The sequence below is a fragment of the Pongo pygmaeus genome, chromosome 14 (assembly GCF_028885625.2).
Source record: "Pongo pygmaeus isolate AG05252 chromosome 14, NHGRI_mPonPyg2-v2.0_pri, whole genome shotgun sequence".
Taxonomy (NCBI): Eukaryota; Metazoa; Chordata; class Mammalia; order Primates; family Hominidae; genus Pongo; species Pongo pygmaeus.
The window spans coordinates 35,488,356-35,733,168 of record NC_072387.2 but is presented as its reverse complement, the minus strand read 5'-3'; the positions used below and the strand labels follow the sequence as shown (position 1 = coordinate 35,733,168).

Sequence of the window (244,813 nt, the reverse complement as noted above, 5' to 3'; positions counted from 1 at the left end):
TGAGCCACCGTGCCAGGCCTGAGCCACCGTGCCAGGCCTAAGTTTTTTTTTCCAAATATTTTCCGTAAGAGGTTGTTTGAATCCACAGATGTGGAACCCATGGGTATGGAAGGCCGACTGTGTTTGAAAGCTGACTTATGTGCATGAATTTGGCAAGGTTCAATGTAAATTGTTTGCTAGAGTTCTATTTAATTTCGGTCTATCTGGGAGAAGATTATTGAAACTGGAAAATAAACCCATAAGGAACGTCTAGGGGCAGTGGTCTGATTAACTTTGGCATGGTGAATTTCAGATAATTATACTGCAGAGTTCATAAGGGCATGGGCTTTGTCACTACAGGTTTACCACTTTGTATCCAGTGCTTGGCATATAGCAAATGCTCAATAAATATTTGGGAAAAGATGAAAATGGAAGGGAGCAGCAATGAGCTGGCTCAACCAAATCAGCATTACTACAGGTAATTTTAATATCAATGACAGAATTTTAAGAAAATTATTGTTCACAGTTGCAGAATCTTACAGAAGGAATTAGTGTTTAGGGTTCATTTGAGATTAACCAACGAATCTGACTTAGTCTACTTCCCAGCTGACTGGTTTCCTCAAGCAGTGCTCAGGGCATTCATTTGTTCATGAAGCATACATTTATTGGTCACTTCTGTGACAGGCACTGTGCTGAAGATACATGAGAATAAAACAGGCATCCCTATGCACTTGTCATTCTAGTGAAAAAAGACAGTTAATAAAAAATTATTTACATGATAACGATATATACATTATGACAGATGGAGAAAAGTGTTATGGAGAAAAAAATGAAGAAAGGGGAAATGAGCAGACATTATAATTTAACATAGAGTGAGCAGAGAAGACCTCACTGAGAAGGACATTTGAACAAAGATCTGAAGAAAGTAAGGAAGGGAGCCATGCAGGTATCCGAGAGAAGAGCATTACAAACAGAACAAACACAAAGATCCTGTGGACAAAGTGTTCGATACATTTAAGCAAGGGGGCTGGGGGTTAATGGCTGGGTAACAGGAGAGGGAGGGTAGTGCGGAATGCAGGGAGAGGTAAGCACATTTTGTGAGACGTTTAGGTATTGCAGGTACTTTGTTTTTTATCCTGAGTGAGATATGAAGGCAGTAGAGGGTTTTGAAGAGGAGTGATGCAATCCTTATTTTTGTAAAAGATCACTCTGGAGTAGCTGTTAAGAATGAAGAGAAGGTAGTTGAAGGGAGAAACAGAAAATTCAACAATAACAAATGAAGACTTCAATACTCTCTCTTTTTTTTGTTTTTTTGTTTTTTTTTTTTGAGTCAGAGTCTCACTGTGTCACCCAGGCTGGAGTTCAGTGGCATGATCTCGGCTCGCTGCAACTTCTGCCTCCCAGATTCAAGAGAGTCTACTGTCTCAGCCTCCAGAGTAGCTGGGATTACAGGTGGGCACCACCATCCTCGGATAATTTTTGTATTTTGAATAGAGATGGTGCTTCACCATGTTGGCTAGGCTGATCTTGAATTCCTGAACTCAGGTGAGCCACTTGCCTCAGCCTCCCAAAGTGCTAGGATTATAGGCGTGAGCCACCGTGCGGGCCACTCCACTCTCTATAATAGATAAAACCCAGACAAAAAATTAACAAGAATGTAGAACACTTGAACGGTTTTATCAAATAACTGGCCCAACTAACGCCTATAGAACATTTTAACAATAGCAGACTAGACATCTTCTTAAGTGCATATGGTACGTTCTCCAGGATAGACCATATACTTGGCCATAAAAGAAGTCTCAAAAAATTTAAAAGAATTAAAACCATACAAAGTTATCAGGCCACAAACAAACATAAGAAATATTTTGGAAAATACAAATATATGAGAATTAAATGATGCACTGTTACCAATGGATTAAAAAAGAAGAAATAATAGAAATTAGAAAATTATTTGAGATGAATGAAAATTAAATACAAGAACTTGGTGTGGTGGCTCATGCGTGTAATCCCAGCACTTTGGGAAGCTGAGACAGTAGGACCATTTGAGCCCAAGAGTTCAAGGCCAACCTAGAAACATAGTGAGACCCCATCTAAAAAAAAAAAAAAAATTAGCATGGTAGCACATGCCCATTGTCCTAGCTACTTGGGAGGCTGAGGTGGGCAGTTCACTTGAGCCTGAACGGGCAAGATTGCAGTGAGCCATGGTCATGCCTCTGTACTCCAGCCTGGGCAACAGAGTGAGACTGTCTCAAAAAAGAAAAAAAGTATCGAATTTCTGGGATACAGTGGAAGCAATGTACAGGGAATAGCTGTAAGCTCCTATATTAGAAAAGAAGGTCTCAAAATCAATAACTTGACTTTGTACATTTGGAAAGTAGAAAACGAAGAACAAACCCAAAGCAATCATAAAGAAGGAAATAATGAATAGAAAGGAAATAAATGAAATAGAAGAAATCAATAAAACCAAAAGTTAGTTTTTTGAAAAGATCAAGAAATTGACAGACCTTAATGACACTGACCAAGGAAAAACAGTGAAGACTCAAATTATTAAAATCGGGAATGAAAGCATGAACATCACTACAAATCTTAACAGAAGTTACAAATATTATAAAAGAATATTATGAATAACTGCATGCCAACAAATTAGTCATGTGAAATGAGCAAATTCCAAGAAAGACAAAATGAAACTGACACAAGAAGAAATAGAGGGTGGACACAGTGGCTTACATCTGTTATCTCAGCATTTTGGGAGGCTGAGGCAAGCAGATCACTTGAGCTCAGGAGTTCGAGACCAGCCTGGACAACATGATGAAAACCTATCTCTACAGAAAAAAGTACAAAAATTAGCCATGTGTGGTGGCTAGCTAGTTGTCCCAGCTACTTGGAAAGCTGAGGTGGGAGGACTGCTTGAGCCCAGGAGGTCAAGGCTGCAGTGATCACACAACTGCACTCCAGTCTGAGCAATAGAGTGAGACCCTGTCTCAAAAAGAAGAGATAGAAATCTAAGTAAATCTAAAACAAGAGATTGAATCAATAATTTAAAATCTTCCCCAAAAGCAAAACCTAGGCCCAGAAAATTTCACTGGAGGATTCTACCCAACATTTAACAAAAATTGCTTACAAGTCTTTCACAAACTCTTCCAGAATATAGAGGAAAGAAAGCTTCCCACTTGATTCTATGAGGCAGTATTACCTGATGCCAAAACTAGACAAAGACATTACAAAAAAACTACAGACCAATATTCCCCGTACATTAAGATGCCAAGAAATCCTTAAGAAAATACTAGCAAACCAAATCCAGCAACGTATAAATACGATTATACAGTTTGACTAAATAAGACTTATCCTGAGAATGCAAGGCTGGTTTAATGCTGAAAATCAGTTACTGTAATACATTTTATTAATGAAAGACAAAAAGCACATGCTCATTAGAATAGATGCAAAAAAGCATTTGAAAAAATTCAATACCTATTGATTTTTTAAAAACCGCAACAAACTAGGAATAGAAAAGAATTTCTTCAACATGATAAAGAGCATCTACAAAAATTTTATAGCTAACATCATACTTAACAGTGAAAGACTAAATGATTGTCTCTTAAAATCAGAAATAAGATGCTTACTCTTACCACATCTATTCGACATTATCCTGGAGGTTCTATCCAGGTTGTTGAGGCAAGAAAACATAAAGGCATCTAGAAAAGTAGGAAGTAAAACCGAAATCCACCTTTGCAAAAATTGTAACTGAGAAAATTATTACAGTGAAAGAGATCTGGCCTAACCGACTCCATCTTGCTTCTAACCTGCAAGAGCTGTCCTTGTTCATTCCTGGATGTAGGCTGAACTAACTTTAGGAGGAACTTAGTTTATAGTTTAACTTTGAAACAGACAATAACAGCCCTTTCCCAAAACAAACCCCCTTCTTGCCTGGAGAGTAGACTGCCTTTGCAGGACTAACAAATTAGCCACAAGATTAGAAATTATGATTTAGGAGTCACTGTTGTAAAACCTGAGATCAGTGCTTGAGGTATTTTGCAGACCCTGCATTCCAGTGCATCACCCAGATCAGTAAATTAGTTTGCCTGGTCTTGTGGTCCCCACCCAGGAACTGATTCAGCACAAGAAGAAAGCTTTGACTCCCTGTGATTTCATCTTCGCCCAATCAGCAGTTCCTACTTTCTGACCCCCTACCCACCAAATTATCCTTAAAAACCCCAATCTCCAAATTTTGGGGGAGATTGATTTGAGTAATAACTTTCTCCCACAAGGTATGGCTGGCCTTGTGTCAGTTAAACTCTTTCTTTGCTGCACTGCTGTGGTCCTTATTGTGCAGCAGGCAGGAATAACCCATTGGGTGGAAGCAGTTACAGAACTCTTCATTTCCGGATGACATGACTTTGTGTGTAGAAAATTATGCACAGTTTGGCTGGGCGCAGTGGCTCATGGCTGTAATCCCAGCACTTTGAGAGGCCGAGGCGGGTGGATCACGAGGTCAGGAGATCAAGACAATCCTGGGTAACACGGTGAAACCCTGTCTCTACTAAAAATACAAAAAAAAAAAAAAAAATTAGCCGGGCGTGGTGACAGGTGCCTGTAGTCCCAGCTACTCAGGAGGCTGAGGCAGGATAATGGCGTGAATCCAGGAGGCAGAGCTTGCAGTGAGTGGAGATTGCGCCACTGCACTCCAGCCTGGGCGACAGAGTGACTCCATCTCAGCAAAAAAAAAGAAAATTATGCACAGTTCACTATAAAACTACAAGAACTAATAAGTTCATCCAAGTCACAGGATACAAAATCAATATACTGAAGTCAAATGTATTTCTGTATACCAGCATTTAATACTTTGAAATTTGGTCGGGCACAATTGCTCATGCCTGTAATCTCAGCACTTTGGGAGGCCAAAGCAGGCAGATCATGAGGTCAGGAATTCAGGTCCAGCCTGGCCAACTTGGTGAAACCCAATCTCTACTAAAAATACAAAAAAAAGTTAGCCGGGCGTGGTGGCTTGCGCCTGTAATCCCAGCCGCTCGGAAGGCTGAGGCAGGAGAATTGCTTGAACCCAGGAGGTGGAGGTTGCAGTGAACTGAGATCACACTACTGCACTCCAGCCTGGGCGGCAGAGCAAGTTTCCATCTAAAAAAAAAAAAAAAAAAACCTTAACAATAAGAAAAACATTCCATTCACAGTAGCATCAAAAAAGTATGCAATACTTAGGAACAAATTTAGCAAAAGCACAATGCTTCTACTCTTAAAATTAAGAAACATTGCTGAAAGAAATTAAAGAAGACCTACATAAATGAAAGAACATCATATATTTGTAGAGTGAAAGACTTAATATTGGTAAGATGGCAAAAATCGCCCAAATTGGTTTGCATATTTAATGCAAATCCTATCAAAATCTCTGCTGACTTTTTTGGGGGACATATTTTTTTTTGAGACAGCACCTTGCTTTGTTACCAAGGCTGGAGTGCAGTGCCCCAGTCTTGGCTCACTGCAGTCTCTGCTTCCAGGGCTTAAGTGATCCTCCTGCCTCAGTCCCTACAAGTAGCTGGGGCTATAAGCATGCTCCACCACACCTGGCTCATTTTTGTATTTTTTGTAGAGATGGGGTTTTGCCATGTTGGACAGGGTGGTGTCAAACTCCCAAGCTCAAGCAATCCACCTGCCTCAGCCTCCCAAAGTGCTGGGAGCCACCACACCTGGCCGGGCATAAATTGATAAACTAAAATTCTTTGGAAATGAAAAGATCCCAGAATAGCCAAAAATAGTCTTGAAAAATTGAATATCATTTGAGAACTTAGACACACCCTCACTTCAAAACGTAATGCAAACCTATAGTAATCAATACAGTGTAGTATTGGCGTAAGGATAAACTATAGACCAGTGAAATAAAATTGAGAACCCAGAAATAAACCCTTTCATTACAGTCGATTGATTTTTGACAAAGATGTCAAAATTCAATGGGAGAGAGTCTTCAAAAATGGTGCTGGGACAGTTAGATATCCATATGCAAAAAAAAAAAAAAACGTGAAATTGGCCTTCAGCTTCATACCATACACAAAAATCAACTCAAAATGCATTACACACCTAAATTTAAGAGATACAACTGTAAACATTAGAATAAGACATGGTGTATAAATCTGTGATCTTAAGTTAGGCAATGATTTCTTATAAATGATACCAAAAGCACATTGGTAAAAAAAATAATAAATTGGACTTTTGAATTTCAAAAACCACAAGAAAGTGAAAGACAACCCACAGAATGAGAGAAATATTTATAAATCATATATCCACTAAGAGACTTATATCCAGAATATGTAAAGAACTCTTAACAACTTAATTGTTTTAATGGGCAGAGGACATGAATAGATATTTCTAAAAAGAAGATATGTAAATGGACAATAAGCACATGAAAAGATGCCTAATGTTCTTAGTTGCCAAGGATATACAAATCAAAACCACAGTGAGATACCACTTTACACTCATTGTAGTGGCTGTAATAAAAAAGACATAATAACAAGTGTCAGCAAGGATGTGGAGAAACTAGAACCCTCATGTTGCTGGTAAGAATGTAAAATGGTGCAGCCAGTTTGGAAAATAGTTTGGGAGTTTCTCAGAAGGTTAAACATAAGAGTTACCATGTGACCCAGCTGTTCTACTCATAGGTATCCATCAAATATAAATGAAAACATGTTCACACAGAGATTTTTATGTGAATGTGCAGAGCAGCAATATTCACAAAAGTAAAAAAGTGGAAGCAACTCACATGTCCATCAGTTGGTGAATGGATAAACAAAATGTGATATATCTATACAGTAGAATACTATTTGACAGTAAAAAGAAATGAAATACTGAGATGTACTACAACATGAATGAACCTCAAAAACATTATGCTCAGTGAAAGAAGCCAGACACAAAACAAAATGTACTACTGTATAATTCTATTTATGTGAAATATCTAGAATAGGTAACCATATAAGGACAGGAAGTAGATTATGGTTGCCTAAATGTGAGGTGAGGGGGGAGTAAGGACTGACAGCTACTGGGCACAAAGTTTATTGTGGGGATGATAGAAATGGTCTAAACTTAGATTGTCGTGATGGATACACAACTTTGTGAACATAGCAAAAACCATTGAAATGGGTTAATTTTATGGCATGTAAATTATGTCTCAATAAATCTATTTAAAACAGATAAACACTGGCTCTTGTTCTGGGAGGGCTGTGCACTAAATGACAGCAGGACATAACAGTGAGGTAACAATATGCCCACTGGGACCTTGGAAGCAGAGTGTTATGATAGTAGGGTAGTGGATTTCAGCATTGCTCTTTTTTATTTTCCCTCGAATGTTTTAATTCATTTTTGTGAAAAGCATGGAAGAGGTATTACAAATTTTTTAGCAGTACCTCTCATTCACATTTCAAAAAAAAAGTCCTATTCTAGAATTTTGAGTGGGTGGCATTTTATGTTAATTACCAAAATTTGTCTTTAACCTCTGTTGGCAGAATTTCAGGATTTTGTTACAAGAGGTCACAAGGTGTGGGGGAAAGGACTTTGGCTTATAGGTCTGGAGACTGTCATCAGCCAAGTGGCTGGCTGTGGGCAAATCGGCATTTCTCCACTATGCTCCAGCCTTTTTAGGGGAACTTTGTGGATTTGGCTCACCAAGGTTCCTTTATCATCTACAATTACATGCAATAGGTAGCATTGTTTCTGTTCTCAACAGCTGAAGTAGCTATTAATTCTAGAAGGAAGTTAGAGCCAGTGTAAATTTCTGGTGAGAGCTGAGTCCTGCATGCAACCTTCCTCCAGGTGCTCTTCATGGGTGCATCCACCCTCCTAGGGTGCATCTGGAAAAATGCTCCAACCTTTCAAGGTTTGGGGCTTTCCTCTGTGAAACTTGGCAATCTTCCTTTAAAAATTTTTAAAAATTTCTGTTGACTTTGTATTTTGAGATAATTATAGATTCACAGGAAGCTGCAAAAATAGAACAAAGAGGTCTTGTGTGCCCTTCAACCAGTTTCCCCCCTGTGGTTACTTTTTACCTACCTATAGCACAATATCAAAATCAGAAAACTGACTTTGGTACAACATATGTGGATAGTTCTACGCCATTGTGTCACATGCGGAGGTTCCTGCACGAGTGCACACCACTACTTCCTGACACAGAACTATTCCATCACCCAACAGCTCCCTTGTGTTACCCTTTTCAGTTACACCACCCCTTTCTTTCACCGTACCTGGCAACTACTAATCTTTCATCTCTGTAATGTGTGATAGTGAGAATGTTAAATAAGTGGAACCGTAGAGTAGATCAGCTTTTTTTTTTCTTTTTTTACTCATTTGATGCCCTTGAGATCCACCTAAGTTGTGTTTATCAACAGTTTGGTTTCCTTTCATGGCTTGGTAGTATTCCATGGTTTGGATGTGCCAGTTTAACCATTTACACATTGAAAGGCATTTTGATTGTTTCCACTTTGGGGCTATTTTATCAGCATTACCCTTATGAAAGTAGGAAAGCTTTAACTAATGCTCTTGAAACCCAGGACACAAAAATGAGAAACTACTATGACTACAAAAGGAGAGGTAAACCCTGTTCTAATTGAATGAGAAAGGAGCTATTCGGGTTGACAAGTTTCTGGGAGAAAATTAAGCTCTCAAGTTCAAGAACCTCAGGTTCCTTCATGCCTTCCTCAGTAGTATGCACCCTCTTCTCCATCATCATTCACCATTGAAACAAGAAATAAGACAGTTTTTAAAAAAATTGTAAGGTCCTGGCGAAGTGTGGTGGCTCATGCCTGTAATCCCAGCACTTTCAGGCGGGCTGATCACCTAAGGTCAGGAGTTCGAGACCAGCCTGACCAACATGGTGAAACCACGTCTCTACTAAAAATACAAAAAGTAGCCACACATGGTGGCAGGCACCTGTAATTCCAACTACTTGGGAAGCTGAGGCAGGAGAATTGCTTGAACCTGGGAGGCGGATGTTGCAGTGAGCTGAGATCACATCACTGCACTCCAGCTTGGGCAAAAGAGCGAGTCTCCATCTCAAAAAAAATAAAAAAGGGCCGAGCGCATTGGCTCATGCCTATGATCCCAGCAGTTTGGGAGGCCAAGGGGGGTGGATTGCCTGAGGTCAGGAGTTTGAGACCAGCCTGGCCAACATGGTGAAACCTTGTCTCTACTAAAAATACAAAAATTAGCTGGGCGTGGTGGCGCATGCCTGTAATCCCAGCTACTCAGGAGGCTGAGGCAGGAGAATCGCTTGAACCTGGGAGGCAGAGGTTGCAGTGAGCTGAGATCGTGCCACTGCACTCCAGCCTGGGCTACAACAGCGAAACTCCGTCTCAAAAAAAAAAAAAAAAAATTGTAAGATCCTTTTCTCATAAAAAAAAGTTCTGTGTGTAACATACTCATTCATCCATTTCTTATTAAGTGATTGATTGTGTGCCTCTATGATACTGGGACCTGTTCTTGAGATGGGAACCAGTCCATGCCTTTGGGGAAATTATATAATCTCTAGGGAGACAGACGCTAAACTAATAATTATAAGATTATTTTAAAAGAATTTCATATGTGGTATGAAGGACCAGCTGAGGCTACCAGAACATCAACAACATGATCTTTAATCTGAAAGATCAGGACAAATTATCCAGGGTAGGAGGCACAAAACCAAAGGAGTGAGTGAGAGAACAGCACAGGGGCATAAGATTCAACACATTTTGAATCATTACCTGAATTATGACTACATACCCTTGGAAAGTACTCGTTTTATCAGAAGATACAAAACTGTGAACAAGTTATTTATACAGACCAATGATATATGGTGTAGGAAAAAGATGTACAAATTTCTATAATGCACTGGCAGATTTTTAAAAAGAATTTCTTTTTCTGGAGAGGGAGCCTCGCTCTGTCACCCAGGCTGAAGGGCAGTGGTGCAATCTTGGCTCACTGCAACCTCCACCTCCCGGGATCAAGCGATTCTCCTGCCTCAGCCTCCTGAGTAGGTGGCATTACAGGCGACCGCCACCATGCCTGGCTAATTTTTGTATTTTTAGTAGAGATGGGGTTTCACCGTGTTGCCCAGGCTGGTCAGAATTTTCTGTATGAACAATAAGAGTTGACTTTTTCAGTTTTAGTAATAAAAATATTTTCTAATTTATTAATCATTTTTTATCCTTATTTTTGGTATATTTAAGAAAATTTTAAGTGTAGGCTTATTCTTATTTTGTGTGTGTATGTTTATGTTTAGAATGAAATACAGGACTGCAAATTAAAGGAAATGTATTTTCCTGTTCAACATAAAGCACACTACACTTCCTTAGGCACTTTCTACACGAAGTAGGTACCAACTAGAATTTTGTGTGATGGTTGAATAAATGTATATCTTAGAAAAGTACTAATCTTGGAGTCATACATAAGTTGATGAATTCCCTGCCTTGTTTTTTCGTTTTTAATTGAGGTAAAATTAACATAACATAAAATTTAGTATCGAAATCTAGCCAGGTATGGCGGCCCTTGCTGTAGTCTCAGCTACTTCAGAGCCCAGAGTTAAAAGTTATGGTGCACTGTGGGAGATTCGTCAGGGTGGTGGGAGAAATTATAGGAAAAGATGCAAACCTTCTTGGAAGGCCAGGAGGTTTTGCAAAAGCTTCGAAAGAGGGTTTGGCTGAAGGCAGGCAAATTATCTTATCCAGAGCCTGGGAGCAAAGGTTAGATAACAAGGGGATGTAAAGAAATTAATCTAGGTAAGTTACTTTGCTTCAGGACCTGGCCTTTAATCCGCAGGATTGCTCTCTGGGGCGGGGCGGGGGTGGGATGGGGTGGTGACCATGTTAATTACCCACAAAGTGTGTTGACTCAGGGCCTTTGTTATTAAATCTGTACTGAATAAATGCCTGCAGCGCAGGCTTGTCAGGGCTGCCGCTGCTACAACTCTTTACGACACCCTCCTCGGGGTCTGTGAGCGGCCTGGTCCCCTAGCCCGCTCTTTCACTGGATACCTACGCCTGAGTACTCCTTTCATCCATTGCTGGGCCAGACCCAGCAGTGCACTCCAGTCTGGGCAACAGAGCAAGACCCTGTCTCTAAAACAACAACAACAAAACCCGTTTTAAGTGTACAATTCAGTGGGTTTTAGTCCATTTGCAATGTTGTGCAACCATCACTATCTAGTTCCAGAACATTTGCATCACCACAAAGGAAATCTTTTACCCAATAAGCAGTCATTCTGTATTGTTGCCATACCCCAGACCCTGGAAACCACTAATAGGGGATTTGCTTACTCTGGATGTTTCATATAAATGAAATTTATATAGCCTGTTATGTCTGTTTTTCATGCAGCATAAATTTTAAAACTTCATCCATGTTATAGCATGTATCAGTACTTCAGGGTTTTGGGGTTGTTTTTAGCTAAAGAGCATATTTACCTTTGTAAATTTACCTTATTTCCAGACACATTCATTTTTAATAAGCTTACAAAAAGTCAAATATCTAAATAAGCATTTTATTCTTACAAGTTGTTGTTTTCTAAAGTTATATACTTATTCTAATAACATTGCCATTTCTTGAAATGTTTTTGAGGTTTTTTCTGAAAGAATTCTCCTAATTTTTTTGGAAAAAATTTAAAAGATTTTTTAAAATTATGGCAAAATTTATATAACATAAAACTTACCATATTAACCATTTTTAAGTGTACAGCTCAATGGCATTAAATACATTCATATTGTTATGCAACCATCACCACCATGCATCTCCAGAACTTTTTCATTTTCCCAAACTGAAATTATAACTTTTAAGCAATTAACTTCCCCATTGCTCCCCTCCTGCCAGCCCCTGGCAACCACCATTCTATTTCTCGTCTCTATGCATTTAACTACTCTAGGTACTTTATGTAAGTGGAACAATACAATTTTTGTCCTTTTGTTTCTGGCTTATTTGACTTAGCATAATGTTTTCAGGGTTACATGTGTCTCTCAGAATTTCAGTTCTTTGTTTTAACTTTAGGTTCAGGGGTATATGTGCAGGTTTGCTGTATAGGTACACTGTGTTTCACAGGGGCTTGGTGTACAGATAATTTAATCACCCAAGTAATAAACATAGTTACCCGATAGGTGTATCTTCTGATCCTTTCCCTCCTTTTATCCTCCACCCTCAAAAAGGCCCCAATGTCTGTTGTTCCCCTTCTAGTATCTGTGCGCTCATTGTTTAGCTCCCACTTAGAAATGAGAACTTGCAGTATTTGGTTTTCTGTTCATGTGTTACTTAGCTTAGGATAATGACCTCCGGCTCTATCCATGTTGCTGCAAAGGACATGATTTCATTCTTTTTTATTGCTCTATAGTATTCTATGGTGTACATGTACTACATTTTAAAAATCCAGTCTATCATTGATGGGCATGTAGGTTGATTCCATGTCTTTGCTATTGTGAATAGTGCTGCAGTGAAATGCACGTGTATGTATCTTTATGGGAGAACAATGCATATTCCTTTGGGTATATACCCAATAATGGGATTGCTGCATCAAATGGTAATTCTGTTTTATATTTTTCAAACAATCTACACTGCTTTCCACAATGGCTGAACTAATTTACACTCCCACCAGCAGTTTATAAGTGTTCACTTTTCTCTGCAACCTTGCCAGCATCTGTTATTTTTAGACTTTCTTTTTCTTTTTTTTTTTTTTTTTGAGACAGAGTCTGCCTCTGTTGCCCAGGCTGGAGTGCAATAGTGTGATCGCAGCTCACTGCAACCTCTGCCTTCTGGGTTCAAGCGATTCTCATGCCTCAGCCTCCTGAGTAGCTGATATTACAGGCATGTGTCACTTCGCCTGGCTAATTTTTGTGTTTTTAGCAGAGACAGGGTTTCACCATGTTGGTCAGGCTGTTCTCGAACTCCTGACTTCAAGCAATCCACCCACCTTGACCTCCCACAGTGCTGGGATTACAGGCATGAGCACCGCGTCTGGCTTTTTTTGCTTCTTAATAATAGCCATTCTGACTGGTGTGAGATGGTCTCTCTTTGTGGTTTTGATTTGCATTTCTCTAATGATTAGTGACATGGAACATTTCTTTATATACTTGTTGGCCACATGTATGTCTTCCTTTAAAAAGTGTCTGTTCATGTCCTTTGCTGACTTTTTAGTGGGGTTGGTTTTGTTTTTTGCTTGTACATTTGTTTAAGTCCCTTATAGATTCTGTGTATTAGACCTTTGTTGGATACATAGTTTGCAAATTTTTTTTTCCATTCTGTATGTTGTCTGTCTACTCTGTTGATAGTTTCTTTTGTTGTACAGAAGCTCTTTAGTTAGTTAGTTAGTTAGTTAGTTAGTTTATTTTTGAGACAGAGTTTCGCTCTTGTTGCCCAGGCTGGAGTGCAATGGCATGATCTCGGCTCATCAAAACCTCCACCTCCCAAGTTCAAGCGATACTCCTGCCTCGGCCTCCCAAGTAGCTGGGATTACAAGCGCCCACCATGCCCAGCTAATTTTTTTTTTTTTTTTTAATTTTTAGTAGAGACGGGGTTTCACCATGTTGGCCAGGCTGGTCTAGAATTCCTGACGTCAGGTGATCTACCCGCCTCGGCCTCCCAAAGTGCTGGGATTACAGGCATGAGCCACCGCACCTGGCCTAGTTTAATTATTTGTCAATTTTTGTTTTTGTTGCAATTGCTTTTGGCATTTTTGTTGTGAAATCTTTGCCAAGTCTTATGTCCAGAATGGTACTTCCTAAATTATCTTCCAGGGTTTTTATAGTTTTAGGTTCTACATTTAAGACTTTAATTCCTCTTGAGTTGATTTTTTTTATGTGGTGTAAGGTAGGGGTCCAGTTTCAATCCTCTGTGTATGACTAGGCAGTTATCTCAACACCATTTATTGAATGAAAGTCTATTCACTATTGCTTGTTTTGTCAGCTTTGTCAAAGGTCAATTGTTGTAGGTGTATGGCATTGTTTCTGGGCTCTCTTCTGTTCCATTGGTTTATGTGTCTGTTTTTGTACTAGTACCGTGCTGTTTTGGTTACTGTAGCCTTGTAGTATAGTCTGAAGTTGGGTAGTGTGATGCCTCTGGCTTTGTTCTTTTTGCTTAAGATTGTCTTGGCTACTTGGGCTCTTTTTTGGTTCCATATGAATTTTAAAATAGTTTTTTTTTTCTAATTCTGTGAAGAATGTCATTAGTAGTTTGACAGGAATAGCATTGAATCTGTAAGTTGCTTTGGATAGTATAGCCATTTTCATGCTATCCTATCCATGAGCATGGAATATTTTTCCATTTGTTCATGTCATCTCTGATTTTGTTGAGCAGTGTTTTGTAATTCTTATTGTAGAGATCTTTCACCTCCCTGTTTAGCTGTATTCCTAGGTATCTAGGTATTTTTGAATTTTAATTCTTTTCTTTTTTTTTTTTTTTTGAGACAGGATCTCGCTCTGTCACCCAGGCTGGAGTGCAGTGGTGCTGTGTCCAGAATTGGTGGGTTCTTGGTCTCGCTGACTTCAAGAATGAAGCCGTGGACCCTTGCAGTGAGTGTTACAGTTCTTAAAGATGGTGTGTCTGGAGTTTGTTCCTTCAGATGTTCAGATGTGTCCAGAGTTTCTTCCTTCTGGTGGGTTCATGGTCTTGCTGACTTCAGGAGTGAAGCTGCAGACCTTTGCGGTGAGTGTTACAGTTCATAAAGGTGGCGGTCCAGAGTTCTTCGTTCCTCCCGTCCAGAGTTGTTTGTCCCTCCTGGTGGGTTTGTGGTCTTGCTGGCTTGAGGAGTGAAGCTGCAGACCTTTACAGTGAGTGTTACAGCTCATAAAGGCAGCACGGACCCAAAGAGTGAGCAGCAGCAAGATTTATTGCGAAGAGCAAAAGAACAAAGCTTCCATGGCATGGAAGGGGACCCAAGCGGGTTGCCACTGCTGGCTCGGGTGGCCTGCTTTTATTCCCTTATCTGGTCCCACCCACATCCTACTGATTGGTCCATTTTACAGAGAGCTGATTGGCCCATTTTACAGATAGCTGATTGGTCCGTTTTGACAGAGGGTTGATTGGTGCATTTACAAACCTTTAGCTAGACACAGAGCACTGATTGGTGCATTTACAATCCTTTAGCTAGACACAAAAGTTCTCCATGTCCCCTACCCGATTAGCTAGACACAGTGCACTGAGTGGTGCATTTACAAACCTTTAGCTAGACACAGAATGCTGATTGCTGCATTTACAAACCTTTAGCTAGACAAAGAGTGCTGATTGGTGTGTTTACAAACCTTTAGCTTGACAGAAAAGTTCTCCAGGTCCCCACCCGACCCAGAAGCCCGGCCGGCTTCACCTCTCAATGGCACTTGCCGTGGGACTTTGCAGCACCTAGCCCAGGCACTCCGGCAGCCCAGAGGGAGCTCGTCCCCCAATCAAGCCCAGCAAGTGCCGGCCGGCCATGCACAGCGCGGGGCCCTCCGAGCCTGTGCCCACCTGGAACACATGTCACCCACGAGTGCTGCGCGCAGCCCTGGCTCTTGGCTGCACCTCTCCCTCCACGCCTCCCTGCGAGCAGAGGGAGCCGGCTCCGGCCTCAGCCAGCCCCAGAGTGGGACCCTCACAGTGCAGCGGCAGGCTGAAGGGCTCCTCAAGCATGGCCAGAGTGGATGCTGAGGCCGAGGAGGCGCTGAGAGCAAGCGAGGGCTGCTAGCACGTTGTCACCTCTCAATCCCCCCTCTAAACAGGACACCCCAACTGCTGTTGGGAATTTGGCTGATGACCACTGTAGCTACTTCCTGCTGGATAGGGGCGAAGAAGGGGCCCTGCAGTTGTAGTGTCCTCCAGAAGGGAACTCTTTAGGCTAGTGGAAGGGCCCAGTAGGTCAGTCCAGGTGTCCTTGGTAGAAGTTGTTAATTGAGCTCATTTGGGGTTCCATTTGTAAGACCATCTGTAGCTTGATGGCCTCGATTCTAGAGGAAGCAAATTTGACAAGCAGGTTAAAAATACAGGGTCCAAAGGTGAGTAACAGCAAGATGGCTACCACGGGACCTAGAAAGGGGAGAAGCCATGTTGCTCAACTCCAGAGGTTGGTATAAGAGTTTGAAAGGCATTGTCTGATTTCAGAAGCCTTTTCCTGTAAACGCCGGATGGCATCTCATACTATCCCTGACTGGCTAGTGTAAAAACAACACTCTTCCTCTAAGAAGCTGCAGAGTTCTCCTTTCTCAGCAGTGAGGAGGTCTAGGCCTCGGCAGTTTTGGAGAGTCACTGCTGCTAAAGAGTCTATTTGGGATTGTAGAGTAAGGATAGATTTTGTCACTTCCTGCAAATTGTCTGAGAAATCCTTTGATAGTGTGTGGCAGTAAAATAATGCATGTTACACTGTTAACTTTTAGCAAACTTTACTTTAGTTGAAAACCTTGTAAGTTTGGGATTTTAATTTTTCTTTGCTATTAATAAAACCTCCTTCAGTCCATATTAACTTAGAATTGGTATAGATGTCTCCCTTCTGATTCTGTAAGTACTTTAAGATTTGGGTGAGTGCAAACAACTCGCACATTTGAGCAGACCAATTATTAGGCAATTTTCCTAACTCTGCTTCTATAAGAATTTCCTTATCACTTACTGAATACCCATTGTGTCTTTTTCCTTAATCGCTCAGGAGGAACCATCTATCATCCTGTCCTGAAGGGAGTTCCTACTATGTCTGGTCAGACCTTCAAATTTAGATCCCCTGTTAGGAAAGCTGCTGGGTTAAGGATGTTTGATAGGAAGTCTACGGGTTGTCAGTGGCCTCAGTGCTTTTTGGCTATGCCCTTGTTTGTGCTGACAACAAGGTGGTATTGGAGTGTTATAGGGTCATGGAGAAGACCTTCAATTATCAATTACAGGTTTTTAATTTATCCTGGCTTTTAAAGGAATAGGGCACACTGTTTTTTCTTTACTACTTCCATCTCTCTTTCTCTTTGACTCCTTTGTCTCTCTCTTTCTGACTCCCTCTTTGTCTGTATCTTCCTCTCTTTCTCTTTCTTTCTTTGACTTTTGTCTCTCTGTTTCTGTCTCTCTGTCTCTTCCTCTATGTCTCCTTCTTTTTGTCTGTTTCTTCCTCTCTTTCTTTTTCTCTGACTTCCTATCTCTTTCTCTCTCTCCTTTCTGCTGGTCTTTCCCTGCCTCTGCTAGCTGCTTATGCTACTGTTCTCCCCTCTTTTTCCCCTTTTTGATGGCTTCAGCAATGTAAGGCTGCTACCTCCTTGGGTTTTGCACTGTGTGCAATAACTCCATAATTTCCTTGTGGTATTTAACGGGGGTTCCCCCAGAGGTTAGGAACTCCCTTTCTTTCCATGTTGCAGCATGGGCATGTAGGATTAGATAAGCATACTTGCTATCTGTATACACATTTTTTCTTTTTCGCTTTCCCAGTTCTAAGGCTCGGGTAAGTGCCACTAGTTCTGCTAACTCGGTGCTGGTCCCTGGGGGAAGAGGCTTACTTTCAAGTACAGTTACATCACTAACTATGGCATAACCTTCCCTTCATATCCCATTCTCCACAAATGAACTTCCATCGGTATATAGGTTAAGGTCAGGATTAGCTAAGGGGATGTCTAAGAGATCATCTCAGGTGGCATAAGTCTGGACTATAATTTGTTGGTAGTCATGCTCGATTAGTTCCCCATTCTCTGGGAGAAAAGTGGCAGGGTTGAGGGCCATGCATGTACATATTTGAAGCACCAGTCCCTCAAGGAGTAGTGCCTGGTATCTAAGTAAGTGGTTGTCTGATAGCCATAAACTTCCTTTGACACCTAGTATGCCATTTACATCATGAGTAGTCCAGACAGTGAGATCCTTTCCTTGTATTATTTTGATAGCCTCAACACTAAGACAGCCACTGCCGCAACTACCTGTAAACAGTGAGGCCAGCCTTTTGCTACTACATCAGTTTCCTTACTTAGGTATGCCACTGGTTGTGGGGTTGTCCCACGAGTCTGAGTAAGGACTCCAAGAGCTATCCCTGCTCTCTCTGTGATGTATAAAGAGAAGTTTTGTTCTGTGGGAAAGCTTAAACCTGGAGCTTGTACTAGGGCCTGCTTTAAGGTTTTGAAGGCTGTTTCTGCCTCTGGTTCCCATTCTGCTAGATGAGTATTTGCTCTCTGGGTCTCCTTGATTAGAGTATAGAGGGGCCTGGCTATCTTGCTGTATCTGGGGATCCATAGTCGGCAAAAGCCGGTGATTCCAAGGAACCCCCGCAACTGTTTTAATGTCTTAGGGTGAGGATAAGTCAGTGTAGGCTGTATTCGTTCCTTGCTGAGGGCCCTGGTCCCTTTGGCAAAGATTAGGCCTAGATATTTGACCTGATGTAGGCAAAGCTTGGCCTTTGACCTAGACACCTTGTACTCTTGATCAGCTAAAAAGTTCAAGAGATCTAGAGTAGCCTGCTGGCACGAGGCTTCCGAACTGGTAGCCAAAAGTAAGTCATCCACATACTGAAGGACCAGAGTGCCTGGACTTGAGAAGTGGCCTAGATCTTGGGCCAGGGCCTGACCAAACAGGTGAGGGCTATCCCTAAACCCTTGGGGCAAGACCATCCACATAAGTTGGGATGTGTGGTCTGTGGGATCCTCAAAGGCAAAGAGAAACTGGGAGTCAGAGTGCAGGGGAATACAGAAGAAGGCATCCTTGAGGTCCAAAACAGTGAACCATTCTGCTTCCTCTGGTATTTGAGAGAGCAATGTATAGGGGTTGGGTACAACTGGATATAGAGGAATTACTGCCTCATTGATGAGTCTAAGATCTTGCACTAGTCTCCACTGACCATTCAGTTTTTATACTCCTAGAATTGGGGTGTTGCAGGGACTGCTGCATTTCCTTACTAAGCCTTGAGCTTTTAAATGTTTAACAATATCCTTAATCCTTTATGAACTTCAGGCCTTAAGGGATATTGCCTTTGATAAGGAAAAGTGGTGGGGTCTTTTAGCCTGATTTGGACTGGGCAGGCATTTTTTGCCTTTCCAAATTGTCCTTCCAATGCCCAGACTTCAGGGTTGATTCCTTCCTCAAGTAGGGGACAACAAATGGGTAACTTCTTCCCCATATTCATGTAGATAATAGCTCCACCCTTGGCTAATATATCCCTCCCTAATAAGGGTGTGGGACTTTCAGGCATAACAAGAAAAGCATGTGAAAAGAGCAAAGTCTCCCAATTACAACTGAGGAGGTGGGAGAAATACCTGGTTACAGGCTGTCCCAGGATTCCTTGGATGGTAACAGACCTTGAGGACAGTCGTCCAGGACAGGAGATTAACACTGAGAAGGCCACACCACTGTCCAGGAGGAAGTCAATTTCCTGACCCTCAATGGTTAAACATACCCAGGGCTCAATGAGGGTGATGACATGAGCTGGCGCTTGCCCCGGGCACCCTCAGTCCTGTTGTTGGATCATTTGGTTGGGGGCTTCTGACCCAGAGAACCTTTGTCCTCTGGGGCAGTGCACCTTCCAGTGATTGCCTCGGCATAGTGGACATGGACAAGGGGGCAGCTTGTTTCTCATTGGACAATCTTTTTTAAAGTGTCCTTGCAAACCACACTGGTAACAGGCCCTACAGGGTGATTGGCCTGCTCCATTTTCTGTCCTCTCTGAACTACCAAGGTTTGTCTGTCTGAGGGCCATGACTAAGGCTGTGGCCTTTCCCTGATCTTGCTTTTCCTTTTGGGCCTGTTCCTCTTGCTCCCTATTATAGAACACTGAGGTTTCCAGGTTTAATAATGCCTCCAAATTTTGTTCAGGGCCCAGGGCTTGCTTTTGGAGCTTTCTCCTCATATCTGCAGCTGATTGGGTAACAAACTTATCTTTTAGAATCAATTGACCCTCGAGTGATTTGGGTGACAGGGGAGTATATTTCCTTAAGGCCTCCCGTAGCTGCTCAAGGAAGGCAGAAGGATTTTCTTCCTTTCCCTGAGTTATGGTGGACATCATTGAATAATTCATGGGCTTTTTTCCTAATTCTCCTTAGTCCTTCTAGAACACAGATCAACAGATGTTTATGACTCCAGTCCCCATGATCTGAGTCAAGGCCTCAGTGGGAATCCATACGAGGGATGGCTTGCTGACCGGTAGGGAATTTATCCCTTTCTTCGGCTGTCATTCTATCATTAACTTGACTAAGATACCAGGTATCTCCGAACTCTCAGGCTGCAGCTAAAGCCACATTCTTTTCATTAAAGGCCAGGGTTTGATCTAATAGTAGCATGACATCTCTCCAAGCAAGGTTGAAGGTTTGCCCTAGACCCTGTAGGACATCTGTGTACCTATCAGGATCATCTGAAAACTTCCCAAGGTCTGCCTTGATCTGCTTTAAATCAGAGAGGGAGAGGGGGACATGTACCTAGGTTGGGCCAAATTCCCCTCCCCCTACAGCTTGAAGGGGACATAACCGATAGCCTAGGGTTTTTTGTGGTCCTTTGGAGATTTCTTTGCTTATTTCCTCCTTGGTAAGGGAGATTAGAGGAGGATTATCATTAATAGGAAGGGGAGCTAAAGGGAGGCTAGGATATGGGGGTAAGCTGAGAGGTCCTCCTGTGGGATGTAAATTGCAGGCTTTGCATAGTTGTGTATTCTCCTTCAATGAAAAGAAAGCTTGGACATAGGCATTTCACTCCATTTGCCTTCCCTCTTACAGAAAAGGTCAAGCTGCAGGATAGTATTGTAATTTGTACTTCCCTCAGGTGGCCATTTTTCCCCATCAGAGAGAGAATATTGGGGCCAGGCTGTAGTGCAGAAAAAAATTAGCCGCCTCTTTTTCAGGGTTTGTGGGTCAAATTGGTCCCAATGGTTTAGGATGCATTTCAAGGGTGAGCGTGTTGATACCTGAGTGTTTCCCATCTGAAAAACAAAAGTGTCCATGGTTTTGTTTTGTTTTGTTTCTCCCCCTGCCCAAGAACCTGCAACAGTCCTTGGACCCTGCTGACTGGAATAGTTGCACTCACTGACACAGCAGCAAAAACAACCCCTGCCCAAGAACCCACATTGGTCCCTGGACCCTGCTGATCAGAATAGTTGCTCTCACCAATGCAGCAGCAGAAACACTAGTTTTCCTCCCAGACCACAAGGAGGACTGAGAAAGGTCAGATTTAGTGGCCCTTACCGATGCATTCTCAAAAACCTGCACCCTTGCCTGTTCTCCTAGACCACAAGGAGGACCAAGAAAAATCAGATTTAATGGCCCTTACCGATGCATTCTCGAAAACCTGTTAGAGTCCTAAGCATTCTCATGTTAGTATTGGGATCTTACCCATGTCCTATAAAGATGTTATACCCCGAAAATGAAGTGGAGGCCCATACCCTGAGGGAGGGAAGGGATCTCCAGAGTTGGAAGAGTGACACCTTTTGTCCTCATTTATATGAATAGGAAGGATACAATTTCTGAGGCTCCCCATATCCTAGCTTCAGGAATAGCTTTTGTTAGGCCTGCTAGTCTGAGGAGGGATCCTAAAGTTCCAGGTAGTCCCCGCTATGATGGGGTTTTGGGCAAAAATTATGTCTTTCTGATTGGTGACCCCAGGTGCCGAAAGAAGGTAACAGAGTCCTGGAGTTTATACTAGAAATCATTCTTATAAGAGAAACTAGAAAAGTACCAGAGACAGGGAGTGATTTTTAGAAGCGGGACTAGCCTCGGAAAAGAGAGGCGAGAGGAAGTTTGTCTGGCAGGCATTAGGACCCAGGAGGCAAGGGTCAGGGTAGATACAATAGATGGGCGAGTCTTGCTTGGGCGACATGACTTTGAGAGTTCCGCTCATGGCTGCACGGTCAACCAGTTTGCTGTTGGAACCCCGGAGCTGAATGGCTTTCCTCTCTGTCGACCCTCAGCTCAGCCCAGAAGTACAGGAAAAGTGGAAGCTGGTTCCAGGCAAACCAACGCTCCCAACTCTGAAGAGTCAGGGGTTGTTAGAGAGCCCTTTCCCAGAAAGCCTGACACCCGTGTCTTTAGTCCGGCGGCTGCGCTAGTCGCTATTAACTGGCCAACAGGTGCCCATTATTTAGCCCCCGAATTCTAAGGAATAATAGGACAGAATAGCAAGCGAAAGGGGTTCAATAGTACTCACTGCTTGGCAATAGGCAATGGTCTCACTGCTTGGCGATAGTCTTACTGCTTGGTGATAGGCAATAGTCCCTTCATGGTCACCAAAATGTGTCCGGAATTACTGGGTTCTTGGTCTTGCTGACTTCAAGAATGAAGCTGTGGACCCTAGTGGTGAGTGTTACAGTTCTTTAAGATGGTGTGTCCAGAGTTTGTTCCTTCAGATGTTCAGATGTGTCCAGTTTCTTTCTTCTTGTGGGTTCGTGGTCTCGCTGACTTCAGGAATTAAGCTGCAGACCTTTGCAGTGTGTTACAGCTCTTAAAGGCGGTGTGTCTGGAGTTGTTTGTTCCTTCCAGTGAGTTCATGGTCTCGCTGGCCTCAGGAGTGAAGCTGCAGACCTTCGTGATGAATGTTACAGCTCATAAAGGCAGTGCAGACCCAAAGAGTGAGCAGCAGCCAGATTTATTGTGAAGAGTGAAAGAACAAAGCTTCCACAACATGGAAGGGGACCCGAGCGGGTTGCCGCTGCTGGCTCGGGTACCCTGCTTTTTATTCCGTTATCTGGTCCCACCCACATCCTACTGATTGGTCCATTTTACAGAGAGCTGATTGGTCTGTTTTACAGAGAGCTGATTGGTCCATTTTGACAGAAGACTGATTGGTGCATTTACAGACCTTTAGCTAGACACAGAGCACTAATTGGTGCATTTACAATCCTTTAGCTAGACACAAAAGTTCTCCAAGTCCCCTACCCAATTAGCTAGACACAGAGTGCTGAGTGGTGCATTTACAAACCTTTAGCTAGACACAGAGTGCCGATTGGTGTGTTTACAAACCTTTAGCTAGACAGAAAAGTTCTCCAGGTCCCCACCCCACCCAGAAGCCCAGCTGGGTTCACCTCTCAGTGGCACTCCCCATGGGACTTCGCGGCACCTAGCCCGGGCATTCCGGCAGCCCAGAGGGAGCTCGTCCCAGATCAAGCCCAGCAGGTGCCAGCCACTAGGAGTGCAGGGCCCGCTGAGCCCGTGCCCACCCAGAACCGTGCTGCCTGCAGCCCCGGCTCCCGCCCATGCCTCTCCCTGCAACCTCCCCGGGAGCAGAGGGAGCCAGCTCTGGCTTCGGCCAGACCCAGAGAGGGGCCCCCACGGTGCAGCGGCGGGCTGAAGGGCTCCTCGAGCATGGCCAGAGAGGACGCCGAGGCCGAGGAGGCGCCAAGAGTGAGCAAGGGCTGCTAGCACGTTGTCACCTCTCAGTGCAATCTCAGCTCACTGCAGCTTCTGACTCACTGCAGCTTCTGACTCACTGCAGCCTCTGCCTCCCAGGTTCAAGCAATCCTTCCACATCAGCTTCCCGCGTAGCTGGGACTACAGACATGCACCACGAGGCCTGGCTAATTTTCGTATATTTTTGTAGAGACAGGGTTTTGCCATGTTGCCCAGGCTGGTCTCGAACTCCTGGGCTCAAGTGATCTACCTGCTTCAGCCTCCCAGGATTACAGGCATGAGACACTGCACCCAGCTGAATTTTACCTCTTGTTATGGCTGAATAATATTCCATTATATGGACATACTACTTTTGTTTCTCCACTTATCAGTTAATGGGCATTTGGGTTATTTCTACATTTTGGCTATTGTGAAGAATACTGCTAAGAATATGACCATATTCTTAGTATTATGACAGAATATGACAATATTCTTAGCAGTACTTTTGAGTTTGAGTTCCTATTTTCAATTCTTTTGGGTAAACACCTAGGAGCGGAATTGCTAACTCTTGTGTGTAATTCTTTGTTTAACTTTTTGAGGAACCACCAAACTGTTTTCCACAGCAGCTGCACCATTTTACATTCTTATCAGCAATGTACAAGAGTTGCAGTTTTCTACATCCTTGCCAACACTTATTTGCTGGTTTAAAAAATGTTTTAGGCTGGGCACAATGGCTCATGGCTCATGCCTGTAATCCCAGAGCTTTGGGAGGCTGAGGCAGGTGGATCACTTGAACCTAGGAGTTCAAGACCAGCCTGGGCAACATGGAGAAACCCCATCTGTACCAAAAATCCAAAATATCCAGGCATTGTAGTGCATACCTGTAGTTCCAGATACCTGGGTGTCTGAGGTGGCAGGATCACCCTCCTGAGCCCAGGAGGTCAAGGCTGCAGTGAGCTGTGATCATGGCACTGCACTCCAGCCTGGGCAACAGAGCAAGACCCTGTCTCAAAAAAAAAAATGTTTTTGACTGGGCACGGTAGTTCATGCCTGTAATCCCAGCACTTTGGGATGCAGAGGCAGGTGGATCATGAGGTCAGGAGACTGAAACCACCTTGGCTAACACACTGTCTCTACTAAAAATTCAAAAAATTAGCTGGGCGTGGTGGCACACGCCTGTAGTCCCAACTACTCGGGAGGCTGAGGCAGGAGAATCTCTAGAACCCAGGAGGAAGAGGTTGCAGTGAACTGAGATCACGCCACTGCACTCCAGCCTGGGCAATAGAGCAAGACTCTGTCTCAAAAAAAAAAAAAAAAAAAAAAATTAAAACCATCATCAAAAACAAAAACACAAAAAACAACAGCAGAAAATTATAACCATCCTAATAGGTATAAAGGTATCTTGTGATTTTGATTTGCATCTCCCTTGTGATGAATGATGAACATATTTTTATGTGTTTATTGGCCATTAGAATATCTTATTTGAAGAAGTATCTATTCATATCCCTTGCCCATTTTTTATTTGGCTTGCTTGTCTTTTTTCTTGTAGAATTGTAAGGGTTCTTCATGTATTATAGATACTAGACTTATCAGATAACATGATTTGCCAATAATTTCTCCTATTCCATAGGTTGTCTTTTCACTTTCTTCATAGGGTCTTTAGATGCACAAAAGTTTTTATTTTGATAAAGCTCAATTTATCTACTTTTTCTTCCTTCCTTTCTTTTTTTTTTTTTTTTTTGAGATGAAGTTTTGCTCTATCACCCAGGCTAGAGTGCAGTGGCGCAAGCTTGGCTCACTGCAACCTCCGCCTCCCGAGTTCAAGCAATTCTCCTGCCTCAGCCTCCTGAGTAGCTGGGATTACAAGCGTGGACCACCACACCTGGCTAATTTTTGTATTTTTAGTGGAGACAGGGTTTCACCATGTTGGCCAGGCTGGTCTAGAAACACCTGATCTCAAGTGATCGCCCTAAATTGGCCTCCTAAATTGCTGGGATTACAATTTAGGAGATTACAAATTAGCCAGGTGGACCACCACACCTGGCTAATTTTTGTATTTTTAGTGGAGACGGGGTTTCACCATGTTGGCCAGGCTGGTCTAGAAACACCTGATCTCAAGTGATCGCCCTAAGTTGGCCTCCTAAATTGCTGGGATTACAGGCATGAGCCACCATTCCCAGACAATTTTATCTATTTTTTTCTTTTGTTGCTTGTGGTTTTTATGTCAAACTAAGAAACTGTTGCCAGATCCAAGGTCATGTAGCTTTATCTCTATGTTTTAGAGGTGGGGGTTCACTTTCTTGCCCAGCCCAGAGTGAAGTGGCTATTCACAGGTGTGATCAAAGCTAACTGCTCAAATCCTGGCCTCAAGTGATCCTCCCGCCTCAGCCTCCCAAGTAACTGGGACTACAGGCACTGCCACCTGGCTCTACTTTATATTTTTTAGTTATTTTCTTAGTGATTACCCTGAGGTAACATTATAATTTATAACAATCAAGTTTGAATTTATACCAGGTTAGTTTAAGTAGCATACAGAACTTTGCTCTTAGATAACTCCATCCCTCCTTTATGATGCTATTGCTGCAAACTACATCTTCATGCATCGTGTGCTGATTAACATATATTTATAACTATTGTTTATGCACTTGTCTTTTAAATCATATAAAAAACAAGGAGTTATAAAGCAAAAATATAGTAATACTGTTTTTTGTAGTTATAATGCCTTTACCTATGTAGTTATAATACCTTTACTGATGTTCTTTCTTCACATGGCCACAAGTTACTGTATATTGTCCTTTCATGTCAGCCTGAAGGACTCCTTTTAGCATTTCCTGTAGGGCTGGTCTACTAGTGACAAATTTCTGCAGTTTTTGTTAATCTGGGAGTGTCTTAATTTCTACTTCATTACTGAATATAGTTTTGCCAGATAAAATTTTTTGGACAGGCTTGCTGGCTCATGCTTGTAATCCCAGCACTTTGGGAGGCTGAGGGGGGAGGATTGTTTTGAGCTCAGGAGTTCGAGACCAACCTGGGCAACATGACAAAACCCCAACTCTACAAAAAATACAAAAATTAGCCCAGCATTAGTGGCTTGTGCCTGTAGTCCCTGCTACTCAGGAGGCTGAGACTGGAGAGTGACTTGAGCCTTGGAAGCGGAGGTTGCAGAGAGTTGAAATCATGCCACTGCACTCCAGTCTATACTCCCTTGTCTCAAAAGAAAGAATTTTTTTTTTTGGTTGACATTTTTTCTCTTTCAGTACTTTAAATGTGTCATCCAGTACCTGTGGCTTTCATAGTTTCTAATGAGGAATTGATTGTTAATTTTATTTAGAATTTCTTGTAAATAATGAGTTGCCTCTCTCTTGCTGCTTTCAAGATTCCCTCTTTGGCTTTTGACAGCTTGGTTATAATGTGTCTCTGTCTGGTTCTCTATACTTGAAATTTGTTGAGTTTCTTGGGTGTGAAGAGTCATGTCTTTCATTACATTTGAGAAGTTTTGGCCATTAATTCTTCAAATATTGTCTCTGCCCCTTTCTCTTTCTCCTCCTGTTTTAAAACTCTCTTTTTTTTTTTTTTTTGAGACAGAGTGTCACTCTATCACCCAGGCTGGAGTGCAGTGGTGTGATCTCACCTCACTGCAACCTCTGCCTCCCAGGTTCAAGTGATTCTCATGCCTCAGCCTTCTGAGTAGCTGGGATTACAGGCGTGTGCCACCATACCCACCTAATTTTTGTATTTTGTATTTTTTAAAATTGTATTTATATATTTATTTATTTATTTTGAGATGAAGTCTCATTCTGTTGCCCAGGCTGGAGTACAGTGGCACAATCTTGGCTCACTGCAACCTCCGCCTCCCAGGTTCAAGCAATTCTCTCAGCCTCCCAAGTAGCTGGGATTACAGGCATATGCCACCATGCCAGGCTAAGTTTTGTATTTTTTATAGACACAGGGTTTTGCCATGTTGGCCAGGCTGGTCTCAAACTCCTCACCAGCCCTCCTTGACCTTCCAAAGTGTTGGGATTATAGGCGTGAGCCACTGCACCCGGCCCAGTTCCCTGGGATACATGTGTTTTAATTCATTTTCTGTTGCTAGTAACAGAATACCTGAAACTGGGTGATTTATAAGGAAAAGAAATTTATTTCTTACAGTGATGGAGGTTGAGAAGTCCAACTTCAAGGCACCACATCTGGTGAGAACCTTCATTCCGATGAAAGCCTTCATGCTGGTGAGATTTTCTTCAGAGTTCCAAGGTGGTGCACGGCATCACATGGTGAAGGAGCTGAGCGTGCTAGCTCAGGTGTCTCTTCCTCTTCTTATGAAGCTACCAGTCCCACTCCTGTGCTAGTAACTCTTTAATCCATCAACCCATTAATCCATGAATAGATTAACCCATGAGGCCTCTGCCCTCAGGACCCAATCACCTCTTAAAGGCCTGACCTGTCAATATTGCCATACTGGGGACTCAGTTTCAACATGAGTTTTGAAAGGGACAAACATTCAATCCATAGTAACATGAGAGTTTTTCAAAGCCGTTCTTTGTTGAAGTATGTCCTTCTCCAGCCTCTTTTTTCCCAGGCTTTTTGTTTTTTCTATTGCTTGTGCAACTGTTATCCTTTGCTACAGGTGGCAATAGCTAATACATTTGCCTTTAAATTTGTTTGACAAACACCACCCTGGAAGTAGCCTCAACTCTGGGGAAGCTCCAAAACAGGTAAAATACAGGTAAGCCCTTGAGCAGATCCTTCAGGAAGCTACCATATGGGTCAAAACACAGAACCACAATTCTTTAATTCTTTGAGAATAAGGTCTGTATTGTTCCCTCTGTTACCAGCAACCTGCAGCAGGAAGATGGGCTTCAGTTTTCAAGTCTGCAGCTGAGCTGGGGAGTTGGGGACAGTAACCAGCTAAGTTAAAATTCACAAAGCTCTGTTACTGAAACTCAGCTTTTTTTTTTTTTTTTTTTTTTTTTTTTTATCATTAAGCTTTCCCCTGGTTGTTGTAACTTTTTTATTAGATTCTAATGTTCTGAAAAAGTTCATTGTGATAATTTTTGCAAGCTTTTCATCGCTTTTGTGGAGACATAATGTTTTGGAGTTCTCTACTCTGCGATTTTCACTGATATCTGTCCAAAGGAGAGAGTGGGAGAGGTGGATCTTATATCACTCAATAAAAGTGCAGCCTCTAGTCCAGATCCCATTAGATTTGGCTGGGAGTCTAGGATAGTTAAACATTCACATACTCTGTAACCCAGAAATTTCACTAATATATATCCTACAACAACTTTTGCACATGTGCATAAAAGAAATTCATAAAGGCGTTCATAGCAAGATTGAAACTTTGTATTCTACCTTCTTTTCTGAAAGCATTGGATACAAAGGTCTACATCTCTGGCCCACTGCTGAAGTCACCTAGAATTTTAATTATATGGATAATTATTTGGCAGAGTGCTTAAGGAGAAATAAAAAAAGGTTTCAAAAAACTACTGATTTTTTTTTTTTTTAGAGAAATCTTGCTCTGTCACCCAGGCTAGAGTGCAGTGGCACGATCTTGGCTTACTGCAACCTCCACCTCCTGGGTTCAAGTGATTCTCCTGCCTCAGCCTCCTGAGTAGCTGGGATTACAGGTGTCTACCACCACGCCTGGCTAATTTTTGTATCTTTAGTAGAGACGGGGTTTCACCATGTTGGCCAGGCTGGTCTTGAACTCCTGACCTCAAGTGATCCTCCCACCTTGGCCTCCCAAAGGCGAGAGCCACCGCACCTGGCCTCATTCCTTTTTTATTCTGGATAATTTTGACATATCATCTGACTGACAAGCTACTGCTAATAAAATATAAACTGAAAATAGATTTTTTTCTTCCTTGTCTAGACTATTTAATTTTGTTCTTCTTTGCTATTGTCTAGTTCCAGAAAAAGCAGCTTAGTGTGAAATTTGTGGGAAAGATGCTGTTCAGAGTTTAATTTCATTATGTAGTTAACCAATGAAAATCCAGCAGAAAAAAAAAAAGGTAAATATTTTTAGGAGATAGTCAAAATTATTTAAAAAATGGGAAGTTCATAGACATAATTTTTCTGAAATAGAACATTCAGTCAATAGAGTTGAAAACTGAATAAATGAATACATGATTGAATGGTTGATTCAAATTCATCATTAATTAATTGGAAATAATTGACTGTGTCACTTGGTCCTAAAAATATTCCTCTAAGAAATCATTAGCATTATCTGGAAAACTTTAAAAAGTGATACCCAAAGCCCGGTTAAATTGAATCAGAATCTCTGGAGGAAGGGCTTAGCCATTAGTATTATTTTTTTTTTCTGAGATGGAGTTTCACTCTTGTTGCCCAGGCTTGAGTGCAATGGTGCAATCTCAGTTCACTGCAACTTCCACCTCCCGGGTTTAAGCAATTCTTCTGCCTCAGCCTCCCAAGTAGCTGGGGTTACAGGCGCATGCCACCGTACCTGGCTAATTTTTGTATTTGTTGTAGAGATGAGGTTTCACCATATTGTTGCACAGGCTGGTCTCGAACTCCTGAGCTCAAGTGATCAGCCTGCCTCTGCCTCCAAAAGGGCAGAGATTACAGGCATGAGCCACTGCACGTGGCCCTTTTAGACCTCTTTTAATCTTTGGGTTTCTTCAAAACCATTTTCTTGCCTTGCAATTTATTTTTGGGATAAAGCAGTTGATACTGAAAGGCTTCCCACAGTTTAGATTTTGCTGATTATAACTTTATGGTGTTATTTAACATGTTCCTTTGTCCCCTCTATTTCCCATAGATTGTTCGTCTGGTAAGGATATAATAAACTTATTAAATGTTAGCCCATTGTGTCATTCCTCCTTAGTAGGGGTTAAGAATTATGCTACCTTCAGGAAGGGGTCTGCATGTTGAGGTTGCCCAGGTCTGAGTGCAACTAGGGTACACAATGGGAGTTGAGATCATCATTGTGGGGCAGGATAGTGTAGAAAATGGCACAGGAGCTGCTTTTTGCCTCACCTCCTCACAGCCTCTGTTCTTGACATCTGCCTCTCTCTTAGAGTGGTGTGGAACATGTCTCTTCTCTGAACTCCCTCTCCTTTAGTCTTGTCACACTGAAAACATTGCTGGAGGCATTTCTGCCACCTGGGTGAATCAAAGAACCAACTAATTTGTGAGGATGTGAAGAGGAGGCATTCCTAACTTTCCACTTATCCATTAAGACCCAATTGAAATCTTTCATCTTGGAGCGGGGGACAGTGGTCCTGTTCCCCTGTGCCCACCCCCATCTGGAAGCACAGCTGATCACTCTCTCCTTGGTAGAACAGCATGCCTCACATATACCCCTGTTATGCATTTTGTTACATGTCATTTGAATTATGTATCTCTCTATATAATTGTTTCAACTATAAGATGCACAAATTCCTTGAGGTTGAGAACCAGGTCTTCTTTATTTTTTTAACCCCAGGGCCATGCACAGGCCCTGGTTGTATCTTGCAAGTTCCTGGAAGGAAGCAGATGATGACTTCAAACTGGTAATCAAGGGCAGTTTAACGATATTATAGGCCGTGTGCAGTGGCTTATGCCTGTAATCCCGGCACTTTGGGAGGCTGAGGCAGGAGGATCACTTGAGCCCAGGAGTTCCAGGCTGCAGTGAGCTGTGATCATGCCACTGCACTCCAGCCTGGGTGACAGAGTGAGACCCTGTCTCAAAAAAAGAAAAACAGAAAACCCCAAAGGAACCATTACAAAGGTGTAGGCAGGGTTCTGTGAAAGTAACAAGGAATGGTGTGGTATACCCAAGTTAATAACGGAATGGTGGAAGGGTAAATGGAGAGAATGGTCACCAAAACCCAGGGAAAAGCTTTTAGTAGAGGGCACAGTCAATCCGTAGTGACCCAGCAAGGGAGGAATTGGAAATAGTGACCTCAACTTCATGTTTCTCCACCCTTTGATCTCCTGCCCATGTTTTCTATTGGCTGAATCTAACCAGAACGCAGAGGGCGAGAGCCCATTGCTGCGGTCCATACAGGTCTGCCTCCCTGGTCTGAAGACAGCTAGATGGGGCAAATGGAAGTTATCCAGTAGGGGATCCCCTCAAGCATCCACCCTTATCCTTTTGCCAGGTGAAATACTTATGTTCCCAGCAGAGGGCACCCACAAAATTCCTATTAACTGCTGTACCATTGCATGGTGACTTCAATTCAGTCATAGTCTAACCTTGAGTCTAAAATGGTAGCCATTGCCAGTGCCCATAATTGAAGGTATGAAGGAGGGGGAGATTCAAGGAGACTGGAGTGAGGGGGCAGTTAAAATAATTACAATGAAGTGTAACTCTGACTGAGCACATTTCTGGAACAAGTCATGAAGGCCACGCTGATAATCATAGCTTCCTTCTTCCACCACCCATTACCTCCTTTGGGCTGAGTGGGGTTTGTTACTTGGCAGGGTGATCCATACCTTCATCTGTGATCTGAGTCCTCGGTGAAACTGCCTCTCTGTGTTGCACCACTTTCCACCGACTGCTAGAATAAGAGATGCCTCAGTGAATCTCTTGGATGAGTCTCTCCTGTCGGGTAGCTGCAAAGGAATTTCATTCTAGTCAATGGAGCCAGCCAATACAGCGACTGCTTTCTCTGCCTTTTGGTTTAGCAGCATGAGGAGGCCCAGATGGCTGAGGGTCACACTCAGTTTCAACTTCCAATGGGATGGAACTTTGTGTTCCTTGATGGAGGTATTTCTTCTAGGTCAGCCACTGAGCCCAAGGTCAAACAAAAAGCAAGAATTCTTTCCATGTTGAATTAGTGTAATAGTGCAAAGGGCCGCTCCTGCCTCCACCCCTCGGTTCCCAGGCTGATGCAATCTGATTATTGGGGAGGTGGCACCCTGGGCTGCTGCTGGTTTGAGGCAGTTACTGCATCTTATAGGAAAGCACCCCACCCTGCCAGGCATTGCTCCTCAGCTGTCACTGTGTCTGTGTCTTCAGCAGGCCATTCCTCCATCCAATTAATCCATTTATTTATTTATTTATTTATTTATTTATTTATTTATTTAGATGGAGTCTCACTCTGTCGCCCAGGCTGGAGTGCAGTGGCTCAATCTTGGCTCACTGTAACCTCTGTCTCCCGGGTTCAAGCGATTCTTCTGCCTCAGCCTCTCAGGTAGCTGGGACTACAGGTGCACACCACCATGCCTGGCTAATTTTTGTATTTCTAGTAGAATGGGGTTTCACCATATTGGCCAGGCTGGTCTCAAACTCCTGACCTTGTAATCTGCCCGCCTTGGCCTCCCAAAGTGCTGGGATTACAGGCGTGAGCCACCGTGCCTGGCCCAATTAATCCATATTTTTCTAGGGAATGAATCGTGATAAAACCAGTGAATTCCGTGGTTATGAGCCAGCTGTCACATTGCCACCTCTGAAAAGTGTATCCCTGCAGGGAGATGTTTTGAGTTTTGACACCATTTGGGATAGACAAGACATTCTTTAAGTCCATGAACTTTGGTGCTGGCAGACATACTGGGGACAGGAAAGGCAAATCCATACTTGGAGCAAATATTTGTCTCTGTGAGGCTAATTCTGCCTCCTACCTGATGAAAGGGATCCAAAGTTAACTACCTGCAATCAGATGTCTTTGCTGGGTCTCTTTAAGGAACGGTGCCATTTTAGAGTCTTAGTATTGACTTCTGTGGCCGATTGGACATTGAGTTCTGGCAGAGGCCAGATCAGTCTTGGTGAGAGTGTGCTACTGAGCCCATGCGTAGTGTCCATCCCTGCCATATGTGTGCTTTGTTCATAGGCCAATTAAGCAAGTACATGGGAAGTGAGGGAAAGAGACCGATAGATATCCACAGATTGGATCATCTTGACCACATGATTATTGTTAGAAATAGAATTGTGGCCCCCAAATTCATATAGTGAAGCCCTAATTCCCCCATGCGACTGTATTTGGAGACATGAGATAATTGAGATCATAAGGGTTGAGGCCTAATCTGATAGGATCGCTGTCCTTATAAGAAGTGGAAGAAACATCAGAGAGCTCTCCCTCTCCACACACACAGAGGAAAGGCCACATGGGGACAAGAGAGGGCAACTGTCTATAAATCTGGAAGAGAGGCATCAGAAGAAACCAACACTGATGGCACTTGATCTTGGACTTCCAGCCTCTGGATCTGTAAGAAAATACATGTCTATTGTTTATGCCATCCAGGCTGTGGCACTTTGTTAGGGCAGCCCAATGACCAAAAGGATTAATGAGAGGCTCCTTCACAGTGGATGCTGTGGGGGGCATTTACATGGTATAAAAACATCCTCACATTCTGTGCATAGTCCACACACCTCTCCCCCAGCCCTCCATGTCACCAAATATGCAATTTACTCTTTCCCAAGTTGCTGACTAACCTGATGAACCTGTCATGGATTAGAGGGTTATTGCTCAGACTATCTTCCCTTCTAATCCATGGAACCTCTAATCCTTCTAATCCATGACCCTCTAATCCATGGAACCTGCCCATGGATTAGAGGGTCATTGCTCAGACTATCTTCCCTTCCATGCAAATAAACCAGACCTAACGCCCGAAGCCCACTGGAAAGATTGTCTTTCACCCTTCTCTTTCAGGCCATTCCTGGGTGGGGTATAGTTCAACACCTCATAATTTCTGGCTTGTTCCATCTTACCATGAAGATCCATTAATAAAGCTGACCCACACCTTTCCCTCCTCTATTTAGTGGGGGCAGGGAACTCCCCATAAGGCCATGGGTATGTGTTGAGAGAGAAACAATAAGACAGTGGGAAAGGTACCACGGGAGCCTGCACCACCATGTGTTCCTGAAGTTTCTGTGTCATTTCCAAATCTGCTGGAGCCTGATCTCATACACACTGATGTGGTACAGGAAATGCCACCTGAAAATACGGTGCCTTGGCATTTGAGGAAACAGTAGAAGGAGGTCATAGAAACTAGAAAGAATTCCTCCTTGCTCTTTGTCCCCCAAAGGAGCCATAAAACCTGGGCCGAGTTTGTTCTGAAAATAAGTTATAAGATCCTTATTCCGGAGGGGTCCTGCCCTGTGCCTGGAGGAAAAGAATGAAGACATAGAGATGCCTTGAAGAATCTGAACAAACAGGCCTTGCTAAGTTCCCCCCAGTTTATTGACATTAGATTAGACCTTTTGTCCTCCAACTATACTTCTGTGTTCCTGAAAATACACATTTTCCCGTTTTTTCTTTTGTTTGTTTTTTTGATCTTCATTTCTGAAGATTCCCATGTCGTGTAAAATTTATGTTAAACAAATGTGTATGCTTTTCTCTTGTTAATCTGTCTTCTGTTATAGGGATCTCAGTCATAAGCTTTGTCCTGTGTGAGGAAAAGATACTAGAGTACATTTACATTTTACAATGAACACTGCTGAGCAGTCCCAGGTCATCAGGTGCAGTTCACATCACACAGTCATTTGTGACCCAGAGTCAGATGTCCAGTCTGTATCTGGGCCATGTAAGTCCAGGAACTGCTTTTCAGGTGAAAAACAGTTGTCAGTAGAAGAGGTCACAGCTTTACTCAGGTTGCATTGGGTCTTGCCAGGGTCCCCATATAGCATCTCTGTCTACCACAGATTCATCCACTCCATTGGGTCTGCTGTCAGACTGCTTGTGATGTAGCCTGGACTTGTCAGAACCTCTTTCTACTCTGTGCCCACTCAAAACCGTCAGCCTTATCAGGTGAATAATCCAGTAATGAGATTAGAGGAACACAACAAAGTATAATTCATGCTGTCTTTAAAATCCAAAGAAACCCACTAAGCATTGTTCCTCCTACATGACAGGTGGGGCAAGGGGTAAGCATGATCTCTCCCTTTTCCTTTTAATGTTTGTTTGTTTTTTTCTTTTTGAGTCAAGGATCTCTCTCTGTCACCCAGGCTGGAGTGCAGTGGCACAATCACAGCTCACTGCAGCCTTGACCCCCAGGCTCAAGCAATCATCTCACCTCAGACTCCTGAGGAGTAGCTGGGACTATAGGTGCATGCCACTATGCCTGGATTTTTTTTTTTTTTCATAGAGATGGGGTCTCACTATGTTGCCTAGGCTGGTCTCAAACTCCTGGGCTCAAGCGATCCTCCTGCCTCAGCCTCCCAAAGTGCTGGGATTACAGGCATGAGCCACTGTGCCTGGTCGATCTTCCCCTTTAGAAGGAAATATTCCAAGAAACCACTGGACCCTCAGAACTTCATCAGTATATCAGGACCCTGGACTTCCGAGGGAATTATTTCTCAGCTTGTTGGCAACATGTGTTTTACCAGTGGGTCTAAGCTCCTTTCTGCTCACTAGATCCAATTAGCATAATATCATCCATGTAATGAACCCATGTGACTTTCTGTAGAACAGCAAGACAAACAAGGTTCCTCTATACTATATTATGACAGCAGGGGTTGACTTAGCCCTGAGGCAGGACAGTTAAGATATATTGCTGTCCTTGACACACGAAGGCAAACTGCTTTTAGTTATTTTTGCTGATATAGAAGGGGGGTAGTGAAAGAATTTTCTAGGTCATTAGCTGTAAATGGGGTGCTGGAAAGTGTTGCCTTTGGAGCAGCCAACCCACAGCAATGCTGCTGAGAGAAGGCAGGGTGGTAAATATGTCAGCCTCACTTGGCTCCTGTATTAGGGTTCTCCAGAGAGACAGAACCAATATATATATATATATCTAATATATCTATATGTACATATAATATATATGTATTAAATAGATACATGAGAGGAGATTTACTAGAGAAATTGGCCCACTTGATTTATGGAGGCTGAGAGGTCCCACAACAGGCCATGTGCAAGCTGGACACCCTGGGATTCCAGTAGCATGGCTCAGTCCAAGTCCAAAAGCCTCAGAATCAGGGAAGCAGATAGTGTAACTCCCAGTCTGAGGCTGTAAACCCGAGAACCTGGATGGCCATCGGTGTACATCCTGGAGTCCAAAGGCCAGAGGGCCTGGGGTTCTGATGCCCAAGGCAGGAAAAGAAGAGTATATCCCAGCTCCCAAAGAAAGAGACCGATACAGCTTTTCTGTTTGTGTTCTATCTGGGACCTCAGCTGATTGGATGGTGCCCACCCGCATTATTGAGGCTGGTCTTGCCCACTGAGTCCACTCAGACTCACATGCTAATCTCTTCTGGAAACACCCTCACAATTCCTTTATTATTACTTTTTTCTTTTTGAGGCTGAGTCTCCCTCTGTCACCCAGGCTGGGGTACAGTGGCGCGATCTTGGCTCACTACAACCTCTGTCTCCTGTGTTCAAGTGATTCTCCTGCCTCAGCCTCCCAAGTAGGTAGGATTGCAGGTGTGCACCACCACGCCAGCTAATTTTTTTGTATTTTTAGTAGAGATGGTGTTTTGCCATGTTGGCCAGGCTGGTCTCAAACTCTCGACCTCAGTGATCCGCCCACCTCAGCCTCCCAAAGTGCTGGGATTACAGGTGTGAGCCACCGCACCTGTCCTCTAGATATTCTTTAATCCAGTCAAGTTGATACCTTTAAAAAGATTCTTTTTTTTTTTTTTTTTTTTTGAGACAGGGTCTCTCTCTGTCACCCAGGCTGGAATGCAGCAGGCCCGAGAGATTCTCCTACCCCAGCCTCCCAAGTTGCTGGGACTACAGGCACGTAACACCACACCCAGCTAATTCTTTTGTATTTTTTATAGAGACGAGATTTTACCATGTTGCCCAGTCTAGTCTTGAACTCCTGGGCTCAAGCAATCTACCCGTCCTGGCCTTCCATAGTGCTGGGATTACCAGGTGTGAGCCATCATGCCCAGACTTTAAGACATTTTTTAAAAACCTGATGTTGTGAAAGACCAATTTGAGCCAATAGAACACATTACTTCAGAGAATGGGAGACATATAATGCAAGAAATAGAACTAAAAAAAAAAAACCTTCCTAAGCTAAGCCCCAGAAGACATGTGATTTATCTACTGAAAAAAAGAACAGAAACAGATGGCCACGAAAAAAGAACACTCAAAAAATATGAAAAAATTCTCAAAAATTAGAATCATGATTGCCAAAATGAAAACTTAAAATAGAAGGACTGAATGAAGTAGAAGATTGTATAGTGATCTAAAAGATATGGACAAAGAGATATCCCAAAATATGGAGCCATAATGAGGGAAAGTGAAAAAACAGAGAGAACTCACTATCAATCTAATAGAAGTTCCAGGAGGAGAGAATGGTGAATGAAGAGAAAGCATTTAGAGAAATGAAAGATAATTTCCCTGAACCAAAGAAAAATTCAAGTGTTCATATTGAAAAAGACAATAGTACCAAAGACAATGAATGAAAAAAAGAGGATCACAGTTAGACATATTATGGTGAGATTTCAGAATGTCAAGTTTAAAAAATAAAACCCTAAAGTTTTGCAGAGAAGAAATAAAAGTTTCTTAGGTTGAAATGAAGAACACATTGGCATCAGATATATGTAAAGCAACATGGCTAACAGACAACGAAACAGTGACCCCAAATTCATAAGGAGAACTGATTTCAACCTAGAAGCTGACATCCAGTCAAACAGGCAGCTGTGAGAATAAAATAAAAAGCACTCACAAAGTTTATCTCTACATATACCTTTTCTGAAAAAATTAACTGAGGATGTGCTCCTTCCAATCGGAACAGGAATCCAAGAGGGAGACATGAAGCCGAAGAACAAGGGCAGTCACCTAGGAAATCATTGAGAAGGAAGCTCAGGTGTCATTTGTGTAACAGGCTTAGAAAGTCATCAGTTCAAGGCCAAATGCAGTGGCTCATACCTGTCATCCCAGCACTTTAGGAGGCTGAGGTGGGTGGATCACCTGAGGTCAGGGGTTCGAGACCAGCCTGGCCAACATGGCAAAACCGTGTCTCTACTAAAAGTACAAAAAAATTAGCTGCATGTGGTGGTGGCAGGTATCTGTATTCCTAGCTACTCGCAAGGCTGATGCAGGAGGATCACTTGAACCCAGGAGGCGGAGGTTGAGATCGCACCACTGCACTCTAGCCTGGGCAACAGCACAAGACTCCATCTCACAAAAAGAAAAAAAGAAAGAAGGAAAGAAAGTCATCAGTTCATATTATAACAGGAAGTCAAGGGGCTGCAATAATAATATCTTTTTTTTTTTTTTTTTTGAGACAGGGTCTCGCTCTGTCACCCAGGCTGGAGTGCTCTGGTGTCATCATAGCTCAAGGTAGCCTTGATGTCCTGGGCTTAAGTGATCCTCTTACCTCACCCTCCTGAGTAGCTAGGACTACAGGCATGTGCCGCCATGCTCAGTTAATTTTTTAATTTTAATTTTTGTAGAGATAGGGTCTCACTATGTTGCCCAGGCTGGTCTCGAACTCCTGGTCTCAAGGCATCTGCTCACCTCGGCCTCCAAAAGTTCTAGGATTACAGAGGTGGGCAGATAGCTTGAGCTCAGGAATTTGACACCAGCCTGAGCAACATGGCGAAACCCCATCTCTACTAAAAATACAAAAACTAGCTGGGCATGGTGGTGCATGCCTGTAGTCCCAGCTACTCGGGAGGCTGAAGTGAGAGGATCACCTGAGCACGGGAGGATGAGGCTGCAGTAAGCCATGATCACACCAGTGTACTCCAGCTTGGGTGATAGAGTGAAACTCTGTCTTTTAAAAAAAAACCCAAAAACAAAAAACAAACGAAAAAACCGAAGCTAACTAAAATATGACATGATTTTGAGCTATGTATTGAATTTGGAAAAATATTCCATTAAATCATGGCAGATTTAATAACATAGAATATGTTCCCTTTTCTATGGGTTTAGTCATATTACTCGTTTCTGCAGTGTACCTATATACAAAACACAAAAGAATCATAGTTAACAGAATGAAGAGGTAAGGACAGTGGCAGAATTGAATAGAAATCAGGGAAGGGGAAGCGAGGTGAGAAGCCCTGTAGATGCCACATGTCCTCATCTTACAGAGTGGCTCTCAGGAGGGCTGAAAAGGGAGAGTGGTTACCCCTGGGGAGTGGGAGAGGAGCAGGAGCTGGGGGAGAGGAGGAAGGAGAGCTCCACTGCAGCCCCTGGCTTCTACAGGCTCCTGGCTTTGGTCTCTAGAGAAGCCAGATTCTCAACTACCACTGCCTGTTTGAGACCCACAGCCCCTGGTCCTAGTTTCTGCCTCATTCAGCTCTCTCTTGTTTCTGGTCTATGTAAGTAATTGTCTTGTTTCTGAGTCATGCTATATCTTTTTTGGTTTTCTCTTTGTGTATTAGTTTGACATTGTTGAATGTGTGCAGCAGATGGCATGCATCTTACGGGGCCATCTTGACTGGAAAGCCATTATATTGCTTTTATAATTTAAAAAATGAGATCCTAAAATACAGAAAGGGCATTCCTTTCTACTGGTAGGATCTCTTCTGCCACGTACTGATATTGTTTAGTTATTATTTTCTGTACATCTGCAAAACCAGAGTGTATCTTTCAAATCAATATAGGATCTCTTTTCTGAACTCCAACACATGGTTATTCCATGAGGGAAACTGAGGCACAGAGAAGGAAATCATAGGAGTTCTGGTCGTTCACCCTCCCTCCACCTGTGAATGTCCCCCTGCAAACTCTCAAGCTTTGCTTCAGGGAAGAGCACATTCAAATACCACAGTGGTCAGAGATGCCAATGTATAATCCCCACGTGCTATATGTTTATACCATCTCCTGTATTTTGACAAGCATCCCCTTCAGCACATTTGTCCTTTCAGGTCTCTTTAAGTCACTCCTGCTCCTGTTTCCTTCTGTTCAACCCCTAGTGGAGATGACCATACTCCTGGTCATCTTCCTCCTTCTTCTCCTGCTCCCACTCCCTCCTCCTCTGTGCAGAGACCTTTGTATACCAAGTGATCATTATTTAGTCACCCTCTAGCCATCTCTTTCCCTGGCTGACTCATTCCTTAACAGTGCGTCCTAGGTCTTATTGTTTTGAGCTATTAGTCATCCTGGTGGCTTTTCTTTGAAATCTCCCCAAGTGCCTTCCCTTTCCTTTATGCTGTGGAGGTTGAATGGGACGCACACTCTGCCAAGCATTTCCAGGAGAGCTGAGGACATAATCTAGCTTATGATTCTATAAGACACAATAAGTAAACCATTGACAATTATGCCCTAACAAATAAAGAAACAAGTAAGTCAATCTTGGGGCAGCCTTCCTGTGTTTGAATATTTTCATTATGTTTCTTGCTCAGAGCCAGTTTGTTATCCACCCGGCTGGGGAATGGAATGCTCCTTTCCTCTCTAATATCCATTCTCTCCTTTGTTTGTGCTAGAACCCCCAGTTATTAGCTAGGCACATGCCCACCCAGAATAAAGACTATTTCCTAGCCTCCTGATTGCTAGACAAGACTATGAGACCAAATTTTGGCCAATGGGATGTTAATGGAAATGTTGGATGTAATAGCTGATAAATATTCTTATTTATTTCTTTATTTTGGAGACAGAATCTTGCTTTTACTGCTCAAGCTGGAGTGCAGTGGTGCCATCAAAGCTCACTGCAGCCTCAACCTCCCGGGATCAAGTGATCCTCCCGCCTCAGCCTCCTGAGTAGCTGGGACCACAGGTGTCAGCCACCATGGCCAACTAATTTTTAAAATTTTTGTAGACACAGAGTCTCCCTACGTTGCCCATCCTGGTCTCACTAACTCCCGGGCTCAAGCAATTCTCCTGCCTCAGCCTCCCAAAGTGCTGGAATTATAGGGGTGAGCCACAAAGGCCAGTCTGTGAAATGTTTTTAAATGGTAAGATGTAGGTTGATTTTTGCACCTTCCTCCTCCTCACTGCTTGGAAAAGGAGACGAGATGGTAGGAGCCAAGCAGCCTTCCAGGACCAGGAAGCCGACAGAGCAGGAGGGAGGAGCCATGCAATGAAAGGAGCCTGAATCCAGGTAATTGTGCAATCCTGGGCTGCCTACTTTCCGGCTTATTTTATGTGTGAGAGAAACAAATTTCTGTATTTCTAAACTGCTGGGGTTTTTGTGTGTGTGTGTGTCTGAGTGTGTGGGCATGGGGTGGGATGGTTATTTGTTTATTTCATATAGCTAAACCTAATCCTAACTGATTCAATGGCGCTTAGCGAGTGTTTCTATTTTTTGTTTTGTTTTACTTGCATAGGCTATTATAGATTGAAAATGTCTAGCTGATGGTACCTTACTTTCCTCTGTGTGTGACTAGCTCAGGTATACCAGATGCTTATTCCATACCAGGTACTTTTTATGTCTTGTCTCATTCAATCTTGACATAAACCTATGATACTACTATTATTTCCATTTTAAATGAGCGTATACCAACACTCAGAGGTTAAGTAACATGTTTGAGGTCACAGAGATGGTAAATAGCAGACCCAGGATTTGCATCTGGGTGGCCTGGCTCCAGATCCCCCCGTCTTGAGTGCCACACCGTGGAACTCTTTGAAAACTGACTCTATTCCCCAAGAACCTACCGAAAAGGTGTTAATAATAGAACCTCTCTTGAGTCCCTGCTATGTGCAGGTACTGCATTGTACAGAAAGCAGATTCTAGAAAGGCTGCCCAGTCCTGAGGGTAGGGAGAGTGACTTTGGTGAAGTGGCGAAGGGCTTGAATCATGTTGCAGCCTTGCCTTTTCCCGGGCACCTTTCAGTGCTGCTGGCTTCTGCAGTTCCCTTTTCTCTTCATTGATTTTGAAATGGTGATTGATAGGGGACTTCTTTTTTTTTTTTTTTTGGCAGTCTCACTCTTTTGCCCAGGCTGGAGTGCAGTGGTGTGATCTTGGCTCACCGCCTCCTGGGTTCCCTCCTGCCTCCAGCTCCCGGGCTCAACCTCCGCCTCCCAGGTTCAAACAACTCTCCTGCCTCAGCCTCCCAAGTACATGGGATTACAGGCACGTGCCACCATGCCTGGCTAATTTTTGTATTTTTAGTAGAGATGGGGTTTCATCCCGTTGGTCAGGCTGGGCTTGAACTCCTGACCTCAAGTGATCCACCCACCTTGGCCTCCCAAAGTGCTGGTATTACAGGCATGAGCCACCATGCCAGGCCAGATGACTTCCTTTTGAAATTCAGTAATCCAGGACTCTTTTTTGTACTTTTGTCTAAATATTTTTCCTAAATTGTTTCATATGGACTTTCCTGTTGTTTTATGTTGAGAATTTTTTGGTATCATAAAAATCTTACTCATTATATATAAATGATACTATTTCTGGAAAGTGGTGACACTGAGGTACATCTTGTCTTGTTGACTCATATTCAAACTCATTATGAGACAAAAGAATATGAGGTATAAAAATAAGGTCATCTATCAGCTCCAGGCTAGTACCTGGAAATAATTAGAGATGAGCTAAGCTACAAGTAAAGTCAAATAATTAAAAGATTTTTTTTAACTGTTACTTTTATGAACTAACAGACTAAAATTTTTTAAAAAAGTATCACAGGCCAGGTGAAGTGGCTCACACCTATAATCCCAGCACTTTGGGAGGCCGAGGCAGGTACATCTTTTGAGCCCAGGAGTTTGAGACCAGCTTGGGCAGCATAGTGAGACCCTGTATTAGTCTGTTTTCATGCTGCTGATAAAGACATACTGGAAACTGGAAATTTACCAAGGAAAGTGGTTTAATGAGGAACTCACAGTTCCACGTGGCTGGGGAAGCTTCACAATCATGGCTGAAGGCAAGGAGGAGGAAGTCACATCTTATGTGGCAGGCAAAGAGATGGCTTGTGCAGGAAAACTCCCCTTTATAAAACCATCAGATCTCATGGGACTTATTCACTGTCACAAGAACAGCATGGGAAAGACCTGCTCCCATGATTCAATTACCTCCCACAGGGTCCCTCCCACAACATGAGGGAATTCAAGATGAGAGTTGGGTAGGGACACAGCCAAACCATATCAGACTCCCTCTCTACAAAAATAAACAAAAATTAGCTGAGCATGATGGCACATACTAGTGGTCCCAGCTACTTGGGAGGCTGAGATAGGAGGACCGTTCAAGCCCCAGAGGTTGAAGCTGCGGTGAGCCAAGGCTGTGCCACTGCATTCTAGCGTGGGTGACAGAAAGAGACCCTATCTCAAAAAAAAAATTATATATATATATTCCTTTCTAGATTAAAGCCTTTAGAAAATTCAGTACTCAATATAATTAATAAACAGGGCTGGGCACAGTGGCTCATGACTGTAATCCTAGCACTTTGGGAGGCCAAGGCAGGCAGATTGCCTGAGCTCAGGAGTTGGAGACCAGCCTGGCTAACATGGAAAAACCCCGTCTCTACTAAAAATACAAAAAAAACATATATTTAATAAACAGTTGATTAATGACACATGAAAACAGCAGTTCTTATTTGTCCTCCCTACTCTTTAGCTATTCTTGAACGGGAGAAGACAAGTTTCCATTTCCATATCAAACAATTATGAGAGCATGGTGAACATCTGATGCAAATTAGGCTACCCTTTCCTGTAAAATTCTGTCATAAATCGGACAAAGGCCATTCTGTAGGTTGCCTCTGTATAATTCTTGAATATCAACCTCACCTTTCTTCTGAGTCTTGCAGATGAAAACATGACTCAGAACCTAGAATGAATCCTACATGTTACGATTTTGAACCAGTATTCCAAATTAGATTCTCTGACACTTTTTTTTCTTGTTGATGCATTATAATAATACAAATGACACCAGTTGCAGGATATAAGAACTGCTTTTCCTAGGAAAATTGGTTATCCAAATAATAGGCTATGAACTACTCAACTAGTTCTTGAATATGGAAGCAGTATAGTTTCTGCAGTACTGTGAAGTACTATAAGATGTGGTTAAGCATAAAAGCAACTTAAAAAGAAACAAACTGATTTTGATCACATACACACAAAAAACTCTATGACAAAAATATGGCATTCAAAAAAGAAAAAACATACTACAAATTCATGGAAATATTTAAGATGAAAATATAGAGAACTCAACAGAAATAACTTAAAAAGCCCTAGGACAAAAACAGAAGCCTGAGCCAGGTGCAGTGGCTCACGCCTGCAATCCCAGCACTTTGGGAGGCCGAGGCAGGTGGATCATGAGGTCAAGAGATCAAGACCATCCTGGCCAACATGGTGAAACCCCGTCTCTATGAAAAATACAAAAATTAGCTGGGTGTGGTGGCAGGTGCCTGTAGTCCCAGCTACTTGGGAGGCTGAGGCAGGAGAATCGCTTGAACCCAGGAGGCGGAGTTTGCAGTGAGACGAGATAGCACCACTGCACTCCAGCCTCGTGACAGAGCAAGACTCCATTTCGGAAAAAAAAAAACAAAAACAAAACACAAGCCTGGGCAAAGATGACAGATACATAATTCACAAAAAAGGAAAGGCAATTGCTAATAAACATGAGAAAGGTTCCTGTTGCAACCAAGCAAAGAAATACAATTTGAAATGCAGAGTGGTTTTAAATAGCTCATATGAGCAAATATTTAAAAATAATACACCGTCTGATAGAAGTGATATTAGTGGACATCCTTCTTTGTTCTTGATCTTGGGGAAGAGCATTGGTTTGTCACCATGAAGTAGGTTGCTAGTTGTACATTTTTCATAGATACTGTTGATCACATTGAGAAAGCTCCTTTATATTCCTAAATTCCCTTTTGTTCCCTATTTCTACAGTAATACACAATATTGGCAACAATGCAACAAAATGGACACACTCTACTCTCTAGCGGAGTGTAAGTTTGTATGCTCTCTCTAGAAGTCAATTTAACAAAATGTATTAAATATTTTAATGCCATATTTTATGTCAATGTTTTATTTGTAGTTATCTGACTTAAAATAATCTGATATACAGTTAAAGATTTAATTGCAAAGATATTCATCACAATGCTATTTATAATAATGACAAATTAAAAGTAACATAAGGTCAATATTAGAATGGCTAAGATAATTATGGTCAAACATAAAAGAATAATATGCAGCCATTCAATTTCTATTTACAGGCTGGGTGCGGTGGCTCACACCTGTCATCCCAGCACTTTGGGAGGCTGAGGTGGGTAGATCACCTGAGGTCAGGAGTTTGAGACCAGCCTGGCCAACATGGTGAAACTCCGTCTCTACTAAAAATACAAAAATTATCTGGGCTTGGTGGCGCATGCCTTTAATCCCAACTACTTGAGAAGCTCAGGTAGGAGAATCGCTTGAACCTGGGACGCCGAGGTTGCAGTGAACCAAGATCATACCACTGCACTCCAGCCTTGGCGACAGAGGGAGACTCCGTTTAAAAAAAAAAAAAAAGGCCGGTGCGGTGGCTCATGCCTGTAATCCCAGCACTTTGGGAGGCCGAGGCGGGTGGATCATGAGGTCAGGAGATCGAGACCATCCTGGCTAACACGGTGAAACCCCGTCTCTACTAAAAATACAAAAAAATTAGCCGGGCGTGGTGGTGGGCACCTGTAGTCCCAGCTACTCCGCAGGCTGAGGCAGGAGAATGGCGTCAACCCAGGAGATGAAGCTTGCAGTGAGCTGAGATCACGCCACTGCACTCCAGCCTGGGCGACCGAGCAAGGTTCCGTCTCAAAATAATAATAATAATAATAATAATAATAATTCTATTTACAAAGGCTTTTTAATGCTATGGGGAACAAAAGAAAAAATATAATAAAGATTAAAGATCAGGTCTGGTCTGGTCTATGAACTTGGTTTCAGAGCCAAGTAGGTGAGGTGAAGGGATTTAAGGTGACAGGGTCAGTATCCCAGTCAGGGACATGACATTGGAACCAGAGATCTGAGTGAAGACTCACATTATGGTAACAAGACCAGAACTCTGGGTTTAGTGAGGGAAGGGCTAGAACAAAATAGGAAAAAAAGAAAAGAGAGAGGTCATTAGTGGGGAAAGGTAGGCCAGAGAGCAGGCACAGACCACATGACCTTAATATGGAAAACAAAACGTTCTTGTGTAGGTCCACCCATGCTCAGCGCCACTGAGAAATCCAGCTCTCCAGTTTTCTATATGCAGAGAAAAAAGACAGGAAGGAAATATGCCAAAATAGTCACAGTGATTTTGTCTGAGTGGTGAATTATGGCTGATTCTTTGTTCTTTTTATATTTTCAAATTTTTACAATAGCACAGAAATACTTTTAAGAATTTCTGACTAAAAAAAATTGGTTTTTTAATTCCCTGTGCCAAGTTCAGAAATATGCCATAATGGAACAAGATAACTAAAAGAAGGAAACTACTTCAAGGTATGTCCTTTTAATCTACAGCCCAATTCCCAATTGCTTTATAAATGGGCTTTTCTCCCCAGATCTCCTCAGGGCATTGCAATCACCTATACCAACTTGAGAATTTTCAAATACATGTTTTTTCAAACTGTTGTGTCAAGTTTGGCAGCTGATGGGTAATTTTTTTCTTTAATAACTGCTCTTATATATTCATTCATTCATTCACTGTTTCCATTAGCTGTTGAGGGTACTACAAAGTTGAAGTAAGTCTCTTTACAGATCTTATGTTCAAATTCCTTCTGTGGTATGTTTTCTTTTTTTTTTATTTTTTTTATTTTTTTTATTTTTTTTATTTTTATTTTTATTTTTTTTTTTATTTTTTTTTTTGGAAGAAACTATTTTTTTTTTTTAACAATTTTATTTATTTATTTATTTATTTTATTTTATTTTATTTTTTTAATTTCTGAAGTATTTATTGATCATTCTTGGGTGTTTCTCGGAGAGGGGGATATGGCAGGGTCATAGGATAATAGTGGAGAGAAGGTCAGGAGATAAACACATGAACAAAGGTCTCTGGTTTTCCTAGGCAGAGGACCCTGCGGCCTTCTGCAGTGTTTGTGCCCCTGAGTACTTGAGATTAGGGAGTGGTGATGACTCTTAAAGAGCATGCTGCCTTCAAGCATCTGTTTAACAAAGCACATCTTGCACCACCCTTAATCCATTTAACCCTGAGTTGACACAGCACATGTTTCAGAGAGCAGGGGGCTGGGGGAAAGGCCATACATAGATCAACTGCATCCCAAGGCAGAAGAATTTCTCCTAGTCAGAACAAAATGGAGTCTCCTATGCCCACCCCTTTCTACACAGACACAGCAACAATCTGATCTCTCCTTCCTTTCCCCACACTTCCTCCCCTTCTCTTCAACAAAACCGCCATCGTCCTCATGGCCGGCTCCCGATGGTCGCTGTCTCTTCGGAGCTGTTGGGTACACCTCCCAGACAGGGCAGCCGGGCAGAGGCGCTCCTCACCTCCCAGACAGGGCGGCTGGGCAGAGGCGCCCCTCGCTTCCCAGACGGGGCCGCCCGGGCAGAGGCGCTCCTCTCCTCCCAGACGGGGCGGCCGGGCAGAGGCGCTCCTCACTTCCCCGACGGGGCCGCCCGGGCAGAGGCGCTCCTCGCTTCCCAGACGGGGCCGCCCGGGCAGAGGCGCTCCTCAGTTCCTCCCAGACTGGGTGGCAGCCGGGCAGAGGCGCTCCTCACCTCCCAGACGGGGCGGCCGGGCAGAGGCGCTCCTCCCTTCCCCGACGGGGCGGCCAAGCAGAGGCGCTCCTCACTTCCCAGAGGGGGCGGCCGAGCAGAGGCGCTCCTCACTTCCCAGAGGGGGCGGCCGGGCAGAGGCGCTCCTCACTTCCCAGACGGGGCGGCCGGGCAGAGACGCTCCTCACTTCCTCCCAGATGGGGTGGCGGCCAGGCAGAGGCGCTCCTCACCTCCCAGACAGGGCGGCCGGGCAGAGGCGCTCCTCACCTCCTAGACGGGGCGACCAGGCAGAGGCGCTCCTCACTTCCCAGACGGTGTGGCGGCCGGGCAGAGGTGCTCCTCCCTTCCCAGATGGGGCAGCCAGGCAGAGGCGCTCCTCACTTCCCAGACGGTGTGGCGGCCGGGCAGAGGTGCTCCTCCCTTCCCAGATGGGGCAGCCAGGCAGAGGCGCTCCTCACTTCCCAGACGGTGTGGCGGCCGGGCAGAGGTGCTCCTCCCTTCCCAGATGGGGCAGCCAGGCAGAGGCGCTCCTCACTTCCTCCCAGACGGGGTGGCGGCCAGGCAGAGGCGCTCCTCACTTCCCAGAGGGGGCGGCCGGGCAGAGGTGCTCCTCACTTCCTCCCAGACGGGGTGGCAGCCAGGCAGAGGCACTCCTCACCTCCCAGACGGGGCGGCCGGGCAGAGGTGCTCCTCATCTCCCAGACGGGGCGGCCGGGCAGAGGTGCTCCTCATCTCCCAGACGGGGCAGCCGGGCAGAGGTGCTCCTCACTTCCTCCCAGACGGGGTGACGGCCGGGCAGAGGCACTCCTCACCTCCCAGACGGGGCGGCCGGGCAGAGGCGCTCCTCACCTCCCAGACGGAGTGGTCAGGCAGAGGCGCTCCTCACTTCCCATATGGGGTGGCGGCCGGGCAGAGGCGCTCCTCACTTCCCAGATGGGGCAGCCGGGCAGAGGTGCTCCTCACTTCCTCCCAGACGGGGTGGCAGCCGGGCAGAGGCGCTCCTCACCTCCCAGACGGGGTGGCCGGGCAGAGGCGCTCCTCCCTTCCCAGACGGAGTGGCCAGGCAGAGGCGCTCCTCACCTCCCAGACGGGGCGGCCGGGCAGAGGCACTCCTCACCTCCCAGAGTGGGCGGCCGGGCAGAGGCGCTCCTCACTTCCCAGAGTGGGCGGCCGGGCAGAGGCGCTCCTCACTTCCCAGAGTGGGCGGCCGGGCAGAGGCGCTCCTCACTTCCCATAGGGGGTGGCAGCCGGGCAGAGGCGCTCCTCACTTCCCAGATGGGGCAGCTGGGCAGAGGTGCTCCTCACTTCCTCCCAGACGGGGTGGCGGCCAGGCAGAGGCGCTCCTCACTTCCTCCCAGACGGGGTGGCGGCCAGGCAGAGGCGCTCCTCACCTCCCAGACGGGGCGGCCGGGCAGAGGCACTCCTCACCTCCCAGAGTGGGCGGCCGGGCAGAGGCGCTCCTCACTTCCCAGAGTGGGCGGCCGGGCAGAGGCGCTCCTCACTTCCCAGAGTGGGCGGCCGGGCAGAGGCGCTCCTCACTTCCCATAGGGGGTGGCAGCCGGGCAGAGGCGCTCCTCACTTCCCAGATGGGGCAGCTGGGCAGAGGTGCTCCTCACTTCCTCCCAGACGGGGTGGCGGCCAGGCAGAGGCGCTCCTCACTTCCTCCCAGAGGGGGTGGCGGCCAGGCAGAGGCGCTCCTCACCTCCCAGACGGGGCGGCCGGGCAGAGGCACTCCTCACCTCCCAGAGTGGGCGGCCGGGCAGAGGCGCTCCTCACTTCCCAGAGTGGGCGGCTGGGCAGAGGCGCTCCTCACTTCCCAGAGTGGGCGGCCGGGCAGAGGCGCTCCTCACTTCCCATAGGGGGTGGCAGCCGGGCAGAGGCGCTCCTCACTTCCCAGATGGGGCAGCTGGGCAGAGGTGCTCCTCACTTCCTCCCAGACGGGGTGGCGGCCAGGCAGAGGCGCTCCTCACCTCCCAGACGGGGCGGCCGGGCAGAGGCACTCCTCACCTCCCAGACGGGGCGGCTGGGCAGAGGCGCTCCTCACCTCCCAGAAGGGGCGGCTGGGCAGAGGCGCTCCTCACTTCCCATATGGGGTGGCAGCCGGGCAGAGGCGCTCCTCACTTCCCAGACGGGGTGGCGGCCAGGCAGAGGCGCTCCTCACTTCCCAGATAGGGCAACAGGGCAGAGGCGCTCCTCACTTCCTCCCAGACGGGGCGGCCGGGCAGAGGTGCTCCTCATCTCCCAGACGGGGCAGCCGGGCAGAGGCGCTCCTCACTTCCTCCCAGACGGGGTGGCAGCCGGGCAGAGGCGCTCCTCACCTCCCAGATAGGGCGGCCGGGCAGAGGGGCTCCTCACATCCCAGACGATGGGCGGCCAGGCAGAGACGCTCCTCACTTCCTAGACGGGGTGGCGGTGGGGCAGAGGCTGTAATCTTAGCACTTTAAGAGGCCAAGGCAGGAGGCTGGTAGGTGGAGGTTGCAGAGAGCCGAGATCACACCACTGCACTCCAGCCTGAGCACCATTGAGCATTGAGTTAGCGAGACTCCGTCTGCAATCCCAGCACCTCGGGAGGCCGAGGCAGGCAGATCACTCGAGGCCAGGAGCTGGAGACCAGCCCGGTCAACACGGCGAAACCCCGTCTCCACCAAAAATACAAAAACCATTCAGGCGTGGCGGCGCGCGCCTGCAATCCCAGGCACTCGGCAGGCCAAGGCAGGAGAGTCACAGGAGCCCGAGGCAGGGAGGTTGCAGCAAGCCGAGATCCCGGCAGTACAGTCCAGCTTCAGCAACAGAGGGAGACCGAAAAAAGAAGGAGAGGGAGACCGAAAAAAGAGGGGAGAGGGAGAGGGAGAGGGAGAGGGAGAGGGAGAGGGAGAGGGAGAGGGAGAGGGAGAGGGAGAGGGAGAGGGAGAGGGAGAGGGAGAGGGAGAGGGAGAGGGAGAGGGAGAGGGAGAGGGAGAGGGAGAGGGAGAGGGAGAGGGAGAGGGAGAGGCTGTGGTATGTTTTCTTTCTTTTTTTTTTTTTTTCTGTTTGTTTGTAGAGAGGGGTCTCACTACGCTGCCAGGGCTGGTTTTGAGCTCCTGGGCTCAAGCAATCCACACGCCTTGGCCTCCAAAAGTGCTGGGATTACAGGTATGAGCCACCATGCCTGGCCATGTGGTATGTTTTCTAGGAGTAGTGCAAATAAAGTGAAGCAGGAATCTTAAAAGAATGAGAGAATACTATAGAAGCCTGATTTCTGCCTGAAGAGATCAGGCTGACTTGGCAGAGGAGGTGACATTTGAACTTTACCTTAAAGTAAATGGCTGCCACCAGGTAGAGAGGGGAGGGTGTCATAACCTTCCCGGGGCAAGAACTATGTGTATCTTGTTCACTACTGATTGCCCAGAAACTAGCATTGGCCCTGACACCTAGTAGGTGTTGCACAAATATTTATTTAATGAACGTTTGAGGGCAGGATAGAGATAAGAGACAGCATAATCAAATTCTCAGGGGCGGAGAAACAAGGTTTAGTCATACAAAAGCTAGTTAACTCTTGTAGAAGGATAAGCCATATGAATAGCAATATTGGAAATTTAAACTGGACAGCTATATTGAGTTATAGTTGTGCTAGACTAAAAAGTACTCAGTTAATAGATAATCATGATGGTAGTGGCCAGGCACGGTGGCTCACGCCTGTAATCCTAGCACTTTGGGAGTCTGAGGCGGGTGGATCACCTGAGCTCAGGAGTTTGAGACCATCCTGGCCAATGTGGTGAAACCCCATCTCTACTAAAAACAAAAAAAATTAGCTAGGCAAGGTGGCATACACCTATAATCCCACCTACTGAGGAGGCTGAGGCATGAGAATTGCTTGAACCCGGGAGGCAGCGATTGTAGTGAGCTGAAATCACACCACTGCACTCCAGCCTGGGTGATAGAGTGAGACTCCATCTCAAAAAAAAAAAGACACCATCTCTCAAGGTAAAAACGGTGAGAAGAAGAGATTTTCTTTGATGTGCTTTTGGTTATAGGATTGAGACTTTCTCAGATGACCTAATAATACACCCAGGAGGAAGGTATTTAGGGCTTTCCAGGGCAGGGTTTAATCCTAAAGCAATCTAGCAATGAGATTAGTGTTCCTGGATGTCTTGTTTCTGTCAAAACTATCTCCAAAGAACAGACCCTACTGCCATTCTCCTTTCTCTAGATTTCTGTTTTTATTTTTTATTTTTTTTATTCTTTTGAGGCATAGTCTCGTTCTGTTGCCCAGGCTGGAGTGCAGTGGCGCAATCTTGGCTCACTGCAACCTCTGCCTCCCAGGTTCAAGCGATTCTCTGCCTCAGCCCCCTGAGTAGCAGGGATTACAGGCATGTGCCACCACGCCCAGCTAATTTTTTTTTTTTTTTGAGATGGAGTCTCGCTCTGTTGCCCAGGCTGGAGTCCAGTGACGTGATCTCAGCTCACTGCAACCTCTCCCTCCCAGGTTCAAGCGATTCTCTGCCTCAGCCTCCCAAGGAGCTGGGATTACAGGCATGCAGCACCACACCCAGCTAATTTTTGTATTTTTAGTAGAGATGGGGTTTCACTATATCCATTCACCTTGACCTCCCAAAGTGCTGGGATTACAGGCCAGGCGTGAACCGCCGCGCCCAGCCCCAGCTAATTTTTTTTTTTTTTTTTGTATTTTTAGTAGAGATGGGGTTTTACCATGTTGGCCAGTCTAGTCTCAAACTCCTGACCTCAGGTGATCTGCCCGCCTTGGCCTCCCAAACTGCTGGGATTACAGGCGTGAGTCGCAATGCCTGGCCTGATTTTTGTTTTAATTTTTAATATTTAAAGGATAGCAATCTCTCTGGGTATACTTTTCTACTGATTTGATATCATGATAGCTAAAAACCTGTGTTGCTTAAAGCAAAAGTTAGGTAGCAGCAATGGTGGAGGGGTTTTCATGACAAGGTTCACTGGTGTTGAGCATATACAACTGTAAATAAGTGATCCTATTGCTTCAGCCTCTGGAGTAGCTAGGACTCCAGGCACGCCACCACACCTGGCTAATTTTTAAAATTCCTTCTAGCGATGGGGTCTTGCTACATTGCCCAGGCCAGTCTCGAACTCCTGGACTCCAGGGATCCTCCAGCTTTGCCTCCCAAAGCTGTGGGATTATAGGCACGAGCCACCTTGCCTGGCCCCATGCTTCTTCCCTACTCTCAGAATGCTTGTTTGGCCACGATGGGGCCCTCTTCCCTCACATAGCCTTGTGGCTTATGGGGAGTTGAGTCCTAGCCCCAGCTCCAGGAGCAAGACTGCTTAATCAAAGGAAATCCTCGACCTGTACCCTCAACAGTGAATGATTCAGAAATTAACTTCTGTCTCTTTCCCCTACTTAAATGGAAACTCCAAGAGGGAGTGGATGTTTATCTGTTTTGCCAAGAACCTAAAACAGTGCCTGGCACATAGTCCTTTTTTTTTTTTTTTTTTTTTTTTAGATGGAATCTCGTTCTGTTGCTCAGGCTGGAGCGTAGTGGCACAATCTCGGCTCACTGCAACCTCCATCTCCCGGGTTCAAGTGATTCTCTTGTCTCAGCCTCCCAAGTAACTGGGACTACAGGCACAAGCCATCACACCTGGCTAATTTTTGTATTTTTAGTAGAGGTAGGGTTTCACCATACTGGTCAGGCCGGTCTTGAATTCCTGATCTCAGGCGATCCGCCCACCTTGGCCTCCCAAAGTGCTGGGATTGCAGGTGTGAGCTGCCATGCCCAGCCATAGTTTTTACTTAGTAATTTTTTTTTTGGAGACAGTTTTGCTCTGTCACCCAGGCTGGAGTGCAGTGGCACGAGCTTGGCTCACTGCAACCTCTGCTTCCTGGGCTCAAGTGATTCTCCTGACTCAGCCTCCCTAGTAGTTGGGACTACAGGCACAAGCCACCACACCTGGCTAATGTTTGTATTTTCAGTAGAGGTGAAGTTTTGCCATGTTGGCCAGGCTGGTCTCGAACTCCTGAGCTCAAGTGACCTGCCTGCCTCGGCCTCCCAAAATTCTGGGATTATAGGCATGAGCCACTGCACCTGGCCCTTACTTAGTAACTATTTAACTGATTCATTTTTCATTCCTCCTCAGCAAACATTAATTGAGCATATGTAAGACTCCAAAAGTCTAGTAGGGATGACTAGACATGTAAACAATTGCATAACAATGCATGCTGGTAAACACCATCATGAAGTCATATATAACAGGCTGAGGGAGTCCTGAAGGAGAGGTCAGCACTTGGGCCAAGCTTCCCAGAGCTTCTGACATTGAAGCGGATCTTGGAGGATGAGCAGAGATTTGCCAGGTGAAGAATTAAGGCAAATGTAATCTGACCATGTAACTTGTTCAAACCAGGACACTTGGGCGGGTGGAGGGAGAGGGTGGTTAATTAATAATTACACCAGAAAATAGGTGTAAATAGAGATTGTTCTGGGCAAACCAGACCACATGGTCACTCTTGGCAGAAGGAGCAATGTGGGCAGATTTGGAGGATGGTGGAAGCCCTTGGGAAAGGCAAAGATTCAGCGTGTTGAGTGAGTGTGGCCTGTGGGAGGAGGGCTGAGCTGGAGTGGTGGGCTGGCCAGAGCGAGAGGGCGCAGTTCTCGCAAAGAGCTTCAACTTGGTCCCCTGGCAGTGGGAACCTGTGGAGGTTTCTCCGCAGGGCAGCACTGGGACCAGACTTGCAGTCACTGTGGCAGAGCATAAAGAACTGGAGGCACAGACTAGAGGCTAGAGTGAGGCAGGAGGCTAGACAGTGGTTAATTGGGGGAATTATGAGCCCCAATCTCAAGCAGTATGGGGATGGGACTTCACAAGGAAATATATACACTGGGGTGGAACATTCCTGGGGTGGAACTCACTGGCCTGCAAGCGGCGATGGGAGGGCTGGGAAGGAAAAGAAGAAATGATGATGCTTAAATTTCCATCTTGGGTGACTGACTAGTGGTGTTGGCTCTCCGTCCCCATCAGTGGTGACAAGTAGAGAATGACCTCAGCTGTTTGGCTGACTCAGAGTTGACAAGAGCACAGATACAGGAAACTCAGTTTTGCAGGGACCAAGGGCCCAGCCAAGTGGCCAATCCAAAAGCTGAGTCACTAAGCCAAAGGGTCAGCACAGATGGAAAAGGAGACAAGGTGCCCAGGGGAGCAGGAAAGTCCATGAGTGAAAAGTGTGGAAGCCAGGTTTTATGTTGATTCGCGAGAAGGCTTCGTGTATTTGCACCCTTTATTCAGAAAGCAGCAGGGGATTCCTGGGCTGATACATGGAAGAATCAATAAGCCATGGCCCCCAGGGTGGACAAGTGGACTGTGGGGGCAGAAAAGTGGATCTGTAAGCAGGTCACAGTCTTGGAAGTGATGATGCTCTGGGGATCTGGAGGAGGAAGGAAATCGGTGTAAATTAACAAATTGGCATTCTGTTTTGTCCTCAAGTCCCTTGTGAGGGTTTTTGTTTTTTTTGTTTTTTTTTTAGATTCTTAGTTTTTGATTGTGATAAAATTACATATTTATCATTTTAGCCATCTGTCAACATACAATTCAGCAGCTTTAAATACATCCACAAGGCTGTGCATCTATCACCATTATTTATACCCCAACTTCTTCATCATCCCCAACAGAAACGCTGTAGCCATTAAACAGTAACTTCCCCTTATCCCCCCCATTCTCTCTCTGATAATCTCTATATTAGTTTCTATTTTTATGAATTTGACTATTCCAGCTATCTCATATTAATATAAGTGAAATCATACATTAGTCCTTTTGTGTCTGGTTTATTTCACTTAACAAAATGTTCTCCATGTTCATCCATGTCATAGCATGTATCACAATTTTACTTCTTTTTTTTCTTCTTTTTTTTTCAAAGATAGGTCTTGTTATGTTGCCCAGGCTGGCCTCAACTTCCTGACCTCAAGCAGCCTCCTGAGTAGCTAGGACTACAGGCATATGCCACTGCACCCAGCCTTCATTCCTTTTTATGGCTAATATTCCATATATATGTGTGTACCACATTTTAGGTTTATTCATTCATGCATCATTGGACACTTGGGTGCTTCCACCTTTTGACTATTGTGAATAATGCCACTATGAACATGAGTGTGCAAATATCTGTTGGATTGCCTGCATTCACTGCTTTTGGATATATACCCAGATGTGGAATTGCAGAATCATATGGCAATTTTATGCTTACTTTTCTTAAGAACTGCCATACTGTTTTTTTTTACCATTGGCTGCACCACTGTATATTCCTACCAGCAATTTCCCCACATTGTAGAGAAAATGGTTGCAATTTCTCTACATTTATCTACATCTTTGCTAATGCTTGTTAGTTTAATATATATATATTTAATATATATATGTATATACTATAATATATACATATATATATATACATATATATATATACATATATAGCCATCCTAATAGGGCCTTATGAGGTTTTTTGTTGTTGTTTTGTTTGTTTGTTTTTGTTTGAGTAAGTCTGTCTCCCTTGCACCAAATGTGTTCCTTGACAGAAAAATTGAGCTTCAGGTCTGATGACTGAGGACTTGTCTCTGGACCCACTCTGTGCTGTCCTATCTCAGCTGTCCTTTCTTTAAGGCTTTGGGTACATACACCAGCAAAGAAATTTATGTGGGAGTTTTCACTAATTTATGTAACAGTCTTACAGCACTCTTTACACACTATATCTTGGAAAATATTTAAGTAGGGCACTAGTGATGGTAAGTGGGAGAACCAAGACTAGATTCCTCCAAAGAGACACTTCATTTAGACCATATTTCATCATTTTGTGAGGGGGCTCGTGGCAATGTTATGAATGGACCTCAGGGAGGTGCCAACATGATTTCCAAAGGCCTGGTTATGCCTGTAACACAGTGGATGGCTTAAAGAGCAAAGACAGAACCTCACAATGCTTCCATGTCATCCAGTTCCCATCAGATCGATGGCAACTCTATCAATATGAAAAGAGAGCAAGAAGCTACCGGGCTTATAACCTAGAAACACTCTTTTTATTTTATTTTTATTATAAAAGTAATACATTTTCAATATGAAATGTTAAACAAAAATGAAGTACACAAAGAAGAAAGGGAAAGCCTCTATAACTCTACTTCCCAGAATTAATCACAAGTTAAATTTATAATCTTCTAAATATTAGGTATAAAATTATACCTGTTCTTACATCTTATCTTGGAATTTGCTCTTTCTTTTTAACTTAATAATAGATTGTGGATATGTTTTTGGGCAAGGACACATACACCCTTGTCTTAATTTTTTTTTTTTTTTTTTCGAGATAGAGACTTGCCAGTCACCCCACCTAGAGTGCAGTGGTGTGATCACTGTTCACTGCAGCCTTGACCTTCTGGGCTCAAGTGAACCTCCTTCCTCAGCTTCCCAAGTAGCTGGGACTACAGGCGTGTGCCACCACGACTGGGTAATTTTTATTTTTCTTAGAGATGGGTTTCTCACTATGTTACCCAGCTGGTCTGGAACTCCTGGGCTCAAGTGATCCTCCTGCCTAGGCCTCCCAAAGTGTTAGGATTACAGGTGTGAGCCGCCGAGCCTGGCCCTGTCTTAATCTTTTGAAAGCTTGAATAATATTCAGTTGTGTGGATGCATCGACAATTATTTAACCATTCACTATGACAATCAGTGCTTCCAGGGAGCATGCTTGGACATATTATCTTCATGCTCTTGTGTGATGGGCTTAGATTTTAAAAGAATAACAAGACTTAGCAATGTGATTTAGGAAACACTCTGCAAAAAATCCATTAAAGATGCCTACTGCAGGTTGAGTGTCCCTAATCAGAAAATCTGAAAATTAAAATGCTCCAAAATCCAAAACTTTTTGAGTGCTGACATGACATTGAAAGGAAATGATCACAGAGCATGTCAGGTTTGGGATTTTCAGGTTTAGGATGCTCAACCAGTGAGTATAATGCAAATATTCCCAAATCTGAAAAAAATCATAAACCTAGGACACTCCTGGTCCCAAGCATTTCAGATAAGGGATAGTCAGCCTGAATTTTGACTGTGCTTTGGTGTTTATGCAACACTGTTACAAGACACTGACCTCTGATTTAAGAAGTAACTGACAAACTGAAAGGGTCAGGGTCTTTCCCAAGTTTAACTTTCTAACCCCTGTACCAAACTGCCTCTTATCTTCCTCTGAAGACTCATATAATAGGCTTTATTATTATGTAACCATTTTAAGTGCACAGTTAAGTGGCATTAAGGAATTTTTTTTTTTTTTTTGAGACGGAATTTCGTTCTTGTTGCCCAGGCTGGAGTGCAGTGGCGTGATCTCGGATCACTGCAACCTCCACCTCTTGGGTTCAAGTGAGTCTCCTGCCTCAGCCTCCCGAGTAGCTGGGATTACAGGCATGTGCCACCACACCCAGCTAATTTTGTGTTTTTAGTAGAGATGGGGTTTCTTCATGTTGGTCAGGCTGGTCTTGAACTCCCGACCTCAGGTGATCCGCCTGCCTTGTCCTCCCAAAGTGCTGGGATTACGGGCGTGAGCCACCATGCCCGGCCACATTAAGGACAGTTACACTGTTGTGCAACCATCCATCCATCTCCAGAATTCTTTTCATCTTGGAAAACTGAAACTGTGCCCATTAAACCATAACTCTCCCTGCCCTTCTCCCCAAGTCCCTGGCAACTGCCATTGTTCTTTCTGGCTCTATGAATTTGACTACTCTAGGTACCTCATACACATGGAATACTGTATGGAATCATATAGTTATTTGTCATTTTGTGACTGGTTTATTTCACTTAGCATAACATCCTCAAGGCTTATTCGTGTTGTAGCATGTGTCGAAATACCATTTATTGTTAAGGCTGAATAATAATCCATTGTACGTTCATATTACATTTTCTTTATCTATTCTTCTGTCAGTGGACATGCGGGTTGTTTCCACCTTTTGGCTGTTGGAAATTCATTATCTCTTGAGTCAAGGAATCACAAGCTATTTTGACTGAAGTGTCCTGTTAAGAACAGGTGAAGAAAGATTCCAGGCGAACAACCATGCATTCCTTTTATCTCCTTGTGGGCTTGGTCTGGTGCTGAGAACTTATGTACAATATCATATTTAATCCTTTCAACAACATGATGAGGTAGGGGTCTTCACCATTGTATAATGAGGAAACTGGAGTTGAGAAAGTTAAGAGCTCGTTCAGAATCACAAACTGGCTGGGCATGGTGGCTCACGCCTGTAATCTCAGCACTTTGGGAGGCCGAGGCGGGCAGATCCCCTGAGGTCTGGAGTTCGAGACCAGTCTGGCCAACATGTTGAAACCCCATTTCTACTAAAAACACAAAAATTAGCTGGCTGCGGTGGTGCACGCCTGTAATCCCAACTACTTGGGAGGCTAAGGCAGGAGAATTGCTTGAACCCGGGAGGTGAAGGTTGCAGTGAGCCAAGATCGCACCAGTGCACTCCAGCCTGGGTGACAGAGTGAGACTAAGTCTCAAAAAAGAAAGAAAGAAAGAAAAAAGAATCACAAACTGAACATCTTGCATGTGTGTTTGTGTGTGTGTACGGGGGGAGTCAATCAAGCCTTCGGACACCCTAAGTCTTAACTTGAAACCCTGTAGTATTTCAGGGTCAACTATTCCTACTATAGAGCTTTATAAACTTTGACTTTCCCATATTCATTATTTTATTATCTATTTCCTGTTTCCCAGGAACAATTAACAATAGAATCCTTAAGATGCAAAACTCCTTGCTGTTTACCAGCAACAGAAGAGAGGAAGAAGTGGCTCTGGGGACATTGCGTGCCAGTCTGTGGCAGGTTGGCTGGAGAAGCAGCCCTGGTTGGAGCTTTGGAGAGACACATGTGCATTTACTTGTTACCTGGAAGACCTATTTAAAAAAATTCTCGTAAATCTGTCATTTGTGTATCCTCAAGGTTTGTGCCAGAAAGCAGATATATCTGCTCCTGTGTGTAATTGTTGTTAAAAAACACAAAAAGGAAATAAAAGTGCACAACATACCTAGCAGAATTGACCAGAGGGAATTGGGAAAGGCCAAAGTAAATTCTTCTAAAAAATAAGCAAGCAAACCAGAAAAGGTTAGGATGGAGAGGAGCTTAGAGGAGCAAGTGCTCTTCCCATGCTGGGGAAAAGGCAGCAACAGGACCGCTTGCTGGGCAGGTGAGGGCACGGATCACGTGAGGTACTGGGGCCCACTGCATCTCTTTTCTCTTTGGGTCTTGAGGATGGAGTGGCAGGAACATGAGAACAGTGAGAAATTTTGAGGTTCACTTCCCTTCTTCCTCCTCTCACTTCCCCCATAACCTCTTCCTTTTGATATTGCTGGAAAAACAACCCAAGGCCAGCCCTCTTGAAGCAGGCAAATAGATGCTTGTCCTTTACTTCATGTATAAAGAGATTGTTTTCTTTCTTCACCAAGAGAGTCAGAGCCAATGAAAGTGGAAGATAAGTACCCTGAGAAAGCCCTAAGGAGGGAGTGTGGGGGTTCAAGTGTACGGTCTACTTAGGCAGAGAGGAATCAGAGTTAAACTAGGCTCAAAATACATTTTTATTTTGAGACAGAGTCTTGCTCTGTTGCCCAGGCTGGAGTGCAATGGTGTGATCTTGGCTCACTGCAACCTCCGCCTTCCGGGTTCAAGTGATTTTCCTGCCTCAGCCTTCTGAGTAGCTGGGATTACAGGCGCGTGCCACCACGCCCGGCTAATTTTTGTATTTTTTAGTAGAGCTGGGGTTTCACCATATTGGTCATGCTGGTCTCGAACTCCTGACCTTGTGATCTGCCAGTCTTGGCCTCCCAAAGTGCTGGGATTACACGTGTGAACCACGGGGCCTGGCCAATACATTACTTTTAAAAATAAAAAAAAAAAAGTTAACTGTGCCCTAGTAATTTAAAAATGTCACATAAATATGTCTTTTAAGTCTTAAAAATACTCCATTTACTGAAATTTTGAAATAGTTGTACATTCGCATGTGTAACTAAAAAAGTATACAGTAAAAATTCCCTCCTCCACCTTCTCCCCTAGTTCCTACTTCCTCATTCCAGGAAATCACCGTTAACAGTTTCTTGTGTATATGACAGGAGTTTCTTCATGCTAAATATATTTTGGAATTTTTTATTTGGTTTAACATGGCTGTGCTTAGCTATTTTAATAGTGTTTTTTTTTTTTTAAAAGAAGAAGTAGAAACTGTGTGTATTTCATCAGCTGAGGATTCAGCTTGAACATTTCAGGAAACCCCAACGTGGCACATTACCTCTCCCTAGGTACCCTAGGTAGGCTGATGAAGGTCAAGTGGCAAGGAGGCCCCGTGGGTGCTAAAATGCAAATCTGAATGTGAAAGTGACAGCAAAATGACAAGGTAAAGCCAAAGGTTTCCCATACAAACTCCAACAAATGGTTAAACCCTGGTAAAACATATAGAAAACTACTCTGAAAAATTTGAGAAGTAGGTAGTAGAGAGAAGGCAAGACGAAGGAAGATGTATCCATAGGAAAAACTCTAAGGGCACAAATCAAGAAAATCAGAGCTGGGAATAGGGAAGTTAGACCTAGATGCCGGAGGCTTCTCGGAGTCCAGAGGATGTTTCATTTTCTTGTGCTATTTTTTTTTTCCCCTGATAAACTTTCTCATTAGAGCTGAGCAAATGCTGAAAAGAAAATGGGAAACTCCAACCCAAAGAAGAGATTCAGAGAAGCAGGCAGAATATCTGTTAGTGCTTGAGGAGCCTTGAAATGTATCATGTTGCTTGGAGGTCGGCAGTTCGAGACCAGCCTGGCCAACATGGTGAAACCCTGTCTCTACTAAAAACACAAAATTAGTTGGGTGTGGTGGCTCATGCCTGTAATCCCAAAATTAATCCGTCTCAAACAAAAAAAGAAAAGAAAAAAAGAAAAAGAAAAGAAAAGAAAGGCCTGAAAAGTCACTGATTTGTTGATTCAAGCCAATAAAAAATTTACTGTTTTGATTGACATCTACTGCTTGATGACTGGGTGATATTAATGAATGCCACCAAGACGATTGATTCCTTCAACTATTAAGAGGTTGGGTAAAGAAGCAGAGAGACCACAGGTTTTAGAGTCAGAGCCTTTGTGGGGATCCTGGCCCTGTATGTGCTGGTTAGTGCAATGATGAATGTCATATTCCCTTGTGTGTAAAATAAGTATGAAATGATGGATCTGTAAGATCATCGTAAGCGTTACATTGGAATATGTATCTGAAGTACTAAGCAGGTGGCTGGCACATAGCAGAGGCTCATTAAATCTGGAGGAGCAAGCTGGCAGCCTGAGGGCTGTATTTGCCCACCCCAACTTTTTTTTTATTTTTTATTTTTTTTTGAGACAGAGTCTTGCTCTGTCGCCCAGGCTGGAGTGCAGTGGCGCGATCTTGGCTCACTGCAAGCTCCGCCTCCTTGGTTCACACCATTCTCCTGCCTCAGCCTCCCGAGTAGCTGGGACTACAGGCGCCCGCCACCATGCCCGGCCAATTTTTTGTATTTTTTAGTAGAGAAGGGGTTTCACCGGGTTAGCCAGGATGGTCTTGATCTCCTGACCTCGTGATTTGCCTGCCTCGGCCTCCCAAAGTGCTGGGATTACAGGCGTGAGCCACTGCGCGTGGTCCCCCAACTTTTAAAATGTTGACTTTGAATATCCATTCTAAGCTCTCCATTTTGTGTTGAGCGCCAGGCACTATTTGAAACATGTTTTATCGTTGTAACATAATTATTACCCTTATTTTCCAGATGAGGAAAATGAAACAAAGAAGTATCTATTTGAGTATTTTTTTTTTTTTTTGTAGCTTAAACCTTCATGCAAGTCCAAAAGGAGTCGTGCCTCTCAACCTCATCCTGTCAGAATCAAAATAAAATACTTTTATAAAGCTAGTGTAGTAGAGTGGACACAGGTGTGGCTCCTGGAGCTAGGTTCAAACCTTGGTTCCATTGCTTACTAGTTAGTTGTGCAACCCTGGAAAAGTTATCTCTGTGCCTTGGTTTCCTCATCTAAATGTGGGGATAATCGTCACACCTGCTTCATTAGGTTGTCGTGAGGATTAGATAAAATGTTTACACCCCTTCTTGGACCACTCCCCACCACTTTCTTTCCCAACCCATCACAAGCAAAGCTTCACTCATTTATGTGAGCTGGTATAAACCCACATGCCTTCAGGGAGAAAAGAGGTAGCAGAACTATATAATCAAGTGACTTATGTTAAACTGTTGAACAGAATGAGGAAAGGAAAATTTGAGGCAGACTGTAAGGAACTGGAGAGTGTAGGATTGTGTAACAGTATGCAAATGAAAAAATTATAAAATGCTGTGCTGACTAAATGGATTAAGGTTGGACATAGTTCATTTACTTGCCTGGTCCCTGAGGCATCTGGGCATATTTTGTAGTTTGCATATTCAAGAAGGCCGAAAAGGAGTCAGTTGTACACAAACTCATCTTTTGCTAGGCACAGGGAAGCTCTTTGTAAAGCTGATTACACAGCTGTGTAAAGCTGTGTTCTAAAGCCAGATTACCCTTTCCAAGCTCAGGGTGCAAAAGTGTGGAGTTTCAGCCAAACTTATTCTCCAACTGCATTACATATGGTAAAGAACACTCAGTACAACACCTAGCACATAGATTCAAGAATGTCTCTTATGTTTGTGCCTCTCCAATCGACCATAGGCTGTGGAGACAAGGCATTGTGAGGCTCTGTGATTAGGTTTCATGACTTTACCTGTGAATTTAGATGGCTCCAACATCAACTAGACATGACTCCAGATAATTCTATCAGAAATCCATTTTACTTTTTAAAATTAAATTAAATTAAATTTAATTTTTGAGACGGAATCTTGCTCTGTCGCCCAAGCTGGAATGCAGCAGCACGATCTCGGCTCACTGGTTTTTCCCAGGTTCATGCGATTCTCCTGCCTCAGCCTCCCTAGTAGCTTGGATTACAGGTACTCGCCACCATGCCCAAATAATTTTTGTAGTTTTAGTAGAGATAGGCTTTCTCCACGTTGGCCAGGCTGGTCTCAAACTCCTGACCTCAAGTGATCCACCTGCCTTGGCCTCCCAAAGTGCTGGGATTACAACAGGCGAGAGCCACTGTGCTGTATTTGTTTCGGTCTGTCGCTCAGGCTACAGTGCAGTGGTTCAATCATGGCTCACTGCAACCTGGATATCTCGAGCAACCTGGATATCTCACTGCAACCTGGATATCTCGAGCCTCCTACTTCGCCTGCCAAGTAGCTGGGACTATAGGTATGCGCCACCATGCACGACTTATTTATTTTTATTTTTAGTAGAGACAAGGTCTCACTATGTTGCCCAGGCTGGTCTTGAACTCCCTGGTTTCAAGGAAGTTGGAAGCCATCCTCCTGCCTCAGCCTCCCAAAGTGCTGGAATTACAGGCCTGAGCCACTGTGCCCAGCCTAGAAATTAATTAATTAATTTATTTTTGAGAGAGTCTCACTGTGTCATCCAGGCTGGGGTGCAGTGGCACAATCCCAGTTCACTGCAATCTCCACCTCCAGGATCCAATCTATTCTCATGCCTCAGTCTCCTGAGTAGCTGGGATTACAGGTGTGCACTGCTATGCCCGGCTAATTTTTGTATTTTAGTAGAGACGAGATTTCACCATGTTGGCCAGGCTGGTCTCCAACTCCTGACCTCAAGTGATCCACCTGCCTTGGCCTCCCAAAGTGCTGGAATTACAGGTGTGAGCCACCATACCCAGACTAGAAATTCATTTTAGAAAGGCCTTGTTCTTATATAAACTTACATGTAAAGCCAGTGGCTTTTGTTCCTGTGACATGTTCGGATTAATGGACAAGGAGGCATATGGGTGGTTAGCGGGATGGAGGCAGGTCTAAAATTCTGGCACGTCAGACCTGTTTGCTGGAATAGAACAGCAAGTGGGAAGGACAGGATGACCACAGCTATTTATCAGGACGGGCACACAGACGGGCATGGTGACACTCCGACAAGGCCCAGGTAGGCCCTAGAGGTCTAAGATGTAGAAACCCTTGTCCAAACAGGGGGTAGAAAAGAGCAAGAAAGAATTCAGGTGGGTGATGCTTGCAAGTCTAGAGAGGAAAGCCCCTGGCTGGGGTATCAGGGCTTTTGGCTTCCATGGAGGCAGGCGCTTGGAGATCCAGGCTGGCTACCATGGGGCTTGGCTATATTCAATCTGTATTCCCCCCCAAGCAAGCTTATAATGGAATCACTATGGAAACAGTATTCATGTAACAGAAGTCTATTTTTCGCTTAAATTTTGTTTGAATGCTTTTTGTTTTTGAGTGCTTTGAACCCTTGAGGTGAGGCATTTCTGATTTTACAGCTCTGCCTGAATTCAGATCCTCAACCCCACTGAATTAGGGTTACCCAGAAAAGTACCCCATCACGAGTTCACCAATCAGAAAATATCACAAGCTTTCTAACATAATAATTTATGAAGTTATTCTACTCACTTGAACTACTTTCTCAGATAGGAAAAAATAAAGCTGAGCTGCCAGGCATGAAGAACAGGGTGCAAATATGAATTTTATAAAAGAAGAAAAGAGGAACTACCCATGCCAGTAGCCAGCACTGGCTAAGGATTTCTCACAGGGCATTTTTCTTGCTGGCGGGCTTCCTGTCTCTGGCAATATCATCATCACTGCTGGCTTGAGATCCTCCCTATTTTGCAGCTCAATGTGCAGATATTTAGAAGCTTATTATAAATTTATCGCCAACAGGCCAACAGGATTCGCTCCTCTCCTTCCCCCATTACTTATCTTTCTTCTTAATTCAAAGAGTTAAACATGTGTAATTTGTTTTTTGCCTCTTCATTTTTGTTTAATTATTTTGTCTTTTTCTAAGTTGTGTTTGACTCCGGTGATTCATCCAATATACGTAAAAAGAAACAAACCAAGTGCTTGGGACGCATACCTGGGTTATCTTAACTGTACAGAGCAGGTTTCCTCCCACTCCGCCCGTAGTTACCCAGATCATGGCCTCCGTTTTCTGTTTAGGCAGCGGGGACTCGCCGTCCCCTCGCCCGCGGTGGGTGTCGCAGCTAGTCCCCTCCAGGGTTCTCCCAGATCGCCGCCGCCACCCCCGCGCCTCCCAGCCGCGCCCCTTCCTACGCGGGGCCTCTGGGCGCTCGGCTCTAGGACCCCAGGGACGCGGGCAGGAGGCGGTGACCGCCTTCGGTCCTGCCCTCTGCCGCGCGCGGGGTGGGGCCGGACCGGAGTTCCCCGGCTCGCGCTCGCGGGCCGCGGAGGGGGCGCCGAGGGGTGGGCGGGGCTGCGCCGCCGGGCCGCGCCGCTGCCTGGCAGGCCGGGCATTAGGGCCTCGGCGGAGCCCGCTCCCCTGTGTGCTGGGAGGGGTGGGCGGTGGGCGGCTTCGCGTGCAGGCGCGGGCCCGGAGGCAGCGGCTGCGCCCTGCGCTGGGGCGGAGCCGGGGGCGGGCCGGCGGCCGGCAGGCGGGGGCTGGGGCCCGAGGCCGGGAGTGCCTGAGCGCCGGCGGCGACGACGGCAGCGGCGGCCCAGCGGGCTCGGTGCGTGGGTCCGCGGCGGCTAGGGGTCCGCCCGCGGGCTGCGGTGCGAGCGGGCGGCCCGGCTCCCCTCCTCCCCCGCCCGCCGCCGCCGCTGTGATTGGGTGGAAGATGGCGCTGGCCGGATGGAAATCCTAATGACAGTCTCCAAATTCGCCTCCATCTGTACCATGGTAGGTGGCGGCGCGCGGGCGGAGGGGGCAGCCGGGACCTCTCGGGCTGGCGGGCGGCGCTGGACCCGCCTCTCCCAGTGGCCGCCCGCGGGGCCTAGCGCCGGGGCGGGCTGGGCGGGCTGGGCGGCCCGGGCGGGGGCGGTTGGACGGCGCGCAGGCGGGGAGCGCGGGGGTGAGCGGCCCAGGCGGCTGGGGAGGGGGCGCCGCCTGGTGGGCCAGGGCGGCGTGAGGGTAGCGGTGAGGGGGCGACCGTGCCAGACGCGGCGTGGGGCGGGCACCAGCCTCTGGGAGCCCCCGGCTGAACTGCTGGGTTCCGCTCGGGACGCGAGGACGAGGGCCGAGGCGCGCCCGGCCTGTGCCCGGGTGAGGGGTGGGCGCGCGCGAGCCGGAGCGCGGCCCCGGGCCGGGGTCGCCGGGGAGGGGGCGCGGAGCCGGGCGGGCTCCATTTCCTTCTGGTCGCGCGCCGAGCGGGAGGGGTCCCCGGGAGGGGTGGGGGTCGGCGGGCAGGAAGGAAGGGTCTCGGCCGGGGCGGGCAGCGCTCATTCCCGCCTGGGAGAGGACGGAAGTCAAGTGCAGATTTCCTCGCGCCGCTGGCAGGGCCGAGTCCTCGACCCCGCGCTGGGGGAAAGGGGCGTGTGTGAAGGTGGAAACTTTAAATAAGTACTGTTGAAATTCTCTCCATTTTCTCCTCTGAGAGGCACGAGCTCTCCCGTTTCCAGCCGTGTGTCCAGGTGGCAGTCTTGTGTCTGGGAATGCACGTTAATCTTGAAAAGCAGCATTAGCTTTCCTGTCATTTGTTTACTTCAGCCCACCAGACACATCTGTATGTGGCTGGAGCTAGGTCTGTCTGTGCGGGGACCGCCTGCCAAGGCGATGGTATTTGTTTTCCTAGGGCGTTTAAATAGACTGTAAGGGAAAAGTGCTAATGCCCGCTGGAAGTCCCGAATTAAGCAAAACGTGGGCGCGTTTAAAACTTGGTGTTTTGTGCTTGGCCAGAAGGACCACAGTTTTCCACATGATGAGACAAATTCGTTTCATTAGCTCCTCATGAGCTTATATGTAGGGATCATAATTTATGAGTCATCACCGAAAAAAGTTGTTCTTTGCAACGTGGGCCTAGTGGTTGTTATTAGAGACTTCTGAAATCTTGTGTTTCATGTCTCACTGGCCCTATTTCTGCAACTGATTTCATATAGGAGATCCCCAAGAAATTTTCCATCTAAGGGTGGTACATTGTATATATTTTTCTTTAAGGAGTGGTGAATCAGATCTGAAAGATGCCTTAAAAAGCAGATTCTCTACTGCACGCGGAGGAACAGTACAAAAAATGACTGAAATCAGGTGGACATAAAATCGACAGTATTAAAGAAATCATATTGAAGGATGAATCATTGAAGACTCCATTTCCCAACTGGATAATTGTTCTTTCTCACAGATTACATTTTAGGAAAGCATTGGTATTAAATGGACTATATTAAAATGATTTTGAAGAATTGTTTGGGCTAATTATTTTTAGATACGCCAATTATTATCTTAGTCAATTTCAAAAGGAATGCGATAATTAGGTCTTTTACAGTGACAATTTTGCCACATGGCTGAGCTACACACATTGTATGGATCATAGTTCATTGTCAAAGACTAGCATTTCAGGAGTGGTGTGATACTCTTTACCGACTATTCATTCACTCAAGTACTGTATATCAAGTATACATTTAGCAGCCACTAAGTGCTAGAGGCGACGCTGAGTGCTGGGGATGCAGTATTGGTCAGGGCAGCCCCTGTTTTCTTGGTGTTTACATTCTTGCTCATGGACACAAACAGTATTAAGGTAAACAATAAATGTATGCTGTAATCAGATTAGGACAGTGAGACACAGGGATTTACCAGGGTCACACACTTAGTAAGGGGGATTCTGATCTCAAGGATGTCAAATCAGAAGCTCTTTCTAGGGCTTCCACCCAGATACATTAATTACATGTGGGGCGTGTGTATTGTTGGCAAATACAGAAAATGCCTGGCCAAATGAGATTGTTCCAAAGGTACTATTAAAATTGGGTGTGTCTGTATTCATATATTAATACATTCCAATGTACCCCCAAATAGTGCTAAATATCTCAAAGTAATTTGCAGTCTTATTCTTTAAAGAAAATTGCCATCTGTCCTCTGAGAATCACAAAATTGAAAAGCAAAGATACCTCTTTGGCTTTGTAGGTGCTGTTTTGCTAGGCTTGGAACGCTCCTTCCCGCCACACCCCTTATCCTCCTTGTCTGGCGAGTGTGTGTACCTGTCTCTTAAGCAGGGAGCCCTACTTGAATAATCCTACCCCTGTCCAACCCGACGCTCCATCCCCTTCATACAGTTTCATGGCATTTTTGTAATCTCAGTAGCACTTATCATACTTACTGTGTGGTACATTTTTCTTTGAACTCTTACTCAATTGTGAGGGCCTCGAAGGGGAAGGATTATCATTTACTTCTGCAGTTTGATCTGGAGTACCAAGTTCTGCATTCAGTATAAAAGTTTTCCAAAGTCCTTCCTGTCTCCTCCTGGTATGCCGGGTGAATCAGGGGTGATGTGGCTGTGTGTGTGTGGAATGGTGGAGAGAAGATGGGCTGGACTTAAACAGAACACTTCTCAGAATCAGCAGCTGTGAAAACATTTAGGATGAGTTTGAAATTTTGTTCTATAAGTACTGAAGTGTACATAATTTTTTCATTTGTCAAAATAAGGTACCTGGGCAAATCTGCAATACCTTAATTGGGTTAAGTAACTGTTAAAAACAATTCTCTTCAGCTGTGTCTTATTTTAGATCACTAGTGTTCTGCTTACATGTGAAAATTAGTAAAACTTGTTTTTCATAAATTAGTATTATAGCCTGAACCAAATGAGTGATTATGTTTAGATTGCAGCGAGTACATTTTCAAGGGTACCTCTTGAAATACGTGTTTTTAATTTGTCTATGAAATAATACATTTTCAGTATCACATAGTGTTTATTTTGCCTTTGAAGTAGTTTCAGACTTCAGGGCCTGGCACAGAGTACCTGCCTACCTGATATTTATTATTATACTTAATAAGTGTGAAATAACGGGAAAAGTGACAGAATACATGTAGATGGGCTCTGTTTTGCAGTTGAGGTGGCTAATCCGGGTGGTGCGTCATGGGGATGCAGTAGTGGTCAGGACAGCCCCTGCTTTGGGGCTGGCACTACTTACTGTTAGCTCCATAAATGTTAGCTCTGCCTCTGATCATTATTGTCTCTTCCTATTTGGGTTGTAGGAGTCATGGTTAGGAAGGCGTTGTTGGGAGGGGGACCAGACAACGGAGAAGTTGTTGGTGCAGGAGGTGGGTAGAGTTAGATCGTGGGGTGGCACTGGCCTGGCTGCTTGCCCACCCTCGGTTACAAGGGCATGAGATTAGATCCATTAGAACATGGTGGTAATAAGGCCAAAGCTGGTAAAGGTAGGTGCCAGGAGAGTCTGACGGGCTTTACTTCTGAGAAAGCCTGTGCCTAGCACAGCACCCTGAGCATGGTAAACTTTACTTGCTGAAGAAAGGCACAGGTGAAGCTGGCTGTCTTTTCTTTTTTGTTTGCTCTGTTTTAATAACACGATTTTTAAAAACATAAATTAGAAAGGACATACATGGAAAATGTTTGCCTTTTCTTACTGCTCGAGTCTCACTGGGATCCAGGTAAGGGTATGTGTGGTCAGTGCAATTTATCCTTACTACTGAAAAAAAGGAAAGCTGGGGCAAGCCTCAAAGCCCATGCGTTGTTGGGAATGTGTGTGTGTGTGAAAGTCTCCTCTTCATATAACAAGAATATTATATTAAATAATGAAATTTCTGTTTCCTTCTCAAGAAATAGGGTGGATGTAGTTCTTTTATTAATAAAATATTTCTTATTTGTAAATTAATATTTTATTAGTAAAATAGTGCTTCTATGATAGGAACATTCAAATGTGAGTTGCCATTGTTTTACTTATCTAATTTTGCTGTGTTAATTTAAGAAGGGAACAAAACTTAAGCTTCTTAAGCCTTTAAAAAAAAAAGAAAACCTCAAAAATAAGGAATCTTCTATTACATAAATGTTTGGTCAAAGGAATGTTTGAGCTTGGTGGAAAGAGAACATTTAGAAGAAGTATTAATAGAAGTTTTATTTAAGCCCACTCATCTTTTGAATTTGTCTAAAATACATTTTGGACATTAAAAATGATACATTCTCATAGAAAATCTGGAAAATATAAAAACTCCAAGAAAGCAAAAGGAAGGTCAATTTTTACCTTCCAGAGAATATTTTATTTATTTATTTATTTATTTATTTTTTTTTGAGACAGTTTCACTCTTGTTGCCCAGGCTGGAGTGCAATGGTGCAATCCCGGCTCACCGCAACCTCCGCCTCCCAGGTTCAAGCGATTCTCCTGCCTCAGCCTCCCGAGTAGCTGGCATTACAGGCATGTGCCACCACTCCCAGCTAATTTTTGTATTTTTAGTAGGGATGGGGTTTCTCCACGTTGGTCAGGCTGGCCAGAGCATATTTTCTTTAACTTTTTAAAAAACGTGAGTTGTATTCCCTGGATGTAATTTTACACCGTTTTCCCATGAATGATTATCATGTTATCATTATCATCATTCATGCTCATCCTAAAATTTGCCCAATTTTAGGATAAACATGAGTTTAATGTTGTAAAATGATGAGGTGGTGAGATTAGCCCAATCAAGCACAGTGGTAGAGTACTAGGGCGTTGACAGGTTATATGTTTAATGATTATTAGAGGGTAAAGTGATGTAGTTAGCAGAAATGGAATTTTATAAGATGTGGTTTATTCTAATCTTAGGCACTTAGTTATCACAAAGATAAGATTTGTTATGATCTGAAATTTTTAATATGCTTGAAAACTCTAGTTTTAAATACCATATTCAATTATGTGGCATGTGTATAAATATTATGGTCTTATTTTATATCATATGGCTTTGCTTACCTTCTGGTGACTTTCTCCTTCCACCTTTTGCTAATAAGTGGCTAATAGGTCTCCAAGTAGGTTAATTATCTGCCCTACCACAATCCACATTGGCCAGTTGCAGCGAGATGATGTCACATTTCTGGTTGCCTTATTTGATTCTAGACTTTTGACCAAGTCCCCCCAAATTGAGTCCACCTCCTTTTTGTCATTTACCAAATTCCTTTCTTCCTGCCTTTAAACTCATATTTATTCTAGCTCTTCTGAAACTTTTATTGTCTCAGGAAGTATCTTTTAAGCATTTGTATACTTTGTATAATTCCTTTCCAGAAACCTTTTTAGATTTAAATAATCTAATTTTGTTTTGGTTTCTCTTTTAGCAGCCCTATTCCAGAAACTTAATATGGTTATTTTATTATGTATTTGACAGCATGGTATAATGAAAAGAGCAGTTGGACCAGAAGGTAAATTCTAGTCCAGATTTTGACATTTAGATGTGTATATATGGGAAAGTTTCTTAAAACTTCAAGTTAATTTTTCTCATCTGTGACATAAAGGGATTGGACTAGACACTCTTTAATAGAAATTCCTTATATGCTTGTCTCCTTCTAGATCTAAAATTCTGAGCCTTTAATAGTTTATAAATGATTATTGGTATCATTTTCATCATTTTAGGAGCTCTTTTTTAAAAAAAATTACTATTTTTTTTTTGCTCTGTAGCCCATTTCTAGAACATCTTGGGAGTTCTAATTATGTTTTAGATAATATAAAAAGCATAGAATCAGATATAGTTAAGCATGAATTTCACTTAGTTTCCTAGTTTTTACAGTCTAAATATATTTTTCTTTCTTTAAAACTGGAGGTTACTGATACCACCATTTTAGTCACCAACAGGCTAATAATTCACAAAGCTATTTGCTAATTTTTGACACTTTTTTCTTTGCCAGTACCATTAAGGGATTTGAATTTTTTTGAGGTTCCATGTTTATTTCTTTAGTTATTAGTATGACCTTGGACAAGTTACTTCTCTGTACCTGTAAAGTGAGAGTAAAATAACATCTAGTTCATAGGGTTGTTGACTAGTACCTGGCCCATGGTAATCACTGTGTCATGTTGGCTGTTACTACCCTTTAACATGATTTGCTCCCCTCCCTGTGGTAAAAAGTATTCATTGGCACTACTAATTAATCTGTTAGCTCAACATGTACTAACCAAAATGGAAATTTGTTTTGTGAAATACAATTGTCAGTTCCTTTTCATTATAAGAAACGTTAGTTTATTAGTAGTATGTACCCCTGAGAAAGCACTAATTTAGTTTGAAATTAAGTGGATTAATTCATAATATGAAAGCTGAGAGTGTAGATTGTCTTCTTTCTCTATTTTGAATAGTTTATAGAATAATTTATTTCTTTGGGAACAAAAATAACTGATCTAATTTGTGACATTGTCAAACATATTTTACAAGTTTGGATAAGTTGAGAATGGCAAAAACCACAATTACTTTTGCACCAATCTAATACGTTTAGAAGAAAAATCTATCTTACCTTATTTTATACTAAAAACAAAAAAAAGTACACCAGCTTTTTGTCATTACTAGAACAAGGTGTGTGCATTCAAATTAGCTTCAGGACTTATTTCCTTTCAGATTTTTCTGTTTACTGAGGCCATATTATTATATTTAATTTCCCTATGCTCTATCCTTTAGGAAGCATAACAAGGGAATAACATCTCTTGTTGGCTTACGTTGAACTTACCCCACCTTGCTCTTAGGTATCTTGTCTAAAACCTACAGTCCCAATCTCCTAGTCTAGAAGAGGGTATTTACATGTCTACACCATACTTTAAAGGTGTTGGGAGAAAGTAGTAAGTGAAGAGTTGTATTATGAAGAGTTATGCTTGCTGAACTGAAAACTCTCAATTGGAGTCCCAGTATTGTTGAAAATACTTACGTATAACATTCGACCATTTGCTATCTTATGTGCAGAATTTGCTTTAGGAGGTTAGAGTGGCAGTTTATATACATTTATTTAGGAAGAAAAACCAATAAGTCTTTGCTTTCTCACAGCAAAACTCAAGAAGACTTTTGTGATAGTGTAAAGTATAAGAAATTTAATGTAGAGCGCCACTGTGTGAGGTGCTGTAGCCCTCTCTGTTCCTTGGCTTATGCTTTGCTGCTGCTTCTCTTTCAGAAGGACCATTAGCTTCTTCTAAACAGTGTTATGTCTAAAGAAGAGATGTGTAAGCTTGCTTTATTTATCTGTAGTGAGCCACATGTCCAAAGCTACGTACCAATAAAAATTTATTTCCAACTGAAAACAAGAAGTAGATGTTTATTTCAGTGATAATGGACAGATGTTCTTAACTGAAATGCTTCATGGGTAGAGGAACCATGCACACATTCTCTACTTGTAAAGGGTGGTTTAAATCATAATATCTTTCAGTGGAGTTAGAGTACTGTTGCCTTTGATTTTATTTTAGTGCTTTTTATTTTAGTGACCTACTAAGCCTCTATCTGATGCTAGTGATTTTTTTTTTCCTTTTTGTGGGGGTAAAGAGTGCTTTTTCTTAAGTACTTTGAGGAAGGATTCATGGAGACCTACATTATATCATGCTGCATGTGGGTTCTGAGAACATGAAGATGACTGTGATAAACTCTGGTCTTAATGGAACTTCCCATTCATTGTGTCTTGAGTGGGTTATAGTTGTGCTGAGGAAGTAATCCTCTTGACCCCTGGGAAGCCTGGAGGTATCTGGGTTGATAGGAGACCCTTAGCCAGTCCCTTACTGGTGAGAGCAGACATACCTGTCTTACCTGTAGCTTCTTTTTTTTCTTTCTTTCTTTCTTTTTTTTTTTTTAAGACAGGTCTTGCTCTATTGCTCAGGCTGTCTCCTACATTTAAACCATCCTCCTGCCTTGGCCTCCCAAGGTGCTGGGATTGCAGGTGTGAGCCACTGCACCTGGCTATGTCTGTATTCTTGTGGGCTCTACATATACTATTTTCTCTGTGTGTCCTGATGAGAACAAGATTGAAAACCAGCTCTACTTACAGTATTGTAGAAGAGGATGGACGTATAAAACAAATGCATGCAGAGATGTTTTTCTTATTGGTATAAGTAATGGTAATTATATGTGAAAGAGAAGGTGGTTTTGGGAGAGAGAAGAGGGCTTCAGGAAAAAGCTTCTTAGAGTTGAACTTTGCAAATGAATGGCCTTTATTATGTGGACATGGAGGGATGGGATACCAGATGTAAATAGATAATGTGTTACTCTTAGGCTCTGTAGGTGGTTTGGCGTGAAAGTGGGTCTTGTGAACAATAAGGCTGGAGAGTAGGAAGGGGGCATATTTAAAGAAGTACCAAGAGTTTACCAAGTATTGATTCACATTAAAATGATTATTAAAGTGTGTGTTTAGCCTGAGGAAATGTAAGTCCAGAGGACAGTCATGAGGATATAAGAAACAATGGAGTTGGTAAAAATATGCTGGTAAATTGAATTACATGGATTTTTCAAAATTTGCTTGTATTTTTTTAAAGAAGATAAAATGACAATAACACAAGATGGGTGGGGTACAAGGACAATTCAGCGGGTTGTTAAAACTTGTTAAGGGCCTCCTTGTTTAAGAGCCAACTAAACAACCACTATTGGAAAATTTTGGATTGTGTATACATGTTAAAAAATTAAGGATAAATACACACCCACACAGGGAGTGAATTTTCTTGCTTCCATAGCAGCAGACATTTAAACGTTACCATTCAAACTCTGAGGGAAGGAAAATAGGAAAAACAAAATGAAAAAGAATGATAGAAAACACAGGTGGAAGAAATAAGCTCCTCTAGTTCATTAATCATAATAATCCAAATGGATCAAACTTACCTTCATTGTATTAAAGGAACTATCAGAATAGATAAAAAACAAAATATTGCTCAATAAGAAACCTACCCAAAATGAAAGGGCAATCTCTTTAACACTATAGTATTGTCACACCTAAGAAAATTAACAATAGATTTTTTTTGAGATATTTCAAAAGCTTTAATTTTATTTTGTTGTTGTTGTTAGTCTTTCTGTATCTGTCATCTTGAAGATCCATTCAGAATTAGGAAAGGTTAGGTAGTATTAGCCCCATTTTCACAAAATGGAAGAGGAAGCTTAAAGTCAACCCTGCAGCAGCTAGGGATGGGGTCCAGATTTCTAGACATGCAAACTCGTTATGACATCTACAGGGCAATGTGTTGCAGGTTTGATCGTTGAGACAAAATTACTCCTTTTCAAACAAGAAATTGGGTAATTTTTATTCCTGACTTTTCAGCTGCGTGTCTCTGTGTGTGTGACTTTGAGTCCTCACTAATTATTTTCACTTGGGTAGGCCGTTTAACTGGTTTCAGTTATGAAATGGAATAATAATTTCCCCATTAGAGCAGATGAGATGACACATGTGAACGTTCTTTGTACTATAAATACATATTAACATCACCCTTACATGGTCATTGTTGGTAAGACTCCATGCCCTCTTAAGGAAAGGATGGAAAGCACATTAAGATACTGTGGACTGTAGGAGTTGTAACGGAGCTCACAAGTTACCTTTGACAAAGTGTAGTCATTTCAAAGTTTGAAAATGAGTATTTTAATGATACATGAAGCAAAGTTTTAGATTACCCTTAAAGTCTTTACTATGTTAAGAATGTACAGTTCATGAGTGGCTGTCTTTTTTTTTTTTTTTGAGACAGAGCCTTGCTCTGTTGCCCAGGCTGGAGTGCAGTGGTGCAGTCTCGCCTCATTGAAACCTCTGCCCCCTGGGCTCAAGCTATCCTGCCTGAGCCTCCCAAGTATCTGGGACTACAGGCACACAGTACCATGCCCAGCTATTTTTTCTTTTTAATTAATTTTTTTGTAGAGACAGGGTTTCACCATGTTGCCCAGGCTGGTCTCAAACTCAAGTGATGTAGCTGGCCTCCCAAAATGCTGCAATTACAGGCGTGAACCACTGCACCTGGCCTGTAGTTAACTTCTGATGTCAGTAAACACTCTAATTCCCTACTAGTAACATTTTTTTTAAAGGTATAAAATTATAGTGAGTGAATTGCCTTTATTTCTACAGTATTGGTCTACCTGGGTTTTTCAGGGATCCCTGAAAAGAGACTTTCAAAATTACAAAGAGCCCATCTGGGCACAAGTAAAATAAGCCATAAAGTACTTAAGTTGTAGGGGTAAGGAGACAATAAAATACAAGGCTCTTGTTCTTTGGAATGGAAAATACATTTATAATTTGAGATTCTGTAGATGAACATTTATTCTGCTTTGTATGTGATTATCTTAGTCCAAAAATCTAGCCATTATATCTTTGAAGAAATTATTTCTGCTGTTTCTCTGGCATATTGTTTCACAGTTTTTCTTTGCTGATGTTGCAAAGTTTCCCTGTTTGTTTAATTTGCTTAATGAAGAGACTCATATGCAGGATGATTAAGGTGGTACCTTGGGGGTAGTAGCTGAGACTTTGAAGTTTACGTTATGAGGTATATCTTAATAGAGCAGGGGGATTCTCTTTTCCACAAAATGGGATATAATGTTTAGAAGGTTTCAGACTTAATGGCCTTGCTTTGTGGAGGGGAACACCACACACTGGGGCCTGTGGGGAGGATGGCGGGAGGGAGAGCATCAGGAAGAAGAGCTGACGGATGCTGGGCTTAAACTGGGGAGATGGGTTGAGCTGTGCAGCAAACCACCATGACACACGTTTACCTGTGTCACAAACCTGCACATCCTGCACATGTACCCTGTAACTTAAGGTTGAAGGGGGAAAAAAAAAAAAAAAGCAGAAACATGATGCTTTGGTTCTTTTAAGAACAGGTGAGGAATAGGAATCAAGTGGTTTCACTGTTATTTGATGGACCTAGAGGTTTAAAGCTGATAATTTCTTCAGACTGATGTGCTCAGGGTTTTTATGTAAAGGTGGACAAAATTTGGAACAAATTTGAAACATCAGAGGCTCAAAAACTAGATATAATGGACCAAAAACAAAACCAAAAATATTGTGCTTTTGGTTCTGCTAGGCAAATTAGAATCTTTTCGTTGTCTGTTGCATATTTTTTTTAAAAGACAGTTCACTTTTTTTAAGTTTACTGGTTAGTTTCATTTGTTTTTAGTGCATTTTTTTTTTTTCAATTTGAGGAGGCTTATATCTCCTCCACAGGAGACCCTGCTGAACAAGGACCTGCCATTGTCATGTGACTGGTTAAAGCAGAGGACTTCACTTAACTTGGCAAATGAAAAACTTGAAGCAACTTTTACTTCTGGTTGTTTTCTCACTATACACATCAAGCCTTAGCCAGATAAAAATGCTTGGATATTTGTATCATTGTCTTAGTTGGAGACATTATGTTGCCCTTTTTAACTAAAAAGATACAAGTGAAATCTGTCACCTTTTTTTATTCTCTGTTTAGTTTCTTTCTTTATTTTTTCCAGCTTTATTGAGGTATAATTGACACATGGTATGTATTTAAGATGGTATTTTCGTTCCTTAAAGACTGCACAGTTGCCTTTGCTCAGGTTACTGCTCCTGCCAAGTGTTCCGCAATTCCGCTCTTTCAGGTTTTTACTTCCTTGTGTCCTTAAAGCTTCTCTTCTGTTACACATTTTCATCCCAGATGTTAGTTGCTTTAATAGTCTACTATCTTTCCTTTTCATCTCTGAAACTGGGTTGTAGTTATTATACCATTTCAGTGCTAATAGCCTACTGTGATGTTCTTGCCATTTTATGTTAATGATGACTTAGGTCATTCATCTTCCCCGACTTGTAAAGTTGAATGTGACTTCTGTAATTTTAGCTTTCCCAAGGAACTTATATAGGAGTCTGACATTTATTGAGTGGCTACTTGGTGATGCTATTGCTAGGCATTTCACGGATTCAGATCTCACAATGATAAAAAACAAAGGTGTAGGAAAGTTTGAGTTTAGGTAAATGTATAGATGATAAGTCTAGAACAGATTGTTAAAGAGAGTTAGGATATTTGGGTACATTTTTGGTTGACATCCAAGTTAACAAGGCCCTCTGCAAATGTTACTGGATATTGATAGAGAAGGCTGGATTGAATAGGTGTGGCCTAGTTGAGAAATGAAATTTAATGATAGAACACTTGTAAAACACCAGAATTATATGCCTGATGCAAATGGAATGGTGTTTGAAAAATCTTATTTTCTTCCTGACATTTTTGGGAACAGCCTGTGTTTAATCTGGACTTTGAAATATAATGTCATGGTAACTTTTAGAAACGGGGTGGTAGATAATGCCCTAGTAATTTAGTAATTGATACATTGTTTTTTGAACTACCAGAGTGAGGATTTTAAAAGAATTAAATTATTCAGGTTTAACTGTAGGTACGCTTAAAGAAAAATGTGGTATCTGATTACCTTAGAAATGGTAGTTTCTTTTAATTTTGCAATTTTAGAAGTTTAAGAAAAACCAAACCACTTACTATTTTTAAAAGTGCAAAATTGTGTGAGTTTAAAAAATTCATTTCTTACAAGGAGGAGGGGCCACCCTTTCCCAAGAACTAATTGCTAGAAAGAGTTGGGATATATGTGTGTGTGTTTATTGCCAGACATTACCTGTGCATATATAAACATGAGGTATTGTGTGCGTGTCACCCCCACTCCCCCCCAAAATTTCAAACTGCAGGTTTATTTTGCTTTTTCACTTAACAGTGTATATTTTTGGTTGTCATCATGTTTCATTCCATGTCAAAACTCTTGTGTGCATTTTAATTTTCCATGATCTTCAATGTCTATCACATTGAAAGGTTTGGTTATGTAATACTGTTTGCACATTTTCATTTTATTAAACAATAATTTTATTAGTTTCCTAGGGCTGCCATAACAAAGTACCAGAAACTGTGTGTGTGGATTATAATACTGTATTGTTACTGTACGTTTTCTATGTTTAGATGTGTTTAGAGACACGAATACTTACCATTGTGTTACAGTTACCTACAGGATCCAGTACAGTCATATGCTGTACAGGTTTGTGGCCTAGGAGCAAGAGGCTAGACCACATAGCCTAAGTGTGTAGTGGGCTGTACCATCTAGGTTTGTGTGAGTACACTCTATGACGTACGCACCATGATGAAATTGCCTAACAGTCAATTTCTCAGAATGTATCCCTGTCATTAAGTGATGCACGCCTGTAACAGAAATGTATCGTCTTACAATTCTGTAGGCTAGAAGTCCACAATCAGGATGTCGACAGGGTTGGTTCCTTCTGAGGGCTGCGAGGAGACTCTCTTCCATTTTCTATCCTAGCTACTGGTGGTTTACTGGCAGTGGATGCATCATTCCAATCTTTTCACATGGCATTCATTCTCCCTGTGTCTCTGTCTCCACCTTGTCTTCCTTCTATGCCTGTGTCCGAATTTTCCCTTTCTACACAGACATCAGTCACACCGGATTAGGGTCCACCCTAATGACTTCATTGTAACTTGATTACTTCTGTAAAGACCCTATTTCAAAATAAGGTCATATTCTGAGATATTGGGGCTTAAGACTTAAACGTACCTTTATTAGGGAACACAGTTCACCCAGTAAAACTAATGGCGCAATCAGGTCCATTGCAATCAATGTCAAGGAATATTCATTAAGTTGGGCTATGTGCTAGACACTAGAGATGCAAAGCTGTTTAAGTTCCAAAGGGCTTGCAGTCTAGTTGGGGAGACCAGCTTTATGTATAATAATGTAAACTGATACAAACTTGATAAGCTGTATTTTGATGTGTACAGGGAAGACAGACTGGTATTTGGAGTAAGGCCTGCATCAGATGGAGAAGGAAGGCTTTTGGGAGTGGTGGGGAGGGAAGCTTGGTGGAATTTGAAAGGTAACTTGGAGAAAAATGAGAACAAAGGGCCTGGCGAAGAAGTGAGAAGTGAATTAAAATAACAAGAAAGAGAAATAAGGTTAAGTGATTAAAATTACTTACATGATTTAATGTTTCAGTAATTTTGTCCTCAAACTTGTTAAATTGATTGGGTTTATATTGGTTTAGGGAAAAATCTTCTATAAACTTTTGGTAGTTTTTTTTTAAAAAAGGCAGGTATATGTTGTTAAAAATCACATTTGTAGCTTACAGAACTCATTTTTGCTAAAAATGAGCTAATGAAAAATACTTCTGATACAGCGGGTAAAGGAAAGTGGGAGAGATCATACCTAGAACATCCACTTCTCTTTTTCCCAAAGTAATGACGGGGAATTATGTACACCTATATAATGACGGGATTATATACACCTCTGTGTGATCTTAGGTCCATTTCAACTACAGCATTCTGTTTTTTAGCTTAATGTATATAAAACTTATCAAGCAAAAAGGGATCAGAAGTGGTTTTCTAGAAAATTTATTGAAAATAAAAAACCAACAAAACATGATTACCACATTAGTGAAAATAACTATTACGCAGAATATATTTTTGTAACATACCTGCTGTGAAGAAACCTCACCAATGTCAGTATTTACATTTCAGATTACTTTGTTATTATTAGTTCATTTTTTCCAAACAAAAACTGTGAAATCTATGAGATGGACCCATAGGGAGGAGTAGTCTGTTTTACAGGTAAGGAAATTAACAAATAGATTATTTCAGACTCCAGTGATTTGATTTTAGGATTCTGCCTGAGACCTCTCCATATTTAGTCTAGTGCTTTTGCCGCCGGATCATGCTGTTACTAATGTAGGTGTAGATGCTTCTTCCCCCTAAAGACAACCACAAAATCATTTTTTCTCTCACTCTTTTGTTTTCTGAGACGGAATCTTGCTCTGTCACCCAGGCTGGAGTGCAGTGGTGTGATCTCCACCTCCCAGGTTCAAGCAATTCTTCCTGCCTTAGCCTCCTGAGTAGCTGGGATTACAGGTGCCTGCCACCATGCCCGGCTAATTTTTGTGGTTTTTTTTTTTTAGTAGAGATGGGATTTCACCATGTTGGCCAGGCTGGTCTCAAACTTCTGACTTCAGGTGATCCGCCTGTCTTGGCTTCCCAAAGTGCTGGGATTATAGGCGTGAGCCACTGCCCCCCAGCCTCTTTCTTAATACTCATAAATATCCAATCATTGTTGAAATTACCTGATTGTCTCAAATGGTTATAGTTGGATCCATAATGTTCGTTGCGTTTCGTCACTGTATCTCTTAAATGTGGATCCCTGTTTCTTTTTTATTACAGTTTATCTTTTGAGGAAATCAGATTGTCCCATAGCTTTTTTCATTTTCTGCACTTTGCCGATTGCATCCCCTTTGTGATGTTTAACATGTTTTTCCATCCTTTGTGTTTTCTGTAATCTGGTAGATTAAGAGGCCTGAACCGGATTCCTTGATTTTTTTTTTTTTTCCTTGCAGGAGTTGAGGTACAAGTGGTGGTGGAAAAACTTAGGTGATGTGTACTTCCGGTTTGCAGTGGACTGTCGTGTCTCTTTATAATGATGAGGCTGGCATTGTCAGAATGACTCTTCTGTTACGGAGCTGCTGGCAGCTTTTTACCTCATGGATTTTAGCAACTGTTGATAATCATTGCCTAGATCCAGTGTTTCATTAGGGCTTCAGAATACAGTTTTAACTGCTTCTATAGGTTTTTTTAAGAAATATTTTTAAAAACATTGAAAGAGAATGTACATCTGTTCTATGTTATATTTGAAGCTACATAGAAATAAACTTTTTACATTTTCAGAATATTTTCATAGTTGTATTCCCAAAGTCATGCATTTAGGCAGGCTAAAGTTTACAAATTAAGGTGAACCTTTTCCACACCTAGACTTAATTTTGTGATATTACAAGCAAATGAGCACATGAAGTTCTAACAGATTTTTGCATCTGAACTATAATTAATAAGATTTAACTGATTATACACTAAAACTTGACAAAGTAGTTTTTCTTTTATTTTCCATTTTTTAATATGTTCCACCTCAGGGTTATATATTTACTACTCCTGTGCTTTAAAAAAAAGCAACTTCAAATTCTTAAGCACAGGATTCTGCAAATTAGATGAACTAACCAGATACAGTTACTTTAATTTTCAGATTTTAGGGATATTAGAGTGCATTTATTTCTATTTGTATTTCTATTTGTAATGTTTAAAATGGACCAATTTGTGGTGCATTAGTTTCCAATGGGGCTGTAACATATTACCACAAGTTTAGCAGCTTAAAATCACACAAATTTATGATTCTAAAGTTGTGGAGGTCGCTGGGTGCAGTGGCTCACGCCTGTAATCCCAGCACCTTGGGAGGCCAAGGTGGGCGGATCATGAGGTCAGGAGATCGAGACCATCTTGGCCAACATGGTGAAACCCTGTCTCTACTAAAAATACAAAAAATTAGCCGGGCATGGTGGCATGCGCCTGTAGTCCCAGCTACTCGGGAGGCTGAGGCAGGAGAATTGCTTGAACCTGGGAGGCGGAGGTTGCAATGAGCCGAGATCGCGCCACTGCACTCCAGTCTGGGCGACAGAGCGAGACTCCATCTCAGAAAAAAAAAAAAAAAATAGTTGTGGAGGTCAGAGGTTTATGTCGGTCTGGCTGGGCTGTGTTCTTTCCTGGAGCTGCAGGGAGGGACTGTTTCTTTGCCTTTGCCACCTGGAGGCTGCCCTTGCCTTTTGGCTCCTGGCGCCTGCAGCATCTTCAGAGCCAGCCATGACTGGCCAGTCTTTCTTTCATTACCTCCCTCAGACAGGGAGTGTCCAGTGTCCTGCTTCCCTCTTTCACTTACCAGACCCTTGTGATTACATAGGGCTCACCTGGGTAATCTGGGATAATCTCTCAAGGTCGTTTGATTTTAGCAACCTTAATTCCTTCTGCAACTTGAATTCACAGGTTCTGGGAATTAGGATGTGGACATTTTGAGGGAGGCAGTTATTTTTCTACTACCACAATGCGTGCACATTTTTTTTAACTTTAAAAAATGTATTAGAGGTGAAAATCAATTCCTGATATGCCTTTAATGAATTTTGGGTTGTGGTGAAATATTGGAAAGAAGTTGAGTGGATTTGTAAACATACACCTTTTGTACTAAGTGAACATTAAGACGTGGTTATCTGTTCTAGTTTTCGAAGTAACAGAAGGAGAATTTTTACTTCAGGTACTGTTAGCACACTACCAGTCTCAGCAGGAGAAAAGTAAAGATGCAGTGGAAAATTCGGGAAAATTAGCTACCAATACTTTTACAACTTTTGATAAGTAAGTAAATATAGGCTTGGTAGCATGAGAGGTTACAAAAATGGAAGAAATGAATAAAACCTATGCTATATGCCCTTGCTCAACAGAGCATATGTAAAATATATTTTAGGATGTGAAGATTACATCAGAACCTTTTATATTTACAGCATAGTAATTTAAATAATGGTTTAGCTTCATTAAAAGATAATCTTGGAGGTTTAGAGAGAAGGCCTCTCAGGCTGTGTGCTTCCTAAGGAAGAAAGGGCAGAAAAGGGCAACTCTCACATTTTCTTAGGCAAAGTGAAAAGATGCGGATATTACTGTGGGATGTGAAATAGATTTTTAATGGTTAAAGATAGTATCAGAAGAAGCTCTAATTTGAGGATTGCCAGATCTCAAAATATTTTTGTTTTGCAGTTATTAAACGACTGCCATAATTAGATTTGATACCTCAGTAAACTTACGAGAAATAGGATGAAACATAGAACCTGGACTTCTAGAGACTTCATTTTTCTCATTTTGCTTGTAAATCTGAAGAAAACCAACAGAGCAAGAGAGGCTAAGAAAAGAGACATGATTAGGAAGATAGGAAAGAATACCCAGTAAATATTGGTGTATGGGCTATGCTAGGTGAACTGTTAGGTATGAGTGGTTCTTACTTTTAAGGAAGATACGTCTTTTTGGGGAAATGAGACTTAAATTCACATCCAACAGAACAGTATCAGAAAAGTGGGTGTGTGAGCTCCATGAGGGTGACTTGTGGAAGGGGAAAGGTTGAACATTTCATTCTCAAGTACTAACAGGATCTGTAACTCTAATGTATCGATTAATGGATGATAGCACAGCTTTTTATTGTTATGGAAGTGACATATCCACTCGTCATTCCCATTTTTGGAGTTTATTGTTACTAGATTTTATAGAACCTATTTGAAACTAGAAAATATTTCTATTTCATTACTTTATATGTTTTTGTATGCATATGTATGTATGTTTTATCTAAAAAACAAAATTTATATTGAAGACTTTAAAAGTGAATTTGAGTTTTGGACACTAAGCTTTATTTATTTACTTATTTTTTTCTGAGATGGAGTCTCACTCTGTTGCCCAGGCTGGAGTGCAGTGGCACAATCTTGGCTCACTGCATCCTCTGCCTCCTGGGTTCAAGTGACTCTCCTGCCTCAGCCTCCCAAGTAGCTGGGATTACAGGCGCCTGACACCACGCCTGGCTAATTTTTGTATTTTTTAGTAGAGACAGGGTTTTGCCATGTTGGCCAGGCTAGTCTCGAACTCCTGACCTCAGGTGATCAGCCTGCCTTAGCCTCTCAGAGTACTGGGATTACAGGTGTGAGCCACCATGCCCAGCCAGGACACTAAGCTTTAAATGTTGAATATAAACAATTAATCAAAAAAGACTCCAAGTTGACATACATATTCTATTTTCTTTTATTTTTTATTTTATTTTATTTTTTTTTAGACGGAGTCTTGCTCTGTCACCCAGGCTGGAGTGCAGTGGTGTGATATCCACTCACTGCAAGCTCCACCTCCCGGGTTCACACCATTGTCCTGCCTCAGCCCTGCCTCAGCCTCCCGAGTAGCTGGGACTACGGGCGCCCGCCACCACGCCTGGCTAATTTTTTGTATTTTTAGTAGAGACGGGATTTCACCATGTTAACCAGGATGGTCTCTATCTCCTGACCTCGTGATCTGCCCGCCTCTGCCTCCCAAAGTGCTGGGATTACAAGCGTGAGCCACCACGTCCGGCACATATTCTTTTTTCTTAAAACAGCTTTATTGAGATATAATTCACATACCATACAATTCACTCATTTAAAGTGTACAATTTAGTGGCTTTTAGTATATTGATAGAGTTTTGCATTTATCACCACAGTGAGTTTTAATCACCTTGAAAGATACTTTATACCCTTTAGCTATTATTTTTCTCCTCCTTCTTTCCTTTCCCTCCCGCTTCCAGCCCTAGGCAACCACTGATTTACTTTATGTGTTTATATAATTATCTGCTTTGGACTTTGGTATGTGGAATCTTAGAGTATATGGTCTTTGGGACTGGCTGCTTTTACTTTGCATGTTTTCAAGGTTCATTTATGTTGTAACATGTATCAGTACTGCATTGCTTTTAATGGACAAATACTGTTCCATTGTGTGGATATACTACATTTTGTTTATTTGTTCGTTGATGGACATTTGGGCCATTTCCACCTTATGGCTATTATGAATAATACTATTGTAAACATTGGGGGTGCAAGCTTTTTATGGACATTTGTTTTCTCATGTGTCTGTACTTTGGAGTGGAATTGTGGTTTAATCTTTTGAGGATCTACCAGACTGTTTTCCAGAGATGGACCATTTTATGTTCCTGCCAACAGTGTATGGCTGTTCCCATTTCTCTGCATCCCCATTGGTACTTGTTATCTGACTTTCTGATTGTAGCCATTCCATTTTGGGTGTGAGGTGGTATCTCATTTCATTGTGGTTTTGATTTGCATTTCTCTGATGAGTAATGATGTTAAGCACCTCTTTATATACTTACTGGCCATTTGTGTATCTTCTATGGAAAAATATCTATTCGCATTCTTTGGCTGTTCTTTGAGTTGTCTTTTAATTGTTGTGAGTTTTTTGTTGTTGTTTTGTTTTTGTTTTTTCAAGACAGGACCTTGCTGTGTTACTCAGGCTGGAGTGTAGTGACATGATCATCCCTTGCAACTCCTGGTCTCAAGTCATCCTCCCACCTCTGCCTCTGGAGTAGCTAGGAGTACAGGTGCATGCCTCTATGCCTGGCTAATTTTTTACTTTTTGTAGAGATGGATTCTTGCTGTGTTTTGCTCAGGCTGGTCTTGAACTTCTGGCCCTCGGGATCCTCTTGCCTAGTCGTCCGCAAGCACTGGGATTACAGGCATTAGCCACCCTGCCTGGCCCTGTTGTAAGAGTTCTTTGTGTATTCTGGATACAAGTTTCTTGTTAGTTACGTTATTCGCTAATATTTCCTCCCATTCTATGGGTTGTCTATTCATTTTCTTGATGGTGCCATTTGAAGCACAAAATTTAATTTTGATTTTGATGAAGTCTAATTTATCTAATTTTTTTTCTCTTTTCCTTTTTTTTTTGGAGACAGAGTCTTGCTTTGTTGCTGGATCTTGGCTCACGGCAACCTCTACCTCCTGTGTTCAAATGATTCTTGTGCCTCAGACTCCCGAGTAGCTGGGATTACAGTTGCGCGCTACCATGCCCAGCTAAATTTTTTGTATTTTTAGGAGAGGTGGGGTTTTGCCTAGTTGTCCAGGCTGGTCTTGAACTCTTGGCCTCAAGTGATCTGCCCACCTCGGCCTCCCAAAGTGCTGGGATTACAGGTGTGAGCCGCACCGTCTGGCCTGATTTTTTTTCTTTTGTTGTTCATGCTTTTGGTGTCATATTTTATAATCCTTTGCCAAATCCCATGTCAGTCCTTTGCCAAATCCAGTGTTTAAGAGTTTTCTGGGTGTTGCTCTTTTATATACTTCTTTGATCTGTTTGGAGTTAGTTTTTTGTACATGGTTTGAGGTAAAGATAACTTCATTCTTTTGCACGTGACTATCCATTTGTCCCAGCGCCAGTTGTTAAAAAGACTATTCTTTCTCTGTCGTTTGGAGTTGGCACCCTTGTTGAAAATCAGTTGATCAGAGATGTATGAGTTTCTGGATCCTCAATTTTAATTCATTGATTTGTATGTTTGCCTGTCTGCCAGTACCACTGTCATGATTGCAGTTATAGCTCATTGCAGTCTCGTTCTCCTGGACTCAAGTGATCATTACACAGGTGAGCCACTGGGTCTGACCTCCATATGAATTTAGAATCAGCTTGTCAGTTTCCATAAAATTAGCTGGGATTCTGATGGAGATCTCATTGAGCCTGTAGATCAGTTTGTGGAGTATTGCCATTTTAAATGTTAAAGTCTTCCAGTCTGTGAACATGGTATGTTTTTCTCTGTGTTTAGATTTCCTTTAATTTCTTTTAGTAATATTTTGTAGTTTTCAGAGTTTTGAAACTCTGAAATGTTTTTCTCTTTTATATGTCATTCTCTTTTTTTGTTAAATTGATTCCTACTTATTTAAATCATTTTGAATGCTACTGTGAATGGAGTTGTCTTATTTTCATTTTCAGATTGTTCAGGACAAGCATATATAAATACAATTAATTTTTTGCTTTATTACTTTTAATTGACATAATTGTACATATTTGTGGGGTACAGTGTGATATTTTGATACAGGTATATAACATGTAATGATCAAATTGGGGAATTAGCATATCCATCACTTCAAACATTTATCATTTCTTTGTGTTGGGAATATTCAAAATCTGCTCCTCTATCTATTTGAAAATATACAATAAATTGTTGTTAATTATAGTCACCCTGCAGTGCTGTAGAACAGGGATCTCCAACCCCTGATCTGTGGCCTGTTAGGAACCGGGCTGTACAGCAGAAGGTGAGTGTCCAGCGAGCAGCATTACTGCCTGAGCTTCGCCTCCTGTCAATTCAGTAGGCGGCATTAGATTCTCAGGAGTGTGAACCCTGTTATGAACCATGCATGTGAGGGATCTAGGTTGCACATTCCTTATGAGAATCTAATGCCTGGTGATCTGAGAACAGTTTCATCCTGAAACCATCCCCCACTAGCCCATGGAAAAATTGTCTTCCACAAAACTGGTTCCTGATGCCAAAAAGGTTGGGGACTGTTGCTGTAGAACACTAGAACTTATTCCTCCTATCGAGCTGTAATTTTGTATTCATTAACCACCCCTTGGCTACTCCTCCCACCCCCCACATCTGCAGCCTCTACTCTAGTAACCACTATTCTACTCCATAGTTTTATGAGATCAATACAATTGATTGCTATGTATTAATTTTAGAACCTGCAACCTTGCTGAACTCATTTATTCTAGTAGTAATTTTTTAGTGGATTCTTTAGGGTTTTCTATATATAAAATCATGTTACATACAAATAAAGATAGGTTTACTTCTTCCTTTCAAATTTGGATGCCTGTTTTTCTAACTGCTGGCTAGAACCTATGGTACAGTATTGAGTAGAAGTTAACAAGAGGGAATTTTCTTGTCTTTTTCCTAATCTTAGAGGAAAAGCATCCAGTGTTTTCTCTGTTAAGTAAGATATTAGCTGTGAGTTTTTTATAGATGCGTTTTGTCAGATTGAGGAGCTCTTTTCCTCTTTTATTTTATTAATTCCGTAAATCAACCTTTTCTTTTGTTAAGACAGGGTATTGCTCTGTTGCCCAGGCTGAAGTGCAGTGCTGTGATCTTGTCTTACCACACCCCTGCCTTCTGGGTGAAAGCGATTCTTCCATTTCAGTCCCCTGAGTAGGTGGGACTACAGGCGTGTGCCACCACGCCCGGCTAATGTTTTGTATTTTTGGTGGAGATGGGTTCTCGCCATGTTGCCCAGGCTGGTCTTGAACTCCTGAGCTCAAATAATCCGCCCCTCAGTGTCCCAAAGCATTGGGATTACAGACATGAGCCATTGTATCTGGCCCGTAAATACAATTTTTATAGTATTCAGAGAGGAATTCTTTTCTATTTCTGTCCTGTTGAGTGTTTTTATCATGACAAGGTGTTGGATTTTTGTCACCTGATTTTTGTGTATGTGTGTGTGTGTATATTAAGATGATTCTGTGATTCTGGTTTTTTAATTCAGTTGACATGCTATTTTATGTTAGCCCATTTCAACCTACCTCTTTTGTGCTGTGATTAATTATTATTTGTGAGATATATATATATATATATATTTTTTTTTTTTTTTTTTTTTTGAGTCTCTGTCACCCTGGCTGGAGTGCAGTGATGTGATCTGGGCTCACTGCAACCTCTGCCTCCCAGATTCAAGCAATTCTCCTGCCTCAGCCTCCTGAGTAGCTGGGATTACAGGCACCTGCCACCACCCCTGGCTAGTTTTTGTACTTTTAGTAGAGACGGGGTTTCACTATGTTGGTCAGGCTGGTCTGGAACTCCTGACCTCGTGATCTGCCCGCCTCGGCCTCCCAAAGTGCTGGCATTATAGGCGTGAGTCACCATGCCTGGCCTATAATATATATATAGTTTTATACAGTTGCTTTTTAAATCAGTTAAGAGAAGAAAGAAAAAATATACATTTATAGTGTCCTTTATAATTAACAGTTGCTGTTACAGGTACTCTTGTATGTTTTTTCATGTGGACTTTACTTGGCTGTTTGAGAACACTTGCTTCTAGCCTGAACAACTTTCTTTAGTATTTCTTGTAAGGTATGTCTGTTAGCATAGGAACAACTTCTGTTAGGTTTTTGTTTTAGAAAAGTCTTTTTTTTTTTTTTTTTTTTTTTTTGAGATAGGTCTCGCTCTGTTGCCCAGTCTGGAGTGCAGTAGTGCGATCACAGCTCACTGCAGCCTCAACCTCTTGGGCCCAAGTGGATCTCCCACCTCAGTCTCTTGAGCAGCTTGGGACTACAGGTGCACACCACCACATCTGGCTAATTTTTAAATTTTTTGTAGAGATGGTGTCCCCCTGTGTTGCCTAAGTTGGTCTTGAACTACTGGGCTCCAGTGACCCTCCGTCCTCAGCCTCCCAAAGCGCTGGGATTACAGTTGTGAACCACCATGCCCTTATGGGAAAGTCTTTATTTCACATTTAGATGGAAGCATTGGCAGATTTAGCATTCTTGGTTGACGGTTTTTAAAAATTTTTTTTTCCTTTCTTTGAGCGCTTTGAATGTATTACCCCACTGACTCATAGCTACCAGGGTTTCTGCTTAGAAGTCAGCCTTTCGTCTCAACTGGAGTTTCCTTTATAAGTGATGCATCCTCTTTTCTTGCTGTGTCTTTTTGTCTTTGACTTTCAGCATTTTTATTATCAAGTGTCTTATTTGTTGATGTTTTTGTGTTTATGACATACACTTTGTTTTTCTTTTTTACATGACATATATTCTTAAATTCTAGTTTATGCTAAATGCCTATGTTTTTCAGTTAAGTATTTTTTTAAAAATTGGACACCTCAGTTATAATGTATCAACTTTGTTAGCTAGAATTTTTAGATTAATCCAGAATTGTTTTGTCTCAGCTGATAATATATTACTATAGTTAAATATTACAAGCATTCTCATAGAAGACATTTGTAACTAAATTGGGAACAAACTAAAATAAAATGGCGATATGCATTCCTTTCCTGAGTTGTGTTTTGCTTAGATTAGGTATTATTCTACATGTAAAATTGTGCAGTGCTAGCTCTTTAAAAAGGCAGTGGCTCTGAGGGTGTAGGCTGCGTGGAGTTTATACCATGGTGTATTCGTTTCCTAGGGTCTTTCCTAACAGATACCATAAATTGAATGGCTTAAACAGCAGAAATTGGTCATCTTACAATTCTGGATCCCAGAAGTCCAAAATCAGCGTCTCGCCAGGACCATGCTCTCTCTGAAGGTGCTGGAGAAGGATCTGCCCCAGGCTTCTCTCCTTGCTTCCGGCAGCCTCAGGCATTCCTTGGCTCGTAGATGGCCCTCTTTTCCCTGTGTCTCTTCACGTCTTCCCTGTGTCCGTGTCCAAATCTCCCCTTTTTATAATAGCAGGATGCCAGTCATACTGGATTAGGACTCACCTTCATGACCTCATTTTAACTTGATTAGCTTTGTAAAGACTATCTCTAAATAAGGTTACATTATGAAGTACTGAAGATTAGGAGTTCAATTTATCTTTGTTTAGAGGAGGGGGTGCATAGTTCAGTGCATAACGGATGAATTAAAGGAATATTGCCATCTTAAGTGCCTTCTGAAACAAGGTGGGAAATTAGGGAATCATACTTTTTCAAGGGGAGTAGCAATTGGTTCATTTTACGTATCTTTTTAACTGACTCTAAACCTACTTATAAGCCAACATTGGAGCTCTGCAGTGGTGGAACTTACAAGTTAATTTTGCATTAATCTTATAATGGCTGACATTTCCTAGAAGTGGGTGTAGTTAACTAATTGCTTGATTCTATCCTCTCCATAACTGCTCACTCCCTTCCCTACCTTACACCCCTAGCCTTTAACCCTGTGCATTATTACATAGGTGCTTTTTTTGAGACAGAGTCTGGCTTTATTGCCCAGACCGTAGTGCAGTGGCGTGATCTTGGCTCACTGCAACCTGTGCCTCACGGGTTCAAGTAATTCTCCTGTCTCAGCCTCCCGAGTAGCTGGGACTATAGGTACCCACCACCACACCTGGCTAATTTTTGTATTTTTAGTAGAGACAGGGTTTCACCATGTTGGCTGGGCTGGTCTCGAACTCCTGACCTTAAGTGATCCACCCACCTTATCCTCCCAAAGTGCTGGGATTACAGGGGTGAGCCATTGTGCCTGGCCTAGTTACATAGGTACTTTTAAAGAAATTTTACTGTTTTATTGATTATAAAAGAAGTATAGTCAGTGTGTAATGTGATGTGTAAAAAGGTGTAAAGAAAAAACTGAAAGTCACCTATAACCCATTAATAATTACTTGTAACTGGTATTGTTGTGAGTGTGCCCTCAGTTTGTTTATGGCAAACATGATTTTTAAAACAAAATCTGGATCATTAAATATTTTCTTAACATTATTCTGTAGACAATATCATTAATTATAAGGGCTAGTACTCTCAAGATTTTTTTGCTTTTCTTCCATTTTGTAACCTCTTGGGGACCAAGACACATTTCTTTTCATTGTTTCTCATTTTCTCTATTGATAACAAAATTTTGTGGTATAGAATTGCAGACTTTTGTTGATAAAGAGGGGACTTTAGGACAACTAGATAAACAACTTTATAAAACAACTAGATAAACAACTTTATAAAAGTGACAAATGAATATTGCAGGGGAACTAAGTCTGAGATCATGATATTTCACAGTGATGAGCAGATTCTAAATGAACTCCTTCAGCATAGTAATTTAGATTGAAGTTAATGTGGGAGCTAGTTTGAATTTAGGTTATTATTAAATGTCTTTCTAACTGAAAAGCTACTAACCTGGAATAACAGGCATTGGAAGAAAATGGTTATGCAGGAAGCCTAACTGATTGATTTCTAAAAATGATTTTTTAAAGTCAGTTGTTGGGAGCTTGTTATTCATGTTCCATGGAAACAATGTTTAATTTCTTGGCCAAATGGGTAAGTTGTGTTTTAGCACTATTGTTACTATAGTTCAACATTATGGAGAAAAGTTGATTCTTAGGAGCTACCATTGCCATATGGAGAAAAACATGGTCCAGAATTTCATGTTTTTTGCCACCTGTCATTCTTCAAGAAGGAAACTCACTGGGAAATACCTTACACTTCTATAGTTGAGGAGACCTGCAATTTGGAAGGAAAGGAGGAGGTTCAGTGAAGAGTGGGATGGCTACATTTGATACAGAGCTCAAGACTTGTGTTCAAGTCCCCTCTGCTGCAGGGTCTCTCTCTGTCGCCCAGGCTGGAATGCAGTGGTGCGATCCTGGCTCACTGCAGCCTCGACATCCTGTGCTTAGGTGATTCTCCCACCTCCGCCTCCTGAGTAGCTGGGATTACAGGCATATGCCACCATGCCTGGCTGATTTTTTTTTTTTTTTTTTGTAGAGACAGGATTTGGCCCTATTACCCGGGCTGGTCTCGAACTCCTGGGCTTAAGGGATCTGCCTGCTTCGACCTCCCAAAGTGCTGGGATTACAGGCAGGAACCACTGTGCCCAGCTCCTCCCGATTTCTGGAAAAAAAAAAAAACAAAAAAACAAACAAACAAACAAAAAAACTTCCAAAAAAAGTTTTCTGTGGTCTTTGTTTTGTTTTTTCGAACCACAGTCATTCTATCTAGGTTCATGCTTTTGATTGTTATGTCTCTTTAGTCTCTTTTATTACTTTTTAAATTTTAATTTATCTACTTTGCTAAATGTATTTACATTTCTCATACTTAGTCTTTGGTCTGTTTTAATATATAGCAGTCTCAAGTTGATCCACCACCTCTTTTTTTTTTTTTTTTTTGAAGAGAGTCTTGCCCTGTTGCCTAGGTTGGAGTGCAGTGGTGTGATAATATTAATAGCTCACTGCAGTCTTGACCTCCTGGGCTCAAGCAATCATCCTGCCTCAGCCTCTTGAGTAGCTAATATTACAGGTATGCACCACCATGCCTGGCTAATACTTTATTTTTTTGTAGAGGTAGGGGTCTCACTGTGTTGCCCAGGTGGTCTCAAACTGGGCTGAAGTGACGCTTCCACCTTGGTCTCCCAAAGCACTGGGGTTACAGGTGTGAGCCACACACTTGGCTGACACTTTTTTTTTTTTTGGGAGACAGTCTTACTCTGTCACCCAGGCTGGAGTGCAGTGGTGCAATCTCGGCTCCAACTTCAGCCTCCCGGGCTCAAGTGATCTTCCCACCTCAGCCTCCTGAGTAGCTGGGACTGTAGGCATGTGCCACCACATCTGGCTGATTTTCGTAGTCTTAGTAGAGACAGGGTTTCACCATGTTGCCCAGGCTGATCTCGAACTCCTGACCAGGCTGATCTCGAACTCCTGACCTCAGGTGATCCGCCCAACTTGGCCTCCCAAAGTGCTGGGATTATAGGCATGAAGCCACCGCACCCGGACTGCCTCTGACTTTTTGAACAGATAAGACTGATTGTCTCACGGAATGACACTATCTGGATTTGTCTGAACATTTCCTTATAGTGTCTTTTAATTTGCTCTTCTATCCGTTATATTTTCTATAAAGTGGGAATTAGGTCTAAAGGCTTGATTAGACTGAGAGTAAACATCTTTGGGGAAGAATAATTTGTAAGTGATACTGTGTTCTTCATATTGCAGATTATCATGTGGAACATGATGGTAGTTGTATCACTCTGTGATGCTGAATTTGATAATTTGATTCAAGTGGAGACCACCAATGTCTTCATCATAAGGGAAATATTTCACTTTGCAATTACCATGTAATCTGAGGGATTTGGCAGTTGACCAATAGCTTTTTCTCCAGCACACCCATTGATGATTAGGGCACTTAGGGTTATTTTATTGGGCCTTGCAAAATGGTATTTTTCTAATTCTGTTGTTTTTTTCATGTTTATTAGTAGACATTCTTCTGTAAAGAAGAACTTTTTCTCATTAACTGGTGTTGAACTGTTGTTTCTTCAGAAAAGACAAAGTAGATAATGAAGTCTTTAGTTGCCAGTTTTCAGAATAAGGAATCAATGTGATACTCCCTACACATGCTGTGAATGAGTTTTTCCCCTTTATTGTTCTCCTACTTTTTTGTGTCATGATAGATTTTTATTTATTCAGTGTTATAGTTGTTTGATAATCAATTACAATCATTCTTTTTGATGATGTTCAAATTATTCTCGATTTTGTCAGTGGAAACCCTCCAAGCTGACTACTACTTTATTGTTCTTCCACTTTTTTTTTTTTTGAGACAGAGTCTCACTCTGTTGCCAGGCTAGAGTGCAGTGGCGTGATCTTGGCTCACTGCAACCTCCACCTCCCCAGTTCAAGCGATTCTCCTGCCTCAGCCTCCCAAGTAGCTGGGACTACAGGCGTGCGGCACCACGCCCAGTTAATTTTTGTATTTTTAGTAGAGATGGGGTTTCACCATGTCGGCCAGGATGGTCTCGATCTCCTGACCTCGTGATCAGCCTGCCTCGGCCTCCCAAAGTGCTTGGATTACAGGCAAGAGCCACCGCACCCGGCCTTTTCCACTTCTTTTTTGTGTCACGATAGATTTTTATTTATTCAGTGTTACAGTTTTTTGATAATAAATTACAATCATTCTTTTTGGTGATGTTCAAATTAGTCTCGATTTTGCCAGTGGAAGCCCCTCCAAACTGACTACTGTAATTTTTTTGATATATCTTGAATTTACAGAAAAATCGCAAGAATAATGCAAGAAGTTCCCAAATACCTTTTACCCAAATCCAGTGATTGTTTATATTTTGCTAAATTTGCTTGACAAATGTATATTTGTGTGTATATTTGTAAAAACTTAAGTGCACATTTCCCAATAACAGGGACATTCTCTTTCATAAACATGGTATAATTTTAAAAATCAATACTGTCATTTAATGCACGGTGTATTTTTAAAATTTAATCAGTTATCTCAGTAATGCCCAGTATCAAAGATTATCATGCATTATATTTGTCATACATTTTTAGTGTCTTTTCATCATTATTCTTCTGCCTTTTTTCGTCTTTATCGACTTGGACATTTTTGAGAAGTACAAGTCAATTGTTTGGTATACCGTTCCTCAGTTTGGGTTTGGCTGCTGTTTCTTCATAATTAGATTCAGGTTATACATTTTTTAGCAGACCATTTTTACTGGCCTGCCAGGCTTTTCACTGTCTTCACTGTCTTCACTGTCATTGTGTGTGTGTGTGTCTGTGTGTGTGTTTTTGAGACAGTCTCGCTCTGTCACCTAGGCTGGAGTGTAGTGGTACGATCTCAGCTCAGTGCACCCTCTGCCTCCTGGGTTCAGGCAATTCTCCTGCTTCAGCCTTGCAAGTGGCTGGGACTACAGGCACACGCCATCATGTACCACGCCCAGCTAATTTTTGTATTTTTTTTTGGCCTCCCAAAGTGCATGATTACAGGCGTGAGCTACCACGCCCAGCCTCTTTCATTGTGTTTTGACTTCAACTCATCAGTTGAGATCGGGTGTGGAATTTTCCAGTTGTGGTGTTATGTTAGCACTCAAAAACTCAGATTCTGGAACATTTTGGAGTTCAGATTTTCTTTTTTTTTTCTTTTTTTAAAAATTATTATTATACTTTAAGTTCTAGGGTACATGTGCACAATGTGCAGTTTAGTTACATATGTATACATGTGCCATGCTGGTGTGCTGCACCCATTAACTCGTCATTTAGCATTAGGTGTATCTCCTAATGCTATCCCTCCCCCCTCCCCCCACCCCACAACAGGCCCCAGAGTGTGATGTTCCCCTTCCTGTGTCCATGTGTTCTCATTGTTCAATTCCCATCTATGAGTGAGAACATGCGGTGTTTGGTTTTTTGTCCTTGCGACAGTTTACTGAGAATGATGATTTCTAATTTCATCCATGTCCCTACAAAGGACATGAACTCATCATTTTTTATGGCTGCACAGTATTCCATGGTGTATATGTGCCACATTTTCTTAATCCAGTCTATTGTTGGACATTTGGGTTGGTTCCAAGTCTTTGCTATTGTGAATAGTGCCGCAATAAACATACGTGTGCATGTGTCTTTATAGCAGCATGATTTATAGTCCTTTGGGTATATACCCAGTAATGGGATGGCTGGGTCAAATGGTATTTCTAGTTCTAGATCCCTGAGGAATCGCCACACTGACTTCCACAATGGTTGAACTAGTTTACAGTCCCACCAACAGTGTAAAAGTGTTCCTGTTTCTCCACATCCTCTCCAGCACCTGTTGTTTCCTGACTTTTTAATGATTGCCGTTCTAACTGGTGTGAGATGGTATCTCATTGTGGTTTTGATTTGCATTTCTCTGATGGCCAGTGATGATGAGCATTTTTTCATGTGTCTTTTGGCTGCATAAATGTCTTCTTTTGAGAAGTGTCTGTTCATATCCTTTGCCCACTTTTTGATGGGGTTGTTTGTTTTTTTCTTGTAAATTTGTTTGAGTTCATTGTAGATTCTGGATATTAGCCCTTTGTCAGATGAGTAGGTTGCGAAAATTTTCTCCCATTTTGTAGGTTGCCTGTTCACTCTGATGGTAGTTTCTTTTGCTGTGCAGAAGCTCTTTAGTTTAATTAGATCCCATCTGTCAATTTTGGCTTTTGTTGCCATTGCTTTTAGTGTTTTAGACATGAAGTCCTTGCCCATGAGTATGTCCTGAATGGTAATGTCTAGGTTTTCTTCTAGGGTTTTTATGGTTTTAGGTCTAACGTTTAAGTCTTTAATCCATCTTGAATTAATTTTTGTATAAGGTGTAAGGAAGGGATCCAGTTTCAGCTTTCTACATATGGCTAGCCAGTTTTCCCAGCACCATTTATTAAATAGGGAATCCTTTCCCCATTGCTTGTTTTTCTCAGGTTTGTCAAAGATCAGATAGTTGTAGATATGTGGCGTTATTTCTGAGGGCTCTGTTCTGTTCCATTGATCTATATCTCTGTTTTGGTACCAGTACCATGCTGTTTTGGTTACTGTAGCCTTGTAGTATAGTTTGAAGTTAGGTAGCGTGATGCCTCCAGCTTTGTTCTTTTGGCTTAGGATTGACTTGGCGATGTGGGCTCTTTTTTGGTTCCATATGAACTTTAAAGTAGCTTTTTCCAATTCTGTGAAGAAAGTCATTGGTAGCTTGCTGGGGATGGCATTGGATCTATAAATTACCTTGGGCAGTATGGCCATTTTCATGATATTGAGTCTTCCTACCCATGAGCATGGAATGTTCTTCCATTTGTTTGTATCTTCTTTTATTTCATTGAGCAGTGGTTTGTAGTTCTCCTTGAAGAGGTCCTTCACGTCCCTTGTAAGCTGGATTCCTAAGTATTTTATTCGCTTTGAAGCAATTGTGAATGGGAGTTCACTCATGATTTGGCTCTCTGTTTGTCTGTTATTGGTGTATAAGAATGCTTGTGATTTTTGTACATTGATTTTGTATCCTGAGACTTTGCTGAAGTTGCTTATCAGCTTAAGGAGATTTTGGGCTGAGCCAGTGGGGTTTCTAGATATACAATCATGTCATCTGCAAACAGGAACAATTTGACTTCCTCTTTTCCTAATTGAATACCCTTTATTTCCTTCTCCTGCCTAATTGCCCTGGCCAGAACTTCCAACACTATGTTGAATAGGAGTGGTGAGAGAGGGCATCCCTGTCTTGTGCCAGTTTTCAAAGGGAATGCTTCCAGTTTTTGCCCATTCATTATGATATTGGCTGTGGGTTTGTCATAGATAGCTGTTATTATTTTGAGATACATCCCATCAATACCTAATTTATTGAGAGTTTTTAGCATGAAGGTTGTTGAATTTTGTCAAAGGCCTTTTCTGCATCTATTGAGATAATCATGTGGTTTTTGTCTTTGGTTCTGTTTATATGCTGGATTACATTTATTGATTTGTGTATATTGAACCAGCCTTGCATCCCAGGGATGAAGCCCACTTGATCATGGTGGATAAGCTTTTTGATGTGCTGCTGGATTCAGTTTGCCAGTATTTTATTGAGGATTTTTGCATCAATGTTCATCAAGGATATTGGTCTAAAATTCTCTTTTTTGGTTGTGTCTCTGCCTGGCTTTGGTATCAGGATGATGCTGGCCTCATAAGATGAGTTAGGGAGGATTCTCTCTTTTTCTATTGATTGGAATAGTTTCAGAAGGAATGGTACCAGTTCCTCCTTGTACCTCTGGTAGAATTTGGCTGTGAATCCATCTGGTCCATGGACTCTTTTTGGTTGGTAAGCTATTGATTATTGCCACAATAATCAGAGCCTGTTATTGGTCTATTCAGAGATTCAACTTCTTCCTGGTTTAGTCTTGGGAGAGTGTATGTGTCGAGGAATTTATCCATTTCTTCTAGATTTTCTAGTTTATTTTCGTAGAGGTGTTTGTAGTATTCTCTGATGGTAGTTTGTATTTCTGTGGGATCGGTGGTGATATCCCCTTTATCATTTTTTATTGCATCTGTTTGATTCTTCTCTCTTTTTTCTTTATTAGTCTTGCTAGCAGTCTGTCAATTTTGTTGATCCTTTCAAAAAACCAGCTCCTGGATTGATTAATTTTTTGAAGGGTTTTTTTTGTCTCTATTTCCTTCAGTTCTCCTCTGATTTTAGTTATTTCTTGCCTTCTGCTAGCTTTTGAATATGTTTGCTCTTGCTTTTCTAGTTCTTTTAATTGTGATTTTAGGGTGTCAATTTTGGATCTTTCCTGCTTTCTCTTGTGGGCATTTAGTGCTATAAATTTCCCTCTACACACTGCTTTGAATGTGTCCCAGAGATTCTGGTACATTGTGTCTTTGTTCTCGTTGGTTTCAAAGAACATCTTTATTTCTGCCTTCATTTCGTTATGTACCCAGTAGTCATTCAGGAGCAGGTTGTTCAGTTTCCATGTAGTTGAGCGGTTTTGTGTGAGTTTCTTAATCCTGAGTTCTAGTTTGATTGCAGTGTGGTCTGAGAGACAGTTTGTTATAATTTCTGTTCTTTTACATTTGCTGAGGAGAGCTTTACTTCCAACTGTGTGGTCAGTTTTGGAAGAGGTGTGGTGTGGTGCTGAAAAAAATGTATATTCTGTTGATTTGGGGTGGAGAGTTCTGTAGATGTCTTTTAGGTCTGCTTGGTGCAGAGCTGAATGCAGTTCCTGGGTATCCTTGTTAACTTTCTGTCTCGTTGATCTGTCTAATGTTGACAGTGGGGTGTTAAAGTCTCCCATTATTATTGTGTGGGAGTCTAAGTCTCTTTGTAGGTCACTCAGGACTTGCTTTATGAATCTGGGTGCTCCTGTATTGGGTGCATATATATTTAAGATAGTTAGCTCTTCTTGTTGAATTGATCCCTTTACCATTATGTAATGGCCTTCTTTGTCTCTTTTGATCTTTGTTGGTTTAAAGTCTGTTTTATCAGAGACTAGGATTGCAACCCCTGCCTTTTTTTGTTTTCCATTTGCTTAGTACATCATCTTCCTCCATCCTTTTATTTTGAGCCTATGTGTGTCTCTGCACGTGAGATGGGTTTCCTGAATACAGCACACTGATGGGTCTTGACTCTTTATCCAGTTTGCTAGTCTGTGTCTTTTAATTGGAGGATTTAGTCCATTTACATTTAAAGTTAATATTGTTATGTGTGAATTTGATCCTGTCATTATGATGTTAGCTGGTTATTTTGCTCGTTAGTTGATGCAGTTTCTTCCTAGGCTCGATGGTCTTTACATTTTGGCATGATTTTGTGGCGGCTGGTACCGGTTGTGCCTTTCCATGTTTAGTGCTTCCTTCAGGAGCTCTTTTAGGGCAGGCCTGGTGGTGACAAAATCTCTCAGCATTTGCTTGTCTGTAAAGTATTTTATTTCTCCTTCACTTATGAAGCTTAGTTTGGCTGGATATGAAATTCTGGGTTGAAAATTCTTTTCTTTAAGAATGTTGAATATTGGCCCCTACTCTCTTCTGGCTTGTAGAGTTTCTGCTGAGAGATCCAGTGTTAGTCTGATAGGCTTCCCTTTGTGGGTAACCTGACCTTTCTCTCTGGCTGCCCTTAACATTTTTTCCTTCATTTCAACTTTGGTGAATCTGACAATTATGTGTCTTGGAGTTGCTCTTCTCGAGGAGTACCTTTGTGGTGTTCTCTGTATTTCCTGAATCTGAATGTTGGCCTGCCTTGCTAGATTGGGGAAGTTCTCCTGGATAATATCCTGCAGAGTGTTTTCCAACTTGGTTCCATTCTCCCCATCACTTTCAGGTATACCAATCAGACGCAGATTTGGTCTTTTCATATAGTTCCATATTTCTTGGAGGCTTTGTTCGTTTCTTTTTATTCTTTTTTCTCTAAACTTCCCTTCTTGCTTCATTTCATTCATTTCATCTTCCATTACTGATACCCTTTCTTCCAGTTGATCGCATGGGCTCCTGAGGCTTGTGCATTCTTCACGTAGTTCTCAAGCCCTGGCTTTCAGCTCCATCAGCTCCTCTAAGCTCTTCTCTGTATTGGTTATTCTAGTTATACATTCGTCTAAATTTTTTTCAAAGTTTTCAACTTCTTTGCCTTTGGTTTGAATTTCTTCCTGTAGCTCGGAGTAGTTTGATCATCTGAAGCCTTCTTCTCTCAACTCGTCAAAGTCATTCTCTGTCCAGCTTTGTTCCATTGCTGGTGAGGAACTGCATTCCTTTGGAAGAGGAGAGGCACTCTGCCTTTTAGAGTTTCCAGTTTTTCTGCTCTGTTTTTTCCCCATCTTTGAGGTTTTATCTACTTTTGGTCTTTGATGATGGTGATATACAGATGGGTTTTTGGTGTGGATGTCCTTTCTGTTTGTTAGTTTTCCTTCTAACAGACATGACCGTCAGCTGCAGGTCTGTTGGAGTTTGCTAGAGGTCCACTCCAGACCCTGTTTGCCTGGGTATCAGCAGCGGTGTCTGCAGAACCGTGGATTTTCGTGAACTGCGAATGCTGCTGTCTGATCGTTCCTCTGGAAGTTTTGTCTCAGAGGAGTACCCGGCTGTGTGAGGTGTCAGTCTGCCCCTACTAGGGGGTGCCTCCCAGTTAGGCTGCTCGGGGGTCAGGGGTCAGGGACCCACTTGAGGAGGCAGTCTGCCCGTTCTCAGATCTCCAGCTGCGTGCTGGGAGAACCACTGCTCTCTTCAAAGCTGTCAGACAGGGACATTTAAGTCTGCAGAGGTTACTGCTGTCTTTTTGTTTGTCTGTGCCCTGCCCCCAGAGGTGAAGCCCACAGAGGCAGGCAGGCCTCCTTGAGCTGTGGTGGGCTCCACCCAGTTCGAGCTTCCCGGCTGCTTTGTTTACCTAAGCAAGCCTGGGCAATGGTGGGTGCCCCTCCCCCAGCCTTGCTGCCGCCTTGCAGTTTGATCTCAGACTGCTGTGCTAGCAATCAGCGAGACTCCGTGGGCGTAGGACCCTCTGAGCCAGGTGCGGGCTATAATCTCCTGGTGCGCCATTTCCTAAGCCCATCGGAAAAGCGCAGTATTTGGGTGGGAGTGACCCGATTTTCCAGGTGCCGTCTGTCACCCCTTTCCTTGACCAGGAAAGGGAACTCCCTGACCCCTTGTGCTTCCTGAGTGAGGCAATGCCTCGCCCTGCTTTGGCTTGCGCACGGCACGCTGCACCCACTGTCCTGCGCCCACTGTCTGGCACTCCCTAGTGAGATGAACCCAGTACCTCAGATGGAAATGCAGGAATCACCCGTCTTCTGCCTGGCTTTCGCTGGGAGCTGTAGACCGGAGCTGTTCCTATTCGGCCATCTTGGCTCCTCCCCCAAGATTTTCAAATTAGGGATGCTCAACCTCTACTAGAAGTATGACTGTCATTCCTTCTCTGTGTTTTAGTTGGCATTCTACTGCAAGAAAAATATTTCCTGTCTATTCGTGTGTTTTTTAGAGTAGCATGGACTTTTGTTTTGTTCATGTGACTTATTATTATTATTGATTTGATACCCAAATTGTTCCTGATGGGACCAATAGCTTCAAGCTAGCTCCTGTGTTTGTTTGTCATGTTTTTATCATTCTTTGAGCACTTTCTAACTTCTTGGTATAAGATAGAATCATCTTGTATCTTCCTTTCTCCAGCCTTACATTCTAAAGTGTCTTGATTTCTTTTAGTGGAGAATGGTATTTAGAAACCAAGATGCCGACTCTATGTGTGCTCATTACTACAGAGGTGTCATGGTTTTTAATCATACGTTCCTCTTAGTGAACATAGCAAGGAAATGTTTTAAAAAGTGACTTCACGGCCAGGTGTGATGGCTCATGCCTGTAATCCCAACACTTTGGGAGGCTGAGGTGAGTGGATCACCTGAGGTCAGGAGTTTGAGACCAGCCTGGCCAATATGGTGAAACCTGTCTCCACTAAAAATACAAAAATTAGCCAGGCATGATGGTGCGCACCTGTAGTCCCAGCTGCTTGGGAGGCTGGGGCAGAAGAATTGCTTGAACCCGGGAGGTGGTGGTTGCAGTGAGCTGAGATTGTGCCACTGCACTCCAACCTGGTGACAAAGCAAGACTCCATCTCAAAAAAAAAAAAAAAAAAAAAGTGACTTCACACTGAAAATTTCAAATCACATTAACCTCAGTGTTTTTTTTTTCTTTGAATCTTCTATCTTTTTAATTGGAATAGCTACAAAAGGTTTTAGAGAGATTCTTGTGTGATGTTTCTGAAGTTCAGTAATACTCTAGTTTTAGTGTGTCATTTTGGCTGGAGAATCATTGTCAGCTGACTTGGACATAATTGTCAACTCTAATCTCTTGTTAGAGCAAATGAATATTTTGCAATTTGAAAAATTGGAATTCTAAGTTAAAATCTTTGAATGTATTATATCTAAAGTTGCTTTATATATGAAGAAAGAATAGCATTAATCAAATTTCTGCTCTGTTTAGGATTCGAAGTGCTGACTTACAGAGAAGGCTTCAGTTTTGTTACTTATAAAATTAGGATAGTGTCTTATAAGATTATTTTGAGGGTACATGATGTATATAAATTTCCTAGTAGAGTCCTTGGCCTAACCTGGGCACTTAATAAATGGTACCTAGACTATTACACTATTGTTATTGTGCCCTATAGTGTCTGTAGGCATAGAAGCATGAAAAAATACTTCTTTGCTTAATATTCCTTATTGATGTAGATTTAAGATTTCATATTCTAAAAGTTTTGACTGTGTATTTTCATAACTGTGCTGAATTGAAAATGAAAATTTCACATAAATGTAAACTTCAATGAGTTTTCAGACAAACTACACCTATGCAACTAGCTCCAATATTAAGAAATAAGAACGTCATCAGTACTTCTGAAACCACTGTTCCGCTCCCTCCAGTCACTACACAACATCTTTGCTTTCGGGGGACATTGCATGAGTTTTATGTCTTTTTGTTTATTATGCCCTAATCAAAACATGTAGGAAAAAAAACTATTTTGGGGATTAGAATTGCATTAGATGAGAAACTTGAAATGAGCTTTGTCAATAGCTTTTTATATTGCATAGTGTAATTTTTAATGTAAGTACAATAGTAATATATTTTGCAGGCGGGGAGTACAGTTTTAATTTTTATTTTACTCTGTTAGAGGGTAATTAGTAGAACCTTTTTGAGAAACAAGTATATTAGAACATCTTTTTTACTATCACTTGTTTATTGTCTGTGAACAACAAAGGCATAATCTCTGTTTCCTTTTCTGTAAGGATACGTCATAACTTTGTGTCACCTGTCCTTAGCATAGTTCCTGGCACACATAAGCCATATAAGAAAATGTTTTTAAAATAAATATGTGAATCAGTCTAGGCAAGTACATGTTAGCACTTGTATGTGACTTCACCTGCATTTATTTGTACATGAAAGAATTTAGGGTGGGACTTGCATGTATGAAATTGCTGTAGGAGAGCTCTATTTTCATTATCAGTTTATACAATAGTGACTATATTTTTATTTTTGGGGGATGGAGTCTTGCTCTTTCTCCCAGGCTGGAGTGCAGTGGCGCAATCTCAGCTCACTGCAGCCTCTGCCTCCCAGGTTCAAGCGATTCTCCTGCCTTAGCCTCCTGAGTAGCTGGGACCACAGGCGCACAGCCCCATGCCCAGCCAATTTTTGTATTTTTAGTAGAGATGGGGTTTCACCATGTTGCCCAGGCTGGTCTCAAACTCCTGACCTCAGGTGATCCTCCCGCCTCCGCCTTCCAAAGTGCTGGGATTACAGGCGTAAGCCACCACACCCAGCCAAGAGTGACTATTTTAAAAAACAATTTGATGCTAGTATGTAGCATAAGCTGTAGGAAAATTACAGTTGTAGGAATATAGGGTATATCAGCATTATAGAAATTAATTACTCAGATGAAGGGTAAGGTGTGATTCGATACATAGAAAGCTCTGTTAAGTGTGTCTGCATGTTAGGTATTGTATCTTGATCTGTATGTTGAACTGGTCTCCCAAAGAAATCATAAATCTGGGAAAAGTCCAGCAAAATGTTACTGATATTAGAAATGGATGCAATAGTAACAAACTAAAAAGAATAAGAATCTTCCTTGGAAAGATACTGGTTAATATATAGGATGCGATTGTAAGGCTGAATGATCATACACCTTACCGTTGAAACTGGGACACGTTGGGAATGGAAAGGCGTGCTATTAATTATGCCATGACAACTGGTGCAAACTGTTTCTGGCAAAGTGGGACATATGGTCACTCTGTTATAGGGTGAATATGGGTTTCTCTGTTGTATCCTGGAGTTCTAGAATTAATATTTCTTTAAACTCAAAGGGAGTAATGGTAGAATAACTAAAAAGGCAAACACTACCTGAAACATAGCAAATGTGGCGCTTTCAAACTGAAAATATGAAAAAAATTGTAGGAAAACAGCCTGTCACATGGCAAGAGTGACACCATCTTGAAGTGAAACCAGTCATAATGACCAGTGTTTGACTCCTGCACACCAAGGCTTTCCCGCAGCAAGGTCAAAAACAATGCCTGTAGCATTGATAATGCCTCTCCAGTGGTCACAGGTTTCCTAAGAAAGTCTGAGGCATGTCAAGCTGCACATGTGTTTGCCCTAAAAGCTTGCTCTATAAAGGGTGTTTTCTGGAGGGTGATACAGGGGATACACCATCTCTTAGCTGCCCAAGACATTGCTTCTGTTCATAAATTTACCATCTGAGCCTTTCCTGTAATTTTCAGGCCTTTAATAGACTTGTTCATAAATCCCTGTTAAATTTTTCTTTCTGAGAAACTGGATTTATTAGCCTCTTTCTTCGGCCTCTCGGCTCCCTGAGCCTTTCGGAGTATGTTTGCCATATAGGAGCAAAAGTTTATAGTTAAATGGATGGTAGTAGTATTCTTCTGTGCTGTGTAACAAATTATCACAAATTTAGCAGCTTAAGTGAACTCACGTTATATAACAGTTTCTGTTGTAGGTAAGCCGTGCCCTCTGCAAGGCTGTACTCAGTGTGTTGGCCAGGGCTCAGGTCACATCTGCAGTTGCAATTGGTAATGGATCTGCTTTCAAGCTCACTTAGGGTGCTGGCTGAATGTTTTCTTGCAGCTGTTAAGACTAAGTGAAGGCTCTACGCTTTTTCCGGTTGCTAGTTGGCAGCTGCCCTCAGTGCTGAGAGGCCACCTACGGTTCCTTGCCATGTGGCCCTTTCCATAAGCCCTCTCGGCACGGCAGCTTGCTCCTTCCAAACCAATGAGGGAGTCAGGGAGCAAGTCTGCTAGCAGTATGGAGTCTTACATAATGTCACATACTCACAGAAGTGACATCCCATCTCCTCCGTCATTTTCTACTGGTTAGAAGCAATTCACAGGTCCTGCCCACATTCCAGGGGAGGCAATTATACAAAGGCATGGATACTAGCAGGCTGAGATCAGGGGAACACTTTAATTTCTGCCCACCACAGCACTGCATTCACAATAGCTTATCAGTGAGAAGTCTCTGACTGAGGTTTAATCAGTGTGGTATCTTACTTATGATTATTTTTGTCAAATCTAGTATAGTTAGAACATGTCTACTTTCATTTAAGTATGCATCGATCTATTTACAGCACTTTAAAATTCATTTTTGATGGTGAGCACAGTGAGTACTGTGGCTTGGGATAACATATCCATTTCTATAATATTGACAATTGATTTTTTTTGTTTGCTAATATCCCCACTTAATAGATCATTGATAACTGAGTCTTTTTATAAAGCGGATTGAAGATGGCTGATTTATTATGACATCTATCATGTATAATCATGACATATCTCTAAACATAATTAAAGTGTTCAGGTTCTTCTTTAATGACACCTAGAATTATTGTTTACTTGAGGTTGTTTTAGGCTCATGAGGCTTCCTTGGACAACCCTTTGTTCAAAATGAAGGAATTGAGGGAATATATTTTGTAATATGGAAGACTATTGGCACACATCACCTAATGTGAAGGGGTGTCTCTTTCTGAACAAATGCAGTAGTTATCTTTGTCACTTATTTGGCAGTTAATCATGTATTTTGCTTTAACCATATCTAGTGTTTTTTTATTATGGGAAAACTTAAATGTATATTGAAGTAGACAAAATAGTATTATGTACCCCCAGGTACCTATCATGCTTTAGTTAATGCAAAAAACATCTCTTGACCAATGTTGTATCTTTTTTACTGCCTCTAACTTAAACCTTCCCAGATTCTTTTAGGGGCAAATCCCAAATATCATTTTATTACTTAAATATTGTATTTTTACCTTTTTAATATGTTTGATCTAGGTTCTCCTTTTTTTATACTGAATGCTCCCTGAGCATATGGACCACATAATGCATATTTCAAGTTTTAGCCTAGTGGTGCCTTGTGGGTAGTCAATACATATTTGGAAAGCTATACATAGGTATACACTTAGAAGTCAGAAAAGTCTGTCTTCTCTAATTTAATGTGAGTTGACTCTACAAACTAACCTAGGATAAGTTACCTATCTATTCTCTCCATTGAAGAAGAATTTCACTTTTTTGAATTACCTAAAGGGTATGAATGTATGTATGTATTTATTTATTTATTTATTTGAGGCGGAGTTTCATTCTTGTTGCCCAGACTGGAGTGCAGTGGCGTGATCTTGGTTCACTGCAATCTCTGCCTCCCCGGTTCAAGTGATTCTCCTGCTTCAGCCTCCCGAGTAGCTGGGATTACAGGCATGCGCCACTATGCCCGGCTGATTTTTGTATTTTTAGTAGAGATGGGGTTTCGCCATGTTGGCCAGGCTGGTCTCGAATTCCTGACCTCAGGTGATCCACCTGCCTCCCAAAGTGCTGGGTAATTACAGGTGTGAGCACTGCGCCCGGCCAAGGGTCTTTATTAAGGTCTGTTTTCTTCTTCTTGTAGACTTGGACTTAGGAGCCTTGAAGTTTTGGTGCTTCTCTAACAGTCACAGTTTGTTTTGAAAGGAAGGCAGTGGGTTAAACAGAACATGGAAAGCAGTTTACTTTATTGTAATCACCTAACTCTCCCACTCTCAGCAGTGTGACAGAAAATTGGGGTCTGTTTAAAATAATATTTTGATCTCAGGGCAGGAATCATTTGAGAATCCTACAGCAGAACCCATGGTGTTGCCTGAATTCTATGTAAAATGAGCCCTGTTAAAACAAAGTTCATATGTTTTGGGATGGGATATTTTAAAATTCAACTTGGGAAGTAAAGAAAAGCATGTTTTCCTTCTTTGCTGCCTTCTCCCCTCCCTAGCTAGCTTCTGGCAGTAAGTGTTTATATGTAGTTATATACCCATATGTATAATAGCAGCAGATTTGTAATTTATATATTCTTTAGACTAATATTTATTTAATTTATTTTTTTGAGACAGAGTCTCACTCTGTCACCCAGGCTGGAGTGCAGTGGTGCAATCTCGGCATACTGCAACCTCCGCCACCCTGGTTCAAATAATTCTCATGCCTCAGCCTCCCTAGTAGCTGGGATTCCAGGTGTGTGCTGCCATGCCTGGCTAAGTTTTTTGGATTTTTAGCAGAGATGGAGTTTCACCATGTTGGCCAGGCTGGTCTCGAACTCCTGGCCACAAGTAATCCATCTGCCTCGGCTTCCGAAAGTGCTGGGATTATAGGCGTGAGCCAGCGTGCCCGGCCTCCATAGACCCAATATTTAAACGTTTGAGTATATAAATGTTTAGGGATTTAGATATAATTAAAAGTTTACTTAAAAAAATTTATAAATGTTGTTACGATAGAGATTTGAGATCAAACAAAATAAATTCTTTTTTTTTTTTTTTAATTTATGAAGTATTTATTGATGATTCTTGGGTGTTTCTCGGAGAGGGGGATATGGGAGGGTCATAGGATGATAGTGGAGAGAAGGTCAGGAGATAAACACATGAACAAAGGTCTCTGGTTTTCCTAGGCAGAGGACCCTGCGGCCTTCTGCAGTGTTTGTGCCCCTGGGTACTTGAGATTAGGGAGTGGTGATGACTCTTAAAGAGCATGCTGCCTTCAAGCACCTGTTTAACAAAGCACATCTTGCACTGCCCTTAATCCATTTAACCCTGAGTTGACACAGCACATGTTTCAGAGAGCACGGGGCTGGGGGAAAGGCCGGAGATCAACAGCATCCCAAGGCAGAAGAACTTCCCCTAGTCAGAACAAAATGGAGTCTCCTATGCCCACCCCTTTCTACACAGACACAGCAACAATCTGATCTCTCCTTCCTTTCCCCACACTTCCTCCCCTTCTCTTCAACAAAACCGCCATCATCCTCATGGCCCGCTCCCGATGGTCGCTGTCTCTTCGGAGCTGTTGGGTACACCTCCCAGACAGGGCAGCCGGGCAGAGGCGCTCCTCTCCTCCCAGACGGGGCGGCCAGGCAGAGGCGCTCCTCACTTCCCCGACGGAGCCGCCCGGGCAGAGGCGCTCCTCGCTTCCCAGACGGGGCCGCCCGGGCAGAGGCGCTCCTCGCTTCCCAGACGGGGCCGCCCGGGCAGAGGCGCTCCTCACTTCCCAGACGGGGCGGCCGGGCAGAGACGCTCCTCACTTCCTCCCAGACGGGGTGGCGGCCAGGCAGAGGCGCTCCTCACCTCCCAGACAGGGCGGCCGGGCAGAGGCGCTCCTCACTTCCCAGACAGGGCGGCTGGGCAGAGGCGCTCCTCACTTCCCAGACTGGGCGGCCGGGCAGAGGCGCTCCTCACGTCCTAGACGGGGTGGCCAGGCAGAGGCGCTCCTCACTTCCCAGACGGTGTGGCGGCTGGGCAGAGGCGCTCCTCACTTCCCAGATGGGGCAGCCAGGCAGAGGCGCTCCTCACTTCCTCCCAGACGGGGTGGCGGCCAGGCAGAGGCGCTCCTCACTTCCCAGACGGGGCGGCCGGGCAGAGGTGCTCCTCACTTCCACCCAGACGGGGTGGCGGCCGGGCAGAGGCGCTCCTCACCTCCCAGACGGGGCGGCCGGGCAGAGGCGCTCCTCACTTCCCAGACGGAGTGGCCAGGCAGAGGCGCTCCTCACCTCCCAGAGTGGGCGGCCGGGCAGAGGCGCTCCTCACTTCCCAGATGGGGCAGCCAGGCAGAGGCGCTCCTCACTTCCTCCCAGACGGGGTGACGGCCAGGCAGAGGTGCTCCTCACCTCCCAGACGGGGCGGCCGGGCAGAGGTGCTCCTCACTTCCTCCCAGATGGGGTGGCGGCCGGGCAGAGGCGCTCCTCACCTCCCAGACGGGGCGGCCGGGCAGAGGCGCTCCTCCCTTCCCAGACGGAGTGGCCAGGCAGAGGCCCTCCTCACCTCCCAGAGTGGGCGGCCGGGCAGAGGCGCTCCTCACTTCCCAGAGTGGGCGGCCGGGCAGAGGCGCCCCTCACTTCCCAGAGTGGGCGGCTGGGCAGAGGCGCTCCTCACTTCCCATAGTGGGTGGCAGCCGGGCAGTGGCGCTCCTCACTTCCCAGATGGGGCAGCTGGGCAGAGGTGCTCCTCACTTCCTCCCAGACGGGGCGGCCAGGCAGAGGCGCTCCTCACTTCCCAGATGGGGCAGCCGGGCAGAGGCGCTCCTCACTTCCTCCCAGACGGGGTGGCGGCCAGGCAGAGGCGCTCCTCACTTCCCAGACAGGGCGGCCGGGCAGAGGCGCTCCTCACTTCCTCCCAGATGGGGTGGCGGCCGGGCAGAGGCGCTCCTCACCTCCCAGACGGGGCGGCCGGGCAGAGGCGCTCCTCCCTTCCCAGATGGGGGGGCCGGGCAGAGGCACTCCTCACCTCCCAGAGTGGGCGGCCGGGCAGAGGCGCTCCTCACTTCCCAGAGTGGGCGGCTGGGCAGAGGCGCTCCTCACTTCCCATAGTGGGTGGCAGCCGGGCAGAGGCGCTCCTCACTTCCCAGATGGGGCAGCTGGGCAGAGGTGCTCCTCACTTCCTCCCAGACGGGGTGGCGGCCAGGCAGAGGCGCTCCTCACCTCCCAGACGGGGCGGCCGGGCAGAGGCACTCCTCACCTCCCAGACGGGACAGCTGGGCAGAGGCGCTCCTCACCTCCCAGAAGGGGCGGCTGGGCAGAGGCGCTCCTCACTTCCCATATGGGGTGGCAGCCGGGCAGAGGCGCTCCTCACTTCTCAGACGGGGTGGCGGCCAGGCAGAGGCGCTCCTCACTTCCCAGATGGGGCAACTGGGCAGAGACACTCCTCACTTCCTCCCAGACGGGGTGGCGGCCAGGCAGAGGCGCTCCTCACCTCCCAGACGGGGCGGCCGGGCAGAGGTGCTCCTCATCTCCCAGACGGGGCAGCCGGGCAGAGGCGCTCCTCACTTCCTCCCAGACGGGGTGGCAGCCGGGCAGAGGCGCTCCTCACATCCCAGATGATGGGCGGCCGGGCAGAGGCGCTCCTCACTTCCCAGATAGGGCGGCCGGGCAGAGGGGCTCCTCACATCCCAGACGATGGGCGGCCAGGCAGAGATGCTCCTCACTTCCTAGATGGGGTGGTGGCGGGGCAGAGGCTGTAATCTTAGCACTTTAAGAGGCCAAGGCAGGAGGCTGGTAGGTGGAGGTTGCAGCGAGCCGAGATCACACCACTGCACTCCAGCCTGAGCACCATTGAGCATTGAGTTAGCGAGACTCCGTCTGCAATCCCAGCACCTCGGGAGGCCGAGGCAGGCAGATCACTCGAGGCCAGGAGCTGGAGACCAGCCCGGTCAACACGGCGAAACCCCGTCTCCACCAAAAATACAAAAACCATTCAGGCGTGGCGGCGCGCGCCTGCAATCCCAGGCACTCGGCAGGCCGAGGCAGGAGAGTCACAGGAGCCCGAGGCAGGGAGGTTGCAGCAAGCCGAGATCATGGCAGCACAGTCCAGCTTCGATAATAGTGGGAGACCGAAGAAAGGGGAGACGGGAGACGGGAGACGGGAGACGGGAGACGGGAGAGGGAGAGGGAGAGGGAGAGCTCAAACAAAATAAATTCTAAATGTTTTCATTTTATGATTATTTATTTATCTGAGACAGGGTCTTGCTTTATTGCCCAGGTTTTGTGGTCTCGGCTCACTGCAACCTCTGCCTTCAGGTATTGATTTTTCCACCTCAGCTTCCTGAGTAGCTGGGACTACAGATGCACTCCACCATGCCAGCTAATTTTTGTATTTTTCTTAGTAGAAATGGGGTTTCACCATGTTGCCCAGGCTGGTCTCAAACTTCTGGGCTCAAGGGATTTGCCCATCTCGTCCTTCCAAAGTGCTGGGATTACAGTCATGAGTCACAGCACCTGGCCTCGTTTTAGGATATATTTTTATTTGAACTGCTCATAGATATCTTCAGCATCTGTGAAACATTTAGTTAGAACATGTCTACTTTCATTTAAGTGTACATCTGTTTATGGCACTTTAAAATTCATTTTTGATGGTGTCAGTGAGTATGGCTTGGGATAGCATTTCCATTTCTATAATATTGACAATTTTTTTGTGTTTGCTAATATCTCCACTTAATAGATCATTAACTACTGACCTAGTCTTTTTACAAAACTGATTAAAGATGGCTTATTTATTATGACATCTATGTTGTAGAATCATGACATCAAATCCCTAGGCATAATTAATAAAGTGTTCAAGTTCTTCTTTAATGGCACTCATAATTGTTTATTTGAGGTTTTTTTAGGCTCATGAGGCTTCCTTGGACAACCCTTTGTTGTTCAAAATGAAGTAATTGGGAGAGTATATTTTGTAATATGGAAGACTTTAGGGGACCTGATTAGAAAGTAACTCTTCTCTTTTCTGACAGATTTGGGAGAAAGCTTACCTTTTATGTGGGCATGGCAAAGTATGTTTTCTCACCTTGAAACTCATTGAAATTTTATTTTTCCACCCTCTCAGTTGCTCACTTATTCTCCCCTTTTTTTCTGTGTCTCTTTTCAGAATATAATAAGAGAATGAGCTTATATAGCAAACCAAATGTGATAGAGAAATTTTAGAAATTGAACTGCTTTTGATCAAAACGCTTTCTTTTATGCTACCTTTCTCCAAATTCTGTCCTATAAGTTGTTAGTAACCCTACAGAGAGAGCTTCTTTAGTCTTTTTCATTTATAGGGCAGTCACACATTTCAGTCATAATGTGTGACTAATTAAACATTTATTTTTCACAGGGTCTGGCTCTGTGACCCAGGCTGGAGTGCAGTGGCATGATCATAGCTCACTGCAGCCTTGAACTCCTGGGCTCAAGCCATCCTCCTGCCTCAGGCTCTCAAGTAGCTAGGACTACAGGCATGTACCACCTAATGGGCACGCCCAGCTGATGTTTTTATTTTATTTATTTAGAGATGGGATTTCACTATGTCGCCCAGGCTGGTCTCAAGTTCCTGGGCTCACGTGATCCTATTGCCTTGACTTCCCAAAGCGTTGGGATTACAGGCGTGAGCCACCATTCCCAGCCCCAAATATTGCTTTATAAATTAGAATAAAATTAGGACATTTTTCTGAATATAATTTTTTTTTTACATTTCTATATGTAGTATTTAAGAAAACATTGTTGGTGATTATTATTGAAATAGTGGTCTGAATGAAACCTGCTTGGTATGGGCTGAGAGTTTCCGATCAGATTGATTTAGCTCCAGGTATTTCTCCCATTATTGTAGATTTTTTTTTTTTTTTTTTTTTTTGAGGTAGAGTCTTGCTCTGTCACCCAGACTGGAGTGCAGTGGCACGGTATTGGCTCACTGCAAGCTCCGACTCCCGGGTTCATGCCATTCTCCTACCTCAGCCCCCCTAGTAGCTGGGACTATAGGTGCCCGCCACCACGCCCAGCTAATTTTTTGTATTTTTTAGTAGAGACAGGGTTTCACCGTGTTAGCCAGGATGGTATTGTAGATGTTTATTAGCAAAGCTTTTTACGTAATTTAGATGATAATTTATATTCTGGGAAGAGTAGGCTACTTTGAAGTAATATTATTCTTGTTAAACTATGTTATAAAGGATCCTGAGATCAGTCTAAGCATGTGCACACCCATTTCTTCTAAAATTTTTATAGAAATAACAGAAAGCTGTCATGTGAGTGTGGTGAGTGTGGTGTTTGCGTTAAGTTTATTGAACTGTAATAGAGCTAGAGGATAGACTGTGTTATTAATGGATCAGATATTTTTGAGGATTCCTAGAGGATTGCAAGATAGTAAATAGGATTAGAGAGACAACAGCTAGTAGAAAAAGTTACAGCAGGAGAGAGAATAATTAATAAGTGTTAGTTAATAGCTGACCCTGGGCTTCTTGAGAGAGCCCTGATTCCAAGCTTGAGTTTGGAATCAACGGTTCATAGTAGGAGCATGGCTGTGTTGCCATCGCCATGGTAATTAAAGAAGTTCATTCAGAATAGCTGGCTCAATGGAGCCTCCTTTCTGTCCCCTTCAGAGTAGCTGGTATGCCAGGCTTTCACCTTTAGGATAAGGCTAGAGTCATGGTCTTGCTAGAAAGTGGGTGATCTTTTGTCTGAGGAGAGCATGAGAGTGGAGAGAGCAGAGAAGAGCTCATAGCACTTTGGTTTTTACAGCAGACACAGGACAAGGACATTCCTATTCTCAGAGTACTGCTCTTCTTGTTAATGTGCCCACCTGCTCCTCACACACATAGAACTTGAAACCAACGATCTTTTAGGACAGCCAGACCTACGCAAATGCAGAGGAAACCCTCATGAGATACTTACACTAACCATCTTTCATTCACAAAGCCGAACAGCCAACCAGGGATTTCCAGACACTTGAGGACAACCAAGAGATTGAAACATGAAAGAGTCTCCTTCGAGGGGCAGTAATTTAATGAGTGAGGGCTATATTTCTGTTCCTTTGCTTTTTCTTTTTTTTTTTTTTTGCCTTCCTGTACTGCTTTTTATTGGAATGATATTTTGTTTATGTTTTGCTAGTAACCTATACATTTTTTAACATGTGTAACTAAAATTTTCTTGTTTGAAGTTACTAACATTTCTACTGGCCCCTCTCTACTTCACAAGCCAATCTCCTTTGCACACATTAGCTACCCTTCAAGTATCTACTCTTTCTAGTTAATTGCTTTTTGAATATACCAAAGATAAAGCATGGAAGATATCATTATAGAAGCAAATGTAAATGTTATAATCCCTGAATATATGAGTAAGTGGCTGGGAGGTGGAGGAAATGAGGGATAGCAGGAAAGGTGAATGTGCTTATTTCCTTTTGTTTCATAGCCCAGATTTCTTACATGCTATATGAAAATTGGTAAATCTAGCTAAAGATTTAGATGTAGAACCAGTAGAAGCACTAGAACAATACTCTACCCAATGACAATGTAATAAAAATTAGGAGGTAGCCTGTGGAAGGAGAGTTGGGAGGTAGTGTGTGTGTCAGTTTCTCTTCTTGCAAAAGCACAGAATTAAGAGCCGTTGACTGAGGCATGCAATATATTATTTAAAGTTATGATAATCATCATTAAGAACTAAAACTGTTAATGGGGATTGTCTCCAGGGGAATGAACCTTAAGAGAGGGAGTGGTGAATAATACTTTGAGTTTTACACCCCCTTTACAGTTTGAATTATTTTTAGATTGTGAACTTAGAATACTTATAAAATAAAAGGTTTTATACAAAGCATATGAAAGGGATTTGGTGCTTGTTCTGATATTTTAACTGTCCATAGGAAGCTAACCTCAGACTTTTACATAGGTTAAAGAGTGGTTTCTTTTCCGTTTACATAGTAGCTTTCAAAACCAAGTGTACTTGAACAAGGTACTTCACTCTACTGGGGCAAGTTTCCATCACGTTGCTCACTTTGGTAAAATGATTACTTAGAAAAATCTAAATGACTCATGTTTCTAGTCATACCTTTACATAATGCTTTACGTTTTACAGCACTTTCACATTCACTGTTTGATTTCCATAACCCCGAGGTAGGCAGAGTAGGTATTTTCCTGTATGATATGGTGAGGAAACTAAGACTGAGAAAGTGACTCACCCAGAGTCACCTGGTTTGAGAAGTGGTGGTGGAGCTCACTGCTCACCCTCTCACCAGGAGGGTTTCACACCTGTGCAGGCTTCTGGCCTGCTATGGCTAAAGTGACTCTTACCAGTTCTTACCTTTCTTCTTTGTAATGTACCCACACTCAAGTTCCCATATTGATTGCTTCCTGCCTTCTGAATTTGTATTCAAATTGTGTTTAACATATGTAAATCTGTGTTTATTTTAAAAAATGAATTTTACTGCAGTTTGAAAATGCCACACATAAACTTTGAGTGTCATTAAGCTCTTGTTATTTCTGTAGCTGCACAACACTATTCCTTCCTTACTTTCATGAACTGATCTTTTTATCCAGAATTTTTCTGACACCCTTGTTTTTAAGCATCATGGCTTGCTGAAGCAAAGTGGTGGAATTTAAATGTTGTTGCCTTCAAGAATTAGCTAATCCTTTGGACTTGTGATACTTGTGTAATCTTTTTGGACTTGTGATTTGGCCTCATTTGATCCCTGCAGAAATGGTTCTCATCCAGGAAATCTGGAATTTCAACAAGTGACTCACTGAAAAAACCACGTTAGTCGTGGGGAAGTAAGCGTGCTCAGCTCTTTTGTTGGGACCCCAGTGTGATACCGTTGATATGATTGATTTAATAATACCTTTGACTAGTTATTCCAGTGTCTGGAATTCCTCAGGGATGGTTTCTGTCAAATTCTTTTTTCCTGCAAATACACCATATTTTCCTTTTTTGGCATGTTTTGTGATTTTTTTTTTTTTTTTTTTTTTTTTGATGAGAACTGAACAGTTTGAATGTTGCAATGTGGTGACTCTGAAAATCAGATTCTCCACCTCCTCAGTGATTGCTTTTTTGAGGCTTGCAGTCATCCATTTGTATAATGACTTTTCTAAACCAGTTTTGCAAAGTCTGTATTCCTTGTTGTGTGTGGTCACTGAAGTTTCTGTCTTACTATCTCTGGACAACTATGACTTGATAGAGATTTAGTATAATGTCTGGATCTCCATCCCCCTCAATAAGGGGAAAAAAACAAGAAAGATTGCAGCCTAAGGGGACAGAAACAAAAGCAAGCATCTGTGCTGTTTCCCTAGGCTACTGCCAGACTGAGCAAAATGCACAATCCTGAATTGTTGAGGGCAAGGTTCCCTAGGAGGTGGTCCTGTGCCCGCCTCTGGGGATGCTGAGGAGTAGGGAATAGTAGCTGGTTTGCATGCTATGCTCTCTTCTCCCTTCATCAACTACTGCCCTGGGTGTTTAATGTCTGATTAGGTTCTAAGGTTCAGAATAGTTGATTCTGATGTATTTTTCAGCTTAATGGTTTTGGTGGAAGGACTAACCCTGGGAGCTTTCTACTCTGCCATTTTTCATGTTGGTCACTCCACTCGTATGTTTTGGATGTGACCGTACTTCATGCCAGTTGCAGCCAGTTCTTTTCTACGTCCCCACCATTTATCAAACAGTGGTGCTTTCTTGTTGTTGAAGAGACCGAAACTACATTAATGGAATAAAGTTCTTTGCAGCATTTCTCTAACATCCTTCACAAATATTATGCATACATTTATTTTTATTTTCTATTATTATTATTAAGAGATAGGGTCTCACTCTGTTGCCCAGGTCATAGTTCACTGCAGCCTCGAACTCCTGGGCTTAATGATCCTCCTGCCTAAGCCTCCCGAGCAGCTCCACAACATCCTCTGTAGAGACCAGAGTCTTGCTATGTTGCCCAGCCTTCTCTAGAACTCCTGGCCTTAAGCAGTCCTCCTGCTCTGACTTCTCAAAGTGCTGGTATTATGGGCGTGAACCACTGCACCTGGCCTACGCATATCTTTAGAGTGACACTGTCATTTTATGAGCTGTTGATGGTGTGGTTACTAAGAATGGTTTTTATTTTTGCAGAACTTAAAAGTTGTTTTCAGTTCTTCCACAGTTTTATAGCTGGAAAATGGTAAGAGAGAACCGCATTTTATAGGTCAGGGGAATCGAGGTCTAGAAAACAGGACTGGCAGAGATGCTGCTTTGTTCTTTCCCCTAACTGTGGTTTAATATAATATTCCTGTTGTCTCAGTGACACAGAAAGAGCTACAGGTCACTTTCTTATTGTGGTGAGAATGAAGACCTCTTTCTGAGACAGTTCACAATATGAGTACCTTTTTTTATTTGAAGTGTATGGAATATTCCGAGTATTTGATAAAACTATGTAAGTTTGATGATAATTTGCTTTTTATTAGGGTGAGTCAGAGTCCGCATATGGAATCTGGAGTATGAACTCCGTTACTGTAAACTAAGTCAGTCCATAATGTAATTTGTTGATTTTGGTTTCACTTGAACTTAATAATACCTTGTATTTATATAGTGATTTTCTTCTCAGGAGTGGTAGGTACTTTACAGATACTTTATTATACTATAACATAGGTGTTGGGAAAAATAGAAGCGTTCATGTTTTTATAAGTGGAAAAGCATCAACACAGGTTTTCTCATTGAGCATAATCACAGAAATCTGTTATCCAAGTCAGGTGTCTGAAGGGTACGCAGGGTGGCAATCCAGGGATCCTTGCTTTTTATACAGCTGAAACATTATTTGGTGGAATAGATGTAGAAATTATCAAGAATATGGTAGAAAGAGCTTGATGAAACATTCTTGTAATTTGTTCACCAAAGTGGGTGAATCCCTGCATTGAAGACAATGTGAAGATGCTGAAAAAACACATCTTGCCCACCCTTTTTGCCTTAGGTAAGGTGCCAGTTACGGAGTTCAGATATAGTTATGTTTTAAATGTTAGCTATCCATGAGAGTATTTTATTAATTTTTTGAAAGTTTTTTGTATTGTTAGGAAAGTAGGATCTGTAAAGTTTCATCGTGTGCTCAAGTATGTTGTTATGCTGAGTTTGGTCATATTTGAGAATTTTCCTTTTGATGTTATTGTTAAGCCAAATGTGAAGGCTTGACAGAGTCACTCTTGGAAAAGCCAGTATTATTACTACTGTTACTTCTAACAGATGAAGTAATGAGATTTCTTTCAGTAGCTCATTGTTTCATTGTGAACATTTACAGATCAAAAGCTTGTTTTTTGTTTGTTTGTTTTTTTGGCATCCAATGATCTTATATTTCCATATCTTGACTCAGTCCCCTGCCCAGCCTGCAGTTGGAACGTTTAAATGCCTACTCTTTGTAGTTGAGGGCTTTCATTGTACCAGCATGAAAAGTTATAATGAAAATACCCCTGAAGAAAGAGTCAAAGCCTGGCTTGTTTAGTTCCATCTGTTTGTGCTATTCCTTTCTGTTTGTTAGTTTTCCTTCTCACAGGCCCCTCAGCTGCAGGTCTGTTGGAGTTTGCTGGAGGTCCACTCCAGACCCTGTTTGCCTGGGTATCACCAGCAGAGGCTGCAGAACAGCAAATATTGCTGCCTGATCCTTCCTCTGGAAGCTTTGTCCCAGAGGGGCACCCACCTGTATGAGGTGTCTGTCGGCCCCTACTGGGAGGTGTCTCCCAGTCAGGCTGCACTTCCAGCCAGGGACCCACTTGAAGAGGCAGTCTGTCTGTTATTGGAGCTGGAAACGCCATGCTGGGAGAACCACTGCTCTCTTAGAGCTGTCAGGCAGGGACGTTTAAGTCTGCAGAAGCTGTCTGCTGCCTTTTGTTCAGATATGCCCTGCCCGCAGAGGTGGAATCTAGAGAGGCAGTAGGCCTTGCTGAGCTGCGGTGGGCTCCGCCCAGTTCAAGCTCCCCTGCCGCTTTATGCTATAAGCATAGAACCACCTACTCAAGCCTCAGCAATGGCGGATGCCCCTCCCCCTGCCAAGCTCCAGCGTCCCAGGTCAATCTCAGACTGCTGTGCTAGCAGCGAGCAAGGTTCCCTGGGCGTGGGACCCGCCAAGCCAGGCATGGGAGGGAGTCTCCTGGTCTGCCGGTTGCAAAGACCGTCGTAAAAGCACAGTATTTGGGCAGGAGTGTACCCTTCCTCCAGGTACAGTCACTCACAGCTTCACTTGGCTAGGAAAGGAAAATCCCCTGACCCCTTGCGCTTCCCGGGTGGGTCGACGCCCCGCCCTGCTTCCGCTCGCTTCCACTCACCCTCCATGGACTGTACCCGCTGTCCAGCCAGTCCCAATGAGATGAACCAGGTACCTCAGTTGGAAATGCAGAAATCACCTGCCTTCTGCATCGATCTCGCAGGGAGCTGTAGACCGGAGCTGTTCCTGTTCGGCCATCTTGGAAGTGACTCTCAGTTCCATCTGTTTGTGAAGCTTTTCCAAGTTCTCCAGCACTCAGTGTTGTTCCTGTCCAGACTTGCTATAGTACATCCTGTGTTGCGACATAGTTTTGACACTTATTCTTATCTCTACATCTTTAAATTTATTTTTAAATGGATTTTTATTTATATGTGATCATGAAAAGCTAATTTTTATTCACTCTCTACTCCCCAGTTGAATTATGATTTTGAAATTTTTCTTACGCTTTTGTATATAAAATTTAAAAAATTTCAACTTAGAGTGAGAAATAATATGAGACCCAATACATACATACATACATACATACTTACATATTGAAACAAAAGTTTCAGAAGTCTTTGTTTACTCCTAATAAAGATGTGTATCTGATCTGTTTTACTGAAAAAGAAGTTGGTAGTGGTCCACTGCAAAGACCTCACCACTCACTAATGGGTGCCACACTTTAAAAGTCATGTTCTCCAGTTACTAGCACAGGGCTAGAGAGAACACAGCTAGTCAGATACTGAATTTCACATATCCCGAGGCCTACTGCTTTGATACTCTTTTTATGATTCCTCAAACTCATTGTATAATGTGTTTTGTTATAAATATTTTCATTGCCTTTGATTCGGTTTCAGGGCACGTGGTGTTTTCTAGAACAGGTATGAGGGTTAAGCCTTCTGTTTGACTCTTCACCCTTTCTCATTTATGAGATAAACTTGTTTCACCTTTATACTTTGGATTCATCTTTTTACAGCTCACATTCACTTCTTTGTTGTGTTTATACCCTCACACCCTCACATGGGCTGCTTCCTGTGCCTCCGGAACTTTTCTTATTTTACCAGGTCATGTGCTTTTCCCACCTCCAGGAAGCTTTTCCTGCCTGATTTGGCAGTTCTCCTTTGTGTACTGACCTGATCTAACTTAAAATGATACACAGTGCATTCTAAAATATGACTTGAAACATGAAATTGGAACAGTGTATTGAATTTTCTCTTTATTTATATTAAAGTTGTGTGGAAACTAATAGTTTGGCTATTTAAATACATTTTCCAAATGATAGATGCACATTCTTTTATGTTTTCATCATTTTTAATTTCTTGGAAGGTGTATTGTTCTCTACTTTATAAAACAGTATATACTGAATATAACTTTTCAAAATGACATATCCTCATAGACACCATTTTTTAGCCATAATCTAGTTTTAGATGTAGATGTTGTGGGCCAGGAGATTTTTAAGTTAAGGAATTACATTAATTCCAGATTGAATTGTTTTCTTGAAAACATTCCTGGTTATCAGTTTACTTTTGTGTAATTTTTATCTTTTTCATAATGGCAGAGTGAAAGGAGTGAAAGGTAGTTAGTTGTATGTTTTCCATGATTGACTATGTAAAAATTATTTAATTGCAGGATAGCCATCTCCCAGATTATTTTTTTCCTATTTGCAGATATTTTTGGCTTGCTCACAACATTTAATATATAATTACTTTTATATTATCAAAATAATAGGTCAAAGGTATCTTTGTAATTTCAACCTATTATTATTTCACTTGGATGGTGATTTCTGGGTGTGAAAAGGACAAGCTCTCATCTTTTCAAGAATTCATATTAGGTAAGTTAAGGAGATACTTGCCCCATTGCCTATGTATTAGTCCATTTTCGTACTGTTGTGAAGAAATACCTGAGACTGGGTAATTTATAAAGAAAAACAGGTTTAACGGACTCTCAGTTCCACATGGCTGGGAAGGCCTCAAAATCATAGAGGAATGCAGAAGATGAGCAAAGGCATGTCTTACATGGCGGCAGGCAAGAGAGCGTGTGCAGGGTAACTGCCCTTTGTAAAACCATCAGATCTCAAGAGACTTATTCACTATCACAAGAACAGCATGGGAAAACCCATGCCTATGATTCAGTTACCTCCTACTGGGTCTCTGCCATGACACGTGGGAATTATGAGCACTACAATTCAAGATGAGATTTGGGTGGGGCACAGCCAAACTATATCAGCCTAGAAATTCTTAGTATTGGATGGCTATTGTTGAGGATATGATGCTATTTCCTAACTCATTCAGGACTTTGTTAATGTTTGACTTTTAATAGACTATCCAACATTGTATATTTAATGTTTTAATGAAATTGGAAGAGCTGATAAATTCATATCTTGCTAAAAGTGTGGGGATGGAAGGTACTATAGACAGAAGTTTTACATCTGAGGAAACTGAGATCTGGAGAGAATGATTTGTCACAGGTCATTTATAATTTAATGTCGTGGCCAAGACCAGACTCAAGTCTGTAGCTTTGCTAGTTCAATGATACTTGTAGTATACCGTGGTCTCTCTACAGCAGTTCTGTAATGGATCCATTCTCCCATGAAATCTTCTCTGTAAAATATTTCTTTTTTTCTTTTTTTTTTTTTGAGATGGACTCTCGCTGTGTCATCCAGGCTGGAGTGCAATGGCGCGATCTCGGCTCACTGAAAGCTCCGCCTCCCAGGTTCACACCATTCTCCTGTCTCAGCCTCCCAAGTAGCTGGGACTACAGGCGCCCGCCACTAGGCTTGGCTAATTTTTTTGTATTTTTAGTAGAGACAGGGTTTCACCGTGTTAGCCAGGATGGTCTCAATCTCCTGACCTCTTGATCTGCCCGCCTCGGCCTCCCAAAGTGCTGGGATTACAGACATGAGCCACCGCGTCTGGCCACATGTTTCCTGTTTTTAACGAAACTTGAGTTTTCATTAATAACCTTACATTGACAGGAATATTGGCTAAAAAATACTATCTGATATGAACCTTTTTCAATTCTTAAGCAGACCCATTAAAAAATTTTTTTATTTAAATATTTATTTATTTATTTATTTTGAGATGGGGTCTCACTCTGTCATCTAAGCTGGGGTGTAGTGGCGCACTTCTGGCTCACTGCAGCTTCCACTTCCCAGGCTCATGTGATCCTTGCATCTTAGTCTCCCAAGTAGTTGGGACTACAGGTGCGTGCCACCATGCCTGGCTAATTTTTTGTATTTTTGGTAAAGATGGGGTGTATTAGTCCATTTCCACACTGCCGATAAAGACGTACCCAAGACTGTGAAGAAAAAGAGTTTTAGTTGGACTTACAGTTCCACATGGCTGGGGAGGGCTCAGAATCATGGGAGGAGGTGAAAGGCACTTCTTACAGGGCGGTGGCAAGAGAAAGATGCAAAAACAGAAACCCCTGATAAAACCAGATCTCATGAAACGTATTCACTACCACGAGAACAGTATGGGGGAACCACCCCGATGATTCAAATTATTTCTTTCCAGGTTCCTATGGAAGTACAATTCAAGATGAGATTTGGGTGGGGACACAGAGCCAAACCATATCACGGGGTTTCACCATGTTGCCCAGGTTGGTCTTGAACTCCTGAGTCCACCTGCCTTAGCCTCCCCAAAGTGCTGGGATTACAGGCACGAGCCACCATGCCTGGCCACACCATTGAGTTTTTACATCAGCTTTTGCAACTTATATATTTTGAAGTTGTATTTAGTTCTTTTTAAAAGTCTGCTTAGAGTCTCATCTTTGTTCTTATAATCAGTTCATTGTCATTTCTTGATACATATGAGACATTTGTTTTATATCCTGTGTCTGTTAATTCTGGTGTTTTTTTTTTTTTGAGACGGAGTCTTGCTCTGTTGCCCAGGCTGGAGTGCAGTGGCATGATCTCGGCTCACTGCAAGCTCCGCCTCCCTGATTCACGCCATTCTCCTGCTTCAGCCTCCCGAGTAGCTGGGACTACAGGTGCCCGCCACCACGCTTACCTAATTTTTTGTATTTTTAGTAGAGACGGGGTTTCACCGTGTTAGCCAGGATGGTCTCGATCTCCTGACCTCGTGATCCGCCTGCCTCGGCCTCCCAAAGTGCTGGGATTACAGGCATGAGCCACCACGCCTGGCTTAGTATCTTCTTGAGTTTCATTCTGCTGTCTGCATTTCTTCATGGGGCTCTTATTCATGGGGCTTTCTTTTCCTGTGTGTTTTTGTAATTTTTGACTTATGAACTCAAATCTCTTGGCATTGTATTTGTAGGAATTCTTTGTGGGTGGATTGAATTTATCTCATTCCAGAGCGAATTTGTAATTCTGCCTTTTGTGGAGTGGAAGAGGTGGAAGGAGGAAGGAGGGCACTCTCAATTTAGGATTTCTTTGAATTCTCTACTGAGGGTTGTTTTTTTGTTTTGTTTTGTTTTTTTAAGATCACATAGTTTGTGGAAATTTGGGTCACAGACTTTTACGAGGGCCTAGTTATGGTTTTGAATTTTGGAAGATGTTTCTTCTTTCTTCCTGTCTCTACTTCTAAGTGCAAAGGACAAGTCAAGCAAGTTATCTTGCTGTTTCTTGTGGTATGGGATTATTACTGGTTCCCTTATACATTGAAGAGAAACCCTTTAGAGATCTCGGCTTCATGCTCATATCTCCTGTTGTCCTCCCTGTCTTGAGTGGACCCTAAGTTTTAGCATCTGTTTCCTGCATACCATTCCATCAGCTGTTAGAAGAGAATTTGAAGGTCACTAGGGTCAGGAAGTACCAGCAGTGGGAAGTCTTTGGTGTTTGCTTATCTCTCGTAGTTCCCCCATCACTTTGTTTTTTGATTTCTGCAGATTATTTTATCACTAGCTCAGTTAATTATTATTTTTTAAATTTCACCCATCTTTTGGTTGTTTTCATCAGAAGGGCCTGAGTATCTCATTACTTCTTCATGATGAATTCTATAGTAAGGGTACTAAGTCTAATCTTTTGCCTAAGTTACAAAAATGGGGACAGAAATCAGAAAAAAATGTCTTCTTCCATTTGTGTATGTCGTGTGTATGTCGTGTGTATGTCATGTGTGTATGTCGTGTGTATGTCATGTGTGTATGTCAGACAAAAATAAATTAGTTCTGATACCTATGAAGCCTCCAGAGCAGAACTTCCTTTTTTTTTTTTTTCAGTTGGAGTTTTGTTCTTGTTGCCTAGGCTGGAGTGCAGTGGCGCGATCTTGACTCACTGCAGCCTCAGCCTCCCGAATAGCTGGAATTACAGGCGCCCACCACCACACCTGACTAATTTTTTGTATTTTTAATAGAGATGGGGTTTCACCATGTTGGCCAGGCTGGTCTCGAACTCCTGATCTCAGGAGATCCACCCGCCTCATCGTCTCAAAGTGTTGGGATTACAGGCGTGAGCCACCGTGCCTGGCCTGGAGCAGAACTTAACTCACCATCACGCCTTCTCTTTATCCCAGTAAAGAATCACTGATTTCATAAAAGCTATTGTTAGTTTTGATAGGGTCGTACTTCTCAAATGTGGGAATGGAGCTATTATTATTGAATGTTTACTTTTTCTAGGCTCACTTTAAATTTTTGGGTGATTGTGTGACCATTATGTGATGTAATAGAATTTGTCAGCCTTCAACAAAATCCTTCAGGAATGTCTTAAAGATGGTAACAATCGTACAGCAAAATTTTGACTTTCCAGTTGGTTTTCACCAGTTATATCTAACTTTGGTGTTGAAAACACTGTTAAATTTTAAAACAACTTAGCAGAAACCAATTGCTTAGTATAATCTTTTGCCTTTTTAGTTAGCATTAGGCTAGAGAGAGGAGTGTACCCTGATCATTTCTGTGGAGGAAAACCTTGAATGCATGCAATAAGCATGCTTCTCCTGCATCTGCAGAATCTGCTGCACAGTGTCATTACCACAAGAAGGCATAGTTTATGGTGCTATGCCTTACTTTAGAACTGTAATAAGGTGAGTGCTCTTCTTTCTTTGTACTTTTCATTTCGATCTGCTACCGTCAGTCTGTCCTAACCATCATTCTTCAAGCTGTTGAATTGTGGGCTTGGCATATATTGGTTGTCTTAGACTTCCCTGGAGTTTTGTGTTAAAACAGTAATGTCTTCAGAAGCATTGATGAAAGTGATCGGAAATGATAGAATGTTGAGTGAGAAGGGATTTTAGAAATCACATAATCTTTTAATTTTCTGAATAGTTTAGCCCCAAAAATCTTAGTTCATGTAAAGGCTTACTTGAAAACCCAACAGATAAATTTGGAACTGGGAGTTTTGAAAATCACTGAGGATTCTGACCCTTTTATTTTGTAAATGAAGATTCTTAAATCCAGAAAGGTTAAACGATGATGATCTACAGCTCTTTCCACCTTACCCCTCTTGGCCTGCTGTCCTCAGACTTCTGAATTGGATTATGGTTCTGCTTTGTTGTTAGGCTGTGTGAGGAAGTACAGTGGTGATACCTCTGGGGGCCACTTCATGGAATTGGCTCTTGTCTGCCAAACTAAGGAGAGTATCTATTTTTTTGTATTATAGCTGTCTTGTTTTGTCTTCTGATTTTTCTCTTGTCATTTCTTAGCTTTTGCATGGAGCAGAAAAGATATATTACTGTGACTAGTTTATTTTCTTTTTGTTTGAAGGGAAGGGTAAGAAGAGGACCAACATTTATTGGTCATCTGCTTGAGTGCCAGGCGCCACCAGCTGCCTTAGGAAAGTTAAAATTTTGTTATAGTCACCCTATAAAGTAGTTGCTAACATTTTTCTTTAACAGTTGGGAAACTGAGGCACAGAGAGACAATACCTGACCCATAGTTGAGACTACTGTGAGGACAAGGGAGTGGGAGAAGAGCTTACTAAGCAGGCATGAAAGTACATGGTACATATGGTGACAGGTGGACATGTGGGGTGGTTAGAATACAAGACGAGTGGCATGGGATTCAGCTAACAGTAGAGAGATAACCTTCACCTGTTACCTTGTTCCTAGTGCGTCTTAAAGGCCAGAAATGCCTTCCTAAGGTGTATGCACTGGTATTTTATTGTTCTAGATAGGTAAGTATTTGAGGTTGTATTTTGGTTGATGGCACCTTTTCTTCTGTTTTGGTGGGGGGAAAGGATTATACTCATTTGAATAAGCCAGTATCAGTTTGAATTTTTACAACAGGTGGTAAAAACCTGGGTTTGTTGGTTATTTTCAATATATGTCAGGGACTTTTGTGACAAAGTACTTGAGCTGGCAGGGTGAGGGGTAGTAGGGCTTGCAATATTCCCATCAATTTTTAGTGGATTGTGAAGTTGCTGTAATAATTGAATTTGGTATTATTATGACATATTGCTATCCAAATTTAGAAATAAATGATATCTATTAACTAGTGATGGTGTCAAGATTTTTATATAAAACTTAAAATTGATTCCCAAGTCAAAAAAATAAAGATGGTATCAAGGTTTTATATAAAACTTAAAATTGATTCCCAAGTCAAAAAAATAAAGACAATATCATGTATATAGAAGTGCTGGTTGGCTGGATGATAATAGAAGAAACGTTTTGTTTTGGTGGAACTTGACTGCCAACTCACCATGTGCCTTTATCAGTCCTCCTTTTCAGCCTAGAGCTGTCAGGAAATTGAAGACGCATGTCTAACAAAGGTTCTGGGCTTCCCAGGTTTAGGAGTCTCGTGTGGAAAGGAAGCAGCAGGTGTGGGATTCTGAGTACTGGTGCGTTGTTGACCATATATGCCCAGTGTAGCTGAAGAGGCATGTGGTCTCTGCAGCTCTTCACTGTGACATTTTGGTATTTTTTGAGCAATGTCCTGTCAGTTATATTTATCTAGTATGTTTTCCTGGGAATTTTCAAGGTAAACATATTCAGAGTTATATTAACAGAATTTCTTTTATTTCCCTTTCAAACTACATTTTAGAATCTATTTAGTTGTATCTGCTTGTGTGTCATCACCCACCATGGTGCTCAGGGCCACATTTCTCCCCCTCCCTTTCACATGGTCTTCGGGGACCACAGGTGCACAGAATTGAGTTGATCACACTCTTGAAACCGTGACACACTATGATTGTCTGTGCGAGGTCGTTGTTTCTTGAATTTTGTTTTTTCTCCTTTGCCCCATTCCCAATTCCATGGCCCATCCCTCTTCCAGCACTCACTCAGGTATCTAGTATATTTAATATACATTCTTCAGTCTGCTTTCCATGTGCTATTAAATACACACACACATGTTGGTGTTTTATGTTAATATTAATTTTTCTTTTTTTCATTTAACGTTGTGTTTTTGAGATACTCATGTTTCTGTGTGTAAACCTAGTTTATTTATTCTGGCTCTACTATGTAGTATGCTGTCATATTTTACGTATCTATTTCCCCAACGATGGACCATCTAGACTGCTGTCAGCTGCAGCTAGACTGCTGTCAGCTGCAATCGTAAATGGTACTGCAGTAAACATTCTTGTCAACTTCAGTTCTGTGTAAGAATTTCAGGTTTATACTTCAGAATTCCTAGGCCACTGAGCATGTGCATATTTATATTTAGTTTCACAGAAGTTCAGCTCTCAGAGATGTGTGCTATCAGATTACACTCCTGTTAGAGTACATGATACAGCAGGAAATTTCATTCATTACTTAGAAAAAAAGAACGTGTTATGAATGTAATTCCTTGATCCAGGCTTTGGTTCTGTGAGAAGAAAGTTCCTATAAACCAATTTTTAGTCATTATCAAAAGGCTTTACTCTTCAATATCATTCTTTCTTTTCTCCTTTTTCTTTTCTTTGTGTTAGGTAGCAGTAGGGATCACAGATAGTTTTTTTTACAGGTTGTCTCTGTAACACCTGTGTAATTGTGACAATATTATGAAAATACGATCATGTGTAACGATGGGGATACGGTGTGAGAAATGTATCGTTAGGCCATTTCGTCATTGTGCATGTGGACATCAGAGCGTTCTTACATAAACCTAGGTGGTAGAGCCTATTGCACACCTAGGCTAGATGGTACAGCCTATTGCTCAAAGGCCACAAACCTATACAGCATGTTCCTGTATTTTCTAGGCAATTGTAACACAGGAGTAAGTGTGCATCTGAACATATCTAAGCATAAGAAAGGTACAGCTAAAAACACAGTGTAAAGGATAAAGGTGCACCTGTGTAGGGCAGCTCCATCGTAATCTGACAGGACCATAATGTTGCGACCTGTCATTGACTGAAGTGTCATTATGTGGTGCATGACTACTACAAAAACTAAGATTTTTGTTTTTCATTTTATAGGGCGCCAATGCTTCGGCATTAGAGAAAGAGATTGGTCCAGAACAGTTTCCGGTCAATGAGCACTATTTTGGATTAGTCAATGTAAGTATCCATTAGAATCATGTTCGGAAGCAGTTTTAAAAACGATGAATGCATTCCATAAGTTATTAAAGAAAAATTGTTCTTTTGTATTAATAGAATTAAATGCCAAGAGACTTGATTGGGAATTTTGAAATGATCTTTAAGGGAAGGGAAACAAAGTTGCCTGACATCTTTTTTTTTTTTTTTTTTTTTGAGAAAGAGTCTTGCTCTGTCGCCCAGGCTGGAGTGCAGTGGCGCAATCTCGGCTCACTGCAACATCCTCCCGGGTTCATGACCATTCTCCTGCCTCAGCCTCCCGAGTAGCTGGGACTACAGGTGCCTGCCACCATGCCCGACTAATTTTTTGTATTTTTAGTAGAGACGGGGTTTCACCGTGTTAGCCAGAATGGTCTCGATCTCTTGACCTCATGATCCACCTGCCTCGGCCTCCCAAAGTGCTGGGATTAGAGGCGTGAGCCACCACACCCAGCCAGTTGCCTGACATCTTAAAATCTTAGAGATAGATAGTTTCTAACTTGTCAATCTGATTGTCCCTATTTTGTCAGAAATTTCTCATAGCCAAAATTTAGTATTAATATATAGCCTAGTCTAAGTGATCTCTTGATTCTTTGAGAATGATTTACTTGACTAAGTGGTACAAATGTACAAGTATACATTTAGCTGTGCAAATGCCTCCATGTATCTGTGGGGTATTTGACAATTTACTTCTGTCATTATACCAGTGCTAGAGATATAAAAGTGTGAAATGTGGGGAAAAAGCACATCCCAGTTCTTATGGAGGTAATTCTAGTAATTACATATTTTTAAAACTTTGGGAAAATTTGAGAAGTTTTACCTGAATGTTATCTGTTCTGAGTCACTGGGGAGTATCACAAACTTGTGCTATATAATTGTTGTAGTTTATTTTATACTGTTGTACTGTACTATTAGGTGAATCCATGGCAGGTGTTTTAAAATGCATATATTGATAAAATAGGTAACACAGTAAGTTATATTGAACAGATTGGTGGACTCTAAATATTAGTCCATACATAGGACATATGAGATGGGTTTCTCATGGATTTGAGGAAAGCAGTTGAAGTGATGTGTGTGATTCCCTGTGCTTTGGGAATTGTCTCTGTGCACTATGCTTAAAACCTATAACAAAGAATCAGCACTCCCCTACCTTTCTCTCTCTCCAGAACAGGCTACTCATTACTCCTCTCACTTATTTTTTTCTGGAATTTAGCCTTATATTCTAATTAGAAAAACAGCATTTCAATCAGAATTCTCAACAATAAAATTAAGCAGGAGAGAATAAACTTACTAAGAGACCATCAGAGGACACTTTGTCTTTATCCCCTGGAGAGATTCATTTGATGAGTAGAAATATAGGCTTCTGGTCTCTGTGTTTCGTTATTATATATAAAATTAACATATCTACAGGGGCCACAGCTCCAACTATTAAAGGTTGGTGAACATTGTGAATTATACTCAGAAATAAAACTGTCGTCAGAGTAGATACAGCAGAGCTAGTAGAGTGGTTAATTCCATACAGCAGGCTGGAGTGTGGTGGTGCGATCACAGCTCACTGCAGCCTTCACCTCCTGGGCTCAGGCAATCCTGCCTTAGTCTCCCGAGTAGCTGGGACCACAGGCACACACCACCATGCCTGTCTAATTTTTAAAATATTTATTTGTAGAGATGGGATCTTGCTATATTGCTCAAGTTTTTTTTTGGAGAGGAGAAAAATACCCACAGATTAACCTAGCAGAAAATTAAACAGAGTGGTTGCTCTTAGTGCTTTAATGACAACCTGTTTTCTGTTACTTTCAGTTGCAGATATTCTCAGAAGAATATTGTCATAGATAATGGCTCTTATGGCAGCTTACTCTTAATTACCTGTCAATATAATTTGTATAATACATAGAATGAGGATTTCCTCTCATCTTATCTCCTGTAGATACAATGCTATTCCTGATATTATTGGAAGTAGAGAGGAGAAATACTAGTGTGGCTTGAGGACCTTTGGATGGGGAAAGGAGCCTTTGGAAGCTTTCTTTTGCTGTAAAGTATCCCACTTACAGGCCAGCTGTTCACATAGTCAGCTAAATTCTTAGAAAACAAATTGTTTTAACCTGATAAATTGCCTTTTTCCCTTTTATATTGTAGCTGGTTAGTACTTACTTTAGTAGAGCTGATAGTGATTTAAACCACAATTTAGTGTATCTTTCCTACTTGTAATATAGTCTGTGCATTTTTTTGAATCGCTTTTTTTTCATTGTTTTATTTTATGGTTCTTTATTAATTTTCTAATACAGGTAGGCCTCAACACACAAGTAGGCTGGACTCAGTAAGTCCATTTGTGAGGGTACTGTGAAATGTGCTTTTCCTGTCTTCTAACGTTTTAGATTGTTTGTTTTAAAAATAATAAAAAAAGAAATGTGCTTTCCCTTCAGAATCTTTATTATAAAATTATGATTGCATTTCTAGTCTGTCATATAAAAGGCTATTTAACCTGAATTGCTACTAGTCATTAGTTGGAGCAGGGTCCATTATAGAAATAAATAAAAATGAAACTTTCCATTTTGGGGTTATAAAGTTCATTAGGCAGATGTCTCTTTGTTCTCTTTTCTTTTGCATTGATTTCATTCTCATTCAGTTTCTCCTCATCTGAGGGCCATAGGTTACTTGAGGTTTACGTTGTTGGAGAGTCCAGAAAATATCCATATCAAACCTGGGAAAAGAGCTCTGGCCCTGGTCCTCTGGCTAGACTGTACCAAGTGTCCAACCCTGTTTTAGGGGCTGTAAAAGGGCTTTGATTGATAACACGACAGTAATTTGCATAGAGAAGAGAAAGCAGTTCCTACAAGGAAGCATGGGGCTGTGGAGTAAGAACGTAGGGTGAGGAACTGACGTCCATTGGAGTATGAAAAGATGACTTCTGGGTTAGGTACTCAACGTCTGGTCTACTCTGCTGGAGTAAGAAGAGTGGTGGGTAGGGGTATGTGGAAATACAGTGTTCTAAAATATGGTCACCTGAACAAGAACTGGTTGGTGGAAGAGGGCATTCCCTTAGAACATCTTAGCATGTTCACAGAACAGGCACCATCACCCAGGCCCAGCATGGGGGACAGGGAAGAAGTTGTGCTTCTTCAAAAACGGTTCCTTTTCAACATTTTTATTTTTTATTTGTCTGGGTTTTTTGTTTGTTTGTTTGTTTGTTTTTGTTTTTGTTTTGAGAAGGGGTCTTGCTCTGTCACCCAGGCTGGAGTGCAGTGAGTGATCATGGCTGACTGCAGCTTCACCTCCCTGTCTCAAGCCATCCTCGTGCCTTTACCTCCTGAGTAGCTGGGACTACAGGTGCACACCACCATGCTCAGCTAATTTTTTAAGGTTTTTGTAGAGATGGGGTCTCACTATATCGCCCATGCTGGTGTTGAATCCCTGGTTTCAAGCGATCCTCCTGCCTCAGCCTCCCAAAGTGCTGGGATTACAGGCATGAGCCATTGTGCCCAGCCTCAGTATTTAAACAAAGTAATGCTATTGACATTATGGTGGTTAAAACTAGTAGTCTCCAAATGAAGTGTGTAAGATGATCCATTGGGAATAGGAAGAAAATATTAGCATTTCTGATGTTTATTTTTATCTAAAAATGGTAGACTAAGCATTATTCTTAACATATGGATGAGACTGGTGCCTATACTCTATCTGTATATGATATGGTTGTATGTTATTTCAGGTTCCATGATGTCAAAGGGTTGATGGCATCATCTCTCTCATTTGTTTCTGCTGTGGCAGATCTATTATAATTTAAATATAGTTTTAGAGAATTATATGATTGAATTTTAGTTAACTTAAAAGTTGTTTTAAAAGTTATTATTGGCTGGCCACAGTGGCTCATGCTTTTAATCCCAGCACTTTGGGAGGCCAAGACGAGAGGATTACTTTGAGCCCAGAAATCTGAGACCAGCCTGAGCAACAGAGTGAGACCCTGTCTCTTAAAAAAAAAAAATGCTGGGGGCATTTTGCATGCCTGAGTGCCTGAGGTCCCAGTTACTCCACAGACTGAGGTGGGAGGATCTTGAGCCCAGGAGGTTGAGGCTGCAGTGAGCCATGATCATACCACTGCACCCCAGCCTGGGTGACAGTAAGACCCTGTCTCAGGGGAAAAAAAAAAAAAAAAAAAGTAGATATGAAATGATGAAGGGCCAGGAACTGTTCTGAGTGTTTTATGTGATGATTCATTTAATTATTTAAGAAATTCTAAGAGGTAGGTGCTGTATTACCCCCTTTTTGCAGATGAAGAAACTGGTAAACAACAGTTTAGTAATTTCCCAAGGTCAGATAGTGGAACCAGACTTGAACCTAGACAGTTTGGTTTCAGATCCTATGTGCTTCATTACTGTGCTGTGGGGCTCTCAAGGCAGGCATTTCCTAAATGTATTCAAACTAATTTGGTAGATAAGACTGCAAATTGGATACCATGATTTAAAAAGTAAAGGTGTAGGTAGTGAGACTCTCATTCCCTTGCACCTACGTATCTTTACAAAGGTATCTTTTTCAGTTTTGATAGCCATTAAAACCACATATCCAAATAACTGAACATCACAGACTATCAAATTGCTGTTTTAAAATCTAAAACCTTTACAAAAATATATACTCAATCTCATTGCTCTCACTTAAGACTAATAATTTTTCATGAAAATAATAGTGTGTAATAAATAAGACAAAAATCTAAAATGTGCATTTTCTTAATTGCATTCCTTTACATTTTTAATATGCATAATATAGTACATATAATTTATAAATATGTGTAAGGGATGTGCCCTCAAAATGGTCTTAGTAGTAGGTATATAAAAAATATTTGCGGTGGGATGTTTGTTAAGGTTTGGAGAAAAAGGCATTAGAGAAAGCACTTCGAAAGCAAGAATGAGATTGTATTCACTAAGCAATCAAAAAATCAATGATCAGACCTCGAGTAGGGTGGCAACTTTTAAAATTTCTTCTCCCTGATTTAAACCTACCTTTGATCTTCAAAACCGGCTGAGATAACACAGCATAGATTTCAGCACTAAAGCAATGTTTTTTTGTTTTTTAAGAAATTGAGCGATCACAAACAAGAGTATAGAGAAAATCATCCCAGAAAACCTTTTGCATGAAGGCTCTACTCTTGAAAGATAATTTTTAGGTCTTAGGACCTTGAATGAAAGTTAATATTAAAAATCAAGAAAATTGAAGGAAAAGTTTCAAAATTAAAAAGATTGAAAGTCAGCTTATTCTGGAGAAAGAGTAGTATTTTCAACCTTTTAATTTTTCTTTAATGGGATTGATGAAAATAAATAAAAGAAGACTAATAGCAGGCCTCAGATAATTGATTATAATGTTACTGTTGCTTTATATTCAGAAGATGAGCAAGTCATGTTGGACAAAAGTGTGAGCCTGACTTCCAGTAGTCTACAAAATAGAGACTCCCTCTAGTTTTTTAGCCTATCCTATTTGCTTCTTGTATTTTTTATAGGTAGGTCAATCTTCATTATCGTAATATTTCTGGTATACTCAGAGATGATCTCTTTTGCTTTCATCTCCCTACTCGGTGGAAGTTGTTCAATTCCCCTGTTGCCTATTCCAAAATATGGAGGTTGTATCTTCTCTTCAATTGATATAACCAGATTTGTTGGTCGTTAGCTTGATTAGATTGTAGTACAAATACAGGTATTTTAAATACAGATTTATACTGGATACTGGGTAAATTAATCTTGTAACATTCAAGTGTACTTAACCCCTGGGTAGGGTTCATTGAAATGTATCCGTAGTTACATTTATGATCATTGATATCAGTACGCTTTAATCACATACCTCTTAAGCTTAAGCACCTCTTTTTCTGAAACCAATGCTTGTCTCCTACTAGCAGTGTAGACGTGAGAAGTCATTGTCCTCACTAGGTCTCAGGTCCTCAGCTGGAGAGGGCTTGGATCTCCCAAGCCTCTTCAAAAAGTTGGTAACTCCTGTTTCAGTGGGGCAGAGGGATCTTATTTGTTTAATCTCTGTGGAAAAAAAGAAACATATTCAGACAATTAGGAGATTGAACATAGCAGAGCTTTTAAGTTTTTTCCCCTCAAATTATTGGCTCTGCCAAGTGTCTGTCTTCCCTGTGAATTTATCTGGTTAGGTCCTTTATTTGCAATGATTTTGACACATAATGACATGATTATACAATTTACCTCAAAGATTAAATGCCTCCTTTGAAAAGCTAGAGTAGGAGAGGTAAATATAATGAATCACTATGAACCCATCAACCTAGCTTGAACAATTACCAATATTTTCCTTTTCTTCCACTTACCCTTTTTTTTTTTTCCTGGAAAAGGAAATCCTAGTCATCATGGCATTTTGGCCATAAATGGGACACGTTTAATTATATGTCTCAAAGTGGCAGGAACGTTTTTAAAAATATGATCATCTAATGATCACACCTAACAAAGTCAACAATTTCTTAATATCATCCAATGCTGTGGTATATATTCAAGTGTCTTCTTTTGTCTCAAAGATGACTTTTTTTTTTTTTTTTGGAGACAGAGTCTCACTCTGTCACCCAGGCTGGAGTGCAGTGGCGGCACCATCTCGGCTCACTGCAACCTCAGCCTCTCATGTTCCAGCGATTCTCCTGTCTCAGCCTCCCGAGTAGCTGAGATTACAGGAGTAAAATGCCCGGCTAGTTTTTGTATTTTTAGTAGAGATGGGGTTTCACCATGTTGGCCAGGCTAGTCTCAAACTCCTGACCTCAACTGGTCCACCTGCCTTGGCCTCCCAAAGTGCTGGGATTACAGGCATGAGCCATTGTGCCCAGCCTAAAATGTCATTTTAAATTTATGAATTTTTATATAGTTGGTCTGTTTTGATTCATTGCAGTAATCGTTTTGTATTAAAGTTGACACTTATATTTAAAATATCCCAGGCTAGTCTTGCACATTGTACATTTCTTATCACAGATCTTGTATCAGCCATATCTTCAAGGTGTCTGAGTTCCTTTGGATGGGAAAAGGGTGTTTACAGAACACAATCTGGGTATAGGAGAAACTTGTTGCTGCCACACCTTTTCAGTGGACAGAGTTTGAAAACATGTACACACAAACATGCATGCATGCACACAGACATACACTTTCAGAGTTATAAAAAGACGTAAATTTATATTGATATTTCCAACTGAAGTTCACAAGGCTCTTATTTTTCTGATTTTTATTATAGCATCTTTTTTTCCTTTACATTAAAAATTTTGGTTCCTAAGGGTATTAACATAATTCCTTGTTTGCTTTGTCCTATGATTAGCTACAATAGTTTCAAAATAACAATATCAATAAATTTGATTTTTTGTTTGTTTGTTTTTGAGACAGAGTCTCACTTTGTCATCCAAGCTGGAGTGCAGTGGTGCGATCTTGGCTCACTGCAACCTCCGCCTCCCGGGTTCAAGCGATTCTCATACCTCAGCCTCCTGAGTAGTTGGAATCACAGGCATGTGTCATCACGCCTGGCTAATTTTTGTATTTTTAGTAGAGATGGGGTTTCACCGTGTTGACCAAGTTGGTCTCGAACTTCTAACCTCAAGTGATCCGCCCGCCTCGGCCTCCCAAAGTGCTGGGATTACAGGTGTGAGCCACTGCATCTGGCCAGTAGATTTTTGTTGTTGTTGTTGTTGTTTTTTATTAAAATGATTAGACTGTGTCTCATTAGGCATGTATGGTAAACATTCTTTAAGTCACCTGAAGTAATTCATTTCTCTGTATTTCTACCATTGAATCCATATACATTTAGGTTTTGTTTATTTTTGTTTTTAATTTTAGAAATTTCTTTTTTTTATTTTAGAAAAGATGGGTACAAAGTAAATGTTTTATAACAACATTCTTTCAGAGAAGTTTCATTTTCATCCGTCTCTCCATTATTTTTCCTCTTCTCCTATAACCATTTTTGTTAGCTTTTTGTTTATCCTTCCTCATTTTAAAAAAAAAAAACAGATGGTCTATGGAGATACATTTGATATCACCCAATCTTAAACATTTTTCTTTGCCTAGCCTTTTTAACCTAATACTGTATATACTTGATCTCACCCCATAGTAGAAATATGAGAATTATCCTCATTCCTTTTTATAGTTTTATAGTGTTCCCCAAATCTTCATGACTGACTTTTAGGTGTTTTATAGCTTTTAGAGCCAGTGTTTATTAATGGAAGGGAAAAGGAAGGCAATACATATTTATCAAACTGTGTGTCATTTACTTTATAAAGTAGGGTTATTTCCCCGCCCGTCCCCTACCCCCGCTCGCCCCAATTACTAGAGTGGAGAGAAGTAGAGTTCAGTAAGATGTAGTGACATACTCCCAGTGACATGGCTGGTAAGAGAGAAATTCATAGTTAAGGATTTGATGTCTTTCCAATACATCATGAATACTGTGACTTGGCATTTCAGTGGTTGTTAGACTGTCATACTGGTGACTTTTTGATGTAACATTTCAGGGGATCTTGTTTTTTTATTTTTGTTTTTGTGTGTTTTAATTTGGATGTACCTAAGAACCTGATAGAAAACTTTACTTTTGTGATTTCTGAAGAATTTTTGAGAGTTGTATTTTAAAATGTATAATATAATGCAGTCAGTGTTAATATAGTAACAGTAGTAACCGATTGTCATCTCTTTCTGTTCTCTCAACCATACACCGGGAATTTCTCTCTTGAAAATGTGTTGCCCTAAATTTAACAAAACTTTTTTTTTTTCTGTTGCAGTTTGGGAATACCTGCTACTGCAATTCAGTTCTTCAAGCACTTTATTTTTGTCGTCCATTTCGGGAAAAAGTTCTTGCGTATAAGAGTCAACCTAGGAAAAAGGAGAGCCTTCTTACATGCTTAGCAGATCTCTTCCATAGCATAGCCACTCAGAAGAAAAAGGTTGGAGTAATACCCCCTAAGAAGTTCATCACAAGATTACGGAAAGAAAATGGTAATTCTGCTTCCCACTGTATTAATGACATACTAGGAAGGTTAAATATAGCGTGCCATAATTCCAGCACTTACTGAGCATCATCTGTATGCCTGATAACATGTTAGCTGTTGAAGAAACAAGGATGACACTCCTTTCTTCAAGGAGGCACTCGTTTAGTGAAGGAGATAGTCTCACAGTAATTAATACAAGATACGATTAATGTTTGCATTGCGTTATACAGTGATAAAATTCTGTGTGGCAGCAAATGAGAAATCACAGTTTCTCTTTTTGCTTGCTTGGCTTTTCTGTCAAGAATGAAGGGTTTTTGTTTTTTTTGTTTTTTTGCATGCTTATGCATTTGTTTTCATAATGCTTTCGTGTGTGTTAACTCATTGGATCCTTGCAGTAGCCTTAGATAGAGAGCATGTCATTTCCCCCATTTTAGCCGTGAAGAATCAAAACCTAAAAAAGGCTTGCCAGGAGCCACACTCCGGGGAAAGAGCTAGAAAAGACCTTTTGGCTTAGGGTAGATAAGTTTTAATCCCCCATCCCCTTTTTAAAATAGCTACTGAGTAAGCCCCACCTCCCTTTTCTCTTTTGAAATATTGTTCATTTAATTTTCACATGCCAATAAATTAGACATTATCACCCTATGAAATAACTGAGGCTCGGAGAGGTTAATTCGTCCAAGGTCCCACAGAGTTGGTAAGTGGTGGAGCTGGTATACAAGCTTACTTCTCCCTAATACGTAAGCCCAGTGTTCTATCTAATGTGGGACACTGCCTCAAAAATTCAAATGGAATTTAGATAACATGTAGAATTCTGGCTTTTGTTTAATGTAGGCATTTTAATCATTGTAGAAACAAAATTGAATGCATTTTTATTTGATTTGTTACCTATTAAATAGATGCTCACAAGCAGGATTTGAGAAGTCTTTAAGATTGATATTAAATACCCTAATGCTTAATCCTGCCCTTAGTCAGTTGACACTGTACACAGTGAATTGAGGTAAGCCTGGATCATATCTAGTTCCCTGAAATATAAGATGACCCAGAAATAGGCTATAGGCTATTATTCTTGAATTTGATACATTTGTTGAAGGTTTGTTCGTTTTCCCCACATACACATGTAGAATAATTGATTAATTGCTCACAAAAATACATCTTGTTTCCCCTAATGAAAGCTAAATGTATGTACTTTATTAGATTATAGATCTGTTTATCTTGTTTTTTTAGAAAATCAAATATAACCTTAATGCTCAAATGTGGATTGAGCAATTAAGTCTTCTCAGTCTTTTTGTGTGTGTCTGTACAAAACTTTAAAAGTTTTGTCCTTGTGGAAAATTTATGTATTTGGTAATTGAACATGGCACCCTTTCTCAGTGAGTTTATTAGTATTTTTAAAATGTTCAGTGACTGGACATGGTGGCTCACACCTGTAATCCCAGCACTTTAGGAGGCCAAGGTAGGAGGACTGCTTGAGCCCAAGAGTTTGAGACTAGCCTCAGCAGCAAAGCAAGACCTTGTCTCACAAAAAATTTTAAAAATTAATCGGATGTGGTGGTGCACATCTGTAGTCCCAGCTACTTGGAAGGCTGAGGTGGGAGGATCGCTTGAGCCCAGGAGGTTGAAGCTGCAGTGAGCCCTGATTGCGCCACTCTCCAGCTTGGGTAACAGAGCAAGACCCTGTCTCTAAAAAAAAAAGTTCAGAAGTATGCAGCACATACAGAGCATACATTATTTCCCTTTTCATTTAATAGTACATTTCTCTTGGCCTTATTAACCTATCACATGGGCTCTTTATACAATGCTTTTATTTTAGTTAGGTTGACCCTCATGCCGAACAGAGGTAAAATACAGTTACATACTTATGGCTTTATATGTTTGTTTGTCAAACCTGGGGTATTTGTACAGTGTTCGTTATTTTTTCCAAATGGGCTTTTTTTCTTTTTTCGTCTCTTTCTCTCTCTGTCTCTTTTTTTTTTTTTTGGTAGAGATGGGGTCTCATTATGTTGCCCAGACTGGTCTTGAACTCCTGGCCTCAAATGACCCACCTCAGTCTCCCAAAGTGTTGGATTACAGGCATGAGCCACTGTGTCTGGCCTTATTATTATTATTTATTTATTTTTTGATAGTTCAATAGTTACTAATTTTTTTTGTATTTAGGCAGATTGAATTGGTAACACAATAGAGTTCTTAAATACTTCTTTGAAAGAGACTGATTCTAGAATAAATATTCTAAGCCCATCTTCTCATAAGTTTTGCTTCATTTTTCTAAACTTCAGAAATAATGCTTAATAGAAAAGCCATTTTTTTAATAGAAAAGCATTTTTATTATTTGATGTTGCTGACATTTGCAAATATGTTTTGAAATATATTTTTGGCTTTTGAATTTTCCCTTGAGAATTGTGTAGAGAAGAATATACAAATCAGAGAGGATTTAATATATTATTCATTGCATATCTTTCTTTCTGAGATTTTGTTTGTTTTAAATCTTTGGAAAGTATGTTACTCATTTCAGTATTTCCACTGACTTTCACTGGTAGATGGTTCTTACTAAATTAGTTTCCTGCCATACTATGTTAAAAATTTTATTCTCAATAGATATTAGCCCCATATTGTTTTAACCACCATTGCTTTATGTTACTAATCTTTTTGATGTCCCTGGAAAGAACTGATTTTAATTTCTATTTATTAATGAATTTTTGTTTTTACAGTTTTGACTCATGTTACCTAATCATAGCATAAGAGGACTGTTGCACAGTGCTCCTGCATAGAGTACAGCAACACTGGCTCCATGCATGTTACCTGCTGATGGGATGGATGCTAGCTGAGTGTTTGAGTAGACTAATTATGATAGATATATTTCCTGTTGTGTGCCAGACACTGTCTAGAAACTGATGATACAGAAATACGCCTTCAGGTACCTGACACCCTCGTGGGGAAGCAGACAGCCATCAATTGTGTGATGTAATGTGTCACTGTCACGAAAAAAAGAAGACTGGGAAAGGGGACAGAGGATGAGGGAGTTGCTAGTTCATATGTCAGTCATTGGGAAATGTCCCTGATTAGGTAATGTTAGATCAGAAATTTGAAGACATCATTTGAAGATCTGAGGCAAAAATGTTACCATCAGTAGGAAGAAAGTGCAGGTTGCCTGAGTGCTTGAAGGATGGCAAGAAAATTAGCATGGCAAGAGTGGAATAAGATGAAGATAAAGTCAGAAGAACAGGGGCCTAAAGCTTGGGTTTTATTTGGAAAGCCATGGGAAACCACGAGAGGGTTCTGAGCAGGTGGGTGGTATGTTCTGATTTGTTTGAGAAGACCCTTTGGCTGCTGGGTGGGCCTGGGCAGCGTGAGCTTAGAGGCGGGAGACCAGCCTGGAGGCTATTGCAGTACCCAGGTAGGAAATGGAGTCATCTCTTTACAGGTACTGCCTGTGGGTGATCTACTATTATTTTCGAAGAAATACAACATAGGTTGGTGATCTGATTGTGTTAGCTAGAGTTGACCCTCAACTGGACTGTTTGGGATCATTTTAGGTGGGCCTGAGGGCCACATCAGCTGGCATCTGTAGCTGTGTGCTCTGACTCACTGAACCTTAGCAGTGTCAGTCATTTAAGTTATTGTTTGGAGGCATATCTACTTTTCTGTCATCATCTTAGTTGTTTCAATCCCTATTGTCCATCCATCCATTCATTCATTCATTCATTAAAAAATGGGAAACACATCTCATTATGTGGCAGGCACTGTTGTCAGTCCTAGGGATGAGATAGAAAGGGTCCTTGTTCTTAAGGAACCTGCATGGACATAGCAGCGTTTCATGTGCCATGGAGAGATACAAAAACAGATAAATTTAAGTCTTGGTCTCCCTCAAGTGAGGAAATTTTAGTTGTTCACAAATAATACCTGTTAAATATATTTGAGTAAATAATTTCTTATGTTTATTTCAAACAATTCTTTTTCTCCAAAAGAGCATAAATGGTATTTTGTGTAATGAGAGCTTATAGCTATTTCTGAATTATGAGGAGAACGTAACCTATTTTTAAGCAGTGTTTTTCATTTTTTTTTTTTTTTTTTGCATTATTGTTGCAGCTATATCAGGACTATAGTAGTTTATAATCATACATTTATTTAATAATGAAATTGTCTGTCTCTCCCACTAGACTGTCAGTTCCATGACGGAGGGAACCCATTTGTTTTTGCTCACCATTGTATTCCCAGCACATAATCCAGTTCCTGGCACATAGTAGGTGCTTACTAAATATTTATTGAATGAGTGAATGAATGAATGAAATTGTTTAACTTCCAAAGCAAGTTTGAAGTCCACCTTTCCCATTATGCTACTTAGCAAAGAAGAAAGCAAATCATAAGAAAACCAGGGTTTTAAAAATTAAATATGATACAGTTCACAGGGATTGTCCTGAGGTCATTCATCAGTGTTATTTTGATGTTTATACAGTCCTGGTTGATGCTTTTAAAACTATAGTGGCTGCTTTCACGTACAGCAAAATTCTGGCATATTCAGTATACTCTAAGGAAAATGGACTATAAATAATCTTAGGAATATTTCAGCAAAAGTTTAAAGATTATTTTTTGGTTTACTTTGCATCTCATTTCCAGAGCATTCAAGTCATTGGAGGTATTTTTGTGAATATGAAATCATTGCTCTGTGTTAAAAGAGCATCCAAAAAAAGATGTACATTTTTAAAAAGCAAAAACATTTGCACATTTTTGCTTAAAAAGTAATTATTTTGAAAAACATGTATATGCTAAAATTCTTTTCAACAGGGAGAAATTAGGCTACTTCAGATTGTGGCATCAAGCCAATATGTAGTTAGCCATTGTAGGGAATTAATCGTCTCTAACCTTAACTAGGTCCTCAAAAGTGTTTATAAAATCTTTTTACTAGTTCTCCCTGATTATTCTTCTTTTTAGATTCCTCTAGGACTTTTCCAGGTGGTTTCCAACTTTTCTTAAGCCCCTCAACTCAACTTTAGCATAATTATCTTCCACTGCTTGTCTTAGTGGACCTGTTTGAGGTGGGTGGTTCCAGATTTGTGACCCGGAAATGGGTGGGTGAGTGAGAGACAAACGTTCTTGAATTGTAAGGGATTGAGGTGCATGCACATCAGGAAGCTGCCTAGACACTGACATGTCAAGGTTGGTGCAGGAGGCAAAGTGGAGAGAGAAACCGTGAATCAGGTCATCAGTGGATGAGGAGGAGGTTGGGAGATAACCTCAGAGAGAGGAGGGTTGAGGGTCATAGTATGTCTGTATCTTGGGCACTTTTGTGATTGAGAGCAAGTAGCAGTAGGAAACTAGAAAATGCCAAAGGTTGATAAGGCGAGGGAGTTTGTTTAGAACAGAATGCGGGACCTAGAAGTAGCAACTTAGAAAGGGTTGGGAACAAAGAAAATCCCAAGGATGAGAAAGGAACTAAGGTACAATAAGCAAATGAGAGTAGTAGAGGATAGGAGATTGAGGTTGAGAAGGGAAATGGTTATTATTTTCAGGGACGGAGGATTATTGCATTGAAGGGCAAGGTTAGATAATTTGCTTCAGTTAGCTCAGCTGTGGTCTAGACTTTTCCAACTGGTGGAACCATGCAAGGTTCTATGCATGACTTGGCCCAGCCTCGGAGGGATGGAGTGGACTGCTGAGAAGATTTTTGAGTTGCAGGCTGTCTCAGTGTTGAGAGAGGTTGCATAGACTTCTGCTCTGAGCAGGGAGAGGGGAATGGTGTTCCAGTGCTTTAGATCTACTATCTCTTGTGGACAAAAACCCACACACAGTGTACCAAATTCAAGATTAGTTGTTAAATCCATGTAGACTAGTACGGAGCTCTTAGAACTCATGACTTTTATTGTTTTTAAACATAACATGGGGATTTTGCTAAAGGCTAATGGGTCCCTCAGGCTAAACTTACAGCAGAGAAGTGAACTGTGGCTTCAGTTGTATTCTTAATATTATTGTATTTGATTTGAGACCCAAATTTGTGGAATGGATTTGGATATATGAAAATAACTAAATAATGAACATGAAAAAAATTATTGTGAATTTTACCATGTAATGCAAGAAATGTCAGGGAAAATTCCTGGGGAGAAAGATTCAGGGTCTATAAATTAAACTTGTCTATTTGCAGTGTGAAACTGAAGGAAAGGAGACTTAGTGGGTTAAGTGAAGGGAGCTGACTTGAACTAGGTAGATTTAAATGGAAATGGAACAGACTAGACATGCAGGAAATGAACTTTAAAAATTGAAAGGGTTTGGCAAGTAATTGTATATGAAGAATATGCAACAGACAGGCAGATTGCTTGAGCCTAGGAGTTCAAGATCAGCCTGGACAACATAGCGAGACCCCCATCTCTTAAAAAAAAAAAGGAATGTGTAACAGGCAGTGACAGGGAGCGAGGAAGTGGACTTTTTGTATGGAAAGCTCTATTGTATTTTTAAGCATACAAATAATACATGCATACATTCTTACAATAACATTTCAGTACCAAACAAACCTAGAAGTTTCCCTGAGTGCTTTGCTTCCTCCCCAGCTCCTCAATCTCGTCTTCCTTTGAAATACCTTGATCCTACCAAACCCTTTTCTATGCATTTAAATATATATGTCCAAATAGGAAGCCACAGTTACATTTTATGGGAACTTACAGTGGTGGTTTCTTTTTCTTTCTTTCTTTTTTGTGAGACAGAGTCTCTCTTTGTCGCCCAGGCTATAGTGCAGTGGTGCGATCTTGGTTCACTGCAACCTCCGCCTCCCGGGCTCAAGTGATTTTTGTGCCTCAGCTTCCCGAGTAGCTGGGATTATGGGCGCCCACCACCATGCCTGGCTAATTTTTGTATTTTTAGTAGAGATGGGGGTTTCACCATGTTGGTCAGGCTGGTCTCGAAACTCCTGACCTCAGGTGATCTGCCCGCCTCAGACTCACAAAGTGCTGGGATTACAGACATGAGCCACTGCTCCCAGCCGATTGTTTGTTTTTCATGAGTGGGATCCACATGTGTTCAGCATCCTTGTTTCACTTTCTGTCTTGGAAGTTTTGCCATGTTAATTCAATGGAACTGTTTCCTTTTTAACCGTTGCCCAGCATTCCCTAACAAAATTATAGCATAATTTAAATAAATCATTCTCCTGTTGATAAACATTTAGGATATTTTCAGACTTCTGCTGTTATAAATAAGCAGCTGTATTTATGCTTGTTTCAGTACATGCATGGATACTTACCCCTGGCATCGATACCTGGGAGAACTAGGTTGCATTTTTTTAAATCTGTTACCAAAATTGCCTTTACAATGTGCCATGCCAGTTTATACTCCCAGCAGCAACAGTTGAGAATGTCCACTTCTCCGTACTCAAGCTAACACTGGATGGACACTAAGTCAATTTTTATTTTGCCAAAGTGATGGGCAAAATGATATTTTGTCATTGTTTTAATTGTTATTTCCCAGTCCCTTGTCATGTATTATTTAGACATTTGTATTTCTACTCTGAATTGGCTATTATTTTCCTTTGCCAGTTTTTAAATTTTTTTTTCTTGTTTTGTAAAGTTTTTTTTTTTTTAATATTCTGTATATTAAATCTTTACATAGTCTGGATATTAATATGCAAATAATTATCCTTGTTTGTCACTTCATTTATGTTGACTTTGCCATACAGAAGTTCATAATTTTTACATAGTCAGTCTTTGATGTGTTTTGTATCCTGTTCAGTAGCAACAACAATTATATAGGTTGAGCATCCGTAATCCAGAAATCTGAAACTTTTTGAGCTGCATGATGCCACATGGGTGGCTGAGGTAGTAACAACTTTACTTTCTGATGGTTCAGTGTACACAAATTTAGTTCCCTGCACAAAGTTTTTAAAAATACTATATGAAGTTGCACTCCATCCTGGGCAACAAGAGCAAAACTCCCATCTCAAAAAAAAAAAAAAAAGTACTATATAAAGTTACCTCCAGGCTATAAGGTGTATATGAAACAAATGAATTTCATGTTTAGATTTGAGTCCCATCCCCAAAATATCTCATTATGTATATGAAAATATTCTCAAATCTGAAGCAGTCTGAAGTCCCAACCACTGCTGATACCAAGCATTTTGGATAAAGGATATTCAACATGTAGTGATATTGCCAATATTGTTACTGTGGTTGTTGTTGAACAGAATACAAAACCTATTGTTGTATTCTAAGCACTTTTAATCTTCCTACCAGCCTTGTGAGGTATAGGTACTGCTGTGAGCCCCGTTTTTCAGATGAGGAATTATGGAACAGGGAGGTTGAATAAGTTGCCTATGCCACGCATGCAGTTAGAGGTAGAACCATAGCACCAACCCAGATAGCCTTGCTCTAGCAGCTGTGCCCCCCCCACCCCCATAAATAGCTTCACTCACTCCCTTTCTGTTTTTACAATAACTTTGCAAAGAAAGATGGTATTCTGTTTTGTTATTGTTGTTTTTGAGATGGAGTTTTGCTCTTGTTGCCCAGGCTGGAGTGCAATGGCGCAATCTCGGCTCACTGCAAACTCCACCTCCCGGGTTCAAGCGATTCTTCTGCCTCAGCTTCCCAAGTAGCTGGGATTACAGGCGTGTGCCACCATGCCCGATGAATTTTTTGTATTTAGTAGAGATGGACTTTCACCATGTTGGCCAGGCTGGTCTCAAACTCTTTACCTCAGGTGATCCACCTGCCTTGGCCTCCCAGAGTGCTGGATTATAGGCATGAGCCACTGCACTCGGTCTGCTTTTTTTTTTTTAAACTTACCATGGGATTGAACATTTTCTCATGTTTCTTAGCCTTTTGATTTTTTTTTCTTATAAATTGATTGCCATTTATAAGATTGCCCACTTTGGTTTTCTTTTATATGAGATTTGCTTTTATATGTTGAAAATGTTAATAATTTTCAGGTTTCACTTTTTTAAAAACTTTTTTAAAGATTTCTAATACATAGAACTTAATTTTATGTAGTCATATCTGTATCTCTTCTAAAATGTAATTGTTAATTCCTTTTATCTTAGACTTTCCCTAAATTGTTTTCTAAATTTGTATGCATTCATTTTTAAAATGTAAAATCTTTCTGGAACTTATTAAATGTACATTGAGGATCTAAAATAAAATGTCCTAAATAGGTAATTTTTCTCAATGCATTTTATTGACCAATTCACGTATGTTCTTGTGTGTGGGCTCACACTGGGCATTACTTTGTGTGTGGCATGGTGGAGTCAGGCTGCCCAGTTTGAATCCTGGCTCTGCCATTTCTTGGCAGTGTGACTATACTCTCTCTCGTCCCATTTTCATGTTTACAAATAAAGTTAATAACAATATTACATGGTTGTTGGGGATCAAATGAAATACTGCCTCTAAAGTCCTTACTGTTCTGTGGTGGAGTTGTATATTGCCAAGCACAGGGCAAAGCACGCTTGATGTTAGCACCACCAGTATTTCAGTTATATTTACTCATTTGTGTAACTGCAGGGAACGTTTTGTGGAATTATAAAGTCTCACATTTGGAAGGGACTTGAGATTATCTGGATTATATAGATAATTCTTGATAACATGATTCTTAAACCTGACTCTACATCAGAGTTAGTTGGAGGAGCTTTGAAAAGCCCCACATTCTGGCCTTACCCCTTATCAACTAAATCAGAATCCCTGGGATGTATGGTTCAGTAATTTATTTTTGATAAACTTTGTGGGTCTAAAGCAGTTGGCTTGGCATTGGCAAATGGTTGTCCAACTTCTGCTTTAAAGCTTGCCAAGTTGAAATATTTGTGGAATAATAAGTTAGGTAAGCTAATAAGCAATTTCTTCTTAAATTCTGAGTATCTGTTATGCTAATATATAAGGATAGGTTTTGCCCTTTTCTCAGGATCAATTAGTGGTATTTTTAAACAAGATTTTAATTAATTTTACATTTTCCCCAAATACAGATAAAAGTTTTAGATGTGAAAGTTATTTGTTATACATTACAAAAACATTGTGCATTTATATTTTAGTTCTGATCCAATACTAGATATTATTTTATAAATTGGTTTTTTATGAAGTTATGAATTCTGAAATAATTCTCTAATATTATGTTTTTATTTTTAGAGCTTTTTGACAACTACATGCAACAAGATGCCCATGAATTCTTAAATTACCTACTAAATACAATTGCTGATATTTTACAAGAAGAGAGAAAGCAGGAAAAACAAAATGGTCGCTTACCTAATGGTAATATTGATAATGAAAATAATAACAGCACACCAGACCCAACGTGGGTTCATGAGATTTTTCAGGGAACATTAACTAATGAAACCAGATGTCTTACTTGTGAAACTGTAAGTATATCATACAATTTTTTATAGAGAAAAATTGAATTACTACGTTAAAGGTTGTTCTTTGGGAAAGACAGAATGGAAGATGAACTTGAAAGTTGTAATTTCTTAGGTATAGGAGTTAAAGATGTATTTTTCAGTTAAAAGGAATCTGTCTGTATTCTTATATAATGTTGCTTATTGACAATGAATACCTGAGGTGATAGATACTTACTGTAGCTTGAACTGTTTGATTTTCTTTCAGTTTAGGAGGCCATAGAACCATGTTGTGGAAATTATGTCTTAGGACATAATCTCATAGGATCATACAGATCAGGGAGGCATATTAATTTGTTTTTCCTTTTTCTGTGATTACCTTTAGTATCCATTGTTGGGATAAAAACTAAAGCATACAGTGTACCCTCAAGGAGGGGAAAATATCCCACTTGCTGGACACTTTGTAAAGATGAAGCTTGAAAATTGTTACACCCAGGCTGGAGCGCAGTGGCCCAATCTCAGCTCACTGTAGCCTCGACTTCCTGGGCTCAAGCAGTCCTTCCATCTAAGCCTCATAAGTAGCAAGGACCACCAGCACGTGCCACCATGCCCAGCTAATTTTTAAATTTTTATTTTTTGTAGAGACAGGGGTCTTACTGTGTTGCTCAGGCTGGTCTTGAACTCCTGGGCTCAAGCAGTCTTTCCACCTTGGCCTCTCAAAGTTCTGGGATTACAGGTGTGAGCCATTATGCCCGGCCAGTCATGTTCTTTATAGCATTTTACCTATTCAGTACAGAATCCAATTTAGAGGGGGACATTGCATTTAGTTGTTTCTTTAGCCTTCTTTAACCTCAAACATTTACATGGTCTTTTTTTTTTAGAATATGCCTCCCTCACCTTTTTAAAATCAGATGTTCTCATATTTAGTTTCTCTGATGTTTCTTCCTAATTAGATGCAGGTTATGCATTCATGGTTAATAATAATACATCATTCATGTTGTGTTTTTCTCGGGGCATAACATCTGTAGGCACACAATATCCATCTGCCTCTTGTTGGTGAAATTAATTTTTGATCACCCAGTCAAGGTGGTGGTGTTTCTCCATTTGATTTATTTATTTGGACATAGGTTCTTGCTCTGTCGCCCAGGCTTTAGTGCAGTGACACTGTTATAGATCATTATAGCCTCAAGACTCCTGGGCTCAAGTGATCCTTCTGCCTCAGCCTTCTGAGTAACTAGGACTACAGTGCATGCCATCATCCAGCTAGTTTTTAAACTTTTTTGAGACAGAGTCTTGCTGTGTTACCCAGGCTGGTCTTGAACTCCTGCCCTCAAGTAACTCACCTGCCTCAGCCTCCCAGAGTGTTGGGATTACAGACATGATCCACCGTGCTGGGCCAGTTTCTCCACTTTATGATGACTTTTTTTTTTTTTTTTTTTAAAATCCCCTTGCAATTAGTAGGCAGTCTGTGGGGAGACACAAATACCTCCCTCCTCATCAAAATCTCGCCCAAGATTTAGCATGCATTTATGATTTTGCCTGATCTGATCTTTACTGTGACAGTTACGCTGCTAGTTTTTAATAACATTGGAAAAGAGGGTCCACAAGCAAGAAAGCTAAGAGTACTGTAAAGTCTCCATAGTTTTGCCTTTTCCAGAATATTGTGTAGTTGAAATCATATAGTATGCAGCCTGTTTGGATTAGCTTCTTCCACTTAGCAATATGCATTTAAGGTTCTTCCATGTCTTTTTAAGGTTTGATAACTTATTTCCTTTATTTTTGGCTGAGCAGCATTTCCACTGTATGGATGTGCTGCAGTTTTTAAAAGTTCATTTACTTACTGAAGGACGTCTTGGTTGCTTCCAAGTTTTGCCAATTATGAATAAAGCTGCTATAAACATTTGTGTGCAGGTTTTTGTGTGGATGTGAGTTTTTACTTCCTTTGTGTAAATATCAAGGAGCATGATCACTGGATTGTATGGTAAGAGTATATTTAGTTTGATAAGAAACCAACATTCTGTCTTCCACAGTGGCTGTATGTACCATTTTTCCTTCTTACCAGCAGTGAATGAGAGTTCTTGTTTCTCCACATCCTTGCTGACATTTGGTGTTGTCAGTTGGATTTTGGCCATTCTAATAAGTGTGTAGTGTTATCTCATGTTAATTTGCAAGGCCCTAATGACATATGATGTTGATCATGTTTTTGTCTGCTTATTTATCATCTATATCTCTTTAGTGATGTGTCCAGATCTTTTGTCCATTTTTTAATCAGGCTGTTTTTCTTTGAGTATTGTCGAATTTTAAGTGGGTTTGTTTTTCGGGTATAATTTTGGATACTGGTTCATAATCAGGTGGGTCTTTGGCAAATATTTTCTCCCAGTCCGTGACTTGTTTTTCATTCTTTTAACACTGTTTTTGGCAGAGCGGAAGTTTTTTTTTTTTGAGATGGAGTTTCACTCTTGTTGCCCAGACTGGAGTGCAGTGGCTCACCGCAACCTCTGCCTCCCGGGTTCAAGTGATTCTCTTGCGTCAGCCTCCCTAGTAGCTGGAATTACAGGCATGTGCCACCACGCCCGGCTAATGTTGTAATTTTAGTAGAGACGGGGTTTCTCCGTGTTGGTCAGACTGGTCTTGAACTCCCGACCTCAAGTGATCCGCCCACCTTGGCCTCCCAAAGTGCTGGAATTACAGGCGTGAGCCACCGGGCCTGGCTGGCAGAGCAGAAGTTTTTAATGTTTTAATTATCAGTTTTTAATTTTAATGAAGTCCAACTTTTTCTTTCATGCATTATACTTTTGGTGTTGTATCTAAAAAGTCATCAATAAACTAAAGGTCCCTTAGAATTTCTCCTATATTATCTAGGAATTACATAGTTTTTCATTTTATATTTAAGTCTATGATCCTTTTTGAGTTAATTTCTGTATAAGGTATTATAAGGTTTATTCTGGGTTAATTTTTTTGCATGTGGGTGTCCATCTGCTTCAGCATCATTTGTTGAAAAGACAATTCTTTCTCTATTGAATTGCCTTTGCTCCTTTGTCAAAGATGAGTTGACTCTTATTTGTGTGAGTGTGTTTCTGGTCACTCTCCTCGGTCCTGTTTGTCCGTATATCTGTTCTTTCCCCACTACCACGCTGTCTTGATTACCATAGCTTTAGAGTAAGTCTTAAAGTCAGGTAGTCTCAGTCCTCTGACTGTTCTTCTTCAATATTTTGTTGGCTATTCTGAGTCTTTTGCCTCTCCATGTAAACTTTAGAATCAAGTTTGTCGATATCCACAAAATAACTTGCTGGGATTTTGATAAGGATTTTGCTGAACCTATAGATCAAGTTGGGAAAAAATGATATCTTGACAAAGTTGAGTCTTCTTATCCAAGTACCTGCACTGTCTCCCCTTATTTACCACTTTTTTTGCTGTCTTTCATTGGAGTTTGGTAGTTCTTCCTCATATCAATGCCATGCATGTTTTGTTAGATTTATATTTAAGTATTCATTTTGGGGGGTGCTAAGCACCAACTGTGCCAGGTAGAAGATGGTAGAAGATGAGTAAGACATAAGCCTCTGATCACAAGATACTCCTATGGTAATGAAGACTGGCAAACCAGTGTTCAGGCAATTCCAGTACAGTGTGTTATCGTATGTGTATGCACAGGATGCCGTGCCAGCCAGAGAATAGTAGACCTAATCCAGGTGGGAGTGGGAAGGATTTGGACAGGTGAGGGACGGGCTTCCTGGAGGAGCTCATGCTTGTATTTTAGAAATGCAATTGGTAATGTCTCAGGTGGTAGGAAGCTGGTATCTATAACACCCTTTTCTTGTGTTCTCTATGAGGGTTCCTTTTCAGTCTCATTCCTTGGCTTCTCTTTTTCCATTCTTTAAATGTGGGTGTTCCCCAGGGTTTCATTGTCGGTTGCTTCTCACTCTGAATTGGGAGGATCATGATCATGTTCCATTTTATTATCACATGTGCTGATGAGTCTCAACTCCAGATCTCCACCCTAGACTTCTTCCCTGAGTTTTAGACTGGGATCTCCCCATATTGTGCATGACATGACATTAGGACATATTAGTCCAATAGCAGCCAGATGTCTTTACAACCACTTTGAAAAGTGAAATACTGCCCTACTTGGTGACCACTTGGCACCAACTCTATCGCAAATATAAACGTAGTAACTCATGCACCCAGGTGATCTAGACCATCCTTGTGTCTAGATTTTTACATGATCATAAAAGGAACATTTCAAATGAAGACCCCTGAGGCAGTGTCTGAGGACTTCATTTTGAGGAATACAAAATTGATTTTGAGAAACACCAGACTGTGTAACTTTTACTTCTCTATAGCTTACATGTAAATTCCGGCCTGATCTGGCTTTAGCCTACCTCTGCCATACTATCTCTTGTCACCCTACCCACTTTTCTACAAAATTGATGTGTTTTCCTTAAACATATCATGTCCTCTTTTTTTCTCTCTGAGTTGTCTGTGTTCCCCCTTCTTTTTCACCAGACTTTTTGAGACACACGTCAGTTATCTTGTAGTGTTGCTGTATCTTCCATCGTACAGTCAGTGGAATGGCATCTTAGAGAAGGGGTTTCGGTCCTACGGTTAGCTTAATGTTGAAGTCAAGGAAAGTCAAAATCACCATTGGAACTCCCTTCAACTGTCTAAAATACGCTATGCACAGTACCCTGGTTTACTTATATTTGCATAAATACATACTTTGTACAGTCACATGTTCTGTGACAACTTACTGAGTTCTATGAACAACTCTACGTACTAATAATAATCTTGATTTAGTATTAAAATGGGAAAGCATTTGCTTAGCTGAGTGGAGAGGCACAGGTTGCTGAGTCAGATGTATCTCCTGTTGCACATGTACCTTCAGGATGGACTTGCTGAAAGAAATAGCTGGGAAGATTTATGTCTAAAGTTCTGTCCTATTCCAGTTCACATGAGCAAGTGATAACTTTATAAGATTATTTACCCGTAAATCAAACAAAACTTTATATTAAATTTTTAGGAGAAATAAAGTCAGTCACAAATGAAGAATGTAATGTAACATTTTGGGCTAAATTTTTTTTTTTAATGACGAAACAATACAGATATCCTGTCCTGTGTGAAGCATTTTTATTCAGTCTTGGCCTATGTTTTTTTAAGAATCAGGGTATATGGTACAGTTTATTTCATGCTTTAAAATAACACAAAGACTTTGGAAAGTCATGAACTCTCACATCATACTAGCCTTTGCCAGTGAGAGTCAGTCAAAAGTGTACTTTGGTGTTTTATTTATACATCTGGTAGGGGTTATTTATTCAGTGTCCTTTTGGATAATCCAAATTAAGTAGTTTTCTTTTGAACTTGAGGGACAAGAATTGTTTACTTACTAATAATAATAGAATGCATTTAATTCTGTTAATTGGGAACTGTGGTTTACTAGTATTTGAAAAAATCAAAGACAATTCACTATTTTTACAGATAAGCAGCAAAGATGAAGATTTTTTAGACCTTTCTGTTGACGTGGAACAAAATACATCAATTACTCACTGCTTAAGGTATATGTAGAATTATTTAGTTTGAAATTTAATAATTATTTTTAGTCTGGAATATTTTTTAATAGATACATGATTTCCTGGTATCTACAAAATAAATTTGTTTTGGATTTCACACAGGGGTTTCAGCAACACAGAAACTCTGTGCAGTGAATACAAGTATTACTGTGAAGAGTGTCGCAGCAAACAGGAAGCACACAAACGGTAATTTAGTGTTTTATGGATTTTTAAGTGATTTTTTTTTTTTTTTTTTTTTGTAATTGACGTTGAAGATGGGCTTAGAAAAACAATCTAGGAAAATTTACATTGAGTAAAAATTCTTAATTCTATCACTAACAGTTAATGTTCATTAAGTATTACTAGGTAAATGATATTCTACTCAGTGTTTCATTTACAAAAACTGTGTACCCTGAAGTGATTTCCTATGTCTGGCGATTATTTAATCATCATAAACCAGTACAGTAAAAATATTTGGCTTTGAAGCTTTCCTGATGATGTAAACTTTTTTCTTGGTGAAGAGGGTTGAGGGAGATAGCACTCCCCATTGCCCATCCCCCACACCCCCAGTTTCTGCTTTTCCTACATAGGATGTTGTACATTCTGTTAGCATGTTATTGTAAGACTGGTTTGGTATCAATAAACGGAATAATAAACATCATCATCATCGTTACTTCTTATTTTGAAACAGTCTCAAACTCAGAGAAAAGTTGCATGAATAGACCAGGAAAGCTTTTTTACCCTAAACCATTTGAAAATAAGTTACTGATATGTACCTCATGGCCCCTGGCACTTTAATAGCTATTTCCCAGCAACAGGGACATTTTCCTATGTGTGCACATCCATCCAAATCCAGAAAGTAACATTGACATGCTACTGTTACTGCAAACCTTATTTTGGTATCACAGGATGTACCAGTAATGTCCTTTATAGGAGAAGGATTCTGTCCAGAATCCCACATTACATTTAGCATTCAGTCTCTTTAGTCTTTTTCAATTTGGGACAGTTTCTCAGTCCTTTCTTGACATTAATGATACTTGACTTTTGATAATCATAAGTTAGTTATTTTGTAGAATGTCCCTCATTGGAGTTTGCCTTGTTTTCCTGTGATTAGATTCAGGTTATGTATCTTGGACAGGAATCTTACAGTGTTTTTCTCATCATGTCCTGTTAAGTAGCATATGTGACTTGATTTGTGCCATGTGTTGGAGTATCCCCAAGATCACTCCTAGGACAGGTGATTTCCTAGAAGGACTCACAGTGCTCAACATCCAAGCGTGCTCACAGCTAAGATTTATTACAGGGATGGGATACAAAACACAGTCAGCAAAGAGAAAGCCAGGCAAGCACCCAGAAGTCAGTGCCCCAGTGGAGTCACAAAAGGCTATTAATTCTTCCCACACTGAATTGTGACAGCACAGGAAGCTCATTACAGACTGAGTGCCCTGAGTTTTTATTTGGGGCTAGTCATGTAGGTACCCTCTGCCTACCATGCCCCCAAATTCCAGACTCCCAGAAAGAAAGCAAGAGTTCAGCATAAACTGTCTTGTTTGTTCAAACAATTTAGGCACAGCCAGACACTCTTATTATTTGGCGAATGGTGGGAACATGTCCAAAATCCAAGTTTCCAGATGCTAAAAAGGACCATCCATGCAAGCAGCCCTTTTTTTTATTTTTTGGAGGTGGAGTCTTGCTCTGTCACCCAGGCTGGAGTGCAGTGGTGCAATCTTGGCTCACTGCAAGCTCCGCCCCCCGGGTTCACGCCCTTCTCCTGCCTCAGCCTCCCGAGTAGCTGGGACTACAGGCCCCCGCCACCGCGCCCGGCTAATTTTTTGTATTTTTAGTAGAGACGGGGTTTCACTGTGTTAGGATGGTCTTGACCTCCTGACCTCGTGATCCGCCCGCCTCGGCCTCCCAAAGTGCTGGGATTACAGGCGTGAGCCACTGCGCCCGGCCGCAAGCAGGCCTTTCTAAGGATAGTTTGAGGCCATGTGAATCCTTTTCTGAACCTCCCATTACTGTTCTTGGCTGTTACTGGACATTTGAGTGAATGTTCCCCAGATGTTTTACAGAGTTCTTCACTGTTAATCTTTACTTTTGCTCATTGTAATTTAGAAGTATTTTATGTAGAAGTATTCTGAGATTGCAAATATTTCGTTCTTCATTGAACTTTCATTTTATTCACTTTTAAAATCTTACAGTGGACCCAAAGGTTCCTGTTTTATTCAGTGGATTGTTATCCATTAGCATGCTTACTTCCATGCTCACATTATCTCCAGTCTGGCCAGGGGGAGCTCCTCCAAGCTGGCTCCTCTCTTCTTGATGTGCCCAATCATTCTCCAGTATTTCTTTCCTTTCTTACTCAAGCTGTTCAGGCTCATTTTGCTCTTTCTTTGTCTCTACTCTGGAACAAGCCATTTCTCCAAGGAGCCCTGGTTTCTCTTAGGGGAAAACAATAAACTAGGACCTTGTACAGTTGTGCTCGTTGCTATTGGGATGTCATTGTTCCTGACCGCTTAGTGAGCAGAGCTAGAGGATAGATGAGTATTTATAAATACGCACACACTTTTCACATCTGCATTTATTTCTCTTCTACATCTGTTGATCTTTTTATCTGTATTGAAAACCATGAATACACAGTGATAATCTTGTAGCCACCACCATAGTATTTGTAATTCCTTTCTCCGACAGTACAGTTGGCTGCTATTATCCTTACTAGATTTACTTATTTGGTCATTGCACCTTTAGGTAACCCAGCTTATTCTCTCTGCCTTCCTGCCCCCACTCCCTGCATGCAGACGCGCATGCACACGCACACACACATAAACACAAACACACACACACATCCTTCCCCACTATATTTACTTATTTGGTCGGTGCACCTTTTGGTAACCCAGCTTATTCTCTCTGCCTTCCTGCCCCCACTCCTTGTACGTACACACACGCAGACACACACACACACACACACACACACACCTTTCACACACACACACACACACACACACACACACACACAACCTTTCCCCTCTGCTTTGGCTTCCCCCTCTCCTGCCTGTACAGATGTCTGTGTTATTTGGCCCCATCAAATAGTTGAACTGAGTTGTTCATTAAGGGAGGGGAAGAGCTCAGATTTTTCAGTGATTATATTTTTGTTTTGGACACAGACATTTCCTAGGAAGGAAAGTGTTTTTGGTAATGGACCACAGAATCAAAACAGATTACTCACTGTTTCTGTCCATTAGTGCATATGATGGGGAGCACCTCAAAGAAGTTTAATCAGAGAGATAGGGGCTGAAGCATTGCATTCATCCTGAAAATGCCTTAGAAAGTACCTAAGACCGTTGGATAAGTAAGAGTCAGGGACTAAATGTAGCTAAGAGAAATACAACTTTCAGACTTTACTGACTATAGGGAGGAAGGCCCATCTGTGAGTAAAAGCCACCCTTTCCCTAGAATGATAGTTATACAAGTAATCACATGTGAGTAATTGAGAATTGTCTGTAAAATCGAGCTCTTTGTTTTAAAGACATGAAATTTTAATGTATTAGAAAATACATGAAGAATGTATATTCTTTGTAATTAAATTAGAAAATACAGATAAATGTAAATCGAGAATCACTATAAAAGCTATAAAATGTTAACATTTTTGTGTATATCTTAGATTTTTAAAGTGTGTATGTATATATACATAGTCCCTAAAATGCTATCAAACTTTATGTACAAGTTTGAAACTTTCACTTAAAAAATTGCAACCATGTTAATGAAAAAATGTTTTTATATCCTTCTTAGGAGGTGCTGCATTGTGTGTGTGTGTGTGTGTGTGTGTAATTATATATATATGTGTATGTGTATGTATATGTATATGTGCATATATATGAAATATATGTATATGTGCGCATATATATATATATATATATATATGTATTTTTTTTTTTAAAGAGACAAAAGATCTCTCTCTGTCACCCAGGCTGGAGTCCAGTGGTGCGATCTTAGCTCACTGTAGCTTCAGACTCCTGGGCTTAAATGATCCTCCTACCTCAGCCTTCTGTGTAGCTGGGACTACAGATGTGTGCCACCGTGCCTGAGTAATTTATTGAATTTTATTTTTTATAGACGGGCTCTTGCTTTGTTGCCTAGGCTCATCTTGATCTCCTGGCCTCAAGCAGTCCTCCTGCCTCAGCCTCTGGTGTAGCTGGAATTACAGGAGTTAGATATCACGCCTGCTGCATAGTATCTTTTTTTTGTATGAACATACCATAGTACCATGTATCTACCAGTTGTCTAAATCTAACAATTTAGATTTTTTACACTGTTATAAACAGTGCTTTGATGAACAGTTTTGTGTGTATATACACATATTCCCCACATATTTTTGGACACTTTGTAGGATAAATTTTGCATAAGTTTCTGGAAAGACAACTTTACAGAAGTTACATATTTCTCGTTAGGATCTAGTGTCAACCTTTCTGTTAATTTATGGTGTGATATTGAGCAATTCATTTAATATTTTTGACCTTTACTTGGATGAATTCACTTCTGAAAGTTTATAGTTCTAGTCTTGGAATAATAGGATAAGCTTGTGTTGAGTATACAGACCATAGTTCTTAGTAAAAAACCAAAAATCAATTTGACGGCCAGACGCGGTGGCTCACGCCTGTAATCCCAGCACTTTGGGAGGCCAAGGTGGGCGGATCACCTGAGGTCAGGAGTTCAAGACCAGCCTGGCCAATATGCTAAAACCCCATCTCTACTGAAAATACAAAAATTAGCCAGGCATGGTGGCACACATCTGTAATCCCAGCTACTCTGGAGGCTAAGGCAAGAGAATTACTTGGAGGCAGGGAGGCAGAGGTTGCAGTGAGCCGAGATGGCGCCACTGCACTCCACCCTGGGCAACAGAGCGAGACTCCATCTCAAAAAAAAAAAAAAAAAAAAAGAAAGAAAGAAAAAAGAAAACATTCCATTTATAATAGTATTAGAAACAATAAAATACTTACGAATAAATTTACATGGCAGAAGACTTATATATTGAAAATTATAAGATGTTACTGAAAGAAATTAAGATACAAATAAATAGAAACACATCCTGTATTCATGGATGGAAGACTTAATATTGTTAAAATGTCCATACTACCCAAAGCAACCTACAGATTCAGTGCAGTCCCTATGAAAATTCCTATGGCATTTTCTGCAGAAAATAGAAAAAAACATCCAAAAATCCACATGGAATCACAGAAGACCCTAAATAGTTGAATAATCTTGAGAGAAAAGAACAAAGCTGGAGGCATTAAACTTCTGATTTCAAAGTATATTACAAAGCTAAAGTAATTAAAACAGTATGGTACTGGCCTAAAGATATATAGACCAGTGGAACAAAATGACCCAGAAATAAAACCATACATATACAGGCAACTGATCTTCGTCAAGGGTGCTAAGAATACATAGTGGGAAAAGGATAATGTCTTTAGCAAATGGTGTTGGGAAAACCGAATATCCACACGAAAAAGAATAAAGTTGAACCCTTACCTTATATCATCTACAAAAAATTAGCTCAAAATGGATTTAAGACCTAAAACTATAGAACTCTTTTTTTTTTTTTTTCCATCTCACTGTGTCTCCAGGCTGGAGTGCAGTGGCATGATCTTGGCTCACTGCAACCTCCAGCTCCTGGGTTTAAGCAATTCTCCTGCCTCAGCCTCCTGAGTAGCTGGGACTACAGGTGTGCACCACCACGCCCAGCTAATTTTTGTATTTTTAGTAGAGACGGGGTTACACCATGTTGGCCAGGATGGTCTCAATCTTTTGACCCCGTGATCTGCCTGCCTTGGCCTCCCAAAGTGCTGGGATTACAGGCATGAGCCACCACACCCAGACAAGAATTTGTGTGTGTGTGTGTGTGTGTGTGTGTGTGTATGCGAACATGGATTTATGAGTGACAGACTTCAAGTGCATATTTTTTTTGTAGTTAAAAAGATAACAAAATGTATAACCTAGTTTGAGACCAGCCTGGCCAACTGTGAAACCCCGTCTCTACTAAAAATACAAAATTTAGCTAGGCATGGTGGCAGGCACCTGTAATCCCAGCTACTTGGGAGGCTGAGGCAGGAGAATCACTTGAACCTGGGAGGCAGAGGTTGCAGTGAGCCGAGATTGCGCCATTGCACTCCAGCCTGGGTGACAAGAGTGAGACTTCGTCTCAAAAAAAAAAAAAATTTCTCCCAAAAAGGTTCATCCCAAGAACACTGAAGAATGATTTTTGGGAATGTTAATGATGTGCCACAAAATTAGTATTTTATGATCAAATGAATTTGATGTATAATATTTTGTCTAAATATTCACGCACCCGAAGACTCACAAAATAAAAGAAACTTTATCCAGCTTTTTCCAGAATTTACTTGCACATAGACTCCGTTTATATAGCATGCCTATTGAACTCTGTAAATAACGCAGTTCAGGAAAGATAGCAGTTTGGGAAATGTCACTCTAGTGGTCATATACGTTTATCCCATGGGAGGTTAAAGCATATAGGTGAGAGGAGAGTGATCGCCCTGGGGAACTGTAATGAGAAAGGATTGATGGCTGTTTCAGGTGTTGTTTTCCTGTCCCTGGCTGCTGGCATGGGGGCGAGGGGGAGGCTGAGGCTGAGGTCTTAGAGAACAGCACATTGCATTTCACTTTACAGCACCTTGCAGATCCTGCAGTTTTTACAGATTGAAGGTTTGTGGCAACCCTGTGTTGAGCAAGTCTATCAGTGCCATTTTTCCAACAGCATGTGCGCACATTTCCTGTCTCTGTCACATTTTTGGTAATTCTTGCACTATTTCAAACTTTTTCATTATTATATTGTTATGGTAATACATGATCAGTTATCGTTGATGTTGCTATGGTAATTGTCTTGGGAGCACCATGAACTGCACCCATTTAAGATGATGAACTTAGCCAGGTGCGGTGGCTCACACCTGTAATCCCAGCACTTTGGGAGGCCAAGGTGGGCAGATCACCTGAGGTCGGGAGTTTGAGACCAGCCTGACCAACATGGTGAAACCCCATCTCTACTAAAAATACAAAATTAGCTGGGCGTGCTGGCGCATGCCTATAATCCCAGCAACTCGGGAGGCTGAGGCAGGAGGATCACTTGAACCTGGGAGGCGGAGGTTACGGTGAGCCGAGATCATGCCATTGCACTCCAGCCTGGGCAACAAGAGTGAAACTCTGTCTCAAAAAGAAAAAGATGATGAACTTAAATGTTGTGCGTTCTGACTGCTCCACCAACCTGACGTTTCCCCCCTCCTACCTCTGTCTTGGCTTCTTTATTCCCTGAGACACAACAATATTGAAATTTGGCCAATTAATAACCTTGCAATGGCTTCTAAGGGTTCAAGTGAGAATTTGCATGTCTCTCACTTTAAGTGAAAAGCTAGAAATGATTAAGCTTAATGAATAGGGCATGTTGAAAGCCAAGATAGGCTGAAAGCTAGGCCTCTTGCACCAAACAGCCAAGATATGAGTGCAAAGAAAAAGTTTTTGAAGAGAATTAAAAGAGCTACTCTAGTGAACCCACAAATGATAAGAAAGCAAAACAGCCTTATTGCCAGTATGGAGAAGTTTGAGTGACCTGGTTAGAAGATCAAACTAGCTACAACATTCCCTTAAGCCAAAGCCTAATCCAAAACAAGGGCCTGTCTTCAATTCTATGAAGGCTGAGAGAGGTAAGGAAGCTGCAGAAGAAAATTTTGAAGCTAGCAGGGGTGGGTTCATGAGGTTTTAAGGAAAGAAGCCGTCTCCATGAGATAAAAGTACAAGGTAAAGCAGCAAATGCTAATCTAGAAGCTGTAGTAAGTTATCTAGATTGTCTAGCTAAAATAGTTGCTGATGGTGGCTACACTAAACAACAGATTTTCAATATAGAGGAAACAGTCTTCTATTGGAAAAAGAGGGTGATTAGGACTGTCATAGCTAGAGAGAAGTCAGTGCCCAGCTTCAAAGGACAGGCTGATTCTCTGGTTAGCGGTTAATGCAGCTGGTGACTTTTAAGTTGAAGCCAGTATTCATTTACCGTCCCTAAAATCCTTGAGTTCTTAAGAATTATGCTGAATCTACCCTGCCTGTGCTGTAGAAAAGAAACAAAGCCTGGATGACAGCACATATGTTTATAGCATAATTTACTGAATATTTTAAGCTCACTGTTGAGACCTATCACTCAGAAACAAAGATTTCTTTCAAAATATTACTGCTTATTGACAATACATGTGATCACCCAAGAGCGCTGATGGAGACGCACAAAGAGATTAATGTTGTTTTCATGTCTGCTAACATAAGATCCATTCTGCAGCCCATGAATCAATGAGTTATTTTGACTTTCAATTCTTATTATTTATATTTTTTAAGTCTATAACTGCCATAGATTGAGATTCCTCTGATGGATCTGAGCAAAGTAAATTGAAACCCTTCTGGAAAGGATTCACCATTCTGGGTGCCATTAGAATATTTGTGATTCATGGGAGGAGGTCAAAATATTAACATTAACAGGAGTTTGGAAGAAGTTCATTCCAACCCTCATTGATGACTTTGAGGGGTTCAAACTTCCGTGGAGGAAGTCACTGTAGATGTGGTGAAAACAGCAAGAGAACAAGAATTAGAAGAGGATCCTGAAGATGTGACTGAATTGCTGCAATCTCATGATCAAACTTGAATGAATGAGAAGTTGCTTCTTATGGATGATCAAAGAATGTGGTTTGTTGAGATGGAATCTACTCGTGGTTAACATGCTGTGAACATTGTTGAAATGGCAACAAAGGATTTAGAATATTACATAACCTTAGTTGATAGCAGCATCAGGGTTTGAGAGGATTGACTCAATTTTGAAAGAAGTTCTGTGGATAAAATGCTATCAAACAGCATCACATGCTACAGAGAAATCTGTGAAAGGAAAAGCCAGTTGATGTGGCAGACATTCTTGTCTTATTTTGAGAGATTGCCTCAGCCTGGAGCTTGCAGTGAGCCAAGATCTCGCCACTGCACTCCAGCCTGGGCGACAGAGCAAGACTCCGTCTCAAAAAAAAAAAAAAAAAAAAAGAAATTGCCTCAGCCACCCTGACCTTCAGCAGCCACCATCCTGATCAGTCAGCAGTCATCTTCCTTGAGGCAAGACCCTCCACCAGCAGAAAGATTATGATTCACTGAAGGCTCAGATGATCATTTTTTAAGCAATAAACTATTTTTAAATTAAGATATGGACTTTTTTCAGACATAATGCTATTACATAATACACTACAGTATAGTATAAGCATAACCTTTATATGGACTGGGAAACCAAAAATGTGTATGACTTGCTTTATTGCGGTCTTCACTTTATTGCGGTAGCCTGGGACTGAACTTGCTGTGTCTCCAAGGTATGCCTGTATTTCTGTCACTACTCTGTGGGATCCAATGATTAGTGACAGTGCGCTGGGAGCTAAGCTCCTTGCCTTCTCATCTTTCCTCTCTCAAGTCTCTTTACTGTCCCTTTATTCCATATGTGCCTGACCCCACTTCTGGGACCAGTCCTGTTCTTATCAGGTATTGAAGAAGATCCATTCATGGCCAGGTGACTCAGCATCACATTGTCATGGCCACAGTCCATCTCTGAGTATCTGCCCTAGATTTAATGATTGAATTGCTTCCTGTTTGTGAGATGAAGGCCCTACCTTTTGCTTCATTTTCCTAACTAGATCCATATCTTATTCCCCTGTAGCCAGTCCCAGTAATGGTAACTTGTGTAGTATCATGTCAAAATCATATCGGCAGTAGGGATTTGCTTTGCTGTAGTCAACATCTGCAACCACCTTTTGGCACACACACCCCCATGCAAGTCTTCTAGAATCTGAGTTGGGTGGGTCCTTCCATCTGTTGAGAAGTTGGTGCCTCCTGGCTCCCTGCCTGCATGCCTACCTGGATCTCCAGATGTCCGTCACTCAATACTATGTTTTATATACATGTTGGGGTATGTCATGAGCCTCATTTGTGCCTGTGACCCATCCCCCATTTTAACACATGCTGGAGTTCAGGTTCTGCTGCCTAAATGTCCTCTCATTGCTTATATCTCACTGAGTCACCTTAGAGTCTTTCTCACATAAAGCATTCTATTTGCCCTGACCCCCTCATTGTAATGTGTCACAATTAATCCTTGTTGATGGTACATTTTAAAAGGGCATGGAATTCAGTCCTTGGAACTGAATGTCTGTACAATTAAGCTTTTCTGTGTGGTCAGGACTTCTCTGCTGACAGGATGTTGGTAAGTTCTTAAGTGCCTGTGGCTGGGGTATTGCATTCATCTGTGGCAGAGCTTGCAAATAGTGTCCTCTGGATCAGATTCCATCTATAGAACTCTGTTTGGTTCACACAGTTTATAGAAGTAGGAAATTTACTTTAAAAAGGGTTTCTGACTGTTGAGAAAAACAGCTCAGATTCCACTGGATTCCAGGGTCTGCATTCCATCCCGTAGTGGTGTTGCTTGCCTGCGGCAGGGTAGTTGGTATTCCGGTTGAGGGTGGTTGCAGGCAATGTCAGTCCTTCCTCCAGCTCCTCCCCTAGTCCTTTGGAATACTTAGCACCTGATGGCTCTGGGAAGGACTCCCCCTTGGGCTACTAGAGAAGGGAGTTTCTGGAGTTTGGTTCAAATTCCGAGTCTTTGACCAGTCACTGACAGGTGCTCTTTACCATATGAAACCCCAGCTACCTTGTGGTCAAGAGAAATCTGAGGTGAAATTTAGACTCCAGGGTTTCTCTGACACTGAGCTGAAGCCACTCTTTCTGGGATTTTGCTTGAGATTGAATCCTTACCTGGTTTCCTTCCCTCTCCCCCCACCTCCCCGCCCCACACACAGGGAGCACGACATTAAATCACAGGCCTGGGACTTTCTGTCTCAGGGTCTGCTCTAGGGAACAGGACCTAAAATGAGAGGATGTTGTAGTCTCATAATAATCATCCATTTAAAAATATATTCTAATTTCCCTTGTGATGTTCTGTTTGTCCTATGGCTTATTTAGAAATGTGTTGCTTAGTTTCCATATCTGGGGGGATTTTCTAGATTTTTTTTTTTATCAGAGGACATACTCTGATTTCATCTTTGAAATTTATTGAGACTTCTTTATTGTCCAGTACATTAGTGAATGTTTCGGTTGAACTTGAGAAGAATGTGTATAGTGCAGTTTGAGGTTGAGTATTCCATAAATGTCAATTAAGTCCGTAGTTAGGGTGTTCATATTTTCCTATCCTTACTGATTTTTTTTGTTAGTGAGAGAAGTCTGTTAAAGATTCCAATTCTGGGTATACACTTGTCTATTTCTATAATTCTTTCAAATTTTGGAGCACATGCTTTTAAGATTGTTATGTTCTCCTAGTTAATTGACCTTCATTATTATGCAGTATTCTTTATTTCTGGTAAGATTCCTTATCTTGTATGCTTTGTCTGACATTAGTACAGCCAGCTTACTTAGGTTTAGTGTTTACATGATATGTCTTTTCCCATCCTTCTGCTTTCTTTTTTGAATAGTTTTAAATTATAACTAGACATTATCAAGAAAGGCAACCCCCTGTTATGTTAGAATACAACATGGATGCAATTTGTCATTTTAAAGATGTAAAAGCAAGAAAATGCATAGAGTTGTGCCTCAGTATCAGTTGGTTCCAGGGCCCTCACATATAGCAAAATGCATGGTTGCTCAAGTCCCTGATATAAAATGACATAGCATTTGCATATAACCTATGCACATCCTCCTATGTACTTTGATACCTAATACAATGTAAATGGTATATAAAAATTGTTGTTACACTGTATTTTTTAAAATGGTATTATTTTTGTCTTTTTTTTTTTTTACTTATTTATTTTTTGAATATTTTCATTTCATGGCTGGTTGAATCTGTGGATGTGGAACTCCCAATATGGAGGGCCAACTGAATAATAGAAATTCATCCAAATTTTAAGTAGTTGGTTATGTGGTCAGTAAATGTCATTTAAAAAATAAATTTAAATAGAAAATTAATTTGTATCTGTTTACAGAAGATTTTTAAAAATCAGTGTTTATTCAAACTTAAAAGGAAAAAAAAGTTCTCTGTCCTGTTTTTACTTCAAAATGTTTGTCTTTTGTAGAAAACATTATGTTCTAAGACCACTTTTTTTTAAAACAATAACAGTGATCAAGACCTCCCTAATGTAACCTCCCTCCGCACAAGTTTGAATGGAAGGAAAGCCAGAATCCTATCAATTCTTTGGTGTTTTGGTGATCTTAGTGTTTTGAGCAGGAAATCAACTTCTTTTTTCTTCCTTCTGCTGCAAAATCTACATAATGAGTTTCACACTCCTTACACGTATGTTCAAGCAGTTTTCTGCTTTTTTTCTGGAGCCATTTCAATATGAGGGAAATTTTGTAAGCTAGTCTCTCATCATCTTGAAAATATGGCTCCACACATATTTTTGCTTGACAATTCCTTGAGTAGTTGGTTTCTTTGTGGTAGCCAGCACTTCTCCTCTGGGAGGATCTTTGGCAAATAGGATTCATATTCTTCATGTGTTATCTTATTAAACATATTGTATCTGCTATTATTGAGATATTTTCTCTTTTCTGCATTTGGACTCCTCCCGTTGTGTAATTTCTAAAAGCACATTTTCCCTACCCATCGGGCCATGTTTATTCTCTTTCCTCTTCCTAATCTTACCTGACTGCCATTTATTAATAGTGCACTGATACTCATTTTATGCTGAGAAAATTCTTCTTTTGCATCTACCATCCATTGGAAATTCTCAAAGGATACCTTGTTTTGTAAAGATTTCGTTTCAGTAACTCTACATGGGTTTAATCAAAGGTCTGATGTTTCATAGTTGAATTATATTTTATATCCTGACTTCTTAAGTATTTTCTCATGTCACCTAGAAACTTTCATCAGCATTGTTTTATTTAAGTTGTACAACACTCTGTTATGTTTGAATTCTAATTTATTTCCACATTTCCTGTTGCTGAATAGTTGGGATTTTTTACAATGTAAAAGAACTCTAATAGGAGATTATTCTCATAAGGGATGTTTTTGATTATATATTTAATTTGTATTTCCAGAAATAGGATTACTGAGACAAAGGCCATAAAGGCTCCTAATTCATATTGCTGGATTGCTTTCTAGGAGTGACTAGGTGTTTACCTTTACTTTGGCTAATGTTTCCAAAAGGCCAAGTTCGTTAAATAGTAAGTAATTTAGGAATAATAAGCTATCCACCATATTTAAGATGTGTAGAATGCAGATTTAGTATAATGTTATAAAATGATTTTTTTTTCACTTATTAGAGGCAGTGGCTTACCATATATCACTTCTTTAAATTGTGAGGAGTATTTTGCTTCACCAGACCCATTTAAAATTCAGTTCTGCAACATTTGGCATCTATCATATGTCAGGCATGTTGCTAGATAGTGGGGAAATAAAAATGAAGGGAATGCTTTCTAGCTGCCAAGAGTTCAGGGCCTAGAAGAAAAGAACCATAATCACCTAAAATTGTTACCATGTAATAAGCTTGACATATATAAAGTGAACCTGTAAGGTGCTGATGGAGGATTGAAGAGAGCAGGTGTATTTGTGCCAGAGGGTGTGACATTTGAGCTGAGCCATTAAAAGAAGAATAGATTTTTAGGTGAAGTAGGAGTACAAAGGCACTCTCAGGGAGAAATGGCATTTAAAGGCATAATAAAGATTATTTAGAACATGAAGAACAGCCTGTGTTTCACAATTAAAAACTTAACTCCTAAGTTTCCAGGTTATTTTACTCCCTTTCTAGGATATACATTGTCATTTTTCTTAATATGGAGTTATTTCTTGTCTCTGACAAGCACCTTGAATGGTCTTTAGTGCTTTTATTGTTTTAGTCTCCTATTGTCAGTCTGTACCTGCATCATATAGATTGATAGAAAAAATAGATTTCAGTCTACCCAAGTCCAAAGGAACTGTCAGTTTCAAGAAACTTGTTTTCCCTCTACCACTCTTTTTTTTTTGTTTTGTTTCGTTTGTTTTTGAGACAGAGCCTCACTCTTTCACCCAGGCTGAAGTGCAGTGGCGTGATCTCAGCTCACTGCAACCTCCGCCTCCTGGGTTCAAGCGATTCTCCTGCCCCAGCCTCCCAAGTAGCTGGGACTATGGGCACCTGACACCACACCCGGCTATTTTTTGTATTTTTAGTAGAGACAGGGTTTCACCATGTTAGCCAGGCTGGTCTCGAACTCATGACCTCAGGTGATCCACCCGCCTCGGCCTCCCAAAGTTCTGGGATTACAGACGTGAGCCACCGCGCCCGGCCTTGCCTCTACCACTCTTGAGCACCCTGTGCATTTAGCCTTATTATAAGAGATGTGTGTTTGAAAAATACAGATTCCTTAACCAAGGACTAATGCCATTCCATCTGTTTTGGAGCCATATTGAGTGCTGTGTCAAATTATGTGGTGTGACAATGGGTGGGGTGGGGTCATATTAAGATGTTCAGAATATTGTTTTGTCAGTATAAAAATAATTGTTAGAAATGTGCAAAACTGGGCGTTGCTGGGCTATTAAAACTGACCATTGACTGTCTGTTCATTGGATATCGTAAAGTTTGATAATTCAAGGACATGGTGGATATCTTTTATGAAATTTTGTTTCATTTTTATTTTTAATAGGATGAAAGTTAAAAAACTGCCCATGATTCTAGCTCTACACCTGAAGAGATTTAAATATATGGATCAACTTCATCGATATACAAAACTCTCTTACCGGGTAGTTTTTCCTTTAGAACTTCGTCTATTTAACACTTCAGGTGATGCCACCAATCCAGACAGAATGTACGACCTTGTTGCTGTTGTGGTTCACTGTGGAAGGTAATTGCAACTCCGGGGGCATAGTAATGGAATTTCTAGGTTAGAAGAGCAGTGTACATTCGGGATGTTCATGAATTATTCAAATATAGAACTTTTAGAAATTCTGTATTCTCTCAAGATGATTTTATTTCAAAACGGAGTTTTAGCTTTATGTTTTATCATTTCTTAAAAATTTTATATGTTAAAATAGATTGTTTTTATTTTTATTATTTATTACTCTACAAGTACTATATCTGATTTCCTAGAACTTTGAGATCTGTTAGTTTTTCTTTTCCTTTTTTGGGGTGTGTGTATAGAGGGTTATTGGTTAAAATAAATCACTTCTGAGTTTAATTGCATATGTTCAGCATATCAATGGTTGTAAAAAGCATTTTTAAATGGCATTGGAAATAATCTTCCAGATTCATTTTTTGATTTTACCTGTGTGTGTATTTATCATTTCCTATTAGCCAATTTTGCTTTCTGTCTTCTTCTCATCTTCTTTTCCAACATGGTATACACATCTTCTCTGTATGAACATACATACCTATAATTGACCTTATTAAATACCTCAGAAAATTCTCAAACTGCAAGAGCATCACATAATCAAAACTTGTATTTGGAACACAACTGTCTTCATTGACTGCTTAGAATTTCCTTTAATAATTTTAAAGCAGGCACTCATCATTTTTCCCTTGGTTTTGGGAAACTTGTACTAACAGCATGTTTTATCCAAATAAAAAAACTTCCAGTTTTCTCATCTTCAGCCCTCCTCCCAGCTCTCTGATTAGAATTTCTTTTTTTTTTTCTTTCTGAGATGGAGTCTTGCTCTGTCGCCCAGGCTGGAGTGCAGTGGCGCCATCTCGGCTCACTGCAAGCTCCGCCTCCCAGGTTCAAGCCATTCTTCTGCCTCTGCCTCCCGAGTAGCTGGGACTACAGGCGCCCGCCACCATGCCCGGCTAATTTTTTGTATTTTTAGTAGAGATGGGGTTTCACCGTGTTAGCCAGGATGGTCTCAATCTCCTGACCTCGTGATCTGCCCGCCTCGGCCTCCCAAAGTGCTGGGATTACAGGCGTGAGCCACTGCCCCCGGCCTCTGATGAGAATTTTTAAGGACAATCCGGAGGGAGCAAATGCTCTTTGATAATCATCTTCTACCTCCATTGCCTGGGTCAGCCTTGGGTCCCGTCTTTTATCCTCAGCAAGAATCTTTCTTCTACTTCTAAATTAAGAGTGATCACATCTTAAAGGAGTGAAGCAATGTCAAGATTACTTAAAGAACCTTGGTGTAGTGACTCAGACCAGGTTTTCAGAGTGAAAGAAACTTGGATCTCAGTACCATTTCTGCCAGTTGTGGGCAGTGTAACGTTATGCATAGCTTCCTGAAAAGGCTTCAGTTTTCTCTTCTAGAAAATGTAAATAATACTAATTACCACATTGCTTTGTTAGGATTCAAAGGGAGATGTAAATCCCTTAGCTACTGCTACTGTTTTATTAACAAAAATATAATATTACCTTCTCACATCTTAGCTTTATAATGTTTACTTTCTCACACCCATTAGCTTCTTCAAATTTAATGACAGTCCTACTCTACTTAAATCATGCTAGATTTTTAGAATTGCTCTACTCACAATATACTGAGCTGAGATGCCTGACTCATTGGGGAGGGGTCCCCTCCTCACTCTCCCCTTTTAAAATTAACCCAACCCTTTCCCCACCCTTAAATCCTTGAGTCTCTTGACCCTTTCCCTTTTTAACCTTTTCTTTGGCCTCACTTGCTTCTCCCATCTTGAACACCACAGTCAGTTATTTAAAGCATGTTCTCACAAGCACTGTAAAATCCTCTTGCCAGCTGTCTGAATCCCTACTGTCAGAATTGTTGCAGAAAATTGCAGAGAGATGTTTATTGACTTTCCTCACAGCCCTGGTGGTCTGCCTTCACTGGGAACTCACTCCTGGTGGAGTTCTGCACAGCAGGTCTTTGGGATCCCGCCCCCACCCCAGGGTCTTACTCTTTCTCCTGTCTCACTCTCATTGCCTCATGCCTTCCTGCCTGTCCTCTCTGGAAGTCTTCCTTGATGTTCTTCTGCCCAGCCTCAGTCTCCACGTGGTGCTGCTCCATTGTCTTCACATAAATACTAGACGTGCATTGCTAGCCCTGTCTTAGTGCTTTATGTACTCTCTTAGGATGTATGTCTACTTCCCTTAGGAGAACAGGTGCTTTTTAAAACAGGAAATAATTTGCTCACTAATAAAAGACTAATCATATTTTAGAATCTTTTTCCATTGTGTATTTTATTTATCAGACTTATTTGTAGATTTGCTTCATATGAAAGTGTGGAGGGTGTGCACAGCCTCATTTATCAGCATGTCAGTTCCAGTTCAGCTTGCTCCTTCTCTATCCCCAGTGCCTAGCCTAGAAGAAACTTCTAGCAAATGTTTGTTGACTAAGTATTACCCTTCAAGCCCATGTCAAAACTGGGCTCCATTTCTTGATTTCCCATCCCTCTCTCCCCTCTACCTCCTGTCTTGCTGGATGAGGCCTCTCCTGTGGCTCTACTTTTATATCATATTCTGCCTTGGATTATGTTTTTGGAGTAGTTATCTGTTGTACTGAAGGGGTATTTGGGCAAGCAGTTGTTGATATCTCTTTAATCTCAACAGCAATCAATAGTTATTTGCCTACCTTACGCATTTGTATCTACTCAACTGAGTGTGTTTAATGTCCAGAAATCAGATGCCTAAGAAACAACTTCCTTAGGTGGAAGTTCAGCCCTTCATCTCTCATTTCATTTTTAGTTTATGAAATTAACTTTTGTCTACTGTTCTTCAAACTAGTTATTTGCCAAAGGAAAAAGCCGCCTAACTTTTCTCAATTTACTAGTCCTCACCCCACCCACCTCCTTTCCTTCCACCCTGTGTTCTGCAACCTTTCTTTGATTTTTCTTTATTTCACCTTTTATAATTTTGTTTTCATTTCTGACCCTCTCCCCATAACACACAAGACCCTTTAGATGAGTCCTAAATAAATACAGAAATAGACTTAAAGCATTATAAATGCTTTTTTAAGAAAAAGTTTTGATGTGTCATCCTCCATAGTTTAAAAAAAAAAAATATTTTTGTTGGTATCATTCTGTCACCTAAGATATTTATCTCACCTACAGGATCAAATGATCTGAGAAACATAAGATATTATAGTAGGTGGCTTATTCTAATATCTGGTACTACTTTTAAAATAGTGTTCACCATAAAGAATAATTTGTGTTGAAAAGGATTTTAACTTCTGTATTAATTATAGAATTACAATTTAATAAATATAATTATATAAGCCTTTATAATGAACCATACTTAAAACTGGAAGAGGTTAAGACCTTTGTCATATCCTTTTATAAAGCAAAGAATTGCTTTTAAAAGGAATTATGCCTCCTTTATTTTTATGTGTATCTACATTTATATATTCCGGATTTGTTTGAAATGACAAATCTGGGGCAATCATAGTCATAGTTATAATGGTATTAAGAATTAGGTACTTAATAATTACTTACCATTGAGCAAAGGTCATTTGCTTTTAAAAAGACATTTTATGAAGTTCAGGCTTGATTTTGGAACCAAGGATTTGATATCCTCACCTGTTTCAAGCATCATGTTGGATCTTTCCTCAAGAAAGAAACCGTTACCAAGGGAATGAGACTTAGAAATAATTCTGTATGCATTGTTTTATAGTCCAACTCAGCATGTTCTGCTGTGATCCCCTCCCTTATAAAATGATAGAAAAATTTGTCTTTTATTATAGAAGCAAAATTGAAAATTATTACAAAGCCAGTAAAGAATTTCAATAATATAGCTTTATGTGAAAAGAATACTGATATATCTCTTAGAGTACTAATTATTTGATTTTAAAATTGATTACCAGTTCAACTCAGTGTAGCTTTATCTTTTTTGGCAAGAATAGGTAAGAGGTATAAAAAAGAAGCAGTTCTGTTTTACTGCTATTTATCTGTTTCCGTTTCTTTATAAAACATAAAATTTAGAGCACGAATGAGTAATATTAATAAATATATTGAATTAACTTCTTCTTTGTTTGTTTTAGTGGTCCCAATCGAGGCCATTATATTGCAATAGTTAAGAGTCATGATTTTTGGTTGTTGTTTGATGACGACATTGTAGAAGTAAGTAGTTTCTTAATTTCTTATTTTTGAAAGTTGTATGCATATGTTGCTTTTCACTTTTTCTCATAGTTTCTCATTTATATATGATTGGTGATGAATATGAGACAAATGTCTGGGTCTGTAGATTGTAGTCTAATTCCTACTTCTTACTCTGCAACGTCCAAGCCCAGCAGTTGAGTGGTCACCTAACCTTTACACACCTAGAATAAAACAAGGGAGGCCGGGCGCGGTGGCTCACGCCTGTAATCCCAGCACTTTGGGAGGCCGAGGCGGGCGGATCACCTGAGGTTGGGAGTTTGAGACCAGCCTGACCAATATGGAGAAACCCTGTCTCTACTAAAAATACAAAATTAGCCGGGCATGGTGGCGCATGCCTGTAATCCCAGCTACTCGGGAGGCTGAGGCAGGAGAAGCGCTTGAACCCGGGAGGCGGAGGTTGCAGTGAGCCAAGATGGTGCCATTGCACTCCAGCCTGGGCAATAAGAGTGAACTCCGTCTCAAAAAAAAAAAAAAAAGAATAAAACAAGGGAAAGCTTTCAACAACAGATTTGGCTTAAAAAAAAAAAAAAAAAAAATTAAGCCATATAACATACATACAGTAAAGTATACAAATCTGAATTTGATGAATTTTTATACATGTGCCCCCCCCATGTCACACACACACAGCCATACTCACACACTCACATTTGTAACTACCATCCAGGTCAAGATACAATTCATTTTCAACACTGCAGCAGGCCCCCTTGTTCCTCCTTCTGGTCAGAACTTACAGCTTTCCTCACCTCTACCCTCCTGGAGCCTGCTATTTGGACTTCTATCATTATGATTAATTTTGCCTAGGCTTGAATATAAATGGACTCACATAGCATGATTTCTTTTATGTCAGACTTTATTCACTCATTAATATATTTGTGAGATGCATTCTTGTTGCCTGCGGTAATAGCAGTTCTTTTTCACTGCTTTGTCCTTTTCTACTGTATGAATATACCAAGTTAGAAATTTGACTTTTTGTCAGTTAATGACTATTGTGAATTAAAATGCATTGGTCATCTTTTACAAGCCTTTTGCTGGACGTATACACTCATTTTTCTTGGATATATGTTAGGTTGGACCACTAGAAGTTGCCTTTTTGTTGTTTTGGGAGACAGAGTCTTGTTACCTAGGCTGGAGTGCAAGGGTGCGATCTCGGCTCACCGCCATCTCCACCTCCTGGGTTCAAGCGATTCTCCTGCCTCAGCTTCCTGAGTAGCTGGGATTACAGGCATGCGCCACCACGCCTAGCTAATTTTGTATTTTTAATAGAGATGGGATTTCTCCACGTTGGTCAGGCTGGTCTCGAACTTCTGACCCCAGGTGATCTGCCCGCCTTGGCCTCCCACAGTACTGGGATTACAGGCGTGAGTCACTGTGCCCAGCCTAGAAGTTACCATTTTGTAGGTCCAAAATAGTTATTAGTGGTTTCATATAATTCATCCTGTACCTAGAAGTAGAATTGCTGGATCAAAGGATAGTTGTATGTTCAGCTTTAGAAGATAGGTATTTATAAACATTTTTTCGGTGTGCCCTGCCAGCTATGTATGAGAGTTCCATTTTCACCAAATACTTGGTATTGTCAATCTTTTCAATTTAAGCCATTCTGGCTGTACAGAGCTCATTTATGTACTAATGTTTACATTTTACCTCACAGAAAATAGATGCACAAGCTATTGAAGAATTCTACGGGTTGACATCAGATATCTCAAAGAACTCTGAGTCTGGTTACATCCTTTTCTATCAGTCTCGGGACTGAGGGGGAACCGTGATGAAGAGATACTTTCTGCCTCATTTCTTCTCTGGTTATTTTGGAAAGGATCAAGCACTGATTTTTCAAGAAAAGAGAAATGCAGGAAGCTCAGGGGGCAGTAGCACACTTTGCACACGATAAAGCAAAGTCGAGGATTGACAGGCCCTTCCGATCATGGTAGTTGATTTATTTGCTCAGGTATCATGCTGTCTGTACAGTTCCATACAACAAGGAGGTGAGATCAGAGATACCAGCTCCTCTTGTAAAACAGCCTTCCAGTCATTGGCACGCATTTTCTCTTTATTAATTGCACCAATAATGCTTTGAATTCCTTGGGGGTGCAGTAGAAAGAATCGGAATCTGTGCTGTATTGATAAGGAGATGATGTTGAACACACTGCATAAATTTGCCTGGTTCAGTATGTATAGAAGCATATTCAGTGGTCTTTTCAAGAGTAAACCAGAAATACTTTTGGGCCCAACACTTGCAGTTGCCTTCCTGATGTAAAAACTAACATGCTAGATAATCCAGTGTCGGGAAGACAAAGATGTTTTGCTTCTCTGAAGAAGCTTATAATAATATACAGTATATGTATATGTAGGGAGCAATTGGTCAAAAGTGGCTTTTTGTTTCCCCAAGGGGAAAGACTGGCTTTGTAATTATAATTTTTTCCTTATTTATTTTACTTAAAACTGGTAGAGTCTAAGTATTATATGAAGTGCCCATGATTCTATCAGTAAATTTGAACATATTTTTATTAGTTAATGTCAGTTTAAGTAGTCCTTTTGTTTGTTTCTATTTTTAAGGTGAATTTTAAATTCTATCTGAAATCAGTAAGATACCTTGAGAAAAACTGCAGTGAGAGGAGGTAAATATCCTTTTTCAGGAGGAACTGATATCTCTGGCTAAATATTTGTCCTTTTATTATGGTTTCTAAATCAGTTATTTTCTTCAGCTTTAATTTCATAAAATTAAAAAACTATTAAAAAAAATTCCTGTAGTTGTTGGAATAATTAAAAATTCTGGTGCAGTGGTGGTATACCAATCTTTAGAATTCTTAAGTATTCTAATGTTTCAAGTTGAGATCATGCTTGGGAAAATCATGTCATAGCATTTATGTTCTTTTCAGATGTCATTTTTTACCCTGGAAAGAAGTAATAATGTTCATCATAACCCTAGCAGCCTGGATAGCGAGCTAAACAAACCCTTTGAAGATTAAATTTTAATCAAGTAGACCGGGAATACAAAAAACAAGTCCTTCCTTCCCTTCCCCCCACCTTTACAAATCTTACTGGAAGGGTGTTCAGAAATTAAAATTTGTGTTTGCTAAGAATTCATTCTGTTGGGGGTTTTAAGAAGTAATATATGTAACATAAAATGTATGTAAACCATTGCAGTTTTTTTGGACGTTTTTCCATGCATCAGTAGGTTGTCTGACAGTAGCCAAATGTAACTTGCAGAAAATTATTGAAAATTATATTCAGAATAATAGCAATCAGGCCTTGGATGTTCTTTATTAAACTCTTTTCAGGCAGTAAATTTTTAAAAAATTGTCATTTTCTAAAGTTCTTTTGCTAAAACTGTTGACTATGGAAAACAACAAAAAGGAATTTTTTAGTCTGCTGCTATTATTAACATTTATTATCTGTATCTTTTGGCTCAGGAAATGACTTCACCTATTTTTTCCATAAGCAGACCTTTAACAGAGTCACTTAATTGGGCTGCTTAAACAGATGTTCTGGGAGAAAATTATAATATTTAGTATTTGTACAAAATATCAAAAATATTTTGACAAGTTTCTTTTTAAGATAGTTCCTAAAGCCTTACCCTGGCTAGAGATGTTTTGTACAAATTATATATAGCCAGCCTGATCTACCAACATGCCACAGAGAATCACAATCAACAGTGTGGGGAAAGTCAGGGCAGTGGAAGTGGATGCACTCTTTTTATTTTGAAGGCTTAAACCAAATTGTCTTGGAATTAAAGCTGTATTTCTGCAGCTTTCGGTACAGAGAAAAAGAGGAAAGTGAAGCTGTGTCAGTTTTAACATTAGCTATATCACAACATGTTTAAGAAAGATAGATGAAGTCGTTTGCATAAAGGTACAGCATTGAAATACTATGTTGTGTTTGGTTTTACATTTTTGCATTAAAAAAAACATTGCAGTAAAAGCCAAGTTAAATTTCATATTAAAGCAAGTTCTAGCATATGTGTTGAGTTCCTGGTAATCACATACTTGTTCACATCTACACCATACTTCATAATATGATTTGTCAGGGGAGGGACTGTGGGGTGACAGTTTTACATTTACTTTTTCTTCTTAATGCAGCTGGATCTAAGTAAAATGTTTTGAAGTTTATCAGAAACTAAATATACTTTTAAAACATATAGGGTCAGGGTTGGGGGAAAAATACAGGTATAGTAAGTAAGAAAAGTGACCCATGAAGAAAGCATTGTGAGGTTGTATGTTGGTTGACTGTGATTAAAATGCGGGGCTGGTGTAAGTTGTAAGTGGTGGCTGATTGCCGTGTAACTATGTACATGATTGTTGGGATGGCTGTCCCATATTTTGTATATTGGAATAAAAATTTCTATAAATTATTGTAACTAAAAGTAAATATTCTAAATTAAGTCCCACTTCTTAAGTCACATGGCTTCTGTCTTGGAAATTTTACCTTTAAAAGATTATTTAAGACAGGAACCAGGAGGCTTGGGAACAGGGAAAGAAGGAAATGTTGTATTATGTGGGTCTTGGGGCCTCTAACCATCAGTATAGGGTTTTTTCTTTCCTTGATGGCAGTAGAAAGACCTCATTTTCATAACATAACTACTCTTGATACTTTCTTTAAAAACACTTTTTATTAAAGATTTATCATGAGGTATTTGGCTGGGAGCTGGGAGGCTAAAGCGCTCATGTCCTGGCTCTTCAGTGAATTTAACTGTGTGACCTTGGGCAAGTCACTTAACCTCTCTGTGCTTCAGTCTCCCTGTCTTGTAAAATGGGAGTAATACCTACCTCACAGGGTTGTTGTGGGGATTAATTAGAGATAATGTCTGTAAAGCATTTAAGGTTCTTGAAGAAGGCACTATATAAATACAAAATAATATCTATTAAAGTTGGTTTATTTGTGCCTGTGGGTTTTAAGTGTGTTTTTTCCTTTTTGCCTAAAATGTATTTACAGATTAGAAGTAGACACTTTGGAAATTGTGTTACTGCTTTTGCCCAAGCTCCTACTTCTGTATCCAAAGAGATTTTCCCTAGAACAGAATTGCATGTGTGTAAAACAACATTCTACATGTGCCTGCATTTATTTAGCACATAGTAGCTTGTGTCAGCTTTCTGTGATAGCATGTCTGTGAAAAGTTCAAAGTTTAAATTTGAAAATTGAGAGTCATAGAATCTTAGAGGGTAAAATAGGGAAAATACCTTAAAGGTCACTGTTTCTCCTACTCCTCCTCCTTTCCTGTGTAGTAATTGCTCCTGTAAAATCTGTTTCACAAGTGGTCAGTCAACCTGCACTTGAGTGCTGGAAGCCTGTTCCATTATTGAGTAACTTGAATTGTTTTTTATGTTGCCATTATTTTCAGTCCATCCTTCATTCTCCCAGTGTGCTTCTGATCTCAAGGCTGATCTTTGTATTAGATGGCTTTCAGAGACTTCATCCTTCCTGGGAGCCCTATTCTGGAAGCACTCTTTTTCATTCATGTCTCTGAAAGAGTGTTCCTAGAACAAGCGCAGTAACAGGTGAACTATACTGTCAGTTGGGACCTACGATCACATTCTCTTTTCTAAGCATCTTTATCACACACTTCATATTGAACTTGTAGTAAATGAAATCCTCTATACCTAAAAGTTTTTCGTGAACTATTGAAAAGCTGAGAGTCCCTTGCCACACACCTTTTTTCATGATTCCCTGTTAGCAGTACCTGTGCCTGTTAACATGTCAAGGCTTTTCCCATCTCTCTTCATTCATGTGTTTTCTATAATAACTGCGTCTGTTTTCTGTCTGCAGAGCTGCTGAAGTAACAACCCATCGCTTTTGGGTGATAGCCTGCTATGTGATGGCCCCTGTACTCGATATTTTACTTCTTTTAATGTTAATCTTAACCACATCTGTGAGACATTGACATCCTCATTTTACAAAAGAAGAATCTAAGGTTCTTTAGAGGTTAAGTAACTTTCTTAGAGCCAGTCAGCTGGAAGGTAGCAGGTCCAGGTTTCAAGTAGGCATAACTCCAGTGTCCAAGCTCTTAACCATGGCTATCCTTACTAAAAGATTTTTGTTGTTGTTGTGGTTAAAAAAAAAAAACAAAAAACTAAACTAAAAATTACTATTTTAGCCATTTTTAAGTGTCCAATTAAGTGACACTGAGTACATTCGCAATGTGCAAATACCACTGCCGTCCATTTCCAGAATTCTTTTCATTGTCCCAAACAAGAACTCTGTACCCATTAAATAGTCACTCCCCATACTTCCCTTCCCCCTGGCCTCTGTGAACCTGCATTCCGCTTTTTATCTTGAACTTGCTCTACGTGCCTCATAGAGGTGGAATAATCACTATTTGTCTTCTTGTGTCATTTCACTTATTTTCAAGGTGCATCCATGTTGTGGCATGTGCCATAATTTTGTTTATACATTCATCCATTAACGGACATTTGGGTTTTTTCCACCTTTTGGCAGTTGTGACTAACACTGCTGTGAACGTTGGTGTGCAAGTATCTGTTTGAGCCCCAGATTTTGGGTTTTCTGGGTATAGATCTAGGAATTGCTGAATCGTGGAATTCTATGTTGAACTTTTTGAGGAACAGCCATATTGTTTTCCACAGCGGCTGTACCGTTATGCATTCCCACTAGCAATGTACCAGTGTTCCAGTTTTTTTACATTCTTGCCAATGCTTATTATTTTCTGAGTTTTTTTTATAATAGCTATGCTAATAAGTATGTAAGTGGTATCTCTTTGTGATTTGATTTGCATTTCCCTAATGCCTTGTCATGTTAAGTATATTTTCATGTGCTTATTGGCCATTTGTGTATCTTTGAGGAAATGGCTGTTCAAGTTCTTTGTCCAGTTGTTTGGTTTTTTTCTGTTGAGTAGTAGGAGTTCTTTATAAATTCTGGATATCCCCTTATATGTACAGTTTGCAAATATTTTTTCCCTTTCTGTGGGCTGTTTGTTCACTCTTATAGGTAGTATCCCTTGATACACAGTTTTAAATTTTAAATTTTGGTGCAGTCCAGTCTCTCTTTTTTCTTTCTCCTTCCCTTCCTTCCCCTTCTTCCCTTTCTCCCATTCCTTCCCTTCCTCCTCTCCCTCCCTTCCTCCCTCCCTTCCCTCCCCTCCCCTCCCTCCTTCCTTCCTCCCTCCATGTCTTTCTCCCTCCCTCTCCTCCCTCCTTCCTCCCTCCATGTCTTTCTCCCTCCCTCTCCTCCCTCCTTCCTCCCTCCCTCTCTCTTTCACCCTCCCTTCCTTTCTCCTTTACTCCCTCCATCCCATCCCCTCCTCTCCCTCCTTTCCTCCCTCCCTCCTTTCCTCCCTTTCTCCCTCCCCTTCCTTCCTTCCTCCTTCCCTCCTTCCCTTCTCCCTTCCTCCCTTTCTCCCTCCCCTTCCTTCCTTCCTCCTTCCCTCCTTCCCTTCTCCCTTCCTCCCTTCCTCCCTCCCTTCCTCCCAGGGTCCCACTCCCACCCAGGCTGCAGTAGCACAATCACAGTGGCTCACTACAATCTCAAATTTCTGGACTCAGGTGCTCCTCCTGCCTCAGCCTCTCAAGTACCTGGGATTATAGGCCACCACACCTAGCTAATTTTAAAATATTTTGTAGAGGTGGGGGTCTCACTGTATTACCCAGGCTGCTCTCACCTCCTGTGCTCAAGCAATCCTCCCACTTCAGCCTCCCAAAGTGCTGGGATTACAGGTGTGAGCCTCCTCACCTGGCCTAATTTTTCTTTTGTTGTCTTTGCTTTTGGTATATCTAAGAAAGCATCACCAAATCCAATGTCACAAAACTTTTACCCTGTGTTTTCTTCCAAGAGTATTATTTTAGCTCTTACATTTAGTTCTTTGATCCATTTTGAGTTAATTTTAGTATGTGATGTAAGGGTCAACTTCATTCTTTTGCATGTAGATACCCAGTGTTCCCAGCACCACTTACTGAAAAGACTGTCCTTTTCCCACTGAATGAGGTGCCAAAATCAGTTGGCCATATATGCTAGGGTTTATTTTAGGACTCTCTTTTGTCCCATTTGTCTGTATATCTGAACTTAGTACCACACTGTTTTGATTAATGTAGCTTTGTAGTAAGTTTTGAGGTAAGGAAGTATGAGTCTTCCAACTTTGTTCTTTTTCAAGATTGTTTTGGCTACTTAAGGCCCCTCAAAGTTTCATGTGAATCTTAGGTTTTTCTGTTTATGCAAAAATTGTCAATGGGATTTTCAAAGATTTAAACTGACTTAACAATTTTAAGTCTAATCTGTGAACACTGATGTCTTTCCATTTATTTAGGTCTTTAAGTTCTTTGAACAACATTTTGTTGTTTTTATCGTACAGGTCTTTTTAAGTATTTTATTATTGATCTATTATAAATGGGATTATTTTCTTAATTTCCTCTTAGGATTGTTCATTGTATATAGAAATGCAACTGATGCTTGTTGGTTTTGTGTCCTGCAACTTTGCTGAATTATTAGCTTTATTAGTTTTTTTTTGGTGTGGAATCTTTAAGGTTTTCTACATATAAGATCATACCATTTGCTAACAGATAATTCTTTGTTTTCAAAAATTTTTTTTTAATTTTTTTTTTTTTTTTTTTTTTTGAGACGGCATCTCACTCTGTCACCCAGACTGGAGTGCAGTGGCATGATCTCAGCTCACTGCAACCTCCACCTCCCAGGTTCAAGTGATTCTCCTGCCTCAGCCTCCCTTGTAACCGAGACTACAGACGCCCGTCCCCACGCCCGTCTGATTTTTGTATTTTTAGTAGAGACGGGGTTTGACCATGTTGCCCAGGCTGATCTCGAACTCCTGACCTCAGGTGATCCACCCGCCTCAGCCTCCCAAAGTGCTGGGATAACAGACGTGAGCCATGGCGCCCGGCCTGTTTTCAAATTTGGATGACTTTTGTTTACTTGTTTTGCCTAATTGCTCTAGCTAGAACTTTTAGTACTACATTGAATAGAAGTGGTGGAAGTAGGCATTCTTGTCTTGTTCTTGTTTTAGAGGAGAAGCTTTTAGTCTTTTATCATAGTACGATACTATCTGGGTATTTAATATATGGCCTTTATCATGTTTCTATTTCAATTTGGGTGTGGCTTTTTTTTAAATCAAGGGTATTGAATTTTGTCAAATTTTCTGTTATCAATTGAGATGATCACGTTTTTTTGTTTTTGTTTTTGTTTTTTTTTTGAGACGGAGTCTCGCTCTGTCGCCCAGGCTGGAGTGCAGTGGCGCAATCTCGGCTCACTGCAAGCTCTACCTCCCGGGTTCACGCCATTCTCCTGCTTCAGCCTCCCGAGTAGCTGGGACTACAGGCGCCTGCCACCATGCCCGGCTAATTTTTTGTATTTTTAGTAGAGACGGGGTTTCACCATGTTAGCCAGGATGGTCTCCATATCCTGACCTCGTGATCCACCCGCCTCGGCCTCCCAAAGTGCTGGGATTACAGGCATGAGCCACTGTGCCAGGCAGATCACATGTTTTTTTATTGTATCAATGTGATATATTATAGTGTTTTTCATATGTGAAACTATCCTTGTATTCCACTCAGCTGGATAAATCCACTCGGTTATTGTGCATAATACTTTTAGTATGCTGCTGAATTCAGCTTGCTAGTATTTTGTTGACAATTTTTCCATCAATATTGATCAGAGACTTTGGTCTGTAATTTTTATTTCTTGTAGTGTCTTTGTCCAGCTTTAGTGTTGGTAATGCTGCTGTCATAGAATGAGTTAGGAAATGTTCCACCCTCTTCAACTTTTTGAAAGAGTTTGAGACTATCAAAAGATTTTTTTAGCAATAACCAGTACGTCCATCCTTACTGTAAGTCATAATTAAGAAAGTTGAAGGCCTAGTTTTTGCTCTTGAGGAATTTGTCATATGAGAATGAATCAAAGGAAACCTAGAAAAATCAGCTGTATAAATGGACATTTATACAACTCTACTGGGTAGGTGGAGGAATGCAGAGTAGGAAAGTATTGGTGAAATCGCAGGGATGCAGTCAGATTGTCCAGCCCAAAATGGGAATCTGGAAATCAACAGCAGTCAAAGGGACTGGAAATACTAAGTATAATAGGAATTTAAGAATATTAACTTATGATACTGTTGGGTAATAGAATTTCTAAGACTGCATCAAACTAATTTTTCCCCTTTCTTTTCCCTAAGGAAAGGCCCTAAATTACTCTTGAGGAATTCTCACTCAGGCAGCCACTGTAGAACCCTGACTCCTGAGAAAAAGATTTTATTCTATTTTGTATCATATACATCTGTTATAATGCATCTAAATAACTGGATCCTTTAAAAATCATCTGTTCTGGCCAGGTGTGGTGGCCCATGCCTGTATTCCCAGCACTTTGGGAGGCCAAGGCAAGAGGATTGCTTAAGCCCAGGAGTTCGAGACCAGCCTGGGCAACATAGGGAGACCTTGTCTCTACAAAAATACAAAAAATTAGCCAGGTGTGGTGGTGTGCGCCCATGGTCTCAGCTACTTGGAGGCTTGAGCCCAGGAGGTTGAGACTGTAGTGAGCTATTATCACACCACTGCATCCCAGCTTGGGTGACAGAGTGAGACCCTATTTCCAAAAAGAAAAATAAAAACCTGTTCTCAACAATTTGCCATATAATTAAACTGTGATATAAAACATAACTGAGGAAAGCTCATACCTCCTGCTTGTTTTCCATTAGCCAAACTGTCTTAAGTAGTCCCGCTATATTGATTTGATCAAATGTGGATGATTAATAGAACATTTTGATTCCTGAGATCGATCCCTGAAGATTTTGATCCACTGCAGATGAGAAAATTCGTTTTCAGAAGTTCCCCGGTGATTCCGATCAGCTGGGTTTGGGTGATTAGAATTCCCTGCGATGCAATTCGTCTGGAGTTCTCTAGCGTGTTTCTGTAAGGTCTCTGCCAAGCCAGAGTTGATCTGACATGGGGAGAGTTGTCAGAAAACCAAATCATTTCAGGATTGCTCAGGGAAAACTTACACAGGGCGTAGCACTTGTCTTCTCATACAGCATTTGAAGGGCTGCTGTCTAGGGGATGTTTTGCTTCTAGGGTTGAATTGGGACTGCATTGAAAAGGACAGAGAGCCACATACTGAGTACAAGGAAGAGCTTTCTGGTTGTTCAGCAGGGAGAGGAGCTGACATACTAAGAAATAAAGTGTCAAATGTACATCATTAGGCTATTTGTAGGTGGGGTTCTTAACACTGACTGGAACAAGCTTGTGCAACCCGCGGCCCATGGACTGCCTGTAGGCCGCATGTGGCCCAACACAAATTCATCAACTTTCTGAAAACATTATGAGATTTATACATGAACCTTTTTAAAAAAATTTTAGCTCATCAGCTATTGTTAGTGTATTTTATGTGTGGCCCAAGACAGTCCTTCCAGTGTGGCCCAGGGACGCCGAAATATTGGACACCCCTGGGCTAGAAGGTTGTGCAGGATAACCTTAAGCTTCTTCCCAGGTGAGGCAGCTAAGACTGGGGAACTTACCCAGGGTCACTGGTAAATGGCTAAGCTAGTGCCTGAGCCCGTATATATATATTTTTTTTTCCAAGATGGAGTCTTGCTCTGTGTCACCCAGATTGGACTACAGTGGCATGATCTTGGCTCACTGCAACCTCTGCTTCCCGGGTTCAAGCAATTCTGTCTCAGCCTCCCGAGTAGCTGGGATTACAGGCGCCTGGCTCATTTTTGTATTTTTAGTAGAGACAGGGTTTCACCATGTTGGCCAGGCTGGTCTCGAACTCCTGACCACGCGATCCACCTGCCTGGTCCTCCCAAAATGCTGGCGTGAGCCACCGTGCCTGGCCTGGGCCCATATTTTCTATTCCAGGGCTCATATTTAGTTCTGCATCATGCTGTCCTTTGTCCTTTAAAATAGCTGGACCTAGAGTGCTGTAACACACCATAGGGAGAATTTACATTGCCGCTGGTCATTAGGATGGGAACTATCCCATCACCAGTTCCCGACTAGAACAGAGGTGGGTTGAACAAAACACCAGTCTGAAGATTTTAGAGTGGCAGTCAAGTTTATATCACCTTCAGTTTGAGTAGGCGGGATGATATCAAAGTGACATTACTGGTGTTGGGTAAGTCTATGCTGCATTAATAAAACACTTCCCACCATCTCTCAAAACACCTTCCTTTGAAGATTCAGGTTCTTCAGATTGAGGAACCTCTGAATCGTGACTAGCTTGATAGAAGACTTACATTAAAAAGTAACTGAGAGATGGTCTATTCACCTTGCATGACTGTGCTATCTTTAATCATCAACCCTTGAAGTGCACACTGGGTCATTCACAAGCAGGATTACAGAGAATAAAATAGAATTTTGATACCACTGTATTCACCATGTCATTACAAAGTCTTTATCCACTGTCAGGCCCAGAAACAAGACAGTAATATACTGTCTGCACATTTTGAGATGACAAATGGAATGATTGTGTTGTTTTTAAACTAGTTGCTGGAACTTTTTTTTTTTTTTTTTTCTGGTAGCTTTTTCCTTCAGTTAGAAACCATTTTCCAAACAATATTCTTAGGCTACAAAAATGTTTTTGTGGGTGGACTTTTACTGGATGCTAGTTATTTATAACCTATTGAAGTTTTACATTAAAGAAGGAAAAATGATAGAATGATGAGGAAAGTAGACGTAAAATTTCATGTCAATGGAATAGATTATTTTTCCATTAGATATAATAGATTATTATTCCATTAAATGTAATGGAAACCTCAGAAAACAGCTGCAGGTAAGCATCTGACTTATTTTCCCAATATTACATATGTTTATCATTCCCTAAATCATCAGTTGTTGCATTTTGATTAAATTGGTTTGTTGAACTCATGTATTTTTAAATGTTCTGCAAAAGACAAATTCCTATCATGAACACAAAGTAGGGGCATCGCAGTGTCTGGATTTCTACACATTATTTGTACTCTGTATTTTACTACCTGTTAAACTATTGATTAGAACTGATTTGAAATTCCATTAATTTACCTTACCGCGTGTGAAGTTACAAATCGAGACGAGGTTTAGGATCCTGTGCCACAGTGTGCAGGGGTTGGGAGATGTGTCCTTGTAGAAGATACTCCTGGGTGTGGAGCAGGGTTTAGAAGGTGACAAGCCTTAGCCATGGGAGGGAATCCTAGGGGCGGATGCCTGCGCTTCCCTAGCTTGCACACCTAGGTCGATGGAGAAGGCTTTTGCTGAGAATCTAGGAAGAGAACCAGCTCTGGGGGCATGACTGTTTCATGGTATGGATGTACCACAGTTTACCAGCATTCGCTTTTAATAAACTGACCTTGCTCAGCAGTTTTGGGAGCTGTAATGGAATGAGAATAATTGGAATTCACATGCCCAGGGTATACCTATTAGCCTATCCCACATCCCACATGTGCAAAACTTAGTTATTAGGATTTGAGATTAGGTGGCGTTGAAATGGCTATTAGGATTCTTAATTAGACTCTGTTTTTGGTGTGCTCACAAACCGTTATAAAGTCTACAGTGACTCTGAGGCATTTGATAATTGAGGACACACTGGTAAAACCAAACTAACAGCTTCATGTTGAAGAGTGCTGGTGAGTGGCTATTGAAAATTTCTGCCAGAAACTAGTTGCATCTGGATCATTTGATCTAGCATAAAACATTTCCTTTTCACCTATGGAAAGACACATCTTAAAAACCCTTGAAAGCGTTTAGGACAAGAAAAAAAAAAATTCATTTGCTGGGCAATTTGCACATGTTTGGAGAGTTTTGTGAAGTGAACTGACTGCTAGATAGGTTAAAGCCAGCCTAATAGCAAATGGAATTGACCTGGATGTTGCTCTCTGTGATAGATGCAGATGTTTCAGGCAAACAGGAGGTAAGATGACTCAAGTGCAGCCTTTCACCCTCATCTGGTGCGATAGCCCCTTGGGGTTAGGTTTGCTACCAAGCTCTCTAAGGAAATTCTGTCATCAGAGTTATCTGTGGCAGTGTCACTTTCTCTGACACAGGTCTATTGGCATCCTTCCCAGCACCAATCTAGATCTGGACTGGTAATCACTTGTTGACCATAAGGTGTTTATTATTATTATTATTATTATTATTATTATTATTATTACTGTTCTGTTTTTGAGGCAGAGTCTCACTCTGTCGCCCAGGCTGGACTGCAGTGGTACAATCATGGCTTACTGCAGCCTTGACCTTCCGGGCTTAAGCAATTCTCCTACCTTAGCCTCCTGAGTAGCTAGGATTACAGGCAACTGCCACCATACCTGGCTAATTATTTTATTTTTTGTAGAGATGGGGTCTCACTTTGTTGCCCAGGCTGGTCTTGAACTCCCGGGCTCAAGCGATTTGCCTGCCTTGGCCTCCCAAAGTGCTGGGATTACAGGCATTGAGCTATACTGCACCTGATTGATCATGTTTACTGCCATTCCTTTTGTTATATTTGATTTAATGTTTAAATTTTTTTTTTTCCTTAGAGACAGGGACTTATTCTGTCGCCCAGGCTGCAGTGCAGTGGTGTGATCATGGTTCACTGCAACCTCAAATTCCTAAGCTCAAGTGATCGTCCTGCCTCTCAGCCTCTTGAGTAGCTGGAACTACAGACATGCCATGATGCCTGGCTAATTTTTAAATTTTTCGTAGAGATGAGGTCTTGCTATGTTGCCCAGATGGGTCTCAAACTCCTGGCCTCAGGTGATCCTCAGCCTCCCAAAGCGCTGGGATTACAGGTGTGAGCCACTGTGCTGGGCCATGCCTTCTCCTTTGTATGTTGAGCTGAGCATACACACTTTTAAGTAGGCAGTGAGCCAGCTCTTCACAGCCTCATGACTTTGAACAAGTTGCATAGCCCTCCTAAGCCCACATTTCCCATTTGTAAAATGGCTAAAGTAATACCATCTTGTAAGATGTGAAACTCAACTGAGAAACTTAACCTCACACAGTTCATGGCAATAATTCCCCAAATAGTGTCATCTAGAAATATGCTAAAACCCAACTAATTTCCCAGATATTTATTGAACGTGTGTTACGTGACGAGCATCGTATCAGTTGTTGCAAGGAATGTAAAGATGCCTAAGGCAATTTCCATTCTCATGGAGCTTTCCAATGTAGAAGAGGAGTTTTTGTTGTCAAAGGCTAGACAAAATCTATGTAAAATGTCCTTTGGGTTCAGAGAAAGGAGTTACCAGAGGAAGCCTGCTGTGGTTAGGAGTGCGGGTTCTAGAGGCAGACCACCTTCACGCCCCAGCCCCACTCCGGGTGTTATCCTGGGCAGCCGCGCCTCAGTGTCCTTATCTATGAAACAGAGAGCGTTATGGATGCCTGCTTAGCCCAGTGTTAGGAGGATTCCATGAGTGAGCATTTAATTGAAAGTGCTCCGTAAATGTTAGTAATTATCTGTTTATTCAGCACATATTTATTGAGTGCCTACTGCATTCAATTACCAAGAACAGCAAGTTGAGTGAGATTTTGTATGTGCAGTTTGGTGAAGGAAACACAAATCAGTAATGAGTTGCAGGGATACAAAGTGGTGAGAGCCATAATGGGAGCATAAATAAGATGATGCAGGAACACTGGGAAAAGGCATCTAAATGAGATTGCTGAGCAGAAAAGCCCTCAGGGCAAACAGCGCGTGAGCTGAGCTTCCAAGAAGTCAGGGTTATTTAGATCAAAGAGAGGGTGGAGGCGGGCAGCATTCTGGGTTTCAAGAAAACAGTCCATGAGAAGGCATGGTGGCACACAGAAGAATCACACGTCCGGGAAGTACAGGTTTCATGTGGCTACAGTACATTTGGCAATATGCGGAGAGAAAAGGAGGATTCTAATCCCCAAGGGCCTTTTTTATCCAGGTAAGGAGTCTGGATTTTCCTAAAATGGACATAGGGAACTTTTGAGGAATGTTAATGACTGATTTCTCAGAATGACATTTTGGTAAGGTCATTTAAGTGGCAGTGGAGGAGGTAGATTGGAGAGGAGAGCCTGACTGGGAGAGAAAGACCCCTGAGAAGGTAGTAGGAATCCCATTGAGAAGGGACAGGAGCCTGGACAAGGTGAAGGCACTGGGGATGGAGGTGGGGGCTTGGGACTCCAGGTACTGAGGGCAGTCTAGGGCGTGGTAGGGAGTTTGCCATGGAAGTAAGCAGGAGGGAGTCTGCTCTTAACCACAAAAGTTGATGTTCTGCAGGGCTCTGTTCTAGGCAGTTTGCTTTCTTTAGACTCTTCTGAAACAACCATGTCCACTCCCATGGCTTCAGTTATCATCGGATGACAGTGCCTACCAAACCTTTATCTCTAGCCCAGATCTCCCAGGTCCCAGGCCTGTGTCTCCAGCTGTGTTCCCTGTGCAGTTTTACCCAGTTATGACACAGACACCTCAGACTCAACTTGCTCTACCCACTTCCTGCCCCAACACTGACCTTCCTGCAGCTTCCCTCACCCTGCACGGTACCATCATCCACCCATGTGCACCTGTCATTGGCTGGAAAGCTTCCTCCAGTCCTTCATCTTCCTCCTGCACAGACATTCAGACATTCAGCAAGTTCTGTTAGTAGGACTGGCTCTGCAGACTCTCCTGAACCTGTCTTACCTCTCATCCATTGCCCTGGTGAGGCTAGTCACCTGGGCCTCCTGCCCAGCCTTTCTGCCTGCAGGCTTGGCCTGTGCAAACACATTTCTCACAGTGAAATTTGAGGGCTGTTTTTAAAGTGTACACATTTATTGAATAGATGCTGAAAGAACTCTCTGGCTTAAGACACTACAGTGACTCCATGTTCCTCTGAGCAAAATCCATTTTCTTTAACCAGGTCCCTGAGAGCTCAGCTCCTAAACACCTCTGTCGCTCTGTCTCTTGGTCTCTCTATCTCATCTCTCTCACACACACACCCTTGCCCTCTCCACAATCTGGGCATCTGCCATACTGACTCAGTCCCTGGAATTCATTGTGCGTGAGCCCTCTCCCTGCTAAACCATGTGCACGTGTCATTTCTCCTGCCTGGAACGCTCCCACTCCACCCCAACTTCTTACTTTGAAAACCCAGCCATCCTTCAGGTTTCAGCTTATGTCACCACCTCAGGAAGTCTTTCCTGATTCCCTCCTGAGTGTTTCCACAGCCCCAGCACTTCCTCCGTCCCAGCACCTCCACACTGAGATGTGACTGCCTGTTAACCCGGCTGCCAGCTCATGACCCCACACCACCACCAGCAGACAGCCTCCCTACCTCAGTGGATTCCCCATTGTGAGGGCAGGGCTGTGGGCAATGTGTGCATCTTGTCTGCATGTGCCTAAGGAATAGCAAATGAATACATGAACGAGTGGGTAACTGAACTTCCTCATTTCTGGCTTGGGTGACTAGTTAATAGCACCTACACCTAGAGAACAGGGGAGGATGAATTCCTACTGGGGAATGGTAATGTTCGATCTTGAACTTGGTGAGCTCCTGCTGGATTGAGTCCCTGGAAGGCAATGTGCGTGAGCCCTCTCCCCACTGAATATGTGCACGTGTCATTTCTCCTGCCTGGAGCTCTCCCACCCCACCCCAACTTCTTAGTTTCAAAACCCAGCCATCCTTCAGGTTTCAGCTTATGTCTCAAGCTTCAGCTTATCTCCTGCTGGAGATGCCCAGCAGGTGGTTAGACACGTGGAGCAAGAGTTCAGGGAGGGCAGCACTAACCATGGGCTTGGGAGTCATTAGTGTGGCATTGCTATTTGAAACCATTAATTTAGAAGAGGAAGTGTGTGTAGATTAAGGTGTACAGGGGACCCTGATGGTGTCCTGGGGAGCACGGAGGACGTGCAAGTAGGAAACCCACAAGGCAGAGAGAAAAGGCAGCAGGGAGAGACCCGAAAGAGAGAGCAGCCCACAGGGTCAGATGCTGGACAGCCACGCAGGATAACGATAAAAACATGTCCCTTGGATTTGACAATGAGGTCACAGTTGATCTGGGGGTGGGGTTGCGAAGCGCAAGCTAGATTGCAGAGATGTGACTGCGTGGGCAAGAGGAAATGGAGGGCTGGGCTGACCACTCCTTCCAGGAGCTGCCTGGGAAGGGGAGCAGGGAGCAAGTGAAGGGAGGGAAGGCAGGGAGTTGCAGCCCTTTGCACATTCCATGTTTGTAGGGTCTGGTATTTAAATTTTATTTTACGGTCCCTGTCATTGCTTTTTCTCCCTGGTGTGGTAGAAACATCTCATTAGAGATAATTTAGAACACACAAGATATAAAGAAAAAAATGCAACTGTAATTAACTCAGACAGCCAGTGCTGACATGTTGGTAAATTTCCCTCGAGTGTGTGTGTCCGGGTGTCCCCAGCCCTCCATCCTGATGAAAGCACCAGGCCTGTGACATATGCATAGAAAGGGCTCAAACACATCCCACTCGTGTGGGAAGTCTGGCCCCACTGCCAGCACCTCCTTCTTCCACACACATTATCTCTGGGGATTCTTGCTGGTTGGGGAGGTGATGAGGTTTCCTCCTAATCACTTTTTTTTTTCTTTTTCAGATTTTCTAAATTTGCTGCCTTTTAAAAATCACTTTTGTTTGGAGGAAATGCAAGCCTTCTTATTTGCATTCCCTCCATCTGTCCTGTGTGTTCCAGCCATGTAGCAGTGAGCCGCTCCCTCCTAATCAGCCCCAGGAAGCCCTCTGACTCCCAAAGCCACTGTGCTTTTTTTCCTCATACATGGAGGGTTGCTCGGGGAAAATACATTAAGTAAATGCATGACTACATCCCCATGTCATTAGAATCCATCTTAATGGGTGTATAATTTTCCATACATTGGTTATTTATTTGGTGGACATATGAGTCCATTTTCTATTCCTTAGAAGAGAACACCTGAAAGGGGTAATTTGTAAGAAATTTGTTTCTTGCGGGGCTGGAGGCTGGGAAGTCCAAGGTCAAGGGGGTACCTCTGGTGAGAGCCTTCTTGCTGGCAGGGACTCTGAGGTCCTGAGGCGGCAGAGGGCACCACCTGGTGAGGGGCACTTACTTGGTGGGGGGCTGTGAGTGCTCACATGCTAGCTCAGGTCACTCTTCTTATTAAGCCACCAGTCCCACTCCTGTGATAACCCATTAACCCATGAATGGATTAACCCTTTCATGAGGGCAGAGCTCTCATGATCTGATCACCTCTTAAAAGGCCCCACCTCTCGATACTACCACATCGGGGATTAACTTGCAACCTTAATTTTGGAGGGGAAAATGTATAATAGCCCATGGCTATGGTTTATTCCATATATATATCAATATATATGTGTGTGTGTGTGTAGATATATATCTCCATATATATATATATATATCCATCATATATATACACATATATATATATCCATCATATATACACATATATATATACACATCATATATATATATATTTGGTGTACCCATCACCCGAGCAGTATACACTGCACCATATTTGTAGTCTTATATCCCTTGCTCCCTCTCACTCTTCCCCACAAGTCCCCAAAGTCCATTGTATCATTCTTATGCCTTTGTGTCCTCATAGCTTAGCTCCCACATATCAGTGAGAATATAGGACATTTGGTTTTCCATTCCTGAGTTACTTCACTTAGAATAATAGTCTCCAATCTCATCCATATATATACATATATATACATATATATGATGGAATACTACTCAGCCATAAAAAGGAACAAATTAACAGCATTTGCAGTGACCTGGATGAGATTGGAGACTATTATTCTAAGTGAAGTAACTCAGGAATGGAAAACCAAATGTCCTATGTTCTCACCGATATGTGGGAGCTAAGCTATGAGGACACAAAGGCATAAGAATGATACAATGGACTTTGGGGACTTGTGGGGAAGAGTGGGAGGGGGCAAGGGATAAAAGACTACAAATACGATGCAGTGTATATATACTGCTTGGGTGATGGGTACACCAAAATCTCACAAATCACCACTGAAGAACTTATATAACCAAATACCACCTGTACCCCAATAACTTGTGGAAAAATAAAAATAAATATTTAAAAGAAAAAAATAAAAGCATGATGTTTCATAGGACATCTAGACTGCATCTTGAAATTAGGAACTGGGATTGTGAACTGAAATCATCTTTCCACATAATATTGCTGCCTAAAAAACTAAAATTTAATGGTGTACGATAACCATTTTACTATGTTCGTAAATTTTCTGGTTCAGGACACAGCAGGAACAGCTTGTCTCTGCTCCTCAATATCCATGGCCCGAAGTAAGAAGACTCGAAGGCTGGGAACAGCCTGATAGCTAGGGTCCAGGTCATCTGAAGGTTGATGTGGGTTGTCAGCTGGGATCTCGTCTAAGCTGTTGGCTAGATTACCTATGCCTGTGGTCTCACACATACCTCTCCATGTGATCTGTCCATATGGGATAACTTGGGCTTCCTCACAGTATGGCGGCTGGAATCCTGCATGAGCAAGGCAGAAGCACAAGGCACTTTTATAATCTCCCCTCCAAAGTCACATAGCATTACATCTGTCACAGTAGGTTGGTCAAGGCAGCCCCAAAGGTCTGCCCAGACCCAAGGGAAGTGGACAAGTATGCCATGACATGGTGGAAGGGATGTCAGGGTCACTGCAAGAACAGGTGGCCTGGAAGAAAGATTGCTGCTGCCATCTTTGGAAAGATTGCTGCCACCACACTCGGTGCCACATTTCTTCTCTAGTGGACCTCATGGAGGAGACCTGTCATCTAAAGAGCACGTGAGGATATTTATTTAGTAAAAGCTTTTCAGGCATATCTGTTATAAAAAGGGCCAGGACAGAATGCACTGAGCAAAGAAGTAAAGACCAGGGAAAGGATTCCAGGCTGTGGCGGTGCCACCAGTCAAAGATGTTGGGAGCAGGTTTAGATGTTGGCCTTGGTCATATTGTGTAAGGATGTTTCACAGTCATATGCCATTATTCTACCTGCAGGTAAGTGTCTCTGGGTCTGATGCTGCAATGGGCACAGAAAATAGAAGCAGGGAGAGGGTGCATTACCTTGCATATAGTAAGCAATACACACACACACACGTGCACGCATGCACACATGAGCACTGCAACTTTTCTAGACAGAACACTGGTTGGGAGGCTCCCTTGCCTGTGGCTTTCACCATGAACTCCTGAATGTGGGACCAGCAGGTTAGGGATGCATGAGAGTCAGTAAAGAAAGTGCGGTTTGGAAGCAATCTCTGTCATCTTTTGGTGTCAAAGTATTAAATAGAATCAGCCAACATATTAGTTGCTGAAGTTACAAATCAGTGCATTACCAAAGAGACATGAATGTAGTGCTCCAGCAAAATTTTTTTAACTTAAGATATAAAAGTCCGGGTGTGGTGGCTCACGCTTGTAATCTCAGCACTTTGGGAGGCTGAGGTGGGCAGATCATGAGGTCAGGAGTTTGAGACCAGCCTGGACAACACAGTGAAACCCCATCTCTATGAAAAATACAAAAATTAGCCAGGCGTAGTGGCGGGTGCCTGTAATCCCAGCTACTTGGGAGGCTGAAGCAGGAGAATTGCTTGAATCCGGGAGGCGGAGGTTGCCGTGAGCCAAGATCGCACCACTGCACTACAGCCTGGGCGACAGAGCTAGATTTCATCTCAAAAAAAAAAAAAAAAAAAAAAAAAAAAAAAAAAAAAAAAAAGAGAGAGAAACCAAGCACAGGTGGGTAGATATTTGAAAATAAAACAGAATTATCTGTGAGCCTTCTATTGTGGTTAAAAGAAAAAAATGTCAGCTTCCTTGAAAAAGAGTGTCATATTCAGGGCAGATATTTAAAATAAGAAGGCCATTCATTCATTGATTCATTGAATAAATATTTGTTGGGCACCTAATTTGTGCTCAGCATTATTGCAGGCAATAAGGAAGGGAATGAGACACCTGCCCTCGTGGAACTGACCTACTGGGGCAAATGACAAATTTACTAGGTGGCGTGGTAGGTATGAAGGGAATGAACAAGGCCACGTGCTAGGATGGCCATGCTGGGGAGGCCTGCTATAGATTGAGTGACCAGGGAAGGCCTCTCTGAAGAGGCAACCCTTGGGTGGGACTTGTAGAATGAGAAAGTGTGAGCGTGCAGGATCTAGGCGGGGATTGTCCTGGGCACAGGGGTGCAAATGCACAAGCCCTGAAGTGGGAATGAGTTGGAGGTGGAGAAGCCCTGAAGTGGGAATGAGTTGGAGGTGGAGAATGAGGCGGGGGCTGCTTCAGTGGGAATCCCAAACACGAGTCGCTTTACTTCTGTGACTTCAACGTCGCGAGTGTTTTGTTGAATGCAAAATTGAATAGTCATTGGGTTTGTTTTTTAAGTGACTTAAAAATTATTACATCTGTTTTGTGTGCACATCACAGAAAATTTGATGAAAGGAGTGAAAGAGGAAATCAAACAGCTAGCCAGTTGTTCCAATGTCATTCATCAAATAAAACCTCTCCCCCACTGGTGTGAAATGCCATCTCTGTCATGTACTGAAATCCCGTATGATTTGTAACGACAGGGCTCTCTCTTCAGTTTGTTTGTTTTGTTTGTTTTTGTTTTTGTTTTAGATGGAGTTTTGCTCTTGTTGCTCAGGCTGGAGTGCAATGGTTTGATCTCAGCTCACCGCAACCTTTGCCTCCCGGCTTCAAGTGATTCTCCTGCCTGAGCCTCCTGAGTAGCTGAGATTACAGGCATGTCCCGCCACGCCCGGCTAATTTTGTATTTTTTTAGTAGAGACGGGGTTTCTCCATGTTGGTCAGGCTGGTCTCAAACTCCCAACCTCAGGTGATCTGCCCACCTCGGCCTCCCAAGGTGCTGGGATTACAGGCGTGAGCCACCGAACCCAGCCCTCTCTTCAGTTTTATCAGTCTGTCTGATTCTGTTTTGGGGACCATACTATTTTATCCACTGTGATCTTTCATGTCTTAACTACACCTTATTGAAAAGTAATAAGGATGACTATGTAGGCATGTTGAGTGTTTTCTTGGATTACTGGTATTATATTTCAGAAGGGAGTATATTTAGGCACTGATTTTTGTTGTTGTTGTTATGGAACACATTCCAGGGAACATACATGTTTGTTAGATTCCAGTTTGGGGAACACTAAACTTGTACCGTCTTGCTTCCAAAAGACTAGAAGGCCTGGGGTTGAGCCTAGAGGAACTCAGATTCACAGAGCATTTACTGACCACCCACCACGTGCCAGGCATCATACCAGATGCTTTCGAGTGCATCATCTACTTAACCCTTCCTCAGAGGTTAAGGGACTGTGTTACAGCGAGCGCCCAACATGTACCAAGTGACATGCTACGTGCTGGAGATGGGCAGTTACTTCTACACATGTTCTATCCTCTGGTCAAATTGGACTGCTTGATATACCCCCAAATAGTCAAAATAATATTATATTGATGGAGAGCTTTCTGAGTGCCAGGAATCAGGCTTGTCACTGAACGTGAATGATCTCGTGTTACCCTCACAACAGTGCGCACTCTTGCGGGTACACCTTAACTCCAGGCTTTCGTAAGTGGTATAGAGGAAAGGGCCTGCACCTTGCGGTTAGACAGAATCGGTTCTTATTTCATGGGTGAGGCCATAGAGGTGTGGAGGGGTTAACTTACTTGTTAACAAAGTGGTGAAGCTAGGATCTGGACCCAGGAGAACCCAGGCTCGGAGTGTAGAGCCTGCACAGACTGCCCAAGCTCTTCTGCTTGCCGAGCCTTAGAGCGTGCCATTTCCCTGCCCTCGTTTCCATGTATTACGGTTCTATGCATACTTCGAGGCCTCTCTGGCATGCCAGAGATGCAGCTGTTGCTTTCTTCCCTCTCCCATGATCTGCTGGGCTTGGCGCTTGGCTAGCCGGGCTGCTCTGTGGAGCTCGGCCTCCTTGAGGGCGGGCCACACTGGGGCCTATCTCTGGCAGCCCCAGAGATATGTGGCACAGTGCCCTAAAACAGAAAGGATATTTGCTGAATGTCAAATTGACTCTGGAGGGGCCAAACCCAAAACCTTACACGGGGAGAGGAGTGGTCGAAGGTTGGGCCTGTCATTATGGAGAGACAAGAGGTCCTCTCTTGGGATACTCTTAAGTGGTACAGAGAAATCATATGAGGCTGAGGTTAGAGCTGAATTGAAAATCGGCCACATCACTTATTAGCTGTGTACTCTCTGGAGCTCAATTTCCTTGTTTGAGAATTGTGAGATTTATGTAAGATGAATGCACTGAAGGTATAGAAAGTCCCTACCGAGGTGCTGAGGTTATAGCACTTCCTTCCCCCATCTCTTTAACTCAACACATCTTTATGAACCTCCTATGACACTTGAAAAACAGTGCTAAACATTGGATTTCTCAATTGCTCCTAGGGAATAGCATTTCAAGTTTCAGTGGAGGAGAACCCCAAGAGCACCAAAATGGAAAGATGATTTTTAAAGCTGAGGAAAATGTCCAGTTGTGTTTTTATGAGGACTCTAACTGCACTGATATGACAGATGACACCTTCCTTCAACACTGTTCATCATTGACTGCTGAGGGCTCCTTCTTCAGTTTATAACAGGATGGTAACTTCATAAACAATGAAGGACTTTCACAGGGTTCCACACGAGGCGTGTCTGGATAATTCAGCCAAGCTCTTCAGTCTCCAGCAGTGATGGAATCAGGAGCTCGCTTGGCCAGCCCTCTAATGACTCAGTCACAGGGTCATTCACTTGGGGGTGTGAGGAGAGAAGGGAGGCTTCTCCCCACAAGTGCTTTCGGGGTGATGTCATAGATTCTTTGTACCTCAGGAGTTACTTTTGCAGTTAGAGGTTCTCTCTCTCTCTCGGTATTTTATGCATCTAATTCTGCTTTTCTATGCATGAGTCTTGTTGGATTCAGGCACAGCAATAAGTCTCCAAAATCAGGGTCAGAGTGAGTTTAATGAAGAAGTTATTGTTTTCTTAAGGATGAAAATAAACACAGAGAATGGGTTATTACATAATCAATAACGTCGGCCTCTTGATTAAAACACAAGTGCAATTTAGCCCGAAATTATTCTCTAGTTTGGTGTTCTACAAAATTAGATTACGATAATAAATGATTGGACCTCTTGAGCACAGGCAGGTGTCCGCACGCTGATAGCCTCTGGAGGAGCAGGCTTCCCAATCCGGATTTCCTACGGATGAAAGTTTAGGAAGATGTAGTACTGATCCAAACATCTCACTCATAGTTTCTGCAATTATTAAAGGCTAAAAGACAACACACATAATGGAAAAGCTTAGACTTTTGGAATCGGAGGCTGGATTTAGATACTAGTTTCTCTGCTTAATCAGTCGTGCAAATTTTGTTTCAAGTTACTTAGTCTTTCTGAGCCTGTTTTCTTAAAATAAAACATTTTGAAATGGGGTAACAATAGCCACTGTACAGGGTTGTTTTTGTGTCTTCACATACTGAATGTGGAAGTATATAACAGTGCTTAGCACATATTAAGCCCTCAGTATATGGTAACTAATAATGTTACAAGTGCTTAGCCTAATACAAAACCGAAGACTGTTCACATAGGTTCCAGCATCTGAGGGCTCCATCAGTTAGGTACACTAAGCCCATGGTTCTCGACTTTTGCTGCTCACTAGAATCTCCTGGGAAGCTTTTAAGAAAAGCTGTTGTTCCGGCTCACTTCTTAAATATTCTGATTTTAACTGGGCTGGGGTGAGGCTGGGTGTCCACATCCTCTTACGCATGGATGTTGTGCACAGCCAAGGCTGAGCAGCACTGCCGCGGATCCTCAGCTGGGACTAGCTGGCCAGCCTTCATGAAGTCTCACAGAGGTATTTACCCTGGGGTGGGGGTTACAAAGGTCTGGGGTCTGGCTTTTGCACTGCCTAGTCCAGAAAGCATCTCATCAGAGCCCTTGAGGTAATTCATGCTGAGAGTGAATGTCATCTTGGTAATTTATCTTGAAAAATATAGCTGTCCCACAGACTAAGTATTTGCATTGGCCTGAACAGCATAGTCTCTCTTAAAGTAGACTCCAAAGGAAGATGGATGATCACAATGACAGAGCAGAGGAAGTGGTTGTATGGTTTGCATGTTATCTGGCATCTGGTTTGACGGCCCATAAAGGGGATGTGCCCTTCAGGCAGGCTGGGTGCTCCTTTGCTCCCATGGGGGTCCCTTCTCACCCATGAATGGAGTCCATCCACATGGGCAGATCCGGGCTTTGCTGCTAGGACAACCCTTTCCATGTGCTCTGGGTCTCCCTGTCCGTCCCCCTTTCTGCCCACCACAGTCACGTTATGTCATGTGAGGAGCTTCATTCAAGTCAGCCACAACTCTCAGGCCTGGAAAACCTTTTCCCCCTTAGAGTGATTGACGCTCTCCAGTGATCCCTTCACTCTTGGTTTTGTGGTTCTGCTCCTTGCAGGCTGCTATCATCAGGCCATTTAGAAATGGATCCCATACTGTGAGTCCAAACAATAGGCCCCGCCCAAATCTGCATCTTACAAAACAACTTGCTAGTGTGCCAGAAAGCGGGGTGCTGTGAGCCTTAGCTGGGCTTGGATGAAAGGCAGGTGTCACAAGTTTTCATGTGCATGCCCAAGAGGAAGGGACTTGGCCTTGACCGTCATCCGTTTCATTCCAGGGGGCATTGTGGCCTTGAAGGCTGTAACTAAAATGTCTGCAGGATCATGAACATTTGGCTTTGCCTTTAGCGCCTGCGACCTGATCCCGCCCTTGCCTGTCTGACCAGGGTGCAGCAGGGAGGAGTTGCCGGGCTTCCGGAGCCCATGCATCTGGGAGGGACGGAGGGAGGATGATGATGACAATGACAATGCCCTGTGGCAAATGTGTGTGTGAAGGTCAGGACCCCAGCAGTGAAGACCTTAGAAGAGGGTCTCCTTGAGAGACAGGAGGGAGTGTTGTTGAGGTCCACAGGTGGGCCAATGTTCCCCATGGGGGTCTGATGGACAAATGAACAGAAGAACCCATGGTGGTGACACCTGGGCTGGATAAAGTTACTAAGTCAGGAAAACAAGAATTAAAAGTGAGGACTCACTTTGGGTTCAGAAGCCTATTTGTAAAAATACCTGGAGGTATTAATTTATGCAGGATTGAAAGGACCACAAAGGAATTGAGAATGACATTACAGCTGTTCTTACTCAAGAATGAAAACCAGGCCAGGCACGGTGGCTCACACCTGTAATCCCAGCACTTTGGGAGGCCGAGGTGGGCAGATCACCTGAGGTCAGCAGTTCCAGCCCAGCCTGGGCAACATGGCGAAAACCCATCTCTACTAAAAATACAAAAATTACCCGGGTGTGGTGGTGCATGCCTGTAATCTCAGCTACTTGGGAGGCTGAGGCAGGAAAATTGCTTGAACCCAGGAGGCGGAGGTTGCAGTGAGCTGAGATCATGCCACTGCACTCCAGCCTGGGGGACTGGAAAAAAAAAAAGGAATGAAAACCAAGTTCAGCTTACTAATGATACAGGCCAATTCTATGTCTAGAAACCCGACATTCACTGTGGCTCTTATATTTACTTCAGTTCCTTCCTTCCTTATATTTACCTCAGTTCCTTCCCTCTTTATATTTACTTTGGTTCCTTCCCTACTTATATTTACTTCAGTTCCTTCCCTCCTTATATTTACTTCAGTTCCTTCCCTCCTTATATTTACTTCAGTTCCTTCCTTCATTTACCTCAGTTCCTTCCCTCTTTATATTTACTTCAGTTCCTCCCCTACTTATATTTACTTCAGTTCCTTCCCTCCTTATATTTACTTCAGTTCCTTCCTTATATTTACTTCAGTTCCTTCCTTCCTTATATTTACTTCAGTTCCTTCCTTCCTTATATTTACTTCAGTTCCTTCCCTCCTTATATTTACTTCAGTTCCTTCCCTCTTTATATTTACCTCAGTTCCTTCCCTCCTTATATTTACTTCAGTTCCTCCCCTCCTTATATTTACTTCAGTTCCTTCCTTATATTTACTTCAGTTCCTTCCTTCCTTGTATTTACTTCAGTTCCTTCCTTCCTTATATTTACTTCAGTTCCTTCCCTCCTTATATTTACTTCAGTTCCTTCCTTATATTTACTTCAATTCCTTCCTTATATTTACTTCAGTTCCTTCTCATGCAGGAATTTTCCTTGGCTGGGAAAGGCTGAGGGAAATTTCTTGTTGGATCCTTGTCGCATTTCGCGCTCTAATTTTGCTTTTCCTATTCTTTTCTGTGGGTGGCATACCAGTCCGCATCAGAATGAGCGTGTGCCTGTATCCAGGATTTGCATACTACAGAACCAGCTCTGTCATCCAACCTCTTCTAAGCTGACTCATGGAGCAAATGTGCCAGCAGATCCCCATGGCCCAGTGACCACAGGCAGTTTTCCTGCTCAGCTGCACGCTTTTGAGTTGAGTGGTGTTTGTCCCTACATCAGCTTATGCCTGTAATACATGTTATTGTGATTCAGTAATTTAATTACAGATTATGTAAGCAAATTATGTAAACCAATATAATGAGCACAAAAAGAAAGTTCTTTCTTGAAAACTAAGTTGAATGATTTAGAAAGACTTACTAAGGGCAAATTGACTTAAACATTCGCTTTCAATTAAGTGTAGGGAAGATTAGGGGAATATAATAAAAATAAGGAAAGTCTCTGTGCTGAAATTGCTTTTCATGAGTCTTTAAGATCTTATGATGCTTCTTTAAAGAAATTAACATTTGGGCTGGGCACGGTGGCTCACGCCTGTAATCCCAGCACTTTGGGAGATTGAGGCAGGCGAATCATGAGGTCAGGAGTTTGAAACCAGCCTGGCCAATGTGGTGAAACCCCATCTCTACTAAAAATACAAAAATTAGCCACGTGTGGTGGTGCGTACCTGTGATCCCAACTACTCAGGAGGCTGAGGCAGAAGAATCGCTTGAACCTGGGAGGCAGAGGTTGTAGTGAGCCGAGATCGTGCCACTGCACTCCAGCCTGGGCAACAGAGCGAGACTCCATCTCAAAAAAAAAAAAAAAGAAAAGAAAAAGAAAACAAGAAATTAACATTTGGCAGTGATTCATGCCTTCAAGCCTGTAATCCCAGCACTTTGCCGGGCTGAGGTGTGCGGATCACCTAAGGTCAGGAGTTCGAGACATGGTGAAACCCCGTCTCTACTAAAAATACAAAAATTAGCCAGGTGTAGTGGTGCGTGCCTGTAGTCCCAGCTACTCGGGAGGCTAAGGCAGGAGAATCGCTTGAACTCAGGAGGTGGAAGTTGCAGTGAGCTGAGATCATGCCACTGCACTCCAGCCTGGTCGGCAGAGTGAGACTCCATCTCAAAAAAAAAAAACAAAAAACAAAAAAAAAGACATTAACATTTGAAATTGTGGCGAATGCTTTCTAGGTGGAATTTATGCAAAAAAGGAGGCAAGCTCCCTACTGGAGGCACCACACTCAAAGAAAGGCTTTGGCCCCACTCAAAATACTGGCAAGTGAATTTCCATATGTGTGTTTTAAGTTAAAATAAAATGTTTAAAGTAGTTATATAATTTTTTTTACCATTGATTCATTCATCTGATGCCTATTTTATTGGGTGTCTGCTATGTGTTGGTATTCTACGTTCTGGGAATGCAGAAATGAATGAAATCAACAAGGCCCCTGCCCTCTTAGGATTTCCATTCTAGGGAAGGAGCCCGCAGCAGACAAATGTGTACTCCGTCATATGTGATACATTGCATCATGCACGTGGATGCCCTGTGCAGGTAGGTGGAGAGGCAGTGATGGATGAAGAGGCTGATGTGGTGACCATCTTTTTAATGAAGAAGCATTGGAGCACAGACGGAAATCAAGTGAGGGCTGGGGAGCTAGGCCGAGATATAGGGCAGAAGGACCTCTGAGGGGAAGCTCCGAGTTGGGCCTGGGCTGATGCATTTCAGGAAGAGCCAGGGGGCAGCCTGCCTGGAGGGGCCGATGGAAGGTCAAGAGCAGGGCTGAGAGCAGGGAGACTGCAGGGCAGATGGCTCAGGCCTTGGGGATCCTGGTGAGGACTTTGGCTGTCATCCTGAAAGCCATGGAGAGCCCTGGGGTGTTCTGAGGAGGAGACTGGCCAGGTCAGGTCTGTTTCATTTTCAAAGGTCACCCAGGATGCTGTATGGAGAACTGACTGGAGCGGGGCAAGAGTGGAAGCAAAAAGTCACAAAGGGAACAGAGAAGGACCAGTGTAGGGTCCAGGACCTCCTGGAAAGGACAGTGGGAGACTGTCCAGGTGCGGAGTGTGGGTGGGAGCATCCAACCCCAAAAGGTGCCCTGGAGGCAGAAGCTTCCAAGGACCATGCAGGCAGAAGGGGGCTGCAGGGCTGGAGGAGGCAGGAAGGAAAGGAGGTGAGACCCACAGTCCTCGCCCTTTGCAGTAGCTGGAATAGAAAGGCAGGAGGGACGAAATGGGGCGCAGGGAGGATGTTATCAGGGAGGAGGGAGGCCCTGGTGGTGACTGGGGAGAGGGACCCGCCTCCCCGCTGTCGGGCCCAGCCTCCCCGCTGTTGGGCCCAGCTAGCTGCACCCCGCTGGACACAGGCCTGGCCACCTCTCCCAAACGGAAGTTGAAGGTGGAGTTAGCGCCATTTACTTCCACAAGAGAAAGCAGAACTTGATTTCACTGTTAAAAGCCATTTTCCCGACTTGAGAAGTCTTGGGCGCTGTCCCCTTCCTGTCTTCTGCCCTGTGGCTTTCTTTTCCCTCTAGTGAGGAGAGCAGAGTAAGGAGATGCGAAGCCTGCCTTTTTTTTTTTTTTTTTTGGAGACGGCGTCTCGCTCTGTCGCCTAGGCTGGAGTGCGGTGATGCGATCTTGGCTCACTGCAAGCTCCGCCTCCCGGGTTCAAGCAATTTTTCTGCCTCAGCCTCCTGAGTAGCTCCCAAAGTGCTAGGGTTACAGGCGTGAGCCACCGCGCCCGGCCGAAGCCTGGTTTTTGTTAGGGCGGGGAGCTCTGGGGAGCCTGTGGCCGAGCCTGCGGAGCGTCAGGGAGCGCGGGCCTGCGCCCTGGGGCTCTCCTGCCCAATTTTGGCAGTCACTGTTGGGGAATGCAGCAGCTGAGCTCCTTGCTGGAGGAAAATAAGCCTAAGGCTTACATTTCTCAGTCTTTAAGTAAACGGTCTGCGGTTTAAAAGCTTTTGGAAAATGCCTGTTTATGGGAGTCTATTTTATGTACAGGTGTCAGCAATCTATCTGGAGAAAAAGTGGTTCCTGGAAGCCTAGGAACCTGGCTGGGACCCCAGGGTGGACAGGAAATGCCTCAGCTCCAGCTCACTTTTAGGGACCAAATAGTTCTGGCTGAAGAATGGAAGGAGCATGGTCGGGGGATTTTACCCCAAAGGCCTGGCTCTAATATTTTGCCCTGTTTGCCTCCACCTTTGGGTCTGAGCTTTGGGAACAGACGATGCCACAGTGTTGAAGAGCCTGAGTGTCTGAATCTTGCCCTGATACAGCCCTCTCTCCCCTTGATGTCCTCAAGACATGGAGGTCAAGGCAAATGTCTGCTTTGGATCCTGATAAGCTAATGTGGACCCTGTTGAGAATGCCTCTTTACTGGGCAGGTTAGGGGCCCAGGACCAAGTTACGTGGCTGTTCCCCCAAGCCCACACATACATCTTTCCATGGGAGGAAAAGCCTATCTGGGAAGGAGCTGGCCACCAGGAAGAGCCAGGGGCTGGGAGCCTTCACCCCAGGACCTGAGACATGGCAGGTCCAGACCACCTGGGGGTAGGGGAGACCCCCATAGATGGGGAGACCGGAGGCTCCCTTGCCTCTCAGCAGATGGAGGGAGAGAAGAGAGGCAGAGCTTCTCTGGGCAGGACAGTCCCAGCCAGGGACACTCGACCCCATCGGCCCCAGCATTTCCCACATTTTTGATAACATTGTTTTTATTGGTAAATACGCCTCACGTACATAAACTTGCATAAAAGTGTGTGTCCAGTTGAATGAAGAATTATGTTGTGGACACCTGGGTAATACTCCTTAGGAATTAGACTAGAACTTGCACCCTGGAAGCCCCTGGGTGTGTCTCCCTGGCCAAACCCTTCCTCCTCCAGAGTCATCATCCTCCTAGCTTTTAGGATGGTCATCTCTTTTCTTTCCTTTATAGTCTGATCGCTTATGTATGTATTCTTAAACAATGCACTTTAGCTTTGGCTGTTTTTTTTCAGCTCGATAGAAACGGAATCATACTCTATGGATTTTTTTTTTTTTTTTTTTTTTTGAGATGGAGTCTCACTCTGTCCCCCAGGCTGGAGTGCCGTGGCGCGATCTTGGCTCATTATAACCTCCACCTCCTGGGTTCAAGCAATTCTCCTGCCTCAGACTCCTGAGAAGCTAGGATTACAGACGCCCACCACCATGCCCGGCTAATTTTTGTATTTTTAGTAGAGGTGGGGTTTCACCATGTTGGCCAGGCTGATCTCGAACTCCTGACCTCAAATAATCCACCCACCTTGGCCTCTCAAAATGCTGGGATTACAGGCGTGAGCCACCGTGCCCGGCCTGGATGCTTTTATCTTGCTTCTTTCCTTCGACATTGCTTTTTGAGATGCATCTGTATGTGTGGCTTAAGTTCACTGAGTTTTCATTGCGGTATAGAATTTTTTTGTATGAGTCTGCCACAACTACTTATTCACTTCCCTGTAAATGGAAACTTGGCTGTGGAATGGGTTGTTAGCAGTGGACAAGGCTGTGATGAATATTTCTGAGGGTGAGTCACTGTGCACACGTGCTCAAGTTTCTCTATAGTCTGCACCTAGAATTGGAAGTTCTGGACTTCCATATCCATAATTTTAAACATAATGCCACTCTTTTCCAAAGGGATAAATTGGGTTGTCCAAATCTTCATGGGTTTGTCTATTTATCATTTTAGTTTTGTCATTTTTTTTGCGTTATATATTTTGAAGCTATGTTATTAATACACGAAATTATATCTTTGGTGAATTGAGCATATTCAAAAACACTTTTGGCTTACATTCAAAAATGTCCATAAGAGCACTGTGCACTGCCAACACTGAGCAACAGCCCCGTGTAGAAAACTCACCAAATGCTATCTTTGTATCATTAAGAAGTGACCCAAATGATCTCTGCTAATGCCTTTTGCTTCTAAGCCTATGTTGTATTTGTAACCTTGTTGCCTCAGGATCTTGGGAAAAAGAGACCACAAGAGAGCAAAGTTAGTAAGTGTGAGCCATAGAAGGTTGGAGAGAGGAGCAAGGTTGCTCCCCAGTGAGGGTTTTGGCCCCTCTCCCTTCTCTTCGGAGATGGCATCTTATTATAATTCCTCCAGGCTCAGGGATACAGAAGTGTCCTCAGTTCTCTCCCTCAAGGGAACTGGAATGAGGCACAGGAGGTGGAGCAAAACCTTGAGGACAGCCATGTGCACCTGCCGGTTCCCAGAAGCTGAGCAACAGAGACCCAGCTGTGCACAGCCATGGCCTCTCCGCATGCTCACCCGCCACCCCAGGGGAGTTGGTGGCTGGTGCCTCCCTCCCTGAATTTTTTCCTTGCGTGTTGATTTTGCTTGAGCTCTGGGTGTGAGAATGCTCTCAGGTGCTGTATTAGAATGATGTACTTCCTCTCAGCTCACACAGAGGGCCAGATAGTTGTCAATTTTGTTGTTCTTTCATTCATGTATGTATTAATCAATCAGTCAACAAGTATTAATTGAGCACTGCTCTGTGCAGGCATTGGGCTGTTCTGGTTCTTCTTTTTGAGTTTCTTGGTCACTGTTTATGGACACTAGATAACATTGTCTTTGAAAGGCCAGAGATGCACTCTGAGGTCCTGTGGTGGCCAGGAAGGCTTTGGCCAGTTAGTAGGGGAGGGTGAGCAAGTGGGGTCTCCCCACTTCCTTGGACTCTTCTCTTTGCAAGTTGGAAACCTCTGATGTGAACATTTCTTGCTACAGGATAACTCTGCTCCTGAGAACCAAGAAGGCTGGTGACAGGAAAATGCCCCCCTGAAGCTGGCTGGGGATCTCACTTAGGGGTGACATAAAGTGAGGAGTGTGCTGCCAAATGTCCCTGATTCTTTCTCCCCAAACTAACAAGATCTTAATTAAGCTTCACTCCGGCAGACATTTCAGGGATAAACTAACTGCCAGTTGCCGGGGCGCTTCCAGAGGCCAAGGCTTTAACAGCCACCATCCGGTCATGGGAAGACTAGGACTGGGAAGTGGAATTTTATTGCCAAAGTGGGATGCTTTTGAGAGTTAAAGAGGTGCTATTAATACGTATACAGGAATAACAGCTGTAAACCAGAACTGTCTTAGGCAAACTGGGATGTATGATCACCCTTTCTAGAATGGTGTTTTTCAGAAGCAATCTGCAATGCAAAAAATGTAGTCTACTTTTCGGAATGTAACTCAGAACTCCTGCTGATGAACAGGAATCCTCCAAGACAAATCTGGCTCCTCCTTCCATTTCCCCTAGAGCACAGAGCAGGAGCACAGCCCCAGATGCTGCTGGCTTGGGGCCACTTTATAAAGCCCCTCTGGACCTCCAGGACATGGAAAAGATGCATGCAATGCTCCCCTGGGGAAGTAGCAACCAGCCTGGAATCTCGGGGACTCTTTGAAGATGTGCGGGCAGGACGGAGGACATTCTTGTAGCTGGGTGGGGTCAGAACACAGGCCTTTGCTCCACACTGACATTTTCTTCAAAGGTCAAGAATGTGTTTGGGCTTTGTAGATGTTTTGCCAGAATATTATTTAGAGGAAGTTCCAAGCCCGGAGATTCAGTTTTTAAGTCGGCTGTCTCCTGCTTCCATGCCACAGTGCATTCATTGATAGTATTTTTAGAAGAGGATCTTTGAAAATGGGAAGGCAGGTATGACAGCAGGGTGATTCATTGGCTGTGCCTCTGCACTGGATGTCTTGGGGACTGGGCATGAGGTCCCGGACACGTGTGGATCACAGAGGGGCATGGGCTGGTACCATGAAGCAGGCAGGAACCCAGAGCACTGCAACTGCGCTGTGAACTCTTAGGTAGACCAGAGAGGTGAGGCGGGAACCTGGAATTTGGATGTACTTGCAGAGCTGGGATGGCGTTGACACAGCCTCCTGTGTCACAGCTTCCATCTCTGTGTGCGGGTCAGAATGAGCACCAAAGCACGTGCAGGATCATGACTCACCTCCTGCCTGTCCCCCCTTGCCTTGCCGTCAAGCCTTACTGCCAAGATACCACGTGTGTAGCTCTATGTGTGCTTGGGCACTCAACAGAGAGAGAGCTGAGATCTGCTCAGCTTTCTACTTAACCAATGAATGTCCCACTTTCTGAGACTTCCCAGGTGCAAAACCCAGCATTCTCCTCCTAGTGAGAGGGAGCTGCCCTGCAGGGATGGACAGGCACTAGCTGACCCTCCGGGCTGAGGCGATGACAACCGGGAAAGATTTTCCATGCATTTTTTGGTTCTACAAAAGAAAAAAAAAAAACAGGAAGACTGAAAGAATGGCTTATAATTGATTCTTAACAAGGAAGGATAATTAAATGAATAATAGTGCTAACGATAATAATTACTAGATGGAGTAGCAAACATTCTTAAATTCAGCATTTCAACTAATCCTCACAAGGACCCTCTGAGGTTGGTATCATTAGCTCCATATTTGAGCTGGAGAAACAGAGGCAGAGAGAGGCTGAATTGCTTGCTTGCCTGACATCGCACTGCTGGGAAGTGGCACCAGTGTGGGAGCTGCCCTGGTTCATGTGGGACACAGGGACAATGACAATTGGCCAGACAAGAATGTCCTTGGGCTCCCACTATCAAATCCCACAGCTCCCCCTATGTTTCTCTTTGTCCTTTCCCCTTTCTAAATCGTGAGGAAGGCAGAGCTGGCCCTGCCTGTCCAAGGCTTGGGCATACTGAGGGGCCCTTCTCTCTCTGCTCCAGCTTTTCTTATTCCCCACTGGGTCCTCCCTTCAGCACTTACTGTCTCACGTCTCCCGTGAAAAAGAAACAGACAAAAGCTCTCTTCCTGGAGGGCTTCCTCCCTCTTCTCTGTGCTTCCTTCCTGTGCCACTAAATTTCTAGCAAGAACTTGGGTGCGTCCACTTCACAGCCCGCTGCCATCTGCATTCTGCCCCCATCAGCACGGCCCGGTCACCCATCAGCTCATAACTGAACCCAGCGTCTGCCTCTGTCCCTGTCCCGCTCGCCTTCTCGGAGGATTCGAGAGCAGCCACTCCTTCCTGGCTGCAGCGCTCCCTCTCTCTGCCTTTCCTCACGACACCTCCTCCTGATGCTCCCTCTCTTCCCCCAGCCGCTCCTTCCCAGTTTGCTTTACAGATGCTCCTCTTCCTGCCCACTCGTGAGGCTGAATTTTACGTGTCAGCTTGACTGGGGTGCAGAGTGCCCACATATTCTAGGTTTGTCTATGAGGGTGCTTTTGGACCAGGAGCATTTGAATGGGTGGGTGGAGCAAGGCAGATGGCCCTCCCCAGTGTGTGTGTGGGCCTCGGCCAATCTGCTGCCGGCCTATCTGCTGCGGGCCTGAATAGAACACAAGGCGAGGGAAGGCAGAATTCACCCTCTCTGCCGGACTCTTCTGGAGCTGGAACCGCAGTCTCCTGCTGTCGGACTTGGACTAGAACTTACACCATCAGCTCTCTTGCTTTTCGGGCCTTTGGACTCAGACTGGAACTGGGTCTCCAGCTTGATGATGGCAGATCTTGGGACTTCAGTCTTCACGACTGTGTGAGCCAATTCCTTATAATAAATCTCTTTATATATGTATTTATATATAATCTATGGGTTATTTCTCTGGATAACCCTGAGTAATGCACCCTTCCACAGTGCTGGTGTCTCTGAGCACTCTTCACTTCTCCTTGCTCCTGTAACCTCATGTCTGTGATAACAGAATTTGTGTCACACTGTCATAAGCCTAATAAGATCCTTGAGGGCACAGATTGCGTCTTATTCATCTACCTAAGCCATAATAGGTGCTCAGCAAGCATTTGAACAAAGGAATGAACAAACTATAAACTTGAAGACACAGAGAACCAAACATAATACATACGACCATGAGTGATTCTCATCCACCATCCATTCAGCCCTTGCTGATGGGGATGCCATCGATGGGGACTGCTATCTAGATGCAGAAAGCTAAAGATTCCCTCCCTGGAGGCTGGACACAGTGGCTTACACCTGTAATCTCAGCACTTTGGGAGGCGGAGGTGGGAGCATCACTTGAGGCCACAAGTTCAAGACCAGCCTGGGCAACATAGCGAGACCTCGTCTTTACAAAAAAATTTTAAAACATTAGCCATCTGTGATGGCGCACATCTGTGGTCCCAGCTACTAGGGAGGCTGAAGCAGAATAATTTGCTTGAGCCCAAGAGTTTGGGGCTCCAGTGAGCTACGATGGTGCCATTGCATTCTAGCCTGGGTGACAGAGCAAAACACTTGTCTCTTAAAAAAAATAGAGATAAAAATAAAAAACAAATAAGAATAAAATAAGATCCCCTTTCTGGTCCTCTGCACCCACCACCATGAGTCCTACCCACATCCTGGGATCATCACAGCAGGGATGTGCCCTGGGCACCTCGGACTTCCTCTGACCCTAAAGTTAAGGCTTTTACCTCCACTGCTGTGGTTATTCTTAAAAATCTTTCATCCATTTTTGTCTCTGCATTGCATCACACTGCTAAAATGGAGTCTCTTCTCTCTGGCCAGAAAGGCAAGTGCTCAATTTTTCTTACCCATTACACCGCAGGAAATGGGCTTAGTCCCCCATGCTATACTAACTCCAAGCTGGCTGAACTGGCATTTCTTCTATTTGTGCCTGGTTTTTGTTTTGTTTTGTTTTTCATTATTTTTTTGCATTTGGCATTTTTTCCATTTGGCCACCCCAGGCCTTGAGCCTCAGGACTTTACCATCACACACTGGTAAGATAAGAGGTGCCTTACCTTACCACACTGCTTAAAGTAGTTTCCTTCCAGTCTCCTGCCTCAGTCCCTCTCTATCTCCCCCGTTTGTTTTCTTTATTAATTATGGGCCAATGTTTGTCTCTCTCTGGATTGCCCCACCTGCCCCTGCCCCAGAATGTAACCCTTAAGATATGTACTTTGTCTTGCTTATAACTGTATTCATAGCACCTAGGACACAGCTTGGCCCAATACATATTTATTGAATAAATATCACCAAATGAATATTTCTGTATTTGTTGTTGTTGTTACTGGGTTTAATATTCTGACCTGGAAAAGACAGAGCTGTCTTATATCTCTAGGTTGTCTGACTCTAAGGTCTTGGTGATCCCTCTGGTCTCGAAACCCCTCTGTGCTCTTTTAGTGTTCAGATGGGCAATGCCTCATGGCAAGACATCTGTAGGAAAATTTGAGGGTACAGATTGTGTCTTATTCTTCTACCTAACCCATAATAGGTGCTCAGAAAGTGTTTTAACAAATGAATGAACAAACTACAAAGTTGAACACACAGAGTAAATATCTTTTCATTCATGTTACTCGGCCATTTTCTTGATGGTTGACTTCTAGGATGTATATAATTCAAGAACCAGAATATATAAAGTTATAATTGGTAGGCCATAATAGTCACCATGGAATGGTTCCCATGGAATGATCCTCATCGTTTTTGAGTTAATTTTTGTATAAAGTATGAAGTGTAGGTCAAGGTTCATTTATTTGGCATATGGATGGCCTACTGTTCTGTTTGCTGAAAAGACTGCCTTCTCCACTGAATTGCTTTTGCAGCTTTTAAAAAAGTCAGTTGGCCATTTATGTGGGTCTGTTTCTGAATGCTCCCTTCTGTTGCATTGATCTATGTGTCTGTCCCTTCACCAGTACTGGATTGTGTGTTTACTGTAGCTTTATAAGTCTTTGAATCAGGCAGTGTGATTCCTCCAACTTCATTCTTCTTTTTCAACATTGCTTTAGCTATTTTAGTTCCTTTGCTTTCCCAGATATATTTTAAAATCAGCTTGTCTATATCTATTTTAAAAAGTCTGCTGGAATGTATCTACTGGAATTGTATAAAATCTATACATCAATTTTGGGAGAATGACAACTCTACTATGTTGTGTCTTCTAGTTCATAAGCATGACTGTTTTTCATCTCCTTAGATCTTCTTTGAGCCCAGCCTGGGCAAAATGGTGAGACTCAATCTCAATTAAAAAGAAAAAAACAGAATGAGTAATTTTTTTTAGAATAAGTATGTCCCATGCAATACTTAGGACATGCTTACACTAAAAAATTAGTCATTCTTTATCTGAATTTTGAATTTAATGAGGTACCTTACACTTTTATTTACTAAATATGGTAATATTAATTATTTCATTTGGGGGGAAGCTATGACAAATGGTATTTTTTAAAATTTTGGTTTTTCATTGTCCATTATTGGTATAGGGAAATATGCTTGATTTCTGTGTGTTGACCATGTAGCCTCTGATATTTCTGAATTTACTTATTGGTTCTAGGAGGCTTTAAATTTTTTATTTTATTTTGAAAATTCCTTGAGATTTCCATGTTGTCTTTGAAGGATGACTGTTTTGTTTCTTCCTTTCTATTTTTTGTTCTTGCACTATTGCACTGGCTAGGATTTCTAGTGTGATATTAAATAGGAGCAGGGAAGGTGACGTCCTTGCTTATTTGCCACCTTAGGAGGCAAGCATTCAGTTTTTCCTTTAGATGATGTTAGTTGTAGGATTTTTGCAGATACTCTGTATAAGGCTGAGCTAGTTTCTTTCTGTTCCTAGTTTGTTGAGAGTTGTTATCATGAATGGATGTTGAATATTGTTGATTTTCTTCTACATTTATAATCATATTGCTTTTCTATTTCCTCCCTTCTTCTTGCTTTGGGTTTATTTTCCTCTCTTTTTCTAGTTTCTTAAGGGTTCATCTTAGATTATTTGGTTGAGAACTTTCTTCTCTTCTAGTCTAAGCATTTCGATGCTCAACACTGCTTTAGCAGCATCCCACACTTTTTTTTTTTTTTTTTTTTTGAGATGGAGTCTTGCTCTGTCACCTAGGCTGGAGTGCAGTGGTGTGATCTCACCTCACTACAACCTCCGCCTCCTGGGTTCAAGCAATCCTCCTGTCTCAGCCTCCCAAGTAGCTGGGATTACAGGTGCACGCCACCATGCCCAGCTAATTTTTGTATTTTTAGTAGAGACAGGGTTTCACCATGTTGGCCAAGATGGTCTCAAACTCCTGACATCAGGTGATCAGCCTGCCTCGGCCTCCCAAAGTACTGGGATTACAGGCATGAGCCACCACGCCTGGCTTCCCCACCCATTTTGATATGCTGTATTTTCATGTCTTTTCAATTCAAAATACTTCCTAATTCCCCCTGAAACTTCTTCTTTGAACCATTATTTAGAAATGTGTTGCTTCATTTTCACAAATTTGGAGATTGTTCTGTTATCTTTCTGTTATTTATAGTTTAATTCCATTATATCCCGTACTTGGTATCATTTTAATTCTTTTACTTTTGTTAATTTTCGTTTTATGATCTAGTATGTAATCTATCTTGGTGAATGTTACATTTGCACTTTAAAAATATTTATAATTTGCTGTCGTTTTGTATACTATTTTATAAATGTCAATTGGATACAGTTGATGTATGGTATTGTTTAGTTCATCTACATCCCAGCTGGTTTTCTACTAATTCTATTTATAAGCAAGAGGTGACTGTGGAAAATCTAACTAGATTTGCAGATTTGTTTATTTTTCCATTTATTTTTGCCAGTTTTTGTTTGTTTGTTTGTTTGTTTAAAGAGATGAGGTCTCGCTCTGTTGCCCAGACTGGAGTACAGTGGTACAATCATAGCTCACTGCAGCCTGAATTGCTGGACTCAAGGGATCCTCCTGCCTCAGCCTCCCAAGTAGCGAGGGCTATAGGCATGTACCACCATACCTGGCTAATTTTTTAATTTTTTGCAGAGAAGGGGTCTTGCTATATTGCCCAGGCTGGTCTGTAACTCCTGGGCTCAATCAGTCCTCCCACCTGGCATGCTTCTTGTATTTTGAAGCTCTATTTCTGGGTGCATACACATATAGGATTGTTTTGGCTTCTTGATTAACTGACCCTTTTATCATTACATAGTTTTTCTTTATTTCTGACTATTTTCTTTGCTGTGAAGTCTACTCTGATATTGACACTTAGCTTTCTTTGGTTTATGTTTGCATATCTCTTTTCATCTTTTTATTTTTACTAATATCATAATATAGAATATTTATATTTAATGTAATTAGTGGTATTTTAGATTTAGTCCTACCATTTTATTATTTGTATTCTATTTCTTTTCTCATTCTTGTTTCATTCTTCTGTTTCCTCATTCCTGCCTTTTGCTAGGTTATTTGATTATTTTTAGTCCCTTTAATTATTATTTATCTCCTTGTGCAGTTTTTACTTATTGCTCTAGGGATTACAATGTAGAGGCTTAACTTCTCACAGTTTACTTAAAATCAGTATTTTACCACTTAAGTGGAGTGTGGAAATCTTACCACCATATTGGAATCTTTACCCACCCCACGCCTCTTATTACTCTTGTCTTACATCTATATACATTGAAAATTCCATCAGACAATGTTATAATTTTGTCTTTTAACTGTCAAATATGGGGTTAAATAACTCAATAGGAAAAGAAAAGTCTCTGATATTGACCTCGATATGTACCATTTCTATTGCTCCCTTCATTCCTGATGTTTCAGGCTTCCTTGTGGAATCACTTCCCTTCTGTCTGCTGAACTCCCTTTAGCAATTGTTCTAGAACATGTCTGCTGGCAATGAATTCTCTTGTTTTTTCTATATCTGAGAATGTCTTTATTTTAATTTCTTACTGATGGATATTTTCAGTAAATATAGAATTGTAGGTTGACACTGTTTTTTCTTTCAGCGCTTTGAAGATATACACATCCCTTTTTGCTCTTGTGGTTTTTTAATGAGAAACCCGGTCAATTGAATCATTGTTCCCCCTTAGGTAATACGTTTGCTCAGTGTGAGATCAGCCAACACTGTCTTACTGTTATTGGCTGCTTTTAGTCATCACATATCTTAAATCTAGTATGGAGCCTAAACCCCTCAAATGCACTACTTCAAGTAGGTCATCTGTACTCAGGTCCTAATTCTTGTAGGTTCAGTAAACTAACTTTGAGAAAGAAGGGAGTAAACAGATTCTCCTCCTCAGTTTACAGACCCAACTTCAAAACCACATCTCCACCCAAGGACCTGGATTCCCTTTCACTGTGTCCACTGTGTCTTTATTCCCTCTCTCTCCATCCTTCCCCTTACTGTCACTGACAGATATTTGAAGGGTTATTAGGGAAGAGAGTAAACCTGGATGTCTCTTTTTATGTGACAGGTTAACAGTTAGCCCTAGGCTTTATTCTGTCTTGAATTTGTAGATAAAGTCTCTAAATTCCTTCAGGCTGACATAAAACAACAACCTGTTTTAGCTTTTTGGGTGACCCGAGACCAGTCTGCAGGAGCGTTTATAAACAGGGCAGTGGGAGTGTTGGAAGGCATGTCCAGGCCTGACGGCTGCTGGTGGTGACAGCCGGAGACAGTTTTGACAGACGCTTATAAAAAAGAAAAGAACAGAAAAACAGGTTGTGAGAGTTCATAGGCCAATTAAGTAGAACATTTCATCTCATTCAGTGTGTTGTTTTCCCAGGGACGTAGAACTAGGTTTTCCTCCACGGGCCATGTGCTTCACCTGGGACACAAGGCGGGTGTGGAAGGACTCTGGGGAGGTGCCAGTGCTCACCTCCAGGACAGCTGTCTGTGGCATAACCCTGCATCAGCAGCAGCAGTTCCTGCTTTTTCAGAAATGCAGGAGCACCAGCTCTAGTAGGCATCCACTTCCAAAATATAGTGTGTGGAGCATACCCTCCTTTCCCCAAAACCCTTATTAAGCATTATTAAGTGCAAGACACTGCCCACAGCTAAATTATCACATTAAAAATGGCTGTGATGCATATTGGTGTTAATCAGAGTGACACAACTCCATGAGGCATATATAAGACTGAAATTCTTTCTTTAATTTTGAGAGGAACTCTAGGATAAAAGGGGAAATGCCCACAGTGTAAACGTCCACTGTTTGCTTGGGATTTCTTCTGAGTTCTTACCTATGTGACTAAGCAAGTTGAGCACATCTTTGTTGGAAATAATGCCAAGGAGGCATTGACATTGGATAATTTTTAAGTTTGAAGTTGATGAGTTCGTGGAGTGTTCATCATCCCTTTTGAGCTACGCAGAAGCAGAACTCTAGTGTCTCCACGACTCACTATAACAGCTCTCCTCAATGTGTTTCTCTTCAGAATCAGGCTCTTTGCACATGAGGCTCACTCCTAATCAAGCAGATCCTTTTTATGGCTAAGGAAATCTGAGCCTAAAGAATTCTGCCAAGGCTCCATGCTACAGTGTTAGCCCTGGTATTTCTGGCTCAAGAAGGTGATTGCTCCGCAACTCCACCCAACATCTTTTTCATGACTGTTTTTGTCTTTTTCACTCTGTTACTCTCAGACAAACTATCAAGAGGAGACTCTCGTTTGCTTGGAGACTTTGCTTTCTTGAAAGTCCTGGAGCACCTGCCAAATGCTCCTGCACTTTAAGGTCCCCTTAGGTGCCTTTGACCTCTCCCTCACCTCCTGTCTGCACCTGCATCATGGCCTAGTCTGTGCTCTGCTGGTTGGCAGAGTCTGCATGTCATTGTCCTTGCATTCAGGGTTGAGCCCCAGCTGGGATACTGTAAGTGCTCAGTATGGACAGAGCCTCCCTCCTTCCTCAGCTCCCACTATTCCCGACAGTCCTTCTGCCCACCTCTCAACTCCTGACCGTGCTTCGTAGTACCCTACCTGGCTTTCTTCAGCATTCCGCACTCTCTCTGACTGCCAGGTCTTTGAAGGCACCTGAAGCCTCTCCTACCCTCCGTCCCACACATCTGGGTTGCAAGCCCTCTGTGCTCCAGTGCCCTGATGCAGACTGTGCTCAGACGACACCACATTTCTTCTCTGCATTTCCCACTACTAGAACCATGACCCTGAGGACAGTGGGCACTCAGAAAGTACCCCATGCCCAGCAGTAGGCAAAGCCCTGAGAATGCAACTGTGCATGGGAAACAGTTCTTGTCTTCAGGAGCTCCTGGGCTATTAGATTAGAGTCGATTACAACTTGATTCTTTTGTTGCCAGGACAAACAGTACAAAAAGGATGGAAACTGACCCTTGTTTGGGCAGCACCATGGTCACTGGTGGCAGGTGAGGTGGGTGGTCTTGCAGGGGACCAGGAGTCAGGGGCAGACAGGCATGAAGGCAGTGAAGGTGGGCATAGCTGTTGATGAGCTTGGCACTGAGGCAGGGATTGGAGAGCTTGTGGGGGGAGCCAGAGGCAGGGGAAGTGAAAGCAGTGATCTATTAAAGCTGTTACTGCTTTCGTTGTTACTAACAATGGGAGATTTGACCACATTTAAAAGGTGGCAGAGAAAAGATATCATAGGGGAGACTGAAGTGTAGAGGAGGAGGAGTTCTTGGTGAAATGAATGTGCTGCATTAGTTTCTTGTGGCTGTTGTAACAAATGACCACAAAACATCAGAAACATCTTTGCTTGCAGTTCTGGAGGCCAGAAGTCTGCAGTCGAGGTGTTGGTTGGCTGCACTCCCTCTGAAGGGCTGCCTCTGTGGTCACATCACCTTCTCCTCTTCTCTGTTAACTCTCCCTGTACCTCACTTTTTCTTTTTTTAGAGACAGGATTTTGCTGTGTTGCCCAGGCTGGTCTTGAACTCCTGGACTCAAGTGATCCTACTGCCTCAGCCTCCTGAGTGGAGGTGCCTGAGGACTACAGGTACGCACCACCACAGCTGGTAACCTCCTTCTTATAAGGATGCTTGTGATGACATTTAGGGCTCACTGGATAACCCAGGATGATCTCCTTATCGCAAGGTCCTTAACTTGATCACACACCTGCAAAGAACTTTTCTCCAAATAAGGTAACATTTAAAGTTTCCCGCGATTCGGACCTGCAGTCCCCGGGGGCTGTTATTCAGTCTGTTACCATCTGTGAAGAATGGGAGGCGAGGGATGGGATCCTCCTTGTGGGTGGAAGCGTGGAGCTGGGCAGGAGGAGGGACCCTGTCCACTGTTAGAAGAGGAGCTGCAAAGATGGGTGGAAATGCAGACAAGTCCAGAATGGGAGCTGGGGGTGCAGAGTTGGCGGGGAGAACTGGTAGGAAAGGGCTCAGAAGAAGATTGAAGACTGTGCGAAATCACTTTTTTTTTTTTTTTTTCTGACAGAGTCTCTCTCTGTCACCCAGGCTGGAGTGCAGTGGCAAGATCTCGGCTCACTGCAACCTCCGCCTCCCGGGTTCAAGCGATTCTCCAGCCTCAGCCTCCTGAGTAGCTGGGATTACAGGCACGCACCACTGAGCCCAGATACATTTTGTAGTTTTTTAGTAGAGATGGGGTTTCACCAAGTTGGCCAGGCTGGTCTTGAACTCCTGACCTCAGGTGATCTGTCCACCTCGGCCTCCCAAAGTGCTAGGATTACAGGTGTGAGCCACCGTGCCTAGCCATGAAAGAACTTCTGAGAGAATTAGAAGTGACTGGAGATGGGGAGGAGAACTTCCAGGCAGTGCGAGGGCCACTTGTAGCTGGAGGCCATGGATTGGTGGTGGCACCAAACCCATGCTAGGGAGACATTCTCTGATAGTTTAAGCAACCTGGGTGTGCATGTGTGTGTGAACATAAGGCAGAGAGCTGACTGTATTCTGAGTCCCAGTTTAGCAGGGCAGGTTTGCAGGGAGGATCCAGCAGGATCAAGGGTGCTGGAGTAAGTATGGTTTAAATGATGGCACAGCAATGGTTTAGGCTGCACAGGACAGTAGGAAATGCAGGGAGGAGTCCGGACTGACTAAGAGATCGGCCATCCCGGAGCTGTCAAAGAGCAAGTATGGTGGCTGTTGCTGGAATGACAGAGTTAAAGTTCCAGAATCGCCAGAGCTCGGGGTGATGAGCCAGGGGCCTGGGTCTGTTTGTGATGTCCGCAGCTGAGAAAAAAGGGGGTAAAGAGCTCCGGGGCCAGCCTGTGAGATGGGCCACCCAAGTGGTAGATGAAATCTTCCAGGACCACCGCAGGACTTACAGAAGGAGGGAGAACAGGCATCAGGACCCGTGGCCTTCTGGTGAACACAGAACAGACCCGTCTCAAGGTTTCAAACCTAACTTTGGTTTCTTCAACGCAGACCTCTGCTGAGGCCCCAGATGGTAGGGGAAGTTAGCATTTGTGTCAGCTGCTGTTCCATATTGGGCAGCAGTTTGTTCTATGTTAAAAGAGGTAGCTAAAGGTTAGCACAAGCCCATGACAGGCAGTTTCAGAACAAAGGAAGAAGACATGGTCTATTCAGCACTTCTGGCCTGATGTATGGTTCTGTTCCGCAGGATAGACATTCATTTGCATAAGGGAAGGTCTTTGCCCAAGAGGTCTGCTGAGCTTAGCCTGGGTAGCTGATGGGAGCCCCAGTAGCCAAGGTGAGAATAAACACAAGGCGAGGGGCTGGCAATGGATGATTAGGGAACAGCCCACTGGATCTCTGGGCTAACGGGCCAGAGAACCTTCCTTATGACTGTCTGGGCTGGGTTTACCCTCCAGCAGCAAACCTGCTATGGGGAGAGTCAGAAACTGCAAACAAGGGAGGGCCTCAAACCCTGTAGTACAAGGTGGTCATGTTCTAGAGGTGATGTTTGACTCTCAGAATTCATATTATGTACGAAGTAAATTAAAACATAGAAATAAATACAAAGTATCAAGGCAATGATTTCTTAAAATGCCTACATCTTTAACCATTATTGTATATTTTGCCTTAGAGTTTGCAGAGTCCTCTTTCCAAAATTAACAGGGTGAGGTTTCAAGTTCTTCTTTTATAGCATATTCGGTCACATCTAATTTCTGCTCCAAAGTTAATGATTCCAAGCAAAGTTTATACCACTTGCACATAGTGAATACTTGGATGACATTTTTATAGGTTCTGAAAATACTTTAAATTATAATGTTAGTGAATGATAAAATAATAGCACACTCATCATCCAGATCACTCTAAGGGCTTCTGAGGTTCAAGCACAGCCTGGCTCAGGGTGTGATAAGCCCAGGGATTTCAGCTAAAACGGGGCCACCCTGGATAACAGCATATGCACTACTTATAATCACCCTTCCCACCAGCTTTGAAATGGTGTGATTTTGATGAATTCTTACAACCTGGAAACATTTGAATTATCAGATTTTGCAAACCAAGTGAGGCTTTATTCATATTTTATGTGGCACCATCTCAACTTTGCATGATTCACATTAGTATGAAATGCATCCTTTTAGTCATCCAATCTTTTTGCAGCACCTTCTGGGCCCCAGACCCTATTTTGTAGGTGCTGGAGATTCAGCAGTGAACAAAACAAAGCCCTCACCCCTCAAGGACTTTTTAGCCTAACAGAGAGACTGAAAATAAACAAATAATAGATACATAATATGATGTCAGCTAAGGGTAAGTTCTGTGAATAAAAGTAAAGCATGAAAAGGGACAAAGGAGGCTAGACGAGAGGTGCCGTTTCAGGTAGGGCACCAGAGGGAGCTGTGCAGATATTGGAGGGAGAGCATTCTAGACGGTGCAGCACGCAACAGGTGCATCACTGTGACTAATTAGCTTATAAAGGACAAGACCTGGCATTGACATAGAAGGTGGATTAAACCCACCAGCTATGGCATCAAAGCCCAGTTTTGGCCAGGCACAGTAGCTCTCGCCTATAATCTCGATACTTTGGGAGGCTGAGGCAGGAGAATCACTTGAGGCCAGGAGTTAGAGACCAGCCTGGGCAACAGAGCAAGACCTCATCTCTACAAAAAAATAGACATAAATTTTAAAAATGAGGGAGGATTGCTTGAGTCCAGAGTTTGAGGCTTCAGTGAGCTATGATCGTGCCACCGCACTCTAGCCTGGTGACAGAACAAGACTCTGTCTCAAGAAAACAAACTAAAAAAACCCCAGCTCTACCACCTACCGTCTGTCTTCAGGCAAGTAATGTAATTAATCGTTCCAAGTCTGTTTGTTTATCTGTTGAGTCAGGATGATAGTACCACTTGGTTCATGGGGTTGTGGCCTTATCTCTGACCCTAACATGTAGGATGTGCCCCAAACAAGAGAGCTGCCACTGTTAGTATTATAATCACCAGGAATAATAAGCCCTTTGAAAGCAACATTTGTGTGGTTGCTACTGTCAACGCATGGAACTTGGGCAGAGTACAGAGGCTTGTTTCTGCTGGTAAATGTCTCCAAAATGTAAACACATCTGTGGATGTTCAAACACACTCCCTCCCCTCCTGACAAGTGCTGGTCAGGGCCCAGGGCAAGAGAGCTCGGCTCAGAACAGCATGGGAGAGTGGAGATTGAAGTATAAACAGGACCTCGGTGTAAGAGGATGTGTTCACTGCTTTCCCGTGCAGACCCCTCACCAAATGGGTCTCCGGCTGACAAAATGAATCCTCCCTAAGCACTGCTGCTGTGGCAGGCAGAGCCCATGGCACTGTGCACAGAGCCAGGCCAGGCCTACGTGGCAGCTACTGACTCACCACTGCAGGTGCTATCCGTAGAGCTGGCCGGGGGCTGCCTCCTCACAGCTCCTAGATGTCCAAATGCCCTGAACCTTTAGCCCGGCCTGAGGTGACCAGAGCCATTGGGTAAAGCACCTACTGAGTACAAAGCCGAGAACTATGGTTGGCAAAAGGGAGGACTTAGGTGTCCATACATCTAAAATGCAAGAACTCACTCTTATCTGATTCCTGTTAGCGCATGCCAGCTGTGTTATAATTGCCTGTTAGCTTTCCTGTCTCTCTCATCAGAATGTGAGCTCCTTGAGGGCAGAAACTACGTTCTTGTGTCCCTAATGCCAGAAGCCTAATAGATGTTTAAGAATGAGTAAATGGATGAATGACTCAGATGTCATGAAAAGAATTCACAATCATCATTGGCCTTAATATGACTGTGTATTTTGCACTTTATAGTTTATGATTTATAGATCACGTTATTTATTTTTATTATTTAATTTAATTTTTTTTTTTGAGACAGAGTCTCACTCTGTCGCCCAGGCTGGAGCGCAGTGGTGTGATCTCGGCTCATTGCAACCTCTGCCTCCCAGGTTCGAGCGATTCTCCTACCTAAGCCTCCCGAGTAGCTGGGATTACAGGTGCCTGCCACCACGCCTGGCTAATTGTTGTATTATTAGCAGAGATGGGGTTTCACCATGTTGGCCAGGCTGGTCTCAAACTCCTGACTTCAAGTGATCCGCCCACCTCGGCCCCGCAAAGTGTCGGGATTACGGGCGTGAGCCACCTCACCTGGCCTTACAATTTACAGAATGCTTTCAATTAAATTATCACACTTGACCTTCACCCCTGACCTGTGAGGTCGGTGTTACTGCTCTTCTCAAAGATGAAGGCACTGACGGCCAGAGGCCATATTAATAAATTTAGTTAGATAATTGGCAGTGGAATGGGATGGCTGGGGTCCCTTCCACTAAACCATACAGCCCGCTGACAATGAACAAAGAATGGCTTTACAAAGACATGGCTTTATCCACTCACCCACCCATCCCTTCATTTATTTATTCACCAGCATTTAAAATACTAAGCACTTTCTTTAAACATATTTTGGTAGCAGCACAAAGGAGTGGAATGAGCTCAAGTCCTGGGATCATCCTGGGTTTGCCTCCAGGCCCCTTTAGTTCCCAGCAGGGTGCTCTTGGGAACCTAAGCACCTCTCTGAGCCTCAGCTTCATCACAGGTCACGCAGCCAACACAGTCTTACCTCGCGAGGCCATGAGAAGTAGGATGCAGCCCCTGGGTTTCCAGCTAGGGAGCATTGATCTAGTTATGGAGAAAAACACAAAAACGCATCATTGTAACTAGTGTGGTCCAGGCTGGAATGTAGTTAAACTCCACTCGCTAGGAGAGTCAGGGAAGTTTCCAGAGGGAGCTTAACGCAAGCGTCATCAGGCAGATCCAGGAAAGGAAAAATCATTCCCAGGAGAGGAAATGCCTGTCCTGGATTGAGTTTAATTAATTAATTAATTAATTAATTTTTATTTTTTTAGACAGAGTCTTGCTCTGTCGCCCAGGCTTGAGTGCAGTGGCGTGATATTCGCTCACTGTAAACCTCCGCCCCCTGGGTTCAAGCGATTCTCCTGCCTCAGCCTCCCTAGTAGCTGGGATTACAGGCCTGAGCTACTGTGCCCAGCTGGATTCACTTTAGATCAGTGGTCCCCAACCTTTTTGGCAGCGGGGACCAGTTTCATGAAAGACAATTTTTCCAGGGACTGGGGAACAGGGGTGGGAGATGGTTTTGGGATGAAACTGTTCCACCTCAGATTATGAGGCATTAGATTCTCATCAGGAGTGCGCAACCTAGATCCCTTGCAACCTAGATCCCTCGCATGCGTAGTCCACAATAGGGTTCACGCTCCCGTGAGAATCTAATGCCATGGCTGATCTGACAGGAGGCGGAGCTCAGGCAGTGATGCGAGCGATGCGGAGCAGCTGTAAATACAGAAGCAGCTTCGCTAGCTTGCAGGCCCCTCGCCTCTTGCTGGGTAGCCCAGTTCCTAACAGACCATGCCCCAGTCTGTGGCCCTGGGGCTGGCGACCCCTGTTTTAGATGACATTAAACATTTTTATGAACACAGTTCTAAAACTGATTTCAGATTTCAGATTTCCTTTGAATTATTCTAGAATGCAAAAAGCAACTTTGCCTTGTACCCTCACATCTTCTCCATGAATCCCTTCAGGCCTCGGGAGGGCTGCTTGCCCTGCACTGGGCCATGGCTGCCCTCCTTCCTCTCCGCCACCTCACCTTCCCTTGCATCAGTTCCCTCCACTCTGGCCTCACTCAGCGCTCAGCGCTGTCACAGCCCTGCTCTCTGCCCCCCACTGCTGCTCCCATTGCCTCTGACCTTGCTGGCCACACTTGCCAGGCACCTCTCTCCGTGACATGCCTAATTATTGCTTTCCCCTTTTCTTTGTTTGTTTGTTTGTTTCTTTCTTTCTTTCTTTCTTTCTGTCTCTCTCTCTTTCTTTCTTTCTCTTTCTCTTTTTTATGGAGTTTTGCTATGGCATAGTCTCGGTTTACTGCAACCTCCGCCTCCCAGGTACAAGCAATTCTCCTGCCTCAGCCTCCCAAGTAGCTGGGATTACAGGCACCAGCCACCATGCTCTGCTAATTTTTTTGTATTTTTAGTAGAGACGGACGGGGTTTCACCATGTTGGCCAGGCTGGTCTCGAACTCCTGACCTCAGGTGATCTGCCCGCCTTGGCCTCCCAAACTGCTGGAATTACAGGCGTGAGCCACCATGGCTGGCCAACTTTCCTCTTTTCTCTCTGCCTTTTTTCCTTCCTGCTGCTATGCTTGATGGCTTTTGTGTTAGAAAAGCTTGGCCCGGACAGCCACACTCTGTCAATAGTAGCTTTCTGGTTGTTTCCTGCTTGGCAAATTGACCCACATTCCCACACCTCCCTCAGCCTTCAGCTGTGCACAGGTGTATACAGGTGCATCATGACTGCTTACCTGGGAAGGTTTTCTTCTGTGCTTTCATGTCTATAGGTATTTTTGAGATACTGGGTGTGCGGGTGGAAGTGGTGCCTACAGAATTTGGGGAATGGGACAGGTGGAAGGTAGTGGGATTTGAGGGGTGCTTGGAAAACCTTGGTGAGGAAGAGAATCTTGAGCCAGAGTCTGTTAGAAAGGAAGGCCCTGCTGGCTGGACGCGGTGGCTCACGCCTGTAATCCCAGCACTTTGGGAAGCCAAGGTGGGCAGATCACCTGGGGTCAGGGGGTCGAGACCAGCCTGACCAACACGGAGAAACCCCGTCTCTACTAAAAAAAATACAAAAAATTAGCCGGCTGTGGTGGTGCATGCCTGTAATCCCAGCTACTCAGGAGGCTGAGGCAGGAGAATTGCTTTAATCCAGGAGGCAGGGGTTGTGGTGAGCCAAGATCACGCCATTGCTCTCCAGCCTGGGCAACAAGAGTGGAACTCCGTCAAAAGGAAAGAAAGAAAGACAGACAGACAGACAGACAGACAGAAAGAAGAAAGAAAGAAAGAAAGAAAGAAAGAAAGAAAGAAAGAAAGAAAGAAAGAAAAAGAAAGAAAGAAAGAAAGAAAGAGAAAGAAAGAAAGGAAGGAAGGAAGGAAGGAAGGAAAAGAAAGGAAGAAAGAAGGAGAAAGAAAGAAAAGAAGGAAGGAAGAAGAAAGAAAGAGAAAAGAAAAGAAAAGAAAAAGAAAGAAAGGCCCTGCTGCACCCCAGGCAGCCAGAGGAATCCTGGAGGAGATCGTGGGGAAGGGAATTTTCCTGGACCTAGGGAAAGCGGTGCTTCTTTGGAATGGTCTGCGGAGTGTTGACCACCCTGGTCTCCTTCGTGTTTCGGGTGAAGCCTGGTCTGGCCACTCTGTATTTGCAGGGTCGGCAGATATTTTCAGTAGAGGGCCAGATAGTAAATATTTTAGGCTTTGTGGGTCATACGGCCTCTGTCACAACCACTCCACTGCTGTTTGATGCAAAAGCAGCCATAGACCGACCGTACATAAACCAATGGGTCTGGCTGTGTTCCGGGAAAACTTTATTTACAAAACAAGCCACAGCTAAGTTTCACCTAGTAGTTTGCCAACTTCTGCTCATGCAATGGTGTTCCCAACTCTCCCAGTGAATGCCACACACTCCCCAAACCTCACCACTGCAGCAGAGGTCACAGCATGACAAGGACAACAGTAATACCCCGTAGCTGCCATTCACCCGGAGTTCACTTTAAACAGGCACTGGGAGAAGAAGAGCTTTACTTCATTTAATTTCCTCAACAACCCAATGTTGATTTTCTTGTGATTTTTACAGATTATGAAACAGGTCTCAGAGAGATTAAATAACTTGCCTAAGGCCACTCATCTGGGTGTGGTCGATGGAAACAGCCTGGTGGGCAGAGACTTGACCTTCACAGTTAATCATCATGACCAACCCTCACATCCACGTCTTATTTTAAAGATTTTTTTTTAGTATCTTTTTTTTTTTTTTTGAGACAGAGTTTCGCTCTGTCGCCCAGGCTAGAATGCAGTGGCACAATCTTGGCTCACTGCAAGCTCTGCCTCCCGGGTTCACGCCATCCTCCTGCCTCAGCCTCCCGAGTAGCTGGGACGACAGGTGCCCGCCACCACGCCCGGCTAATTTTTTGTATTTTTAGTAGAGACGGGGTTTCACCATGTTAGCCAGGATGCTCTCGATCTCCTGACCTCGTGATCCACCCGCCTCGGCCTCCCAAAGTGCTGGGATTACAAGCGTGAGCCACTGCGCCCAGCCCTAAAAAATCCTAAGAATAGCTTTTTGAGGAAGACACAGTGGCAGGTGCTGTGGAGCTGTGGTCCGCCCGCTTCTGCTCCCAATTCACCACTGTTGGCTGTCACCAAGGAATGAGTCCTTCAGGGGCCACGCTGCAGCCATGGCTTTTAAAGACCCAGAAAAACACCCATGGAGCTGGAGGTGGTGATTCACTGAATTCTAATCACTCTAATGAGCTGCCACATAAAATCCCTGGAGAAGATGTGTACTGACTTGGTCAGAGGAGCAAAGGAAAAGAATCCCAAAGTGAAAGGACTGGTTTGGATGCCTACCAAGACTTTGAGAATCACTACAAGAAAAACTCCTTGTGATGAAGGTTCTAAGACATGGGCTTGTTTTCGGTTGAGAATCCACAAGCGACTCATTGACTTGCACAGCCTTTCTGAGATTGTTAAGCAGATTACTTCCATCGGTATTGAGCCGGGAGGTGAGGTAGATGCCATCATCGCAGATGCTGAAGTCAACTATTTTAATAAATTGGTTACTAGTTTTTTAAAAAAGAATAGACTCAGCCACTTTACTGGTCTGTGACACTGGGCAAGTTACTTCACTTTTCCGTACTCTTGTTTCCTCAACTCTGAAATGGGGATCTGAGCACCCTTACCTTTGTAAACTAAACATAAAATCCTAAGCCCTCCCACCCCCCACACTGGCTGGACAGACTCCCCCTCTTAGCCAAGGGGACCCCAGAAAAAGCTTAAAAACTGAGTTCCCAGCCATGATGGGATGAGAAGTCAGACACGCCTCATTATACCTGCTCCCTTTTGCAGTTTAGACAAAACTGACAGGCATTCATGTTAAAGTAAAGATCATAAGGCTGACAGAACAGACAGTGGCAATAAGATACCAGACTATAAACAGGACCTAAAGCCATGACAGGCAAGGGTTAAGTCACACATGCCTGTGCTTCAGGAATAAACTATGCCCTTGCTGCCACAAGGTTTTCATTTTTCTCTAGCAGCTAAACAAGTGCTGGTCTTGAGATAAGCAATAATAAAACAATTTTCAGCCTACCAGTCATCAGATGCTGACAAACTGACCCTCAGCCCCTGTGCCACCAGCCATAACTACAGCTTTGATTGGACAAGAGACTAACTTCTGTAACTTTCTCCCGATAAGATCACTGAGCGTGGACTGGTTCTGGCCAGTTTAGGGAGGCTGCGCACTGCAACCTCCACCTCCTGGGTTCAAGCGATTCTTGTGCGTCAGCCACCCAAGTAGCTGGGACTACAGGCACACACCACCATACCCAGCTAATTTTTGTATTTTCAGTAGAGATGGGGTTTCACCATGTTGGCCAGGCTGGTCTCAAACTCCTGGCCTCAAGTGATCAGCCTGCCTCAGCCTCCCAAAGTGCTGGGATTACAGGCATGAACCACTGCACCTGGCCCCATTTAATTCTTTTAGATGCTGATGGGATTCAAGTTGCTTTCCTAATTTTTTTTTTGATTTTTCACCGATGGTATATAGAAATACAGCTGATTTTTGTGTGCTGACTTTGTGAGGGCACGAGACTTTGCTGCAAACTCTGCCTCCCAGGTTCAAGCAATTCTCCTGCCTCAGCCTCCCAAGTAGCTGGGACTACAGGTGCACGCCACCACACCCAGCTAATTTTTTGTATTTTAATAGAGACAGGATTTCACTGTGTTGCCCAGGCTGGTCTCGAACTCCTGAGCTCAGGGAATCCACTCGCCTCAGCCTCCTAAAGTGCTGGGATTACAAGCATGAGCCACCGAGCCCAGCCCCAATCTTGTGATTTTTTTTAGTGAACACCTTTTAGGGTGATTGTTTCGTTAGAATTAATTACTGTATTTTAAGTATTTAGATAGTGGCTGGCACATAGCAAATGTTCAATGGGAGGTTGCTGTTAATATTATTGTTGTTATTAATATTACTTTAGAAAATCTGAAAAATGAAGATTACACAGCAAGAAATAAAAAATACCTTTAACTCCCCCATCCAGAGGCAGCCATTGTTTACATTTTATACTTTTTTTCTAATCATTTTGAGGTATATATTTTAATATAGTTGATATATAGATATTAAAATTTTTATTATCATACAGATCACATGTAAATTATAGAAGACACATTTTTAAAAACTCACTACACAAAGAAAACCACTTTTCTTGTTTATATTTATGTGTGAATGTGACTATACTACGATTTTATATCTTGACCTCTAAATGTTACATCATAAAACCTCCCAGGCCTGTAATCCCAGCACTTTGGGAGGCTGAGGCGGGCGAATTACCTGAGGTCAGGAGTTCGAGACCAGCCTGGCCAACATGGTGAAAATCCGTCTCTACTAAAAATACAAAAATTAGCCAGGCGTGGGGGCACATGCCTGTAATCCCAGCTACTCGGGAGGCTGAGGCAGGAAAATTGCTTGAGCCCGGGAGACGGAGGTTGCAGTGCGCTGAGATCTTGCCACTGCAGGCCAGTCTGGCCAACAGAGCAGACTGTGTCTCAAAAAACAAGAACAAAAACAAACAAAACAAAACAAAACCCTCCCCCTGCTCCATAATGTCTGTAAGGACCGTTTAGTGCCCCGCGGCATGGTGTGGAGGTGAGCGGCCAGCCCTATCTGGTCATCAGGCGCCTGTATTGCGAGTGATTTCCCCTCTGCTCAGGTCTCTTCCCACAGGCTTCCCCTGGCTCCTTCCAGAAGGTCCTGGAGCTGGCGGGGGCACCCGGGGGGATTTCGTAGTGACGGCCCCCAGGCCGCCCAAAGCGGCAGATCTGTGAATTCTGAAAATGGGGAGCAGAGTGGCGGAGGTGAGGAAGAGCCCACCTTGTTTGCACCTCCTCAAGTCCCCTCTCTGTGGAGCCTCTCTGGCGGGCCTGGGGTAGGAAGGAGACTCCCACACACAGTTCTGGCCCAGCCCACTTTGCTGAGCTCCAGGAATCCCTCCCACATCTGCCCAATCCCCTCACTTGTGTTTCCCAGGCTTTCCCGGCCAGGGCGAAGGGCCCGTGGGGGAGGCTCCCAGCGCTGGGAGGGGAGCGGGCCAGCATGCAGAGGGCACTCGGTGCACATGGGTTCTCCCTCTCTGCCCTCTCCCGATGTCTCTGACTCTCTCCCTAGGGCAGTGCTACTCTCCCTCTTGCTCTGTCTCCCTCTCTGTTGCCCTCCTTGCTGCTGTGACCGTCATGGGGCTCTGGAGACCAATCCATCCACACTGACTTTTTTCTCTATCCTCAAATGGGCAGTGTGTAGAACTGCCCTAATTCAAATGGCTGTTTGGAAGTGCTTTCTTATGAGAGGGGCTGGTTATGGGAAGTGAGTCAGCGAGGAAGGCTCCTCATGGAAGAAGAGGTCGGCAGCCTTGCACTCTGGCCTGGTGCACTCTGAGGGCAGCAGGTGCTGTCCTTGGCGCAAGGAAGCTGTGAGAGAAAAGCTGGGAGCGTGGCCCCCATCTGTGCGCCCGCGGTGTGGTGGTGGGTGATGGAGCTCTTAGCCTCTACTGGCTACCGCACAAACCAGCCAGCATTTCCCAAATGCTGTATTCCATCCTGGGCGGGTGGTTTTTATCTGGAGCCACTGCGATTTTGTCTTGACTTCCTAGCATTGTTGAGGTTGTAACTATTAGGGCTGAAATTAAATATGACTTTAGAAGAATCTTTAGTTTCATGGAAAAGAATGGAATCCAGACACCAGTAATACAGTCTTTAATATTTTTATCGTGTTCTTTTGATATTAAGGAGCATTTTTCAAGCTCCTGTCAACTCCCTGGCATTAGGTTCTGATGTGCTAAGACACGTGCACAATGCACACGTCAAACATTTACCAGCTACCTCGGTTCACCTCGTGCATTATCCCAGAAGGCTATGTTTTGCTATGTCTTTGCACATATGAGCTTTTCTATATTAAAAACCCAGTCATTCAATATCCCAAACACATCTAATCCTCCTGGTTCAAAATGCCAAAGAATGAGTTTAATGAAGAAAGCATTATCTCTATGTGAAGACCTTAAATGGAAGCTGCCAAATCCTACAGAAGCAATTCCTCTCAGTACTGGGAATGACTGGTTTAGTGGTTCTAAGCATTGCTGCAATTTCCAAAGCCATAAGTGTAGATGAGAAAGTCCAAATGAATTTCTAGAAGTGATACAGAAGTTAATTAAGAAGTCTATATATTCAATCACATTTTCAACTTTTCCTTTTTTTTTTTTTTTTTTTTTTTTTGAGACAGGGTTTCACTCTTGTCCAGGCTGGAGTGCAGTGGTGCAATCTCAGCTCACTGCAACCTCCGCCTCCCTGGTTCAAGCAATTCTCCTGCCTCAGCCTCCTGAGCAGCTGGGATTACAGGCACCCACCACCACACCTGGCTAATGTTTGTATTTTTAGTAGAGATGGGGTTTCACCATGTTGGCCAGGCTGGTCTTGAACTCCTGACCTCAAGTGATCTGCCCGCCTCGGCCTCCCAAAGTGCTGAGATTACAGGTGTGAGCCACCACACCCGGCCATTTTAAACTTTTTAATAAACACATGTCTCAAAGGACCTACATCTCAAAGGCAGGAAAGCATGCTCTGGGATTTAAGGGTGTAAAAGATTGCTCCCCTGTGATGTTCAGCACCAATGCAAACCAACAGCAATAAGCCCCATCCATCCATGCAGGTGTTACGACTTTCTGTATGATTTCAGATCATGCTCCTCCCACCGCTTACAATGGCACACCATCCCCAGTGCTTCCCAGCCCACCTCCACAAGCAAACTGCAGCCTTTTTCAAGGTACAGTGCCTTATGCATTGTAGTATTTTTGTATTTCTTAACCATGTAACGTGCAAAACTGTGCTACTGTCTTTATTCATTTTTAATATGTTGCTGGTGATGGTTAGAGTTTTTCCCCTAACCCCATTTACTCCCAGAAGCCTCATGCTGCTTACTGAGTGATTTTGTGGTGTGGGGAATTTTTAGGAACACATACGTCACATTTGTATTTGGAAATGGTTTGTCAGCTGCATTACTTAATTAGGCTTAGTAATCTAGTCACATGGCCCTGAGTGACTTATGAAGTGTGGGGAAGGGATGGGAACCGGGGAGTTTGAGCCTGTTCCAAGATTTTGAGGAGCCTTTCACCTATTTATTTACCATTTTTGCCCTCTATCTTTTTATTGTGTAAATTTAAGTTGTACAATATGATGTTTAATATGCACATTGAAGTGATTACAGTCAAGCAATTAACGTATCTATCACATAGTTACCTTTTTTTGTTGGTAGTAAGAGCGCCTAAAATCTTCTCTCTGCAAATTTCCAGTCTACAATGCAAATTAACCATAGTCCTCACGCTGTGCTTTAGACCTCTAGACTGACTCATCCTACATAGCTATAACTTAGGATTCTTTGACCTACTTCTGCCGATTCCCCCATTCCTGGTAACCGCCATTCTACTCTCTGCTTCTATATATTTGATTTTTTTTTAAAAAAGATTCCACATATAAGTGAGATCATGCAGTATTTGTCTTTCCATGTTTGGCTTATTTCACTTAGCATAGTGTCCTTTGGGTTCATCTTTTTTGTCACAAATGATAGGATTCCTTTCTTTTTCATGGCTGAGTAGTATTCTATTCTATGTATACAAAAATTTCTTTACCTATTCATTCATGAACACAGGTTGATTCCATATCTTGGCTATTGTGAATATGGTTGCAATGAACATGGGAGTTCATTACCGCTATGTTTCGGGTAATGTTTTTTTCTCTTTTGACTAACAGGGAGTGGACTCACAATACATGTGTATTGAGTGAACACGTTTGGTGTGTGCATTAAAAAAATTCAGTCAAAGCATTGTATAGTCATACATCAATTGCAATAGGAAAGCCAGCAGCTAGTACCTTCTCAGCTAAGAGAAGACAGAAAGCAAAGTTTCCTCTGGTGTGTTTCCACCTCCAATCACTTCACTCTCCTTCAGCCTTAAAGTCTGAGTGAGGCTGGTACCTCATGGCTGGAAATGCTGCATTTCCCCCAGGTGGGGCAGCGATTACTCCTGTCCTCCTCTCCACCAGGGAAGCTGGCTCAGCTGTACCTTGTCACTCATCAGCCACCTTCCTCCCAGGCACAAGTGCAGGTGGTTGTTCTCTGGGTTCCTGGGTCCTTTAACTACAGAAAGACCAATGTGGGTTTGCTGCGTGGTGCATTCATTTCTGCTTGCTGCTTGTCAAGCTGGTGGACCCCAGTATACAGCATGACTAGAGAGACACAGAAGCCCGGAGGGGTAACAGCCTAGCCCCTGAGCATGCCTAGTTCAGCTCACAGCCCAGTGCACCTGACAGCAGAGTGTGGCCGGTTGAAAGGTCAATGCATTGAACGGTCAATGCAGGGATGTAGATTGACTTGTTTGGGGTAAAATATACATTATTTGGCACTGGAATCACCCAGGCCAAGAGTCTGAATTGTGATCAAGGTCCTTAATCTCTCCCAGTTTCTCCTTCTGTAAACTAGAGATAAATGTACCTACCTCATCAAATTGTTAGGAGGATTGTGTGATAAGGCAAACTTTCCCTATCACTTCCCCTCCAACATTTCATATGATAAAATAATTATCTCCTATCTACCCTTTGAAACAAACAAGCTAGCTTGTCTGCCTATCAGACATGTCTTTATTATAAGCCATTGATGAATAAAACTGAACTTTTCCACCTTGTATTTCACACAGGAAAGCCTTTGGGTAATTCTTTACACAGTAATGGTAACTGGAAAAGCTGATATATTAATATGCTCTCTGTCTCTCTCTTTGTTTTCAAATGTAACTTGCTACTTGCACACCCTTATTCTTTCATATAAATTTCAGAGTGAGTATGTAGAATTCCTCTCCCACCTCCAAATCCAGCTACAAACATAACTGCACAGATAAAAAGATTTATTTCAAGTGACTTTGAGCAAAACAAAACAAAACAAAAACTGCGACTGTAGGATATATCCTAAGATCAAAAATAACAGCAAAGAAATTTTAAATTTTGTTCAGCTTTTTTTGTTGTTGTTTTTTTGAGACGGAGTCTTGCTTTGTCGCCCAGGCTGGAGTGCAGTGGCACGATCTCGGCTCACTGCAAGCTCTGCCTCCCGGGTTCATGCCATTCTCCTGCCTCAGCCTCCCGAGTAGCTGGGACTACAGGTGTCCACCACCACGCCCGGATAATTTTTTGTATTTTTAGTAGAGATGGGGTTTCACCATGTTAGCCAGGATGGTCTTGATCTCCTGACCTCATGATCCACCCGTCTCGGCCTCCCAAAGTGCTAGGATTACAGGCGTGAGCCACCGCACCTGGCCTGTTCAGTTTTATTAATTGTAGTAATATTATAGTAATTTTGAGATGAATGTATATTATAGGATAAAATAAATAGGTAAATTTGTTGATATAATATGAACCAGGATTTTCAAGGTAAGAAAAACAAGATATAAATATAACATTAAAGAAGGAAACAAACCTTTCATGTTGAGTTGATAATACTGATGTCAAGTATGATTTAAAAAAAAAAAACATATTTCCAGCTGGTCGCAGTGGCTCATACCTATAATCCCAGCACTTTGGGGGAACAAGGCAGGTGGATCACTTGAGTTCAGGAGTCCAAGACCAGCCTGGACAACACAGTGAGATCCTGGCTCTACAAAAAATTTAAAAATTAGCCAGGTGTAGTGGCCTATAGTCCCAGATACTTGGGAGGCTGAGGCATGAGAATCACTCAAACCCAGGAGGTGGAGGTTGAAGTGAGCCGAGATCACACCACTGCACTCCAGCCTGGGCAACAGAGCGAGACTCTGTCTCAAAAATAAATAAAAATAAAAAACTTGTATTTCCTAGCTCTGTCCACTGAAAGAGCTAGACACAGTGACATGACTGTGGTAAGGAGCATGCTTAGAATCTGGGCCTTGGTTTCTTGTTTTAGGTTGAAACATTACTACAAAGATTACTATTTTTGTATGTCAAAGATGGCTGAATGTCAGCGATTATGTATAGTTAAGTGTAATATTGTTCCTCACCTAGGAACCAGGGCTTTTGGAGAAATAACTGTCTCCAGATCTAGCCAGAGAAAGTATAAAATGATTCTGGTTTCATGGGCCAAAAAGCAAGGAAGCTGTCGGAGATCAACGGGCTGCATCAAAAAGACAGAGCCGGCCAGTGTAGTGGCTCATGCCTATAATCCCAGCACTTTGGGAGGCTGAGGCGGGCCAGGAGTTTGAGACCAGCCTGGCCAACATGGTGAAACCCCATCTCTACCAAAAATACAAAAATTACAGGCACATGCCTGTAATTCCAGCTACTCGGGAGGCTGAGGCGGAGGATCGCTTGAACCTGGGAGGTGGAAGTTGCAGTGAGCTGAGATTGCGCCACTGCACTCCAGCCTGGGTGACTGTCTCAAAAAAAAAAGACACAGAGCCAACTTGATGGGTCTCCTACTGGCCATACTTGGGACAATTCAAGCATTAACGTGACTGTAATTGACTACAAATAATTAAATAAAAATCCATGGATCCATAGTTTTATTGAGAGAGAAAGACAGAAAATATCATCTACCATAACGAGATACGAGTTATGCTAATTTGTCTCTGAAATTTTGCAATTAAAGAGAAAGAATCAGACATTTACCTTGCCTTTTAAGGAGAAAGTGCAGCTTTTTCCTAATTGATGAGAACAACTCTTTACAGAAGAATGTCAGCTAATATATATGGAAAGATTGGTAGAATTAGAAAATTACCATTTTGCAAACCTCAATAAAACAGTTGATTCAGGCAAGTATCATAAATGATTCTATAAATCAGGAGGTTACAAACTGTAGCCCACTAGTCAAATCTAGCCCATTGCCTGTTTTTGTATATTCCATAAGCTGAATTTTAAAAAATATTTCTAAATAGTTGAAAAAATCGAAAGGAGCACAATATTTCGTGACGTGTGATATTTATATAAAATTCAGATTTCAGTGTCATAAATAGGTTTTACTGGAACACAGCGATGCTCACTCATTTACGAATTGTCTATGACTGTGTTTGTGCTACAATGGCAGCTTTGAGCGACTGAGCTAGAGACAACAATGGGCCACAAAGCCTAAATTATCTAGTATCTGGAACTTTACAAAAATACTTTACTGACCCCTGCTATAAACCGTGTGGTGAAAAGAAGAGGATATTTGTATGACGGCAATGTATCACCCTGTAAATTGCTCACTAACTGCAAAAGGAAAAATGCATTTTTATAATGGAAAGTTTTGGCAGTCACCACTTTACCAAGTTATCAAAACTTAGCATCACTGAAACGGGCAACCTGATATTATGTACCTGCTGATGCGAGGCCGTGCATCACCTCTGAAGTACTCTTGCTAAACATGTTTAACTTGAAGATTTTAAATGTATTATTGAGACCGGGTGTGGTGGCTCACGCCTGCAATCCCAGCACTTTGGGAGGCTGAGGTGGGCAGATCACTTGAGGTCAGGGGTTCAAGACAGGATTTCACCATGTTGGCCAGGCTGGTCTTGAACAGACTTTATTTATTTATTTATTTATTTTGGAGACAAAGTCTCACTCTGTCACCCAGGCTGGAGTGCAGTGGTGTGATCTCAGCTCACTGCAATGTCCTCTTCCCTGGTTCAAGCATTTCTCTTGCCTCAGCCTCCTGAGTAGCTGGGATCACAGGTGCACACCACCATGCCTGTCTAATTTTTGTATTTTTAGTAGAGACGGGGTTTCACCATGTTGGCCAGGGTGGTCTCAAACTCCTGATCTAAGGTGATCCACCCACCTAGGCTTCCCAAAATGCTAGGATTACAGGCATGAGCCACCACGCCAGGACAGAGATCAGACTTCTTGATGTTTGATCCTTGCTTCCCCAAGTGTGGTCCACAGCTCACATCAGTCATATTATCAGTTGTATTGGCCAATTATGTTATTAATTAGATTCTGCATTTCTAACAAGCTTGTGCAAAATCTCAGGCCCCACCCCTGGTCTTCCCAATCAGAGTCTTTACTTCAACAAGATTCCTGGTGATTTGCGTGCATGCTGAAGTTTGAAAAGCACCAGTTTGAGTGACATTTAGCTGGGCGTTCTGTTTTTTGCATTGCGGAACACCTTAATATAATTGATGTGACCTGCTTTGGATCTGCAGACTAAGCTTTGTAAATATTTGGTGTAGGTATAGTAGTTTTCTTGTTATGCAGTATCCTTCTGTCTTGTTTCTTTGGATGGTCAGTTCTCTCCTTCCTCTCTCTTTTTCATATGGCTTACACATATCTCCTTCAAGACTCAGGTAAGGCATCACCTCCATCAGGAAGCCTCCCTGTCCCCTCCAGGTTGAATCAGGCACGCTGTGTCACATTTTATTTGCATCATTACTTATTTGACTCTTCAGCTAGCACCCAAGTGCAGTGAGGAAAACCTATTTTTACTCTTTGTATCCTCCACACCTAATCACTGTCCGGCCTATGTAAAGAGCTGAACAAGTGTTTTTAGAAGACAGAATGAATGTCGCTTTGCCAGCCTGCTCCTTGCTGCGGCCTCCAGCGTGAGGGCTCCAGGCATCCGAGGCACTGATGTGGCAGGAAGCCAGGTGTGGGATCAGGCAATTAGAAAGCCTGCTGTCCCGGCAGCTGTCTCTCCCTCCCTCCCAGCTCCTCGCCCTCCAGAGAGCACACATTTCAGAAGCAGCTGCACGGTCCCCTCCCCACCTCCTCCTCTCTCCTCTCTCTTTCCCATGAATAAATGTCGCAAGCCCCACAACAGCAGAGGAGGAAATCTGTGGCAAAGAGAAGACCCCACAACTACAAGTCCCTGGAGCTGGAAGCCCCGCACCAGCCCTCTCCGTAACCGGAGCCCACCTGCGAATGTCCCCAGAGCAGCCCAGGCGCTGGCCATGGGGTGGGGGCAGGGAGGAGGGGTAAGCAAGCCTAAGGAGGGCGGGGCTGGGCGGCACTCAGCACTCAGTGCTCAGCACTCAGTACTCGGCACTCGGCACTCAGCACTCAGCACTCGGCTGGTTAAACCAACGGAGACTGTGTGCAGTTAATGGCACTTTCTTATTAAGCAGTTATTAAAAATGGGATAGTTCTTCCTTGCTAGGTACTATGCCATCCGTTTCTATGCACTGAGATCGTCGGTGAAACCTGGTTGGCTTCAGCCTGGAAAAGCATGGGCCGTTGCTGCGGGGAGCACTCCCGGGGCGGGCGCGGGAGCCTGCTGTCCAGGTCTGCGCCTGGGATTCTGCTAGGGGAGGCAGAGGTGACAAGAAAGGTCCTCGTTTCCCAGCAGGTGCGGCACGGCGGCTTTCCTCATTAGCAGGAGCACTCCAGGCGTCTCTGGTGTGCACACATGCTGGGGTGTCCTTGGGAAATCAATTCCTGAGCTGAGAGGCGGCCTCTCCAGCTGGTGCCGGCCCCGGGAGGCGCTGTGGTGCTAATGGCTTGGTCTGACTTCAGGCAGAGGAAAGTAGGGAGGACTTGGGGGTGGGGGTGGGGGGCGGGAAACAGGAGGCCTGTCCCCAGGGGGGCTCACAGGGAACATTCTTTTGGGAGACAGTGAAAATTTGCAAATGTTAGCTGAGCAAGCCTCTTTAACCAGGAGCCAGGCTCTGTGATGGGCCCTTGGGATTCAGATCTGGATGACCTGTTCCTGCCCTCTCCTTGTCCAGTGGGGGAGATAGACAGACACACAGCCACATTCAATCTGCAATAGAGGCAAGCGCCGGACCTGAGGGGAGCAAAGAACCCAGACCGAGGGGCAGAAGCACATCCCCAGGGAAGGAGCAGCTCCTCTGTTTCTCAGAAGGACGCAGGTGGAAGGGGGGACACTGGTACTCACTCAGTGCCATGTGCCAAGCACTGTGCTGGGCACGTCCCCCTCCTCTTGTCTCATGATCTCCTCTATAGAAGGGGAACCAAGGTCCACGGGAGCCGCCCGAGCCTCCGCTGTGCCACACTGCCCACCTTTTGCCAGGGCCGAAGGAAAGAGGCTCTAGGCCATGTGAACTATGTTTTCTAATCTGTGTATTGGATGCTTTGACATCTGGGGACTTGCTGACCTGGAAGGGACTACCCCTACCAGGGTTGGCTGATTCCTAGAGAAAGCAAATGATGCGGCCAGGAGCTAGTGTGAGCTTTCCCCTTCCAGGGCCTTAGTCCCCTGCCCTGATCACTCCAGAGCCAGGCACTGAGCAGCTGGGGACAACGCCTGTGCCCTAGAGCTCACTGCAATCACTCAAACCAGCCAATCCTGAGCCTGCTCACTCCCCCTCACCCATTCCTTCCCATGGAAACCACAGGAAAGGCTCTTGCCCACGTATTCCCTGCTGCCTCTGCCACCAGGCAACCCTGGTGCTTCCTGTGTGGCGTGGCGTGCCCAATCCCCACCCCGCCGGGATCTGTCACAGCTATCTTTTCAGTAGCAGTCGTCTCCTGATCTATTGGCCTCACCATACCTGAAAAATAATATGACCTATATTTTAAAACACAGGCAGAGGGAGTTGCTGGTGTAGCTCCAACAGGAGCGAGTCGTGTACATCCTGTGAGCTGTTTGTGAGATGGGGACCTGGGAGGGTGGGCAGAGGCCAGTGGGGTCCCTGGATCAGCCTTGCATCCTGAAGGTGCTTAGGGGGCTCCTGATGATGTGAAGCAGGTTTGTGTTATAGCGCAATCCACCAGGAACAACACACACAGATGAGAGAGAGAGAGAGAGAGAGAGAGAGACAGAGACAGAGAAGAGAGACAGGGCCCCTTTATCGTAATCCCAGTGTGACAAGAAGAGATGGAACTGAGGCACGATTGGTGGGAATGGGGCAGAGGAGACAGGTCTGCCTTGAGGAGACACAATGGTGCAGGTGAGGTGCTGGTTTAATGAGGAGGTGGGGTGATGGGGAGGAGGCGGAGTTTGGTGAGCCAGTGCATTGGTGGCAGTGGCTCACTGAGATGGGACCAGCTGGGCTGACTGCCTTGGAACACCCCATTCTCATGATGGGAGCCACAAGACTTTCAGATCTTTGACTCCAGGGCTCAGAAAAGCAGATTACAGTAGAGGATTCGAGTTCTGTGTGAGGCTTGTCCTTTTATATAACAGTGCTAACCTCATTTATCTTTTGTAATTGGTTATTGTTAAACAACTCTCAAAAATTTAACCAAAGGCCTAACTGCAAACAACCACGTGATAAAGAACAAGCACCTTTTATATGTCAAGATCTCCTCTTAGGGAACTCAAAGATGCTATTTGTCGGCGTCCCTTAAGAAAAGTTACCACCTCCCATGTCAAAGAACCTGGGAAAGCTTGGGTTTAGCAGTAGAATAACTGTGATGAAGCATTTAAAAATGGGTTTCGATTTGAAATCTGAGATTGATCGGGCAGGCATCCAATATTCTGGAATCACAAACATTCAAAGTTCAGACAGGCCAAAAATGACAGATGAACAGAAGAAAGCATCTTGTGCTGGTTGAGGACCAGGGAACAGAAGTGGGCCCGAAAGGCGGGCTTTCTGTTCTGGGCCAGTTCTGAAAGGGCCGTGGGAATTGTCTGGCCCTGAAAGGGCGTTAGGTGTAGGGAGAGCCCTTGGATCCCACATCCAGGTCCTGACAACTGAAAGATTAAAGAACATGCATGCATATGTGCGTGTGTGTGTGCGTGCATGTGTGTGTGCATGTGCGTGTGTGTGCGTGCGTGTGTGTGCATGTGCGTGTGTGTGTGCGTGCATGTGTGTGTGCATTTGCGTGTGTGTGCATGTGTGTGTGCATGTGCGTGTGTGTGCATGCGTGTGTGTGCATGTACGTGTGTGTGCGTGTGTTGCAGGGGAGGTGATCATGAGATTTTATTGTAGTAGTGAAAGGGCCGCCGCAGGAGAGCTTCATAGATGTTAGGTGCTTGAGAAATCCTAAGGGAGAAGATGTGATCCTTATTCCCAAGAGCTTCCAGACTGTGGAGGTGACCAGGCATATGCGAAGGTCCTTCAGATACTTCTGAGGCAGAATAAACACTGTACAAAGGATTCAAGCCATAGCCATAAAAGTCAAAGCTATGTGAAGTGAGGGCAGATCCCCTTGGGTGGTGTGGAGAAGGCAACTGGAAAGGGCTGAGCCCCAAAGCAGAGTACTCCGCCTCCTGATGAGCTCCTGTCCTTCTCAACACCACGTTCATCCCCCTGAGTAGCGTCTCAAGAGCTGAGGTTAGGTCTCCTGCCCCAGATGGGCTCAAGCCTTTAAGACCTTGGAGAATAGTAACGGCTCCTGTAGAGTCGTGCGCTAGTATGGGATGGTACCGTATAGCGCAGCACAGGTGCCCATCCTGTCCTGAGGTGGATTTTTCTCAGGGTTTTCTGAGAGGAGAAGGAGGAGCAGACGAGATTTTTTTCATCCCCTAAGGAATCACCGAGTCCATTCAACACCTTAAAAGCAGAAAAGGCAAAAACGACCATAAAGAAAATGAAAAAGCAAAAAATGAAACAATACTTGCCACACAATGACAGAAGAACAGTTAGTATCCTTAAAGCTCATGTGAACAGGTAAGAAAAATACTGAGGCTACAGCAGGACCTGTGCACAGGATGTATGGGAATGCCTCTTCCAGACTGGGAGAGGCTGCTCCCAAAATAGAGGCAGAGAAATGCCAGGAACCCACGGAGCTTCCCTTGCAGCTATGATATGGACATGCATCCCTGGGCACATGTCCCGGGACACAATTAAGTTGAGGAGGATTCTGAGGCTTTGGGAAAGACACAGGAGACAGCAGCTGCCCACATTTGTTGGCTTGTGGCCCCTTCCTCTCATCACTCCCAACCCTGCTTCCATTACATCTCTTTTCTCTATTTCTGAGTTTCCTGCCTCCTTATATAAGGACTCTGTGATTACATTGGGCTCACCTGGATAATGCCCCATGTCAAGGACCTAAACTCAATCACGTCTGCAGAATCCCCTTTGCCATGTAAGGTGACATATTCACAGGTTACGGAGAGTAGGAGGGGGACATCTTTGGGGGCCGTTATTCCAACTACTGCACAGGTATTTCAAACTTAACTTGTCAAAAACTTAAATCCCTTATTCCTGTCCTCTCCAAACACTATTTGTCCCCATTTTTCCATGGAATTTCTGTGGCCTCATCATCCACACAGTTGTCTAGCCCAGCAACTTGAGTGTCATCTTCGGCACCTCGTCTCTCACCTCCCACACCCTGTAGGCCATCTGTGAATGTTTGCTGAGTGTCTACTGTGTGCCAGGCACTTGTCTAGGCTCAGAAGACAAAGAGAGGAACAGACATATGGGGTCTCTGCTTGGAGGGCAAATAAGATAATATCACTTAGTATGCAGTGCTCTTAAAAAAACAGGCAGTGTGATGTATAGACTTGCTGGAGGTTACTTTAAATCGTGTGGTCAGGGGAAGTCTCTTTGAGGATGTAACATTTAATATGGGATTTGATAAGAAGGAATCAGTCATGCAAAAGTTTCCAGGCAGTGCAGCCAAGGTTGGGGAAACAGCTTGGGCAAAAGCTCTAAAATAGGAATAAGCGTGTGTGGTTCAAATAACAGGAAGAGGGTGAATGTAGCTGGAGCTCACAGGGAAGAGCGAGATGAGGCCAGAGGAGGTAGGAGAGGAGTCTCCTAGTGCCTGGGAGACCTGAGCAAGGACTTTGGAGGTTACCTTCAGGATGTAAGCTTTAATCTCTCATCTCCATCTCCCTTCTGCCCTTTCAGCCTGACCAACCACCATCTCTCACTTGGACTATTGCAGCTGTCTTCTACCCAGACTCCCTTCTCCACCTTTGCTTCCTCTGACACAGTTTCCACAGAAAAACCAAAGTGATCTTTTGAAGAGGATGCAGTACTTTGGTGTATTCAACATCTTTTCCAACCTCCTCCCAGTATGCCTTTCTCTCCTGCAGAAGATGGAAATGTGAGGACTGTATTTCCTAGACTCCATGAAATGTAGATTCCAACTGAGGCTCTGCTTAAGTCAAATGTAGGTGACCTGAGCTAGTGCAGAGTGAGGCAGGGAGAGTGGTGGCAGGGGGCAGGTGTTCACTTCTGCAGCTGGGTCCAGCAGGTGTGGGTCTAGGGGTCGTGCCTCCAGCAGGTGTTGGTCTAACGAGTTTGGCTCCAGTAGACGTGGGTCTAGGAGGTGTGGCTTCAGCAGGTGTGGGTCTGGCAGATGTAGCTCCAGCAGGTGTGGGTCTAACAGGTGTGGCTCCAGCAGGTATGTGTTTAGCAGATGCAGTGTAGCTCTGCAGTTGTAGTTGCAGCTGTGACCTGTGGACACTGGACTGCTGCCTGTACGTTGTGTTCTGAGGCCAGCAGGTGCAGCTCATCTTCTGATTCCCCAGCTTCCTCACTGAAGTAGAGGTAACAGCTTCCCTGGTGAGTGAGCTCTGCAATGACACTCTACAAATCCCTCCTCAAGACCCAGGCCATGGCCTGCTCCTCCAGCCCATCTAATGACTTGTGAGCAGATAATTCTCTGCATTAAGTGCCTTTCTTCTCAAAAAAGCAAGAGTGATTTCTTTCATGTTTTGTTGAACTCTGAATACAAAAGGCCACCCTGATCAAGTCACTTTCCAGCTCATTGACCATAGAATGATACCCAACATCCTTCATGTGCCTATTGTCCCTGGATGACTTAGACCCTTGCCTCCTTTGGGCACACATCACTCCCTTTTCTCTTCTAGTGACTCCCCCTCATCATCCAGGTCACAGCCTAATGTCACTTCCCCAGAGAAGCCTCATTCTACGATTGCCAAAACCAAGCCCCACAGACTGGGTGGCACCAACAACAGGTATGAGTTTTCTCCCAGTTCCAGAGGCTGGAAGCCCAAGGTCAAGGTGTCAGCAGTGGTGGTTCCTTCTGAGGCTCTGAGGGAAGGATCTATTCCCAGCCACTCTCCTGGGCCTTTAGAAGGCCAACTTCACATCCACACGGCTTTCTTTCTGTGTGTGCATCTGTGTGTGTCCAAATTTCCCCCTTTTATAAGGACACCAGTCTTATTGGATTAGGGCCCACCCTGATGACCTCATTTAACAGAGTAATCTGCCATGACCCTACTTACAATTCCAATTCCACTGTCAGGTACAGGGGGTTAGGACTTCACCCTATGAATCTGGGAGGATGCACACAGTTCATCCTCTAACAGCCAGGTTCTCCATGTCTAACTTCTCCTCAAACTCTGCTTCTTCATCAAAGCAGTCAACTCGGTGTGCGACAGTGCAGCTGCTGGTTGGTTAACATTTGTCCTCAGCTGGGGAGACTGTGTTGGATGATCCCCCAGTGCTTAGCACAGGGCCTCGGGCACAGCGAGTGCTGAAGAGGTATTCATTGGATTTGTGGATGAATGAGTTGAGGAATAAATGATTATTTCTAATAGCTGATGAAAGACCTAAAAGGCCAATGATAAGCAAGTGGCCAAATCACCCAAGACACGGTTGTTTATTACACAGCTGTTAAAATGTCTCTGAAGACTTTGTGACAATGTGGGAAAAAGCTTATGATTTAACACAGAATGACATGGTAGAATACAACCGTTTATGGAATATTACGTGAAAAAAGAACAGAAAAATGACAGTCCAGTGTTGAACTCACAAAAACAAAAAATCATATATAAATTGTGATCAGATTTTCCACATTAGATGTATTAGTTCTTCTCATTCATTAAATAAACAACTTCATGTCAAAGCTAAAGAAAAATTAGCATCCTTAAACATTGGGATCCTATGAACTATCCTTTATTCATTTTCGAGTAAAAGATGGGATGGCAGGAAATACACGGGGCCTCATTTCTGCTTCTTTGGGCAAATCTTATTTTTAGTAACTCGCTTTGCCATTAATAAAACCACGTCTGATCGTATGTAAAAATGATGTGTTTGAACTTCTTATTTTGCATATTTGCTCTTTAAAATTTTTTAAAAACATTTTTTCTTCAGAACTAATGCATGCTCATTAAAAAATTAAATATCAAAGTAAAACAAAAACTTAAAGCATCCTAAAATTGTGCCTCAAAGCCGTAACCATTAATTACATTTTGGTAATATTCCTCCAGAATTTATTCTAAATATACAAATATGTATAATACACACACACACAAGCATTATGCAGAAATGAATCCACACTCCATGAGGCCACAAACTGCTTTTTCATTTTAAGATATTTGTTGCCCATATCTGATGGTGTGGTCCGTATGCCCCCACAATCCTGCTCTTTTTACACAAGCAGCAACTCAGATGCAGAATCATCAACCTAGGGTCTGAGAGAAGCAGCTGAGATACAGGAAGGGGCCTGGCCATCTTCCCAAGGGCAGAATGAGCAGGCCCTGGGTCCCCAATTGGGTCACACTCTCTGCTGCTCTGTGAGCTGGCTGCCTCTCTTTGTCAGGAAGATCAAGTTCACCACCACGTGTGCAGGGGTGATTGGATGGGCCCTGTGTGGCATCCTGGTTGGGTAGAAGCTGCCCCGTAAGTAGCAAAAGAACAGAGCCAGA

General features: G+C 42.5%; 1 protein-coding gene across 3 annotated transcripts; it reads left to right on the top strand.

Moving 5' to 3' along the window:
• The first annotated feature begins 65,966 nt into the window (after positions 1-65,966).
• USP12 (ubiquitin specific peptidase 12) lies at positions 65,967-198,430 on the top strand. Of its 3 annotated transcripts, none has more exons than XM_063650719.1 (9): positions 65,967-66,295; positions 129,220-129,300; positions 138,050-138,263; positions 148,339-148,568; positions 154,014-154,090; positions 154,208-154,291; positions 168,758-168,955; positions 173,025-173,103; positions 197,404-198,430. In XM_063650719.1, exons 1-9 carry the CDS (start codon positions 66,248-66,250, stop codon positions 197,461-197,463), a joined length of 1,071 nt encoding a protein of 356 aa, XP_063506789.1. In that variant the 5' UTR covers positions 65,967-66,247; the 3' UTR covers positions 197,464-198,430. The 3 variants fall into 3 exon arrangements, with proteins under 3 accessions (XP_063506789.1, XP_054302084.1, XP_063506790.1); XM_054446109.2 differs by lacking the exon at positions 197,404-198,430 and adding an exon at positions 174,791-178,017 and having other exon boundaries at positions 65,971-66,295; XM_063650720.1 differs by lacking the exons at positions 65,967-66,295; positions 138,050-138,263; positions 197,404-198,430 and adding an exon at positions 174,791-178,017.
• Positions 198,431-244,813: the final 46,383 nt, after the last annotated feature.

What these genes read in the sequence shown, in the direction of transcription:
- USP12 (XM_054446109.2), top strand. Translation starts at nt 66,248, where the DNA reads ATGGAAATCCTAATGACAGTCTCCAAATTCGCCTCCATCTGTACCATG. An exon ending in ACTATTTTGGATTAGTCAAT is followed by an intron (nt 129,301 to 138,049) that starts GTAAGTATCCAT and finishes TTTCTGTTGCAG; the next exon opens with TTTGGGAATACCTGCTACTG. An exon ending in GTTGTGGTTCACTGTGGAAG is followed by an intron (nt 168,956 to 173,024) that starts GTAATTGCAACT and finishes TGTTTGTTTTAG; the next exon opens with TGGTCCCAATCGAGGCCATT.